The sequence below is a fragment of the Martes martes genome (genome assembly GCF_963455335.1).
Source record: "Martes martes genome assembly, chromosome: 6".
NCBI classification, from domain to species: domain Eukaryota; kingdom Metazoa; phylum Chordata; class Mammalia; order Carnivora; family Mustelidae; genus Martes; species Martes martes.
This window is the reverse complement of record NC_137893.1, coordinates 80,856,669-81,128,295: the sequence shown is the minus strand read 5'-3', so window position 1 is coordinate 81,128,295 and position 271,627 is coordinate 80,856,669. Positions and strand designations below refer to the sequence as shown.

Below are 271,627 nucleotides of genomic sequence, written 5' to 3'. Positions count from 1 at the left end.
GAGAGAGAGATCAGCATAAATAAAATCTTTAAAAAAAAAAGTTCTTGGATTTTTCTCAGATCAACTGGTTGTTTGATCTGGGACAAAAGAGCCTCAGCTTTCTCAAATGCAACACAGGGATAACTCCCAAGATGGTTCTACAGATTTAACATGAATATTTTTTAGAAAACATAAACATCTGGTATTGGAATTTGATATACATACTGTGAAATGATGACCATAATAAGTTTAGTTAACATTTATTGTTGCACAGAGTTACAAATTTTTTTCTTGTGATGAGAACTTTTAAGATTTACTATCTTAGCAGTAATTAAAGTTACTTAATAGTAATTTTAAGTTTTGTTTTAATCCCAGCTAGTTTACATACAGTGTTATATTAATCTCAACTTTGCAATATAGTGTTTCAACACTTCCACACAACACCTGGTGCCCATCACAAGTGCCCTCCTTCATCCCCATCACCTATTCCCCCCCCTCTGCGCCCACCCCACATGCCCACCTCTCCTCTGGTAACCATTAGTTTGTTCTCTGTAGTTAAGAGTCTATTTCTTGATTTATCTCTATTTCTCTCTTTTTTTTCCACCTTTGCTCATTTGTTTTGTTTCTTAAATTCCACATATGGGTAAAGTCATATAGTATTTGTCTTTTCTCTGATTTATTTCATTTAGCATTACATTCTCTAGCTCCATCCATGCCATTGGAAATGGCAAGATGTCATTCTTTTTTTTTTTTTTTTAAGATTTTATTTACTTATTTGACAGTATAAGCAGGGGGAGTGGCAGAAAGAGGGAGAAGCAGGCTTCCACTGAGCAAGAACCCTACGTGGGGCTCAATCCCAAGACCTGAGGGATCATGACCTGAGTAGAAGGCAGACACTTAATCGACTGAGTCACCCAGGTGCCCTAAGGTTTCATTGAATAATGAAATATTCATTATTTCATTATTGATGAATAATATTCCATTGTACACACACACACGTGCACACACACACACACACACCCCACGTCTTCTTTACTCGATGGACACTTGACCTGTCAAGTGGACATCAAATGTCCATCATGGCTATTGTAGATAATGCTGCTATAAACTTAAGCATGCATGTATGGCAGAAGTTGAGGTAGAAGGTCCTGTTTCTCATGCCTGAATAATATTCCACTGTATATACATACCGCATGTCCTTTATCCATTCATCCACTGATGGGCACTTATGTTGTTTCCATGCCTTCACTACTGTAAAGGGTGCTGCAATGAACATGAGGGTACATGTACATTTTCAAGCTAATGTTTTTGTTTCCTTCAGATAAATTTCCAGAAGCGGACCTGCTGGATCATATGGGAACTCTGCAGTTCTCTTTTTAATTTTTTGAGAAACCTCCATACTGTTTTCCACAGTAGCTGCACTAATTTACATGCTCACCAACAATGCACGAAGATTCCTCTTTCTCCACATCCCCGCCAACACTTGTCATCCCTTGTCCTTTTGATAACAGCCATTCTAACAGGTGTGAGGTGGTGTCTCATTGTGGTTCTGCTTTGTATCTCCCTGATGATCAGTGATGTCGAGCAACTTTTCCTGTGCCTATTGGTCATCTGAATATCTTCTTTGGAAAAATGTCAATTTGGGCCTTTTCTCATTTTTAAATTGGATTATCAGTTTTCTTTATTTGCTCTTGAGTTGTAAGGGTTCCTTATATGTCTTGGATAGTGACCTATTATCAGATCTGTGGCTTGCCAATATTTTCTCCTGTTCCGTAGATTGTCTTTCCATTTTGTTTTGTTGATTATTTCTTTCGCTTTACAGAGGCTTTTTAATGTAGCCTCACTTGCTGATGACATTATTAAAGGAAACCAACCAACAAAGAAGTAAATAAAAGAGGCCATTCGTGGAGCAATGTTAAGAGTATCATGAACCAGAAAGGATTAATCAAATTTGGAGTAGCTGTGGTCCAGTACAAAATAAAAATAAAAACAGCTAATAAATCATCAATTTAAAAGGAAGCCCCGTAGCAGATGGATGAATTTTCCTAATAAGGAGAGGATGCAAGTAACAGGACCAAAGCGTCAGCTTTACCTTGCCGATCTGTGGGGAAACTGTTCTAAGGATCTCAGAGAGCACGAGGCGGACTGCAAGCAAGGGATCCGAGAATAGGTGGCAAAAACAAAAGTGGGGGGCCTCCCCCATGCCCCGAATACCCCAGTAGGAAGTTGGCTCACAGCTTCATCACGGGCATCCAGGGCAGAGGTTGGACCATTGGACTATTTCTGAGACATTAGTCTATTCCTAATTTCCCCACACACAAATTCTTAACTAGGAGGACTTTTTCAATTATCAAAATCCAACCCCAGTCCTCTGGGCTGAGAAAGCTTGAGAGTGACCTCGAGACAGGCCTGTGGTTAATTTCACTTCAGGTGACTGCAAGACCAACCACTTTCTGTTCAATAGTCTCTTGCTCTACCTTATGGTTTTACCACAGGTACACATATTCCTGAACAAAAAGATTTTAATTGCTTGTCTTTACACTAGACTTACTTATTTTGTTTATTGCCTCTCTTCCCCTGCCAGATAGAAGCTTCCAGAGGGCAGAGATTTTTGCCATTTTGTTTACTTCTATATTTCTGGTGACTTGAACAGTGCCTGACCCACAGAAAGTTCTTTTGAATCTATTAAGCAACCGACAGAAGTGAGTGGGAGTGGTTCCTGATGTCCCTCATTCCTTACAGGCCTACCCAAAGGTGAACTTCAGCATCTCTGGAGAAAGGACTTCAGTAGGTCACAAAAGCCTAGCCCTTTTTGTTGCCAGTACTCAAGGATTCACCTACAAACTCATGAAAAAAGTCTTGCTGCATGGTAAGTATGCACTTTTGTTTCCTACTTCTTGCAGGAAGTAGCCTTTATCAAGGCTAAAGCAAACCTGGCTATAGGCAAACCACCAATCCCATAGTGGCAACACACAGCACCTTCACTATGGCATCTAGCAGTATCTAAATGCATCCATTCTAAAGCCTCTACACGTGTCCCCCTTCTTCATGTCTTTCCTAAGATGGCATCAGACCCTATTATACAAATGGCCTCCTTACATGCATGGGCTCATTGCCTGATTCCTATGACCTGGAGTTCCAGGGGCCCTGATAACAGCCCTCCTTCAACTGTCCTCCTTAAGCTATCCTGAGCAAGAAAGGAGAAGAAAGAAAGAAAGAAGTTCACCTGCCTGCTGGTCTCTAGGACCTATGAGAACAGAAAACAAGATTCTAGAACTGAATCCAGGGATCCACCTTGGGTCACCTCCTTGCACTCTCTTACACAGTTTGATGTAGCCCTACTTCCTACTTTCTTTCAGATCTTTTTCTTTGCCCTTGATTTCATAAAATATGAAGTTCCTCTACCAAGTGACAGCTCTGTCCTCTTTCCTCACACGGCCCCACCTCTCTTTCCTTGCTCTGTGGGCTGCACCCAACTGATGCCCAGAATTCTGAGCTCATCAGGGAGAAAAGTCCTTACCTTTAGTTGGAAGGAGGCACCCTTTCTTCAACCTCAGTGTTCTCAAAACTGACACCTTACAGACTTTGGTGGAATAACTAAGACAACCCAGAAATGTGAAATAAAACATAACTTCCATCTAGACACATTCTTCTGAATAAGGATGCACTGGGATATATAAGGATAAATTTTGGTCTCAGAAACAGTCAACTTTTCATAGTATCCTAATTTCCCACTGATATCTTACAGCTCATAATAAAGACCTAAGGAAGCATGGGAATTTTTTATACATATTAAGCTAGTGAAGACAGGTGAAGAGTATTTGTAATCCATCAGACTGAAACAGATAAATTCATTTGAACAAGCTAATTGTCCCCATGTGATAAGGGGGGGCGGCTTGTTTCAGCTTGTTGCCATTTTACCCATTTCTAAAAGGGCATCTGCACTTCAAAACGATTTTCTAATTTATGAGCCACCTCTTTGTTTCCTCCTGTCTTGGGTGAAGTCACAAAGCTATCTTTGTAACTTCATCATCATTTTCCAAGCAACACACTCAGAAGCTATAAACAGAACATTAGGGAAAGTCAAACCCAACAACTGGTAGGGAAATTGGATTAAACGCTGGTCTGTAATCACAGTCAAAAATGACCCTAGTGAAAATTAACTAAAGAGAAATATTTCTGTTGTCTTTAGTGTAACACTGTTGTTTTAAAGAACAAGTCTTCCAGATAATAGCGCTTCACTCCCAAAGTAAGCTGGTGATTTATGAATTTTCTCCCTAAGGAAATTACTGGTTACTTGACAAGGAGAAGCTCCATACTTTCTCGTTTGCCTGTGAAAATAATTTGGTGTAATTTGCAACTCATGTAGATGCAAGAGAAGGATGAGAATTCTCTCTAGAACAGAATTCCCTCTCATTCTCGATTTGGTTTCACTGCACAACCTTCATCCCAACACACGTTAGTTATAAACAACTCACTTAACAACATAGGCTCTTCTTTCCCTGAGTTCTTCCAGTCGGTCCACTTGGGCCGCAATAATTTGAAGAACGAGCTATCTCAGAGGTAGATCAAATGTGAAATGACATCTTTCTGACCTCTTCCTGGCCTTCTCCCTGGAAGGAGCATAGCAGTTGCTTGCCAGCAAGTCTTTGAACTTTCGTATCATCTTTCTTTGAATTTTAAAGAGCCATTCTGCCCCAGGTTGCTTTGATTTTTATTTAATTGGCATACCTAGCTGAGTTCTTGCTGCTGTGACTTTATTATTTTTGTTGTTGTTGTTTCTCTACAACCATATATTGCTAATTTAATGTGATGTCGTTTGTGTTTGATCTACTGAAGGAATAAATTTTGTATGGATTTTTTTAAGTTAATCTAAAAGTAGATAAAGTATGAACAAATTTTCTCTCCTTTTTCAGTAAACCTAAACAGGTAGCCAAAAAAGTGAACTGTTAATGAATTCAGAACACGGCTTAATACTTTGTATTTAAAAATAGAACAAAGGGACGAAACATTTTGTCTTACCAAAAGTAGAACCTGGATAATCAAGTTCTTGATGGGAGCCTTTTGAGTCCAGACAGGTAAAAACGTAAATATCCCCAGGTAAGGAGTGACAGTTGGGTGTGGATTTGAAAGCAGAAGAGTTGGGCAATACAAGCTAGGTTACAAAACCCGTTATTAAAAATGATGTGATATAAACTTGCTCTTAATACATCAGAACCAAATGTAGTAAACACTCAAGCCTCGTCACTGCCTAATGGTTTTACCCCAGTTTCCTATTCTCTGTGGTCTCGAGGTAATTTACATGTTCCACATCTGCGTGGTGGAAATACTTCCCAGGGACAGGGTACTGCACACCTCTTCCTGGCGTTGGAAGCTGTGAGCTTGGAAGCTTGAAATTGGTCTTGTCAGAGTATTTATGCCATACAAGTTTGCATATGATACAAATCAGTCTTTTTTCTCTCTGGACCTCCACTGTTTCAAACATTTACTAGCATGCTACTACCTAACAGCATAAGAACCTTGCTATTTCAAAATGGAAGTAGATCCGAGACTTGCTTGCTCTAAACACTTTTCGGTTTTTGCCATTTAGCACCCTTTTCCCCTTCATCCTTGTACCATCATTCCTTTCTCTGTGGAGTTACATCTTTCTCTTTCGATGCAGTTGGGCCAACGGATAGGGGCCCAAAGACCCCAGCCCTTCCTGGTCTCAGGAGTGGGCTTGTGACTTGGGTCAGACCAAACATACTATTCCAGAACCCTGGCTACCATGACTGATTCTGACATGAACATAGGAGCCGACCTGGGACAGAGACCTCCCTAAAATGTAATTGATGGCTGCTGGCTGGGATTAGGAGCCGCAAATGTAGGCTTGCGGCTGCCACTGGCTATCTTTTCCACATGCAATGATGTATAGGCAGAAGCAGGCCCTTGGAGACATTATCTGAAATTTGCTTGAAGCCAGATGCCCCCTTGGACTTCCCAGGTACCTGAGCCTTGCTTGTATGACCAATCAGCATTTTTTTTTTTAAACCTCGAGTAACTCTGGTAAAAAGCCATATGATATGACATACTTGTATGGAGAGCACTGTCGGTACTTCTGGGTTCTAGTGACAGAGATGCACACGGACATTGCAACCTGACCACATTGTGACCAGATCTGTAGACCGACAGGATGTTCGTTAAAGAGTTCTGATTGTGTTTATCAACCAGAATTTTGTGGAAATGTATGAGGTTGCATTTAAAAGACTATATTTTGTATGTGCTTAATACTTTGAAGTTCATGGAAGATAAGGAAAAGGGAACATCTCTCATTACATCCCCCGGACCTACGCACATATCATGTGGAAAACGGTAGGAAACGTCGCGGGAAATCTTTGTTGAGAGAAAGGCTGTCTCCTGAAGGCTGTGCATTCAGCTGCGCGGGGCTGATGATTCAGCAGTTTTCTGCAACATCCCACAGCTTTCTTTGTGAGCAAAGCATATGGACAGCACTGTTTGATGTGAGGCAGAGGAAGCAGATTCAATAAAGACATTCTAGATCATCAATATGCTGTTTGACCTTGAGAGCTGAAATTGTTTCTGTATAAACCAGATTTCCCATTTCTAGCCCTCTGGGCTCAAAGGATCCAAGCAAGAGAAACACTATCCTGTTTCATAACAAACCTAAAAAAGTTAATCCACTGGCAGTTTGCAAAGTAAATTCAAGCTACAACCAAGCTTTTGAAGTTTTAGAACTATTTGTCTAATATATCTCATATCCACCAACCAGCATGCTTTCCTTCCAAACAAGAGCCATGTTCTCTTGGGTCCCCCAATAATGGGTCCGTGATTAAAGGAGCGAGACTGATACAAAGCAAAGCTCAAGCAAAGCTTTAGTTTGTGCCAAGCATCAAGAATCAAACCGACCGTCAAACAGACCAGCCGGGGCCGCCTCTTACAGAGAGGGCGACCCCTCCCTGCCTCACAGACTAACTTTTATAGAGCAAAGGCCCTGTGGTTGGGCCTGGCCACACACAGGTGGCCAATGAGATTGTAGCACACAGAGAAAGCTGCACAGCCATGCTGGGTCACACACGGCTGGCCAATTGCATTACTATTCACCCCATAGTAGCTGTTTGAACTAGCCTATCACCTTGGTGAGAATTGGCACCCAAAAGGCAGGGCCCACACTCCTTGGTAGCTAGGGAGACAGTGCGTGCGCTTTACTGATTGGATGTCTCCACCTGACCCGACTCATCCCTGCATTCGGGCTGTTATCTCCACCTGACCTGACCCACCCTTGTATTTGGGCTTTGTTACCTGGGACTGGTTTCCCCTATTCGCTTTTAAGTAAGTTCCTGAGGGGGGCAGGGTCAGTTTAAGTTTTACTGCATAAACAACAAAAGGGCTGTTCAACTGAGGTGGAGCCGCTCTGGCTAAATAGGCCCTTACAGTTCTCATCACAGCAGGAAGCTGTGAGGGGAGCATTTGCTTCCCCTTTGACATTTCTGTGGAGATGAAGGAGCAGAACCGGGCTGAATACTTCTGGATCTTCTCTCTGCACCTTTACTCACTCTTCGTCATTGGAATAAAAGCAGATCTGTCTGGTGAGACAACAGATAAACTGACCCATTGTTTCCAAGCTGACTAGGGTTGGGAGGAGGCAGGGCACTGAAACCCTGAAAATCTACCAGCCCGACTTTCAGCGAGCTCTCTCTGTTCTGGTCACCGGGTTCTTAACATCATACTTCAATGTACAGGCAGTTGGGGAAGATGTGTGCTCTGTAGGAATAGTTCTCCCTTCTGGTAAGGAACAAGGCCCAGATCGGGAAGGAAGGAGGAAACTCCGACCTTCGCTTAAGCCTTAGCTCCCCCATCTAATGTTGTTTCTCAGGGGCTGCCAAGCCAACAAGACTGACTCCACGGCAAGGTGCCTTTGACTGCTTTTTGCCTCTGTTCATTGGTAGTGTTGGTGGGTGATTGGCACTTTAGGCACGAAATACCAACACAGGCATTTTGGTGGGGAAAACTTACATCTAGACAGAAGAAGGAGTATTTGCAGGGCAAAGAACCACACAGGGACACCTGCGCTTTCGATGGCCTTCTGCCGCTGGTGCCCTCGGGCTTTTGGTGACAAACTGTCTCAACCCTACAAACTTTAGTGCCTGAGTATTAATTATAGCTTTGCTTCGTAATTTAAGGCATGGACCCAACTTGTTTAGAGAGAAGAGGACTTGTTTTGGAATCAGCGTAAGTTTTTCTAGAAGCTAAGACTGAGAGAAAATGTTCTTGTGTGTACAGAGATCCAGTCCTGTACCCAAGAGCGGGTCTTCCTGGGAGCTTAGACCAGGGTGGTGGTTTGACGTCCTTAGGGACTCCGAGGACAAGGTCCCCACTGCATTTTGGCAAGGCTCATTTCAAGGCCGTCAGAACCTCTGAAGAGAGGCATTAAGAATGAAAAACAGTTTTTAGTAACATTCCTTTTAAATTTCATTGGTTAATCAGGAATGTAGCTCTAAAGCATTTTTATGGGAGTAAATGACTAAGTGGTGTTGTTGCAGTTGTTAGGGCTACTACTTGGGACTTCTGTATTCCAATGCTAGGACCAAATTCTGCTCCACTTTACTTTGAACTATAACCAGGGATGGAGATGAGGTTTTAAGGAAGTAGGCTGAAATGGCTTAACCACAGGCACTTAGAATCACTGCTACCTTGTGGCTTCAATTTGGCTTTTTATCAATATCAGTGATATTTTATCAATAAAGAAAGAAGCATGGGCCCTTTATGGCACAGGGTATATACCAACTTTTGGGTAGGAAAAAATCCCAGTGGAGCAATTATATCCCAAAGAGGGATCGAGCCAAAGAGGACATTAAGCATCTGGCCAACAGAGTACACAACCCAAATATCTCTTTGCCATACAGGAAACATGTATCATTTTTTTTTTTTCTCTGAATCTGTGAAAGCCTCATACAAACTCCAGGGTCAGACTCTCTGATAAAAGCTAGTTTGGAACACATCGCATCTGTTAGGGCTTAAGTGGGCTTTCTTGGGCTGTTGTGAATCCAGTTAAAATAATTCTCACTCACTCAGGACTGCCTGAAGAGACAGGAGTACATTTGAAGGGTTTTGAATGCTGTTGTCCCAGTCACTGCAAAAAGAAGGACCATCTACCATCGAGCTTGACCCCATGGAGACGTGTTTGTGGATTGAGGACAGAAAGCAAAGGAGCATCTCCTGTCCCTAGTTGGAGAAAGAAGTGAAAGGGAAAGAAGCAATGGCCTGAATCCAAACAGACGAATGAGAGAAAACGAATGGGTAGAGCCTGACTCTCCCGCCAGCTGCTTTGGCTCAGACTCAACAGATGTCTAGTTCCAGCCAGACTGCCCCCTCCTTCTCCCAAGGGGAAGAGGAGAAGAAGATGGAGAGGAGCAAGGTGTCCAATCACAGTGATGTGGGAAACAAAGACAAAAGAAAAATTAAATTTCCTTACTACTTACAGCCCATTGACAAGTCCTTGAAACAGGCAGAGTGATGTTCCCCAAGGAACTCAGCTGCTAAGGGCAAGAGGCAATCTTAGTCCTACCCCAAGGATCCTGTAAGTCTACTTTAACATATAAAAATTCCTTTGGAAACTTCCTTTATCTCTACCCCCCAAGATGCATGTTGGCAGCCCCCCCCCCCAAGCATATGGCCCACTGATATACAACTGAAGGGTCCCATGACAAAGGTTTTATTAGACAGTAATAAATGACCTCATGGTCCCTGGAAACCTTGTTTCCAAAATTCCTTAGAGACTTACACTATCCCTAACCCCTTTCTAACTTGACAATTATATAATGGGCCACTCCTCACGACCCCAGTGCAGCTCTTTTTGCCCGTGGGTCCCATTCCTGCGTTTTTAATAAAGCCAACTTTTTGCACCAAATGTGTCTCAAGATTTCTTTTTTGGCAGTTGGCGCCAAACCCTAACATCTTTCCTGCATCAAGAGTAAGTAAAATTACCTAAGAAAAGTGTACAATTCTCTTCTGTGGAAATGAGACTCCTACTAAGAGTCTTCAGGACAGAAAAGGATTTGGATTAGCTGAGAAGACAGGGTTTGAGTGTGTAACAGGGGAGAACAATATAGTCCCGTGCCAAAGGCTGGACAGGTGACAAATCCCAGGCAGGTTCCAGTCTTGCCCAGTGACCTATACTTTACTAGAGCTCCCATCCCAAGGGGGACCTAGGTGACAGGGCCCAAGCCTGACTTGAGATACAAATGCTAATGTGGAGGTCATTTGGAAAGGGAAGGTTCATATGACTCATCGATCCATGGGGTTACCACCAGAATTTAAAACCATATTTAGGGCAACAGAAATCATTTCAAGGCAATTCTCATTCCATACGCAGAAATTTCCTAAAGCGTCTCCAACCCTTATCGGTTGAAAATTGGCTACTCCCCAATCATCCCAACCCCCTAAAAATCTGGACCTTTAGTCAAAGGGCCTTGTGCAAAAGTATGGCATTTAGGGAACAATGAGTCCCCAGTAATTCTGTACAAAGCTATAGTGCTTCTTCAGGAAGTGCTCATGGAGTATTAAAAATCAACTAAGACTTTAATGTCAACTTACAGTTCATTGTTATACTTCTCAGAAAGAAAAAAATACAGAAAGCACATTTCCTGGTACCAGACCACAAATTCCAGCTCCGTTCAAGAAGCTGAAAGAACAGGACCCCTGCCTTCCGAGTGTTGCAAAACCCAGAAAGGGCTCTGCTTTGAAAAGGCCGTTAAGAATAAAGCAGGTGCAGCCGATAACAGCTGCGGGCAGGAAAGAAACCAGCCAGGCTCTTGCCAAAAATTATTGTATTAAATTCTAAATCCTACTTTAAGGTGGCAACCACAATTTAGTCTTTTAGAATCCTTCCCTTCTAAGTAGAACAATTTGCTATTTTCTGAGATGGAAGCATTTCCGTTTGCAAGATGATCACTTTTTTTTGCAAGAGCCAGAATTTAAAACTGGCATCAAAACCCAGCCAACCTGCAGCCTCAGAGAAAAAAAGTAACATTGGGTTGTTTTATCTAGAGATGAGCCATTCCCATTTTTCATAGGTCAATGTCACATTTGCCTGAGAACAAATTAAGGAAGTCTGGTTGTAGAAACACTCCCCATCCCGTGACTTTCCTTTTTTCTTTTTAAAATTGATCATTTAAAAATTTTTCATTTTTATGTTTTATTGAAGTATAGTTGACATACAATGTTGTATTAGTTTCAGGTGTACAATATAGTGCTTCGATAATTACATACATACATTACAAAAGGCTCTCCATGAAAAGCGTGATCACCATCTGTTACCGTACAAAGTTATTATGATATTATGACCGTATTCCCTACTCTGTGTCTCATGACTTTTCACCTGCCTCTGTTTAAGTGCATGACTGGATAACGTTGGAGATTATTTGGAATCGTCACCAGGGGCTGCTTCCAGCAAGAGCAGCCGGGTTAAACGGCGTTTCCACGGTCTTCTGGTCTTCCTTTTCATAGTGACGAATAGACCCCAGGCCGAGGTCATTCCTGGGGAAAGGAACACTTACGTGGTGCTCCCTAGGACTGGCCACGTTCAGGCAGAAACTTGCCAAGGTGGGTGTAGAAGAGGTTCTTGTTTGAGAAGACAAAACTGGGGAGTAGGAGATTAAAAAAAAAAAGTGGAGTTGGTAGAGGTGGGATGTTGTGTTTTTAAAACATTCAGATCAGAATAGCCGTGCAGGCTGGGAAGATTGTTCAGGGATACCAAAAATAACGGTGTGTGTTCTTTCTTCCCCGTGGAGTGCTTTAAAATGACTAATAAAATGAAAGTGAACTATCCTCCTTTCGACATATTTTCAGAGCCTTCAGTAGTGAAACCAGTTCTTTGTCAACTTCCCATGCTTAACGGAAAATTTATAAGGCCATTAGCATGGGAATTGTGAAATCTAAGCCACTAAGCATTAAAAATATGTAAAAATGACATTCAGTTTTGAGATTTAACTTTGAGTGGGTGCTCAGTCTTCCTAAAACCTCCTCTAATGATCAGACACCCTGATATGCTGATTGTAGGCCTGTGAAGAAGGTTATAACCTTACGCAAACACTACCAGTTGGCATTTTAAGAGAAAAAATAATTATTTAGGGAAAATGAGTGGAGATGTGGCATGGGGATCCAGACAGAAATATGTACAACTGAAACAAAAGGTGAGAAATAAAATACTTTCTGGGAAAAACTTACGGCCACAGTACCTAAGATTATCCCATGAAGCCACTACTTCTGTTTGCTATTTATCCTTTATTACATAGCTCCATATGCCCTAATTACATATTATACAGCTTATTTATTGTTCTAGCCTAATACTTTTTCCTCAATTCTTCTTTCAGCAGTGATGACTAGGAAAAAAAAATTAAAAAATAAATTAAAATATCTGCATGTAAACAAAGGCTACAATTTGTGTTTCTGCATTCTTAATAAAGATCATAATATCAGCCTTTGGGTGATAAACTTCAGTAGCCTTTCTTCCCTGTATCTGGAAGAATACAGGGGTCTGGAACAGTGCCCAGCACATAGTAACTGCTTGACTTAACCTGGAGTCCCCAGAAAACCGAGCTTATCCAGTGATATTATCTGTGATGACCAAGTTCTTTTTCCATGCAAACCCGAAATGAATAAGGAAAATGGATCATAATTTTGCATATTCACTGGAATCTTTACCAAGGAAAATCATTTGAATATTGAAATTTATGAGGATGCTTGACACAATCAAAGATTTCTACCACCTGGAGTTTCACAATTATTATTCTATGCAAGCTTCATGACTTCTCTCTCTCTCTCTCTCTCTCTCTCTCTCTCTCAGGTTGATGATTACATTAGCCATTTGCCTCCTGAGCTTTTGCTTCTCTATTCTCTCTCTTACCACCAGGAAGCCACTATGAATTTAATTTTCTCCTTGCAGATGAAAGCAGGGTTCTTTCCAGGTTTGGACATTTAAGAGGATGGATGTTTCCCCCACTTTGGGCTCAGTCCAAATAAAAAGTGAGAGATGTTGCCCTGGTAGTGGTTTGGAAATCAGGCCGACACAGTGTCACCTGGATTTTTCACGTTGAAAATACATGATCATTTTTCAAATATTCAACAATTAGTACATACCATTTTTATAAACTTAAAAGTATTTTTTAAAAGAACAAATGATGTGTTGACAACAACTGAGTAAGAGCAGTGACTCTTTGTTATGAAATGAAGTGAGGTGAATTTTTTTAAGATGTTGGCTTCTTTTTGACCTAAAGCAGGTGGGGGGGGTGGGGTGGGGAGGGCAGTAAGTCATCTTTTTATTTCAGAAAATTGAACAAGTACCCATTACCCTGGGAACAAGTTATCACCAACCTTTTTACTTTCTGTGGCTTAGAAAAGGTCCCATCTCTCCCCTTGGAGCTCTGGGAAGTTGCATACTTCTGAAGAGAAAGCCCCATTCCAAACCTCTTTCCTAAAATCCTGACGTATTTTCTAACTGAAAGGGAGGGCCAAAATGGCTCAGACCAAAGGCGGCTGGTCAGAGAGGATACTACAGACCCCAAAGGGGAATTTGGCTGCAGTCCCAGGGATAACGGCCAGTGGCCCCATCTTAACACTGGGCACATGGGGGTGTGAGACACCAAGGGCCTGGCAGAGCCTGCGCTCTGTGGCTTCCGATCCGTCCACACCTGGCTAACCTGCCAGTGTCCTGCTTGGTATAAAGACAGAACTCACCCTCTCTCGACTAATTCAAACTAGCTCCACATTTCCAGACAACTCCACAGTGGGAGGAGAGCTCAAAAGGAAGATGCTATACTCTGCTAAAATTTAGCCATTAATAGGGAAAATAGAAAAATATTTGTACCCTAAGCTGGTGAAATGGATTTAGTTGTACTTTTCTTTGTGCCTTCTGTAGGCAAGGTGAGGAGGCAGTATTCCCTCAACCAAGTTCTATGCGGTGATCAGGAGCATGGATGTTTGTTGACGATGTTCTGAATAAAGCCTAGCAAATTTGATCTGTGTGCCGGCTACACTAGACATGACAGCTGTGAGTTTGAGCATCCCACCACATGGGGAAAATACTCAGAAGACCCATGTACAACCCAGGATGACTCTGAGCGCCATAGATCTTCGGATCTGAGAGAAGGGCAAGACTAGGCAGGCTCTATCAATGAGGGCACACTATGCAGAAGTTCAGGTGTCCATTTCGTAGACGTGGTTGGAGGCAGGAGGGGAGTTGTAGCCCCTGTTTGTATGAAAGCCCTGACTCCAGAGAGAAAGGGAGTGCTATAGTTTCCAGGAAGATTGCACTTGCCCTGAAGAGCCTACCCAGCTCAGGTGCTGACAGGACACCACAAGCCTTCAGTCCTTTGAAACAAGCTTCCCCAAGTGCCAATTAAAACACTGGAATTAAAAACTCATTAAAGAATATGTAAACCAGAATAAAAGGGAGGGATATCGAGGGACCCATTTCTGTAGGCTCCTTTAGGGGATATTCTCTCTAAACATTTAGACCTGTATGAAGAAAGAATACAGAGGAAAAAACAAATACTAATTAATATATTAATAATAAAAGTACTGGGGTGCCTAGATGGCTCAGTTGGTTAAACACCTGCCTTCTGCTCAGTCATGATCCTCGGGTCCTGGGATTGAGCCCTACATCAGGCTCCTGGCTCATTGGGGAACCTGCTTCTCCCTCTGCCTCTGCTTCTCCCCCTGCTCATGCTCTCTCTTTGTATCTCTCTCTCTCAAGTGAATAAAAAAATAAATAAAAATAAAGTAGTGCCTCATCAAAGAGAGCTCTCACACACTCATTGTCCGAGTATCAGCTATACAAGCTGAAAAAAAAAAAGTGGGTCACAAGCTACAAAACTATACTGTCGAAAATAGACACATAGATCAATGGAATAGAAATAAAGCCACAATTATATGGTCAATTAATCTTCAACAGAGGAGGAATGAATATACAATGAGAAAAAGATAGTCTCTTAAACAAATAATGTTGGGAAACTGGAAAGCTACATGCAAAAGAATGAAAGTGGACTTCTTTTTTCTACCATACACAAAAATAAGCTCAAAATTAAAGATCTAAATGTGAGATCTGAATCCATAAAAATCCTAGAAGAGAGCATAGGCAGCCATTTCTCTGGCATTGGCCATAGCAGATTTTTTTTCCAGATATGTCCCCTGAGGCAAGGTAAATAAAAGCAAAAATAAGCTATTGGGACTACATCAAAATAAAGTTTCTGTACAGTGAAGGAAATAATCAATAAAACTAAAAGCAACCTACTGAATGGGAGAAGATACTTGCAAATGGCACATCCAATAAAGGGTTAGTGTGTAAAATATACAAAAAACTGATACAACTCAATACCCCCAAAACAAATAATCCAATTAAAAAATGGGCAGAAGACATGAACAGACATTTCTCCAAAGAAGACATCCAGATGGCCAAAAGACACATGAAAAGATGCTCAGTATTACTAATCATCAGGGAAATGCAAATCAAAACGACAATGAGATGTCATCTTACCCACATCAGAGTGGTTAAAATAAAAAAACACAAGAAGCAACGAATGTTGGCAAGGATGTGGAGAAAAAGGAACTCTTGTGCACTGTTGGTGGGAATGCAAACTGGCACAGTCACTGTGGAAGACAGTATGAAGTTTCCTCCAAAATTTAAAAATAGAACTACCTTACTACTCAGTAATCACACCACTGGGCATTTACCCAAAAAATACAAAAAACACTAATTCAAAGGATACATGCACCTTTATGTTTACTGCAGCATTATTCACAATAGCCAAATTATGGAAGTAGCCCAAGTGTCTATTGATACATGAATGGATAAAGAAGATGTATATATGTATACATATATGCATATTTATACACACACATGCGCGCGCACACACATACACACACACACACACACAGAGGAATATCATTCACCCATAAGAAAGAATGAAATCTTGCCATTTACAACAATATGGATAGAGCCAGAGAGTATTATGCTAAGTGAAATAAGTCAGAGAAAGAAAAATACCATATGATTTCACTTCTATGTGGAACTTAAGAAACAAAACAAATGAACAAAAAAAAGTAAAAGAGAGCAACAAACCAAGAAACAGACACTTCACTAGAGAGAACAAATTGATGGTTACCAGTGGAGAGGTGGGGGTGGGGTGCTGAGGATCTAGAGAAATGGGGATTAGCATATACATGTACATATTAGTGTATACGTAGCATGATGAAAAAAATAAAATGATAAAAAACCTATATAATCAATAATAAGGGGAGAACAATAAATGTGCTTCAAGAAGGAGGAGGAAGAGAAAGAGTAAAGTGAAAATATTTTTTCTGAATAAATATATTTTAATAAAACCTATTTCTGGTCGTATTTTACAAATATATCCCTGTTTCAGTCCTACGTTGTTTTACCTAAGGTAGCCTAGAGATGAAACAAACTTTTCATTATCTGGATTGGGCTCAGGAAGAATTTATAAATATTGCCTATACCTATAGCCTCGATAATCTTTGACATGATACAAGTGTCCCATAAGCCAAAGGAAAATAGAAGTACAGAAAAATTTGTAAGGAAATCTGGAATAAATAAAAATGTTTACTGAGTACCTTCAGTAGAAAACTATGCTTTGTTTAGAGTACATTCTAGCTTATCTGATGTAAGTCTGTTATTGCCCTTGGAGCTATTTACAATTCTTATAAGTTGTAGATAAAACTGATAATAAGGCAAAATAATTGTCTATTGACAATTCTTATTTACCAATATGCAATAAATTCTGACTAGTGAAGTTTCAATTGACTTCCCTTCCTCATGATGGAAAAACATTTTGCAAATTCATTTCAGTACTCCTGATTTATAAATATGTTTATTCTTTGGATTCTCTTTTGAATTAGTTATAATAGCTTTTCTGGTTCCCTCACTTAATTAATAAGTCACATAAAATCTTTGATGCATGTTCATTTTATATTTGTATGAGTCATGCTTTCTTGAGTGTTATCCTTTAACAGATTTATCAAACAAAATATTCCACCATTTTCAGATTGAAAAGAAGCCTTGAATTTTTACTGAAAATTGAATGTTGCCATTAGATTAAATTTAAATGAATTTATATATTCTTATTACATATTTTTTGAATAGTACTCTTGTATGAAAGCATTAATTCCTGCATAGACGGACTACCACTTCAAGGCTATTAAGTGCACTGTTTTTCCATAGTATTCTAATTTTTGATGACTTCTGCCTGGAAAATTTTCAGAACCACTCTGCTCCAGAGCTAAGGAAAAGCTGGGATATAGCCATAGAAAATATTAATTCATTTGGCTTGCTTTAGTCAAAGCTAAGACTGACAGCAATATAATTCTAAAAATAACTGTTTGATGACAAGGCAATAGCTACAATAGTTGAGTAATAACTTCACAATTTACATGTCAGAGAATAAGTGAAGGAGCAGGGACGAGAATATATCCTCCAATCTAATCCTTCATATTGAGGAGGGAGACCCATCTGGACCAAAATTCTGGCCGCAGGTAATCTCACTCCTATACACTTAAGTCCCCGGCAAAATTAAGAATACGCTGGAGAATACAACGTTGCTGTATTTCAGCTGCCAACCCCTTACAGCTACCTCAACAGCCAATATTCTGTAATCCAGTCTCTGTCGTCAATAAGACTTTGAGTAGCTTTTTCATATGAAAATATTAATAACTCTTCAAAACAGCAGATGTTGGCAAGGATGTGGAGAAAGGAGGTCCCTCTTTCACTGTTGGTGGGAATGCAAGCTGGTACAGCCACTCTGGAAAACAGTATGGGGTTTCCTCAAAAAGTTAAAAATAGAGCTATCCTATGAACCAGAAATTGTACTCCTAGATATTTACCCAAAGGATACAAACACAGTGATTTGAAGGAGCATATGTACCCCAATGTTTATAATAGCAATGTCCACAATAGTCAAACTGTGGAAAGAGCCCAGATGTCCACCAGCAGATAAATGTAAAGATGCTATGTGTCCATACATAGATGTTATGTCTATACACACACACCATACATACACACAAGATATATACACATATACATATACATACACACAATGGAATATTACTCAGCCATCAAAAATGAAATTTTACCATTTGAAATGACATGGTTAGAACTAGAGGGTATTGTGCTAAGTGAAATAAGACAATCAGAGAAAGACAATAATCATATGATTTCACTCATATATGGAATTTAAGAAACAAAATAGGATCATAAGGGGAGAGAGGGAAAAATAAGATGAAATCAGAGAGGGAGACAAACCATAAGAGACTCTTAACTACAGGAAACAAACTGAAGGTTCCTGGAGGGGAGGTTGGTAGGGGGATGGGGTTATGGGGTGATGGGCATTAAGGGGAGCACATGATATAATGAGCACTGGGTGTTATATGCAACTGATGAATCACTAAACTCTACCTCTGAAACTAATAATACACTCTATGTTAATTAATTGAATTTAAATAAAGTTAAAAAAATAAAAAATAAGGGGTGCCTGGGTGACTCAGTGGGTTAAGTCTCTGCCTTCTGCTCAGGTCATGATCTCAGAGTCTTGGGATCGAGCCCCGCATTGGGCTCTCTGCTCAGCAAGGAGCCTGCTCCCCACCCCCTGCCTGCCTCTCTGCCTACTGGTGATCTCTGTCTATCAAATAAATTTAAAAAATCTTTTAAAAATAAATAAATAAATAAATAAAATATTCATAACTTTCAACAAGGTTTCTTTCTCAGGAGGAACATTATTTTAAAAGAGAATCACAACGCACACATATATAGTCAACCAATCTTTGACAAACAGCACAAGCACTTTAATGGAGAAAGGATAGTCCTTTCAACAAATGGTGCTGGAACCATGGGACATCCATACCCAAAATAAATCAAGATAGGGACCTTAAAGCTTTCAAAAATTAATCCCAAATGGATCACAGACCTAAATGTAAAACACAAAACTATAAAATTCCTAGAAGATAACATAAAAGATCTACATGACCTTGGGTTTGGTAACTTTAGAGAACCCCATCAAAAATATAGTCCGTTAAAGAAAAGTTGGAAAGTTGGACTTCACTATAATTAAATACTTCTGTTTTGAGGAAGACACTGTTAGGAGAATGAAAAGATAAGCCACAGTCTGGGAGATAATGTTTGCCAAACATATATCTGATAAAAGACTTGTATCCAAAATACACAAAGAACTCTTAAAACTCAGGAATAAGTAACCAAAAAACCCAGTTAAAAAACAGGCAAAGGATCTGAACAGATACCCCACCAAAGAAGATATACAGATGGTCAATAAACATATGAAAAGATGCTCAACATCATATATCATTAGGAAAGTGCAAATTAAAATGATAATGAGATGACACTCCATACCTATTAGACTGCTTAAAATCCAAAACACCGTTAATACCAATGCTGACAAGGACATAGAGCAGTAGGTAGGAATGGAAAATGGTAAGTCACTTTGAAAAACAGTTTGGCAGTGTTTTATAGAGCTTTTTTTACCATACGATTTTACCATACGATCCTGCAATTGTGGTCCTAGGTATACATATCCCAAAGAGTTGAAAACTTTTGTCCACCCAAAAAACCTGCACTTGAATGTTTATAACAGCTTTATTCATAATTGTGAAGACCTGGAAACCATCGATTGTCCTTCAATAAGTGAATGGATAAAATCGGTACATCCATACTATGGAATAATCAATGATTGGAAGAAATAAGCCATCAAGCCATGAAAGGATATGGAGGAATCATACATGCATATTGCTAAGTCACAGAAGCAAATCTGAAAAGCCTCCATACAATATGAGTCCAACTATATGGCATTTGGGGAAAGGCAATACTATAAAGACAGTTAAAAAAAAAAATCATCGAGGAACTACAGAACACTCCTAAAAGAAATTGAAGAAGACACAAAAAGATGGAAGACCATTCCATGCTCTTGGATGGGAAGAATAAACATCGTTAAAATGTCTATACTGCCCAGAGCAATCTATACTTTTAATGCCATTCCAATCAAAATTCCACCAGTATTTTTCAAAGAGTTGGAGCAAATAATACTAAAATTTGTATGGAATCAGAAGAGACCCCGAATTGCTAAGGAAATGTTGAAAAACAAAAATAAAACTGGTGGCATCACCTGATTTCAAGCTTTACTACAAAGCTGTGATCACCAAGACAGCATGGTACTGGCATAAAAACAGACACATGGACCAGTGGAACAGAGTAGAGAGCCCAGATATGGACCCTCAACTCTATGGTCAAATAATCTTTGACAAAACAGGAAAAAATATCCAGTGGAAAAAAGACAGTCTCTTCAATAAATGGTGCTGGGAAAACTGGACAGCTATATGTAGAAGAATGAAACTTGACCATTCTCTTACACCGTACACAAAGATAAACTCGAAATGGATAAAAGACCTCAACGTGAGACAGGAATCCATCAGAATCCTCGAGGAGAACATAGGGAGTAACCTCTTTGATATCAGCCATAGCAACTTCTTTCAAGATATGTCTCCAAAGGCGAAGGAAATAAAGGCAAAGATGAACTTCTGGGACTTCATCAAGATAAAAAGCTTCTGCACAGCAAAAGAAACAGTCATCAAAACAAAGAGGCAACCCACGGAATGGGAGAAGATATTTGCAAATGACAGTACAGATAAAAGGTTGATATCCAGGATCTATAAAGAACTCCTCAAACTCAACACACACAAAACAGATAATCATATCAAAAAATGGGCAGAAGATATGAACAGACACTTCTCCAATGAAGACATACAAATGGCTACCAGACACATGAAAAAATGTTCATCATCACTAGCCATCAGGGAGATTCAAATCAAAACCACATTGAGATACCACCTTACACCAGTTAGAATGGCCAAAATTAGCAAGACAGGAAACAACGTGTGTTGGAGAGGATGTGGAGAAAGGGGAACCCTCTTACACTGTTGGTGGGAATGCAAACTGGTGCAGCCACTTTGGAGAACAGTGTGGAGATTCCTCAGGAAATTAAAAATAGATCTTCCCTATGACCCTGCAATTGCACTGCTGGGTATTTATCCCAAAGATACAGATGTAGTGAAAAGAAGGGCCATCTGTACCCCAATGTTTATAGCAGCAATGGCCACGGTCGCCAAACTGTGGAAAGAACCAAGATGCCCTTCAACGGATGAATGGATAAGGAAGATGTGGTCCATATACACTATGGAGTATTATGCCTCCATCAGAAAGGACGAATACCCAACTTTTGTAGCAACATGGACAGGACTGGAAGAGATTATGTTGAGTGAAATAAGTCAAACAGAGAAAGTCAAGTATCATATGGTTTCACTTATTGGTGGAGCATAACAAATAATATAGAGGACAAGGGTAGATGGAGAGGAGAAGGGAGTTGAGGGAAATTGGAAGGGGAGGTGAACCAGGAGAGACTATGGACTCTGAAAAACAACCTGAGGGTTTTGAAGGGGCGGGGTGGGAGGGTGGGGGAACCAGGTGGTGGGTATTAGGGAGGGCACAGATTGCATGGAGCACTGGGTGTGGTGAAAAAACAATGAATACTGTTACGCTGAAAATAAATAAAAAATTTAAAAAAAAAAAAATCAGTGGTTGCCAGGAGTTTGTGGGGAGGGAAGAACAGGTAGAGCACAGAGGATTTTCACTGTTTTATAAAATACTGCAATAGTAGATACATGATGCCATATATCTGTCAAAACCCACAAAGCTGTTCAAAGATGAGCCCTAATGTTAACTATGGACTTCAATTAATAATAATGCATCAATGTTAGTTAACCAATTATAAGAAATGTACCATATGACCACGAGGATGTTAATAACAAAGGAAACTGCATACAGGTGGAGGGAGAATAGGTATGCTTTCAATGTAATTTTCCTGTAAACCTGTAAGTGCCCTAAAAACAAACCTATGAAAAAAAGAATGGGTGAATGAAATGTCTAACACAAAAGCGTGAATCACTAGTTGTGAAATATTGGCAGGTGTTTTGTCACGAGCAATTCTCTCAACATCTCTTCAATCGCATTAAATAAAAGCGCTTTTCCTGTCATAATTTGGCCTCCTGAATACTCTGGAAGAATTTTGGTTCATTATTTTTTCTCTAGCACCATTCCTTTTGTCTACTCCTGCTTTGACTCGCTGATGGACAAATATTAGCACTGAGCCTTAAATCCTTAAACGTTTCACTTCCTTTGCCATTTGCTCATAAAAGTTACCATCGCTTTATTCTGAACTCAAAAACACTTTCTATCCCAATAGGAGCATTCACCATTAAAACATTCACCAATCTGTGATGTCCTCCTCAGGGTCCAGTTTTACATACACTCTTCATTCTTCACGATATTTATTGTAGGCACTTTTTCTAGCTCTGGCCCAAGAGGACCTGACCTTTTTAGTTATTGTTTTCTATACTGCCTGCTACTTGCCAACATGACTTAACTGTTGAGGGCAACTGTTCAAGATACAAATAGAATTTAGTTATTTTTCTTTCTTTTTTCTTTTTTAAGATTTTATTTATTTATTTAAAAGACAGGATGAAAGAGACAGCATGAGAGAGGGGAGGGTCAGAGGGAGAAGCGGACTCTGCACTGAGCAGGGAGCCTGATGCAGATCTCCCTCCTGGGACTCCAAGATCATGACCTGAGCTGAAGGCAGTCACTTAACTGACTGAGCCACCCGGGCACCCAAATTTAGTTCATCACAGATTTCATCACAGTTTTAAACATTGCACAAATGTTATATTTATGGAAAGGATTGATAATTATCCCATTTTATACAAATTAGGGAATTGAACATTTCAGTCTAGCTTTGAAAGTTTAAAAAGTTTTAAAACCCATCCTCTAGATTCTTAATTAACTAACCTATGTCTATTCTTGATGATTCTTTCATAAAATTACCCAGAGATTTGAGATTAGCAGAATTAATAAGGGGTCTAAATGTTTGAAATATTAGGATTTTTAGATACTGGTTACATGGTTTACCTTGTTACTTGAATTAAAATAGGAATTAGTAAAAAAAAAAAAAAAGGAATTAGTGCATTCAAATTATTCAATTGTTACCAACAGTTTAAAAGTTTTAAGAGATTTGTCAATCCCACCTAAGGAAAAAATGTCAATCAGAGAAAGACAATTATCATAGGATTTCACTCATATGTGGAATTCACAAAACAAACAGAAGTTCATAGGTGAAGGGAGGGAAAAAAAAAACCAAGATGAAATCAGAGAAAGAGATAAACTGTAAAAGACTCTTTTTTTTTTTTTTTTTTTTTTTTTAAAGATTTTATTTCACAAGTAGGCAGAGAGGCAGGAGGAAGAAGGCTAGGACTCTGGGATCATGACCTGAGCCGAAGGCAGAGGCTTTAACCCACTGAGCCATCCAGGTGCTCCTGTAAAAAGTCTTTTTTTTTTTTTTTTAAAGGTTTTATTTGTTTATTTGAAAGAGAGAGACCACAGGTAGGCAGAGAGGCAGGCAGAGAGAGAGTGGGTGAAGCAGGCTCCCTGCTGAGCAGAGAGCCCGATGCAGGGCTCGATCCCAGGACCCCGGGATCATGACCTGAGCCGAAGGCAGAGGCTTAAACCACTGAGCCACCCAGGCGCCCCCCGTAAAAGACTCTTAACTATAGGAAATAAACTGAAGGTAGCTGGAGGGGAGGGGGTAGGGGGCTGGGGTAACTAGGTGATGGACATGAGGGAGGGCACGTGATGTAATGAGCACTGTGTACTATATGCAACTGATGAATCACTAAACTCTACTTCTGAAACTAATAATATACTATATGTTAATTAATTGAATTTAAATTAAAAAAGAAAAAAAAAGGGGGCACCTGGGTGGCTCAGTCGGTTAAGCGTCTGCCTTTGGTTCAGGTCATGGTCCCAGGGTCCTGGGATGGAGCCCCACGTCGGGCTCTCTGCTCAGTGGAAAGCCTGCTACTCCCTCTACCCCTTGTTCATGCTGTCTCTTGTGTACACACACACACACTCTCTCTCAAATAAATAAATAAAATCTTTAAAAAAAAAAAAAGAAAAAAGAAAAATTTCAATGAGACATCTGATAACAGCCTTTATTTAATAATTATCATCTAGCCAATTTAATGATACAAATAATTCATCAACTTTAACAATTACTTTAATAATTTAAATATCTGTAGAAAAAAATAAAAGACTGACAATACTCCCCTATTAAAAAGTTTATCTTTGCTTCTCCAGCTGAAGTGTTTAGAAAGAGAAGTTATTCAAAGCAAATATTGTAGAACCCAACTCTTATTTCCAATTTATAAACAATAAAAATAAAACATACTTATTGATTGTGCACTAGGTGCACACCACTGTGAGACATACAAGGATAAGAAAGATGTGGTTAGACATAATTCCATCTGAATTGAATTTTGAAAAGTAAAAATGGGAAGACGTTCAATGTAAAAGAGAAAGGAGCATTAAGGTGGCTGGAAATAATTTGGTATTTATTAAGCAGAGCTGAGTGTCTGTTTTGACCAAAGTAGGTATACCAGATCAGCAGGAGGGAAAAGCTTGAACAATAGGACCAGGAAAAAGAGAACAAAAAGAACACTGAATGTCAGGTTAAGAATTTCTTTAGTAGACAATGGGGAATAACTGAAGGTTTGTGAGACATTTTGAAGGTAATTCAGAAGCAGATAGGTAGGGATGCCTGGGTGGCTCAGTTGGTTAAGCAGCTGCCTTCGGCTCGGGTGGTGATCCCAGCGTCCTGGGATCGAGTCCCACATCGGGCTCCTTGCTTGGTGGGGAGCCTGCTTCTCCCTCTGCCTCTGCCTGTGCTCGCTCTCTCTCTCTCTCTCCCCCTCTCTCTCTCTGAAAAATAAATAAATAAAATCTTAAAAAAAAAAAAAAAGAAGCAGATAGGTAGGATTGACTGGAAGTGGGGAAAATTATTATGTAAATATGTTATATAGTAAATATATTTTGTATAGTATATTAATATATATGCATAGTAAATATATTATGAAATAGTCTGGGGTGCCTGGGTGGCTCAGTTGTTAAGTGTCTGCCTTTGGCTCAGATCATGATCCCAGGGTCCTGGGATCAAGCCCTGTGTTGGGCTCCCTGTTCAGCAGGAAGCCTGCCTCTCCCTCTCCCACTCCCCTTGCTTGTGTGCCCCCTCTTGCCGTGTCTCTCTCTGCCAAATAAATAAAATCTTTTTAAAAAATAGTCTAGAAAAGGATTCATTTTATGTGGTGATAGCAGTTCTTAGAACCAACTCTAGAATAACTGCACCATAATCACTGTAGCAAACAACTAGAAGAGATCAAAGATAACAAAGGAAAATATCCCTAGAAAACAATACTTTAACCAAGAAAAGGAGGTGCTGGAATACCCACTGTCAGGCTGAATTTGTTTTAAAACTGTTGTACAATTGTCTTACAAGAAACAAAGATTTCTGTCTGCTTCCTCACAATCCATGAAATTCAGATCAGATCAACCCACCCACAGTGAACAGCTAGGAAATGCTGAAAAAAAATCAACTTGAAGACATCAGAGAGCTAATGATGCAGTAAAAAAAAAAAAAAAAAAAATCATAGGCCCATGAGCCAGTAGAAGAAAGAAGTTAAGAGAGGTTACCATAGACTTAGGGGCTCTTTTTCCTTTAGGGCTACCTGCCATTTCTAGACAGAACTTTCCTCACACTTATGGACCTAGGTAGGACAGGGGTTAGCAAAATTTCCTATAGAGAGCCATATAAAAAATAACTATGGCTTTGGAGGCCATTTGTCTCTAAAAACTACTCAACTTTGTCATTATTGCATAGATGTAGCCTTACACAATATATAAATGAATGGGCATAAGTGTGTTCTAATAAAATTTTATTTACAAAACCAGGTGGTAGGCTAGATTTGGCCTGTGGGTCATAACTCACTAATTCCTGGGTAGAGTAAAAATTGGAAACTATAGCCCTTGCAGGAAGGAAGGCCCTGGTAAAGTGCCCTTGGCTTTGGGTTTTGATTCTGCTAGGTGAGCCAGATGTAGAGTGGCTCTCCCAGGGGCTCAAACTCTTGCTCTAAATCATCTGAATCTCTGAGTTAAGGTGATTAGTTCTCCTAGCCCACCAGAAGCTAATTTAAATCTTGTCTAAAGAAATATAACATTATCAAGAGCTTCAAATTATGTCTATATTTTTTATGTGAAATATTCAGGTCTTAGTCAAAAAATGATCAGGCATGTGAAGAATTAAGACTTTATAAAAGTCTTAAAAGACTTTTAAAAAGATGGTAAGATACAAATAATGGACTTTAAAATAGTAATACTTAATATACTTAATATACCCAAGAAATAAATGACAAAATTGAGAGTTTTAGCAGAAAACTGAAAATTCTAAGGAAGGACCAAATGGAAATTCTAGAACTGAAAAATATAGTAACAGGTATTGGAGAACTCAATGGATGGATTTCACAGGTAAAATAGTTAAGAGCATAAATATTGAAATGAAAGATATACCAGAACTTTCAGAAAGAAGAAGAACAAAAGATTAGTAAAGAATATAAGAAACATAGGGGATAAAACAGAAGATACACATAATTGAGAGTCACAAATGGAGAGAAGAGAGAAAATGTGGCAGAAATAATATGTAAAGGTATAATAAGCTGAGAATTTTCCAAAATGAAGCACATCAACTCACAGATTCAAAGAAACTATCAAACCAAAACAGGGACAGGGCACCTGGGTGACCTGGTTTGGTTGGTTAACCTGGTTGGTTAAGAATCTGCCTCCAGCTCAGGTCATGACCTCCTGGGCATCCTGGGATGGAGCCCTCAGGCTCTCTGCTCAGTGGCGAGTCTGCTTCTCCTTCTGTGATCTCTTTTGCTCTTGTTCTCTCTCAAATAAATAAAATCTTAAAAAGAAAATCCTAAACAGGGACAATATAAGCAAAATCACTCCTAGGAGCATTATACTACAAAACTACTACTACTGAGGGGGGAAGTGTGGATTATACCCCATGACCAAGTAGCATTTCTTCCTTAAAGGCAAGGATGGTTCAATATACAATAATTAATATAATGTACCATCCTGAAAAATTTACTATCCAGGTAAATAAGTATGACCTCTTTAAATATTTCATATTCTCAGGGCACCTGGGTAGCTCAGTCAGTTAGAAGTCTGACTCTTGATTTTGGCTCAGGCCATGATCTCATGTTTGTGGGATCAAGCCCATCGGGCTCCATGTGCAGCACAGAGTCTTGCTTGAGACTTTCTTTCCCTCTGCCTCTTCCCTACCCCCTACCCCCCACTCATGCCCTTTCTAAAATAAATAAATAAACTCTTTAAAAAATATTTCATAGTCTCCATTTTCTCAATCTTCTCCTTTTGAAATTCTAATTAATTTTTTTATTAGGCTATGTCATTACACCCTTCATGTTTTTCAACCTCCTTTTCTGGATGATTTCTTCTTGACTATATTCCAGTTTACAAATTCTCCCTTTGTCGATATCTAATATGCTATTTAATTTTTCCATTTAATTTTTGATTATATCTTTCCTTTCCAAAAATTCTATTTGATTTTTCCCAAATTTCCTTGCTTCTTTTTTAGTGTAAACTTTATTTAATTATACACACATATAGAAAAGCACAGGAATTATAAAGGTACACTTAATTTTCACAAAGTGAACACATCTGTGTAAATATCACCCAGATCAAGAAATAGAGCAACCCCAGAAACCCAGAACTTCCCTTGTGCCTCTTCTAGTCACTATCATAGATGAGATTTGCATGGTCTAACACTTTATATAAATTTAATCATAAAGTATTTTCTGTTTATAACATGATAATTACATTATTACAAATAGTTAAGCCTGACATGGGGTTCAATCCTACAACCCTGAGATCATGACCAGAGCTGAAATCAAGAGTCAGACACTTAACCAACTGATCAACCCAGGCACCCAGCTAACTCTCTATCTTATAAGGTCAAAAGCCTTGCCACCTGTCCTCTATTTGACTGTTAAAATTGAAGATGATTATTTAGCATCACCAATAATGATACATCATGAGTTTCCAAATATGATGAAAAATATACATCATCCAAGTAGCATTTTTGCCAAAAATGTTTGACCTCAATCTAATCATGAGAAAGAATCAGAAAAATCCAGACTGTGGCACACAAGATATTGACAAATATTGATGCTCTAAAAATTCAGAAATTCTCCAAGAAGACAATAGTTGTTTTGTTTTTTTAGAAGCTAAACCCAGGGTCTTACATGTGTTTTCTTGAATTAAGCAAATACCTGAATAATTAACGATATAGCTTAAAAGAAGACTTTGGAGGTTCCAATTTAATTTTTTTTAAAGCTCAAGTATCTGAAATCTATTTTATAGTAGTTTTGAGTCTCAACTAAACCAAACAAGATTAATAGAAACAACGTGAAAGAATGGAAAAAATAGAATTTTATGGAAAAAACATAATTTTAAAGATTTGACAATTGATTTGTTTAGGATACGGTGTGGAAGGTATAATAGCAGTAGCCCTCATAAAGACACCTGCATCATATTCCCTGGAACCTATGAAATTACATGTCAGATTACATGTCAAAGAAAAGTAGAATGTCTACTTGCATTCTACATCCAAGTAGAATTAAGATTGCTAATCAACTATGACCCTAAAATAGGGAGATTATTCTTGATTATCCGGGTGGACCAAATCTAATTTCAGGGTTTCTTAAAGGGGAAGAGGGCAGCAGAGGTGAAGCAAATAGATGGCAGTATGAGAGGGGCTTGACCTGACATTGTGGCCTTTGAAGACAGAAGAATGGGGCCATAAACCAAGGAATGTAATAGGTCTTAGAAGACCAAAAAAAAAAAAAAAAAAAAGGCAAAGAAACATTCCCCCAGAGTCTACAGACAGGAACACAGCCCTGTCAACACCTGGATTTTTAGTCCAGAGAGAACCATTTTGGAGCTCTGACCCCCAGAACTGTAAGTTAATAAATTACATTTCAATAAACTAGTAAGTTTGTGGAAATTTGTTACAGAAGGAATAGGAAACTAATATGGATGGGTATATAAGAAAGAAATCACCACAAATGATTCTTGGAATAAAGGTGTAACTTATGGAAATGTAGCAGCTCAACTAGGAAGCAGCTTTTGGAAGGAGTAGTTTAATTTTGAGCACTAACCTGCAACAGAAGTCTAGTGAGTGGTCTAGAGTCAGGTTTTGGAGTTAAAGAGGCCTGGTTCTTAATATGGCTCTGTCTCTTACAAGCTGTTCAAACTTGTTCAAGATACTAAACCTTTCTTTGGCTCAATTTTTTGGTCTTAAGTGGGGATAATAATAGCACCTACTTACTCCATAGAGTATTATAAAGAGAAATAAATGAGATGATTTATGTAAGGTTCTTACACTTGGCTGGCATGTGCTCAAATGTTGATTAATGATGATGATGAGGAGGAGGAGGAGGATGATGATGATGATATAGAAGGCACAGAAAGCTGTGCATTATTTTTAAAGCACAGGCGATTAAACAAGTTTAACCACTTGTTTTATCACTAAATGATCAGTGTAGGAATACAAGATATAAATTAAATTACTTTGTTTGCTTGTTTAGAAGGGATGTGACTGTATATAATATTTCTGCTTAAATTACTATTCTTCAAAATTGTGTATATATGCACTCAAACGTAAAGTTAGATGCAATAGCATTAAGTTAAGATTTTGTTCCTTCTTAAAGGATGTTTGCTCTGCTGGATCCACACCCCACCATTTTGTGCCAATACTAACAAGGTATCTCACGCCTCTTTTAAACGGAGTCCTATGTTTCCACACAGAATGGTTCTGTTTGGTTAGGGGAAGGTGGCATAAAGAGAAGCCCAAACCATTGGCAAAATCACTGGGATGCACACTATCAAAAGCTCTTTGTTGACTCCCCCCATTAAAATGCTTTTTTTAAACCAGATCAGAAATAATCATATCTTTCATTCTGAAGGAGAGACCTCTTTACAATCACCTTAAAAATAGTCTAGGATTTTATCCACTCTGTTTTTATTTGTAAGACATTTGCTTACAACCGAAATGGTTTGTGATGCATGATTTCCAAAGTGGTCCTTCTCCTGTTAACTGAATTAGATGTCTCACAAAAGACTGACAGCAATGTCAAATTAGTTGAACTGCAAACAGATACTGCTAATCCAAAAATTAACCAACTTCCTAGAAACATTGAGGCTATCACCACCCATATGTGTTAAAACAAGGACCAAGGGTGCCATCCACAGGGCATCTCTGGGCCTAGGCTAGCAAACCATTAAAGCTGAGATATCAAGACCCCTGCAGAGTAACCTTTAAACAATACCGTATTTGTTTATGTTTCAATAAGGTTTCAATCTCCGATTAAAAGGGGGAAAACAGAAAAAATTTAACTTGCCAGCTCAACCTTCTGGTAGTATAAAAACTGAAACCAATGCTGTCTGTTGGAAAACTGGAAAGAAAACTCTTTAAATAGGGATTTTAAAAACTGAAAAGGTGACACAGCACTATAAGCTAAAATAAATACAGGCATGCCTCGGTATTTATGGCACCTGTCATCAGAAAATCTCAGTGCCCTTCTTGGGAAGACCCTGAGAAAAAGCTTTTCAGTAACTGAAAAGAAATTGTAAGACAGACTAAAAGCAGAAATATTCTAGTCAAAGATTCTCTTGTGTATTCATAGAAAGCTTTTACCTAAAAGTCAAGTCAGCATATTCTTATCCTTGAGAATTCAGTGGAGTCTGAAATTTCGAATACATTCTTATATTAAGATTAGGCACTTCCAAAGACATATATCTTTTTATAAAAAATTTATTTCTCTGTAAATACAAATTCCAACATCACAAACAATAGTCCAGTGGAAAAATACTTAGCCATTAACATTGAAAACTTTTTTAAATTTAATAAATAGAACTTTGGCATTCAAAATTCTAGCTGTAAACCCTATTAAAAAACAAAAACAAAAAAATAACCCCTTTACAAAAAAAGAGGCAAGAATGATAGATCAGAAGGCATAAGCCAACCAGTGGCTTCACATTCTTTTTACAATAACTGTATTTCAATTAAGTCACGACCACTCTGTATTTACACATGAGGTATTCTGGGTGGTTCAAAAACTGAACCTAGTTTACAAAAACCACCAGTCATAGTGACTGATTATACACTCTGCTGTGCTTTTAATGTAACCACCTAGCTAGCACCTTACTACTTCTTGTCATCACACCACTGTGATGCCAAATTTTATGTTTCTGTATTTAAATATTTATACATATATGTACACACATATACACACGAATAACTACATTCTGGAAGGAGTTTCCTGCTTACTACACTGGGGAAAGGCTGGGCTCCAAAGACATATATCCTCTCATGTTTCCTAACCTAAGGTATCTAACCTAATAATGAAAACCTGCTCCTTGCTTAAGAAAAAATCCTTAATCAGGTCTATTTACAGAAGAAGAAGGTGCAATAATCATCAACATTCTTATAACTCATGTAAAACAGAAATGAACGCTTACTGCAGGCAAAAAGGCACAAAAGGTTCTCTCTGTATGCAGCTGCAATAGTGTTGTTAATGAATTACTGACTTGAAACTACATTAATATACTCAGTACTTCTTTTAAGTAAGGAAAAAAAAATCCAAAAGCTTTCCCCTTTCATGATTAAATGTATAATATTATCATACAGCAATATATCACCATGGCATCTTGGGGTAAAGTTGGAAATTATACTCTTTCACCAAATAGGAAATTATTTTTCTTGTTTTGTGAACACTGAAAATTGTCAAAAACAGAAACAAAATGAATTAACTTTGGCTCTGAGAGCTACAGCTACTGGCAGTTTCAAATGATATAGTCTGAGTGAGCATGGTTATGAGAATTGCTTATTATTGTAATTACATATCTATAATGATAGAAATCTACATAAGAGAACGCCAATAATTCAAACTAAAGGTGTGCCTGAGCTGAACTATGCTATGTAAAAATACAGTCCCAAATTCTCGGTTACTAAGTTATCCAATGAATGATTACTGATATTTAAAGAACGTTTTCCCAATAAAGTAATTCCTTTAAAAATATCCTCTAAGGGATTTCTAGTAATGTCTTGAACTATGACAAAATTAATTTATAAGCTCATTACTGAGTTAGAAATGTACAATATCCACTTTAGCAACACTCTGCAGCCCTTGAGATTGTCTTTAACAAGCTACTGAAAGAAGCCTAATTCAGTTGACTAAACTGTCATGACCAAAATAAATTTCACAAAAAAATAATGTTAATATTAAATACTGAATCCCATTTCAAATATAAAAAGGGACAACACTTATTTAAAAAAGAAATCCAGGCATGACTGATCTAGTCACTACTTAAGCTTTTAAAATTAGAGGCCACTGAAAATTTACTAACAGCTTAACTAAAGTATCCTTCAGACATCAAAAGGAAACACAACTATTGTGCCTTTGATTCCGTTATTTTTGTCTGCACAGGTAAGTGGGTCTTTTATTGAGATACTGTTACTTTATCCCTGCTTTAGTGTGACTGAGGCAGAATAGTATCAACTTCAAAATCCAGAAGACCAATAATAAATGTTAACACTGCATGAGATACTTCCTAAGAAGACAAGCACTTAATTCACAAAAGCATAATTAAAAAGTTTTCACATCTAAGGAAATTTCCCAATAGATTTAACTTCAAAATTTAGGTTAATTTTCATCTCAGACATATATCAGTATAATAACATCTGAGAACATCCTAGTTCAAACTAGGATAAGACACTTAGTGTTTCTATTTGCCCATCTTACTTGACCTAACAGTCAAATCTTTGTTTTCAATGAGCTATCAGTACTATTACATTCTAACAGAAGAGGGGAATTTTCTGAAAAATAAAATTAAAATTAAATGCTGACAAATAGAATACTACTATTTCATTTCCCCAAAAATATTCCCTCCAAGACTGTCTACTTATTATCTAGGTCCCTTCACAAACTCCAAACTCCAAGAGATTAATTTTGTAACTCAGGGTTATACTTAAACTATCACATCTTATTTTCCTTTTTTATTTATGAGGAGGTAGACATTTTGGAAACGGAAATACACCAGTAGTAGTCAAATTTTCTAAATTAACACATTTTTACCTCAAGACATGTGAATTAAGTAAAATTCTGTAAGTTTTAAAAGAAAACTTATTTAAAAAATTAAATATTTTACCCTAAGTCAGAAAACAAAAATATGTCTACAGTAAATTAAAGAAAAAGACCAAAAGTTTGTTTAAAACAACACTAATAACCATAAAACCCGAAAACATATACTAAAAACCTAGAAGACATTAAGAACCTAGTGACGCAAATCAGTGATTATTTATGCACATCAGTACTATCATCTTAGGGTGCTTTTATTTCCCAAACTGTGGAAGTGGAGAGGGAGGGGTTGGAGATTCTATTCAGAGAGAATGTTAAGAATGTGGTGTGTTGCACTGTGGTTTATCTCTTTCAGATGCTAGTATCTACTTAATATAAAGGCCCATTTTTACAGATATTTTTACAAGGCAGAGTTCTTTGATTCAGATTTTTGGTATAAATTTACTACTCCCTGATTGTCTTCAAACCACCAACGTTAAAAAACAAATGAACACATTAGAATGCCATGTTCTTACAAGTGACTTTTCTGTATGAGGATAGGTACTTGGAATGCAGAATCACTATCATGCACTGATTTCTTACTGCCCAGATCCTAAGAAGTAAGAGTAGGGAGGACTCAGGCACTAAACAAAAGTAAAGTCGGATGTACTTACAATGTATTATAACTGACTGTTGTAACATAACCACAGAATAACTTACTGAGCGCTGCATATTAGCCAAATTCTGAACTGAATGTCTTCCTGGGGAGTTTCCTTTAAGTTTTTATCCCACATGTTTTCACTGCTGAAAATATTTAAGAAAAATCTTTTCTAGGAGCGGTCTTTATACCAGTATATAAGTCTGGCAACAAAAACAGACATGTGATCTGTTCTTGCCCAAAACAGTATTATCCTGTTGAATTCACACCCCTTATTTCTTCTACCTCTTATTTGGTCTTGCCTACATGAGACCTGGCTGCATGAAGAAAACAAACCAGTTTGTAAAGAACAATGATTGCCATAACTAAGTGTATTCAAAAGAATGTAATAAACGTTCTAAAGTAATAAAACATATAATCCTCCCAAAATTCCAAATAAAACAGGAAAATACTTGTTTGTTAGTTTAAATAATCGTATGTCTACTTAAAAATCAGTTTCATTTCATAATGATATCCTGTACTCCAGAAGAAGAAATAACCTTGTATTATATGAAAAACCCAGTTTTTAATGTACTTTACCTAATAAATATAATTAAAATATCACCTGGTTTTGATAGTTTTATGTTTGTGATAATTCAGATATCAAGAATACAGGTTGGCTTTTTCCTAAAGTAGTTTTAACTTTAAAACATACAAAACTATTAAAATGTAAACGTGAGAATTGGATAAATAAACTATTGCTCCAGAGTGACTTTGTTAATCCTTCTTTTACAACAATGGCTTTAGACAGTTAGCATTAATTCTTTATGGCTTTGTTTATATTGATGCGTGTAAGTGAAAAATTATTAATAGTAAGGGACATGTTAAAATTAGTTCAAATTATGTTAAGTTGCCTTGTGATATATAAATTGCAATGCTAATGCAAAGATTATCACATCAAAATTTCATACCTCTAAGGCAACCCACAATCACTCTGGAAAAATAGCTGACCTACCCACAGTACTAAATCAACCCAACCCCACAACCTCATCATCGCGGCACAGTGGTTGTTCAAAAGACAAATGGTTTTGCCAGCTGTACTCCTACTAAAACACTTGCCTGCTGCTGGAACTCTTGTTCAGCCAGCCCTTGAAAACCCCAAAGAACAACACAAGCTTCTACATGAAAGAAAAGAAATACAGGAATAAACAGTGTGTGCCTTTCTCGGAAGCTTTGCTTTGACCCTAGAAATCCTTATAATTTTGTGAATAAACACACATGTGCACACATGTGCACACACATGCACACACACACAGCTACAGATAAAAAGAAATCCTATCCCTTTATCTGAAGGGCACTATTCACAGCTTGGTCCTACAATCAGTAGTATGAGAAGACAGATTTTCTTGTTTTTCTTGTACACTTCATCACATTTTTCAAATAGTAATTTGGTTTTTTGGCCTGATTAGATAAGCCCCCTTTGAAACCTCATCAAATCCCCTTTCTCCCCCAGGAAAACAAATCCACAGAAAAAAAAAGTCCTATATGTCACTTGTGACTTTCCATTATGGCTCCTAAACAGAAATATGAAGAACTGAAACACAGCAGCATTTAACAATGGGTCGTTATTGCTGTGGGACCAAGAGCTGATCACTGGGTAATGCAGTTGTCTCCCATGTCCTGAGCATAGCGGTCGGATATTGTAGTCCTTAATTCATCGATGTCCCTCCGTAACTGGCATACATCTGACAATTTTTTACTGAGTGTTTCTGGGCTATAGTCATTCTCAGTCTCTTCAGCTGAACAGTTCATTGCTGTGGAAATAAAATATGGAGAATGTCTCACACTTTTTTGACCAAAGGCATTTTAGGAATTTTAACTTAATTATCATTAGAAATATAATGCTGTATCCTGAATACCAGTCAGGTTCAGGTTTAAATGTATCATTCAGTATTAAATAGATCTTATTTACCTGCTCCTTTTAAATTTTTGCTAATTAAATTGCATTAAATCCATACTGTAATACACACGTTCAACATGTTTAAAGGATGACAACATTCCAAAAGTAAGAAAAAGCATGCTCTAATAGCTCTCAAGCTCAACTATAGCACTCATTCTGACTTGACAAAAAACTGAAAATCACTTCTGTATTAAGGAGTGATAGTTTTAATTTTTATAGACTGCAAAATGGGTTTATTAGCATGAAAGCATAAATTTCCAAAATATATGGTAAGCGTGTGTGTATGTATGTATACGTATGTATGTATGTGTGTTATGTGTGTATGCATATGTATATGTGTATATATGTGTATGTGTGTGATGTGTGTATATATACACATATATGTATATATGTACATATACATATATGTATATATACATATACATATATGTATATATGTGTAGATACACACACACACACACACACACACACACACACACACACACACATATGGAATGCTGCAACCCCATGCAATTCAATTGGGCTGATGACCTAGGGTGGGGAGGGTGAGGCCCTGAGTCAGCGCGCTGTTAATTATTTACCTCAGTTCCTCTCTTTGTCAGCACTTCTCAATATTAAAGCAGATGGAGTCAATAATTGTACAATAAATCTTTCCTTGGGGCACCTGGGTGGCTCAGTGGGTTAAGCCTCTGCCTTCAGCTCAGGTCACGATCTCAGGGTCCTGGGATCGAGCCCCGCATCGGGCTCTCTGCTCAGTGGGGAGCCTGCCTCCCCCTCTCTCTCTGCCTGCCTCTCTGCCTACTTGTCATCTCTCTCTCTGTCAAATAAATAAAATCTTTATAAATAAATAAATAAATAAATAAATCTTTCCTTATGCCTTTACTGGTATTGGTAGCTTACTGGAGGTGTAAGAGTCAGATTAACTTATCTGTTAATTCAACAAACACTAACTGAACACCTGCCATGATCCAGGCACTATGCTAGATGCAAAGGCCAGGAAAATAATGGATGTAGTGGTTTATTCTTAATGATTTACATATACTTCATAAACAAGTAAGCACAGTTAAGTATTGTAGATATCCTATCACCATACACAGACTACAGTGGCACAAGGAAGAGAACAACCAGCCTAACTGGAGAGGGTGCAGGTTCATTGGATGGGCCAAGATGCAGAATGAACAAAGGTACAAAGGCAGAAAACCAAAGAATCTGAGAAACTTCAAGAAAGTAAGTAACCAGCTCTAAAATGGCAGAGCACAAATTATGAAGGCAAGGGTCAAGAAGTAAGGCTAAAGGGGCATGTGAGACCTACCTATCTCTATTTTAGGGGACTGTAAATATTTGGAAATCAGAATCACCGTTAGGTTAGATCACTCTGGCAGCATTGTGAAAAAAATGGATTAGTGGGGGAAAGTGGGCAAGACAGTGGACAGAGAGACCAGTCCAGGTGAAGGACTTTGAAAGCTTCATTTAAGGCAATAGTGCAATGGAGATGTCATGGAAGGAATGAATGCTAAGAAGGGACTGGTAGAAATGACAGAGCTCAACCATCCTAAGTTATATAGGGGTTAGGGACTAGGCAAAGGCCATACCCAGATGAAGGAAAGAGCAGGGTGGAGAAAAATCTGGATTAGGGCAGACAGGTGGATAGTGGTGCTAATCACTGAGGGGAGGAGCAGGTTTAGGGAGGGAAGAAAAGTACGTTCTCTTTTGGACATAGTTGAGTCCTATGATACCTATAGAATAACTGGTTCTAATATAAGGTAAGTATAATCAAGAGCCTGGGGGGCCATTCTAGGCAGGTAAGAGATAAATGTCTGTATGGGTCAAAGGGACAGCACTAAAAGAAAGCAAAAGGACATGGGTAAGATTACTAAGAGAAAATATATAAAAAGAGAGGAAAAAACACCCAAATTATTGAGGAATCAGTAAAACTTACACTGTTTGTAGATGACACTCTTTGCAGAAAACCCTGAAGACTTACCAAGGAACGGATAAATGAATTCAGTAAAGTCACAGGACATGAAATTATAGAAGTATAAAGAAATTGTTGCATTTCTATATACTAATAGTGAAGAAGCAGAATGAGAAATTAAGGAAACATCTACAATTGCACCAAAAAGAGTACAATACCAAGGAATATACTTAACTAAGGAGATGAAAGACCTGTATGCCCTAAACTTTAAAACATGGATGAAAGAAACTGAACACCAACAAATTGGAAAGATAGAGCAAGCTCATGGATTGGAAGGACTAATATGGTTAAAATATCCATACAACCCAAAGTAATCTACAGATTTAATGTAATCCCAGTCAAAATACCAACACTTTTCACAAATGTTGTGAAACGATGCTAAAATTTGTATGGAACCACAAAAGACCCCAAACAGCCAAAGCAATCCTGCGAAAGAACAAAGGCAGAGGTACCACAATCCCAGATTTGAAGATGTATTACAAAGCTATAGTAATCAAAACAATATAGTACTGGTACAAAAACAGACACACAGATCGATAGAACAGAATAGAGAGCCCAGAGATAAATTTATGCTTATATGGTCAATTAATCTTTGACAATGGAAGCGAAAATATACAATGCGGAGAAGACAATCTCTTCAACAAATGGTGTTGGGGAAATTGGACAGCTACATTCAGAAGAATGAAACTGGACTGCTTTCTTAGACTATACACAAAAATAAACTCAAAATAGATTAAAAACCTAAATATGAGACCTAAAACCAATAAAAAACTCCTGGAAGAAAACACAGGTGGTAATTTCTTTGACATAGGCCATAGAAACATTTTTCTAGATAGGTCTTCTCAGGCAAATGAAACAAAAAAGCAAAATCAAACTACTGGGATTATACCTAAATGAAAAGCTTTTGCACAGCAAAACAAAAACCATCAACAAAATAAAGACAATCTACAGGATGGGAGAAGATATTTGCAAACGATATATTGGATAAAGGGTTAATTTTCAAAATATATAAAGAACTTACACAACACAGTACCAAAAACCCCACAAATAATCCAATTTTAAAAAAGAAAAAAAAATCAGCAACAAAAGATTTCTGGGGGACAGTAATAATTTAAATGGCAGAGAATTCCAGAGAAGACTAAGACTGAGCAGTCATAAAGGCAGAAGCAGAACCTAGAAAACAAAGCCATGGAAACCGTAGTAGCAGAGCATTTTTAAAAAAGAAGGGTGGGGTAAAGAGGGTCAATGAACAATGGGTGGAGTGAGGAGATAAGGATTCAAAATCCACTGGTTTTTGACAAATTACCTAGCTGGTCAAATTTTCACAGTACGAAGATACAAGGTAAGGGATATGGGGTTAAACCTGAAAGACTGAAAGAGGGATACACTGGGAGGTGAATGTGACAAAGTTCTTAAATCTCCCTTTTCACTCACATTTGGATAGCTCTCTTAATCTAATTACTGGAAAAGGTGACAAATACTATACAGGAGAATAAAAATGTAGAAGTTACAAAATAACTGAAGGGGTGACTACCTCTAAAATGGTAAAGAGAATTGAGTCTTTTGTGTGTGTGAGCTTTTACTTCTTCAAGAGATCACTGCTGACTAAATCGCCCCATGACCTGGCAAACCTCTCCTCCAGAGATTTAAGCCAAACACCAGAGCCTTCATAGCCCTTCCCATTTAGTTAGTTTTCCCCTTGGGCCCCCATTTTCCTCCATCCACATCTCAATTATAGTACTTATCACAATGCTCTAGTAATCGAGTTTGTGTGAGGGCCAAGGGCTGTGTTCAACTGCATTATCTGCACCTTAGTATCTGGACTATATAAAGCATTACTTACTAAGTCAATATATTTATACTTTAAAGTGTTTTTTACATACCCAAACATATGTATATAAACATCTATGAAGTGGAGGGGAAAATTCTGCTGACATCTCTGAGCATAGTTACAATGTATGTTTCATTTAACAAGGGATATACTTTGGTGGAAAGTATTATTTGGTTTGTCAAAATAACTATCATGATGCCAATTGGTAGAATCTTTTTGATGAAACTGTAAATAAAACTAGTCTCCACTCTAGTCACACATTAACCATATTATTAGGCAATTTCTCAATACAACATAGAAAGTGCATAAACCTTATTATGGTCTTACTCTAATCATATCTCCTTATGCACATTTCTTCTGTATTAAAAAGAGACCAATATGTCAATATTATAGTAATTTAGAACCACATGCAGAGATATGTGTTTCTGCAAAAGCAGCACAGAAGAGAAACTAGGATATTCCTGGCAGCTCTTACAACTGTGTGTGGGAAGAACATGGAACTGAGGAACAATGGGGGGGCGGGTATCATATTGAAAGGGATAAGGCCAGAGTGTAAATGAATGACAAGGGCAACAGATCTATAGGCCATGAAAATTAGCTCTTGTGACAGCACAGACATAGATATAGAATATATATTTTCTTTTTTATTTTATATATAAATATATATAGTATATATATTTAAAGATTTTATTTGTTCATTTGAGAGAGAAAACAGACAAGCAGAGGAAAAGGCAGAGGGAGAGGGAGAAGCAGACGCCCTGCTGAGCTGGGAGCCCACGTGGGGCTCGATCCCAGGAAGGGATCATGACCTGAGCCGAAGGCAGACGCAGAACCATCTGAGCCATCCGGGTGCCCCAGCACTGGTACTTACATTAAGCAACTGCCACAGACATATACTGCATAGGAAAAGCAAAGGAGTATCTTCTCTTAAATATTTTACCAGCAGACAGATGGCTGGATCATTACCTTAGACAATTAACACATGAAAGCCAATAGAATCATTACTTTTAGAAGAGTAATCAGGACTATCACATCTAACTACCACTCCAATCACATATTAGCAGATCCAGCACAGCTCATCCACACAGGAAGCTCTGCAGGCATTCTGCCAAGTGGCAGTCCATATCAACTATGACACTGCTCACTTCTCTAAGTATGAGGTAAGTCCTAGCAATCAAGTAATAACAGGTATTTACAGACCTACAGATTTATTCAGAGATTTATGAATCTAAGTAGAAAAGGAGATAAAAACAAATAGGGAAAAGGCAGGAAGAGGTTCCTGATCCATGAAGACAGGTTTCTAATTGCTAAGCAATATAGTAAGAACAAGGCATCAACGACTTACATCTGATTCCCAGTAATAACGAAAGATTAGGCTCCTTGCCCTGAGCTCGCTGATTGAGAATACTACACAATGCCTTCAAGTCAAACAAACAATGGGACATTTCCTTGAACAGCTGATCAATCACACTCAAATCAGATAGTGGCCATTTGGTAAGTACTGTCTGCTGCCTGGATTGGTCTGTTTCCTGGCCCTGATCCAATAAGGAGCATGTCTCTTCTGTTTGCCTTTGGTTCTGCAAGAGATAAAGAAAACACAAAACAGGTTGTTAGAACAGTGAAAAGGTATTCAAAGCCATGCAGTTGTCTGAACATTTCCTCCCATTTATTAATGAAATGTTAGAGTCATATTACATACACATTAACCAAATTAAACTGCAAACACACAGTAGGAAAAAAGAAAAAGAAAAGGCATTTAAAATAGTCGAAATGAAATGACTCAATGATTCCTCTGTGCCATCTCGTGCCCTAGGGTAAATCTGAAAGAGGCAACCAATCCAGACTTACTTTCTAGGAGTATCTCATGCTACATAATAAGCATCTTGGTTGTATATGTAATCTTCTATAATAAAATTTATCCCAAGAACAAAAAGAACTATGAAGAAATTTTAAACCCTACCCTATAGTTTTACTGTTAGTAACAGTAATGATTTATTTACTTTGAAACTATCTGCTGCATATTGAGAAAAAAGTATGTATGTTATGTTAGTGTTGATAGGAACCAAAATTTTCAGCATTAAGAGAAAAAGAAATATAAGTATAAAACCAAAGAAAAAAAACCCTAACAATTTTGAATTGTGAAATTTAAATTGGGATTATCAATATGAGCTCATAATTTATTAGACTCAGAAAAAGCTACCTTCACTTCATCCCCAAAACTGTCACCATCTACTTCTCATTCTGAAAATTGCTACAGGCAATTTAATTAGTTTCTAGTTAGACCTGTATTTCAAAAAAACCACACAGCCTGCACTGATGAGGAAAAGATTTTTTAATAGATGAATGCCAGCTAAAAAATGTAAATATAATTAGGAAAAAATATGATTCTTTTAATCATGTAATGATTTAGACAATGATCACCAGTGAATACTAAAACCATCAAGGGAAAGGGTACTGATAAACTACATATTTAGTGTTACCTAAGTATCATTCCACAGATTACCTGCTATTTGCAGAGGCCATAATGTAACAATGGAAAGAATTAGTCTGTTACTATTTTAACCAGTGAGATCAGTAACCAGTGAGATCCGTATTTCTGTCACTTACAGTGGGATAATCAAATATAAATAATTTGAGGATGTGAACAACACCAACAATGTTTGTCTTGACTTAATGATATCTTTAGCTCTTACTTCTAGGTTATAAGAGATAGAGGGGGTAGAGAAAAAGATAAATGACACCATAAGAAAGCAATCAGACAAATCTAGAAGGCCTGACAATATATGTCTTTAAGACAACAGGCCCAGATTTATCAACAAGTCACTAACATGGAAAGTGAGAAACTTCATAAGACAAAATGAAATGCAACTCATGGTATTATTGAATATTGAGGAATATTATTCTTGTTGGGTTTGACAATTGTGGTACAGTTATATGGGAAATGTGCCTAATTTTTGGAGATGCATTCTGGGTATTTAGAGGCAAAACGTCATGATGAGAGTTAAAAAACTAATATAACACTTTTTTTGTACAACGTATCCTTAAATGCAGGCCACGTGTGTCATCTTGTAATTAAATGAAGAAAGCGTGATCTGTTCCAATGATGAAGTGTCAATATTGCACATTCCTTAAGGATTTTCAAAGGTAATTTTATTTATATTCAATTTATGCTTTATTGAATTACTTTGGGACCGAATCCCTACATAATATTTGACTATGTTGCAGTTAAGTCTGTGAAATTATATACAGATACATAAGAAAAATAAAAGTTTGCCTTTTAATTATACTTTTGTAATAAACCTAATGGAGTTAATTAATTGGCACACTGAAATCAAGTCTTCAAGTAAAAAATATTCTATGAATATGTACAAAATAAGTATCTGCTTTAACTTAAATAAGTACTGAATCACTCTTTGAAAGTAATTTGAATTTTTTCTACTCACATCAAGCAAAGTTTTTGTTAATCTCTGTAGGTTTCTTTCTTTCTTTTCTAGCTCTTCCATCATCTTTTGAGTAGTTGATTTTTCTTTAGACAGTTTCCCTTGCATAGACTAAAATAAAGAGAATCAGAAAGCAAAGCATGTTGTTAATGCTAAAAGCAAAACGCAGTCAGAGAGGTAACTAGGAAAACGGGCTCTGAATACTTTGGATCTGCCCTCCCTATCCCTTGGAAGATGGAGGCCTTCACTTTTAAATAAACCCATATTGTTCTAGAGTAGCTATCAGCAAAAGAAAAAACAAGTACCACCTTTACCAAGAAAGTTTTTAATCTGGGTAAAACATGTTAAACCTAAACAGCTGCTATTTAATGCTATCTTACAAACAGTTCTTATTTTATTGTTTTTTTTTGTTTGTTTGTTTATGCATTCAGAGTGTATTAGCAAATCCATACCCCCACCCTTCTTTCTTATGGTTAATAAGAAAAAACAAAGTAATGTAAGACCATCTTCATTTTCCATCACTTGAAACACAGCTAAACACACTTCTCTCAGTGTATGATATTCCAAGCAATAGTTATGATGTTGAATTCAAGCCAAAGGTTTAATAAATGAATCTCTTAACTCTTTATAGAACTATGAATTATCCAGAACAAGATACTATTGTAAGAATATCCTGAGTGGGGGCATCTGGGTGGCTCAGTGGGTTAAGCCTCTGCTTTCGGCTCAGGTCGTGATCCCAGGGTCCTGGGATCGAGCCCCACATTGGGCTCTCTGCTCAGCAGGGAGCCTGCTTCCCCCTCTCTCTCTGCCTGCCTCTCTGCCTACTTGTGATCTCTCTCTGTCAAATAAATAAATAAATAAAATCTTAAAAAAAAAAAAAAAAGAATATCCTGAGTGCACTAAAGCAGTATGTAGGATATCTTAAGAGTACTTGGGTCAAACTCATAATAAACTCTGGAGGTATCAGTGATTTCTAGGTGTTTCAATCAACACTTTTTTCCTTTTGTGAAATCACAAGATCAATAAACATATAATGAGAGATTTCTTTTATTTCCCCCTCAGGACTGTATTTATTTAGTCTGAATTCTGAAACTATTTCAGAATGCTGACTACCTAAAACACAATCCACGAGGAAGGTGTTCTCCCCCCTCATATTATCTCTCGCTAGAATGAGAGAAGATAGCTGTCACCAGGGGTTGAGATAAGACTGCAAATACAAAGCAATTTTCTCAGAAACACATATTCCACCAAGTAGCTCTTGCATTTATTTGCTAAACTCTATAAAAAACTTTACATTTAATAACCCACAAGTTGGATACGAATGAATTAAGCTCTATAACAAGTATATATTTCCTTCCAGGGTAAACTTTATATTCCACAAAATTTAATCTCTCAGCACAAAGTCACATAGGCTTTCTGAGTATGTACATTTCTGGATCTGAAATTCCTTTGTAACTGCATGTGAATGAATCAAAAACCTATTGGACTAAAAGGATACACAGCGACTTATTTATTTAGTTGAAGATCTATGCATAATGGCATAACATGATTGTTTAGAATCCAGAATTCATCCAAAATTTTCTTAACATCTGTGACTATTTTATCAGAACTGTGGAAGAAAGGCAACACAGATTACTACTCTGAAGCTAACATTTTAACAATGAAAACTGACCCCAAGAGGTATTTTCATAATGCTGTAATATTATTCTTTAGAAAATTCTAGTGTTTTTTATTTTTTACCAAAATTCAGAGTCATAATGAATATGACTAATAATTAGCTAGCAAATGTTCACATGTAAGACTAAATTTAAATCAGTGAAGAAACAGGCATTTTTCTCCATCAGAATAAATCATAAATGTTTGGCAATAGTGCTATTTGTCATAAGAAAAAAATTGGATTTGGATTTGGGAAATATATCAGGCTTAAGATGTTATGTTGGTTGGGTAGAAAGGTACTTATGAAATAGTCCTTTAATAGGAGAAAGGGTTCAGAGATAAGCTTATCCTAAAAGTACCATATGTTGTACAATTTCTAGAGTAATACGAGGGTATGAGTGCCATAGTTATCTGACACAACGTTCCACCTAAAAGATTATTTCTTTATTCTAAACAGTATGAAAAAGCCTATGTTTAAGTTTAAGAAAAAAAGAGAAAGGAAAATTTCTATGAAGCTTAGAACGGGATTACTAAAATTAAAAACTTTTATTTTCAGATATCTACATTATCTCTTTAAATTTCCAGTGAATAATCATGTCTTAAAAAACTTCCAAGTTACTGACCTACAGATACTTATCACAATCATTCTTGAAGTTGAAAAACGGTTTTAAAAACATTTCTTGCTTTGATCTAAATATTTAGAAACTGCTGTCTTTTGTCCCATATACAAACTAGCTCAAATGAAGGAAAGATAGATGGGCTTTAGCCAACAACTATATACTCCACAAACCCAATTTAAGAGAAAATATTTTGATTGAAAACTTATGTTAACTTATGTTATTTTACTATATAAACACACACAACCCCCTATACATGCACATGCATGCATGCGTGCATATACACACCCTACAAGAATTTCATAAAAACATTCCTTCATGTAATTATTTATCCAACAAAAATTATAGCCAAGTACAGTCTGTGCATTGGGTGATTAATCAGTGAAAAAAAAAAGTCAAAACTGCTGACCCTTTCAGAACTTTTACTAGGAGATAAAAGATCAAGGAAAATACAACAGATATGTAAATTACATAGTATTATATATTAGAATGTGACTAGTGTTTTGGAGAACAGGAGCATGGCAAGGGAGAGGAGGCAGAGATCTCAAACGGGGTAGAGTAGAGGCTCACGGAAAAAGTGACATTTGAGCAACGGCTTGAAGGAGGTGAAAGATTACATCTCATAAGAGTGTTTCAGTCAGTGCAAAGGTTCTGAGGCAGATGGTGTCTTCTGTGTTTGAGAAAAAGCACGAGAGCCAGGGTGGCAGAAAATAGAAAAAGATGAAGTCAGAGAAGGCGGGTGGTAGAGAGAACAGATTGTGTACGGGCTCATGAGCCAGGGTAAAAACTCTGATTTTTACTTTGGAAAAAATGAGGAACCACTGAAAGGTTCTGAGAAGAGACATGATCTGGTTTTTGTTTGATAGGTCACTTAGGCTAATGAGAATAGACTAGAGGCATGCAAGGATGGAAGCAGGCAGAAATCATTCACAGAAAGAATAAAGATGTGGTGGACCAGGGTAGAAACACAACAGAGGTCAGAAGAACGTGTCAGATGCTAGATATATTTTGAAGGTAGTAAGATTTGTTCACAAATGTGAGGCAGAAGAGAAGCCAAGGACAAGTCTAATGTTTCCAGACTGAGAAAATGGAAGGACAGATTTGCCATTAATAAAGAAAGAAGACATGGAGGAGCAGGTTTTACTATCTTCTGTCTGAGGAGGGTAAGAAATTCAATTTGGACATATTACGTCTGATGTGTTAAGTGGTGCTGTTGAGTAGGCAGTTGGATATACAAGTTGTAAGGTCAGGGGAGAGTTATAGCTGGGAAAAGTTAGGGAGGAGTGAGCACACACATTATATGTAAAACCACGAGACTTGGTAAGATCACGAAGACATGTTTCAGTAGAGAATTCTAGGAAAGAAATCCCGTTTTTGAAGTATAATACAATTTTTTGAAAACATTTTACATATCTTCAAAATTAACTTTACTTAAATATCACAAATGAAATTAAACTTACCCCTAAATTATAAGACAGAAGAATTTCTAATAAGGTATTTTCTCCAATTTTTGTATACTAGTCTACTAAGCTACCTGACTCTCTATTATAATAAGATTTGTGCCATAGGTGTTAAATTTATTGTGTCTAGTTAAATAAATCAAATAAGAGAAGAACAACAAAAAACCTTTTTAAAAAGAGTTCTTCTGAAATTTTTTGGTTAAAATTTTATTGTATATATTTCAATGATCTGGAAACAAGGTATAAGTCAATCACTTTGAATTTATTACTGAGAACAGATAAAAGGTTTCATACTGTTATGATTCTATTAATACGAATACACTATTCTTGAAATAACATAACTCTAAAAAAGATAAAAGTGCTACTAGCATTAGAAATAACAATAAAGAACATGCACAGGTAACAGGTAAGGTAATAATGGCATTTAGAAAGCATTAACCGGGGCACCTGAGTGGCTCAGTGGGTTAAGCCTGCCTTTGGCTCAGGTAGTGATCTCAGGGTCTTGGGATCGAGTCCCACATTGGGCTCTCTGCTCAGCAGGGAGCCTGCTTCCCCCCTTCCTCTTCTCTGCCTGACTCTCTTCCTACTTGTGATCTCTCTCTCTGTCAAATAAGTAAATAAAATCTTTAAAAAATAAATATTTAGAAAGCATTAACAAGGGGAACACATTCTTTTTTTCAGGGAGGGGAGATGGATTCTTTGAATGAAATTTAGTGATACTGTCTCTCAACACCTTTTAAAAATGTAGTTAAGAAAGTTCATCTCCTAAAACAGGCTACTCCTTCAAGACTGTTTATCTAATGCAAAGAAACAAACACAGAAGAGTCAAAAAAAATTTAAAACAAACAGGAATAAGTTCTAAATGTAAAAGATAAAATCTCAAAAAAAAAAGACCTCAATGAAACAGAGATAAGTGTGTTCAAATATCATAATGATGTTAACCAAGGTCAGCAAAACAATGCATGAATAAAGTGAGAGTTTCAACAAATAGAAACTATAAGAAAGTAGCAAGTAGAATTTGTGGAGCTGAAGAGTAAAATAATTGACTGAAAAATCCAATAGATGGGTTCTACAGCAGACTGGATGAAGCAGAAAAATGGATCAGTGAACTCAAAGGCAGGGCAGTTTCACTCAATCAGAGCAGCAAAAAGTAAAAGAATGAAGATGGCTGAAGGGACTGAAAGGACATTACTAAGCAAATCTTGGACCATTACAAGGGTCCCAGAAGGAGGAGAGTAAGAAAGGGGCAGAAAACTTATCTGAAAAAACATTGACTGAAAAATTCCCTAACCTGGGGAAGGAAGTAGACCTCAAGCTCCAGGAAACCAACAGAGTTCCAAATACAAGGAACCCAGTGAGACCCAATGGAATATTACTCAGCAATAGAAAAGAAGGAAATCTTACAACATGCAACAGTGTGGATGGACCCTGAGGGCATTATGCTAAGTGAGACAGAGAAAGGCAAATACCATGTGATCTCACTTACCTGTGAAATCAAAACAAACCAACAAATAAAAACCCTCAGAAATAACAGAGAATAGGTTAATGGTTTCCAGAGGTGGGTGGGTTGGGGAAGGATGGATGGGTGAAGGAGGTCAAAAGGTATATAAACTTCCAGTTATAAAATAAGGCTTGGGGATGTACTATGAGGCGTGGTGTCTACGGTTAATACTGTATCATATATTTGAAAATTGCTGAAAGAATAGATCTTGAAAGTTATCACACACACACACACACACACACACACCCCCTGTAACTATATGGTAATGGGTATAAACTAGAATTATTGTGATCACTTCACAATATATAAAATATCAAATCATTAGACTGTATGCCAGAAACTAATATAATGTTATAATCAATTGTATATCAATAAAAAGTAAGTTCACAGGTAAAAGAAAAAATGTATACAGTTAATGATAACAGCACAAGATGTGAAGTCAGACAAAACTAGGTTCTGGGCCCACAGCTTACATGTTGTGCAACTATGGGTATGTTATTCAACCTTGGAGGGTTCCAAATTCATCAGAAAGAATTTACAACCTTGTAAGGCATTGTGAAAATTATGCAGTGTGTATGCAGACATTTGTGGTATCTGCCTGTTCACAAACCCCATGAGTCATAAGCATCATATCGTAAGATTTCTGCACGTCTTGGGGCACTGCTCACTGGACTGGGCTGAGTGAACACTTAACCAAACCTGAGGAACTGGTACCCAGAGTCTATGAATCTCTCTGTGTGTGACTGGAAATAAACTATAGAACTTAGGGGCTGTAGGGCAGCTCTATTCTGTCATGTGAGCTAAAGAATAAAGGAAGTGAGTCTGCAGAGAAAAGAATGAAACACACTGCATGAGAGAAGCAACAAAGTCTCTTCTTTCTTGAAGCCAGGTTTTATTCCTACATTGGTTCCACAGTATCTCTGCAACCTCATTAACACAGTAGATTCTACTATTTTTGCTTAAGCTAAACTGAATTGGTTCTGTTGCTTATAACCAGAAAGCCTAAATGACTTTCACCTGGTACAAAATATTTATGCAACACTAATTCTTTTCATCTTATACTAAATATTAAAAAGAACCCTTTCTTAAATCATCCTGATGTACACTTTAAATATCTTATAATTTTGTCAACTATACTTAAATAAAACTAGAAAAAATAATGAAAGCCCATTCCAAATTCAGCATTGTGGGCAAAGGTTTTTGGTCTGTTTTGTTCACTAGATATCCCCAGAAAGAGTGCCTGGCCCATGGTAGAAACTCAGTTAGCAGTTAATGAATGAAAAAGTGTGAAAAAGTAATTAACACCTAATTTAGTTTTTAAGTAAAAGGCTATGGTCATTCATTCAAAAACAGTTATTGAGCATCTTTTATATACAAAGCACTGTGCTAAGTGTTGAACTGGATAAGGATTGTTCAAGGAACCTAGTGCACCTATTACAAGACTCTTAAGTAAATGTATCAGGAAACAAAACCAGGCATTTTATTTAATCTCAAGGAGCTAATAATTCTACCATATTGAAGAGTGTAATGTACTAAAAAATTTCACTTTGGAGACAAAATTTCTAAATTCTATTTCTAGGCAACTGAATGCCAAGTGCTTTCCACAAGACTAGCTTTCTGACATGCTCCAGTTTAAGGATCTTTCATTCCAGGAGAAGACACGGAAAACAAACTTTCCCCTAAGGCTTACGCAAGGAAGCGATCAGACTAACACTTCTCTGGTGTATGTTTGCCTTTCTCTCGGGATTTTTCACTTTGAAGCAGTGAGGAGCAATGCCAACAGCACAAACCCTGAGGTCAGACGTGAATTACAATCTGCACTGAGACCTTAGGCACATCTTTTTCAATCCTGGCTGCTTCATATATAGAAAGACACTCTTTCTTACCTTGTAAGCTTACTATTGAGGTTTAGAAATAATAAGTATAATCAGAAAGCACAGCTCCTGTAATGTGTAATATCATTATCACCAGCATCATCACTGATACCTCTGCACTTAACAGGGGCTCCATTTCTCACTCTAGCCTAAGTGTGGAGAAATATTAAATCCCTTTATTCCTTTCTGCATACTAATAAAAAGAAGAATTTTCAAAGTGTTTGTAAAAACTAAGATTATAAAATAATGAATATGCAAACACCGTAAAATTGCTATTTTTTAGGTTTCTGTTTATAATAATCCAACTGTACAGCTCAAATTCCTCTACATTAACTATCACCTCACTACCTGATACAACTTTAAAAACAATCTGCCTGAGAATTCTGTTTCCAGCAAGACAGCATGAGGAGCCTTTCAGACCCACTCCTCTGTGGAAATTTTATTATTTTTTAAAAAGTTTTTGTTTGTCAGAGAGAGAGAGAGAGAGAGAGAGAGAGAGAGCGCGAGCATGCACAAGCAGGGGGTAGGGGCAGAGGGAGAGGAAGAAGCAGATGCCCTGCTGAGCAGGGAGCCCTAATGAGACTCAATCCCAGGACCCTGAGACCATGACTTGAGCTGAAGGCAGATGCTCAACCAACTGACCCACTCAGGAGTCCCTTATTTATTATTTTATAAAGATTTTATTTATTTATTTGAGAGCAAGCGAGAGAGAGAAACATGGGCAGAAGGAAGGGGAAAAGGGAGAAAGAGAAGCAGACTCCCTGCTGAGCAGGGAGTCCAATGTGGGACTCAATCCCAAGATGCTGGGATCATGACTTGAACTGAAGGTAGACACTTAAGTGACTAAGCCACCCAGGTGCCCCCTCAGTGAAAATTTCAGAAGAGCACATTTAAAGTTTCTATAAATGGTCCTATGAGTAAACAGAAAATTAATAAACTTATATTCAAGAGAATCTATTGAAAGTAAGAACAGCAAAGTCTGTAGTATTTGAAACAGAATCCAGGCCATCTTTATGCTCTCATAGCTCAGCAAGATGGAAATTCCACTCCAGACTAGGGCAGCTAATAACAGTAACACAGGGCTCCCTGTCCCCCCAGATCCGAGTTATAAAGCTACCTTTCCAAGAAGGACAGGACGTCAGTATTTCTTATCTTGCCCTCAGCTACCTGCACCTCAGGCTAAGTTCCAGACAAGTACAGCCAAAAGATGGGGAACCCTCCCCCTTCTTCTGCCTAAGCTCCCTCCTGGGATGGAGACCTTACTTCAGGTACAGTACCACATAGAATACTGTAAACCTGACTGCCCTTGCCTTGGCTTCTGTGGCAGGGGTTCCACACTGGCAGAAGCAAGCTAAGATCTAGAGCTACTGTCACTGAATTTTTATCTTATGGTTAGTCACTCAGAAGTCTGAGGGGCTGTAGGTTATTGTTCCCATCAGCACTGACCTGGCTTAAAGATTTTGCCCAGGGAGAACCAAGTCACAGAACAGAGAGCTCTAAATGTCTCCCTAAAGGACCTGAATTCATTTGTAACAGACTGTGAAGTTCAAGCCTTAGGGGCAATAGCAAAAGCGGTAGAGGTCTATCAAAATACCAACAACATTTTCCACAGAGCTGGAACAAACAATACTAAAATTTGTATGGAACCAGCCAGAGGAATGTTGAAAAAGAAAATTTATTTCTCTAAAGAAGACATACAAATGGCCAACAGACACATGAAAAAAATGCTCAGCATCACCTGGCATCAGGGAAATACAGATCAAAATCACAATGAGACAACACCTCACAATGGTCAGAATGGCTAAAATTAATGAGTCAGGAAGAAAACAGATCTTGGTGAGGATGTGGAGAAAGGGGAACCCTCTTAACACTGTTGGTAGGAATGCCAACTGGTGCAGCCACTCTGGAAAACAGTATGGTGGTTCCTCAGAAAGTTAAAAATAGAATTTCCCTCAAACCCAGTAATCATACTCCTAGGTATTTACCCAAAGGATACAAACATAGTGATTTGAAGGGGCACCTGCACCCCAATGTTTGTAGCAGCAATGTCCACAATAGCCCAACTATGGAAAGAGCCCAGATGTTCATCAACAGATGACTGAATAAAGAAGATGTGGTGTATATATTCCATGGAATACTACTCAGGCATCAAAAAGGACAAAATCTTGCCATTTGCAATGATGTGGATGGAACTAGAGGGTATTATGCTAAGCAAAATAAGTCAGTCAGAGAAAGACAAATACCAATGATTTCACTCATCTGTCGGATTTAAGAAACAAAACAGATGAACACAGGGGAAGGCAAGAAAAAATAAAATAAGGAAACAGAGAGGGAGGCAAAAACATAAGAGACTCTTAACTCTAGGAAACAAACAGGGTTGCTGGAGGGGAAGTGGGTGGGGGGATGGGGTAATTGGGTGATGGGCATTAAGGAGGGCACTTGAAGTAATGAGCACTGGGTGTTGTATGCAACTGGTGAACCATTATATTATACCTATGAAACTAATAACATATAGTATATGTTAATTAAATTGAATTTAAATAAACAATAAAGCAAATTTATACTTTATAAAAAACAAAGAATGAAACAGTAGAAGTTGTGGCAAAAAGCAGTTGGGAAGAAACTGTTAGATTCATTGAAGGTATAGGCCAGACTACTGGCTGGCTAGATTCCTAGAGAGAAAAAGTGAGACACCTGGGAAAAGCACTCTTGGGAACAGAAAAAAATCTCAAACATTAACCTAAGGAGTTTTTCCTTCAGAGGAACCAGGACACATGGGTTTGTGAAGCAACTTATACCACAAGGCGTCACTGAAAACAACAGAATAATTAGCTGACAATTAATGGAGCTTAACTGCTGGTGTAGTCAGAGAAAGAGTCACAGAAGATCACATATTAAATTTATATGAGATATCTAGAATAGGCAAATCTATAGAGACAGGAAGTAGATTAGTGATTGCTTATGGATGGGGAGAGAATAGGGTTCAAGGGAATGCTATAGCTAAAAGGTAACGGGTTTATGAGTTGATAAAAAGGTTCCAGAATTGACTGTGGTCTTAGTTTCATATAACTTAGTATATTAAAAATTACTGAATTGTACACTTCAAATGGGTGAATCTCAGGGTACGGGAATTATATCTCAATAGAGCTGTTATTTAAACATCAACACAATGTAAAACAGATTAAATGTGTCAAGAACACATTCAGGTTTCTCAGAACTACCTCCTCCTCTTTTTCTCTTAAATTTGTCTTCCCAGTCAATTCCCACTTTCAGTGAATGAGCCCCCTAAGAACCATGATGGCACTTCCTAATGGCTCCAGAATGGGGATACTGCCCGGCTAAGAAGAATGGCCTGGAGAACGTGTTAATAATGTGTATTTCAAGCTTCATGCCAGAGATACTGAGTTGTCAGGTTCATAATTGGGCCCAGAAACTTGTATTTTAAAAAGCATCCCAAATACTTTGAATGTTCATACATATTTGGTGATCATTCACGGCAGATGACATGCTCCAGAACATTCTTCCTTTTTGCAACTGAGTTGACTCCCTTTCCTACCTCTGAATTCCCTACCTCAGACACAAAGAACTAACTTTTCAGAAGTTAAATCTACCTTTTATATACATTTTCCAATATTTTAATTAAGCAAAAACTGTACTGTGCATATAACAGGACTATATGTACATTAAAGACTTCCTATAAATACAAACACTGGAGAGAAAGCTTATTTTTAAAAAAGTTTTAGAAGACTTTTTTTTGGCTGTAGGTTTTTTCAAAAATTAGTATAAATTTCTGATAAGAATATTTTTAGTTTTTCATGTATTGTAAAACAATTTCACAAAGGTAAAGCTTTTAAAAATTAAAAAACTAAGTAGAAAGAACTTCATGTCAGGACACATCACAAAACTAAGATAGCAAAAATAGGAAATAAACATCACACAATAATAATATGAAAACATTAAATCACTTTATTTAGGGTAAAGCAAAGTTAAATTCTACTTATAAGACATTTTACTGGCTTTTGATTCATTTTCCCACTATTTCTACTAAGAAAACCTGCTGGATGAAGGCTTTAAGAGAGACTTGCTAAAAATTGAAATAAAATCTTTGGAGGCTATGAAAACATCTTCCCTTGAAGTGTTATAAATAGGACAGACTGTTACAGTTTTGAGATTGAGGTTTCTAATCACACCTTTAAAAGTGAACAGTCCTAATGACCTTTAAAGCATCACTGTGTATTTTATGACATAATTATCATTCACTGATTGCTGTCAACTTAGGCCATTTAAATGCAAAAGTTCTTTCAATGAGGAAACAATTTTAATATGCTAGGGAAAACAGAGTGCACCTAATAAACTTTTTTACTTTGTATCTCTGCCAAAAGCTTATAATGATTACATACATTGATAACAGCTCACTGGAAACAGGATTATGTAACTAAAATATGCTTTAAGGAATAAATAGGAAGGAAGGCAATGCCCAATGAAGAACTCATTCACATTCTGACTGAAGCCACATTTATGGAAATGATGGGAAATGTTCTACTGCAAAATATCTTTTTATACTGTATACTGACAGAAGAAAAACCTGTAGGAGAAGAAGCCAGTTTAGCTATACTAGTTTCATAAATGTAAACAAAGGCATTATTTCTAAAGGATCAACGAATAAATGAATAAACATTCCAGTTAACAATATCCTCTTGTCAGGTGAACAAAACAGTAGCTAAATCTGTATTTTTATAGCACTGAATTCAATTTCAATATCAGTGTAAGCTTTTACATGAAGTACTATTTTTCTATATTCAACAACAAATACAACATAACTAGTAGAAGATTCTCCTCCAATATCCAGAGTTGTAAATCAATAAATCTGCCCCTGACCTAAATCAGGTCTATATTTATTTGACTTCTGGTACAAGAGTGGTAAATCACAATTGTATTTTAAATATAGCACTTTTACGCCGGGACAATGCCTTATTTTTATCTGCTATAAACTGGACATAAAATGAACATGGCAAGGGGTTTTATTTTTTCCTTATGTCACAAAATTTAAACTATAACAATAACCTGCTTATAGCCAATGCAATGCAATACTCCAAAAGTCAACCAAATGAACTTTGAACAAATGTGGTCTTCTCAGTAGTTTGAAGGGACATAAAGAAGCAGTGAAAATCCTAGTTATATTATGATTGTTTTGGTTACTAAACCTTCTAAAATGGAACAACTTCCTGGCACTGTGGAGGAACAAAGAATATGTAAACTGTAACAGTAGTGAAATTTTACAGTAAGTTTTATACTGATTTTATACTGACAGCTAACATGTGTACCTCATGTTAGAAAATGGCTGGGAAGCTCTGTGTTATCACTCATCATAAGGTATTTTGTGTTGTTTTGGCTATAGAAAGGAATCTGAAGAAAATAAAAACAGAGCTACAGCACATAGGAAGGACATCATAATCTTCAGAGAAGTAAGGCTGGCCATCCCTTATGTAAGCAGATGGGGGGAAAAAACTAGACAGCTTTAAATAATTAGTAATTGAAGGCAACTGCTCTCTTATGTGTATCAACTTGATAATAAGCCCATTAACTGTAGTACAAAACAAGAATACTTTTTCAACCCAAAGTGTTCTCTTTAGGATTCTCCCTGTGGTTTCCAATGCTAGGGAAATAATTAGTATCCATTTTTTAAAAATAGGCAATATTTTCAGATGTTTACAGATTACACATCTTTTTCTTCCCCATTTTATTTTATTTTACTTTATTTCTTTTCAGTGTTCCAGGATTCATACGCACCACACATACACCCAAATAAAAAACCTAGCTTTTTTAACTATGAAGGGCCAAAATTAAAAAGTTTTAACAAGGAACATTATGCAAAAAATTTTCTTACCATTTTAAGCATATTTGTCTCCATCTATAATTTCTACTCAATAGTATCTTGATAAATATAGCTAATTCGGCCAGTTATCAGCATTTGCTATCTGCTCTGTTAGCAAACCATATATTAGATGTATGGCCTAGACAGATGGCCACAATGACTTAAATACCCATTGCTTCAAAACACAAGATAATAGAATTAATGAGTTTAATTTGAAATTTTTAATTTGAAATGTTCACACAAACATTTTCAAATCAAAGAATAGAATGGCATATAAATTACATATTCTTCTACATATTTATATATGGTCATGACATATTCAAGTGTGACTAAAAGACATGGCTTTTGTGTAAGAATAAATTGTATTAAGAATTATAAATTCTTATAAATTGTATTAAGAATAAATTATATTAAGATGCCACCATAAATAAGAAAAAGGCACATTTCAATTGATACAAATATATCCTGATAATCTATATATATAGATAGATAGATAGATATCTATAATATAGATAATCTATAATACAAATATATCCTGATAATCTATAATCTATAATACAAATATATCCTGATAATCTATATATATATAGATTATATAATCTATATATATTATATAATATATAATATTATAATTATAATATATATTATATAAATCTATATATAATATAATTATATATTATAATTATAATATATTATTATATATAGATAGATATATATATCTATAATATAGACAATCTATAATACAAATATATCCTGATAATATATATAGATAGATAGATATATATCTATAATATAGATAATCTATAATCTATAAGGTGAGAGACAGTATAAAACTAATAAAATCTTACAAGTCTTGTCCACCACAATTTCAGTGCCAAAGGACAATGCTGACTGTCCTTAATTTGGATCGAGATAACTTTTTTTTTTTTTTTTTTTTTAAAGATTTTATTTATTTATTTGTCAGAGAGAGAGAGAGCGTGAGAGCGAGCACAGGCAGACAGAGTGGCAGGCAGAGACAGAGAGAGAAGCAGGCTCCCCGCTGAGCAACGAGCCCGATGTGGGACTCGATCCCAGGACGCTGGGATCATGACCTGAGCCGAAGGCAGCCACTTAACCAACTGAGCCACCCAGGCGTCCCGAGATAACTTTTTATTTGAATGATTTCTTGGAAAATGTTACCAAGTAAAATATAAATTCCTTTTCTTATGGTCTATAGTAAGTCAGTTAATAATGGCTGAGGGAACTTAATCATTTTGTGATTCAAATGGCTAGTAAAACAACTGAAATTCTGTCAATAGGAATACAGATTAAAGAGTATAACCTCCAAGAACCAATACAGTAGGGCCACACACCACTTGTAGAACTGGCCTAGTATTTGATTAAAATGATACATCATTTAATATGGCCAAAAGACAATCAAAACAGATGGTCTATTATTCTGACATTTAAACCATTTATCGTTTTTATGTTTTACTTCCTAAAAATGGAAGGTATTTTAGGAGGTATAAAAATAAGAAAATTATTCAGCAAAACACGTCCAGTGGTTTTCCATCATACACAGAATAAAATACAAAGACATCTACCCCTAGTGATCTAGCCCCAGGCTACTTTCCACCATCACCTTTTACCACTCTACCTCACCATCATGCACTTCAGACTAGCAGCCTTCTTGCTGGACTTGGAGTACACCAGGCACCTTCAGGGCAATGGTGGCTCTCTTTGCCTGGAATGCACTTTCCTTGGGTTTTCTTCATCATTCAGATCTTTGTTCAAATATTACTTCCTCAGGAAAAACCTCATGACCACTATATTTAATGAAGCACTGTCTGTCTGTCTTTGCTCTCTACTGTACTTTTTAATCGTACATATCATTCCTTGACATGGTATTTTCATTTTGTCCATCTCATCCCACAGAATGGCTAAAGACTTGCTTTGCTTACTGATGAATCCCCAGTGCCAAAAACAGTGCCTTGCACACATGCAGGTACTCATTAATAAATGGAAAATTAATAAAAAATGAAAATACATTTAATCCACAGGTTTTGATTGTGGATTATGAATCAGACACTCTTAAGCTCTAGATACGCATATGATCTACCAAACTCTCCTCCTAAGAACCTAAGCAGGAGCTCAAAACACAAATACAAAACAACCTGTTATACTTGGAGAATATAGAAAGAATAAAGAAGAGAATCACTAGGAGGAGTGTTGGTCAGTCACAATGGACTAAAAACAGTCCATTGTCTTTAATAAGTAGATCAATGCTGACCTTAACCAAATGTGTCCCCAGCAGTAAACTACACCAAGTTAAAAACAAGCAAGGTACAGAAAAGAGAACAATGTTTCAAGATTTTTTGAATAATTGATTTACCAAATAGCAGTTTAATTCTAAAATAGTACAAGATTAATATTAAAGAATTTGCAACTTCACTTCAAGTGCTATTAATCTTTTCATATAAATATATATATATATATATGCTTTAGTATTTTGGGGGGTTATGTAGCCATTAAGAGTAAATCAGCATACAGCTAAATTAAAATATGCACAAAACATCCCTTACCTGAATTTCTAAAATCATTCTTTCAATCTCATCTTGTTGGCTGTCTATTATCTAAAACACAGGAAATATATCAGGGTGAATCAAAATTTTTGCCATTGCTTTTTAAAAGTACCAATATTTCAAGAAAACAAAAGCACAGAAATAATGAATTTATCTTTTAAAAATCAGGTTTTTTTTTTTTAAATAAAAGTATTCATACCAAGTATTCTTTAAATAGACATATGATTTAGATCACACATAAAACTGCAAAAGTCTTCTTTTGGTTCTTGATAAAACTCTATGCAATTTATAAAAATAACTTTGAAACAGACACTGAATAATTTAGGAAGGAAAGATATTCTTTTGTTAAGAAGTAATGTAATTTCCTTAGCATGGCTTTTACGAAAATTTATTTAAATTTGCTTAAACTGTCACTTTCTTTCCAAATAAAAAGTTCAAACTAAGCTATTATTAACAAAAATATAAAATAAAATAGCTATAACATATATTTATACACACATATCCAACATAATACAGATTTCACATTTATTATCAAAGACATGAACTGACCTTACTAGCATTCTCATTTTGTTCTCTCAGGTTATCATTTTCATTCTGAAGCTGTTTTGCATCTAACATGGGAAGGCGAATTCCATCTTCGAGGCATCTTTCTACTTTTTGCTGCAAGCTGTGTATTTTAGAAAGACAATTAGATAAAGAAAATCACTCTGTTGCTGATTTTGGTAGATGACTTCAACATAAATGAAGTACCTTTCTTAGGGTCGGTAGTACTTTTTAATCAAGCAAAAATTGAGACCGAGAGCCTATACATGAATACACTTGTGTACCTATATTTCATACAAGTAAGAAATACAATAGAAGCTGATCATCTTTTCAGAAATGGCAGATTTGAGGTCAGAATCAAAAGTTACTTAGTGTGTGACATTCTTAGGCCCTAATGAAGTTCCCCATGAACCTAATGTGAGCTCAGCAATCTAAATCCTGTTCTTTCCTTCTCCCCCCAAAGCAGAGTTCCTTGATTAAGAAGATTGTGTTAGGGAACCTAAGAATAAGAACACAAATCTTTTAGCTTCATTCTGAGCACAGCAGAAGTTTGTTTATAAGGAAGCTGTTGCTAAAACCAGTAGAATTACATTTCTCCTTCATTAGTAAGAGCAACAATTTATTTACTACTTGACCTAATAGATTCTCATGTTATTCATAGCACAGAACTGCAATGCAAAAGAGGAAACAAAAGGAAGCCCTTCTGGTACACTAAGAATAAAAGATTAAAAGGTGTTAGTCTTTTAAAAAAGATTTTATTTATTTATTTAACAGAGAGAGACACAGCTAGAGAGGGAACAGAAGTAGGGGGACTGGGAGAGGGAGAAGCAGGCTTCCCACGGAGCAGGGAGCCCGATGCGGGGCTCCATCCCAGGACCCTTGGATCATGCCCTGAGGCGAAGGCAGACGCTTAACGACTGAGCCACCCAGGCGCCCTAAAAGGTGTTAGTCTTTAGAAAGAAAGGACGGTCACGTTTTGGTTAAAAGGAACTATACCATTAACAATAATGACCAAAATCAAAACAGAAAGATACCTAGGAAGCTTATAATCATATTCAGAAGCTGAATACTAAAACAGACTTCTTACAGTTGGAGTTTTGTTATTTTCATTATTTTTCTTCTTTCAAGTATTATGGCTTTCCTGTGCTCTCTCTCGCTTCCAAAAAAAAAGAAGTTAAAGAAATGCCGTATCTAGATTCTGGATAAAGAACTGACAGTCTTACATGGTTACAATAAGGGCTTCCAATATGTTAATAAGAAACAGCACCGGAGAAGGTTTTTTATGTATTATGAATGCAGCGTACTGCTTTGTAATTTGTTTTTCCTTGTCATAAAAGTTTTTGCTTTTTCAGTCTAAAAGTGAAAAATACATTATTTCCATTTGAGAATACATGTTTTTCTCTCAATTCAGTGTCACTACTTCTATATATTCTAAGAGAAATAAATTACATTAAAACTATTAAGGTCTTAAAAAAAATGAACCAGCTATGAGAAGGGAACAATGTACTGTCATGAAAGAAATACCAAACAAATCTTTCACATACACATTTTCATTTATGTTTTGAAGCATACTCACTTAGAAAATTAATCTCTTGAATAGTGAAAGTACCCACTATTGCATTACTAGGGACCCCATCCACATATTTTACCTCTATTTTCATTTCTTTTTTTTTTTAAAGACTTTATTTATTTATTTGACAGAGAGAGATCACAAGTAGGCAGAGAGGCAGGCGGGAGTGGGGAAGCATGCTCCCTGCTGAGCAGAGAACCCACTGTGGGGCTTGATCCCAGGACCCCAAGAGCATGACCTGAGCCAAAGGCAGAGGCTTTAACCCACTGAGCCACCCAGGCGCCCTCCATTTTCATTTCTAATGGAAAACTTTAATCTGATTTTTAAATACCAGAAGTTCTTATATATTCATAAAGTAATTAACTTAGAAATATTACATAGGCACAGATAAACATAATGATGTAATGTACGGTCACATATATATCTGAAGTTATTCTGGACCCAAGGAATTCTTTCTCATATAGCTGAGGAAACTGAACACCCCAGTCTACACGATCAGGTGACACCAGAGCCTTACAAGTACTGAGAGTTATAGAAGACCTTCTTTGGTCCTTTATGTCTATTTGAAATCAAGAGAAATTTTCCGGGATGCTATCATTTTAGAGAGTGTTGAGATAAAGAAATGGAACACGGATTCTGAAATGCACTGTACTAATTATATCTAATCAATAGCACTAGACTCAATGTTCTCTAAAAACTCAATAAAAGAGAAAATCTAAATATAAGAGAAGGTATAATATCATATTAAACATAAAAGCACACAATGGAGCAAAACAAACATTCAAATTATTTTCAGGCGTTTCCAATTCTATTCGTAAAATGGCACAGCGTGAGTTGGTGATCAAAATGCCCCATAAAACAGAACAGATACATTACCTCTTCTCATTTTATCTAAGATCAAAGAAAAAGAATATATGGTTGAGTAAATGGAGGTGAGGAAGCTGTTTTGAGACTAGACAATAGAAGATGCAGAGTTATGGAGAGGAAAACTAAAGAACAAGAAAGCAGAAAATAATGTGAAAATAAAAGTAAAATTAAAAGTATATGAATTTTTTGCAGCTGAGATTAGAAACACCGAAGACTAAACTGTTCCAGAATCAGAGGTTTTCTGTATTGAAATCTATGGAAAAAAGTAGGTCAGGCATATCTAAGACTTTCAAAGTAGTAAAGCAATATTAACATGGAATTATCAAATGGATTTTGATTGGAGTTAAACACAACTGGTAAAAGCATGATGAGTGTATTTCTTAGTTTTGTTGCTTTACTGTCTTATTCTTCTCGATAGTTTTACCTATTAATAGTTGATCATCTATTAAGGCTTAAGTTTTATAAAACAGAAAGTACATGAAAGATGCATATACAACATAGTTCTCTAGGTTTTTCAAAAATCCAGTGTTAATTTTCCAGCTTAAATACATTAGCTAAATATACTAACAAGTGATATTCCCTGTCATTCTAACTGTATTAATTTAAAAGGGAAGAGGACCATGAGGCAAGTTACATGAGTAAACTTGGAAGGTACTTGGCAAAATGGCCATACCTGTTGCTCTGTAGTCAGGTAAAATGGGAGCCAGTTATGTCCCTTTAATCTATCACATTAAGGAGTTCAGTTTGAGTATCCGCCCCTTTTTGTTATCTAGAATTTGTCGTTATTTTTTGCAAAGCAAAGCCATTGGACTGTGATAATACTTTCAGTTTTCAATTGGTGGGTTGTTTTTGTTTTTTTTGTGTGTGGTTTTTTTTTTTTTTTTTTTTGGTGAGGGTAGATTTTAACTATTCTCATCTAAAACCTTTGGCAACATGTCAAGATATTGCATTAACATGTGAAATCACAGCTGATACAATCTGTTTCAATGAAATAATACTTACGGTTCTAAAGAGTACATCTTTAAGATAACAATATAGCAATAATTATATATTATTGCTTTTTAAATTAAATGCTTTATGAGAAATAGGAATAACAAAAGTAAGCAGAAAAAATTACTGAAGGTTTTCTTACCTCTGAACTGTAGTTACCAACTCCTTTTCTTTCTTCTTCTGGCATATTAGCTGTGCCTCTTTTTCTTGACACTGCTTTTTGATCTCTTCAAGCTTTTTTTCCATATCTAGGAGAGTCTCTTGCAAATTCTTATTTTTTTCTTCTAGAACCTGAAGCTAAGGAGAAAATTCATAACATATAGAATATTAAAGGTGTTTCTACTAGAAACTATTAGTGTTCTCAATTATTATTAACAGGCTTGTGGTTAAAAATCACACTATACTTTATCTAGGGTACTTTATTTCCTCCTTTGTGTGTAATGAGAGCTAAGAGAATGAGATTACAGAGAAAAATGGGGTCAAAAATTGCTAGAAGACCAGGGTGTGCCTGGGTAGTGCAGTCAGTTAAGCAACCTATAGGCTCTTGGTTTCAGGTCAGGTCACGATCTCAGGATCCTGGGATAGAGCCCTGCCTCAGGCTCTGCACTCAGTGTGGAATCTGCTTAATATTCTCTTTTCCCTCTGTCCCTCACCCACCATGCTCCCTCTCTCACTCTCTAAAATAAATAAATAAAATCTTGAAAAAAAAATTTCTAGAAAGAGAGAAAAAGGTAAATAATCTCAATTTGGGGATATTTTTTAATTTTTATTTTTAATTATGGTAAAATATGCATAACATAAAGTTTACCATCTTAACCATGTTTAAATGTACAGTTCTGTACTGTTTAAGTACATTCACATTGTTGTTCAACTAATCACCAGTATTCTTTTCATCTTGCAAAACAAACTGTATTCTCATTAGCAACTCCCCTTCCAGCTCTGCCCTCAGCCTTCAGCAACCACACATTGACTCTCTGTCTCTATGAATCTGACTACTCTAGGAACTTCGTACAGTATTTATCTTTTTGTGTTTGGCTTATTTCACTTAGCACAATGTATTTAGTTAGGCTTATCCATGTTTCAGAATTTCATTCTTTTTTATATCTGAATTATATGCATATGTGACATTTTATCCATTCACCCATCAGTTGAAACTTAGGTTGCCTCCACCTTTTGGCTACTATGAATAACATTATTATGAACATATGTCATGTACAAACATCTGTTTGAGACTTCACTTTCAATTCTTTTGGGTACATACCCAGAAGGCAAGTTGGTGGTAATTTTTTTAGGAAATAGTTTTCAAAAAAAAAAAAAAAAAGGAAATAGTTTTCCATAGTGGCTATACCACTTTACATTCCCACCAACAGTATAGAAGGATTCTAATTTCTCTACATTGTCACCAGTGGTTTCTGGGGTTTGTTTGTTTTTTTTAATATTAATCAACCTAATGGGTATAAAGTGATATGAACACATGTTTTTAAATCTGTATTCCTCTCTGCTGCTGCTCATACAAACTCCTGTGGTGGTACTTTAGTTCTTTTCTGACATTATCCTCTCTTAGTCTTACAATGTATAAATTAATATAAACAGAGAATCTACTCTAGTTCTAGAGTCTGTACAATAATGACACTCTATAGATTAAACCAATGATTCTCAACTGACAGTGATCCCCCCCAACCCCAGGAGATACTTGGAAATGTTTATAGACATTTTTGGTTTTGGGGAGGAAAGAGGGTAGGAGCAGTGCTTTGGCATCTAGTAGGTAGAGGCCAGAAATGCTGTTAAGCAGCCTTTAATGCACAGGACAGAATCCAAAAACAAAATTATCCACCCTTAAATGTCAACTATGCTTAGGTTGAGAATTTCATGACGAGAAAAACTGAAAAAGACTAAAGAACAGGTTTAATAGATTTGTAAATAAGATTTCAAGAAGACTGGCTTGACCAGAGTTGTAGAAAGACTCAGGTGAGGTATTGTTAAGAAAGACAAATGGCCAGAAGAGGTCAGAGGAGTGGAGACCACAGGATAAAGTTTAAGAATTTATGGAAAGGTTAAGAAGAATGAAGAAAACAAATCAAATATCTGGAAAGATAGTAAAAAAAGTCTTGTTGAGCCGTGGAGAATCACAGAGAATACTGGGTAAAGTCAGAACTGTGGTGAACCTCTGTGTGTTTGGAATGGGGCTGTCAGACTGGTTTAGAAACTGCCTTTTAGAGTACAACGTTAAGTAAAAAGTTAACACACAGGTTTCTCAGGAAGGTAATCATATATTAATTAATAAGAAAGATAAACTCATGCTTAAAGTTTCTAATTAAAGTTTAATCCTCAAAACAGCAATTAAACACTTAGATTTAATATAATTAGCCAAATATATAACTAAAATTTTAAATTATAAAAAAATTATGAAATTTCCAAAGGGTCAATTTAAGAAAGTAGTAGGCTTTCATGATATTTAAAAATTAGCATTTTAGTTCATGTTACCTGTAGACTCTGACTCTGTACATCATCAAGAGTTGGAAGATCTGCCAGATACTTTTCCAAGGTCTCAATTCTTCTCTGCTTTTCTTTGTTTTGTTCGGATTCCTTCTGGCATTTCTTTTTCAGGCTACTGATATATCTATCTCTGGTTTTAAGCTAAGGAAAAAGATGATGAATCTTCAGGGGCTTTGTGGCATTAAAAAAATAATAACTAAACCAATAGTTCTAGGTTATAGTTAAGGCTACCACCAACTCAAGTAAGATTCACTTTAATTCATCAATTCTAAGATTCACATTTTTACAAATTTTCGTATCACTGAATCAAGAGTTTTGTGTTTGTCTGCTTTTACAACTGATGGCATCTTATAAAACTGCCGTGGGCCGGCTAGAAATGATGACAGAGTTTTTACTGCCAGCACATGTGCAAACTTGATCAAAGCTATTCCCACCTCTGTAATTTCAACAGTATGTACATGTTGCAACTATGTGCTGAGTTTAAATGATGTTTAAATTACCTTAAAAATGCTACATTATAATTTGGTGTTGAAAACAGTTATTGAGTATCCAGAAAAACAAAGAAACAGAGCCACAGGGTATAATTTTTAAAAAATCAGTGAAGCAAATACTCATCTCTGGAGAGAGGATTCCAATTCCTTATTTCTTACAAGGCTGTATCCAAATATTTTATGTGACTTAAGAAAGGAAGATACCTACAAGTTACTAAAGCTGTTTTGTTACTGATTTGCTAAGAAATTGCTTATCATGTACTCAAGAAATGCAATCAAAGCCAGGAGAACTTACCAAAATTACCAGATACTTGGGAAGAAATAAGGGCACTAGTGAGACCAATGCATACTTCAAGCGAAGACTACTGTTAAGGTATTATGTCATAATTGAACATGCAACATATTTTCTTACTCAATATTACATATAATAAAGGTGTGCTGTACCAACGATGTCATTTTAGGATTGATGGAATATGTTAATTGAACATCTAATTGAATACACACACTATATGATTCTAATAAATCCCAATTTCTCTAGGCTGAACCTCAGACCTATGTAGTATTTTTTTTCACCTTTCCACTTGGAAAATACTATCTTTAAATTTCATATCATATTCAAAGTTCTTTAATATTTCAGCTCAAATATAAATAATATGTGTACATAAATAGCTACCTAAAAAGTAAACTCCAGACTCTTATTCACTTTAACTTACCAGTCTTCTAAAATCTAGAAACTCACAGGGTTCTAAAATATTTTTACAGTCTTTTCCCACATACACCAGGGAAATAAGTGCCAGTAATTGGCAGTATAATGGTTTGCTCTCCCAAATTTTATCAAAGCTAACACTTTGCACAATCTAGTTTCTTTCACACCTTACCTAATTTCTTTCCAAGTCTAATATAACAACTTTTATTAAAACAACTTCAATTAGAAAAATAAACCACATCTCCTTTTATCTATTCATTCCATCAATAACATTAGGATCCAGTTATTACCTTGGGTAAGGAGCAACCCTGGTAAAACTGACAAATCCCATTATTTATAGGGGATTTCTCAGGATTAAAGGCCAGTGTGCTGGTGTGACAATTTGTGATCTAATGGAACTCACAGACTCCTGACGATTATAATGACCTGAAAGACCACATAATACAATTCCCTTTTTCTCTCTTTTTTCACTGAGGTATAATTAACATACAGTGTTATCTTAGTTTCAGGTGTACAGTATAATAATTCAAACATTGTATACATTACTCAGTGCTCATCAAAATAAGTGTACTCTCGATCCCCTTTATCTATTTTACCACCGTCCCTCACCCCCCAGCCTCTGTGGTAACCACTAGTTTGGTCTCTGTATCTCAGAGTCTGTTTTTTGGTTTCTTTCTTTTTTCTTTTTTGTTCATTTGTTTTGTTTCTTAAATTCCACATATAAGTGAAATCATATGGGATTTGTTTTTCTCTGACTTATTTCACTTAGCATTATAATCCCCATGTTCATCTGTGTTATTGTAAACAGCAAGATCTCATTCTTTTTTACATTTGAGTAATATTTGGTGGCATTTATATACACCACATCTTCTTTATCCATTCATTTATCAATAAACACTTGGGCTGCTTCCGTATCTTGGCTATTGTAAATAATGCTACAATAAACACAGGAGTGCATATACCTTTTTGAATTAGTGTTTTCATTTTCTTTGGGTAAATACCCAGTAGTGGAATTACTGGATTGTATGGTAATTCTATTTTTAGTTTTTTAAGGAGCCTTCATACTGTTTTCCACAGTGGCTGCACCAATTTGCCTTCTTACCAATAGTGCACAAGTGTTCCTCACCATCACTTGTTGTTTCTTACATTTTTGATTTTAACTATTCTGACAGGTGTAGGGTGATATCTCATTGTGGTTTTGATTTGAATTTCCCTGATGATTAGTGATATTTAGCATTTTTTCATATGTCTGTTGTAAATGCTACACCTAATAAGGAATTAATATCCAAATACACAAAGAACTTATACAACTCAACATCAAAAAACAAATAATATGATTACAAACTAAGCAGAGGACGTGAAAAGACTTTTTCTGAAAAAGATATGTAATTCCTTTTTTGAATATGAGGTCCAGAGATCATTAGTAACTTAACCACAAGTCACTGAGACAGAGGTAAGATTTAGATATAAATCATCTGATTGAAAAGTCAACATTCTTTCAATTCTTCCACACTGCACATAACCTGATTTCTATACTCTAGCAGCCACCTGTGCCTGAATTCCCCATTGACAAAGCCTGTTCCTGCCTTAGCAAATGACCCTATAAGTTACAGAAATAACTAATCAGCCTATTTTTACTAAAGGCTCCCTAATTTATTTTATTTCTTTAAGTGTCTTAAATGTGATACAATGATGTCCTCAAAAAGCAGCCAATGGAATAGGTTGGTCATGATGTCTTCTATTACTCAAAGATGTCCTTGTTTTCTTCTTTATCTGTGGCTGGTCAACTGTCTTTTCTGCTGTCAGGTCAGGCTTGCTGTCTTTGATCACTAATCTCTGCCAACAGCCTCCTACTGGATACTATTTATGCTACTTGTTGATACTGGTCAACAAGATCACTGGTCTTGGGTTTGTTTTTTTTTTTTTTTTAAGCCCTTTGCAGAAGAAAAGCTCTGTGTGTGTGTGTGTGTGTGTGTGTGTGTGTGTGTGTGTTTAACTTTCAAGTTTTATATGTTGATTAAATCAACATATAAAATTAACTCCAGTAATTACCTCTAGGCAAATGAGGCATCACTAATAAATCTTCCCTATTCTATTTATAAAAGGTTAGGTTTTTTTCCTTTCAAAGAGATACCATTTAGTACTGAGATTATTCCTAGAAGGTAACAGGATGGCTCTGTTTTCAGAAAAGGTTTACAAATGAATATATTTTTCTTCATCTTAAATACAACAATTAGAACAAAACAGATTACTGAGGAAATGTTCTCCTCCAAGTTTTTTTTTTAAGTAAATTATTATTATCAGAAGCAAAAAGCATTGGCTGTAGAGTTAAACTGTCTTAAAAAAAAAAAAAACAACTGTCTTTAATTTCACTCCTAGCTTTTCAACAGTTTCTACTTACATGCAACTGGACAAATTACTCAACTCTTCTCCAAGCTTCAATGAGCTCATTTTTAAAAGTGGGGATATGGGATTTATGCCTTAGGGTTTTTGTGAAGATTAGTTAATATTAAATGAGAAAATGTACTGAATATACCTTAACATGCTGTCTGGTATATACAAGAAAGAATTTATCAAAGAGTAACTTCCATTGTTGCTGTTATCACATTAAATGTTTTCCTGTTGTAGTATCAGTCTTGATCAGGATAACAGAAAGGAAATGCAGAAGGAAACAATGCAATCCAATCTCTTGTGGGTCTAACATGCTGGTCAGTTGATGCATTACCCATGAGTCTATTTACTAGCATCTATACTCCCTTCAAGAATTCAAATCATCTCCATGGCCTCTGACACAAACTCAACCAACTAAACCAACTACACCAACCCTCCTTCTTAATTTTTCTGTTCTACATATTTCCATTCTCAACTGCCTCACTCCACAGAGAGACTATTCCCCTTTTCCAAAACTAATTCCTCCATCTTGGCATCTGTAATCAACCTTTCCCTATTTATCTCAGGAATTTGCTCTATCATGCACTCCTCTGACATCTTTGATTATTTCTACTTACTCTTTCATAGTCCTTTGCTGGGCTTATCTCACTCTTTTCTTCCCTCTTGGCAAAAATCACTTGAAAGCATCCATCCATCCATTCATTCATTCCATATGCCAGGCACCAGGGCCGGTGCTACATATGCTACAGTGACAAACTGATACACCCCTGCCATACTGGAGCTTACAGAGAAAAACTAAAACATAATGATTACTCAAAATCGTGGTAAGCACTGAAAAAACAAACAAGAAATGCTCTAAACATAGGAAAGGAGGAGTTGGAGGAGGAAGATATTTAAGATGAGACTTGACAAAATAAATAGGTGACTGAATAGTGGGAGAAGACAAGTATTTACCAGGCAAAGAGGAAACTCTGTGTGAAGACTCTGAGACCAGAAACAAACCATGACCTGTCTGAGCAGCTATAAGCACCACACTGTGACTCAGTGCACTAAGGGGAGACTGACAGAGCCTAGGGCTATATAATTAGGCAGGATCTTTTTGGCTATGGGAAGAATTTGATTCCCATTTTTAAAGATAACACTCAGATGGCATGCTGGGTAATGTAAGTGAAATGACTGGGTCTTTCTTTTAAAAAGTTCAGTCCTCCACACTAGGAAGAATGGCCAGGAGGCTGGGGAATAACTGGAACTCTCATACGCTGATATTGGAAGTGTTACAGGGTACAAACACTAGGAGAACTCAGGTTTCTTTCTTCCTTTTCTTTCTTGCATCTCACAGGTACATTTATTCATACCACAAACGAAACAGCACTTCCACAAGTGTACTGTGATGTGCCACATTCCCATCTAACAGAGCCGACTGAAATTTACAGCCAGGGTGACGTTCCATCTGATGTGTACTCCTGGTAGAGCTGGTTATTGATCATAAGCAGGTGCAGGAGTTGAAGATTTCAAAGTTTTACTTCTTTTATCAACACTCCTGATTTTATTAACGATGAAGCCCATCAACCTCACTCCTACCCAGATCTTTTGGTGCACTTGGGTATAGTTGGGCTTCATGAGGATCTAAGTGTTTTTAATAAGGCTTGGAAGCATCTCAGCACAGGACAACTGGCTCAGGATGCCCCAACCCACATAGCCAACTCAGAAAGGTCACTAAGTGTACGGAATTCACGTAGTTTCTTGTAAGTTAAGTATCTACTTATATTTACTTATTTACATATGAAATGTAGGACTCAGAAATTCCACATTTAGGAATTTATTCAGCAGAAATGAAAAACTGTCTGGTATTAAGAATGTTCACAGCAACCTTACTCATAATTTCCCCAAAATGCAAACAATCCAAATATCCATTAATAGGAGAGCAGATACATTGTGATCTATATAATGGGAATGCAACTCAGTAGTAGATAAGAATACATTCAACAATGTGAATAAATCTCAAAGATATTAAGTGAAAGAAGACCAACACAAAAGAATATACACAGTATGACTTCATTTATAGGGAGTCCAAGAAGACTCAAAACTAATCTATGGTGATAACAGTGTTTCAGAAAGAGGAAGAAGACTGGACTAGAAAGTACAAGGCAACTTCTTGGGTGACTGAAGTGTTTTGTTCTTTTAAGTAAACTCTATGCCCACCATGGGGCTCAAACTCATGACCCTGAGATTAAGAGTAACCTGCTCTACCGAATGAGCCAGCCAGGCACCCCAGATGATTGAGATGCTTTGTGTCTTATTTTGGATAGCAGTTATATTGCTATATACTATTAGTAAAACAAAACTGAACACCTAAGATCTATACATTTGACTACATATAAATTAGGCTTTGATTATTCAAAATGTAATAAAAAATACATGAAATTGCAATAATAACAAAAAAAAAAAAGGTGATAGAGATAGAGGGAAAGCAGACAGGCAGGGTAAGACTGGATTCAGAGACGACAAAAGCTTTGCCAAGATATGATAACTTAGACCAGTCTGGATTCTATTACATATTTAGGAGACAGGCTTAATCAGTGTTAGTAAAATTTCTAGCATGAATAACTGAATTTAGAGTAATGAACAATGAAGAAATCTTGTTTTGTTTTAAGAAGAAGAAGACACTCAGAAGGCAAATTAAGAATTATGCTTTGGATGAACACTTTGAAATATTCTTAAGATATCCAAGTAGAAACTGTCAAATATGTAGTGAGTATATAAATTGATTTTATTAAGCAATGGACACCAAAAGTAATAAAAGATGAGAAGACTTTAGCTGAAACATAAAAATATATTTTAAAAATTGTATCCACTGAATCATCACAATTTTCTTTTTTTTTTCTTAAAAGAAGGCTCCACATCAACGTACAGCTTGAACTTATGACCCTGAGATCAAGAGCAGCATGCTCTACTGACTGAGCCAGCCAAGCACCCCTGAATCATCATTCATTTTCACACAATCTTTTAATTAACAAATATCAGGTCAGAAAATATTTTAATCCCTCCTACATCTATATAACCAATATTTCCTTAGCTCCCTGCAGATTATGGTATTGTACGAAGCCCCCAAAATATAGAAAAGAAACAAGAAACAGGTACTTAAGTTACTTTTAAGTTAACCAAGATAAAATACACCATATAGCTGAGAAAGAGAAATCATGTAAAATATTTGTCAGTTTTTGGAAGATCAAAATTTTAATTCACACACACACATATATGTATATATATATGTGTACACACACACAAACACACAAATACACAAATACACACACACACACACACACACACACACTCTCACACAAAAATGTCAAATGAGTTCTCTATTAACAGTTCCAAACGTGCCTGCAGAAATCATGGTAACTTTTTCAAGATCACTTGAATGGAAGGTTCAGTTAATAGAATAATAAGCTGGGTATATCAAAAGAGAAATCTAAAACCAGTTCTGCAACTAAGTTAGCAGCTTAAGGATCTATGCTTCTTTAGTAAATTAGGGCTAGTAGATAATCTACTTATTCTTTAATGATACTATAATGGAATGAGATGAAGTATATAAATACTTTAATAAAGGCAGAAAGGTCAAATAAATATACAGATATATTACATACATATAGATATTTGGCTTTTCACCACTTGTTCAGAATCAGGGGCTGCAGCTTAAATAACATGAAGTCATGTGCTTATAAAAAAAAAGTACCATCTTTATTTATACCAATCCTTTATACCCAACAGGACAAAGAAACTGAACCCAAAAAGAAAAGAAAAATAGTTATTTGTGTCACATCTCAGTTTAGGCAACTAACTCAAGAAAGGTTTCACTGTTCATTAGCAAGATATATTGTGGTATTTTTTTTTAATTTTTAATTTTTTTATAAACATATAATGTATTATTAGCCCCAGGGGCACAGGTCTGTGAATCGCCAGGTTTACACACTTCACAGCACTCACCATAGCACATACACTCCCCAATGTCCATAACCCCACCACCCTCTCCCGACCCCCCTCCCCCCAGCAACCCTCAGTTTGTTTTGTGAGATTAAGAGTCTCTTATGGTTTATCTCCCTCCCGATCCCATCTTGTTTCATTTATTCTTTTCCTACCCCCCAACCCCCCATGTTGCATCTCCACTTCCTCTTATCAGGGAGATCATATGATAGTTATCTTTCTCCAATTGACTTATTTCGCTAAGCATAATACCCTCTAGTTCCATCCACATCATTGCAAATGGCAGGATTTCATTTCTTTTGATGGCTGCATAGTATTCCATTGTACTGTGGTATTTTTAATCTCTCAAGAAAATCCCCAGATTTTTGTGAACAGCACAGGTTTTCTCAAAAGTTACTGTAAAATTAATCATTTCAATATAAATGTACAACCTACTATAACACACACCTGAAATACAGCAGATGATGAATAATTATATGTTGAAGGGCTGTTATTGACCTAATTCAACTTTATTAAAAATACCTACCTTTTCCTCCAGTTTCTTCTTCTCTTCACTAAATTGGCTTATTCTTTGTTTGAGAAACTGATTGAGCTGCAAAACCTCCTTCTCAGTAGACGCAAGCTTTTGCTCAAGTTCCTCTTGCTGGGAATGGGACACTGACTGATCGGAAAATGGAGTCTGGAGTGAACTGTTCTCATATTGTGGCTATCAGGAAAGAGGAAAAAAAAAAGATAAATGTTTACTTGTCTTGAAAAAATGGGAAGAAATTGGAAATAAGGTAGAGTACAGAGTATATCTAGGCTTTAGCAACAGACAGACCTTGGCATGAATTCCAGCTCCCCTATTTCCTAGTTATATGCCATGATTAAATCAAGTTGATTTGCTTACCAGTGCCATGCCTCAGTCTTCCTATCTATAAAACAGAAATAATAAAGCTTACCTTGCAGTGTTTTTTGTTTTTGTTTTTTGAAAAACAGAGATAAAATACATTAAGTTTCTTTCACATAAACAGAAGCTTAACAAAAGGCAACTTTTTTGGTTATAAAGTATAATTAGAGACACAGTGGTACTTTAAATAGAAGTGAAAGTTCCAGGGAAATAAAAACTAAAGAAAAAATTCTTCACAGGTGATCATTTCCAGCTAATATTAAACTTGGTAAGTATTTTTTCTTTTTTTAAAGATTTTATTTATTTATTTATTTGACAGACAGAGATCACAGGTAGGTAGAGAGGCCGGCAGAGAGAGAGAGGAAGGAAAGTAGGCTCCCTGCTGAGCAGAGAGCCCGATGCGGGGCTCGATCCCAGGACCCTGGGATCACGACCCAAGCCGAAGGCAGAGGCTTTAATCCACTGAGCCACCCAGGTGCCCCAAAAACTTGGTAAGTATTAATAGAGGGTTTCCTCTAACTAGAAAGTAAGGTCCATGAAAGCAGAAATTTTTGCCCACCTTAGTTGCTCTTACATCCCTATTTCCTAGAATAATCACTGGCATAAAATAAGAGCTCAAAAAAATAATTGCTGATTGAACGAATGTATTCTTGTTTCCATGAGTGAGGCTTTGTAAGGACTTCAGATGAGATCTTTCCTGTTTCCCTTGCAGCATTACAGAAGGCAGTCAGAAAATATAAATATTTCCTCAAGTAAATTAGAATGTGGTAAGTGCCAAAAGAGATACCAATAAAGTAATGTGAAAGTAAAGAAACATTATTTTTCTACTTATTCAACAAATATTTACTAAGCACATGTTAGGAATTGTGTACTGGGATTCAACAGTTGATAAAGTCAAGTCCCCACCAGTTTAGTGAAGTATCACACAAAAAAAGACAATGAAAACTGTGTAAGTGCTAAGATAGTTGTACTATACGGTAGCTAAGGGAAGTTTTATACAAATGAATTTGAACTAGACCTTGAAGAACTGATATTTCACCAAAAGGTGAAGCTAAAATTCAAAAATTACATAAACAGCATTTTATCATGTGTTGGGTATTTCAAAGATGACAGACTCTAGCACTATCCTTTAAAAACTCAAATTCTATCAGAAGCATAAGAAAAATCCTCAGATAATTATATACAGGACACCATATAATACAGTAGCCAAAGAAAAGTCATCTTTTTTTTTTTTTTTTAAAGATTGTATTTATTAGAGAGAGAGAGAGAGACTGAGTAGGGGGAAAGGGCAGAGGGAGAGAGAGAAGCAGACTCCCCACCAAGCCCGATGCAGAACTCAATCCCAGAAACCCGGGTTCACGACCTGAGCCAAAGGAAGATGCTTAACTGACTGAGCCACCCAGGCACCTAAGAAAAGTCATCGTAAGTACAAAGTATAGGGAGGTTGAGGGATAAATGAAGACAGCACTAGAAGAATAAGGAAAAAGGTTTTACGGGGGAGGTGGCTTTTGAGATAGACTTTGAAAATGAGGAGGATTCTGGTAGGAATGGAGAAAGGTAGAAAAGTATTCCAGAAAGAACATTTTAAAAAGGTAGAAATGGAATATATTCCGAGTACCCATATCTTTAAAGTATGGATAAAAGAGGGGGGATGGATAGAAAGAAAAATTTTAAAATCCAAGTGGGGCCATACTATAGAATCACAAGGTTCAGAATTAAATCCTAATTCATAGGAAATGGGAAACCTTGTGATGGTTTTATAACAATAAAGTAGCATGATTTAAGAAGACTGTAAACTCTGTTTTGTAAATTTCTGTATTCCCTGGCATTTAGCATTACGTGTAGATTCTCAGTAACATTTGATTGAAGGGAAAGAGAAGAGTAAAGAGGACAAGCAAGTGCTACAATAACTGGATGCAGTGGACAGCAGGAATTAGAAGATATTGAGAATGGATATGAATTCACTTTATGAAATTATTCTAGGGTCTCCTGGGTGGCTCATATCAGTTAAGCACCTGGCTTTTGCTCTTAGCTCAGCTCATGATCTCATGGGTTTTAAGATCAAGCCCCATGTCAGGCTCCACGCTCAGTGAAGAATCTGCTTGAAGATTCTCTCCCTCTACCCCTCCCCCACAGTGGCACACATGTGTGCTCTCTCTCTCTAAAATAAAATCTTTAAAAAAATTATTCTAACCTAGTTGAACAAAAAGAGGAGCTGAACAAGAGCACAGAAAATGGAATGAAAAAAGCCTAGATGTAGAATTGAGAGGATTTAGCAAAAACTTTTTTTTTTAAAGTGAATAGACAGGAAATGTTAGATAACCACGGTTTGCAATTTTGAGTCAAGTAACAGGGAAGATCATATTCTGAGCTGAAGTAAGGAGGTCATATAGAACAGGTCTAAGTAGATGTACTTAATTACAATTAGAACCCATTGATATTAAGATGCCAGTTGAACATACAAATAGAGATGAACAGTAGACAGAGAGGTGGGCCTAGAAGTCAGAAAGATGGGTAGGCTAGGCGAAGAAACTAAAAAAAAAAAATAATATGGACTTATAGTTTTCTAATTTGGCATGTAATGAGCTCAGAAATTTCCCCTTCATCTGTTTTAATTACAAGTAAAAAAGATGAACAAACTGAAAAATCAGTAACTCTTCTTAGATCTGACAGAAATAAGGTCACAGAGTAAACTGCTATGCCCAGAATTGGAGAAACAAGTGAATAGAGAAAGTCACACTTACCAGAACACAATCTTCCCTGCAACCAATGCTGAAGTAGGAAAAAAAGAACTGAAATTGATGGAACTACTGGAGGCTCAGAGTAGACAAGTCTGAAAGTCAAAAACTCCAGGGAGACCCAGTCACAGGGGACACCTGACTTGTCTGAGTTTTATCTCCATGAGCTCTATCATGTCCTCACAGTGAATATCAGTGAATATCTCTTCATGTTTCCAGCAGGAAAAGGAGAAAAGGAATCATTCTGAAATATACCAGAATACTATGTTCTTCTTAACAAGACCTGTCTTCAGGATAAAGTATTTAACTAGAGACTAACCTACTCAGAAGGTTACCTAGAAGGGAGCTAACCTACCTAGAAGAAAACACTAAATTCCAGTTGCCTTGAACCATCCTGCCCCATGATAGGGTGGGAAGTTCACAGTCCAGGAGCACAGGCTCACTAAAAGAATAAGACTTGATCACAGGACTACAGAGGACTTCTCCCTCTATACCTTACCATTTTATTACTAAAGGCATATTTATCACATTTCATTTGACCTAGTACATCAGGTCTAACTTTCAACAAAAAACTACAAAATATACTAAAAGGCAAAATCACAGTCTGCAGAGATTGAACAGGCATGAGAACCAGAGTCAGATATGATAAGAATGCTGGAATTATCAGACCAGAGATTTTTTTAAAAACTATGATTAATATAGGGCATTAATGCTAAGATAAACAACAGGCAAGAATAGATGGATAATGTAAGCACAGAGGTGGATATTCTTAGAAAGAAGAAAAAAAATTTAGACATCAGAAATACTGTTAACAGAAAAAGGAATGTTTCTGACGGGCACTTGAGTGGCTCAGTTGGCTAAGCATCCAACTCTTGGTTTTGGCTCAGGTCATAATCTCATGGGTCATGAGATTGAGCCCCACACTGGACTCTGCACTTAGCAGAATCTGCTTGAGGATGCTCTCCTTCTGTCCCCCTGACCCCTGCCAACCCAAACACGTTCTCACTCTCTCAAATAAACAATTAAAAAGAAAAAAGAAAAAAAGAATGTCTCTGAACACAGTTCTTCCAAAACTGAAGAACAAAGAAAAAAAAGACTGTTAAAAATAAAACAGAATATCCAAGAACTGTGAGATAACTACAAAGGGTATAACACCACAAGAAGAAGAAAAATGAAAGCAGTATTTGAAACAATAATGACTGAGAATGTCCCCATACTGTCAGATACCAAACCTCAGACCCAGATATAATTTCACTCATATTTGGAACTTAGGAAACAAAACAGAAGAACATGTGGGAAGGAAAAGAGAGAGAGAGAGAGAGAGAGAGGGAGGGAGGGAGAGAGGAGGAGGCAAACCATAAGAGACACTTAACAACAGAAAAGAAACTCTGGGTTGATGGAGGGAGGTGGGTGGCAGATGAGCTAAACGGGTGATGTGTATTAAGGAGGGCAGTTGTTATGATGAACACTGGGTGTTATACATAAGTGATGAATCACTACATTCTACTCTTGAAACCAATATTACACTATTTTGTTTAACTAGTATTTAAATTTAAATTTTGAAGAAAAAGTAAGTGGAGTAGCTACATTAATTTCAGTAAAAGCAGACTTTAGAGCAAGGAAAGTTATCAGGGTCAAAACTCCAAGAGGACTTAACAATCCTTAATGTGCATGTGCCTAAAAAAAGAGCAGCAAAATATGTGAGGTAAAAACTGAGAGAACTACAAGGAAAAACAGATGAATCCACTTTAACAGCTAGAGAGTTTAACAACTCTATATCAGAACTGAAAAGATCCATCAAGCAGAAAATTAATAAGCACAAAACTGAACTAAACAGCATCCTCAATTGACTGGATGTACTGACATGTATAGACTACTTCAGATTACACATTCTTCTCAAGCTCACATAGAACATTCACCAAAACAGACCACGTTTTGGGTGATAAAACATGCCTTAACAAATTTAAAAGAGATATTGTACAATGTATGCTCTCTCCAACCATAATGGAATTAAACCAGAAATCAACAGAAAGGTAGCTATAAAATCCTGAAATGCTTAGAAATTAAACAACCCATTTCTAAACATGGGTCAAAGAAGAAATCTCAAAAGAAATTTAAAAATATTTTGTAGTAAATGGAAATGAAAATGCAGATTATCTAAAATTTGTAAGATGCAGTCAAAGCAGTATTTAGAGGGAAATTTATGCCATCAAGAGCATATATTGAAAAAGAAGGATTTAAAATCAATTATCTAAGATTCCAGCTTAGGAAACTAGACAAAGAAAAACAAATTAAATGCAAAGTAGGTAGAAGAAAAGAATAAAAGCAGAAATCAATGAAATTGAAAACAGAGAATCGACACAGAAAATCAAAAAACTGAAAGTTCACTCTGGAAAAGACCTATAAAATCAAAAACCTTTTAGACAGGCTAACTAAGATAAAAGAGAGAAGACACAAACTTACTAATACCAGAAGTTAAAGGGGAATATCACTACACATCCTGTGGACATTAAAAATATGATAAAGGAATATTATGGACAACTTCATGTCCACATATTTGATGACCTAGATGAAATGGACTAATTTCTTGAAAAACACAATCTGTCAAAACTCATGTAAGAAGAAATAGATAATCTGAATAGGCCTATATTTATTAAAGAAATTGAATCAATAATTAATAGCCTTCCAAAATGGAAAGCACCAGGCTTCGATGGGTTCACTGGTGAATTCTATCAAACATTTAAGGAGGATATTATACTGACTTTCTACAATCTTTTCCAGACACAGAAGCAGAGGGAATACTTCCTAACTCACTCTGTAAGGCTACGATTACCCTAATTCCAAATGAGACAAAGACATTATAGGAAAAGAAAATTACAGGGGTACTTGGCTGGCTCTGTTTGGAAGAGTATGTGACTCCTTCAGGGTTGTGAGGTCAAGCCCCATGTTGGGTGTAGAGATTACCAAAAGAAAAGTTTTTTAAAATAAATAAGTAACTAGATAAATGGAAAGGAAACCACAGGCTAAATATTCTACATAAGCAGATCCTCAAAAAAAAAAAAAAAAAAAAAAAGCAAATTAAGCCTAAGAATGTATAAAAAGAACTATTTACTATGACCAATTGAAATTTATCCCAGCAATTAAGGCTTGTTTGACATTCAAAAATCAATTAATATAATCCATCACATCAACAGGCTACAGAGGAAAAATCGTATGATCACATCAGTAAATGTAAAAAATAAATGTGACAAAATTCAACAGTTATTCATAAGAACCTTGAGCAAACTTAGAATAGAGGCAAACTTACTAAACTTGACAAAGAACATCTACAAAAAACCTACAGCTAACAGCAGAATTAATGGTAAAAAACTGGAAGTGTTCCTGGTAATATCAGTAACAAGGCAAGGATGTTCCTCCCACCACTGATTTTCTACACTGTACTGGAAGTCCTAGACAATGCAGTAAGACAAGAGAAGGAAATAAAATGTATGGCAGTTGGGAAAAAAGAAAGAAGACAGTTTTTGTTCATAGATGACATGATCACCTATATAGGAAATCACTGAAAGCAGACAAACAACAACAAGAACAAAAACAAACCCTCCTGAAACTAATAAGCCGTTATAGCAAGGTTGCAAGAGACAAGGTTAATATATGAAAGTCGTTGTTCTCCTATATACCAGCAATGAACAAGTGGAGTTTGAAATTATAAACACACTGCCAGGTACCTGGGTGGCTCAGTTGGTTAAGTGTCTGCCTTCAGCTCAGGTCATGATCCCAGGATCCTGGGATCCCGCCCCTCATCACACTCCCTGCTGTCAGGGAGTCTGCTCCTCCCTCCCCCTCTCCTACACCTTCCCCTTCCAGCTTGTGCTCTCTCTCACACACTCTCTCTCTCTCAAATAAATAAAATCTTTAAATAAATAAATAAATAAATAAATAATAAAAATAAAAACACACTGCCATTTACATTAGCACTCCAAAAAATGAAATAAGTAAAAATATAACAAAATATATACAAGATATCTATAAGTCAAATTACAAACCTCTGATCAAAGACATCAAAGAAGAACAAAATAAAGAGATACTCCATGTTCATAGATAGACTCAGGGCTGTCAAGATGTTAGGTTCTTCCTAGCTTAAACTATAGATTCAATGCAATCTCAAGCAAAATCCCAGCAAGTTATTTGTGGATAGGAACAAAATGATTCTAAAGTTTCTATGGAAAAACAAAGGATCCAGGATAGCCAACATAATACTGAAGGAGAAGAACAAAGATAGAGGACTGACACTATCTGACTTTAAGACGTAAAATAAACCTACAGTAATCTAGAATGTGTGACACTGTGGAAAGACCAAACAGGTCAATGGAACAGAATAGAAAGCCCAGAAATAGATTGGTACAAAGACTATACAGTGGAGCAAAAGGAAGTCTTTTCAACAAATCATGGTGAACAATGGGACATCCACGTGCAAGAAAATGAATCTATAGACACAGGTTTTACACTCTTCAAAAAAAAAACAACTAAAAATGGACCACAGACCTAAACATAAAATACAAAACTATTAAACCCCTAGAACACAGGAAAAAACCTAGAAGACTATGAATATGGCAATGACTTTTAGATACACTACTAAAGGTCTGATCCAAAAAAGAAACAAATAATAAGCAGGATTTCATTAAAAATTTCTGCTCTGCAGAAGACTACCAAGAAAATGAGACAAAAGGCCACAAACTGGCAGAAACGATTTGCAGAAGATCCATCTGATAAAGGGTTTGTATCTGAACTATAAAAAGAACTCCTAAAACTCAAAATTAAAAAATAACATGATTAAAAATGGGGAAAAGACCTGGACAGACACCTCACTGAAGAAAATATACAGATGGCAAACAAATATATGAAAAGATGTTCAAAATCAAATGTCTTTAGGGAATTACAAATTAAAACACAGAGCAACCTACCTCCACATACCTATCAGAATAGCCAAAATCTAAAACACTGACACCACCAGATATTGGTGAGGGTATGGAACAACAGAAACTCTCATTCACTAATGGTGGGAATGTAAAGTATTAAAGCCACTTGGAATGACAGTTTGGCAGTGAGTTGAAAACTGAAAATACTCTGACCACATGATCGAGCAATTGTGTTCACTGGTATTTACCCAAATGAATAGACAGCATGCTATACAAAAAGCTTCACATGGAAGTTTTTAGCAGCTTTATTCATATTTGCCAAAACCTGAAAATAACTAAAATTTCCTTCAGTGGGTGAACAGATAAACTGTGGTACATCCAGATAATGGAATATTATTCAGTACTAAAAAGACATAAGCTATCAATATGTGAAAAGACATAGAGGAGGGGTGCCTGGGTGGCTGTTTGTTAAGCTCATGACCTCTGGCTCAGATCATGATGCCAGGGTCCTGGGATCAAGGCCCACATCTGGCTTCCTCCTCAGCAGCAGAGTCTACTTCTCCTTCTCCCTCTGCTCCCTACCCCCACTCTGTTTCTGCTCTGTCTCTCACTTTCTCTCTCAAATAAAGAATATCTTTTAAGAAAAGACTTAAGAAATTTAAGTGTACATTATGAAGTGAAAGAAGCCATCATGAAAAGCTATATGCGGTATGATTCCAACTATATCACATTCTGGAAAAGGCAAAACTATGGAGACAATAAAAAGACTGGTTGTTGCCAGGGGCTAAGAGAGAAGAAGGAATGAACAGGCAGAGCACAGATTTTTAGGGCACTGAAACTATTCTGTACAATACTACCATGATGGATATAGGTCATTATATATTTGTCCAAACTCACAGAATTGTAAACACCAAGTGTGAACCTTAATGTGAACTATGGCCTTTGAGTGATAATGATGTGTCAATATAGGTTCAATAGTGACAAAGATACCCTGTGATACAGGATGTCAACAGTGAAGAAAGCTATAGGTGTGCGGTGGCACAGGATACATGAGAACTCTGTACATTCTGCTCACCTCTGTTTTGAACCTATAACTGCTCTAAAATATAAAATTTATTGATTTTACCAATAATAAGGTGTTTCTAGGACAATGAAATATACGCATTTCTGGAAGACCATTAAAAAACCAAGCACTAAAAGTAGTAGGTCTTAAAGGAAAAGTAAAAACAAAAATAGTCCATTCAAAGCCTATACAACTTAAGCCAGATTACTAATCAAAACTAACAGGGGAACTTTTGTAGCAACATGGACGGGACTGGAAGAGATTATGCTGAGTGAAATAAGTCAAGCAGAGGGAGTCAAGTATCATATGGTTTCACTTATTTGTGGAGCATAACAAATAATATAGAGGACAAGGGTAGATGGAGAGGAGAAGGGAGTTAAGGGGAATTGGAAGGGGAGGTGAACCATGAGAGACTATGGACTCTGAAAAACAACCTGAGGGTTTTGATGGGGCGGGGGGTGGACGGTTGGGGGAACCAGGTGGTGGGTATTAGGGAGGGCACAGATTGCATGGAGCACTGGGTGTGGTGAAAAAAACAATGAATACTGTTACGCTGAAAATAAATAAAAAATTAAAAAAAAAACCTAACTGGGGAGAAGAGCTCAACATTTTGGACAGGCAGTCATAGTTAATATTAAACAACCACATGCACAGAAATTGTCAAAATGCTGATGTCATTTTAATTAGAGCAGGTCTGGTGGGTGTTGAGATGATATAGTTAGAACTTGCAATACAGGGACTACTATTCAGGTATGGAGGAGGCAACACAACCTGCCATGTCCTGAAACCAAGGCAGTACAGCACTCTGTACATTTCTCAAGGCAGTACAGCACTCTTAAAATTCTCTGAAAATGCAGCTTGAAGAGGCTTCTGCTGCCAATGCAGTAGGTGAGCCTAGGCCTTTTCTGCAGCCTGCCAAAGATTCTAATTTAACTCCCACTAGTCTAATTTCCCTTGCCTGGAAAAACAAAACAAAAACCGCATCAGAACCAATGCAACTTGAAAACTATACTGACAACATTCTATCTACCATTTGTGTATGGGCAAATCTGCACTACAGAAAAGTGTTTCATAGCAGGACAGGCTGTAGAACTTGTACATGAAATGAAGAAGACAGAAAGAGGAAAATCTGAAGCCAGAAATGCTTGAAGCCTTTAAATTGCTTTTTCAGGCTCTGAGTGTCTTCCCTTCATTTTTGTGACAATACCACGTACCACCCACTCCTGCCATGCCCCTTCGCAGGTTGTGCTCTTTTACTGCCTTCTAAAATACGGCTAGTCCCCGTCTTTACTTCTGGGTCCCATTTTCTTCACTCCTTGAATACATAATCATGCCCAACCTTCAACAACCACCCAGGTGGACTGACAAGTCCTAAATCTCTAATCTCTCCCTTAGACCTACAATGAATATCAGCCTCATTCTTCACCTCAGTCCCAAATTTACAATATATGAGCTTAACTCATTATTTTCCTCCTCTAAACTTATTCCTGATGTTTTCATCTCTATCCTTGTCTTTGACAATATGAACCAAGCAATTTTGCCCATTCTCTAACTCATTAAATTCCTTAAATCAAGCCCATGCTTGGTCACAGAGAGGTTTAATAAATATTCTTTCTCTTGTCATGACCAATGGTGTTTTAAAATTCAGGTGTGTTCATTTAAGTTTAAGACTACTGAAATAGCCTCCTGACTAGTTTCTGCCTGAATACCTACCATAAATCTGTTATGCCACTGGGAACCAAACTAGGATACTTTGGAGAGTAAAAGAGGGTGTTATTAATCACTGTGCTAGTACAACAGGCATTAACTAACTGGAACTGTACCTAAATGTGGGACAAATGGGCCCTTTACTCTACAGTCTGCTCATGTCTGTAACCACACTCTCACCACTACTCTTCTCTCATTTTGCACTTCATCCACACACAATAATTTGTAGTTTTCCAAATGCATTATTTCTTCTCTTGCCTTTGGACCTCTTCACACACAGTATATTATACCTCAAGCACTTTTACTCCATGTCCTTTACCTGCTAAATTCTTTTACTTCATCAGGTTCTCAGTTCAGATATCCTTCCTGCAGGAAGTCTGAGCCAACCTCTGGAAGACTAGTTTCTATGTTCTTAGTAGGGATTCCCACGGCACTTTATATAGATCCCATTTGAGTACGTCAAACTTACTGTGACTGTGTCTTATTTATCTGTCTTCCTCATTAGATTGTACACTCCTTGAAGAAAACAACTTCACTCACATTTATACTACTAGTACCTACACAGGGCCTTATACACAGTAAACATAAATAATTTTTGAAGAAATGGTTACACAGTTTTTTGACAGTCTCTCTCTGTAGACTTCAAGATCCATGAAAATAGAAACTATTCTTCACTCTTGTGGGTCCAGCATTTGCCACATTAGATGTTTATGTTTTGTTGAACAAGCTCATTTGTAAAGGTAGAACTCATTTATAAAATGCTTACTAAAACCAAACGACTTGGTAGTAGAAAAAAATAGCTGAAGGAAAAACAAATAGAAAAAAATTATATAAATGGAAAGAAAAAGTACAAAATGGAAAGAAAATAAGAAATGATGCATCAATGAAGCTTAATTAAAATAAATATTATTTGGTTGGTCTTTCCAAGGGTCACATCTGTATTAAAGGAAGGCATCGCTTCTTCATTTTTAAGATTTTATTTATTTATTTGGCAGAGAGAGAGGAAGAGAGAGAACAAGTAGGGGGAGTGTAGGCAGGCAGAGGGAGAGGGAGAAGTAGACTCTCCTCAGAGCAGGCAGCCTGATATTGGACTCAATCCCAGGACCCTGGGATCATGACCTGAGCTGAAGGCAGACGCTTAACTGACTTAATCGCTTAATCGAGAGGGAGAAGAAGGGAAGCAGGTTCCCTGCAGAGCAGAGAGCCCCAACGTGGGGCCCCATCCCAGGACCCCGAAATCATGACTCGAGCTGAGGGCAGAGGCTTAACCCACGAGCCACCCAGGCGCCCCACAGTTCCTTCAGTTTTTAACAAAAGGTAAAAAGGATCCCTTATATTCTGTTTGTTTGTTTGTTTGTTTTCCAAGAAGGCCTGTTAACTACAGGTTGAAATTTTGGTATAAGGCATTATGTAAATACAGCAATTCTACTACTAAAACAATCTAGAAAGTGTGAATTTTAAGATGAAGTTCTAGTTCTCATTTTCTACCTATGAGATTTAATGATGTTTTTCAGGTCATCTTGATCGTAAGGCTATTCAAAGTTTTTAATAGGTAAATAGTTATTTCTCAAGAATATGTTTATAAATGTTATTTTATTTTAAAAATTTACTGTATTTAACCTCAAATATACAGAATATGAAAATTACAATTTTTTTTTGTTTAATGTGCTATGGAATTAGGATGAATAAGCTATGGGCCCCAAAATGTGTATATAAAATGCTGTGCATAAATAATAACATTATTCATACATCCAAGGTAAAAATTCCTTTGCTATTATTCTTCACAGAAATTGAAGAAATAACTCTAAAATTTGCATGGAATCACAAAGACCCCAACAGCCAAAGCAATCCTGAGAAACAAAGGAAAAAAAATTAAAGCCAGAGGTATCATGCTTCTGGATTTCAAACTATACTAAAAAGCCATAATAATAAAAACAGTACAGTACTGACACAAAAAGGACACATCAACCAATGGAACAGAGTAGAGAGCCCAGAATTAAATCCTGGCATATACAGTCAACGAGGAAAGAATAGTATTTTTAACAAATGTGCTGGGTAAACTGTAGAAACACATACAGAACCATGAAATCGAGTCCCTATCTGACACCATTCACAAAAATTAACTTTAAATAGATGGAAGACTTAAAAGATCTGACACCATAAAACTCCTAGAATGAAACACGGGGAAAAACTCATCATATTGGTCTCAGCAATGACTTGTTTTTTTGGATATGACATCAAAAGCACAAACAACAAAAGCAAAAATCGACAAACAGAAGTACATCAAACTCAAATGCTTCTGCACAGAAGATCTAATAATTAACAAAATGAAAAACAACCTACAGAATAAGAAAATATTTTAGGAAACCATATATCAGAAAAGGATTAACATCCAAAATATATAAAGAACTTGATTTAATAATTAAAAATAAACAATCTACTTTAAAAAAATGGGCAAAAGAACTAAACAGATATTTTTCCAAAGAGGACGTCAAAATGGCTAACAGACATATAGGAAGATGCTCCATATCATTAATCATCAGGAAAATGCAAATCAAAACTACAATGAGCTACCCTGTCACACCTGTTAGAATGACTATCATCAAGAAGACAAGAAATTACAGATGCTGGCAAAGATGCAGTGAAAAAGGAACCTTTTACACAGAATTGGTGGGAATGTAAATCGGTCCAGCCACTATGGACCAATAAAATAGATCTACCATACAATCCAGCAATATCATTTCTGGGTACGTTCCCACAAGAAATGCAAACAGCGTTTCTTTTTTTGAAGATTTCATTTATTAGAGAGAGAGCACTATGGACCAATAAAATAGATCTACCATACAATCCAGCAATATCATTTCTGGGTACGTTCCCACAAGAAATGCAAACAGGGTTTCTTTTTTTGAAGATTTCATTTATTAGAGAGAGAGAAAATGAGACAGAGAGAGAGAGAGAGAAAAAGATGGGGGAGGGTCAGAGGGAGAAACAGACTACCCATTGAACAGGGAGCCTGATGCAGGACTGGCTCTTGGGACTCTAGGATCATGACCTGAGCAGAAGGCAGACACTTAATGAACTGAGCCACCGAGGCACCCCACAAACAGGATTTTGACAAGATACATACCCTCCCATGTCTATCACAGCATTATTCATAATAGCTAGAATATGGAAAAACCCATATGCCCATCAGTGGATAAAAAAGATATGATGTTACATATATACGGTAGAATATTATCTGGCCACGAAAAGGAAGATATTCTACTATTTATGATGACATGAATTGACCTTAAGCACATTACATTAAGCAATATAAGTCAGACAGAGAAAGAGAAGTACTGTAGGATATCACTTATGTGTAGAATCTAAAAAAATTAAACCTGTAAAAACCAGAGAGTAAAATGGTAGTTACCAAAGGATGAGAGGTGCAGAGGTGGAAGTCAGGGCAATAGGTTATAAGGGCACAAACTCGTAGGGAGTAGTAAATATGCCACAGAAATTTCATGCACAGTATAATGAATATAAACAATAATACAAACTATAATTATTTAATGCAATAAATATTACTACATTAGTAAACATTATATAAATGTGTTAAAAGTACCAGTCTGCATACATCTTAAATTTACATATTACAGGTCAGATTTATTCAATGAAAAAAAGAAAAGCACTATTCACACACCAAAAATCTTTCATTTGTTAAGTATTTTGTTATCATATTTGTTGTTCTTTTAAAACCTTGCTGTTTTTCAGTTATCTATTGAAAAAAGTTCATCTCATATATTTGTAACACCCATCTAGTATTTGCAGTTTTCCTTGTATTTCTCTAACTTCTCAACAATATTTTAACTCCCTAGATAATTTAAAATCCTTCTACTGTTTTCAGCAGCCCCCTTGCCCACATCCCTCCAGCTATTTCAATATGTCCTTGTAGCCTGACTTAGAGAGCCCTCTACTGGCCAGATGCTATGTCAAAAACCATTTTCTTCAGCTTTCAAATGCATATTAAGATACACATATTTTTGATAATATAATAATTGTATAATTCAAGCTAACCCTTTATTCAGAAAAATAAAGTTACAAGGAGAAACTGCATGATTCTATAAAACTGTTATCAAATTAAATTACACTACTTACATAGTACAGAAATACCACTGTTAAATAACTACACTATTAATCTCAGTACCATAGAGCCTTACTATCATGGGATAGAACTAAAAGATGAGATCACATTGCAATGAGGTATTCTGATGTATTAGTAACTGAAGTATGGTAAACAAGCTGGAATCTCTGTTAAATGCTTCTGCCTTAAGTAAGTCTGAAGATTAGTTGGTCTTCAATATTTCCTGACTTTAACAGACCAATTCCTTTAATTAAAAAAATAATAAGTTTGAAAATTTAACAGAGGAAAAAAATTCCACTTAAAATGACTTTTTAAAATTCCAGAAATAAAGACAAAACAATTTCCATAAATAGAAATATATACTGCCATAAAGTTATTAGTCCTCACTTTTGATCCCAATAAAAATGCCAATAGTTTTTAATGTTTTGGAAGTAAACAAGCCAAACAGAAAGTCTATATAGAAAACCACACAAACAAGTTTTAAGAAAAATTCTTAAAAAGAGTATGAGAAAGCCACCTTTTCAGTTGCATAAATTTTGTTATAAGGCCTTATATACCATGTGTTCCCATTAGACTGTACTCTCAGTGGCAAAACCAACCTCATTCACATTTCTATTCCTTGCACCTAGACATTGCCTCACCCAGAGTGAACATAAATTTTGAAGAAATGGATAATCATGTTTACCTATATGGCCTCTCCCTCTGTAGTTTGAGGTCGATGAAGGTAGGAACCATTCTTCACCTTGGTGACCTCACAACTTAAGACAGTGGATGTTTAGTAGCTATTCTCTCAGATGGGTTCATTAGTGAAGACAGGACTTATTTATAAAATAAATACTCATTAGAATTAGAGAAACTTCATAGTAGAAAATAACAGATATAGGAAAAAGAAATAGAATGACACAAATAGAAAGAAAATATTATGATAAATTCAGAAAATGTATTTTCAAGTCAAACTATAGACAAAAAGCTAATTCTTTTATATGTACAGGGCTTACAAAATTAATAAGGAAAAAACCAATACCTAACAGAAAAAACCAAAGTATGGATAAGAAATGACATTTCACAGAAAAGAAATATGAATGGGACTTAAATATATAAAAAGAAATTCAGCATCACTCAGGAGGAAAAGATATTAAAACCATATGAAGAAAAGAAGAAAGATCTCGAATTAGCAACCTAACTTTATAGCCTAAGTCTGGAAAGAGAATAAACTAAACCCAAAACTATCAGAAGGAATGAAATAATAAAGATTCAAACAGTGATAAATGAAATAGAGAATATAAAAACAATACTGAAAATTAATGAAATTAAAATGTGGTTCTCTGAAAAAAATCTCAGCAAAATTGATAAACCTTTAACCTAGATGGACTAAGGGAAAAGACTCTAATTACTAAAATCAGAAATGAAAATAATGACACTATCAACTCTATAGACATAAAAAGGATTATGAGTACTGCGAACAATTAATTATACACCAACAAATTGGATAAACCAGATACAATGGACAATTTCCTAAAAACATAAAACCTACCAAGACTAAATCATGAAGAAAAAGAAAATCTGAGCAGATCTATCTATTAAGAGACTGAATCAGTAATCAAAGATCTCCTCCCACTGCTCCACCGCTCCACTGCCCCCGCCCCTGCCCCGCAAACACAAAGCCCTAGCCCTGGACCTGGTGGCTTCACTGGTGAATTCTACCAAACATGTAAAAAAAGAATACCAATCCCTTTCAAACTTTTCCAAACACTGAAAGAGGAGAAACTACATGTCCTAAGTCATTCTGTGAAGACAGAATTATTTTGATACCAAAGCCAGACAAAGACACTAAAAAGGAAACTACACACCAATATCTCTGATGCAAAAATCCTCAACATGATATTAACAAACTGAATTCAGCAGTATATTAAAAGGATTATAATCTATGACCAAGTAGGATTTATTCCTGGAATGCAAGCATGGTTTTCAACATATCAAAACTGATCAATGTAACAGATCACATTAATAGAATAAAGGGAAAAAACCCCACAATCATCTCAAGTGATGTTGAAAAGTATATGACAAAATTCAACATCCTTTGGTGATTAAAACACAAAAAACTAGAAACAGAAGGAAACTACCTCACAATAATAATGCTATACAGAAAAAAACCCACAGCAAAGATTATACTCAATGGTGAAAGACTGAAACTTTTCCTCTAAGATCAGGAACTAGGCAAGGATACCTATTTTCACCACTTCTATTCAGCAAAATACTGGAAGTTATAGCCAGAGTAATTAGGCAAAGAAAAGAAATACAAGACATCTAAATTGGAAAGGAAGACATGAAATCATCTCTGTTCAGGTGATAGAATCCTGTATGTAGAAAATCCCAAAAATTCCACAAAAAGCCTGTTAGAGCTATTGAATAAATTCAATGAAGTATTAGGATACAAAATCAACAGACAAAAATTTGTTGCATTTCTATGTACTAACAATGAACACTCTGGAAAAGAAATTATGAAAACAATCCTATTTACAAAAAATATCAAAAAGAATAAAATACTTAGGAATTAACCAAGGAAATAAAAGACGTGTATAATAAAAATTACAAAATACTGCTGAAAGAAAATGAAGACATAAATAAATGTAAAAACATCCCATGTTCTTAATATTGTTAAGATGTTAATATTAGTCAAAATTATCTACTGCAATCCCTATCAAAATCACACTTTTTTTTAAGAAAGAGAAAACACCATAAAATTCATATAGAATCTCAATGGACCACAAACAGCTTAAACAATCTTAAAAAGGAGAACAAAACTGGCGAACTCATACTTCTGGATTTCAAAACAGTGTGGTACTGAATAACAAAAGACACATATAGATCAATGGAATGGAACCCAGAGTCCAGAAATAAATTCTGGCATACCTGGTCAAATGATTTTTAACAAGGTTCCAAGACCATTCAATGTGGAAGTCTTTTCCACAAATGCTGCTGGGAAAACAGGATTATCCACATGCAGGAGAACGAAGCTGAACCCTTACCTAATAACAAATAGAAAAATTCACTGAAAACAGATCAAAGACCTAAACATAAGACCTAAAACTATAAAACTCCTCGAAGGAAACATGTGGCAAAAGCTTCAAGACATTGAATTTGTCAACGAGCTCTTGGATTTGACACCAAAGACACAGGCAATAAAAGAAAAAGTAAATAAACTGGACTTGAAACATTAAAAATTTTGTGCATGAAAAGACACTACTAACAGAGAAAACAATCAATAGAATGGGAAAAAATACTTGCAAATCATATATTTAATAAAGGGTTACTATCTAGAATATAGAGAGAATTTTTAAAACTCAACAACAAAAAACAAGCAACCAATTCAAAAATGGGCAAAGAACTTGAAAAGATATTTTCTTTAAGAAGTTATACAAATAGCCAATAAGCCATAAAATGATGCTCATATCATTAATCATTAAGAAAATGCAAACCAAAACTACAATGAAATGCCACCTCATATCCACTGGGATGGCTACTACCAAAGATCAAAAAGTAACAAGTATTGGTGACAATGTGGAGAAACTAGAACCCTTGTACACTATTGGTGGAAATCCAAAATGGTACAGCCACTGTGGAAAATAGTAAGGTGCTTCCTCAAAAAATTAAAAATAGAATTACTATATGATCCAGCAATTCCACTTTTTGATATACACTCCAAAAAACTGAAAGCAGGGTCTGCAAGAGATATTTATATACCCATATTCAAATAAATATTAAAAATGTCCACAATAGTGTTATTCACTACAGCTAATATGTAGAAGCAAACAGGGGCACCTGGGTGGCTCAGTCAATCAGGCATCTGCCTTGGTTAAGGTCATGATCTTGGGGTCCTGGGATCGGTCCCTGCACTGGGCTCCCCAGTCAGAGGGGAGCCTGCTCTTCCCTTTCCCTCAGCCCTTCCCCCTGCTTACGCTCATGGTCTCTCTCAAATAAATAAAAAAATCTTTTAAAAATGTGGATGTGAACAAAGTGCCTGTCAAGAGAGGAATGAATAAAACAAAACATGGCTATAATGGAATATATTCAGCCATAAAAAGGAAGAAAATTCTGACACACTATGGCACGGAAGAACCTTGAGGAAACTATGTTAAGTGAAAAAAGCCAGTCACAAAAAGACAAATACTGTATGATTTACTTAACATGAGATTTTAGAGTAATCAAAATCATGGAGAATGAAAGTAGAACAGTATTGCCAGGGGTTGGGGAGGTTAGTGGGGAGTTATTGTTTAATGGGTACAAAGTTTTAGTTTTATAAGACATAAAGAGGTATGGAAATGGATGGTGCTGATGGTTGTACAATATTGTAAATGTATCTGACACCTCTGAACTATATATTTAAAAATGGTTAAGATGGGGAAAAATGGTTAAGATGGTAGATTTTATATGTATCTTACACAATTTTAAATTTTTTTAAAAACCATGGCGAGAACTCCCTACCCTACCTTATATGAGAAGGGTAAACATCTCACAGTTTGATAACACAATAGCAACTTGATAATATCAATAAAAATGACCAACTCATACAACACCTATAAATTTCACTTGAGAATTTAACTTACAAAAATACTTGCATATAAGCAAAACAGTATTTACAAAAGGTTATTCTTCACATTATTTACAGTAGCCCCAAATTAGAAACAACCTAAATTCTGACTAGTAGGGATAAGATGAATAAATTATGCTATCTCCACACAACAGGAAATCAATCAGCTATAAAAGAAAAGAAAGGGATGTTATCTTTGTAAAGATCAAGGAATAAACAAATACAAATACTGTATTTGTTTAACTGAATAATAGTTGACTCACACTACATTAGTTTCAGGTGTACAAAACTGTGACTCAACAAGTCTGTATGTTATACTGTGCTCACATGTGTAGCTGCCATCGATCATCATACAACACTATTACAATACCACTGACTAGATTCCCTACCCTGTACCTTTTATCTCCCATGACTTATTCACTCCATAACAGGAAGCCTGTACCTCCACTCCCCTTCACCCATTCTGCTCATTCCCCTGGGCAACCATCAGTTTGTTCTTTGTATTTATGAGACTGTTTTTGCTTTTTTAATCACTGTATTTTAAATAATTTTATGTCATGTAAAGGGAAAAAGCAAGGCACTGAAAAATGTATATATCTTGATTCTTTTTGTGAAGACAGGGAAAAAATACATTTATATCTACTAATAACATACATTAATTCTGGAAAGATATATTAGAAACTGGTAATAGTAATTCCTTATGTGTGTGGGGAGGGAATATAAACTGGACATTTGGAAAATAGTTCTTGGACATCTTTTATTATGTATATAAATTTGAACCATGTGAATGGATTAATTAAAAAGGATCCTTATCTTACAAGCTAATTATATAATTAACACATGTTTTACTAATAAAACAACAACTACAAAATTCTCTATATCATACCTGCAAACCAGCCACATAAGAATCTTCGCAGTTTACATAATGTCCCAACATGGCATGTTGTGCTCGTAATTCATTATCCCTTATCCTCTCATGTAGGTGCGTAATTTGTTGTTTCTGCCTGCAAAACATAAATTGAGGTGACATTATAAAGAATATGCTTTTCTAAGAGACCATTAAAAGCAGAATTTTAAGTTTTCTAATAGTTTGATGTAAGAATTAAAAGTATTATCAACCTTAAAATTCATAATAGGGAATTTTTCAAAACCACAGTACCGTGAGTTATGTGGACCACAGAAGAAGTTTATTTATAATGTAGAATACTTCTGGCATTTTATAAAATATAATCTTAGTAGAATGCTCTTCTTACATAATAATAAAGTCACATTTTGCTTGCTTTCTTCTTGTTACCTAATATAATAAATGTTATGTCCTCAGTTTGGAATTCCTTTACTTTAAAATCCATTATTTTCATTCATATAAATTCCGTTTAACACTGACATTACTCAGAATCTCACTGTCAGAAATGAAAGATATTTTCATAAACATCATCTTGCCCAACTGCTATTCTGTGCCTGTATCTTCTCAACAACATCCTAGGTTAGACAGGCTACACACAGGCATCACCAATGACGGAGAATTCACTTGGTGACAGATTTAGATTTGGACAGCTTAGACATTTCACTTTTTAAAAAAAATTTTTAAATTTTTTTTATAAACATATAATGTATTTTTAGCCCCAGGGGTACAGGTCTGTGAATTGCCAGGTTTACACACTTCACAGCACTCACCATAGCACACACCCTCCCCAATGTCCATAACCCCACCACCCTCTCCCCGCCCCCCTCGCCCCAACAACCCTCGGTTTGTTTTGTGAGATTAAGAGTCTCTGATGGTTTGTCTCCCTCCTGATCCCATCTTGTTTCATTTATTCTTTTTCTAACCCTCAAGTCCCCCACGTTGCATCTCCACTTCCTCATATCAGGGAGATCATATGATAGACATTTCACTTTAACATAACTTTGTGTTGGAAACAGACACCATGCAGTTCAAATCTTTCTTCAACAGCTCATTGCTTACTTTAATCAAGTTATTTAACATCTGTGTTTATACATCCTTTATACAGCTGACATTTCAACAGTGTGGGGTTTTCAGGCACTGACCCTGACTCCCTGCAGTGCCACACAGTTGAAAATCTGCATATAATATTTGACTCCCCAAATTTAACTACTAATAACCTACTGTTGACTGGAAGCCTTACCAGTAATGTGAACAGCTGACTAACACAACTTTTGTATACTTTATGTATTAAATACTATATTCTTACAATAGAGCTAAAGAAAATGTTATTAAGAAAATCATAACGAACAGAAAATACACTTATAGTAGTGCATTTGTTGGAAAAAATCCATGTGTAAGTGGACCCATGTAGTTCAAACCTGGGTTGTTCAGGGTCAACTGTATTTGAAAGCTGTTAGGTACGAGGCATCAGGTTAAAAGCTCATCTTTAATAACTAGTCTCATAATAAGATTATGAGGAAGAAAGAGCTTTTAAGAAAAAGTACATTGGGGCGCCTGGGTGGCTCAGTGGGTTAAGCCTCTGCCTTCGGCTCAGGTCATGATCTCAGCATCCTGGGATCGAGTCCCACATCGAACTCTCTGCTCAGCAGGGAGCCTGTTCCTCCCCTCTCTCTCTGCCTGCCTCTCTGCCTACTTGTGATCTTTCTCTGTCAAATAAATAAATAAAATCTTAAAAAAAAAAAGAAAAAAGAAAAAGTACATAGGTAAACAAATAGCTTGGTATTTGCTAAAATTACTTACAAAGTAACTTTTGGAGCAAGTTAGGTTGTATGTTTCAGACTGTATCAAAAAGCTTATTTACTCAGAGCCACTTAATGTTTTATGTACACTATCCTTTAAGAAAATTCACATAGAAAACCTCAAATAGTTAATAGATAAATTAGGAGAGATTAGTCATGACACTTTTCAAAGAACTTAAAGCTTTACAAAAGAAAACTAAACGTCCTCTTCTGGCCAATACAGAGTAACAGAAACCAGTTGTGCCCTTCTGCCTGACACAACTACAAAACAGAACAAAATACAGGAAGCAACGACTCTCAAAACACTGGACATTGGTTATTTAGGAACAGAGACTTCTGGGAGATGGGCAACAAAGGAGGTGAGCTCTATGAATGCCAGAGCCTACTGCTTCAGGTCCCACCCAACACAGGTAAAGAGCCCTCTGAGCTGAAAGGACAAAGCTGGGATACTGGAAAAATGAAGACAATTAGAGTTCACAGTGCAGTCATCCTGACTATTCAGTGGAGTGATAATGAATAAACACATGAGGAAAATTACTTAAAGTGCACATGTGCGGGGATGGTGGTCAACCAAAAAGATTAGAAGGAACAGCACCTGAGGCTTGCTTACTTGGGGGCTAGAATTGCACCTGTTTTCAAATGCCACATGGAAAACTTCCTAATTCACAGGGCATCATTTAGCAGCAATTTTCAACAAAGGTCAATTGTGACTGCAGAACAAAGTTCAGGAATATAAAAATATGTGACATCCAAAAAAAAGCTAAAATTCGTAATGTCTGGTACTTCATCAAAAATTACCAGGCATGCAAAGAAGCAGGAAAATATAACCTAAAAAGAAAAACTAGTCAACTGAAAGTGAACCAGAACTGACACAGATGATAGAATTAATAGACAAAGAGTCTAAATTGGTTATTAGAACTGTTTTTATGTGTTCAAAAAACTAGATCAATTATGTTAAATAAAGACACAGAAAACATAAATAGGGGTGCCTGAGTGGCTCAGTGGGTTAAAGCCTCTGCCTTTGGCTCGGGTCATGATCCCAGGGTCCTGGGATTGAGCCCCGCATTGGGCTCTCTGCTCAGCAGCAAGCCTGCTTCCCCCTCTCTCTCTGCCTGCCTCTCTGCCTATTTGTGATCTCTCTCTCTGTCAAATAAATAAAATCTTAAAAAAAAAAAAAAAGAAGAAAACAAAAGTATTATCCTGAATGGGATTAAAAGCAGATTACAATTTGCAGGAGAAGATTAGTGAATTCGAAGACAGCAATAAAAACTATCCAAAAGGAAATAGAGAAAAAAAGACAAATAGAAAAAAACTCAAGTGCATCAGTGAGCTGTGGGATTTAAGAGACTGAACATACTGTAATTAGAACCCCTGAAGTGGGGGGGAGGGACAAGAAAAATATTTTGTAGAAAACTGGCCAATGTTTCCAAACTTAATGAGAACTATATATCCATAGATCTAAGATGAGAAAACCCCAAGCACAAGTAACCTGAAGAAAACTAAACCAAGGATCATCTTAATCAAATAGCTTAACATCAGTGATAAAGAGAAAATCCTAAAAGTAGTCAGAGAACAAAGGATATATTCATTCAGAGAGACAAAGCTAAACAAAATAGCAGATGTCTCATTTGAAACAATGCAAAGAAGAAGACAGTACTTTAAAGTATTACATTAAAGTATTAAAATTTAAAAGCTATCAATCTAGAGAATTTTTTTACCCAAGGTAAACTTGAAGCAAAATAACAACTATCAACCTACAGTCATTCATCTAATGAAAGTATCAAAGACAGAGATAAAAACAGGCTTTTTTGAAAACTTAAAAGCTGAAAGAATCTATCACAGCAGACTTCAACTACAAGAAATGATAAAGGAACACCTCCAGGCAAAAGGAAAATACCAAATGAAAACGTGGACCTACACAAAAGGAAGAAGAGCACCCAAAATGATAACTACATGAGCAAATACATTACCATTCTTATTACTTAAATCTCTTTAAAAGATAATGGACTGTGTAAAGCAAACAAACCAACAAAGCCACAAAGTACTGTGGGGTTTATAGAGGGTAGAAGTAAAATGTATGAAAAAATAGCTCACAGACTGGGAGAGGAAAACTAGGAGTATATTTTCATAAGATTCTTACATTGTACATGTAGCAGTATAGTAATGCAGTACTGCTTAAGGGTAGACTACTGTACTTTAAAGATGTATATTATACAGTCGGTTAAGTGTCTGCTCTGGTCATGATCCCAGGATCCTGGGATCGAGTCCCACATCGGGCTACTTGCTCAGTGGGGAGCCTGCTTCTCCTCTGCCTGTCACTCCCCCTGCTTGTGTTCACTCATGCTCTCTCTCTCTCTCTCTCTAACAAATAAATAAATAAATAAATAAAATCTTAAAAAAAAAAGATGTATATTATAAACTCTACAGCAACCACTATTTTAACTCAATAAAGAGTTATAGCTAATAAAGCCAACAAAGGACATAAAGGGAATTAAAAAAATATTCAACCCATTCAAGAGGAAAAAAGGGGAACAACACCGATGGGACAAGTAGAAAACAAACAGTAAGACAGGAGATTTAAAACCAAACGTATCAATAATCACAAAATATAAATGATCTAAATAGCCCAATTAAAAAGCAGACACTGTCAGAATGGATAAAAAGAAAGATTCAACTACATGCTAGCTATAAAAACAAAAAACAAAACTTTAAATATAATGATACAGGGGCGCCTGGGTGGCTCAGCGGGTTAAAAAGCCTCTGCCTTCGGCTCAGGTCATGATCTCGGGGTCCTGGGATCGAGCCCCGCATTGGGTCCTCTGCTCAGCAGGGAGCCTGCTTCCCCCTCTCCCTCTGCCTGCCTCTCTGCCTGCTTGTGACTGTCTGTCAAATAAATAAATAAAGTCTTAAAAAATAAGTAAATAAATAAATAAAATGATATAGTTCTTCAAAGCTTACTCCTAAAACCAATTTGGATCTAGAAGACTTGTAATTGCTGGTTATTTTTTCTTAAGTGAAGTATAATTGACATATAACATTGTATTAGGTTCAGGTGTATAACAATGATTGTATATAACATACTGATGTGTATATATTGTGAAATGATCTCCTCAATAAGTCTAGTTAATGTCATCTTATTATATTTCTTGGACATTTATGCAAGTTTTCCATTTCTTTTTAAGTCAATTTTGTTATTCCTTTAAAATTATTCATTTTCTTTTATGTGTTCAGATTTATTGATATACGTTTATACCAATGATTTAAAACTGCTTTCTATAATTCTATAATTTCTATAATTACGTCACTTTTTATTCCTAATATTTTGAGTCTTTCTCTTTTTCCTTAATTAGCAGAACCAGAGATTTATCCACTTGATTAATTTCTGTCCTTAGTTTTATTATTTCCTTTGTTCTCTTTTACATTAACTATTCCTTTACTGGCCTTCTTAAGTTAAACATTTAAATCACTGTCTTTCCTCCTTTCCTTCCTTCCTCTTCCCTACTTAAGAAGAAAAAGACATGAGAAATGGTGATAGAGTCAAACATATTATATTTACAGTCCTAGTAGAAACAGAAATACAATATTAGAAGAGATAAAGACCAAGAATTTTCCAAAACTGATGAAAAACATCAAACTGGAATCACGAAGTACTTCAATCCCCAAGAATACCAAATAAGATGAAAATCATACGTAGGCCCATTATAGAAAAACTGCTGAGAACAAATGGAAAAAAAGACTAAATCCAAAAAATAATATAAGAGTGCATTTAATCTGGCAGCAATAAGACTTGTGGATGACTTTTTAAGAGAAACCAGAGACAACGGAATAATATCTTCAGAGTGCTGAAACAAAATAATTGCCAGTCGGGAAGTACATATCAGCCAAAAATATCTTTTACAAACAAAGGTGACATTCACAGTAGAAAAAAGATGAAAACAACCTAAATGTCCATCTACCGATAAATGGATAAAGAAAAATGTCATATATATATATATGTCGTATATATATATCGTGTGTGTATATGTATATGTGCGTATATATATATATACACATACACACGTATATATATATACACACACACGATATATATATACGTCATATATATGTCATATATATATGTCATTGGGAAGGGAAGGGAAGGGAAAATAAAAGAAAGATGAGAGCGGGGGAAGCTTCTGGGTACCCACCAAGTCCCAGCCATTTCTTTTGCCTGGAATTGACTATAACAGATGGTGAGGTCCTGACCAGAATGGGGACTGTCACTACAACATAACAAGAAAGGAATCAAATAGAATACCCAACAAATATCACATTTATAAATCAGAAAATAGGTTTAAAAAATTAAATCGAAACTGAAAAATCAAGGAGCTGCTACAAAACTTGTATTACTAAAGGAAATACTGGACCTAGCTAGAACTGCAGTGATCCTGTCCCTGATCCCAGTGAACAAATAAGAACATGTACAAATTCAGTCTCTACCTGAGAAAATACAAAAAAGCAATAGCGTGTATCTTTTGAGATAGGTTTAGAGGAGGTTCATTTTGAGAAGGTTCCTTTTCTTTTCTAATTAAATTTGGCTTATGAAAAAAGTTGCCATTGTCAGTTTTAATATTATTAATGGCTTTTAAAGCCATTATGGATACTACCACCAAATGAATTATGCTCAATAGCTATCATAATAATTTATCAGAAACTGTTATCAAAGAGACATCCCTCATGCATTACCAAATAAAAAGAGAGAGGGGGGCTGAAATAAAGACACAGGTGGCCAAAGGTCTAGGGTGGGAAAAGAAAGACCAATGAGATTTTATTCTTTTTAATTTTCCATGTATTTCTTTTTACCCAAACTATCTCAAAAAAGGGCACACAAAGGAGAAACTTACAACCATGTGGAAATTTTCCCCCTATTCCATTAATTCACATTTTTGAACTACTTCTAGTCTATAAACAAGGGATAAAACACACTTTTGAAGAACCTACCTCCTCACCCTTAGCTTCCAGAATCAGCTTTCACCCATTTTGGGACAATACAAAATATGGCCCTGAGCTTTACTTTTGAAATGTACTTCTAAATATACTTTGTATTTTTTAATTTGATGGAAAGAGGATGATCGTATTAATTTTTCTTGGACTAGTCAGAATTTTCAATTTCTTCCAAGGTGGGCCTGCCAAACAAAGTTAAGTGCATTAGCCTCAAAATACTCCCAAGGTATATTAAAAGGATTCTTATGCATTTATCTACAAATCTTAAGATTCTGCAAATAATGAAGAATCAATAATAAAGAATAATAAACAGCCTTTGTTCTTGGTTCCTGGGAAGGAGACTCTAAATCCTTGGGAGTGTTTGTTATTCATGAGCCCCCTGAAAGACACATGCATTTATGCTGAGATGACTCATGGGCCCTAGATACAAACTTTAGGATGGGGACTGTTCACCAGAAAGTCAACCACAGAACTAGAGCCTTGTGACTTTGAGCCAGTCCAACCACCAGGGAAAGAAGGAGGCTGGAGACTGAGTTCAATCATGTGGTCAATGATCTGATCAATCATGCCTACACAATGAAACTCCAATAAAAATTCTGGGAACTAGTCATATTTGTAGTTAGTTGCTTAGAAGTGTGGGTGACCTGGAGATGCCACCTTCAAACTGGAATCAGAAGTTACATAGTCTTGTTGGGGACTATGTGCCCTTAAAGCTGTGGAGTCTGATGCAAACTTAAGGGTATTTAGTGTTAAAACTGAATTGCAGTACAGTAGATGAGACTGAAACAGAATACACATGATTCTTAGAACAACACAGGTTTGAACTGCATAGATCCACTTAACATGCAGATTTTTCCAATAAATACAGTATAATACTATGAAATGTATTTTTGCTTCCTTATGGTTTTAACATTTTCTTTTCTCTGATTTGCTGTAAGAGTACAATATATAATACATACAACACACAATGCAAGCATTCATCAACTATGTTATCAGTAAGGCTTCAGGTCAACAGTAGGCTATTAGTACTTAAGTTTTGGGAAGTCAACAGTTATACATGGATTTTCAACTGTGCAGGGGGTCAGGATCCCTAACCCTGAAGTTGCTCAATGATCAACAGTGGATTTAGAAATTAATTCTAAAATACTATATGCCTAGGTATAAACAACCAAAATAACTCACCTAGAAATGAACTATTGAAGCTGTATTTAAATGCTCAAATTGGCTGATAAAGATAATCAAATCTCGGGGCACCTGGGTGGCTCAGTGGGAAGCCTGCTTCCCCTTTTCTCTCTGCCTGCCTCTCTGCCTACTTGTGATCTCTGTCTGTCAAATAAATAAGTAAAATCTTTAAAAAAAAAAAAGATAATCAAATCTCACTTCAACACCTGTGATGGAAAATACTCTTGCATCATGAAGTTCTTCTCAAAGTAAAACGCATGTACCATAGTTGCGATGAACAAAATATCATGTTAATTGATCAAAATCCATAAGGCTGGGATTTCAATAATTTTTAGTAACCATGGTATGTACATCTCAGCTTCGCTTTGAGAAATCTGATCAAAAATCTTAGCTTATAAAGCAGACGAATTAGGACACTATGAATTCAATAAAAAAGTATCCACACTATACCAAAGAATGCATTACTGATTTTAAAAGCTTACTAGTACAATTACAATAGATTTTACTTTCATATGCAATTGAAGAAGAAACGTATATACTGCAAATTGCAAGTAATAACAAAATGAGAATTCCTCCCTAGACTGCCAGTGTCATTTACTAATGGCAATAATTCACTGTGTCATTGCAGAAGGTATAACGGTTTCCTCTCTGCATCAGTCTCAAGTACACTGACTTACCCCTAAATTTTAGCTGATCAATCCAGTAGCAAAAGCTAAGCAATCACAAAGTGCAAACCATCAGAAGAACTACTACTACGAGTGACAGCACAGGCTAACCAGCAACCTTAACCTTTTTTCCATTAAAATGAAGCTATTTCTCTTGAGTGAATGCTGGTTGAAAACCTGTTATGAGTAATGAAATGTTTAAAAAACAGTCTCTTCTGTGAGGGGGCTCAGAGTCCACTGAGGAGAGGCAAGCACAGAAACATAACTATTATTTACAAATGGTGTATATGTGGCCACTGCTTGCTAATGGTGTCTATGCATCAGGCCATATTAGGGCTTTTACATACCTTCATCCATTTAATTCTCATGCTCTAAAACTAGGCATAAGAAGGGCACTGCATAGATGAATGAGACCAGATAAAGAACTGCAAAACTGAGAAACTTGAATTATTTTGGATTATTTCCTTAGTATTCTTCTACAGTATAAGAAGTTAGGAAATATATATTTTTAATAGATTATGTTGATACTTACATACATTTCTAACTATCACAGACTGATTATTTGTGCTCCCCAACAAATTTATATATTACATTCTAATGCCCAGTGTGATAATATAAGAAGGCTGGAGGCCTATGGGAGGTGATTAGGTCAGAAGGGTAGAGTCCTCATGAATAGGATTAGTGTCTTTATAAAAGAGGCCCCAAGGAACTCCCTTGCCCCTTTTAGTGAGGTTACAGCAAGAAAACAGCCATCTATGAAACAGGAAGAAGGCCCTCACCAGACAAAAAATCTGCTGGTGCCTTGATCTTGGATTTCTCAGTCTCCAGAACTGGGAGAAATAAAATTCTGTTGTTTATAAGTCACCCAGCCTATGTTATTTTATTATAGCAGCCCAAATGAACTAAGACACCTATTAACTTATACCAAATGGAATGGTAATTATAATGGTGTTCAAAGAAATAATAAAATCCAATTAATTCTAACTGAGGGAGAATGCATCCATATTAATAAAATTTTGAATTTCAGTCTGTTTAAAGAAAGTATTAATTTCAAGTATGTATTGATATATGTATGTACTAATTTCAAGTATGATTCAAGTGAATTAAATTGTAGGTATAAAATATATATCCATTGGGTCCTAAATCCACGTATAAAATTCACTTGTACTAGAAATAGCTAATTTTTTTAAATTTTAAATTATTTAAAAATTTTTTAAAAAGATTTTATTTATTTGACAGACAGAGATCACAAGCAGGCAGAGAGGCAGGCAGAGAGAGAGAGGGGGAAGCAGGCTCCCTGCTGAGCATAAAGCCCTAAGCGCGGCTCAATCCCAGGACCCTGGGAGCACCACCTGAGCCGAAGCAGAGGCTTTAACCCACTGAGCCACCCAGGCGCCCCTTAAATTATTTATTAGCAATTTCAAGTATAACAACTGAAACTGGAATAAGTGTTTATTTTCTATTAATAAAAATGAATTTTGACAAAAATGGACTCTGTCTTCCCCTCCCCCACCACCCCTCTGTGATAAAAGCTTTCCAACATTGTCAGGAGCTTTCAGATGCACATTAAATTAAAGAATATAATGAGGTTTAAGTAGCTGGGGTACAGGATAGTATTTGATTTGCAAGATCACTCAAAGCTGTAGTCATACCAAAGTTGACCAAGTGAATTTAAAAAAAAGGAAAAAAAAATTACATGCATGAGGACAGATAGTTGCTTGATCTGCTGGCTCAGGGCCAAGTATTTAATTTGTTTCTCCAAAGACATTAATCTTTAAAAGTATGACTCTGGGAAATTCATGCCACTAGCCTAAAAACCCACTGACAGTGAAGTGTGCATGGACTTCATCTTGCCCAGTAAAAATTTACCCAACAGAAGCTAAGATAACATCTACAGGTGTTCCTTCTTTGCTTCTGACAGTCACCTGCATGGTCACTCCATCTGCTAAGGCCACCCTGGACCTCACCAATAAGTCATAGCCATCTCTGTATACACCTGCCAGATAGAGGGAATGGGAGTTCTTGTTCTCAGGTACGTTGTCCAACCTCTCACAGGCTGCATGCCCAGAAATGTGATGATGATGTTGATAGCTTCTTCAAGGGTTTTCATAGAACTGAGGGCAAAGTTCTCCTCTTTCTCAAATATGTCTCCTACCTCTTCCCAGGCAGCAGCAAAATTAAGCTTCAGTACTTTCTGAATGTGGTCAGACACAGTCACTTCAAGATCTTCCAGCATGTACCTATCATCATAGCCCTCCTCAGCCAGAACCCCAGTGTCAGGGTCGCAGCCCCAGACTGTGAACTTCATGGTGCAGCTAAAGGTGGCTGCAACTGCGGTCGAATCATTATCAGGCAGGTGAACCAAACTGTAACATATTCCTGGCTGACTGTTAGCGAGGCTGGGGGCTGGATGCAACACAGCACCTTGAGGAATCCAACAGCTCCACCTGCACGGTCCCTTTCTCCAGCAGCTTGTCGTTAAGAGTATTAGTGCAGTCAAACTGGAACACGATGTGATTGGTAAACATGTGCTTGATACAAGGAACAAAATATTCCGTCTCTGCTTCCGTAAGTTGAACAGGCTCAGAAGACTTGAACAAGGGTCCCAGGTCCATAAACTCAGGAATGGCAGCCAACTGTTCTTGGAAAATGTCTTGCCTGGAAGGAGCCAACTTCTTTGGCTTAGTGGCCCCAAGTGTAATTTCTGCTTTCTGCTCAAAGACACGGGCCATAGCAAGAGGAAAAGACTTTATGTCAAAGGGCTTCTCTGAAGGCTCCAGTGTGTGGAGCTCCAGTGGTGGAGGGCTTTCTCCATCCTTGGCACGGAGATGGTGAGGCCGTTGAAGATGTACATAGCATTCAGTGCCATCTGCCTCTCCTGTAGCACATTCAAGTAGAAAGTATCCCTGTCCCGAACCTCATCATCCATGTCCATCACACACCTTTGTAGGAGTACTAGGACGTTTGGGAGAAGATTCTAATTTTGAGGCCAGATTTAGCCAAAGCACTCACAGCAGCAGCTCTGACAGCCTCATTCTCCAGTACGACCCTATTAAAAATAAAGCAGATATACTTGGAGGGGACAGGCGTTCTGGGGCCCTCTTTGCCCAGCAAGTGCAGAATCTTAGTAGCCAGAACAGTGTGTTCACAGTCCTCAATGAATTCACAAAGGTGGGCTAGACCTGCTTCTTTACCCTCAGGGTTCTCTTCCACGATGCTGATTATGCAGTCCACAACTGCCCACTTATATTCAAAGCCTCCATCATCTCAGAGCATGTTGGAGAGGAAAGTCATCATGACACTGTGCTTTTGAGGGTATTTCTGACAGCGCTAATTACCTGCACAACCATCACCCTGAACTTATCTGAGATTTCAGACACAAAAGAAAATACCTGCTTCATGAGCCTGTCCACACTGCTCTCACTCCCTGTTTTGAGGAGTGTAGTAATGGCCAGACTAGCAATGCTTCTGTTTGAGTCTGTGATCAAGTTTTCTAAGTCCAGACTGCAGGCAATAACAGCAGAGGGGTGTTTCATTGTCACCTTGTTCAAGGTCCACACAGCTGTGTATCTCAAAGCTGGCTTAGGAGAGCTACAGAAAAGTTGAAGAACTGAAATGGCAGGTGCCAACTCCCTTGCAGTACAGTTAGGAAGATGGATGATAGCTGACGCAGCTTCATAAATAACCATTACATGTTTATTTTACAAGCAGCTCTCAATGAAATCAATGAGTGGACTTTCATGGCCCTCTTCATTTTCTTTTAGTAAGCGACTGGCAATTTGGATCAGCATGCAGTAAGCAAACTGTGATTTGAGACGGGATTTAGTAAATTTATTCAACATCTTAGAAACAGCAAGGCGATGGTTCTTTTCGAGGCGATACAGGACTCCCAATGCATGGTACTGGACCATAATGTTGTGGCTGGAAGCGGCTTCTTGGGCTTTGTTGACCCAGTGCTTAACCACATCATGGCTTAACTTCATCATGTGTAAGGAAGACACCAGTGCGGAGCTGAATACGCTGGAGACTTTATCCATAATGGCCTGCTTCAGGTATCTCTCGATGGCCTGCAACATTATTCCATTAGTGATTCTACAGAGAGCCCTGATGGCTGGGCCTCGGTACACATCTTTCTTTCCAGTCATGTCCTTAGTCAGAAGTTCCGTAAATTAGAAATGCAACGTGGGCCTCATGGGATAACATCAAGGTATTGGCCGGGTTACATTCTTTTCTGGAGGCTATAGGAGTGAATCCATTTCCTTGCCTTTTCCAACTGCCATAGGCCACCCACATTCCTTGGCTCACGACCCCCCTCCTCCAGCAACATTCCTTCTGTGACCTGCTTCCATCGTCCCATCTCTTCACTGCAAAATAGCTAATATTTTTAAATAGCTTTTTCATAAAATCAATCACATATCTTCTAGAATCTTCATTCATTTATCAAGTATGCAAGTGATGCCAGAGAGGCAGAGCCTCAAGAGGGAGGGCCTCAGGCCTATTGCCAGGAGGGTTCCTGATTTTGTGTGAGAAAGAATTCAAGGGTAAGCCATTTAGGGAAAGGGGCAAATATTTATTAAGTACAGAAATAAGAAGGCTTCTACTTTACAAAGTAGTGGTCTCTCTCCCAGGTGAGCATGAAGAACCCCCCACCCCTGCCCCGCCTCTCATGAAGGTTTTTTTGTTTGTTTTTTAAGATTTTATTTATTTATTTGACAGAGACAGAGAAAGCAAGAGAGTGAACACAAGCAGGGGGAGTGGGAGAGGAAGAAGCAGGCTTCCCACTTAGCAGGGAGCTCAATGCTGGGCTCTATCCCACGACCCTGGAATCACAACCTGAGCAAGGCAGATGCTTAACCGACTGAGCCACCCAAGTGCTACTCCAGTAGGTCCTGCTTAATACTGGTAAATATTTAAACAAAATCTTTCGAAATTTTGACTCTTAAATACATTTAAATGTTTGAATTAAGATTTAATTTTAATGCTAAAATGTCTACTACCTTATCCCATATAAGCATATGAAAATAAGCAATAACTAGCATTAAGAAAAAAAAACCTCCTCAAATGATTTCCCCATTACCATGATACACAAGTTTAATTATCCCTAAAGTATACATAAATTATGTAGAACCAATATACATCAAGGATAATATAATTAAATAATATTAACATTTATTGCTCAAAATAATCAGGAGACTGTCTATTAAGTATAAAAAATTTTTTTTCGAAGCCTCAGTACTCAAAAATGCAAAATTTTTGGCCTGTCCCCCAAAATTTCTAAAATGTTTATCTGTAAGTCATTTAATTTTAAACATTCAGGATGTTCACAGTTTTTGCATCTTCAGATCTAACATACATTAGTTAAAGTATTAGCATTTTAAAGTAGTTTTCCAATTTGATAGTTTCCAAGTGTAAAACACAAAGATACACCTTGTATCTTTGATAATTCATTAGCATTGCAACTAACTTTCTACATGTATAAAGACATAAAGGAGTTTCCAAATGAGTTACTCTAATGTAAACAGGAGGGTGGTAGAAAACAGAAAGATGGACCAACAGACCAACCCTGTTCTCATAGAGGTTCACAGAGGTTTGTAGAGGGGGTGAGATGAGGGAGGACAGACATGAGATATCATTGTACTTGTAAGATGATATTTCTTAAACTCTAAGTAGTGGATACAAAGGTTCATAATCTACATTTCTGTATGCCTAAAATATTTAGTAATCAAAAAACAAAAAAACAAAAAAACAAAACAGACTCACCGATCAATTACAATTTCTTTTTGCCTTAGCAGTCCTTCTTTTATTTTCAGCACTGATTCCCACTTACTGAAATCCTGATAGCCAGAAGGTGAATAACTTTGACGAGACAATCCAGTCAAAACCTGCACAAATATATTTATACTATTAGTATACTTAAAGTGTTTAAAAGGAATATTTCAATGGTATCTAATACTTTCCCAATGATTTTCATTAAAAACAGAGAACTCTCCCTTTTTTTTTTCCTTAAAGACTGTCTGAAATCATACTTGTGAATACAACATAACTTGGAAGAATTTCAAGGAAGTGAAGTAAAAAGTACAAGTCTAATAACTGATGACAATAGAATATTTAATCTGGTTTATTTTAACACCATAAATAAGATCTTATTCTCATTATCTTGTGGAAACTCTCAGGAAATGAGAGATTAATCACTCACTGCTTAAGGAAGAAGTACAATAAGAAAATGTGCCATGGTTAGACTAGACAAACATTATATGAAAGGCTTCCACAAGGAAATAAAAATTAGTACCTGTAGCATACAGACTTCAAATTGTCACCTATCACATCAGATTTACTTACATTAAACTTTCAAAAGCAAAAACACTTTCACAAAATAGTAAACATATTTATAGGTATAATCTGGTTGGGTGATTACTGGCCTCCAGTATAAATTACATAATTTAGAAAAAATGTGCTTAGAATTTAAGAGAAATTTCAAATATTCAAGAGAAATCAACATTGATGAAAACCAATATGGCAGATATTCTCAAATTCCTATGATTGAAACAAAAAAGAAAACCTTAATATACTAGTAGCCATAGATTGAATTGTATCTCCTCAAAAAGGTATGTTGAAGTACTAACCCCTAAGTACCTCAGGATGTAACCTTCCTTGGGAACAGGGTCTTTACGGACATAGTCAAGTTAAGATGAAGTCACTGGGGTGAGCCCTACTCCAGTATGACTGGTGTCCTATGTAAAGGTGAAATTTGAACACAAGTACACACTGTAAAGACTGTAAAGAGATACAGAGAGAACACCATCTGAAGATGAAAGCAGAGATAGCAGCGATGCATCTACACACCAAGCAACACAGAAGATTGTCGGGAAACCACTAGCAACTCAGCATGGAATAGAAGATTCTTCTTCACAGGCTTCAGAAGAAACCAACTGAGCCAACACCTTGATTTTGGACTTCTAACTTCCAGAACTGTGAGAGAATAAATTTCTGTTGTGTAAGCTACCCAAGTTTGTATCCTTTGTTATGGCAGCTACAGGAAACTAATACAACTGGTAAATCCAATACCAAGGAATAAATCCAATACAAGGAATAAATTCCTTGGTAAGCTAAATAATCCCACAGAAACACTCCAAAGCAACTTTAGGAAAATTCAAATGTGCAGTAATATTTTTATCCTTTGTTTTCCAAAGACTTGCTACTGGCAAGACCTACTTCCAAATAAACCACTAATTTTGTGACACCAACTAGTCCTAGATTAACCCTTTAAATTATTATTTTCAAGTAATACCAAGACAAGATGTTTCAGGCAGAAGACAGACAAAACAAGATGGACAGACTAGGAAGGACAGAAACCAGGAGATAACAGGATACATAGCTTTGTCATATGGGCAGATATTTGGAGTTTAAGTGACATAGGGTTACAAGGGGCAGGTTAGTCTGAATTTCATTCTTTCCTTTGCCTAACATACAACTCAGACTAATATTCAGCCATATGCCCTAGTAGAGACATGTTAGTTGCTACAACACTAAAGTGTTTTTAATGTGGTTGCTAATTAGCTGTTGCCCAAACCCCTGGAAGGTTCTCCAGTATCCAACAAATCAAGAGTTTTTGGCATTAAAAGGGGTTTTCAAGATGCTCCATCCATAAATGGCATCCTTTCTGATTACTTGGTTCCCTACACTGCACTAGTCAACCCTCCAAAATGTTTCCATCTCAACACTACCTATCAGCTTATAATTAGTTGGCAGAACTAAACAGGTTTGAATCCTGGGCACTCCAACAAAAGAACATGTTATCTTAAGTACCCCATTGTGTCCACTATGGCCTAAATAAGGTATTCGCAAAATTTCATATCATCACAAGGCTGAAAACATTTTTTTAAAGATTTTACTTATTTGAGAGAGAGAAGATGAGAGACAGAGCATGAGTGGAAGGGGAGGGCAGAGAAAGAGAGGGAGAAACAGAATCCCCCCTAAGCAGAGAGCCTGATGTGGGGCTCGATCCCCAGGTCCGCAAGATCATGAACTTGAGCCAAAGTTAGATGCTTAACTGACTGAGCCACTCAAGCACCCCTGAAAATATTTCTGAAAATAATTGCTCGTAGGAGCTGAGAGAGGATTCAGCACCATAAATATTGCTGATTCTATGAGACAGTCTCTACTTACTGAAACTCCAAGTTATTTAATGACTATCAATTTAGTGGGTAAGTCACTTAATGAAATTTATTTTGTCAAGTTATAACTCAAGCAGGAATTCATTAAAACTAGTAAAAGCTAAGCAAAATAAAAGAACATATCAACAATTTCAAAACTCAGTATAAGATTTGGAAATTATCAGAATGATTTGGTAAACCATTTGTGCTAGAATTTATAATACCAAATATTTCCATTTATTTGGTGCCTAAAAGTGAATACACAAACACACACACACACACACACACAATGTATATATACATACACACTGAGTTATCTATTGTCTCCTCTTCCAAAGATCCTAAAAAACTTTCCTCTATTTCTAAGTATCACACATTAGGAATGACTGATACCATAATATCTGAAGCTATGTTTTACCTCCTTTATCTTTTGCCTATTTCAATAAGACAAGTGCCCACAACTCAAAAAAGTCAACAAAAACATCAAGAAAAAGTGCCCAAGCAACACATGATGATCTTATGAAGAAAACATTAACTTTTCTACTCTTCATAAGTCATCTGCTAAAGAATTTCCCCACAGCAGACAACCTCTTAAGGAGAAGCCTTTTCTTGTTTTGCAACACTTGTTGGCATCAAGAGAGAGAGTGAGAGTAAAGGGGAAGAAAAGGAGGTTTTTCAAGAGAAAAGCAAATGACGATACCACTTGGGTGTATAGCACTGGAATCACTTGCAGAATGCACTGCTAAAGTACCTGCCAGATACTTCTATGAATATACATAAAACAAAATATGAAAATTTATTCATCTGATTTGTAGCTCCCTTGACCTACACCCTTTGGAAAACAAATCAAAATTGCACTATGAAACTGAGCAAAGAGGAATAAAGAAAATGAGGAAAAGAAAGCCTTCCTCTGTAAATAAGATGCTCTAATATTTTTTTAAAAAGTACAGAAAGTTAGGAAATATCAAAAGTTCCCATCACAAGAAAAAAATTTTTTTTTGTAGTTTTGTATGGTGACAGATGGTAATTAGACATAGTGGTGATCATTTCACAGCATATACAAATTCCAAATCATAGTGTTACACACCTAAAACTAGTATAATATTAAATGTTAATTATACCTTAATTTAAAAAAATGTAATATACAAAGAATTACCTAGATAGTAGCATGACAGTCTTCCTTACTAAATTTCAACCCTGATTCATAAAAACAATTTAAAAAGGAGAACACAAAATCTGACATACAACCAAATACTGCAGGTGTAAAAGTAATTTTTAAATTTTTTATAACTGCCCACCACTAAAAATGACAATTATGGAGACATTTTTTCATCTAAGGCTTTTATATAATAAGGCCATATTATTATGTAATAAAGCTATATAAACAAAATTATAAAATGCAACTCAAAATAGACATTTAAGAGATTTTTTAAAAAAATTATATTGTAAATTCTCAACTAGCAAAGCAGTGACCATACCTTTTTGACCTTGCATACAATATAAACAATGTTATACTACTAAAGAAACACAGAAAGGGAACAATTGTGAAAACTTATTTTTATTATAACTTACAGCAGTTCAGACTTTTGATTTTTCTTTTTAAGATTTTATTTATTTGAGAGAATGAGAGCAGGAGCAGGAGCGGGGGGTGGGAGGTTGGCGGAAGCAGATTCCCTGCTTAGCAGGAAGCCCTACATGATGAGACGGGGCTGGCAGGGCTCAATTCTAGGATCCTAAGACCCTGGGATCATGACCTGAACCAAAGCCGGACACTTAACTGCCTGAGACACCCAGGTGTCCCATTTTAGAGGGTTATTCTTCAAAAACTGCCAATGTAATGTGTCAGCAAATGTTAACAGCTTCCTCCCCTTTATTTATAAAACAGAAACTATCCTCTCCTAATTACATATTTGATAAACTGAAGATAACTTAGGAAATCCTATTAGTATCAATTATCATCAGTTTCCAAGCATTGGACCCAAAAGCAGCTGGAATGAGGGTTTTCCCCCTGACAATGACACAATAGGAACCATGAGAATATATAAATGCACACTTAATTGTTCTGGATAGCACTATCTTAGCTTTAGAACACTAACATATCTGCAAAAAGAAAGGTAGCCAAGTGAAATTGCCTTAAAACCTTCACAGCGAAAGTTACTGAAAAATCAAGCCCAAGATAAAAATTAGTATTTTCTTTGTTTTACTGTGGATTGGGAGTTAATGTGGTTTGCAGATTATGCTCTTGCACAATACCGGCTAACATGAACAAAAGAGAAGCAGGAATGGCAATATCAATCTTGGATGTCATAAAATTCTAGCCAAAAAAGGATTAAATTTTTAAAAATCCTTTAGATAAATTAAATAAAAATTTTAAAATGAGAAAGTTTTATATTGGTAAAAAGCAACATTCACCAAGACAAAACAGACACAATAAACCTCCTATGAAGAAAAACTATTAAAAAATAAATGGGTGCCTAGCTGGCTCAGTTGCAGGAATGTGTGACTCTTGATCTCAGGGTCATGAGTTCGAGCTCCATGCTGGGTATAGAGATTACTTAAATAAATAAAACCTTAAAAAAATGAAAAAATGAATCTGCATCACAGTAAAGACTTTAGTATGTCTTTCTGAAATAGAAAAATTAGGTAGAGCGGAAAATGGCAAATCCAGTTCACCATCTTTTTTTTGTATGCAAACTAAAAATGGTGTCATTTCATATCTCTTCATCACTTTGGCACTATCTATTATCTGCAAATAACCCAGAGATAAAAGACTAGATGAAGTAAATGGTGTATACCACAAATGCAGTAACAAAACAAAGGGTAGCAGAATACGCCACCCCAAATATGGCTGCAGGGATTCTGGACATGCAACCACAAAATATGTCCCTTTGACAGATTATTTTGAGCCACAGGCACTTGAAAAACAGCAAATGTTGGGAGAGGCTTTTTTTTTTTTTTTAAGATTTTTATTTATTTATTTGACAGAGAGAGACACACAGAGAGAGGGAATACAAGCAGGAAGAGTGGGAGAGGGAGAAGCAGGTTTCCTGCCAAGCAGGGAGCCTGATGCGGGGCTTAATCCAGGACCCCAGGATCATGACTTGAGCCAAAGGCAGATGTTTAACGATGGAGCCACCCCAGCACCCCTGGGAGAGGCTTTCTCCAAACTGCCTAAAGGACCTCACCTGCCTAAAGGACCTCAACTGTCATAAATCCCCTCCCTGGAAATTTCATCAACAAGGGAGGACTGACACTCATCACAGAAGAGGAGACTTGTAATCGATACTGCACTGAGACAAACTTTCTCACAGACTATCATATCTCCCATCTATTCTTCTAAGGACCCATCTATCTTTCCTAAAATTCATTTCCTCTCCCCTTAGAGGCCTACATCCTACTCCCCAACTTTCCCCATTAATATGATTTTTAATCCTGGATTGTAATCTGCCTCTTAAGGAGTTCCTCATTTTCCCCTGCTTATCTTCCATGTGTACATGCGGTACATGTTAATAAACTTGTTTTTCTCTTGTTCACCTGTCTTTTATTACAACAGTCTCAGCCAAGAACTCAGAGTCAGAGGAAAATTTTTTTCCTCCCCCACATCCACCTACGAACTAATTCTTAAGAGTTGTTAATACTCTAGAACACAGAAGCCTTCTCTTAAGACAGAGGACAACCCCATTCCCTAATATGAGAAGAGGAAAAGATTTTATATAGTCCATTATAAACACATTTAGCCCATTAGCAATACATTTTTGAACATATCTTTACCCCAAGTAGTCAGAAAACAATTAAGAATTTCTATTCTATAAATCATCACTGGTCATGAGAGGCATACCAGTTTGTGGCAGTTATGTATTGATAGTAAAATACACATTTATATCATATTCTAGAAAACATAGGTACTCTTTTGAAAGAATCTGAATAAGACGCACTGAAGAGGTCTTTGACTCTTTCTAGGAAAAAAAAGGTATCAAAATTCACATATCAATAAAATAGAAAATTACTGTTGTGATGCTGTTCTACTTAGGATTTCAAGTAGTCAGTCATGTTTCTACGTGACTATACCCAATATAAGTAATCACGGAGACACAGGCAACTTAATATATAATTTGTACTTATAGCTTATGAATAATAATAAAACTTTAACTAGACATGAACACGAAATCTAAAGGATAATTATAAAGCCATGTAACTATGTGAGCTAATTTGAAGTATGGAACAGAAAGGATGTCATCAAAGTAACAAACATTTCAAAATCTGTGCTGGTGAGACAAGGACACTTTTTATAAGTAAACATTTTCCAGACATATTTGGGATTAGAAAGTATTTTATATTCAAATTACCAAATTCAAGGAGAGAAAAGAATCCCTGTTTACACATTTTCCTACAAATGTAGAAGATATATTGTTGCAATGGTGGTTTATAGAAGAATACAGTAGATTACTGCCAAAGAAGAATCATTATTCTTCTGCATCTACACCCCAACCATCCAGATTTATAGACCCTAACACACACAAAGGCATCTCTTATTGTAAACTGCCAATTCTACTCTTATAATTGAATAGAGATAGCAGGCATCCACAATCCCAAATAACATGCTACTTAGATGAGACCCAGATGCTGTGAAAAGTTGCCAAAATATGTCACTTAATGGTCAAACATGCTTCTAAAATAAGCTTACTATATTGCAGCTGAAAATAGCTCAAAATTCTCTGGCCTCAGCCTGGACAAATACTGTTAAATTTAGATAATCTAGTGCTACCACACTTAACTGCAATACAGCCTCTGCAGTTCTTACAAGCTCGTTATCTCTCCTTCATTTGCCTTTGTCCCTTAGCTCATTCATCACTCACAACATGTCACATAACACAGTAAATCTCCTGTTTCCTGGAATAGTCTATCTGAAGCAATACTCTACAAGTGCTTTTTAGTAAAAGAATCATGATACTTCACCCAAAAGTAAATTCACAAAGCTCAGTAATGGAAAACAAAAACAAAAACAAAACAAAAAACCGTACAAATTATATAGAATTCAAAGAACATTTTATTCACCAACAATAGGAAAAACATGGATTATACAGTTACTAAAAGAATTGTGCTTTCAAGTAAAATTAGTATCTTACATATTATTACTAAAAGAAATGTGCATTTATTTAAAAAATCTGTATCTTAAGCCCATGTAATTATTTATAGAGTGGATTACTACAAATTTTCTCTAACTAAATTTATACCAAAAGAACATATTTAAAAATATTCTATCCATAACCTCTTCCGAATGAACAATTATAAACTAAAGTCTACATCTTGACTTCTGAAATTTAAATTATAGAAGGAACTGTGTTTTATTTTTCTTTTCTTTTTTAAAAATCTCTTTTCAGTGTTCCAGAATTCATTGTTTATGTACCACACCCAGTGCTCCATGCAATACATGCCCGCCATAATACCCACCGCCAGGCTCACACAAACCCCTATGCCCCTCCCCTCCAAAACCCGTTTGCTTCTCAGAGTCCACAGTCTCTCATGGTTTGTCTCCCCCTCCAATTTCCCCCAATTCACTTCTCCTCTCCATCTCCCCATGTCCTCCATGTTATTCCTTAGGCTCCACAAGTAAGCGAAACCATATGATAACCGACTCTCTCTGCTTGACTTATTTCACTTAGCAGGAACTGTATTTTAACTATCTCATTATTTCTTCAATTTGTCTTTATTATTAATTCTATAATGCTAGCTACCTTTGCCATCCTAATCAGACTTACTGAAACAATAATGCAAATACATCAAGTTACTTAAAGGGTAAAAACTCGGAAAAAAAAAAAATTTAAAAACCTGTAAAAGGCATACCTATATTTTATATCTTAAAAATATATGTGCAAAGGGATGCCTGGGTGGCTCAGTTGGTTAGGCGGCTGCCTTCGGCTCAGGTCATGATCCCAGCGTCTTGGGATCGAGTCCCGCATCGGGCTCCTTGCTCCGCAGGGAGCCTGCTTCTCCCTCTGCCACTGTGTCTGCCTGTGCTCGCTCGCTCTCTCTCTCTCTCTGACAAATAAATAAATAAAATCTTTAAAAAAAAAAATATATATATATGTGCATGAAAATAAAGAGAATCTTAAAAATATTACTTATTTCCACCTGGCTGAACAACCAAATTACTATTAAATTAACTCTTTTCTTTTGGAAGAAGGGACCTTTTCTTCTCAAAAATCAAACTGCTATGGATGCACAAAGTGCAATCCTTGTTAGTATTAGCATGTTTTTTAAAAAATGCCAACAAAGGAATGATCCATGCATGAAACACAATCTCATCACAATCAAAATGCAAACGTGAAGGGGGAAATGGTATATCCAAGACTGAGGAGCAAATCATTTTCCTTAAGCAAATCAATCAGAAGATTTAAAAAAAAAATGAAGCTAAAGTCTTCAAATTTAATCATTAATCTTTACTTATAAACCAGTATAGTTTTATCCAAACCATTTGTTTAATAATTTACTTTTTTAAAATTTAAGATGAAATATAGACAGAAGACTTTAATAAACTTAATTTGTTCATTGTAGTTAACAAACCTGATAGCTTCTACTGGTAGCCAAACTGGAGGGAAAAAAATAATAAAGGGTATAACTGACAATTCATGAAAGGAATATTATATGAAACAGAAATGGAGAGAATTCTATCAAAATGAAATATTTAACATAAATATGGATTTATCTGGGATCTTGCCCAAGGTTACAGATACCAAATGTGCCACACTATAGAACCAGACCCTATGCAGAGCCGTAGCATAAGCACTAACATATTTCATTTATTTTAAAAAGCAGATTACCAAAATATGTTTTTTTCAAGTTATCATATTTTACTATCAAGAGATAAAAGAAAAACGCATAATAATAAATGTGCTTTAGGACAACAGCACTGTCTACATTATATTGTTTTAAAAATGTATGAAAGCATTTTTCTAAAAGGACAAATGGAACTATTAATGATGGTTAGCTGGTGGGAAGAGAGGAAGTAGACTTTTACTTTATATCAGTTAGATTATTGACTTTGCTTACCATCTATATACTACTTTTTCTTTTCTAACAGTGCAGCTATGGGCCATTAAATGTTTTCCTTTTCAAAGTGTTAAAAATACTATTTAAAAAAATATATTTCAAAAAAAATATTTCAAGAGTCAACAATGGAAAATCTTCTCAGGGCAAAATTGTCGAGAAGAGATAGAGCATAAAACGTGAGTTAAGTTGATAGCTATTCAATTCAAACATCTCCTCACATAGTTCTCTAAAAAATATTAGAATCAGAAATGTTAGAAATTCTTTTTTATCCTTGGAGTCTAGTTCAACACCTGGCCTACAGCATACAATCAGTGAAAAGAATATGAATAAAATACAGTCCCTCAAGTATATTTCTCAGTCTTCACAAAAAATTCTAAATATTTCCAGTGGCAGAAGCAGATATTGTAATTAGAGCATCATGATAGTAATTATGACAGTGATTCCTTTCCCAGTTTAGTCTGTATAATAAACCAGGCCTTATTTTTTTATAATCCCTGGTACTCAGCACAAATCCTGACTGACGGTCTTTGCTAAATCTTGAGCAATCTAAAAATTTACAATAACAAAAAGCTACCATCTCCCAAATTATCCTTACTTAAAATTTTATCATTTTCATAGCAACAATATACCTAATAGAAAGAAATATAAACACTTTAAAGATTATAGTTCAAAGGTCAATTCACAAACTTAAATTTGAATAAAATCTTCCTTTTCTGCCCTTGAGGTCTAGCCTCATTTCTTTCAGACCCAGCAAATCTCTGAGTAATCCACGTAACTAATTTAACTTTAGTTTTCATTTTAGAGATAAATTTGAAACACAGTCTTCAGTGGCTATATTGTATTCTATGTTGGAGATGTGAAGTCTTACAAGCACTTTGTGGTTCTCTAGCATTTATTAATACAGATTTATAATTGTATGAATATTAAATTTTTGATATTTATTTTTTGAAGCTAGATTTAAAAACACCAATATATTAATTCTTCAAATGTCAACAATTCTTCAAATGTCTATGATCCCAACTAAGCAATAAACCTATAAAAATGAATATATTAGCAAGAGAGGCTAATGAACAACTGTGCCAAAATTATCCTCTTGATACCAATACTAGGGCTGTCCTGAAAACCACTCACCACACTTGATCAATTAACCTAAAGGCAAATGAAAACAGCAGATGATGAGATGTTCACATCATTTTCTTGTGTTACCTAAGCTTTTAATTTGGAGATGGGTTAAGGAAGAAGTACAGATTTACTGAGATGTATCAAAACCAACGTACAACTCACAGTACCTTAAACTGCAGATAAAAAGTTATAATGCCGGGAAACCTGGGTGGATCAGCTGGCTAAGCATCTGCCTTTGGCTCAGGTCATGATCCCAGGGTCCTGAGGATGGAGTCCCACATCAGGATCACTGCTCAGCAGTTCCCCCTGCTTATGCTCATTCGTTCTCTCACTCCCTCCCTCTCTCTCACAAATAAACAAAATCTTGGGGGAAAAAAAAAAGTTACAATACCTACATATTACGAAGTTGGGCTTATTAATCTTATCCACTGGGACACTTTACATCTCTTGCTTTATAGGTAAACATGAGTTCCACGTATCAAAATCCATTTTACATAACCTTTCCAAGAATGCATCTATGCTGAAAAATTAAGGATCAGGTGCATTTGCATTCTAAAAATTTCAAGACAGCTAAGTGTGTAACTGAAGAAGAGAAGCTATTATATTTTAGGGGTTCTCACCTGAGGTAATGAAAGACTTGTCTTAAATGTTAATATTACCAATGCCTTTCTATGAAAGCTCAGACCTAAATTAAGGTAAGGATATCTCCCCATCCTAGCGCAGAAGCACACAGTTTAAGAGGCCACCTGATCTAAACTAAAAGTGTTACTCCTTCAGTTGCTAGAGTGGCCATTCATATCACTCTGAATGTTTACCAGTTCCCGAGTCTAACCCTCACCACAAAATTCCTGTTCCTAGGTCACTTTCTCAAAGAAGTTCATCTAATTCAAAGAAATGCTATCAACTAACTACCTAACTTTTAAAAATTATTATACTGGATTTCACACAAATCAAATTCATTTGAGAGTTTGGTCATCCTTGAATGAAATAATAGTTATAACAAGTTTACAGAGCCAAGAGACTGAAAAAGACAAAGAAATGTATCAGATTTATTTATAAAAAACATTCATCATAATGTTTCTGTGGTTTATAAAGGCAAAAATTATAAATCATTTAATAATAACAACAGGCCAATTCAATAAACTATGGCACATTTATATCCCAAAAATGACAGGTTCATTACAGTTTATAATATATATTTTAATATGTAATCATATAAAAAATGCCCAAACACATTAATAAGGTAAAATTATTCCTCAATTAACAAGTATTGGTTTCTTATTTTAAGAGTTTTTTAAAAAATAAAAGATACATAAAGGCAAGGACTTTTTTTTTTTAACCATACTATTTACCTAGTGTTTAGAACCAGTAAACTTATAGTTTGACTAAAGGAATGAATTAGGAACCAAAATGTGAAATTTACATGTTTAATTATTTTAACAGAGCAAGCAAGATAAATGGCTTTTAAAAATAACTGCATTTTTGAAGACACCTTGGTATAGTCATAGAACATTTAAGCCTCAAAGATACATTAGAAATTAAGTCAACCTGCCTTCATTTTATTTATGAGAAAACTAGAGTACAGAAATATTCATTTTCTGAAAATCATTAAGGAAAAATAGTAAGAAAAAGACAAGAGGCAGTTCAAGTTCCATAGCTCCTCAATAAGCCATGACCTACACATAGCTACTCCACAAATCGGTATGTTACACACACACGTCAAAATGTGAGTAAGTTAAAAAAAAAAAAAAAAACAAGCATATGTATGGGGTGCCTGGGTGGCTCAGTTGGTTAAGAGTCTGCCTTCAGTCATGATTCCAGGATCCTGGATCAGCCAGGCATCAGGCTCCCTGGTCAGGGAGTCTGCTTCTCCCTTTCCCCTCCCCCTGCTCACTCACTCTCTCAAATAAATAAAATTTTTTTAAAAAATCAAGTGCAGGGCGCCTGGGTGGCTCAGCGGGTTAAAGCCTCTGCCTTCGGCTCAGATCACGATCCCAGAGTCCTGGAATGGAGCCCCACATTGGGCTGTCTGCTCAGCAGGGAGCCTGCTTCCTCCTCTCTCTCTGTCTGCTTCTCTGCCCACTTGTGAACTCTGTCTGTCAAATAAATAAATAAAATCTTAAAAAAAAAAATCAGGTGCAAGTAAAATCGCAAATTTTCAGAAGCAAACATTAGAGATAAATCAGCTCATGTGAAACCCTCAAGGGTCTTTATTCTCACTTCTTCCTTCCTTCAACTTAGCCTTTTAAGAGCTCACTTACAATAATGGTAAAATAATATTCTAAACATCCATTAAATTTAACTTCTAAGGGATAAACAGTGTAAGGATTATAGAAAAAATATTCTCCAAAAAGTCATTATTCATGAAGTTCATGGCAAAGAAAACAAATATACCTATAAAAAATAGAAAGTTGCCTTCCAACTTGGGGTTTATCTGACTTACCTGAATTATAAGAGATATTTATTACTTATGCAATTTAAAATTAGAAACTAACAAAACAGGCTCCTTCCCACTCCTTTTGAACAATGAAGTCTATTCAGAGGAATGAGAAAGGAAGAACAGTTCCCAGAAAGAAATAACATATACAAGGACAGAGCTGCCAAATCCATTATGGTAGGAATAGATGACAATGACAGATCAGGAAAGACCTTTGTATGAAATGCTGTAAAGTCTGGGCTTTTAACCTTGAGGGAGATGATGATACAAAGAACAGTTCTCAACATGTAAGTGACAGTCAATTTTGCACTTGAGAAGGCAACTTGGGTAACAGGGTAAGGGCTGAATAGGACAGGGTCAAGACAGACAGCAGAAAGACTAGTTACTAGGCTTCTATAAAAGTTTAGAGGAGAGCTGATGAAGCTATGGATAAAAGACTTTTATTTGGTGATCTACATTTGATTTCTTAATGAATGGGACATCTGGTAGAATACAGAAACAAGAATGGGTCTCAAATTTCCATTTTGGATGATGAAATAAATGATGATGCCACCATAAAGACTGGGAATGCAAGGGGCTCAGGTGCTGGGATGCCAAGCACAAAGATAATGAGTTTAGTGGGGGACAGGGAGACTAGAAATCATGGAATTGAATTAGAATCTTAACAATAATGGAATAGCATCATGGTTTGCGGAGCTCTGACAGAAGTATCTAGAGGCCTAAAGGTTATTTTTGTTGTTATTAAATTTGTATTCCGGTGTAAGTGTATGTGTGTGTATCCACTTCTTATTTTAGCTCTGGTTCGGTCAGCTCCCTTTGTAAAAACATGCAGCTCTCTTAAGTCATATCGTTGTTTATTATATGTGTTAATTTCATTCTTAATCCTGAATTTCCTTGTCCTCCTGATGTTATCTTGCACTACTGGTTAACTTCCAAATGTTCAATGTTTCATTTACCTATTACTTATGTACTGGTAGATAAGTTCTTTGAAGCCTCAGACCATGCTATAACATTTCTTTTCTACCACTCAGAGTGTGTTTCATCAACTTTTCAAAAATTGTGCAAACCTGTGTGAGCCCTTACCTTAAACTAACTGGCCCCTATTGAGACAAAACTTCTCCCCATCACAAACTGGGAAATTTAATAAGGACTCAAGAGAGTCCATCAAGAGTTCAGACATCTAGGAAAAAATAAAATGTTTGAGCCTCCAAGTATCTGGCAAGTCAATTCGAAAAGTGAATCTACCTCCCCCAAATAACCGTAAGGTTTGCAGGTTACTTCAGAATTGGTCTTTTTTTCCTACTAGATAATGCCTATTCCCTTTTCTACTGCCTTAGGCACTTCCTTATCCCTTCAGTCTAGCCCTACTATCCCCATTCTTTTTATTCCTTCTTAGATGTTTTCTCAATTAATCCTTCCATAGGTAGTTTTAAAATTCTCAAACTTTTTGGGGCGCCTGGGTGGCTCAGTGGGTTAAAGCCTCTGCCTTCGGCTCAGGTCATGATCTCAGGGTCCTGGGATCGAGCCCCGCATCGGGCTCTCTGCTCAACGAGGAGCCTGCTTCCTCCTCTCTCTCTGTCTGCCTACTTGTGATCTCTGTCTGTCAAATAAATGAATAAAATCTTAAAAAAAAAAAAAATTCTCAAACTTTTAATAGAAAAGTATCCTCAAGAATTAGGTAAAATCTTTCTCCTATCTGTCTAGCAGGTCTAAAAACCTAAAAAAGCTCCCTATCTTTGAAATGTTGTATGTATCACAAAAACTTATTCAAAGTGTGCATATTTGGTATTATTTTTGTACTGTATTATATTTTGCTTTAATTTCATCACCACTTAAACTAAATTTTTATTAAAATTAAAAATTAAAAACTTTATTTGCCTCTAACACAGCATTCTACAAGTTGCAATTTAAATACTCTGTGCAAAAGATGACATACATCATGATTTCCTTTACATAAAGTTAACTAAAATAAAGAATACTTTTAAAGAACACATTAAAAATGTCACAAACTTATATAAAAACAAATGCAAGAAAATGAACCCAAGATTTAGAATAATCATTTGCTTGGGTGGGGAAAAGATGGGAAACATGGCAGGATCATGTGGTAAGATATAAATAATTACCAACACCCTGTGTTTTGTTTTAGGGGGTAATCCTAAAGGTGCTTATAACTAGAATTAAAAAGTAACTATTATTAGAATAAAAGTTAAGTAACTACATATATAAAACAGGCCATACAATATTCAGTGGATATGAAGTACCAGAGATTGTTACGAATCTAAAGAGTAGAGAAAAAAGTTTAATTTTTAAAAGGCTCAATTTGGAAAGCATGAGCTTATGGTGTGACTTTCCTCGGCTCTTATCCTCCAAATGTATTTTTAACAATGTTTCTTTTTTTTAAGATTTTATTTACTCATTTGAGAGTGAAAGTGAGATATCACAGAGAGGGGGAGTGGCAGAGAAGAGCGAAAGGCAGGCAAAGAAGTCAGAAAGGGAGAAGCAGGCTCCCGGCTGAGCAGGGAGCCGAATGCCAGGCTGGATCCCAGGACCCCAGGGATCATGACCTGAGCAAAGGGTAGACACTTAACCAACTGAGCCACCCAGGCACCCCATTTTCAACAAATTTAAATAAGAAGAAAAATTATTTCCTGTTATTCTACTCTTACCCCAAGTGTCTCAATCATTCACACCCTTCTCCTCCTCCCTGGCCCCCCATGAACTTTGAAATTGAAAAGAATTTTTTAATTGTCATTAACATTTTCTTCTTCAGGATCACTCACTCACTACCATCTTGCAATCTTCCCTGGTTCCCTTTTTATTCACTTGTCCAATCATTCATTCAATCAGTACTTAAGAGTTATAAGGAGCCAGGTTCTATACTAGGTAATAGTACCAGAGAAAGTAAATAGTGGTATAAATAAAGCTCTCAAGGAGCTTGCAGTCTAGTCTAAGCAGATACTACTAATAAACACAATAAAATGAGACAATAGAGAAACATGCAAAACTGGTACAAGGCAGGGAGGGCTGCAAACTGAAACAGCACTTTGCTGTTTGGTAAGGGGGAGGGAGGCTTAAAATAGAACGATAGCCTGTTCAGAGGGCCACAGGCAGCTGTAGAGGGCCAGAGCACAGGATACAAAGGAATGTGATAAGAGACAAAGCTAGAAAGACAGGGCCTAAAAAAACAGAGGTCTGGATTTTAGCTTGTTTGAAAACTTAGTCCCCCTCTTTCAGAAAGGGCTGTCTATATAACTATAGACACATCCTCTAACACAGGAATTCTTACCTTTTTTGTGCCATATGGCAGACTGGTGAAGCCTACTGATCCATTCTCAGAATGTTTTTATATGCATAAAATACACAGGATTCCAAACAATTTTTATGGACACTCCACTCTTAAGGTAGTATAGCGTAAGTGTGGGCTGTGCACAGCTGCTTTCTTCTGGAACATGGTAAGGAAGGGGGAAAGTAAGTTCACAGTGGAAAATGATGACGACCCTACCCTTCAGCCAGGTGATCGAGGTTAGCAGCTGTGATAAGTCATGTTGACCATACATACTCTTGATACGTAATAAAGGTACTTTACCTCTCTGGCAGTCTGACCATAACTGAAACATCTGACAAATCACAACTGGGGAACATTCCACAAAATATCCGACCAAGACTTTTTAAAATGGTCAGGGTCTCTCAAAAAAAGTAAAGTCTCGGAAATTGTCAAAACCAAGGGGACCAGAGGAGACACGTCTAATAAATGTAATCTAGTATATCCTGAATAGGACCCCAGAAAAGAAAAAGGACAATAGAGAAAACTGAGGAAAACTCAATAAAAAGTATATGGGCTTTAGTTAAAATAATGTAGCAACAATGGTGCAACCTTTGACAAACATACCCTACTAATATACGATGTTACCAACAAGGAAAACAGGTGTGGGGTATATAGGAACTTTCTATACTGTATTTGCAATAATTCTGTACATCTAGGACTGTACTAAAACTTTCTTTAAAATACAAATAAGATGCATGAGATTAGAAAGGAAATGACTTACACTGAAAAATTATTTTTAAAAAGCAAATTTGCAGTGTAATATCTGTGTTTCTTTATTAATGCATTAAATAAGAGTATTTTCAGGCAGGCCTAATTGTGGTAATTTCTATGATGGATGTAAACAGTATTTTAAGCTAGCTGCAAACAAATATGAAATTACCTGAGATTGCTATACTGACGGTCAAATGTATTGCTAACACTTCCACAATTTATAGTCTACAGTCAAAACTGAAGATATGCTAAATCTTATTTAGAGTTTAGTAAACAGAAAGATGTAATTTGTTTTTTCCTATCCAAGTTCAAGACTACTCAATTCTACCTACAGACTGCACGTTAAGAATCATCTTCTGGGGGTTGCCTGGGTGGTTCAGTCATGATCGGTTCAGGTCATGATCCCGGGATTCTGGGATCGAATCCTACGTCAGGTTCCCTGCTTAGCTGAGAGTCTGCTTCTCCCTCTCCCCCTGTTCATGCTCGCTCTCTCTCAAATAAAATAAATAAAATCTTTTTTTTCTTTCTTTTAATAAAATCTTTTAAAAAAACAGAAAGAAAGAAAGAAAGAAAGAAAGGCCTCTTCTAAAGGAAAGAGAAAATAAGCACAGATGACCCTTGAACAACATGGGTTTGAGGTGCATGGGTCCACCTGTACGTGGATTTTTATAAATAAATTTATGCATAGTAATATAAATGTATTTTCCTTATGGTTTTCTTAACATTTTCTCTAGTTTACTTTATTGTAAGAATACAATTTATAATACATATACAAAATATGTGTTCTGTTTATATGATGGGTAAGGCTTCTGGTTAACAGCAGGCTATTAGTAGTTTTTGAGGAGTCAAAAGCTACCCGTGGATTTTCAAACACATGGGAAGGGGTACTGGCACCCCTACCCGCCATGCTCAAGGGTCGACTGTACCAACACTAAATGGACACTCCATTGCAGGATCTCTAATGGTCCGGACACATACTTTATCTTATTAAGCTCTCACAACAGCCCATCCGACAGATAAGGCAGCACGTCCAGAGTTGAATCCTCAGTGTGTTGCTCAGCAGCTGTGCCATCTTTGACAACCCACCATAAACCACTTTAGAGGCTTATATTTCCAACCTAGGCTTCTATTTCAATCATCATTGGCAATTGATAATAATAATAAGAGGTCTTTATTACTTAAGGATTGAAAGAAAAAATGCTTGTAGCACTTTGAGCAAAATGTCAAACATTATTCACGCAATTTCTTTAATTTGGGGTTTTATTTTTAAGTTGTAAATTTTCTCTTAGAAATGTTCACCGAGGGTCTTTTGAAATGTTTTTTGTTAGTTTTAGCTGATTCTTTAAATAACAAGAGATTTACTCTAGAGAAGGATTTTATCTTTCTTTGGAAGAAGCCAAAACCATCTCCATTTAAGGACACATAAGCAGCTGCTGTACCACATTTTAGTTACCCATAAGAAAGGGAAGCAGGCGGAGCTCACTCTACTATAAACATAAAAAAAATAAAATAAAAGAGCAAATACCTCCTCCAAAATTACAGAAGAGATTTAAATATTAGAATTTGTAGGTGTGGTGATTGAGGTAAATGTAATATATAGTATAAACAAAAAATCAGAGAAAATAGGAAAATAATGCCTACCCCTTTTCCAAAGAATTCTTTTCCCAGTTCTAATCTCAAAGACAGATTGTTCTAGGAAGTTCAAATACCATTCCACTTACTTTCCACTTTCATCTGTATAGTAATTTTCAGGAAAACAATTGCTGCATTAAATGAGGCAATCCTTTTAGAAATATTACACACCTTAAATGTCTAATGAAAGGCACACCTATTTTCAAGAAAGCATCATTAACATTTAGAATGCCACTGATTAGGAATCTGTGATTTCATTTTTACTATAAAGTTACTCTTGATACTGCCTCCACTTATTAAAATTTTAGTTAAGATTTTACAATAGTTTATTGCAGCTGTTAAAAACTCTTAAATACTGAAATCTGTGAATTGCAAATTTTCTTGGGGTAATATATATCAGTTTAAACATGAAAATTATTGTTCATAAATATATTGTTAAAAGTTCTACCTGAAGAAACCACAAACTAATTAAATACACGTATTAAGTTCTTACTTTATATGATGATAAAGCTAATTTTTTAAACTGAAATCAGTTAGTAGCCTGGTTTTCCTACACACACCCCTCCCCCATATACACAGTGGTATGAAGAAAGAGAACAAAATGAGACAGTAAAAGGTATTAAACATGATTCTGTGAAAATGTTTAATTACTGTATTGTTAGGAGCTAACCTTATGAAACTGTACTATTAAAGTAACAGCAGCAATGGCACAATAAAAGTTGTTTGACTTAAGCCAGTAATATTCTTGCTCATTAAAATTCCTATATATCTATTTTAGTTCTTCAACATTATCACCATCAGTACACAATTATTTCTAAGCCTGAAGATTAATGAATCTTTAAAGGGAGCTTTCTACGACCCACACTTTTTTTTTTCTCATTTATCTTCCATATACTTTAAAAATTACAAGCAAAAAATGTGGCACAAAGTGTTAATGACCTTTTCATACTTAAAGTAAGATAAATGACATTCTAAAAAAGTTTGGTTGTGATAAGACTATGACTAGCCAATCATAACTTCAGAATTCTTGTGTGACATCATAAGTCCACCCTAGAGCACTTTTTCTCCTACACCTACTTCAATTGTTCCCATAAGTCCGGTAACAGAGTCAGAAAACTTTCCAACTAAACACCGATAAGACTTCATACAACTTCACAATACTCCTACTGTAATCATCACAACAGCCAAGGTAAGAAAAAGAGTTCACTGATTTTGGCAATTCTTGTTTTCCATAATTTAGAATTACTGAACTTTTTCAAGAGTTAATCATATTAATTCACGTCATGAATTTCAGTTCCAAGTTAAACAATAAAATGTTTGATATGACAAAAACTTTAATTTCTAAATAAATGCATATCTGTTTGGGGACTGTAAGAATAAGACTTAACTTTGAAATAATAAGGGTCGCATCATCTTTAACTTTGGTTATTGGTTTGTCATTTGAATTTGACTTTTTTATTTTGCTTTTCAAAAGTGAATTTCTGCCAATTAAAATATCTTTCAATTATGTTACCATATTTGGTGGTAATGGAGATTTCATTTCTTCAAGCAAAAACAGTGGCTTCATCTCATTATCTGTAACTGTGCTGAGAAACAGGGTAGCACTGGGCTTCCAGTTATATCTGTGAAACTATCAGCAGTCGTGTGATTGTACAACATGCACAGTGCTGGCATTACTATTCCAATATCATCGTTATGATTCTTTACAGTAAATACTTAATAGAATTTTTAAAAATATAAGACAAACTACTCTCAAAATCCTTTTGGGGACTTTTTCCCTCTCTATGAACTCCACTCAACTTTTAAAAAACACTTCTAAAAAGAATTCCAAGATTTAATAAATTCTGTTACTTATATGAAATCCAATACCATATCATAAATAACAAGCTTGGAAATTTTAAAACACCCATCAAAAACACATGTAAAATTCTTTGTAAAGTTAGAGAATACCAATTTGGCAATTTTAAAGAGACCTTATTTTGGTACAACATTCCTAAATATCTCATTTGAGTGAATTTGGTAAAAATGTTTATTCTGCCTATTAATGAATATACTGTTATCAAGTTACCACCCTCCCTGGTTTCTCATTATCCTTTCCTGCATTTAGACAGGGGTGATGAGAAAGAAGGAAATTTTTTTAAATGCCCAGAAATGAAGATGATAACAATAAATTTTATGACTTCTGTTTGAATTCCACTTACTCTTGATGTTATAATCCTCAGTTTAATATATGAAATGTGTCTTCATTCTTAAATCTCTATCAGTCAGGACATAAAGGACACTTTCATATGTATGTCAAAATAAAATTTATCTCTGGAATTCCAAGTTCCTATGACAAATATTAACTCTATTACTTTTTTTCAAAAAGAACTTTGTAATTCCACAAGCAGCTTTCCTTAAGACATGCAAAAACATTTCTAATTTTTGCCTACCACTGAGGCATTGTAACTGCCTCTCAATATCTTTATATTCATAAAATGTTTTTCCTTTGATATCACATAAAGGTCTCTTGGTGCAGGTGTTTGTTTACTTATTTACAAATTTTTACTCAAATACCTAACAAATTACATTCTCACACTTCAAATGGGATATTCATGAATTCTTTTATGGTACCAAAATTTTACCTCATCACATATTGCTCCAAAAAGTTGAGAATTTCCAGAAAGAGCACAAATTCTGCTGTTAAAGTTATCCTGAGATAAATCATGTATACAAGCCAATAAAAATTACAGTTACAGTGACAGCTGTTCAAATTTCCAAACATAAATGCCCTACTGCAGACATTATGTCCCAACTAGTTTATCTCTATCATAAGGTGAAATTTAAGTATTGTCTTTGTTTACAAAGACAGGAGGCTTAAAATTAAGGGTAAAAAAAAGTATCGAATGAAATAAAATAGGAAGAAATATGAAGAATGTTATGAAAAACTGGTTGTTTAAAAACATGTGAAAGAGCTAAAGTACTTGCTTTACTATGGGAAGTCAGTCACTATCATTTCCTGAAACTCAAATATCAGAACTATTTTAAAAGCATTTTAGTGGACATTAAGGGAAATAATATTCCAGAAAAAACTGATTTGGTTCATATTTTTATGTATTATTTCTTAATCTAATTAATTGGAGACAGAATAGTTGTATAAACAAAGTATCTGTATAAACAAAATTTGTATAAAAGAAAAAAATTTTTAGGGGCGCCTGGGTGGATCAGTTGTTAAGCATTTGCCTTCAGCTCAGGTCATGATCCTAGGGTCCTGGGATCAAGCCCCTCATCAGGCTCCCTGCTCGGTGGGAAATCTACTTCTCCCTCTCCCATTCCCCCTGCTTGTGTTCCCTCTCTCACTATGTCTCTCTTTCTCTCTCTGTCAAATAAATAAATAAATAAATCTTTAAAAAAATTTTTAATGTAGTAAATGTGTTGTGTAATAGATAATGTAATGTATTAGACTATGAAATATATTAATTTTTAAGTAAAAATTAAATGTAAATATTAGATTAAGTCTCTAAGTTAGACTATGTTTATTACCAATCCTAGAAATAGTCAATCAAAACTTCCTTCTTTATTTCTGAACAATCTTCTAAATGTACTGATATATACCAAAATTTCATTCGATCCTTTTAACTCCCTACACGTGTGATACTGCATCTCTATTTTACATTAGGAAACAGACGCAAAAATATGAACTGCAAGGTCACGGAGCTAGGAAATGGTGGTGCCTTGTCTGGAGCCAAGATTTTAGAACTCTAAACCACATGCACATCACATCCAGTGATCAGCATGGCTTAAAAATACATTATGACATTGGCAAAGCAAAATAAACTGAAAGTCCTCAAATACTGTTAATGGTACCCTAAATGCAAAGTCAGAGGATACAAACTTCATTTAAATTCAAAACCACTCCATTTCATTGAAAGCTAATTTACACATGGGGCATTATGTCCTTAATAACCTATATAATATTCTCCTGATCACTTTTAAAGACAGGGATATAAGAAAGTTACAGATATCCTTGTTATTAAACAATAAACCATGGGAAGCAAAACTCAAAATAACTCACAGGCTTTAAAAAAAACGATAGAACATACCACAATCAATGTTTCCTTTAATTTGTTTCATTCCTAAAATATTCATGCCTTTGATCTATTTAGCCCTGATGCCTAAAATCTAGGTTAATTTTTCAAAACTTTTCACAAAACCACACACTTTTGCATTTTATTCCAGTTCCAATATTAAATCCTTACCTCAATTTCATTTCTGACCTGCTCACATTCTACCATTTAAAATATTCTACCCCATTTATTTTACAGTGCTCAAACAGAGAAATCTTGCTTTGTTATTTATGCTATGAAAATGATTTTCATCTAAACTGAATTAACAGTGTTGCTCAGAGTAGCCATGGAATAAACCTAAAGGTTAAAAATCAAGGAAATAATCTTTCTAAATTACAATTACCTAAAACAGATAATACATAGTCTTTTGAACATTTCTAGAAATTGTACTTTGATGTTCTTACCCTACATTAATTCTGAAGCCTGTATTACCAAATAAACACAGTAAAATGAAGCCTGGGCCTACAGCTCCACCCCAGTATAATCACAGTCAACTGAGGACCTCTAGTGAATTTTAAAATGTACTCCACCTTCAGGTCTTTAAAAAAAAAAAAAGATCATTTCACTTATATGAGTGGGGGTTTAGAGAACTAGCATTCGTTTTTCCTTAAAACTTTCCTTCTGCACTCCCTTCCCACACCTTTTCCCCCAAAAGAAGAATCTGAAGTCTCAACTACTACAGGGTTAAAAAGAATACTTTAGTTGTGAATAAATTAATTTTAACATAATAAACAGATAATGAAGACAAGTCTACAGACAAAACAGCAACAGCAATGTGACAATTTCAAAGAGAAAATCCCTCTATGCTATTGTTTAATGAATTTTCCTCAAGGCAGAGCTTTACAGCAAGGAAAACATTTCATTATGGAGTCAATTTAGGGGTTGAGAACATAGTGATTTTTATGTTTACACAATTCTTTTCATAACCAGGCAGAAGCAGCCTGAAGCTTCTTTCAAATAGCCAGTACAGACCAACAAAGTTCTGGAATGTTGATGCCACAAAGTAACTTCAAATAGAACATCCAAGTTTAATATTAGACAATCTCAAAAGGAAAATTATTCTACCAAATTGAACTTCTGCATCCAACAGAAGGATAATAAATCTATGATGAACTGTCCTGACTTGATTCAACAAGTCACAAAACATGCATATATAATCATTTCCAGGTATTTCCAGATATCTGTGAAAATGACAGTGAATAGTAAGAAAAAACAAAACCCCCAAATAATCTTAATATAGAGAGGTCCTGTACACTCAAATCTATAGAGAATTCTAATCTTCTGAACCAATTAAGTGGAAAAAGAACTCTAAAAAGTATCTGTAGGACTGCAGTGTTAGATGTGTAATACTTGACTTTACTAGGAAAATATGCCTCCATTTACTAAATGAAGTAAACAGCCAAAAATAAAAAAAGCAAAATTCTGAATTCCATAAAGAATCTCAGGAATTTAAGGTTTCAGAGAGAAAGTACTCCCCAAAATTGGAAGTCCAGAAAATTATGCAAAGCACTGAAAGCAGGTAAATTATAGGTGAGGATTGCTGCTCACCATATACTGCATTGTTAAATTGTTTCAGTTTCCTAGCAAGTCATAAAGCAGACCAGCAAAAGTCTTCCAAAGTCTACTGAGACTGTTTTGCGCAAGATTGCATCTAATATTACATTAAGAAATAGGACTCACTACAAAGTGAGGGCCCTTGCAGAAGCTGATATAGTACCTTTCATCCAAAATGCTGCCTACTACGGTAAGTAAATTGGAAGATTAAGAGTTCCCTGTGGTTTGTCTCTTTCGTTCCTCCATTTCAAAAAACAGAAAAGCATCTTGATACTTCCCAATTTCACTTTTTTTGAACAAGTGAGGAAAAGTGGATAACAAAAGACTTTATAAATCCTACAAAGAATAGTATTCTTCCCATTCCTCCAAAAATGAAAATAATCATAGATACCACAGTATACAAAATACTGTGTGGGTATTTTCCCGCCTCTTATATGTAACTCAAGAGACAAGAATATGGCATTTCTACAACCAGATCCCTATCAAAGGATCTTTTATATTTTTCAATATTCTGATTCTACAGCCTGGGTGATGAATTAAATTTTCAAGTGTCCTTACTCCTCCTGTCCCATGCAACTAATCTATATATTTCCTTTAAAAGGGGAGGTAGGACTAATTTCTATCTCCATTATTGCTGGTGCCAGGTACAAGTTCAAAACCTCCCAATACAATCCATTTATGATTATCCTAAAAGAATGCTCTATTATCATCAGATAAAATGAGTATCAAGTGAAATTACTTTTGAGGATTTCCATCAAATATTACCCTATTTACAGCTTGCCTCTAAGGAAAGAAGGAACTCATCTTTAAATATATTCATCATACCTTCATCAGTAGAGAGTTCATCTCCATAGGGCATACCTCATCATATTTCACAAACACCAAATACCCATCTGTACAAAGCCTCCTTCAGGTTAATGTTAATACTAACAATTTATCTAAGCTGTAATCCTCTAAACTTCATTTCTCTCTTCGGTGACAGAAACTTGAGAAGAATACTGGAGATTATAATCTGTGTTCAATTATCAAATTCTGTTATTCTAACTAGTTAATCTGTTAGTCCCAGCACTCTTTTGATCATTAACAATTTCCTTAAACTATTAAATTAAATCATAAGAATCCCTCATTTAGCTTCACTGATATACTCAAATAGTAACAACTATGCACTGCATACGAGAATACAAAATAAACATGCAGAGTTCCTTATACTCATGATCTACAAGTCTACCTGGGGACATGTGAATCAAAATTAGAGCACAGCCAGATAGCTCTCCTGATATAGGTTAACACTAACGCCCTACTGAAAACCAGAGGAGATAACCAATTCTACCTTAATGAGTAATGGAAAGTTTCATTAGGAAGTGATATCTAAACTGGGCCTTAAGGATCAACTGAAGTTTGCCTGGCAAAGAATCAAAGGTAGAGCGGGGGGGTAGAGGGTAGACATTCCAGGCACAGCCAGAACAACATGTGCAAAAGACAGAATCAAAAAAGGCAATGAAGTATTTATGGAAAGGTGACATGTTTCATGTGACTGAAGTCCCACTCATCAAAGTGTCAGGGTAGGGAATGACTCTTGCATATATGCTTCATGATGAACAACTAGCCAGCTTCCTCCTTTTCCATGTTTTTTCTCGAAGTAACTTTTAAAATCAGAACTTACAGACCATTTAAGTCATGAAACTTCATAAAAATGTAAGTTCTAATAGGAATGACCAATGCTAGTTCTTATTCCTTTCTTAACTATTCTGTTATACATTCTCACATGAACTAGTCAAATACATAAAAGAATGAATAATGGGGATCTTCCCCACATTTAACCAATAGCAGAAAAAAACTTAAAGCATGCATTTTCTTAAACGACAAAATAAAAAAGGCTTTATTTCTACAGTATTTTATCTGAGGAATTCAAACAAAAGTAATTAAATTAAATTTAAAAACACACTTAAGATGCCATCTACCAAGTAGTAGGGGTGTTAACAGCCCTTGTGTTGGACAATGAAGAATATATGTTACAGACATATATATGTTAGGGAAACACAGGTTTTACCAACTCTTTAAGAGAATGAAGTTTGATGTTAAATTAGCTGTTTGGATCTCCTCCCTATAGATCAATACTAGAAGGAGGCCAGAGTCCCCAGCCAAATGAAAGCGCAATCTAGTATATAATTCAAAGCTAGTAGAGCCAAACTGAGGTACTGACACTACAGAATCTAACAACAATTTACCACATGCTTTCTTTGTACACCTAAATTCCTAGTTCTCACTGATCATGCCTGAAATACATCTTCCCTCTCCCATTCTTTCAGTTCTCCTCTCTGCTCTCTCCAGCACTAGCCTCTCTCAATAGAGCTGACCACTTTCTCTAGGCTTTCGTGGAATGTGGAGAGATTAGGGAGAAAATGAAATCTGGATACTGGGATAGGTGGTAATATCTTGATCAATAATGATACATCAACAAATGTTAACAGCAGTTAAATTACAGGCTTTTTAAAAAAATTCCATCTCTAATTTCTATTTCAAAATTTATAAAGAAATATCATAATTGACAACAAAATATCCCTGTCTTAGTAACTATTATCTCTAGATGCTTAATTTACAGATAATTTCTAACCTCTAATTTTTCTATAATAATGCATTGTTTTATTTTTGTTTCATTTATTACTTACCACAACTAATTAATTAGAATAACTTATGGAAGCTCTGAAAGAAAGCAAATGAAAACCACCATTCTTGAGTACAGGTCATTTCTAAACAGGGACTGTCTGTGGTACACAGTGAGATAATGATAATTTTTTTTAAAGATTTATTTATTTTAGGGAGAGGGAGAAAAAGAGCATGTGTGCACGCATGCAGAGGGGAGGGACAGATGAAAAGAGAAACTTAAGCAGACTCCATGCTGAGCGTAGAGCCTGATGGGAGTGCTGGATCTCATGACCCTGAGGATCACGACCTGAGCCAAAACCAAGAGCCGGACGCTGAACCAACTATGCCACTGAGGTGCCCCGAGATAATGATAATTTTATTACTATGCTTTCTGAGCCTGAGAGTCTTCAGTACTTAATATCCAGTCTTGTTAAAATGTTACTCAAAATAGCATATTCTACAAAGCTACAAAATCATAAAAAGGGATGACAAACATGTGAATCTATAGTTCTGCTATAATACTTCCCATTTAACTTTTTTTTGGACCAAAATCAACATCTGCAAAGTAATTTCTTACATGCATTTGTTTTTATGAGATTTTCTCTGATGCTATTAATACACTAATGTTCACAACAGTTATGCTCACAGAGAAATAGTCTTTATGAAACTTTTGCTCAAGGAAATCGTCCGAAATGAGCTGCACCCTAAACCAAACTATACTTCTAGTCATTTTGAGAGGAAGAAGCAAGGACTTAAATTCTTACACTACAAATACAAGACAAAAAACACATCATGGTGACCCTCACCAAAAAAGACTACCTATTTGATGTCATAAATACAAATATTGAGGAAGATGAATTAATACAAAATTGTGTCTTTACCTGTTCAGAGAATAGATTACACGCATGATCCTAATCCATTTGCTATTTTTACATTCCAGGCTACCCAAAAGAAGAGTGTGACGCAGCTCACATTTGGCCGCCAGCTTTTTACCTTTCTCTTCACCATTTAAAACCTGAGACTTTCTGCTTTCCTGGGGTCATGGAGAAAGTCCAATACCTCACTCGCTCTGCTATAAGAAGAGCCTCAACCATTGAAATGCCTCAACAAGCACGCCAAAATCTCCAGAACCTATTTATAAATTTCTGTCTCATTTTAATATGTCTCTTGTTGATCTGCATCATTGTGATGCTTCTCTGAAGGTCTGCTGCAATCTCCAGTGATGCAACTTGTCACCATCAGCTTAAAATCTGTCATCCCATGAAGAGAGGGAAAAAGTTCTACGTAACAGACCACTTCCTAAGTAGAAGAATTTCTTTTGAAAAGGTCAAGATTCAGGACAAAACAAATTTTTAGCAAATGTATTCACCCGTGGGATTGTGTAAACATGAAAAGAGCTTTATTTTCAAAAATTCAAAATGACTGTAAGTGTGCATAATGTAACTGTTGAATTCAGAAACTTACAGAGCTTGTAAGTTTCTATCCCACATGCTTCTCTGAGGATGAAGTAGGTTTGGTTTTGAAATTGCACTGCTAACCAGTTCATTTCACTTATAAAGCATTAGCTTCACTCTTGGGGGTAAATATAATTTATATTGTACTGTAAAAGCCTCCGTGATGTTTATTAAATATTTTTCAGGTCTTCACCAAGTACCAAAATAATCATTCAAATGAAGAGTAATCATTTGAAATAGCCTACTGATTTCTCACATCTGTTATCTTATTATCTTCAGAACTTTTTGTAGTAACTTGCATAACCTACATTATAAAATAGAAATTGTATTATTCTTTCTTTGTACTACACTAACATATTTTAAAGTTTATGAGAACCAAGTAGGAAAAGTAAGGCCATACTATAACATAAATAAAATTTCTCTTAACCAGCTTTTTCAAAGAATTACAGAATTCTAGTATATGAAGACAAACCATAAATCCATTCTCTGTAGTACATTATGATCAGCAGGCAAGAACTACTGGTTAACTTAACAGCTGACAGTATGATTAGCCATAATTACTAACACACTAATAGAAGAGAGACTAACCTAACTTCAGGCACTGTAGTTGATCATCTAAATATGTAACTTAATCACACTATGTCTTTGAAATTATGAAATCTTAAGACTTTAGGATGATTTTATAGATTGTCTTCCATTCTTAAGCTCAGTCAGCCTCAATATAGGCAAGAAGAATAATTTTAAAAAAAGAATAAAAGGAAAATACATTCTTTCAAGCATTAAAGAAACAAAATTTTGGGTTCCCCAAAATTAATTCTTTGATCACGTTTTGACATGACCTTTTTGTCCTACAGTTCATAATAGAACAGAACTATTTTCCTTAACCTGTCAACCAAATGGTCAATACCTACTTGGTAGGCCATTCTACCATGCTAAATTATAAACACAGCAATATTAATCTACAATTTTTTTTTGCTGAATACACATTCAATTTCCTCCCTGGTCACTTAAAAATACCCTCCAACTCATAACAGAAGTACAACTTGGTACTGGAAAATACATTCATTAATTTGTTAATTTAACTTGATTCAGTTTAGAATTAGGCCTAAAGTGGTTTATACCTATACTGCATAATCTAGTAATTTCAACTTCAAGACATATTACTAATATAGCAATACTAAAAGAGTAGAGAACACATAATTTACTGTATGATTTGCTAAAATGTGGTTACTAAAAGAATTTGAAAAGTCAGTACTGACCTTGGTTTATAATACAAGTGCAACTAACAGATTAGTCAAGGAGACACTGTTATAAATTTTTTCTGGGTACCTGACAGGTACTAGAGATGGGGGGGGTAGTTTTGATTCACTGATATTTGAGGAACAGATGAAAAAGGATCTCATACTGATGGGGAGATTTCAGCAAAGCCTCATCTATGGGCTGGAGATCCCTACTACCAACTAGAAAGCTTATAAATAATAAGCAATACATTCACATCACTGGTATAATTACTTGTGAAAAAAGTAACCAAGTTCTATAATTAGCTGCACTGATGTTAATATGTGAAAACCTGAAATGCAAAATTCTGTTCCTTTCATTGTATTGTTCATTATTACAACATCAACATCAAACTATAAAATGTGAAGTTATAGGGTATTTCCCTAAAATAGAAGTAAGTTTTTTGTTTTTCTTTCTGACTTTAAGAGAAATTAAAAACCTTTTTCTTGAGGATTAAAGTATACTGTAACTCAGATTATAAAGTAGAACAAAAAAACCTATTCTTTAAATGGAACTTATTTATTCTGTTTATCATGATATGTAAAGAGTAAGATATAATAAAACAATGTATTTAAAATTTTTAAATACCAAATATTCTTTCTACTATAGAATAAAGTTTAATCTTAACTTACAGGATACTACAAATGAACTAATTTTTAAATGTTTAATGTTGCCCTTTATATAGTAGTTGTTTCAAAATATTTATTTAATGCAAATCACCTTTATATCAAAAAGAACCTTCTTGAACTCAGTGAAATCGCTTTTTAATACAATTCATGATTGATATGGCCATAAAACAATCAATATAAGCAGTTTTGGTTTTGTAGATTGTTTTCAGTGAGTGACTTTTCTCAAAGTAAGATCAAGATTTCCTCATATAGACACAAGAGGGCAGGCCTACATAAAATAATGAATTTTCTACTATTTAGATTTTATTTCTCCTCTAATTATTTTTTAGTCTTCTGGCAAAGTGAGAAACCAGTAAGTTGTTTTTTTTTTTTTAATTTGCTCTTCTGATGTATAAAATTACAAGCCAATACCATGTAGAAAAGTTGAAAGATTAAAAAAAGTCAAACGTATTACTAATTTATTAAAGCATACATACAAAATGCTTTTTAACTACCAAGTGAATGTGTCATATTGTCACATCCTATCTATTTAGAGTGCCACAGGGTTCACAGCTTTCAGTGCACAGTTAGATCTAAACAGTAAAAAAAAGGACAAAAATAAGAAACAAGAAAACTATTTCTTTTCAGAGTATGCAATAGAATACATAAAACACTCATGTTAAAAATAAAACTTTTCATTTTTTAATCATGTTAAACAAAAACCAAGTCATTTAAGTCATTTTATCAAATTTTTATTTACATTCTTGATTTATATAAAGTTTTCAGTAAAATATGCTGAAATCACTAGGTGTCAATATTTTGGCTGACCAAGCCTCATCAAGATTTAAGTGGGGTACAAAATTTTATCTTCCTCTCTTTAAAAAATGATTGCAACCCAGAACTTAGAAACATCCTAGGGAATGTAAGAGAAAAGAAGATAACCAACTTCCTCAATAAACAGACCATTTCTTCACTTCTGCCTGAAAAGATGCACTGTGAGCTTAAAGGAATCCAATGGATACTGTTGTGTGTAGAGGTATACACCTTCCATGCCCTTCCCCCATTCTCTCATCCCCCAGAAAAGAAATAAAAGAAGGAAATGGTAAGGAATACATTCTTTCCAAAGAGAAGGCAAGACTCTGGTGGTCTTTCTCTTCTGCTGTAGGGTCAGAGAGGTTTGGGGGAAGGTGGGAGGAGAGGGGTGACACAGAACAGAGGAAAGATCCAAAGACAGTTTGCTCATGGAGGTCTATATTCTAACCACTTAAAGGCATAGATAGCCTCTCTTCATTTACAAAGGAAAATGTTTCAGAGTACTACTCTACCTGCATTCTAGCTGAGTTAGTAGGAAATCATGGTAATCAAGGAACAGCATGAGCATGTGACTGTGAAGCTGACTCAATGATTATTCCTAAGAGCCAAACTTCCACATTACAGTATTAACCTTTGGAGGGAGAAAAGCAGGGAAAGAAACCGTGCAGATCAAATGAGATAAACACTCTTGAGAGCTACTAGGTTTTATATAAATCTATGGTGGTGTTAGATTATGACTCTGCCAAATTCCTTTCCTTGGTTTTAAAGAGAGAGGTTTCTTTCATGGTGAGAGTTTAGGAGTTGTGCCTGAAAATCATACACATTCTCACAATTTATCAGATGGTCTGATCCTTACTATGGCTCTTTCCTTTATGTAAAAATTAGACAAAAAGGAAGTCAATTCTTTAAAAGGTCTTTTAAGAAACAACTAAGATAAGAACTTTTATAATAAAGACAGCACTTGGAGGCTCCAAGGAGAAGGCATTTAAGAACTGTCTTCTGTAATAGTCCAAGAAGGGAATGAGAAGAGAAGTGATCTTTTTTTTTTTTTTAAAGATTTTATTTATTTATTTATTGTCAGAGAGAGAGAGCACACAAGCAGGCAGAGGCGGAGAGAGAAGCAGGTTCCCTGTTTAGCAGGGAGCCTTATGCGGGACTCCATCCCCGGACCCTGGGATCGTGACCTGAGCCGAAGGCAGCAGCTTAACCGACTGAGCCACCCAGGTGTCCCGAGAAGTGATCATTTAAACATGGCAACTGAAGTGTTTTCTGTTTTCTTTACCTGCGTTCATCTCTCTACTACAACACTTAGGAGCACAACGAAGAGACCTTTCCAAATATGGTTCATCAAAAAGCAGGACATGCCTGGGTGTGTGCAAATGTTGTCCTCTAGTAGCCTTCTTCCTCTACCATGTACTAGGCAGAAGACTTAAATATAAGTTTGGCTCTTACAGTGCACCTCCAAGCTTCTTATCCTCTTTGCATAGCTTCAAGGTTGGGAAAAACTCCAAAGCAGAGGGTTTTCCAAGTAGAGTAAAAGAAGTAAATTAGTACTCAATCCCTTAAATTCATCCAATTTGCTCAGTTATCTTTCTATCACACCTTCAGGTTGGAATATTATTACTTAGCACCCCATGGACAACTACAATTCTGTGCAAAAATACCAGCTGGAGAAATAACTGCCTGGTCCCTGTTCTCATATAATCACAGAGCATTTTAGAACTAAAATATAATAGCATTTTAAAAAATTAGGTTTCTGGAGTGCCCAGGTGGCTCAGTTGGTTAGGCATCTGCCTTTGGCTCAGGGCATAATACCAGAGTCCTGGGATTGAGTCCCACATTGGGATCCCTGCTCAGCAGGGAGTCTGCTTCTCCCTTCCACTCTCCCTCTGTGCTCTCTCTCAAATAAATAAATAAAATCTTTAAAAAAAAATTTTTTTTAATTATAAAAATTAGGTTTCCTATCTTTCAACCACGTGAACTGATAAATCACAAATCTGGTTAATTTGCTCTTCTCTGATTTGTATTTCAAACATCATAATAATGCTTCCTTTTGGTTATGTGGTTTTTATATGTAATCAAGATTGTTCAGTACTGTGCCCAAAACAAGAATACAGAAGGTACATGGGATGTGTTCAGGATTCCCTTGTAAATATAGCATATTCAGGTGTGTGTATGTTTTGGAACTCAGATTTGCAAGGTTTCTCCTTACCCTTTCATAGGATATATTCCTTTAATCTTTACTACTTTTTATTAGTAGCAGTAATGAATAGTAATTTTAAATGTTTTCTCTAAGGGAAATTTTATAATTTCTGATAGAATTAATTAGTTTCAGAAAATTCTGGTAATAAAGAACGGATGATAAGATTTATAAAAAATTCTACAGATAATTGCTCTCCCAGTTAAAATGAGCTGTGGAAATTACTCTGGAAAAAAAAATTTCCATATCAAGAAATGTACATATTTACATGTTACTTTAGAGGATACACGGCACTTTTATTTATATATGATATTTTATAAAATGCTTTCCTCAAACTGATTAATGAATCTTTTTTTAAAGATTTTATTTATTTGAGAGAGGAAGAGTGCACACAAACAAGGGGAGTGGCAGGCAGAAGGAGAGGGAGAAGCAGACTCCCCACTGAGCAGGGATCCCAATGCGGGGCTCGATCCCAAGACCCTGAGATCATGACCTGAGGCAAAGGCAGATGCTCAACTGACTAAGCCACCCAGGTGCCCCCTGATTAATAAATCCTGATACCCAACTTAATCTTTTTTTTGCTTATAAACCTAAATATGTATCAAGCACCACCAAAACTTTAAAAATGACTTTCGTTCCACCTTCTCATTTCATAGATGAAGAAATGAGAAGACATGCAGCTAGCCAACAGACACATGAAAAGGTGCCTGACATCACTATCAGGGAAATGCAGATCAAAACCACAATGAGCTATCACCTCACACCGGTTAGAACAGTCATGATCAAAAGGACAAGAGTATTGGCAAGGATGTGGAGAAAAGACAAACCTTGTGCACTCTATGTGGGAATGTAAATTGGTGCAGCCACTATGGAAAACAGTATGAGGGGTTCCTCAAAAAATTAAAAATAGTGCTACCATATGATCTAGCAGTTCCCCTTCTGGGTACTTAACCGAAAGAAACGAAAACACTAACCCAAAAGGATATATGCACTCCTATGTCCTCCGGAGCACTATTTACAATAGTCAGGACATGAAAGCAAGCTAAGTGCCCACTGATGAATGAATGAACAAAGAAAATGTGGTATATATACAATGGATTATTATTCAGTTGTAACAAAACAAAATCTTGCCATTTGTGACAACATGATGTACCTTGAGGGCATTGTGATAAGTGAAAGAAGTCAAAGAAATACTGTATCATCACATTTATATGTAGAATCTTAAAAAAAAAAAAAAGAAAAGAAAAGAAAATCACAGAGAACTAATGGGTGTTCACCAGGGCCAGGGTGGGGTGGACAAAATGGATGAAGGAAGTCAAAAGATAAAAACTTCCAAGTCATAAGGATGTACTTACTGTACACCATGATAACTCTAGTTAATAATACACTACCATATATTTGAAAGTTGCTAAGAGACAAAATTTTACAAGTTATCACAAGGAAAAAAAAATTGAAACTATATATGCTGATGGACATTAACCAGACCAGACTTAGACTCACTGTGGTGATCACTTCACAAAACATACATATATCAAGTCATTATGTTGTAGAACTGAAACTAATGCAATGTTATATGTCAATTATTCACTGATTAAAAAAAAAAATAGAAGAACAGAAAAGAAACTGAGGCCCAGATGGAAAAATCATCCAGGTTCTGAATCTGATAGAGACAAAATCCAAGACCTCATACTCCCAAGTTTATGTTCTACTATACCAAGCCAGTTCCTTTGTCTCTTTCACATTTAAATTGAAAATGTGTTGCTTTGTTCATTTTTATGCTCACTTAACAAATGAGAAGGAAAGTAAAGGCTAAGGTACAGGATTTTAAGTTTTTCATTTTAAATCAACCTCAAATATTTTTTAACTTTTGTTTATCAAAACAGTACTTTGGGAGTTTATACCATTTATGCTTAGTAAGTTGAAGGAAAAAGGAAAAGCAAAACAATCTGCACCAATGGACAGACACACTGTTCTATGCTTACTGCAAGTGTGCTATTTACTGTACTCATAATATCCACTGGAGGGAAGCAAACACTAGATTTTGAGCCTTACCTGCACTGGTGTTTCATTTTCTTGTCGAAATTCTTCAATTTGCTGCTGTTGCCAAGGAGCTAAACTGTAAGAGTTCTCTGTAGTTCTACTTTCCAAAGGGTTTGTCCGCAACTGCTCCGTAAGCCACATTTGTGTCCTCACAGAAGGCTGAATGGGAACTCCACCTACTGCCTGTTGACCCAGCATTAAATATTTTGGAGGTTCAAAGGCCTCTGCACTTGTCATAATGGGCTTGCTTTCAGGTAAGGCACTGTATGTCATGTCTAAGGTCGGTCTCCTAAGAGTGGAGGAAGAAGCTCTAAAGTCCTCTTTGCTACAGCTTTCAAATTTATATTTGCAGTCTAGAGTTGATGATCGTTTTTTATTTATTTCCTTGTCCTCTAGTTTAAGCATCTCCATACTATCATGTAAGCAGCTAGGCCCAATTGTTCTTAGTTGAGGCGTTAAAACCTTGGCTCTCCCTGTCTTTTCCAAACCACTCCTTGGCTCATCAGCATGTACAATGCCACCCTGGCCGCAGTTATCCGGGGCAGTGAGTTTGGATAAAGATGACCATTTCCGTAGAGGCCGGAAGTCCTTCATGTCTAGTGAAGAGTCCTGCTCTCCCCTACTATGGTTTCCCAATGTTTGCATGAGGCTTGCACTCCATTTTGAGCCATCTGACGTCAATGATTCCCTATGTTTGGAAACTGAAGCACTGGAGTTAGACGGCATGACATGGGCAGTAGGAAGAGTAACCAATGATCGACTAGGCTTAAAAGATAATGTGCCACTTGAAGTTGAATGATCTGGAAAGAAAAAAGAATGTCAAATTAGTTATAATTTACGGGAAAAAAATTTGCTAAATGTGAAATGCCAAAACAAATATCTGAATATGGTTTCCCAGCACAAGTTTTTCAGAGACACTTTATCAAAATGCAGTTATTATTATGTTTATCTGAAACAAACCAAACAGTTTCAAATATTATTTTCTAAAAATGAATACATAATTAAATATATGTCCATTTACCATCTACTTACAGATGACAAATGACTAGAAAACAGGTTTATAGTCACCCTATTTAACATAATTATTGCTACTTTTTCAAAAGAAAAAAATCCATCTCCCCACTGGGAAGTCTTATTCATCATCTAGCACTGAAGCCTCAGAAATAACTCTACTAGAAAATGGTTATTTTTCACAGTCTTTCCTAAATTGTGGAAAGCTATGCCATACTCAAACATTATAGCACCTCCCCAAACTCTAATTCAAATCAGAAATATGGGTAAAGAAGATCCTGCAATAAAGGAATATAATCAGAAAGCACTCTAGTAATATACTTGCAGACACAGAGTAGTTTCTCCATTCCCAGTATCCCTTAAATGGCATCTTCAATGGTATGTTTCTCAAGCTAGAACTCCTGGAGTCTACTAAGACTGCTACCTTTCTCTGCATATTCACCAAACCCCTAAGTTGTAAGCCTTCACTTCCAAAATGATGACACAGCTATTGCCTTAGGTCAAGCCTTTACATATTATTCTTCTACACACAGTAACAGTTTTAGTAGGCTCCATGGAAACCCAAACCACAGACAAAGACCTCTCTCTTCCATGAACTTACCATTAAATGACAAATTATCATCAAATGTGTTAAATTAAAATTAAAGATTATAAACTTTTATCAGAGGACACTTCAAAGGGGGATAATAATTGAAAGTGTGAGGGGAGAAGAGGTTAGTGGTGAAAGGCAACTTTCAAAGTTTATTCTATATTTTTCCTTACTGTTTGGTTCATACCAGAGTATGTTTAATACTACTTGTGAGCTTTGATATTGTCCTAAAGAAATAAAATAATGTGAAAAGAAATGATGAAAAGGCCATAAGAAAACTCAGATGAGAAAGAGCCAGGTAGACTAATTAACAATGAAACTCCAGCACAGAATTCATTCTGGAAATGAAGAAAAAAAATATTACAGATGGAAGAACACAAGCAAAAATACTACAGCGAACACTTACTTATCATGCTCAAGCTTCTCATCAGCTTGTGCAGAATCTTTTTATACTCAGGGTAATTCCCACATTATAAGTCTAATCTTCCAAAATTAGTTTTAGACCTCAGATTCCCAACATACTCTGCAACTACGTACGGTGTAGACATTCAGAAACACCTGCACAAGATCTCGGTTTGGAAGTGAGTCACATAAGAAAATGGCTCTGTATGGAGCTACTATTTCTGGCTGGTACAAACAACAGCAGAGGCATTAGCCTTCCACAATGACAGCACCAGCAGCAGTCAATCAAGGTCTGGCCCAGAGTGGCAGCAATTGGGCAGCACTGGTACTTGGTAAGGCTGGAGAAGTGATGGTTCTCAAAGGTGAACTGAGGGAAACTACCTGTAAGTTTTTAAGCCTGGTTCTCCAACCTTCCACCCCACCCCCATTCTATGAGGTACTAAACACCTTTAAATAAATTCCTCATTTAGCTTCTGCAGATTAAGAACACTAACCGAACCAAGTACGAAGCCAGAAGAATGCAACTCCCAAAGAAAAAAACAAATTATCCCATTTATCTGCTGTATGTAGTATCAAGAAAAGTTGCTCAAAGGAGGAAGTTAACATTTAGAAAAGTTAAGTATATTGCTCAAGATCATGTAACAAGTAAAGTCAGATACTGCAAAAGCCCATACTTAACCACCACTGGCTGTGCCCTAGGGTGGCTGGGGCAGGACTTTAGTCCTGCTCCACACACCCAATCTCCATCAGCCCCAATACACAATCTAAAGAGAGAAAAATCTTTTGTTCGCTATGCAAACTTTGCTTCAAAAACATGTTCTTGATTCTCTCGCCCCCTTTCCAACCAGTCTACCACAGCTGAGGTCAGACCATATAGAAATTCAAGAAATGACAGTGCTTTGCATTATGTCATTCACATATGCATGTGGACAAGGTGCCATGGAAATCTGAACCTGAACCACAGGATTCAAAGACTAGTATACTAGATACTGTATCACAGCAAGCAGACTAAATTTTCTAAACAGAAAAAATTTCCTCAAGGTAATTCTTGAAAGGTAAAGATGAAACAGAATTAATTAAGTCTTCAAATGCCCCATTAAGGAAAGAGCCTGGCCTTCATTCATCAAGAAATGTGATACCACTGGAAGTTTCCAAAGGAGTGAGTAACATGATCAAAACCATAATTAAAATGATTACTCCAATAACAGTGTTGAGGATAGATTAAAGCAAAATGATTGGCAACAGGAAGATTAACAGATTATGATAATCAATAGAAAAAAATAAGGGAATATGCTACTGAAGGTCAGTTCTAAATAGAAACAGGACACATGTCCCTAAAAGTATATGAAATATCTGTATTAATATATTATAGTACTATATCTATTTACCAACTACATAAGTGTGTGTGTATATATCTATACACGTTTGTGTTACCATTACTAAAGGAGTATTTGTATTAAAATCATTAGAGATCTTTAACTTTAAAAAAATAAAAATTTAAAATAAATAAAAAAATAACAATTTATTTATTTTTTTTTAGTCGGTGGCTCATGGTTAAGCTTTTGCCTTCAGCTCGGGTCATGATCTCAGGGTCCTGGGATCGAGCCCCGCATCGGGCTCTCTGCTCAGCTTTCTCCTCTCTCTCTGCCTACCTCTCTGCCTACTTGTGATCTCTCTCTCTGTCAAATAAATAAATAAAATCTTTAAAAAAATAAAAAATTTGAAGTTTTTAGTTTTTTATATTTAAAAAACTTGGTAAGTAAAGATGAAGTGTAAAGGTTAAATATAACAGTTTTAAAATTAGTCTTTTTAGATTCAAATCCTGGCTCTACCACTTAGTGGCATGTGTTCAAACAACTTATTTAACCTTCTTGCCTCACAGTCCCCTCGTCCATAAAGCAGACAGCACGAGAGTGAAGATTAAATGAAGAAACACACATAAAGGACTCATAAGAATTTCTGGTACAGAGAAAAACATTAGTTATCATTACACCATTAAAAAAGCTAATAAATAAATGTTACTCTGTCATGTAACAGACAAAAGACTAAATATCCACAGGCTACAAGGAACTGCAAAAAATTTAAAAGCGAAACAAAACCTAACTACTGAATTTAAAAATGGGCAAAGGAAATCAGAAAGCAAATCACAAGAAATGCAAAAAAAGAATACATGTTTAAAAAAAAAATGTTCAGAACATGTGGGTGGCTCAGTCAGTTAAGTGTCTGCCTTCAGCTCAGGTCATGATCCTGGGTCAAGCTCCCTGCTCAGCGGGAAACATGCTCTCCATCTCCCTCTGCCCTTCCTTCCTGCTCATGCTCATGCTCACTCTCTCACAAATAAATAAATAAAATCTTTAAAAAAAAAAAAAAGAGAAAGATGTTCAAATTCATTAATAGTTAAAATGTGTTCCCTATCCATTCATAAGTTATTAAAGGCTACAATATCCCACAATGTTGAGAAATTAAATTGTTATAGCCTTTGAGAGAAGAAAGGCAATCTGTTTGTATATATCAATATTTAAAATATGTAGGCACATAAGCAAATATATGTAAATACATATACGTTCATGAGCAGAGAAACAATCTGGAGGAATACACCCAGAACTTAATAAACAAAGGTATACCCCTCATCATGGAAAAGAGGAGAAAAGGAGAAAGATGTTTTCATATTTAACTTTATACAGGGTCCTAATTTCTTTTGAAGGAGCATAATCTTACCATTTGGTCAAACTATTGCGAAGATGTTTTGTTTTGTGACCTCAAAGAGTTTAAAATATCTCAAATAACACTGTTACTTAAGTATGAATAATGTATCAGGTGACTGTCTCACTTTCCATGTTACAGCTGAAACCTCTGAGACCACAGATCACCAGTCTTGGCTGCTACTTATATCTGATAAATGTGCTACTTTTCTGTCTACCTTTGCTAGCTCAGTATTTCCCAACTGCATGGAAAATCAATAATTGGTGATAAAAACCAATTCCACATCATACTAGTATTTCCTCCTGCAAATATGAAAATAATTGATATATGCTATTCAAAGAACATCATACTTTGAGAAAAGAATTGCCTAAAAGTCGCTTCTCTGAATTTCTCAAACGTTAACATAGAAAAACAATTACCTGGGATCTGGAGCCCTACTCCGAGAGATCCTGATTCAATTAAAGTAGACAGGGGACCAGGAAATATCACTGTTGAGTAAGTGATTCTCTGTTCTATTCACTATAACATCATTCTGTCTGGGTCTGATTCCAGTTCTGAAGCTTTCAAGCTTAAATATCCCTAGTTCAACCATCACCAGTATCTGAGTTCTAATGTACAAACTGATTTACTGTGACTTTCAGAATTCAGTACGGGCCAATCTAAGGATTAAAGCCGAGTCTATTCACACACATAAGCACATACATACACATGCACATACAACATGAAATAATGAAGAAAAAATTAAATATTTGATAGCATGGGTATCTAGAAAAAGGACCATTATATCTCAGAGATGAGTCCAGAAAATATTAACACCTTAAGAATGTTATTTTTGCGTTAATGAAACAAAGGCAATTAGAGATAGATGTAATGCAACTCCTAATGTGCTTCATTATCCTATCTAATTGTAGCCACAAATCCCAAATGCAAGTTATTACAATGGCATCTGGCCCACATCTAAGTTACCACAGTGAAATCTGAAACCAGCAAAGGGTAGTGCTTTTAAAAACCAGAGGACAGGGTCTATAGCACTCACAGAGAACACTGTACAGCTAATGGTTTCACAGATTTCGGATTGCAAGGGAAAAATATAAGAGGAGGACTTTGCTGTAACCTGATAATACAACTGAATATTTAAGATAATATATTCTGAATTCTGACAAAATCTCAACCTTTTGTTTCACTGTCATGTTATTGTTATCTGGCAACAGATGAATACACGGATTCTATCTTTTCTTGTATTACAGTCTCTCTCTCTGTTCTACCCATCCTAAATAAAAGCAAATAAATTCAAAAAAGACCACACCCTTCAGACCTATATTACAATAATAAATCACAAGTTTTTACATTTAAAAAATTAATCAGGAAACTATATAACCCCATTTCAAAATATTTTGATTTAAAATGTACCTACTGGGGCACCTGGGTGGCTCAGTGGGTTAAAAGCCTCTGCCTTCGGCTCAGGTCATGATCCCGGGGTCCTGGGATCGAGCCCTGCGTCGGGCTCTCTGCTCAGCGGGGAGCCTGCTTCCCTCTCTCTCTCTCAGCCTGCCTCTCTGCCTACTTGTGATCTCTGTCTGTCAAATAAATAAGTGAAATCTTAAAAAAAAAAAAAAAAGTACCTACGTAGGGGTGCCTGGATGGCACAGTTGGTTAAGCATCCAATTCTTGAATTCAGCTCAGGTCATGATCTCAGGATCATGAGATCAGACCCCACACTGGGCTCCATGCTAGGCGTGAAGACTGCTTAAGATTCTCTCTCTCTCTCTCTCTCTCTCTCTTTCTTTGTGGCCCCCAAGTCACACGCCTGTTCCCAATCTCTCTCAAATCAAATCAAATGTAATCACTTAATATAGTTGTCAATATAAATTATAATAAACATTACATTTTTAAACAAAAATTTTAACTCTAATCCAGAGACAATAAAATTTTATATAATAGCATGTTACTTTTTTCCCTTCCTGCTAATGCTATAATCATATCAGAAAAAAAATTTATGCCACATCCTTTTTTTTAAACAAATGAACCCCATCCTTTTTTTTTTAAACAAATGAACATTTCTAAGCATTCCCTGTATTTTTATAAATATTGTAAAATATTCTAAACTACATCCTGGTGGGAAAAGAGCTATATAAAGAAATTCAACAATAATTCAACCAAAGACTCTCTTAGGAATGTATTATATATAAGGCACTGTACTAGGTAGAAAAGACAATGTATATACATTACTCACAAAAATATGAATATATCCCTTCCCCTCAGGGTTTACAATTCACTATTATATACACGGCTACAGAGCAAGACTAAAATTTATCACAAGGAAACTACAAAACACCAGACAATAGAATAGTCTGCCAGAGAGAAAACGCAAACTATTCACGAAAGAACTCTCAGGATAATAACCAACTTCTCAACAACAGTAATGGAATCCAGAACACAGTGAAATAATGTCTTCAAAGGGTTAACAATAAATAACTGGCACCCAAGAATTGCTTAGAAAGGTAAGCTATCTTTCAAGAACATGGGCAAAATATATTTTCAGCTAAGCAAAAACAGAGTTTATCATTAGACTCACTAAAGGAACTACTAAGATTCCTTTAGTTTCTTTCAGGAAGAAGACAAATGAGTCCTGAGTTGTAAAATAATAATGATAATAATAATGATAAAAATAAAGAGTTGGGTTTTTTTAACTAAATGCAATTAAATCTAAAAAAACAAAGAATGATAACTGCATAAAACAATAAAAACAATATCTATTTCTTTCATTAGTGTTCTGTAGTTCCTCAAGAAATTGAAGAAGACACAAAAAGATGGAAGAGAATTCCATGCTCATGGATCAGAATATTAAACATTGTTAAAATGTCTATACTGCCCAGAGCAATCTATACTTTCAATGTCATCCTGAATCAAAATTCCACCGGTATTTTTCAAAGAGCTGGAACAAACAATCCTAAAATTTGAATGGAACGAGAAGAGACCCCGAATTGCTAAGGAAATGCTGAAAAAGAAAAACAAAACTGAGGGTATCACGTTTCCTGATTTCAAGCTTTATTACAAAGCTGTGATCACCAAGACAGCATGTTACTGGCACAAAAACAGACACATAGACCAGTGGAACAGAGTAGAGAGCCCAGATATGGACCCGCAACTCTATGGTCAAATAATCTTCGACAAAGCAGGAAAAAATATCCAGTGGAAAAAAGACAGTCTCTTTAATAAATTGTGCTGGGAAAATTGGACAACTATGTATAGAAGAATGAAACTTGACCATTCTCCTACACCATACACAAAGATAAACTCAAAATGTATAAAAGACCTCAACATGAGGCAGGAATCTATCAAAATCCTAGAGGAGAACACAGGCAGTAACCTCTTTGACATTGGCCACAGAAACTTCTTTCAAGATGGCCCCAAAGACAAAGGAAACAAAAACGAAAATGAGCTTTTGGGACTTCATCAAGATCAAAACCTTCTGCACAGCAAAGGAAACAGTCAACAAAACAAAGAGGCAACCCATGGAATGGGAGAAGATATTCGCAAATGACAAAGGGCTGATATCCAAGATCTATAAAGAACCCCTCAAACTCAACACACACAAAACAGATAATCACGTCAAAAAATGGGCAAAAGACATGAACAGACACTTCTCCAAAGAAGACGTACGAATGGCTAACAGACACATGAAAAAATGCTCATCATCATTAGCCATCAGGGAGATTCAAACCAAAACTACATTGAGATACCACCTTACACCAGTTAGAATGGCCAAAATCAACAAGACAAAAAACAACAAGTGTTGGAGAAGATGTGGAGGAAGGAGAACCCTCTTACACTGTTGGTGAGAAGGCAAGTTGGTGCAGCCACTTTGGAAAACAGTGTGGAGATTCCTCAAAAATTAAAAATAGAGCTACCCTATTTACCGCAAAGGTATAGATGTAGTGAAAAGAAGGGCCACCTGTACCCCAATGTTCATAGCAGCAATGGCCACAGTCACCAAACTGTGGAAAGAACCAAGATGCCCTTCAATGGATGAATGGATAAAGAAGATATGGTCCATATATACTACGGAGCATTATGCCTCCATCAGAAAGGATGTACCCAACTTTTGTATCAACATGGATGGGACTGGAAGAGATTATGCTGAGTGAAATAAGTCAAGCAGAGAGGGTCAATTATCATATGGTTTCACTTACTTGTGGAGAATAAGGAATAACAAAGAGGACATTGGGAGATGCAGAGGAGAAGTGAGTTGGGGGAAATTGGAGGGGGAGACAAACCATGAGAGACTGTGGACTCTGAGAAACAAACTGAGGGTTTTGGAGGGAAGGGGGTGGGGGGTTGGATAAGCCTGATGGTGGGTATTAAGGAGGGAAAATATTACATGGAGCATTGGGTGTGGTGCATTAAACAATGAATTTTGGAACACACACCAAAAAGTTAAATTAAATTAAATTTTTAAAAAATATCTAATTTGTGGGCTAAAAAAAGATAAAATCAAAGGATTTGCAACTATAACATATAACTCAAAACAAGGGTGGATCAGCTTTCCCCTTTTTTTTTTAAATCCTCCACCCCCCCCCCTTTTTTTTAAATCCCAGGACCCTGGGATCATGACCTGAGCTGAAGGCAGATGCTTAATTGACTTAATTGGCAGATGCTTAATCGACTGAGCCACCCAGGTACCCCCAGAATTCCATTTTTAAGGTCCTTATATCTGTAAGAGGAAGAGAAAGACTCTACCATTTTAGACAGTCAAGCTAAGGGTTACATAACATCTACATTAACAGCTAAAAGAAGAGGTAGACCTAGTACAACTGTATAGCCACAGGGTAAAGAATGAAGTTGGACCCCTACCTTGTACCATCCATAAATATTAACTCAAAATGAATCAAAGCCCTAAATGTAATGGCTAAAACTATAAAATTCTTAGAAGAAACTATAGGTGTTTAAATATTCATGACATTAAGTCAGGCAGTGGTTTCCTAAATACCAAAATATAAATATAATACATATTTACTCTATAATACCAAAAGTCCAAGCAACAAAAGAAAGTAAAGATAAATTAGACATTATCAAAAATTTTAAAACTTACTTCCAATTAGACTATCACGAAAAAAAAAGACTACCCAGACTATCCCCAAGATAGGACCGAATTTTTGCAAATCATTGATCTGATAGGGATTTGTATCTAGACTATATTAAAAAACTCTTACAACTCAATAAAAACACAAATGGCCCAATTTAAAAATGGGTTCAGATTTGAACAGACATTTCTTCAAAGAAGATATACAAATGGACTTATTAAGCAGACTTCATGTAGTCATCAGGAAAATGCAAACCAAAACCACAGTGAGATACTACTTCATACCCACTAAAAGAGCTATCAACAAAATGACAGATAAATAAGTGCTGGCAAACATGTGGAGAAATTGGAACCCTCATACAATGCTGGTGGGAAAAGAAAAGGCACCATTGCTTAAGAAACAGTTCGGCAGCTCCTGAAAGGATTAAACATAGAGTTACCATATAACCCAGCAATTCCACTCCTAGGTACATACCCAAGGGAAATGAAAATATGGTCATAGAGACATTTTTCTTAACGACCCAAAGCTGAAACAACCCAGAATGTCCATCGACGGATGAAAAGATAAATTGTATTATCCACAGAATGGAATATTATATGACAATGAAGAGAAATGAAGTACTGGTATATGCTACAGCATGAATGAATCTTAAAAACATTATGCTAAGTGAAATCAGTCACAAAGGACTACATATTAGATGATTCAATTTATACAAATTGACCGGAACAAAGAAATCTACAGAGATAGAAAAGATTAGTGGTTGCTTAGGGAAGATGCAGTGTGACAGCTAGCCGATTTCTTTTAGGGAGGCTAAAAATGCTCTAAAATTAGATTATGGCAATAATTGCACAATAATAAAAATATATTAAAAACCATTAAATTGTACACTTTGAATGGGTAAATTGTATGGTATGTGGATTATACTCAATAAAGCTTTAAAAAAAAAAAAAAACATAGGTAGGGGACGCCTGGGTGGCTCAGTTGGTTAAGCAGCTGCCTTCAGCTCAGGTCATGATCCCAGCGTCCTGGGATTGAGTCCCACATCGGGCTCCTTGCTCGGCAGGGAGCCTGCTTCTCCCTCTGCCTGCCACTCTGTCTGCTTGTGCTCACTCTCGCTCCTCTCTCTCTCTCTCTCTCTCTGACAAATAAATAAATAAATAAATAAATCTTAAAAAAAAAAAAACATAGGTAGTATATAACTTCTTTATTAGAAAATTTTCTTTATTAGGAAAATGGCATGAAGAAAAAGTCAATCAAAAGGCAAGAAAGGGGGCACCTGGGTGGCTTTCAGCTCAGGTCATGATCCCAGGGTCCTGGGATCAAGCCCCACATTGGGTTCTCTGCTCAGTGGGGAGCCTGATTCCCCACCCAGTGCCTGCCTGCCTCTCTGCCTACTTGTGATCTCTGTCAAATAAATAAATTAAATCTTTAAAAAAAAAAAAAAAGGCAAGAAAGGATGGGAAAAAACCTGAGATGAAAGAAGAAAGTACACAATAGGGTTTTAAAATGTGCCAAAATACAATAATCACTACAGTAAGTGTAAATCTACTCAAAAAGAACCATCCAAATCATTTTTAATCCAGTTAAAATGTTTACAAAAGATACACCTAAAACACTAAGTCTTCTTCTCTGAAAACTATAGAACGCTTATGAAAGAAACTGAAGAGTATACAAAGAAATGGCAAAAATTTTCCATGCTCATGGGTTGGAAGAACAAATATTGTTAAAATGTCTATACTACCCAAAGAAATCTATACATTTCATGCAATCCCTAGCAACATAACACTGGCATTTTTCACAGAGCTAGAACAAACAATCCTAAAATTTGTATGGAACCACAGTAGACCCCAAAAAGCCAAAGCAATCCTGATAAAATATGATATCTGCATAAAGTCTGAAAATATTCACAAAAAGAATCACATAAAAAATATCAATAACATTAGGATAACTGTATGTCATCTATAAATATCATAACAAATCATGCTTTCCCCAACTGCTTGTTTTTATTTAAGGATGATGAGAAACTTGTTTCCTTACAGCCAAATGTATGGCTTACTCCTTTAGCAACTGTACATGATAGCAACAGTATGCAATTCTGTGCATAAGCATTTGTGTTTATAAAATAAAATGAAAAGCTGGCTTCAAACAAAAAGGGCAGAAGGCATTTCTGATCTCCAACCAGATTATTAGCAACTTAATTAAAGGACAATCTGAAGTACAGCTTTAAGAGGCCAAGAATTTGAAACAAAACTTATTTTATTATTTTTTTAAAGATTTTATTTATTTATTTGACAGAGAGAGAGAGAGCGAGCGCACAAGCAGGCAGAGTGGCAGGCAGAGGGAGAAGCAGGCTCCCCACTAAGCAAGCAGCCTGATGCAGGACTCCATCCCAGGACCCTGGGATCATGACCTGAGACAAAGGCAGCCGCTCAGCCAACTGAGCCACCCAGGCATCCCACAAAACTTATTTTAAAAAGCCAGTCAATACAAATATCTCCTTTTTTTATTTACACAAAAACTTAATTTTTTTTTCTTCAGTGCTTTTTAAAATTTCATTCATCTGTACCATTTTCTGGTATCTCCCACCAGTCTTAAGTCTCATCAGGCAGCTTACTTACAAAGAGCTCTAAGTAATTTCTCTCCTGTAAAAATTTTCACAAATGAAATTAGAACTTAATCTCTTAAAGTACAGAATGTGGTTTTTGAAAATGCAAATTTTCTTAGAAACAAAACTTACTATGACAGAACAAACAACAAATTATTCATCTATCCTCCATCTGTAGTTTGGGGAGATGTGAAGTCATTAACTTCCCTAAAGCCATGGCTGTGTGAACAGCCTGCCCAGGTCAGAAACACATAGGTTCATCACAGGGAACTAAAATGAACTAAACTTAGCTCAGCTCAGTCAGGTTTAAGCATTCATATCCTACCAGGTTGAGAAACAAAATAATAGAAAAATTGAGTGAATAAATGAATGGATGAATGAGTAACAGTGAAAGTAAAAATGATGTCCATAATGATGCAAAATATACCTCCTGTAAGCCTTCTAGAGCTGTGATGCCATTATATGCCATGCTTAAGAATTTAGCATTCAAATATTAATTTTAAGAAATAATGTAGGGGCGCCTGGGTGGCTCAGTGGGTTAGGCCGCTGCCTTCGGCTCAGGTCATGATCTCAGGGTCCTGGGATCGAGTCCCACATCGGGCTCTCTGCTCAGTGGGGAGCCTGCTTCCCTCTCTCTCTCTCTGTCTGCCTCTCTGCCTACTTGTGATCTCTGTCAAATAAATAAAATCTTAAAAAAAAAATGTAGATCAACAAGAAAACAAAGTAAAGATGAGGGGCAAAGGAAAAAGTTATTTGGTTTGCAAAAGAATTTAAGTCATAATTATTCTGAATACTGCTGTGAAATTATTTACTTTCACAAGTAAAAGAAAAATGTTCTGTGTATAACCTCTGACCTACTCCCATATGCAAATGAAGCACTAAAGGCCATAAAGGTTAAATTACTTGACCAAGTACAAATCTCAAAATAGAATGCGAGTCTGTTTCTCAGTCTACGGTTACCTATACCATCCTAAATTACACCTCGCAGGACTTCTTTCCCGCTAGTTTCTCACTTCTGAGTACAGATATCTTACACAGTGGGGTTAAGACAAAGCTTTGGAGTTAGATTTGAAGAATCTCAGCTCTACCACTTGAAAAGCTGTAAAGCCCAGATACATTATTAACCCCCTCTAACTCTTTTTCATCGGTTAAAAAAAAAACACAGTTAATTGTATGTTACCTCCGAAGGATTTTATAATGAAGAATCTTTTTAAATCACATATAAAGCACAAAACTCCATATTGCAAAAATTTATGGGATGTATTTTTGTTAATGTTAAGGCTAACTGACTACTGTAGTATCTGGAAATAGTATCTGGAAGCCCAGTTACTGGAGTAGACATTATTATAGTCTGAAATTTCTGAAGTTATAAACCTGCAAAAGCATAATATTATTCACCAATGAACTGAGCATCTTATAAACTAAAACTAAGACAACAGGTTAGAAAATTATCTAAATATCACTTACTTCACCTAGAAAATGGGTATATAATTACACTTAAATATAATTTTTTAATTAACTGATATAATCATGTCAACTTATCATTATGTCTATATAGTAAATGCTCAATAAATACTATTATAATAACTAAAAGGTTAAGAGGGAGCTCTCAATTTGCTTAAAAATATTACATGGGGTAAGTGGAGAAGTGATAGCTAGACTACAGCAATAGCAATTATGAGTGTCATGTGTTATAACTTATAATTGTATAAATTTGGTATTATGCATGTGGGTTTTACCATTTTACCTTTCTAATTTGGCATATATTTGGAATTTTCCATAAAAGAGGAAAAAAATTAAAAAAAAACAACTAAGAAGAAGAGTACTCATTTTAGACCTTAAAATGAGGTATTTTAAAGAAACCATCTGGTTTCTTAAACTACTTAAACTACTAAAACCTAGTCACTGTAATAAAATACATAAGCAAAGAAAAGAACTTTTTATGATATCCTCCAAAATTGGTGGCTGCCTAGAGCTGGGGAAATTAGTGTTCGGCATGTCAGCTAAGGGGTGTGGGGTTTCTTTTGAGGATAATGAAAAATGCCCTAAACGTAATACTGGTGATATACAACTCTGTGACTACACCAAAAGCCACTGAATTGTACACTTTACTTTTTCAGGAGGCTCCATGCCCAACATGGGTCTCAAACTCACAACCCTCGAGAGCTGCATGCCCTACCCACTGAGCGAGCCAGCCACCCCTGAATTAGAAATTTAAAATAGCTGAATCTTACGGTATGTGAATTCCATCTAAGATTTTTTTTTTTTTTTAAATTTCACAGAGAGAGAGAGATCACAAGTAGGCAGAGAGGCAGGCAGAGAGAGAGGGGGGAAGAAAGCTCCCTGTTTAGCAGAGAGCTCAATGTGGGGCTCCATCCCAGGACCCTGGGATCATGACCTGAGCCGAAGGCAGGGGCTTTAACCCACTAAGCCACCCAGGCACCCCTGTGAATTCCATCTAAAGAGAGCTGTTTAAATACAAAGAATGCACTGTTTTTACCTCCTACATATCTCTTGAATCACCCCATGCTCTCCTTTCCCACTCTCTTTTTATGAAGAAGTCACCAAGGCACCTACCTGCAACAGAAGTTGTCTCCTTGTATCCAGTCTGGTGTCCTCTGTTTCATCCCCAGAATCTCACACCTTCCTGGCTGGGACTATACTATTCTCTCAGCCTGCTCGTCTTCCTCCTTGTGCCCTGGCAGGTCCCACTTACATTTTGGACGTTGGCTTAAACATTACTTCTGCCAGGGGTCTTTCATCTAACCCAGTGGATTCAGGTATGCCTCCCTACCCTGGGTACTTCAACTATCACGCTATTTTATGTTAATTATTTCCTATCTGTCTTCTCCACTAGAGTTTACATACATAAGGAACAGGAAACTTTCTGTTAATCCTAACCCCTACCCTAGCACAGTATCTCACACACAGTAGACACTCAGTAAATATAGGCTCTATGAAGAAATAAATGACGAACAAGTCCTTACCTGACAAGGCCTTTACTCCTTTACAAAATAAAGACAATGCACCAACTGGTAACTTTTCTGACTTTTTTCCCTTCTGATTATATATACATATTCTCAGGATGACCTCAAAATTTATATTATTAAATAGCCCTATTATTTCCTAGTAAAAACAACTAACTAATGAATATATGATTAAATTGAAGTCCATTTTTATCAGTCCCTCCTTTTGAAATAAATGAGGTTAATTAGATAAGAAAATTATCTCTAATACAAATTAGCAGTTGGGAATTATCAAAGTAAAAAATTTAACTCTATCTATACCTTTTTTTCAGTAAGGTATATAAGTATGCTTGAAAACTAACCCCAAACTGACTATTAGAAGCTACATTTAAGAACTCAGATTTAAAAAGATAAAAGAAGGGGCACCTGGGTGGCTCAGTGGGTTAAAGCCTCTGCCTTCGGCTCAGGTCATGATGGGATCAAGCTCCGCCATCAGGCTCTCTGTTTGGCAGGGAGCCTGCTTCCCCCTCTCTCTATCTGCCTGCCTCTCTGCCTACTTGTGATCTCTGTCTGTCAAATAAATAAATAAAATCTTAAAAAAAAAAAAAAAGATAAAAGAACTGCGTACAAGCCTGCCTCCCAGGCTCCGTGTCCTAAGGGAGAGGAAGACTGTCCCACGGAAGGTTACAAAGGCAGCCTAGGCAAAAATTAAGTTATTTTACTGCCACAGGGTCCTATGCTCCCAGTTTCCTCTGGCTTCTCCCTTTATCACTCAACTTTGGCACGACATCTAGCTTATACGCTACATGAGTGCTGCATATGTACTTCAAACTCAACTCCCTCTCAAACTAATTTCTGTGGTAACAGTGGCTGTTTACTGCCTCCAGGTCTCACCAACAGGTAGCTGCTGGCGTGGCCTATGTTACAATCTGGTGGTCTTGCAGATGCATAGATCCTCATGTCACAGATCTATTTCCTACCAACCTGAATTTGACACCTCATGAAAAAATTACCACAGCTAAAAGGTCATACCACTAATGTTAAATTAGTACCTCAACTTCTTGCTAAATTAAAAAAAAAAAAAAAACAAACTCACACTCTTATCTAGCATTATTTGAAATCCCAAAATACTAGAGCTAAAAGCAAATCACTCAGTTGCAATTTAAGAATATTGTTCTGTCCTAGAGTCCCATTCATGCTGAGATTCTGATGTAATCTTCTTTATTTTGATATTTTCGATTCTGTGGTTCTTGAAAGACAGCTAGTTATTCAATAAATACTTATTAAGTGAATGAACCTCTAGAAGCTATGGGTTGGAAAGAAAAAAGGTACTTCTACTTATGTAACGGTCATTTATAAAACTGGATAGCTGTAATTCATAGAGCATTTATATTCTGTATTCAGTTACTCTATACTCACATGCAGATTTTAAGTTTTTAAAGAATTAAAATAAAAAAGAATGCAAGTTATTTTTCAGATAATTCACAGAATACTCTGAGGATTTAGCAGTGGCCAAAGAGCATCACTTGGATCATGACTTCAAACCAAACAATAATAGAAGGCAGAGAATAGGGTGGGGAGAGAGGGTCTGACTAGACAGTACTACTCAGTTTAAGGTTTGATAACTTATTTCACTGATGTACTGTATTTAAAGTAACGTACCACAGAATTTAATAAAAATGATTCCATGTACTTTGATCTATATCCAATAAATTAAATTTACACTTAGCATATAGAGGTACATCTATTCAATCAGGATCATCTTTGCACAAAGAGAAAAAATTACTAAGGTAAATAAGAACGCAAAGTTTACTATCACAAGTTAAATATCTCAACTGTGTAACATAAGCATAATGTTATTATTTGCAAAGAACAGCCAAACTTTAGAAGCCTATAGCAAGAAAGGCTCTTTCCTCCTAAAACACTCAATTTCCAACCAAACTTTATATATGAAAGAGCAGTGCACTCATACTCTTTAACCCACTCACCTACACGTGGGTACCTACTGGCCTCACAGCAAACGATGCTCTGAGACTCCAGGGGGAATGTTCCGTCTTCCCTCCTAATTAAGTCTGAGGGCCTACACCTCAGACCTGAAAAGGAGATTTCCACCAGGAATTAGTGACATTATTCCTTTTCTCCATTTCCCAACTCAGCAACATAACTCCAGAATTTCAGGAATTCTCCAATCTAAAATCTTACAAAACCCAACCTTTTATACCCCCACCATACTCACCTTAACTAATTTTCTCTTTGTCAAAGGAACTACAGCAATCCCACTGCAGTGAAGCTCTTATCACTCACCGTCAAAATGATAAAGGGGTGTGCTCTTGGTACTCCCAGACTGACAGTAGAATATAATTTATCATAGACATAATGCTATCAATATAAATTTCTATTACATTAAATATTAAGTTGTCTTACAGGAATTATTTTGAGAGGCCAATATCCTTTCTGCTGGGAAGTATAAAACATATACACCCACTCAAAATCTTTGAAAGTGAACCCTTTACAAATTATACACTCTCAAAACCAGTATGTCCAATATATCCAAAAGAAACATAATAAAAGCTACCCTTGTAATTTTAAGTTTTACAGTAACTGCATTTGAAAAATAATAATGAAAAGGTAAAATTAACTTTAATAATGCCTTTATGTAACTCACCAGATCCAAAATATTATCATGTATCATGTAGTCAGTATTAAAAAGTATTAAGCTATTTTACATTTTTTTACACAAAGTATTCAAAACCCAGTGTGCATTTTACATCTCGATTTGGACTAGGCACAGTCCAAGCACTTAATGAGCCACATGTCACCAATGGCTACCATATTGGACCATACCAGTAAATACTATTATTTTCCATAAATACTTCAAATACCTCCAAAAAAATATTGACAGTAATTTACAAAAGTTGTAATTATGTATACTGATACCAAGTATAGTAAATAAACTGTAGAGTTAAATCAAGAGTTTTTGTTAATTAAAAAAAAGTTTTTGGGGACGCCTGGGTGGCTCAGTTGGTTAAGCAGCTGCCTTCGGCTCAGGTCATGATCCCAGCGTCCTGGGATCGAGTCCCGCATCGGGCTCCTTGCTCCGCGGGGAGCCTGCTTCTCCCTCTGCCTCTGCCTACCACTCTGTCTGCCTGTGCTCGCTCGCTCTCTCTCTAACAAATAAAAAAAAAAAAAAAAAAAAAAAAAAAAATTAAAAAAAAATTAAAATTAAAAAAAAAGTTTTTGTTAATAACACCATGTAGTATGTAAATCATGTAAGTATTTCATTTGTATATTGAGGTTTTTACAATAGTCAGTCTTTCAAGAACTCAAACGCATTTACACATTTCACCGAAAAATTGTCACAACAGACCAAAATAATGCAGCACTTCAAGCCACAGCACTGAAAAATCAAGAAGGAATGTATATCCTCCTCCAAGACAAGTAGTAACAATAACAGACTTAAAGGCAGCTAATAAAATATTCTGTAGATACACTCTAAAATTCAAATTATACTTGGTAACACTCATCCAAATTTCATGTACATTATCTAGAAATTAATATTTAGAAATTCACATGGTAATTCTCAGCTGGGGTTTGTAGAACAAAGGAGATGGATACTTTGGGTCATTCTATAATGTATGGGATTTCATACAGATTTGATTTTATAAATGAGAAAAAATAAATTCTTTATAGATCTATGGTCAGTGAATGATAAAAAGATTTCTATAATACAAGGCCAAAGTAAATAAAGCACAACCACATGACACTTACATAAAATAAATTAACACACAGCATGCTTTAAAGCTGACATTTTATTATAAATCCCAAACTATTAGCTATGTTCTACCGCAAGACTATTTTCAATATTCAGTAATCCTCTACAACGGTTATTCTCCTGATCTCTTCATATGCCATGAAGTAAACCCAACAGTGAAAAATAAGACTGTAAGTTAGAAGACTCAGGGTACTTACCAAAGAACAAAGAAGGGAAAGAGCAAAAGAACAGCTCTCATGAAGTAGATATCACAAGAACTTCAGAAAAACAAATTCAGAGGGAAAACATAAACTAACTGGAATCCAGTATTATGTAAGCAAATATACCACGCTTTCTAACTAAATAGAACATGCCTGCTAAGGGCTCCTGGGTGCCTCAGATGCTTCTGCTCAGGTCATGATCTCGGGGGCCCAGGATCGAGCCCCATGTTGGGCTCCCTGCTCAGCAAGGAGTCTGCTTCTCCCTCTCCCTTTCCCCCTGCTTGTGCTCTCTGTCTCTCTCAAATGAATAAATAAAAACAAAATCTTAAAAAAAGAGAGAGAGAGAGAGAGAGAGAGAGAATATGCCAGCTAAATACGCCTGCTTTAAAAATACTACCTAAAACTATTTCCTATATTCAGGTAAGATTTTTAAATAGCTGACTTTTTTTTTAACACTTCACTTCATGTCTCCAGGCAGTCAATAATAAGCACAATCAAGATCATTCATCACAACAGCACCACCCAAACCATAATTCTGATTCATTTTCCACAGAAGTCCCAAATTTCTGATACTGTCAGTCTTCCTGAGTCCTACTCCTCCATCTTACTTTCATCCACCATTCTTTACACTCCTTCCTTATCCTTTCCTAGAACTCTCACCCTATTTGCTCTATGCCTCATCCATATATAGTAGCCTCCAAATTAACACTACCTATTGTGATCATGCCTTAAACTCAATGGATTCCTTGGACATTAGGGTATTCTGTATAGATCTATGTTATATATACCATTAAATCACTCATTACTTCAAGTGTTACTAAAAAACTAACAGGTAAAGAGTTGGGAGTTCAACTTGGAGGTAATGGCAAAAAATAATGAAAGTCCAAAAAGAATAACATCTTCACATCAGCCCAATTCAAGGAGACAGTGGAAATCATGCTCTTCATCCCTAAAAGATTAAAGGAACTTGAATTTAACACCTGGTGAATAATTTGGTGAGAAAAGACAGTGTTAACTACTGTTAACAAATAAATTAGTTTCAAACTGACTCAAAGAATAGGGAGAAAGGTTCTTTTCTAAACAGCAATAGAAAAGATAATTATATAATAATATACAGCAAGACCAAAGAGTTTCTGGAGATTATGAAAAAGATACGATTACCAGTAATATTCTCATTGAGATATTTTCAGTTTTTCAGCCAGTCATTATGAAAAGGTAGCATTCTCAGCCTTGATATTGAGTAGCCTAGTCTGGGGGGGGGGGGGGGAGATGGAGGAAGATTATTTCTGAGCTCTCCTTGGCCAAACTGAGGAAGGAAAATTCCCAGCTGGATCCAGGTTAATACCGTAATATTCTATGGAGGTTGAAGTAACCATTAAAAAAAAAAAAAAAAGATTACTGAGTTTCCAAGCCAAGCCAAAGCCTCAAAAAAGCTATAATCTCTGCATCTCAAGTAAATTTTTGAGAAGTCATAACAGAACCAAAGTTAAGAAAGAGTACGATTTGCTTAAAGCAAACAGCTTTACACTAACACTAAGAAAATCCCAGGGCATCTACTCTGCAACTTTTAAATCCTCTATCTGTTATCCTTCCTACATTATTCTCTCCTCAAAAAAAGTTAATTTTTAAAGTTCATTGATGAGAATAGCTAATAACATTTTTCTAAACCCTAAAAGCAGTACTGCTATTTTATATTCAAATAAACAGTTCAAATTACTCTCCAGCACTTATTTCATGCCTTGTTTTACCGCATATTCTATAATAAGAGTGTTGGGGAATGAGTCGTCCCCCCGCACAAAGATACAATAAAGTCTTAACCCCCAGAACCTGATAATGTGGCCTTGTTTGGAAACAGGGTCTGTGCAGATGTAATCAAGTCAAGATAAGGTCCTGCTGAACTGGGGGGGGATCCTAAAATCCAATGACCTTTGTCCCTAGAGCAGAGAGGTCTGAAGACACAGAGGAGAGCCAAAGAAAGCCATGTAAAGGAGGTAGAGATGAGAGCTATGATGCTAACAAACCAAGGAATGACAAACTGCTGGTAACCACCAAGAGCTAAAAGAGGCAAGGAAAGACAATTCATTCCTAGAGTGTTTGAAAGGATCATGGCTCTGCCAACACCTTGACTTTGGACTTGTAGTCTCTAAAACCATTAGAAAATCTATTTCTGTTGTTTTAGGCCACCTAGTTTGTGGTAATTTGCTATGGAAGAACTAAAAAATTCACACATGGAAGGATGGGTTAATGGTTCTGAACCTGTTTCACCTGTGTACTGGGGGTTGAAGAAATAAATAAATGGATTGGGGTGCCCCTAGGTGCTCAGTCAGTTAAGTGTCTGACTTGATTTCAGTTCAGGTCATGATCTCGGGGTTCTGGGATTGAGCCCCACACCAGGCTCTCTGCTCAGCAGGGAGCCTGCTTCCCGCTCTCTCTCTGCCTGCCTTTCTGCCTACTTGTGATCTCTCTCTCTCCCTCTCTCTCTGTCAAATAAATAAATAAATAAAATCTTTTAAAAATTACATTCATCTTTATGCTTTCTTAAATGTGCACTTATTACTCTTAAAATTGGGAAGAAAAAATACATAGAATTGTTGACATTAGGAAGTTTTATAACCATTTTTTTTCAGTTCTTTTTCTCTCCTGTTTTTTCATTTGTATTTCACAGAATTTCTGGTTAAAGATCATTGCCCGAGTGTACAAAGTTATATTCTCTCCCTTTAAAGATCCAATGAAATGACAGAACAGTAATACAATAGGAAGTCATGGCAATGAACAATACAGGACCGTCATAAAAAAGATTGCAACAAAATTTCAGAAGCTGGCAAATAAAGCATTAATTATTGAAGCAGGACAGAAGAATACATGGCATAAAATACAAGTCTGGAAATGTAGCACAGGAGTTCACCTGTCTGGGAGAACATCAAAGAGACTCTAACCTCAGAAATATCAGGTACAAAAGCAGGCTAAAAACAAGAACCTTAACTGAAAATCTATATATGCACTGTCTCATTGAACAAAACTGAGTATCCAGTAATTACCAGTTCCTATTCCATGATAGAAAAAATAAACAAACCCAAAATAAAGCAAGAGTGTGGGTATAATACTGTGAGGGTGGCAATAGAAGCATCACTATTTTAGATAAGCCAGGCTTGTCAACTTCCTAAGAAAGAGACATATGAAGAAAGAGACACAAAAAAAGAGAGAGTAAGAATGGAGAACAAGAATTATTTTTAAAGCAATGATGGTAATGCAAAGACTGCACTAAGCAATTTAAAAGTCATGTTGTCACATCTTCATAATACATAAAAAAAGAATTATCTCCAAATTACAGATGAAAAAACTGAGGCTGAAGAGAATGAGATATTATTCAAGGTTGCACACATAATTAAGCGGTAACAGGTTTAAACACAGCATGAACTCTTAGCCATCGTATTAGTAAGAGCAGTCATTTCGTTTTTGGGGAATTAACTTCCCCAAATGGTCTAATTAATTATATTTTCTCTAAAGACCCATCCAATACTCACACCATGACTATTACCAAAAGAAAATAACTCTATTATCATTTATAGCCTAAGAAGATATTCCATCAGTATGATGAAAGTTTGGAAAAAAAAGTATCTATAATAGTACATTTTCTTTAAGTACTTCAGGAATATCACCAGCCTCCCACTGAAGGACTCTGAAATAAACTTCAATAGTAGTACACATAGAACACTACACTAAAATGCTACTTCAGATTAATCAAGTAAAAAAACTCCATTATACAACTATCAATATACCCTTGTCAACTTTATTTCAAGGGATAAAGATATGAGTAATACTTAAACAAACTTATACTAAAATCAATAGTTCTAAGAGTATTCATTTACAAACTAAATAAGGCTGTGAAAATAGGATATAAAATCTTTATTTAAGAAAGGTTAAAAAAGAATGTTAAAGAAACGAAGCACTATATACCTAAATTATTTTCATCTTTCAATTTAACAAGAGAATACTTCTTTTACAACTATTATTTTTTACAATGCACATTCCTATCTGCCCCTTCACTAACTTGTATATATTTCCTTCCTTTCTTTGGTGTGTTTTAATAGTCAACTGACATTAGATGCAAGACCATAATGAAATCAACATTCAATGCAACTGCTAGCAAAGTTATAACAAACAGTATTAGTTAAGATTTTTTGTTAATGTCTATAAGAAACATTAGTGAGAAGATGGAAAAGACAGTCTTCCCTATATTTCCCACTAAATACAACTAAAAGCCCTAGACATTATATATAAAACAAGCAAATGACTGAAAGTTGGAGAAAAGAAGGCAGACCAGCTAAGAACCTCAGGATCCAAGGAACACAATAATGTGGTGAATTCCTTAGGTTTTCTTTTTGCCTCTCTGCTTTGGAGCTAAAATAAACCAGCCACCTCAAAAGAACCAAATGGCACACCCCAAAAAAGTCTCAGGAAAGCCAGTTCTCCCTACCCAATGGACCAGGAAAGAGGAAGATAACAAGAAATTCTCCAGAAAGTAACCATTCTTTTCCAGCCAAATACAATAGAAAAAACCACAGCTCTACCCACACCAACAAAAGTCAAGTGGGGAGCCTAGATTCCAACCTTGCCAAGCTATAACAAAATACTTCAAAGAGCTCCACCAGAAGGCCAAGTAGGGAAACACAACTTTCATCCCTGTCTGGCACTATGGATATTCCCTATGCACAGATACATTCTTAGGTTATATCAGAGAGGCCTAACAGAGTGTCTGGGCACTCACCATCCCCCAGCAGTAATGAGGCCAGCCACACAATGGTGTCAGTGGTGATAATATGAAAAACTGGACTTCTACCCCACCCAGTAGTAAAAAGGCACTCCCTTCCAAACTCCTCAGGTATCAACAGAGGCCAAGTGGGCAACCTAGACTTCTAACTACATCTAGCAATAAGGAGATAGTACCTCTCCCCACTTCACACGCCAGAGCAGTATCTTACCAAGATGGCGAATAGAAAAGGTTTAAATGTATAGTAATAATATATTTACTATATGTTTATAATCATTTTATATTACATTTACTCATATGTAAATAGCTTGTATTTACAAAACGTGATAAAATATAAACATAACAATATTTGTTATGCAGGAAATAATTTAAATCTAGAATCTCATAACTGTACAAAATACTCCAAAATTTCAATTCAAAATCACTTGTCATATAAAGAATTAGTAAGTTCCCAAAATGAATGGAAAAAAAAATGCCAACACCAAGATAACAGAATTGTTATAGTTCTCTGGCAAAGGGGCGCCTGGGTGGTTCAGTCGGTTGAGCAACCGTCTTCAGCTCAGGTCATGATCCTGGAGCCCCGGAATTGAGTCCCCTGTCAGGCTCCCTGCTCAGTGGGGAGTCTGCTTCACCCTCTGACCGACCCCCATCTCATACTCTCTCTCTCTCTCAAATAAATAAATAAAAACCTTAAAAAAAAAAAAAAGAATTCTCTGGCAAGGATTTTAAAGGAATCATCATAAAATTGCTTTGATGAACAATACAGGCATGCCTGAAACGACAAAAGAAAGCACCAGCAAGGAAATAAAAGACATAAAAAAAACCAAAATAAACATTTTAGAACTGAGAAATACAATAAGATAAATAGCTCAGTGGGAGGGCTCAACATTAGAATGGAGCAGACAAAAAAAAAAAAAAAATCAATGACCTGGAAGACAAAACAATAAAAACTACCCAGTCTACACAACAAACAATAGATAGAGGAGAGGGAGGAGGTAAAAAGGAAGAGAGCATCAGAAACCTGTAGGACAATAACAAAAGATTTATGACTTGTGCCATCCTGGAAGTGAAGAGTTAAAGGCTCAAGTACTCAAAGAAAATAATGGTTGGAAACTTCTCAGATTTGGCAGGATGTTCACAGTTTCAAGAGGCTATATGAATCCCAAAAAGGAAAAATCCAAAGAAATCCACCCAAAGACCTGTGATACTTAATTTCTAAAAACTGAACACAAAGAAAAAAATCTTCAGAATAGCCAAAGAAAAATGACAAGAGATTGTCATCAGAAACCATGGAGATCGAAAGAAGTGGCATAATACTTTCAATTACTAGGGGGAAAAAACTGTCAAACTAGAAATGAATACCCAATAAAATTATCCTTCAGTAAACAAGGGAAAATCAAGATATTCTCAGTTGAAAAGAAACAGATAATTTGTCACAAGTAGATGTGACAGATTTAAAAAGTGGCTAAACCAAAATAAAATAATAAAAGGAACTTTGAAACATGAAGAAAGAAAGAACACAGAAAGCAAAGATAGGCTGTGTCTCATCTTGAGTTTCCTAAATTAAAGTCTGGTGGTTGGAGTAAAAATTATAACACTATCTGATATAATTATAAATACATACAGAGAAAATATCTGAAACAATTTTTTAAGTAGGGGATGGTAAAGGATTTTATACTCCACTCAAACTGTTAAAATTAGTTATTCATATTACATATGTACATGTATACCTAGACCAACCACTAGAAAAGGTATACAAAGGGATACACTTAAAAATACTATAGATAAATCCAAGTAGAATTCTAAAAATGTTCTACTAACCCACAGGAAAACAGGAAAATGAAAACAGAAAGAAAACAAACAGTGAACTTAAGTATAAATAAATCAATAATTACATTAAGGGTAAATGGTTTAAATATATCAAGCAAAAGACAGAGATTAGCAGAGTGAATTAAAAATCACAATCCACGGGGCGCCTGGGTGGCTCGGTGGGTTAAAGCCTCTGCCTTCGGCTCAGGTCATGATCTCAGGGTCCTGGGATCGAGCCCCACATCAGGCTCTCTGCTCAGCGGGGAGCCTGCTTTCTCTTCTCTCTCTGCCTGCCTCTCTGCCTACTTGTGACCTCTGCCTGTCAAATAAATAAATAAAATCTTTAAAAAAAAAATCACAATCCAACTGTATGTTGTTACAAGCAACTTACTTCATATATAATGATACAGACAAGTTGAAAGTAAGAAGAATAGGAAACATTTCCATTTAAACACTAATCAAAGGAAAGCCAGAATACTGTATAAATAGCAGGTAGAGTGGACTTCAACACAAGAAAATAACCAGAGACAGAGAAGATATTATATAATGATAAAAGGGCCAATCCACCAAGAATATACATCAATCCTAAATGTGTATGCACCAAGCATCAGAACTATAATATATGTAACAAAAATTTAAAGAACCAAAAAGAAATACACAAATCCACAATTATAGTTGAGACTCTAAAAGACCGCTCTTAACAACTGACTAAACTAGATAGAAAATCATCAAAGATATAGAGAAAGTCAAAAACGCCATCAACCAACAGGATCTAATCAACCCAACAACAGCAAAATACATTGTTTTCAAGTGCCCACAAAACATATACTGTATAAACCATATACTAAGACCTAAAGAAACCTCAAAAAATTTATAATTGAAATCATAGTGTTTCTGACCACAATAGAATCATTGAAATTAATAATTTAATTTGAAATTAGTAATTTTCAAATACTTGAAATTAGTAACAGAAAGATAGCAGAAAAATGCCAAACTCTGAAACTAAACAACATACTACTAAATAACCCTGAGGTCAAGAAGAAAGTCTCAAGGTAAATTAAGAAAACAACTAAATGACAACACAAAATATCAAAATTTGTAGGATACAGTTAAAACCATGCTCAGAAAAATTTATAGCACCAAATGTATCCACCTAAAAAGAGGGAAAGTTTCAAACCACTAATCATCCACCTTAAAAACTTAGAAAAACAGCAAAATAAACCCAAAGCAAAAACAAGTAAATAATAAAGAGCAGAAATAACTGAAATTGAAAAGAGAAAAAAGAAAATGAAATGAAGAATTGATCCTTTGAAAAGGTCAATAAAATTGACAAACTACTACTAAAACTAAAAAATAAAAAAGGAAAGATGACACAAATTACCAGTACCAGAAATGGAATAGGGGGTGGTATTACTACAGAGGCTACAGACATCAAGAGATAATAGGGAAATGCTAGGAACAACTCTACACACATTAATTTGACAAGTTAGACAAAATGGGCCACTTCTGAGTGGGGGGACTACAACAATTCATCCAATTTAAGAGGCATAATTTGAATAACCCTATAATTATTAAGGAGACTGAATTCATGACTTTAAAACTATGAAAAAAGAAATCTCTAGGCCCAGATGGTCTCAGTAAAGAATTCTACCAAACATCTAAAGAATCAATGTCACTCTATACAGTCTCTTCCAGAAAACAGGAGAGAGTACTTTCTAATTCATTTTATAAAGCTAGTATTATCCTGACATCAAAACAGGACAAGGCAGTCCCCCTAAAAAGAAAACTATGGAACAATATTCCTTATGAATACACAGAAAAATTCTTTAACAAAATATTAATAGAATTTAGCAATATATAAAAATAATTCTACCTTATGACCAAGTGGAGTTCCAGGGATGGAAAGCCAACTCAATTTTTGAAAAATCAAGCTATGGAAATCTGCCACCATATCAACAAGCTAATGAAGAATATCATTTATCAAATGATACAGAAAAACATTGCAAAATCCAATACCCATTCATCATTTAAAAAAACAAAAAAAAACCTCTCAGCAAAGTACAACTAGAGGGAAATTTCCTCAAATTGATAAATGACATCTACAAAAAACCTACAGCTAACAACTATCAATACAACTACTTAACAGTGGAAGACTAAGCACTTTATCTGTAAGATAAAAATGTCTACTTCTACTGCTCATCTTCAACACTATTCTGGATGGTCTGGTTACTGTGATGATAAGTGAAGAAAAGGAAATAAAAGATATACAGATTAGGAAGGAAAAACATCCTATTTACTGATGACATGACTGTCTATAGAGAAAGTCCCAAGATATCTACCAAAAAAACTCCTACAACTAAAGAGGTTCAACGATGTCACAAGATAAATACGCAAAAATTGATTTATTTCTATATAATAATAACATATTGACACCAAAACGGGAAATACAATGCCATTTACAATCACTCCAAAAAAAAAAAAAGAAAAAAAATGAAATACTCAGGTATAATTCTAACAAAACAGATACAATACTGGTGAGTAAAATTAAAATTTAAGTAAATGGAGACCTATATCATGTTAATGGACTAGAAAACTCAAGAGAGTAAACATGTCAATTCTCCCCAAGCTGATAAGTGGATAATACAATTCCTATAAAATTCCCAGCAAGATTTTTTTGTAGCTATAGATAAATTAAAACTTATACAGAAAAGCAAAGGAATGAGAATAGTTAAAACAGTTTTGAAAAAGAAGAATAAAATGGGAATAATTATTCTACCAAATTTCGAGACTTACTAGGCAAAGAAAATGAATTACAATCTTAGTCTCACACTGTGCAAAAAGGATTAAAGTCAGCATGTCAGGGTTTTCAACATCCTGCATATTACAAAAAAGGTTTGGCCCTTATCTTTGGCTCCTAAGAGGTAACCTCTAAACCCTTGGAATACCCTGCCTAATAAGACTGTCTTTGTTTACTTGGGGACCTTGAGTTAGTTCATATAGTCTATGCTAATAATGTGATTTATGATGGGTGCTTTGAAACATGTGTTACAAGCTTGACTTCTCAAGGGCTAGTGACTAATGTCATCCACACAAGGAGTCAATCATGCCAACATAACCAACCCACAATAAAAATCCTGGACACCAAGGCTTGGGTGACTTTGCCTGGTTAGCAGTACTTATGTGCTCTCACAAATCACTGCTGGGAGAATGAAACACTGTCTACACAACTCCACTGGGAGAGGACAAATGGTTGGGCCTAGTGTCTCCTAGACCCTGCCCTTTGCTTCTTTTTCTATTGCTGATTTAACTCTGTATCCTTCAGCTGTAACAAACCATAACCGTTAGCGTGACAGCTTTTCTGAGTTCTGGAATTCTTTCCAGCAAATCACTGAGCTGAAGATTGGTCTTGGGAACACCAAAACACACTTGTTTTATAATAAATTAACTCAAAAATGGATCACAGAATTAAATGGAAAACAAAAAATGATAAAACTTTAAGGCAAAAAAAGAGAAAAATCTTCAAGATCTGGGACTATGCAGGGTTCATAGACTTGACCCCAAAAGCACAATCCATATATACACTTCTAAAATTATAACTATTCATCAAACTATTCATTTTAAAACGTTTGTTCTGCAAAATACACTGTTAGAGGATGAAATGACAAGCTACAGAATGGAAGAATATATTTGCAAATCATATAGCGAACAAAGGATTAGTGTCTAAAATATAGAAAGAACTCTAAAAGCTCAACAGTAAAAAAAATAATGATCTGATTAAGACAGAGGCAAAAGACAAGAAACATTTCACTGAAGAGGCCAGATGGAAACTAAACATATGAAGAAACAGTCAATATTATTAATCTTTAAGGAAATGAAAATTAAAACCACAATGAAGTATCACTACATTCCCATCAGAAAGGCTAGAATTAAAAAACGCCAGTGCTAACAAGAATGAAGAAAAACCTGGATCACTCACAATGATCCATTTCCATTGCTGACTGAAATGAAATAATCACTCTGAGAAACAGTGTGACAATTTCTTTAAAAACTAAACATTCAAATGCCATACAACCAGCAACTGTGTTCCTGGACATGAATGGTTAGAGCAGCTCTATTTCCAATAGTCAAAACTGAAACAACCCACATGTCTTTCAGTGGGAAAATGCTTTACCAAATGTAGTTTACCTAATACCACCAATGCTGAATACTACTTAGCAATAAGAGAAATGAACTATTTATATATGCAACAATCTGGATGAACTGTCAAAGAAAAAAAGCCAATATTAAAGGGTTATATACTATATGATTTCATTTATACAGCATTCTTGAAATAACAAAATTATAAAAATGGAGACTAGATGTAGTGGTTTCCAAAAGTTAAGGAGGAGTAGGGGAGGATGACCAACATGAGGTGCATACTGTGGTGATAGAAACGTTTTCTGTAGGGCACCTGGGTGGCTCAGTTGGTTAAGCAACTGCCTTCAGTTCAGGTCATGATCCTGGAATCCAAGAATCAAGTACCGCATCAGGCTCTCTGCTCAGCAGGGAGTCTGCTTCTCCCTCTGACCCTCCCCCTTCTCATGCGCGCGCGCACTCTCTCTCTCTCTCAAATAAATAAAAATCTTTTAAAGAAAAGAAAAGAAACAATCTATGTTTTGACTGTATCAATATCAATATCCTGGTTGTGACAGTGCACTGCAGTTTTGTGAGGTATTACCATGGGTAGAGGTGGGAGGTACTGAATAAAGGGTGCATACAATCACTGTACTGTTTCTTAAAATTGCCTATGAATCTATAATTATATCAAAACAAATAGTTTAAAAAGTGATGTGGGAAAATTAATATGATCAGAGGGATAATTTCATTTGATATAATGATAACACTGAACATTATCAATTATTATTAAATATTCAATTATTACTTTATAATTTATTTTGGAACAACAGAACATATCCCTTGAAGGTTCTCAATCACAACCATTCTCTGAGGGCTCATGTCTAAACACTAAGAATTTCAGCTCACCTTCCACGCTGTCAGAACAGGAAGTTCCAATGCCGGTGTCACCACTGTCAGAAGTTATACTATGTCTCCTGATATGATTATTTCGATGGTTAGATGTAACACTTGTGGCCTGCCACAATGATTCATTACCAGGTAACCATGCTGATGAAGAATAATCTGGGCCTACAAAGAAAAATATGCAAAAATTAGCACACTTATAATGTCTACGAGTAGACAGAAGAGATCTTTTTTTGAACTTAGAAAAAAATACACATAAAAAAGTTATTTTCTGCATCAAATAATTAAAATAGATCAATGATATCTAAGATTCATCAAATAAACTTACATACTGTACACCTAAAAATTCAATGCTGATTTCACAGCTTCCTCTGCTAAAGGACCTGGATTTCTGCTCATAGGTTTTGAACACTGAAACATATACTGCTGTCTTATTTAAAACGTCAAATCTATCTGTCTGTCTGGAAATGTCAGCACTCTGCTCTGGAATATCTGATATGCAGACATCTGTGATACCACACAGAGCCATCAGCTGAGAACTAGGGCCCAGGGAAAGCCTAATTGAATAATATTGCATAACAATTTAAGTGGAACATGCTAATGGAAAATAAATTTTTTCTACTGTAGCCTAATCATTTAACATTTAAAATCATTTTGTATTTATTTTATTTCTTTAGTTATGTTTTGATAAAAGGTTAACACCACAGCATCATCATGACTCTTTTCTCAATTTTCCCTTTCGAGTGATATTAAATCTTTTTTTGGCTAACATCACTTTTAAATGTTCTCCTGGTCTTTATTTTCAGTTATCTTGTCCACTTTTACTTAATTTTTATTTGCCTTTTTCTGACTTATCCATTTTACTTTTCTTATTACTTCATTCTTAAATTTTTGTCCATTACAATGCCACACAAAGTATATCCAAGGAGGAATGCCAGTCTGTGAACCACTTATAACTAGTTCATAAAAATTACAGTAAGCTGAGGGGCGCCTGGGTGGCTCAGTCATTTGGGCATCTGCCTTGGGCTCAGGTCACAATCTCAGGGTCCTGGGATCTGTCAGGCTCCTCACTCATCTGGGAGTCGGCTTTTCTTTCTCCCTCTCCCTCTACCCCCATGCAGTGTGTGCACACATGCTCTCTCTCTCAAATAAATAAATAAAATCTTTAAAAAGTTATGGTAATCTTAAAAAGCAATTTTAAATTTATTGAATTTTATATAAAAGCTATAGAAGCACATATCTTTATTAATGATGAACACAGTGATTCTCAAATTGGAGCCTGAAACTTATTTGTGGACGTTAACAAGTTCTACACAAGAATTTGGGGCTTTCATTCAATGACACCCTTAAAAATTAATAAGCATATTACAGATGATCTGAATAGCTACCTTAAAACAGATTTATTATCAATAATTTCAATGCCCACATTTGTGCTGTGTTCACAATGCAGCTGTTTCTAAGTAAAGAGCACATAATGTATGGGGCATTTATCATGATGATATGAAACAAGACATCTTCACAGAATTACAAACTGACATACCATTGAAACTGCCATATAAGGAGTGACTTCTAGCAGTCTTTAGAAAAAATAAAGTTTTTAGATTTAAATGTAAGGATCACAAAATAATAAACATGTCCATAAAATGGATTAAATCATTTTGCCACAATTTTAGGAAAAGCCTCTCTCTGTATTTAATATTAAAAATCAAAATTCATAAACATTAATAAAACCAGACCTGAAGCTATTTTCTACCAATACTAATTCCAACATTAAAGATATAGTTTTAGGGGTGCCTGGGTGGCTCAGTGGGTTAAAGCCTCTGCCTTCGGCTCAGGTCATGATCCCAGGGTCCTGGGATCGAGCCCCGCATCGGGCTCTCTGCTTGGCAGGGAGCCTGCTTCCTCCTCTCTCTCTCTGCCTACTTGTGATTTCTGTCAAATAAATAAATAAAATCTTTTAAAAAAAAAAAGAAGATATAGTTTTAATAAAACACCATGCCATGTCAATACTAGTTTTAATTTCTATTTACATATAGTTTATGAATTAAGTTTGTTTTGGTTTTATAGATATATAAGGTAAATAAGTAGCCTTAAAAACCATATACATTTAGGGGTGCCTAGGTGGCTCAGTCAGATAAGTATCTGACTCTTCATTTTGGCTCAGGTCATGATCTTAGGATTGTGAGATCAAGCCCCGCATCTAGCTCAGTGCTGGGCATGAAACCTGCTTAAGATTCTTTCTCTCCCTCCCTACCCCCCACCAACAAGTTCTCTCACTCTCTCTCTGTCTCAGAAAACAAAACAAAACAAACAAAAAAACAAAAAACACACCTCCCAATAAAACATATACATTTAAATTAACTCAAAATTTTAAAATACTGACCAGAGAGACACACAGCCAACTTTGATGTCCAGAACAACCACTTAAAACCTAATAGATTCTAGGCCTTTCTCAGAATGGGACTTAACTTAATTCATTTGATTAATCACTCACATATTAAAGCACCAAGTGAAAGTATTCTGTAACCAGGTCTGCTCTAACTCTGATCTATCCATAATCTATACCAAAATGTTTTCCTCAATCAGATCCTCAGGTATGGAGAAATATTTCTTAAGAATATCCAGAAAATAGCATAAATAGGCTAGGAATACATGTCAATGACAAAGATACGAAAGAATGTCCAATCTTACTAATAGTGAGAGAAAGTAAAAGTGTTTAGACTTCTAATATTATAGTTGACCCTTGAAGAACAATAGGTTTGAACTGAGCGCCTCCCCTATACACAGAATATTTTTAAGTTTTTGGAGATTTGTGACAATATGAAAAAACTTACAAATGAACCAACTAGCCTAGAGATACCAAAAAAAAAATTAAGAGAAAGTTAGGTTTGTCATGAGTGCACAAAATACATATAAATACTAGTCTATTTTATCACTACCATAAAATACATACAAACCTATTATAAAAAGTTATAATTAATCAAAACTTACACAAACATTTCACACTGTACATGGTGCCATTTGAAGTCAAGAGAAATGTAAATAAACACAAAGATGTAGAAATAAATCATAATTGCATAAAATTAACTATAGTACATACATACTGTACTACTGTTATAATTTTGTAGCCACCTCTCGTTGCTATTATCCACTTAAAAATCCTTGCGACGCTAATCATCTCTAGTACACTGTGTATCACAGTAAAAAGCAATCTCTTGTGGTTCTTGCGTATTTTTCATCATGTTGTGTTCAATAACATAAATCTACAACACCATGGGACCCATACAAAGTGTCACTAGTGATGCTAGAAATGCTCCCAAGAAGAAAAAAAAAAAAAAAAAAAAAGCCAGGTCATTAGAAAGAAAAAGTTGAATGCTTGATATGTACTATAGTTTGAGGTCTGTACCTGTAGTTGCCTTCCATTTATGAATAAATGAATCCAGCATAAAGATCATTGTTAAAAATGAAAAGGTAATTTGTGAAGCTGTTGCTGCAGCTACACAAGCAAGAGCAAAGAACTTGAACTTTCTGTGAAATACCTTTTTATCTTGTATTGAAAATACAGCTTTTATGTGGGTGCAAGGTTGTGTAAGAATGGCATACCTAAAGATGAGTATGATTTGAGAAAAATCAAAGTCATTACAGTACATGACAACTTAAAGCAAAAAGAAGGTGAACTATATAAAGCTGAAGAATTTAATGCCAGCACAGGATGATTTGATAGTTTTTAGAAAGAAATTTGGCTTAAAAAAGATCAAGATAAAAGGAGAAACAGCTACTGCCCACCAAGAGGCAGCAGATGAATTCCCAGATGCCATTATGAATATCATTGATGAGAAAGGATATCTGCCTGTACAGGTTTTTAAAGGCAGACAAAAGGGTCCTACTCTGAAAGAAATGGCCACAAAAGATGTATTAGTAAGGAAGAGGAGTGAGCACCAAAACTTAATGCAGGAAGGGATGGGCTAACAGTTGCTCTGTGCAAATGCAGTCGGGTGTATGGTCAGGACTGTCCTTATCTACAAAGCTTCTAACCCTCGGCTTTGAAGGAAAAAGGTAACTAACAACCAGCAGCCAGTCTTTTGGTTGCAAAACAAGAAGGCCTGAACAAGAACCCTTTTTCTAGACTGGTTCCACTGATGCTTTGTCCCTCAAGTCAGGAAGCAACTTGCCAGAAAGGGACTGCATTTTAAAGTGCTTTTGATATCTGACAAAGCCCCTGACCACCTAGAACCTTGTGAGTTCAGTACCAAAGATATCAAAGTGCCCCTAATACAATGTCTCTAACTCAACCTCTGAATCAAGAGGTCATAAGGAACTTTAAGATTCATTTTGCATGGTTCCCCGTGGAAAGGATTATGAATGCCATGGAACAGAACCTCAATAGAGAGAACATCATGAAAGTTTGGGAAGGATTATACCACTCAAGATACCATCGTTATAGAAAAAGCTGTGAAAGCCATCAACCCAAAAACAATAAATTCCTGCTGGAGGAAACTGTGTCAAGATGTTGTGTATGACTTCACAGGATTTATAACAGAGTCAGCCAAAGGAATAATGAAAGAGATTGTGGAAATGGCAAAGTAGGTGGGAAATTGAGGCTTTCAAGATACGGATCTTGGAGAAATTCAAGAGCTAACAGATACAACCCCTGAGAAATGAACAGAAGATGACTTGGAGAGGAGAACTTCTGAACCAATGCCAGACAATGAGAGAGAAGACATAGAAGCAGCAGTGCCAGAAAACAAACTGACATTGAACAATCTGGCAGAAGGGTTCTGATTACTCAAGACTGCTTTAACTTCTTTTACAACATGGGCTATTTCACGACACAAGCGCTAAAAACTAAAGAAAACAGCGGAAGAATGACTGGTACTGCTTAGAAACATTTTTTTGAGAAACGAGAAAGCCAAGAAGTCAGATAGAAATGATGATGTATTTATGTGAAGTTACACCCAGTGTGCTTGTCTGTACTGCCTTCCCAACCACTTCCTCCACCTCTTCCACCTCTACCACTTGTAGGAAAGCAAGACCAACCCCCCTCCTCTTTCTCCTCCTACTTAGCCTATCAACATGAAGACAAGGATAAAGACCTCTCTGATGATCTACCTCCACTTAATGAACAGTAAATAATCATCATGCCATACAGTTAATAAACTTACCCACTGTACACATGTGTGACTTCGCATGAAAATCTAATAATTGTATGGCAAGAACTGCATGAGATGTTTTTGTGCCATTATCATAACTGCCTAAGTATTCATATGCAGAACATCCTGTAAAAAACCTGTATGGTAATGGATAGCCTATCTTCACACAGGCATAAAATGAGTAATATTAAATATCAAATCAATAATGTGTTAGTTTTCTCAGTTTTATAACTTTGGTTTCAAAGAATTACATTACCTTATAGTATGCCCCTCTCTCTAGTAACTGAAAACTCTGTATCAGCTTATCATCACACAGAAGTGGTTTTTAAAAAAATGTAACACTGTTTCCAACAATGTATTATGAATATGAATGTAATACTATATGCCATTAAAATGTTATAATGATTTATTCATTAATGCATAGGCTACGCTACTGATGAGCAATCATATTATTGCTTCTTCATTATCAATGCATGAATCCTTAAACCTGTAAATATATATGAATTTTCTTTTTCAAACTATCTTTTCATTTTTGATATCTAGCGTTAGTTACATGTATAGCAACTACAGTGTTTTGTATTATTTAGGAAAATACTGATACAGATACAGACACTTCATCTTGTATACAGATGATATAAACTTACGGTATTGACAAATACAGTACAGTATTGTATTTCTGATGTGATTTTCTTAATGTTTTTTCTCTAGCCTACTTTTTTGTAAAAGTATAGTATATAATAAATATAACATATAAGATATGCATTAATCAACTGTTTATGTTATCTGTAAGGATTCCCAATCAATAACAGGCTATTAGTAGTTAAGTTTTCGAAGAGTCAAAAGATTCATACGCATTTGACTGCACAGCGGACTGCACACCCCTAATTCCTGCACTGTTTAAAGGTCAACTATACTTCTTTTTTAAAAAAGATCCAATTTATACTATATGCTTAGGACACTAAAGATAATTAACAAATATCATGAATAAAATAACACTCTAATCTTTAATTTAGATTGAGTTAATTCATTCTGAAAATGACATGTTTTGTCTCTACTCAAGTCAATCCAGATCACAAAGCAGTTAAGAACTATAAGTAACTATGCTTAGCAAGAAAAATAAGAAAAATTTTCTTACACGGTATTTATATGACTATGCTACTGAAATGGCAACTACTCAATTTCTAGAGACATGCTATGGACTTTAAAATATTAAAATAAGTCTCAGTGGCCTATAACAATAAAGTCTTACCTAGGTCCTATCATATTAAAGCAACTGAATGATTGACTGTAAAATCAATTTTCTCTAGAACAAAGACAGAAGCACTTCTGTAAGAATAGCAAAGATACCAAGACACTACACTAGAACTTCTCTTTGGAAGAGAAGTTTGGTTTTTTTTTTAGATTTTTATTTATTTATTTGACAGATAGAGATCACCAGTAGGCAGAGAGGCAGGCAGGGGGTGGGGGGGAAGCAGGCTTCCGGCTGAGCAGAGAGCTGGACGCGGGGCTCGATCCCAGGACCCTGAGATCACGACCCGAGCTGAAGGCAGAGGCTTCAACCTACTGAGCCACCCAGGCACCCCGAAAACAGTATATTTTTTAACACCAATTTCAATTCTTTTATATAGAATACTGAATGCCTAGGGATAACTTATTTAAAAACTAGTAATTAAAAACTAGTAATTCTCTGGAAAATACAAGAAGATCAGCATCAAGTGAAGAGGTAACCTACTACATTTTCTTTTTGAAGCTTTTTTTTTTAAGTTGGAAGCAAAGATGCATACAATATCAAGTCTTCCACAGTATGTTATATATCTATAACTGCACTTAGAAGAAAATAACAACTCATCTTACTGAATTTTTTAAATGACAACTGTAAGCCAGAAGAAAATAAAAATAACAAAGCAGATTTACTTTTACATAAAAAAGCTGAATATGACACAAATCATAAATATAAACTGCAGTGTTTCTCAAAATGCAGGTTATCAGTGGATTGAGAACCGTTTCACCAAAAAAAAAAAAACAAACCCAGAACAAAACAAAACATCAAAGCATATTTACCCTTGTATGCCAAAAGATGCACATATCTCACATTTCAACACCTCTGAAATGTTAACAAGTACAAAGTACTTCTGCACGAAGTTCAGAACAGTGGCCCTCGACTGCCCCAATTCTACTATCAGTAGAAATCAATGTATGACTAAATTAAATACAAATAAATCCAGAGAAAACCTCTTTTCCTTAACCCTACAGGTAATCAGTTTGTAAAACTATTTAGTCCATTTTGTAAATACTAACTGAATTAGATCTCTCCTCTCCACGCCCACCATCACAGATCACATCTTTGGCTGGACTGCTGCAAGGATCTCCCTCTGAAGTAATTCCACCCAAGCCATCCTCAACCCCTACTACTAGTTACCTTTTGACAAATATATTTACATCATTCTCCTGTTCATATAAATTTATAGGTTCCTTCCTGCATTTTAAATAAAACTCAAACTACTTAAATTTGCCAAAGTTCTTTACCAACTGACAGCCCACCTTCTATTTCCTCCAACTCCAGCCTCACCCATTCCAGCTCCCCTATAAACACTCTCCAGACATACATACCTAATCACTGCCTCCCAACAGATTAGGTCCTTCAATGACTCCAAATTATTTTCCTTCTCTACCTTCTTTAAAGGTCTCAGTTCAGAATTAACTTGCTCTAAATATCTAAATATCTTCTTTAATTAAAATTCAAATAACAGCATTTTCTAAACTATATTAACCCCTTTGTGTATAACTTTCTTCTTCACCACATTAAGAACAGTGAAAGACAAGCTTTTTTTTTCTTTTTAAGTCTCTAGCACAGAGCTGCAGAGTCAGGCAGGGTCTCAATAAATGCAGTCATTATTGCCACTACTAGCCAATAAATGTTCACGGTATAAAATTAAAATTCTGGAAATCTTATAATTAGATCTAAAAAATATTTTTCCTGGGATGCCTGGGTGACTCAGTTGATTAACATCTGCCCTCAACTCAGGTCATGATCCGAGGGTCCTCGGATCAAGTCCTACATTGGGCTCCCTGCTCAGCAGGGCATCTGCTTCTCCCTCTGTCTGCTGCTCTCCCTGCTTGTGTGCTCTTGCTCTCTCTCTCTGACAAATGAAATCTTTAAGAAAAAAAAATACACACACACACACACACACACACACACACATATTTCCTTTCAGAATTATGATTAAGCAGGGTTGGTGGGGGGGTGTCTATTTAATTTAAAATCCAAGAGATTTTTAAATTTAAAATCTCTGTTTAATTTAAAATCCTGTTTAATTTAAAGTCCAAGAGATTTTTAACTATGCCTTGAGCTGGTCTACAATTAAGTACGTATTTAAAGATCAGTAAATACTTTCCAAAGCAGCTAAAAAATAATTATTGTAAATGGTTTGGGGGGATGATGGCCAAAATTCCTAATAAATAGGAGAAAACAATCTCCTATAGGAACAAAAAACAGAAAAAGTTACAAAAAATTAAAAGGAACATAAAAACATAAAAAAGCATTCACATTATTAGTAACCCCACACACGCACACAGAAGAGAGAGAGAAAATCTCAACCTACACTGGAAATTATCTAGCTAAAATGAAAGAAACAATACTGCAATATTTGTTCCTCATTGCCATCTTCCAGTCCATTTCAGTACTGATTATTTCTAGGGTAAGTGAATCTAATTGTCTTGGTTTTTTATTCTTTTATTATAGAATTACTAATATTCCTTAGTGGTAAAGAATGGATCATGAAACCAGGCTGCCTGGACACAAGCTCTATCCAACCTCTTATTAGCACTGAGCCCTGGAGTAAATCACTTAAATAAAATCTTTTAAAAAGGGGGGGGGGTGCGCCTGGGTGACTCAGTGGGTTAAGCCTCTGCCTTCAGTTCAGGTCATGGTCTCAGGGTCCTGGGATGGAGCCCCAAATCGGGCTCTCTGCTCAGCAGGGAGCCTGCTTCCCCCTCTCTCTCTTGCCTGCCTCTCTGCCTACTTGTGATCTCTCTCTCTCTCTCTCTGTCAAATAAATAAAATCTTTAAAAATAAATAAATAAACTGTAGCTCAATTTTTTCACACGTAAAAAGAGAGAACAAATTAGAGTACCTATATTTTATAGCGTTGTGATAATTAAATGAATATGAAGAGATTTATTTATTATTTAATTCAAATTCAATTAACATATAATGTATTATTGGGTTCAGAGAGGTGGAAGTCAGTAATTCATCAGTCTTACTTAATACCCAATCCTCATTACATCACATGCCCTGCTTAACATGTCACCCAGTTATCCATCTCCCCCACCTCCCACCCCTCCAGCAACCCTCAATTTGTTTCCTATGATTAAGGGTCTCTTATGGTTTGTCACCTTCTCCAATTTTATCTTGTTTTATTTTTTTCCTCTCATACCCTATGATCCTCTATTTTGCATCTTAAATTCCACATGAGTGAGATCATTTAGTTATCTTTCTCTGATTGACTTATTTTACTTGGCATAATACCCTCTAATTCCAACCACATCACTACAAATGGTAAGAGTTCATTTTTTGATGGCTGAGTAGTGTTACACTGTATGTGTATGTATATGTGTGTGTACGTATGTATATATGTGTGTATATGTGTGTATGTATGTATATATATGCATACCATATATATGGTGTATATATGTGTGTGTATGTGTATATATATACATACATACATATATGATATATATATAAAACCACATCTTCTTTATCCATTTATCTGTCAATGGATATCTGCACTCTTTCCATCTCACTACTGTGAACATTGCTACTATAAACACTGGAGTGCAGGTGCCCCTTCGAATGATTACATTTGTATCTTTGGGCTAAATACTCAGTAGGGCACTGGGTCATAGGATAGTTCTATTTTCAACTTTTTGAGGAACCTTCATACTGTTTTCCAGAGTGGATGCACCAGCTTGCATTCCTACCAACAGTGTAGGAGGGTCCCCCTTTCTCCACATCCTCACCAACATCTGTTGTTTCCTGACTTGTTAATTTTAGCCATTCTGACTGGTATGAGGTAGTATTTCATTGTGGTTCTGACTTGTATTTCTCTGATGTTGAGTGATGCTGAGCATTTTTTCATGTGTCTGTTGGCCATTTGGATATCTTCTTTGCAGAAATGTCTGGTCATGTCTTCTGGCCCATTTCTTGATCAGATTATCTATTCCTTAGGTGTTGAGGTTTATAAGTTCTTTATAGATTCTACAAACTAGCCCTTTATCTGATAAGACCTTTGTTAAGTATCTTCTCCCATTCTGTTGATTGTCTTTTGATTTTGTGGACTGTTTCCTTTCCTTTCCTGTGCAAAAGCTTTCTATCTTAATGAAGTCCCAATAGTTCCTTTTTGCCTTTGTTCCCCTTGCCTTTAGAGACCTGTCTAGCAAGAAGTGGCTGTGGCCAAGGTCACAGAGGTTGCTGCTTGTGTTCTCCTGTAGGATTTCGATGGATTCCTGTCTCACATTTAGGTCTTTCCTCCATTTTGAGTCTATTTTGTATATGGTTTAAGAAAATGGTTCCAGTTTCATTTTTCTGCATGTGGCTGCCCAATATACCCAGCACCACTTATTGAAGAGACTGTCTTTTTTCCATTGGATATTCTTTCCTGATTTGTTGAAGATTAGTTGACCATAGAGTCGAGGTTCCATTTCTCGGCTTTCTATTCTGTTGCATTGATCTCTGCATCTGTTTTGATGCCAGTACCATACTGTCTTGATGATTACAGCTTTGTGATAGAGCTTGAAGTCTAGAATTGTGATGCCAACTTTTCCTTCCATTTCTATTTTTTTGGAACAGTTTCAGGAGAACAGATATTAATTCTTCTTTAAATGTTTGGTAGAATTCTCCTGGGAAGCCGTCTGGTGCAGAGCACTTTTTGTTGGGAGATTTTTGATGACTGTTTCAATCTCCTTACTGGTTATGGGTCTCTTCAGGTTTCCTATTTCTTCCTGGTTCAGTTTTGGTAGTTTATATGTCTCTAGGAATGTATCCATTTCTTCCAGATTGCCTAATTTGTTGGCACATAGTTGCTCATGATACGTTCTTATAATTGTATTTCTTTGGCGTTGGTTGTAATCTCTCCTCCTTCATTTATGATTTTATCTATTTGGTATCTATGTCTTTCCTTTTGGTTAGTCTGGCCCAAGGTTTGTCAATCTTATTAATTCTTTCAAAGAACCAGCTCCTAGTTTCGTTGATCTCTTCTACTGTTCTTTTGGTTTCTGTTTCATTGATTTCTGCTCTATCTTTATTCTTCTCTTCTCCTGCTGGGAAGAGGAGGCTGTATTTGCTGTTCTTTCTCCAGCTCCTTTAGGTGTAAGGTGAGGTTGTATATCTGAGACCTTTCTTATTTCTTGAGAAAGGCTTGTATTGCTATACACTTTCCTCTTAGGACCACCTTTGCTGCATTCCAAAGGTTTTGAACAGCTGTGTTTTCATTTTGTTTCCATGAATTTTTTAAATTCTTCTTTTATTTGCTGGTTGACCCATTCATTCTTTAGTATGATGCTCTTTAGTCTCCATATATTTGAGTTCTTTCCAAATTTCCTCTTCTGATTGAGTTCCAGGTTTCAAAGCACTGCAGTCTGAAAATATGCAGGGAATGATACAAATTTTTTTGTTGCCAGTTGAGACCTGATTTGTGACCCAATATGTTATCTATTCTAGAGAATGTTCCATGTCCACTCAAGAAGAATGCATTTTCTGTTGCTTTAGGATGGAGTGTTCTGAATGTATCTGTAAAGTCCATGTGGACCAGTGTGTCATTCAAAGCTGTTTCCTTGTTGATCCTCTGCTTAGATGATCGGTCCATTGCAGTGAGGGGGGTGCTAAAGTCCCCTACAATTATCGTATTATTATCAATGTGTTTCTTTAGTTTTGTTATTAATTTGTTTATATAACTGGCTGCTCCCATGTTAGGGGCATAAATATTTACAACTGTTAGATCTTCTTGTTGGATAGACCTTTTAGTTGTGATATAATGTCCTTCCTCATCTCTTATTACAGTCGTTGGTTTTAAAATCTAATTTGTGGAGTGCCTAGGTGGCTCAGTGGGTTAAAGCCTCTGACTTCGGCTCAAGTCATGATCCCAGGGTCCTGGGATTGAGCCCCGCATCAGGCTCTCTGCTCAGCAGGGAGCCTGCTTCCCCCTCTCTCTCTGCCTACCTCTCTGCCTACTTGTGATCTCTCTCTGTCAAATAAATAAATAAAATCTTAAAAAAAAAATCTAATTTATATGATATAAGGATTGCCACCCCAGCTTTATTTTCATGTCCACTAGCATGATGTATGGTCCCCCCCCCAATTTTAAATCTGGAAGTGTCTTTGGGTCGAAAATGAGTCTCTTGCAGACAGCTTATCAATGGGCCTTGCTTTTGGGGGGGGGGTTGCTTTTTTTTTATCCAATTTGATACCCTGTGTCTTTTGATTGGGGCACTTAGCCCATTTACATTCAGAGTAACTACTGAAAGATATGAATTTAGTGCCATTGTATTACCTATAAAGTCACCATTTCTGTAAATTGTCTCTGTTCCTTTCTGGTCTATTTAACTTTTGGGCTCCCTCTTTGCTTAAAGGATCCTTTTTAATATTTCTTGTAGGGCTAGTTTGGAGATCACAAGTTCTTTTAGTTTCTGTTTGTCCTGGAAGCTTTTTATCTCTCCTATTTTGAATGACAGCCTTCTATTTCGGTAAAGTATTCTAGGCTGCAAATGTTTCTCATTTAGTACCTGAATATATCATGCCAGTCCTTTATGGCCTGCCAGGTCTCTGTGGAGAGGTCTGCTCCAAGTCTAATGTTTCTACCCTTGTAGGTTATGGGCCTTTTGTCCCAACAACAACCACAGAGAAATATACACTGAAGAAATCAGGAACACTGAAAATAAAAAATTAAATTTTAAAAAATCAGGTAAGACCCAAAACTGGGGGGAAAATTTTTTTTTAAGAAGAAAGAATGTAATCAGACAGGGGGCTAGAACAGACCAATATTCTGGATCCTGTGTGTATTTGGTCTCTTTGTCAGAAAACTAGATCCCAAAACTGTAAAGAAAGAAGAAGTTATATATGTTAAAAATCAAATACAATGAAAGGACAGAATAATAACTGTAAAAATGAAAATTAAAAGGGAAAAAGGGGGGGGGCAGAAGGAATATAAACAGACAAGTGAACAGAACAGAGCAACACACTATATCCTGAATGTATTTTGGTTGGTTTGTTACAAGACACTACATCTCCAATTTGTAATATATATATGTATGTATGTATATGTGTATATATATACATATATGCACACACAAAAATACATTGAAATAATGTAACTGTAAAGAAAAAAAATTTTTAAAAAGACTTTAACAGAACCAAAAAAAAAAACAAAAAAAGAAGAAGAAAAAGAGAGACACAGAGAGAGAGACAATATGATCAGACAGGTGAAGAGAATAGAGCCATACACTAGATTCTGATGTATTTTGGTCTGTTAGAAGAAACTGCATCCCAAAATGGTAAAGAAAGAAAGATATATATACAAAAATAAAATTAAATACAATGAAAGGTTAGAATGTAACTGTAAAACTGAAAATAAAAAAATATTTTTTAAAAAGTTGAGAAGAAATGGGTTGAAAAGGAAAGAGAAAAAAATTAAAAGACTTAAGAATTATGGGGAAAAAAACATGAATTCTGTAAGCCATATGCCCCTAGTGTTGGAGTTCTGCAGTTCTCAACGATTGGTAAAGTTGGTCTTGCCTGGATGTTCTTGCTGATCTTCTGGGGGAGGGGCCTGTTACCCTGATTCTCAGGTGTCATTGACCTGAGCAGAATCGCACTGCCCTTGCCAAGGGGGCCAGGCTAAGTAATCTGCTCTGGATTTGATTGCTTTATGTGGCTTTTGTTGCCTGAAGGCTTTCCCTACTGCTTTAGAGGATGAGATTGAAATGGTGGTCTATCTCAAGCCTCAGAGCCAAGAGTTTGGGCCTGACTCCTTAGTGCACCCTTAGGGAAGAGCAGTCAATCACTCTGGTTCTCCCTGGTCTTGGTCGCCACTCTGTGCTCACCCAGCCTGTGACCAAGCATTTCCATCTCAGACAGGCAACCCCACTTTGAGTTTCTAAACCCAGCAGACTCTTGCAGCTCTCACCTGCACCACTCCTCCCAGGGGTTTCCACCAGTTCTGCCAGTTCTGCCGCTTGTTGGGCCCCTGCTCAGAAAGCAGTTGCTCCACCAGGCCACAGTTCAGTTTATGGCAATGCTGAGCTGAGAACGCACCCCTGGGCTCACTGATAGCAGCCAGCTTCCCCACTCCAATGCCCGGAAACTCTGACGCACTCAGGTACCCCTCTGCCTTGTCTTCCTGTAACCCCAGGGACACCGAGACCACACTGTCTCACTAGGATTCTACCCTGCTTCACCACCTGAGCTCCTTTCAGGCAGGGATGTCCCTCACCGTAGCAGACTTCTAAAAGTTCTGATTTTGCAGGGCGCCTGGGTGCCTCAGTTGGTTACGTGTCTGCCTTTGGCTCAGGTCATCATCCCAGGGTCCTGGGATTGAGCCCTGCATCAGGCTCCCTGCTCTGTGGGGAGCCTGCTACTTCCTGTCCCTCTGCCTGCTGCTCTGCCTACTTGTGCTCTCTTTCAATCTCTCTGTCAAAAAAAAAAAAGGATTCTTAAATAAATAAATAAAAATAAAAGTTCTGATTTTGCATTCTGCTGCTGTATCACTTTCCAATACCCAGCCTACAGAGGCCCCCTCCCCTCACAATGTGTCTTCCCATGTATCAGCTCAGATTCACTTCTCCATCTCTCCTACCTTACAGAAAGCAGTCACTTTTCTATTTGAAGAGTTGCAGCTATTCTTTTCTTAGATCTCTGGTTGAGTTCACAGGTGTTCCGAATGATTTGATAGCTATCTAGCTGAATTCCTGAGAGCAGACAAAACTAAGGTCTCCTACTCCTCTGCCATCTTGGTGAAAAATCATGAAGAGATATACCTTTAAAAGTGCCAGGCATAAAGGGGCTCCTGGGTGGCACAGCTGGTTAAGTATCCCTAGCTCTTGGTTTCAACTCAGGACCTGTGCATCACAGGCTCCGTCTCAGTGAAGACTCTGCTTGAGATTCTCTCTCCCTATCCCTCTGCCCCTCCCACTCACACTCACTCTCTCTCTCTCAAATATAAATCTTTAATAAGTGAAAATTTTTAAAAGTGCCAGGCTTAAAAACAAACACATAAATCAATGGAACAGAATAAAGGGCCCAGAAATAAACCCATGCATATATGGTGTATTAATTTACTACAAAGTAGTCAAGAATATACAATGGGAAAAGGATAGTCTCTTCAATAAATGGTGTTGGGAAAACTGGGTAGTCGCATGCAAAAGAATGAAACTGGACCCCTATCTTAATACCGTACACAAAAATCAAATCAAAATGAGTTAAAAGCTTGCACATAAGGCCTGAAACCATAAAACTCCTGGAAGAAAACATAGAGGGTAAGCTCCTTGACATCAGTCTTGGCAATAATTTTTTTGGACTTGCCACCAAAAGCAAAGGCAACAAAAGCAAAAATAAACAAGCAGGACTGCATCAAACTAAAAAGCTTCTGTACAGCAAAGGAAACCATCAACAAAATGAAAAGGCAACCTATGGAATATAAAAAAGTATTTCCAAATCATGTACCTAATAAGTTTTTGTTTTTTAAAGCAGGCTCCACACCCCCCAGAGCCCAGCATGGGATTTGACCTCAAGACCTTGAAATGAAAACCTGAGCTGAGATCAAAGTTGGACACCTAACTGACTGAGCCACCCAGATGCCCCTGTGAAAACGATGTAATATCCAAAATATATAAGAAACTCATACAACTGAACAGCCATATATAAAATATATATACATATATATGTACATAGATGTATATACATATATCTCTCTCAGATTTTTAAATGGGCAGAGGACCTGAATAGGTATTTTTCCAAAAAAGATACACAAATAGCCAAAATCTAAACCACCATGAGATACCACCTCACACCAGTTAGAATGGCCATTATCAAAGAGCCACAAAATAACAAATACTGGCAAGGATGTGGAGAAAAGGAACTATTGGTGGGAATGTAAATAAAAACTGAATTTTAAATAATCAAAAACTGTTAGTCTTTGCTTTCTAAACATAAAAAAAGAGAAGTTCATTTGTCAACTACTTTAAATAATTTTAGACACATTACCACTAAAGGTATAAGACTATATTCTTCAGATATGATTCTGAATTTCCTTATCTACAATTCTGTCATAACAAGGAAGATCTTTCCTTGGTTTAGGTTGAAGTTAAGATTACTTCAATTAAGAACAATGATCAGATAAATAAGTGGTTTGCCTTTCACAGAAAAAGTATGAATTCGAACCAATAAATATTTGCCAAGTACTCATTATATATGTGTAAAAAGGTAGAGTCCTATCTTCTGGTTACTTGAAATGCTGCATTCAGAAAAAGTATATTGGTAGCCATTTAGAAAGAGGGCCACATTTAATTTAATCTCTCATAACCCTCCGTTCTGTTTATAAACTAGTAAAAATGAGAGGTTTTTAATAAAACCACTGCAAATGTGGAGAAAGTATACCAAATGGTATTCCAGAGGTTCCCCTTTGTCTTTGAATATAACTATCTCAAAGTACCACTAGATAAAATATTCTACATGGTAGCAAATTATGCCAAAACTTAGAAGGATCAACAGCACCTAGGAGAAAATAAAAATCCCAAGCAAAAGAAGTTTTCCTAAATAAAGAAGTAGTTAAGCCTAATAAATGCTACTTTTATTTATGTGACCATTAGCCTGCAAAGGAAGCTAAGCTAATTATTTCTGTTAGCCTTTTGTTTACTCATGCCTAAGTGCCACACATATTTAAATGCCAAAACTAAAACAAAACATTAGTTTTAGGGGGTGCCTGGGTGGCTCGGTCAGTTAAGCATCTGACTCTTGTTCTCAGCTCAGATCTTGATATCAGGGTGATGAGTTCATGTTCTAACACATTTCAAAATAAAGTTTTGAGAAAATTAACTATTTCCCCAAAATTAAAGAACTTAATTCCTAGTCAAGCTTTTCAGTACATTATTCCTCAAATGGGATGCAATGCTCAATACTACTGAGAAAGCTTCTCAAAAGCTTCTGCAATGTCATGGCAAGGCAATATATATTTCTTAGGGTCAATAAACACACATCTGCCTCTACAAGAGCAATACAACAACATTGTAGAAAACTTTGAATTTTACATAATATATAGTCCAAATCTTTCATCCCATTCTCTTCCAGAGGATAACTAAAAACCATAGTTCATCTCTAACTGAATTTTAGTACTGCAAAGTAGGATCAATAAAGCAATCAGATTTATTTACTAGACATCTACCATACAGAAAAGGCATGAAACAAAGCTCTTGATCTTAAACTCATTCTTTATAGTTTATAATCCAATCAATGACTTGAATTAATTAATTTAGTACTATGTAATGAAATCTTAAAACGACTTACGACATCCAGAAAATAAAAATAGAGGCAGAGTCACTATTTTGAGGCAGATTCTCAGGCCAAAGAATAAAATCAAACTAATTACCAAAGTCTAGGTTCCCTGACTGAGAAAATCTATTCTGATGGGAAAAACACTTACACCATTTTAGATGCCCTGGGCAAAGTCAAGGGTCAGCCACTGTTCAGTGTAAGGCATCCCAGGAGACACTCCCCTAGTTTTAACACTGAGCATCCCAGGCAAACCTAGTTGGTCACCCTAACTTGAGAAGTAGTAAGGAGAAAGCAATTCAAACTTCTATTCAGGACGTATGTATTAATCTCTGTGCAATAAAGAGTTGAGTAGATTCAAGAATCTCCAATCCCCACCAGCTTTAAATTTTTAAGACTCTCACTGAAACTGGCCAGTGACATTGATCCATTCTCTTCTGACTCATTTTACATGGCCCCTTAGAACCATAAGACTTTAGTGATCACTCCTTCCTTCAGCCTCCTTTCTTCTAGAACATCACACTCTGGTTTTATTCTGAACTCACTGGCTGTTCTGTTTCTTTGGATTGTTCCTCTTCCTCTACCTGACAGAAAACATTAAATGTCCCAGAGTTTGATGCTCTGCTGTCTTCTCTATACTCTCTGCGACCAACTATAAACACCATTTACATTCATATCTCTAAAAATTCATACCTCCGCCTCTCCATCTCCCCAATGAGCTCCAGACTGAATATCAGACCTGAACTTCTAAAAAGCATCTCAAACTTCACATGGCCAAAACAGAACTCAATTCTACCTGCCTTCCTCACTCTTCCCTGCCTCAAGAAACGGTACTACTATCCACTATAATTACTGAAGCTAAAACTAAGACATCGTCTTTGATTTCTCTTTCCCTCCTTTTCCACCTCCAAACCATCAGTAAATCCTGTCAGCTTTCTCGAGTATATTGCAAACCCATTCTTTTCTCTCTAAATCTGATTTTACCACTATGATCAAAGCCATCATCTGTCACCTAATTACTACAATAACATATTAACTGGATTCCCTACTGCTCTTTTTTCCCACACCCCTCCACAATTTCTTCCCCTCACAAAACAGCCAGGAGTGATCTTAAACACCAAGAATAGAGAATGTCTACTTTGTTTCCCCAATACATAGAACAGTGTCAGCCTCATAGCAGACATTCCCTGGTGAATGAATGAACAGTCGGTCATCTCTCCTCCCCTTTAATACCTAGCTTCTCCCCACACAGAACAGAATCCAAACTTCTTACTATGCCTTACATCATCAGGCCTCCTTCACCTCACATCCCTGCTCTCTATGCTCCAGATTCACTGGCTCTTGATATTCCTCAAACTCCTCATTTTTACCGTAGAGATGTTTCTGTACCCTCCACCTGAACACTCCTGCCCTCATGCCTGGTTCCTTCTCATCATTCTGGCCTCAGCTCAAAATCACCTCCTCAGAAAGGCCTTCCCTGACCAGCCTATCCAAAGTAGATCTATCCATCTTCGGCCACCTCACCCAGTTTCCTTTTTTTCACAGTACTTATCAGGTAAATTCTCTTGTTGTTAGTTTACTTACAGACAGCTTCCTCCTCAATAGAATATAAACTCCTTTAGAGCTGGGACCTTATCTTTCTTGTTCAGTGATGTATCTCTGGAGACTAGTACAATGCCTACTACATAATATTTATTGAAAGAATGACTCACAAACATTTACCAAGTACTTATTATGTGCCAACTGCTATGTTAGGTAATAACAATGGATTTTTTAAATTAAACAAAAATAGGAAGTGGAAATAAAATATTAGTATGAGGAGAAATTTGATGCTCATTTTATGTTGACCATTCCTGCACTTAAAATGAAAGATCTTCTATGATAAATTCTACTTTTCAAAATATTATTTTGGCAGTATAAAATATGAATACCCTTAAAGTATTAGTAATAATTAGTATCTCACTGCAGCTTTGGAAGTTATCTAGATGATGACAATATTCATTTTTAATGTACATTTTATATATTAGTTCCTACTAATTAAGCCATGAGTCAATAAAATACTATTTAGGACTCTTCATGTCTTCAAAATACACATAAAAACATTTCATCCAATCAGAAAAATTATGACTCTGTAAAACCTTTCTGTTCTCAACATACAGAAATATTCACAACATGACAATAGTGGTTGTCAACTCACCATTTATTGTCTGGCCTCAGATTAATTAACCAGCTTCATTCAAGCCAAGAAGTGATCAAATTCCAATTACTAATCAAGTTCATTTCACAAAAGTCATCACTAAAGTTGAGATTCACCCCTCACCTCCCAATGCCTATTATAACAGAACATGTCCAACTGAGTTTAGGTGAAAGAGTTATGTTTCATTGTTACCACAGTACTTTTAGATCCATCTAATTCAGAACCACAGCAGAAAACCTTAGTATCTGATGTAATCATACCAGTTACCACCACTATCATTATGACATCACTAAACACCTTATGGCAAAGCATCACCTAGGAAGAGGTAGATTTCAAGCTCAAGGCACTAAACAAATGACATTTCTTCGGATCTTATGTTTTCTATAATGTCATATTTTAGCACACTTTAAAACTATCATATCCTACCCCAAAATGTTGTAAGGGTTGAATATACTAATATTTTTAAAGTACTATGTATAAAATGAATCAAATTCAGTATAACTAGGTATAAGTACTCAAAATATTACACTAGATTTTTAAAACTTGAGGGAAATAGAGGCACTTGGGTGGCCCAGTCAGTTAAGGATCCTAACGCTTGATTTTGGCTCAGGTCACGGTCATGATCTCAGGGATGTGAGATCAAGTCCCAGTGTTAGGCTCTGCACTGGGCATAAAGCCTTCTTAAGATTCCCTCTCTTCTCCTCCCTCTGCCCCTCCCTCTCTAAAAAACAAAACAAAACAAAACAAAACAAAAAAACCTAAGGGAAATATACCCATCCTTCAACCAACTTTAAAACTATTATACAATTTGAATAGTAGGGTATTCTCAAATGTACTCAACCAAAAACATAAAAGACATACCACTTGTTCTATTTAACCAACTGAGCCACCCAGGCGCCCCCCACTTGTTCTATTTAAAATTAACTTTCTAACCCTACTTGTCAATAGAAAAAGAGGTGGGGGCAGGAGGCTTTTGTTTTTTCTTTGTATCGAAATATAAGAACATATTAATCTTACTTACATTTATATACAGTTACTCTATAAAGCTGAAAAACTGTAGGTACCAAAACAAAATTAAATCCTAAAGAAAAGGTCAAAAGTTCAGGATTTTCCAACTCACACTTGTTATTACTATTTGTTTTTACTGCCATTACTTAAAAAAAGTTCCCTTCAGTATTTTCAGCTGATTCTATGTTACCCTTCATTTTCTCCTTAGTCTAGTTAGATATTTGCATAAACAAATCATATTTAGGATACCTGTAATTAACCCACATATTGAAATAAACTCATTTCAATACCAGCAATTATTTACTTACTCCTGGTCTTTGCATTAGCCCTCAGGACCAAAACAATTGCTGACAAATTCAATCAGAAGACAGCCCTTTGTTTTTAGGAAAGTCCTAAAATCATTCAACTTAGTCAAAAGATATACTGGACATTATTTCAAAAATATAAATTTTCTTCAAATTCTCAAAAAGGAAAAGAAATCCCTGCATAAATCAACTCAGAGGTCATTATCTTGACCTTCACCATCTGCTCATTTGAAGAAGAAACTACACTTAAGTTTTTCATCTATGGTATAACTTCATAAAACTAACTAAAAAATAATTTTAAATACTTATTTGCTCATGGGGCACCTGGGTGACCCAGTTGCTAAAGAGTCTGCCTTCAGCTTGGATCATGGTCCTGGGACTGGGCTGCATTGGGCTCCCTGCTCAGTGGAGATGCTGCTTTTCCCTCTTCTCCCCCTCATGCTCTCTCTATCTCATCTCTCTCTCTCAAATAAATAAAATCTTTAAAAAATAAAAAACTTATTTGCTCAATAAAGAAGCATAACAAAAATTTTATCATTATTACTATAAAATCAATCCATTCTCAGCTTATAAGCTGAAAAAAAAAATTTTTGGAAAGGCATGTCCTGACATACCAATGGTTTATCACTACCAAAAAAAAAAAAAAAGATAAAATATATGCTTTGTAAACATATCCTGTCCAAATTACTTCATCTTGGGTACTGCTTATAAAGTATCTCCTTCCACTATGTTCTTTGCTACAGCGAAGGTCTAAAGGATGCAATACAACCTCAAAGTCCTTCCTTCAGTTACTTAACTTCTAAGCACTAGGATGTTTTCTTCCTCATGGAAAACAATGGAAAAATGGATACAATGCTTGGGTGATATTACACCTCCAAACATATTATTACAAATCTATTTAAAAAGGTTAGGTTACAAAGACATTACAGATGGCTTCTGACATGTACATATAAATTGAAACCACTCCATTCAACCCCTAGGGATAATGAACTGTCTTCTCACTGGAGTTACTTTGATTGCAGAATTTCCAAATACTCAGTAAGCATCAGAAACCTCTTAATTGCAGTCTCCCCTTTTTTCGACTAGTAGTATACATCTTAGAGAAAATAATTCCTACTCATATTTTTCTTACTAAATGCATGCCTATATTAAATTCCATTATTTATTAAAGTGTTGCAAGACCAGATTTAAGAGAATGATTTTTAAATCTAACCCTGGATTTTAAAATTTATATATGTCTCCATCTAAAAGTACAGTATGATGACTACAGTTAACAATACTGTACTGTATGTTTGAAATTTGCTAAGGGGGTAGATGTTAAGTGTTTTAACCACTCACAAAATAATGGTTAACTCTATGAGGTGATGGGTATATTAACTAGCCTGATTGTGGAGATCATTTCGTGATGCATTTATACAAGCTGTACACCTTAAATATACATACAATTTCTACTTGTCAATTACATCCCCCAGTAACTGGTAAAATTATATGCCTAAAAAAACACATCACAAATTTCTAGACTATCACAAAATTGTGTTATTTGAAATTTTAATAGCAACTGTGCCTGATATATTTCAAACAGCTGAAAATACTATCAGAAAAAAAATTCACACTTCCAAATACTGCTTCTCCTTTTTGCTTTGAAAATAGCTTTGAATGTACACAAAAATGTCATTTACAAGCGGAACTCAAGCATTTTGTGGAACAAGGTTACCTAGAAGTTCTGGAAACACCTAAAATTGTAGGAAAAATTTTGCGTCTGTACTTAAGGCAATTTTTTCTGCATAAAAGGCCTACATAACTTTCAGCTTCCCGAAAAGGTTCAAGATCCAATTAAAGTGACTGGAGGAACCGTCAGTGTCAAATAACTTGTCACAGGCAATCCAAGCCTTACTTTTTTTTATCCTGAGTGGCGGGGCGGGGGGGGGGGGGCCTTATCCTAATTTGGTGGATCCTACACAACTTCTAAGCAGATGCAGGCATGAAATGGCTGTCGGATACAAACCGCTCCCTTCACACACCGAACGCGGCAATCTCCAAATTTTTCTTGAAGGGGCCGGCGAGAAGCAAACGCATTAACACCCCCACTGCTCAAAGATCGACTAGCTCATGCAGGACGTGTCCTCCTCTTACGCCAGAGAGGGCTGCGGGGAGGTGACCAGGTTTCATCGAGGGGCAGAAGTCCCCTCAGGGATCACGCACGGAAGAGACCGCATCACCAGCAACCTCCTCCCGCCCCAAAACGCCCCAAGTAGAAGCTGCGGCCGTGGGCGCCGCAGACCCCGGCCCTCCCAGGCGCGCCCGGGGCCGCCGCCGCAGCACGGTCGCAGCGACCTTCTCGCTCAGGTCCCCCGTAAGCCCTGTTACCCGCGTTGACCACACAACCCACGAGGGAAAGGGAAGAGGTCGGACAACAAAGCGCAACCCGAGGAGGCCCAGGCGAGCTTTAAGTTGGGGCGCGGGGGCTGCGGCCCGAGGAGGCACTGGTTGGAGCCGAGCCGCGCGATGCGGGGCGGACGGGGCCGGGGACGCGGCCCGCCAGATGTCAGCCCACGGGGCCGGGGTGTCTGCAGCCGCGAGGAAACCCGGCGGGCGTGCGCGCGGCGGCGTCGGGGAGGCGGCCGGAGGGAAGCCAGGCCTGAGAAGGGAGGGGAGCGGCACCGGGGTCCCGAGGCGCCTCGGTCGGCCGCAACCCCCACGCCAGCGGGGGACTGTCCCGTTACTTACCCGCCGGGAGACTGCGGGCTCCGCCGGGGCTGTCCCGGCCGCCGGCCTCCGGGGCCAGGAAGCGCCCCCACATAGCGGGCGGGAAGGCCGGGGGCGCACGACTCCCTTCGTCCGTCCTCCCCCGCCTTCGCCTCCTGCTTCTTCGGCGGCGGAAACTTGTGCAGAGCCTGGGGCCGCGGCGACAGGAGCGGGAGGGCGGGCGGGCGGTGTGGTTAACGGCTGCTCAGCGACGGGCGGGGAGCGCAGGGGCCAGATTCGCCGCGGCGCCGGGGGCGGCGGCTGCCATGGCCGAGCCCGCTGGGCTGAGGCCCGGACCGGGGAAGCAGCGGCTCCGCGGTGACGGCGGCTGGGTTCCCGGCTGAGCCCAGGGTAGGCTCAGAACCTCCAGGCGAAGTTGCAGCTGCGTCTTCTCTCCGCCCCCTCCGCCGGCAGAGCCGGAGCCCGAGTCAGGGCCGGTTGGGGGCGGGGCTTGACGGGGGCGTGGCCTCGGGCGCTTACATAATGCGTGCGCGGCGCGGGGCGGGAACTGCGGACCGGTCCCGCTGCGTACCCTTTGCTCAGCCAGCGACTGAGGGGTCCCCTCCACGCACCAGCTGCATCCCTCCCTCCCCACCTACTGCTCTATCCGAGGAGCAGAGAGGATGAAAAGAATTGGCCCCCGGGCTGTATCTTTTGGTACCGCCCTCCCTTGGGTGATCCCTCAGGGCCTCGGGGCACCTCTCTGAAAGAGACGTGGAAGACCTGTCCCTGCTGCTTAACTGCTTGAGATAAAAGGCTAGCCCGAGAGGGATTGAGGGACTCCCAGTCTTATTTGGGATTGGGATTAAAGTCATCATGCATTGCAGAAGCATCGTTGATAGATCTCTTTGGGGGATAGAAAAGAAGTCGTGTTCCTGAATTCTCAAATTCAAAGGCGGGGAGCGGGGACGCGGGGGCGGCGGGGGGGGGGTGCGAGGCATGGGGAGCAGATAGCGAAATATCTCCTATAGAAGAATGTGCGCAGGAAAAAGCAGAAAAGAAAAAGACCAGAGGGTTCAGGGAGGGGCCGTAAATTTTAATCTAGTAGCCCAATGATTCAGATAAGCGACTAGGGAGGAAAAAGTCAAAATAGCACCAAAGTATGCAATGGGAGTAACTTCCTTACACCCTACACCATCAAGTTCCTCCTACGTTTGGTCACTTCCCACTCTTCACCTGAACCCAGAGCACAAGATTATGTATCTTGAGGAAGGAAAAAAGAGTGCAGCATCCTCTTCTTAAATCTTTTCACTGACAATATTAGGATCCTTCCAACATTTAGATACAAAAGGGAGCACTGTAGAAGGAGGGTTTTACACCTGGTACATGAATAAGAGATAAACTAAAAAGCAAGTCTCTACCCTCAACAAGACTTTGAGTCCAGTGATGCTTTTTCCTGTTTTAGAAGTTTGCTAACAGAGGCCTTGCATTTCTATTTAAACACTTTGGGGGTGATGGAAGATTTTAGAGGTTAAAGTACATTTAGTTGTGTAGTCTATTACTTACATCTATGTTGTAATTTATCTGATTGCAGTTTTACATTTAGTCTCCCACCCGTAGAGTTCCATTTATTTCTCCAAATCATGAGCAGTTGGCCCAAGGGTCAGCTCTTCCTGAGGATAGAAAGTGACAGAAACATGAAAGGATGTGATGGGTTCCTTTTCCTGATTTAAATGTGCATTAGTTCATTTGAATAGCTACTCAAGTTTAGAGAACTTGAATAGTTGAGGTTCAGAAAGAAGCCTAAAAAATAATAATAAAAAATTCCAGAAAGAATTATCAAAACCTATATAGCTATATCAAATTTATAGTTACCATAGTCTCATAACAGGTACAGTATTTATTAAACACCAAAATTTTTATACAGTTTTTCATGATTTATAGTTACCATAGTCTCATAACAGGTACAGTATTTATTAAACACCAAAATTTTTTCATGATTTTTTTCATGATTTATAGTTACCATAGTCTCATAACAGGTACAGTATTTATTAAACACCAAAATTTTTATACAGTTCTAAGAAATGCATGAATTATTACAGATATATCTTGATCTTTTGTGAGTTTATATTTATTTGTTATTCCAAAACTCTCCCAACTTCCACTCAATTCTAAGCAGTGTTTTTGTTTCTGTTTTTAATCATTTGCTCAGGTTTTCTGTGTGTTTTTTGCCAGTGTGGAGGGCATGCTACTACACACACAAAAGAACATGTGAAGCTGAGACTATGTAAAATATTTCAATACCAATTACAGGGTAAAAGGAAATAGTAAAAACATCTTTCTATTTTGGTAGTTGGCACCAAAGATAAAAATTTTTGTGTTCCTACTAATTAAACTTGAAAGGATACAGATTGAATGCAATTAAAATAACAAATACTAAGCAAGAATATTATGTATATGAAGTAAAGTGTAACGACTTTTTTATTTATATAGCTTCTGAGTGTATAATGAACTCTGATTTCCCCCACACCCAGTATCCATAGTTCTCAAAATGATTAAAATTTATCATAGCACAGATTTAAGAGCCTAAGAACTACCTAACCATGACCACGCCTGATGTTGTAAATTGGCATATTTTTGTTTTGTTATGATAGTATGAAAAAACCATGAGGAGAATCTTATAAGCAGACATTTATTACTGAACTTAAATATTCTCGTAATTGTTCTTGTAAGCAGCAATAATAAAAGAAAGTAATGAAAATAATGACTGTGTATGTTTCTGTGCATGTGTGTATATATGTGTGTGTTTAAATACAGTTGCTTAGGTGAAATTTAGATTCTTAGTGTTTTGGAAGGGGACCTTTTAAAAGTATAAACTAGATTATGAAAGAGTAAAAAAGTACCAAAAACACCATATTTAATATCAAACCATATTAAATTCTTCATTTGAAATATTACATTCAAAAAAATTTTTAATGAAAAATAAATGTTGCATTTATAAATCTTAAATTCTTTGGATATGAATCTCTGATCTGATTAAGTAAAACTATCTTATATATTTATATATATAAATACACATATTTATATGTATTATATATGTATAATATATCTTATATATTTTTCTTACATAAATTTATCGTATTGGGCAAACAACAACCAGAGAATTGAAGAGTGATACAACAGAGGATAAAAGTGATATTTTAAAATGAGAAGAAACTATCATGTGCATAATATGAGGAAAACTCAGAGAAGTTAATGTTTACAAAAATACAAAATGTCAAAACCAACAAAATGTAGAAAAATTAAGACATCCAGTAACAATTGAAATAATTCCTAAAGAACAATTGCCACTTGAGAAGGGCAGATTTGTGGATGAAGTATAAAAAATTCCAAGGGACAGATAATTCTGGTGTATCAAGGGTGTTATAAGGGCTTTGATATATAACCTCTTCCAGATCATAAAAATGACAGATTACTGAATTTATTGTGGGTTCTTGTAATCTCAAATAATTATTTATAATAATGAAAAAAGGGAACTAAGAAACTCTTTTGACAATGGATTTGAAAAATTTTAATTGGATTCCTAGCAGATACATTCAACTATACAAAGGTGAATAGAAGACATATAGGTTATTCAACCTGTCTGTGCCTCAATTTCCTCATCTGTGGTGTGGCCCAGGCCAAGAGGGTGAGGATATCTCATTTCAAGTCCATGATTCCTGGGCGATACAGAAAATTAATCCCATCTGTACCTTTGGCTCCAAAGTTGGGTTGTAATGGCCAATGAGAAAGTAGGTAAGACATGAACCACTAAATTATGGAGCAGTCTTTTAAGTGGGAGGCAAAGCTGGGAGGGATGGAACTTAAAGGAAAGACAAAGTTAAGTCTTCCAAGGTACCAGCAGTGTTTACTGAAACTGCTTGGGATTGACGTATTTGTGAATGGAACTTATTGTGGTCACGATGTGGTCATACTGAACCTATAGAAAAGATGCAAGGTCATTTACAATGAAGGGGGACAGCAAACTTGACAATGTATAAAGAGACAAGTTCTCCCCTGTCTTCCTATTCAGACACCAGAAGGATAAGTGTATGGAGAGAAGGGTGGAGTTCAAGAAAGCAGCTCACACCTTCATTACACACACACACACACACACACACACACACACACACGGCCTGCTGCCTAACCAGCGCTACTGGAGAAAAGGACTGTTTTAATAACTTAAAATGGTCAAAATATTATGGAATTGGATTGAAATGAACTCAGTGGAAAGGCAGCTTTTTAATAAAATATAGTTGATAGAAGTCGTGAGACTTTAGAATATATATTTTAAATGAACTGAGACTCCTCACTAAACCAATTAAATATTTTATGTAATCCTCTAAACAATCTGTCATCAAAATAAAAATAGGGTGCCAGGGTGGCTCAGTGGTTAAGCAGCTGCCTTTGGTTCAGGTCATTAGCCCAGCGTCCTGAGATGGAGCCTGGCATCCTGCATGGGCTCCCTGCTGAGCAGGAAGCTTGCTTCTCCCTCTCCCACTCCCCCTGCTTGTGTTCTCTCTCTTGCTGTGTCTCTCTGTGTCAAACAAATAAATAAAATCTTTTAAAAAATGAATTAAAAAATAAAAATAATTTTTAAAAAAATGAATGAGGAAAAAAAAGACAAAAAACAGACACAACTATAGAGAACAAACTGGGGGTTTGTTCTCCCAGAGGGGAGGGGAATGGGGGGGGATGGGTGAAGTAGGTGGAGGGGATTAAGAGTAAGTACACTTATTATGATGAGACTGAGTAATGCACAGAATTGCTGAATCATTATATTGTACACCTGAAACTAATATAACACTCTATGTTAATTATACTAGAATTAAAATTAAAAAATAAATAAAACAATCTGTCATCACTAGGCAATCTTAGCTCTATTTTAAAGCTTGGGAGAAAAAGACCCAGAGAAGTAAGGTCATACAGGCAGTAAAGAGCTAGCGTCCAAACCTAATCCATATGATCCCAAAGCCCATGCTTTTCCCATCATGATCTTTAATATGTTGCAAAACAAATTATAAGATTTTTCTTCAGATGCTGTGCAAGAAGGAAGTACCTAATTATAGGATTTCTGTATAATGTTTAGGGTTCGGCTAAGATTGGAAACCATGTGACATTAATCTGTGGTGTTGTATGATTTTTCTTTAGCTGCAGCCAGCAGTTTGAGTATAGGAATAAAGAAGGCAGATAAAATCACAGGATTCTGTGGTGTGGACACGTAGGGAAAGGGGCAAAGAATTTAAGGATATTGGCTGGAGAATGGGTGAAGCAATGGGCATCTGGGTCTAGCCTCTCTGGAGAGAACAGTGAAATCAAGAGAAGGCTGAAATGTTGACGGAAGGCTGAGAGAATAAAGGGATGGAAGTTTCTCAGGAAATTGAAGAGCAGATATACTGACAATAGGCAGGTGAATGGCGGAAAAAAGGAGCATTAGGGTGAGTGGGAAGAAAGTTGGAGTTTAAGATTACAGAGGTGAGGCAGAGGAGGAATTAATCTATGAGGCTGCACTGGAGTTGCAGGTCTCTGATCTCTCTTCCAGAAAAGCACTGATGCTCAGCCACAAGGAATGCAGTTGACTGGTGGCTCCAGCTGTTGGCTCCTGAAGGAGCTGCCTCAGCTTTTGAGGGCAGGCCATTTTTCCTGGATAGCTCCAGCCTGGGCCTGAACATGGCAGAGACAGTGGTGCCTGCCATTCTTTCCCATGCAGAATCCGTGTAATCATCAGCCTTTGTGTTCTAGCTCTCTGCTGGGTTGACTGAGACCTGGTCAGATCTGCACTGGCATCTGAGTCTTCCCTTTCCAATCCTATTTCCCTCCCCTTTCATCTTTCACAGGTGCTACCCTCCAAAAAAACCTCTTGCACTCCTGACTCCATTTTAGTGTCTGCTTCCCAGAGAACCCAACTAAACAATCTGCAAGGACAAAGACATGAAGGAGTTGGGTTTGTTTGTTTTAAATAGTAAAGTCGGGTTCTATAAAGTGTGATGACAATGTTTCTGAGGACAGGAAACCAAGGATGGGTTATCAGGAAAGCAGCACATAGTAACATGGACTGAAACCACACAATAGTATACATATATAAGCACCTTCCAGTTTGAACACCAGGGGAAGGCAGAATTGAGAGAAGCCAAAGGATTTAGCAGACTCAGAATACCACTTGGACACACAAACTCATGAGAGAAAGTTCTGAGTAGTTCTAACTGGACTGGTCCTGGCAGCGGCTGTCCCAATGAGAAAAATTTGCCACTATCCGAAGTACTTCCAGGAGCAAATAACAAATGTATGAAATTTACTGTGTTCACTTAAATTGACAGGATTTTTGTTAACCAAGAGTAGTTAATTGGTTACAAAGTCTCTATTCAAATAATTTTCAAAGGTTAACATGGTTTTCTTTTCTAGTAGCTTTCTTACTTCTGGGTAGTAAAAGAGAATTCAATTTGATAATGCTGTTAATTTTGATAAGTTTCGTCCAAAGAATTTTCCCCATATTACTTACACAATGGAAGAAAATAGTGATCTCCAGGAACTGTAAGTACAGTTAATGGCACTGAAATAATTCCTAGAATGATCTGGGTTAATTTAAGGATTGGGTCTTTTTGATAAAATTTCCGTGGAGGTAAAGAATTTTAACAAGTATTACATTCGGAAAACAAAACAGCAGTCTAGCTGCAATTTTCAGGTTTATGGGGAAACTGATTTCTTGTTTTTTTTTTTCTGATTATAAAAATATTACGTATTTTTAAAGACAGAAAGCAGATAGTATAAAAATAATCATTACTGGGACGCCTGGTTGGTTAAGCAGCTGCCTTCGGCTCAGGTCATGATCCCAAGGTGCTGGGATCGAGTCCCACATCGGGCTCCTTGCTCAGCAGGGAGCCTGCTTCTCCCTCTGCCTCTGCCTGCCACTCTGTCTGCCTGTGCTCACTCTCTCTGACAAATAAATAAATAAAATCTTTAAAAATAATAATAATCATTACTTATTCCTTCAGTAAATATTTGTTGAGCACCTAAGTAAGGCAGGAAAACTAGGGACAGGTATGAAAGATTGCCTTACTTCACTATAGCTTTTAAATTTTCTATTGTGTAAACATATATACATATCAATTGGGTTACTCTGAATGATTTTGATCAACAACATATTGACTGAAGAAGTCACTTAGCCTGACTTAAATTCAATCTGCAAAATTTGGTATCTATTTTTTAAAAAAAGATAAATGAACTTTTAAAAGATCACTTTTGGGACACGTAGGGTCTCAGTCAGTTACGTGTCTGCCTTCATCTCAGGTCATGGTCCCAGAGTTCTGGGATCAAGTCCCGCATCAGGCATCTCTCATGGCAGGGAGCTTGCTTCTCCTTCTGCCTCTGCCTGACATGCCTCCTGCTCGTGCTCTCTCTCTCTGACAAGTAATTAATAAAATATTTAAATAAACTAAAATTCACTTTTTTTTTTTTTGAGGGCAGGGGAGTGGCAGAGGATGAGGGAGTGAGAGAATCCTAAACAGGCTCCAAGCCCAGTGTAGAACCTGACGAGGGCTCAAGCTCACACCCCTGAGAACATGACCAGAGCTGATGTCAAGAGTCCGACAGTTAACCAAATGAACCACCCAAGCGCCCCCAAAGATCACTTTAAAATGTAGTGAAATAGTATTACATCGTAGTAGTTGTAAATATATGTTAAATATGGCAATGGGAAAAAGCAACATACCTAAATTAGTATATTTAATAAATATATAAGTAAGCTAATATTGTGTGGACTTAACTGTTTCACTTACATCTCAAAATTTTAACATATCAAGTTGTTGCATTTTAAACACATTTTTGAAAATGCATTTGAAATGCGTCTCCATTTTTGAAAACGGAAAGCACCTTATATTTTGAACATATCTGGACTAAATTAAAATTAATGAATTAAAATTGTTCCTTTTTTTCTCTACTTTGAGTCACAAACAAGGTATTTCTTAAAGATTTCTAGTATTTTGCAATGTTATATTCGGGGAACCCATACTTAACATTTTTAACTACCTTAAACTGAATTTAAAAAGTATAACATCTTACAGACTTTTCTTACAACCCAAGAAGACGTAAAAGTTTTTCAAAACCTAGTGGAATAACTAATTTATACTTTCATTATTGTAATTGAGACTTCTGTTTTTTAATGAACCTTGAATCACCAATTACTAAACTGCGAAATGAAAGCACAGAAAAGCTGCCTGAATATCAAATACATTCATTATCATAAGTGTTCACAGAGAATAGGAGATGAATTAACAATGAACAAAATATCTACAAGTAAATTCACTCTTCAACCTCTTCAACATGTATGATGAATGATGGCAAAATAAATTATAAATACATATGTGTGTATATAAGGTATACATGAAATTATGATATTTGCCTAGTTGGATTATTAGACACATTTTTACATTACTTGCTAGGTTTAGTTTCTTTTATTATTATTATGATTATTATTATTGTTATTGTTATTATTACAACAGATAATTTCCTAATGAAGTTCTGGAGCAAACTTAGCCTTAGAAAAGTTAGGCAAGTTATTTATACCATGAAAAATCAGTGAAGGATAACTGTCTTCAACTGAGACCAAAGGATAGAGATAGCTGTTAGCATTTATGTTCATCATCTTAAAAAAAACACATGACCTCAGCAGGAGGGACCGATAGAGACACTCAGAAGGGGGTGAGTTGGGGGCATTTGATCAGCGTTGGGGGAGAATAGAGTGAAAGACATTATCCAGAGAATTCTGCACAGCAGTGCCTGAATGCTGCTTGCTTTTTAGCCCACCCTTGAACGTCAGTCTGGTTCTGGCCCAGGCCCAAGAGTTAAGTTTCAGATCATGGCAGGCTTAGGAGAACAGTGCAGACTGGAACATCTAATCCCACCCTGACTTGCCCTAAAATGGCCCCTGAATCCGTCCAGCTCCTGATCCTGCTGCCTCAAGCTGTTTCTAGCAACTCAGTGCACAGAAGAGCAATGCCATTTTTGCTCCAGTTTTGAGTTTGGGTTTTACCACATAATTTTTTTAAGGAATTTTCTTCTTCCCACATACCATCTTCTAGAACAGATGGCTTAACATTTCTTAGAGGAAATGAGTCACAGTTAGCCGATGAGAGCGTATGTCTCCGTGTTTCCAGGGCTGAGACAGTCATCACCCTTCAGGTACGTACCTGCCACGTGGGAAGCCGCTACCGGGCACTGCAGGTTTCATGTTGCCTTTTCATCCAGGGGCTTATGATGAATTTCCTTAAAATGCTTCAGTACGTGTGGGCTTTCTCCTGTTAATACAACCTTGGTTGGAAGGTAAAGTTTGTAGGCTGCGAAGTGGCTTTCTGCGGAGGTGACAGCCTGCCTCCCAGAGAAGGTGCCAGAAGAAGGAGACCTCGAGAGCCACTGTGAAGCTCATATGCCCTGATCCCTTTACAGATACTGGCAAAGGGCCAGAGCCAGAGTATTGCTACAGTGGAGGAGCTGGATGATGGGGCAGATTGCCAGGTGATGGCCAGACTGTCATTAAAAAGAGATGGTTTTTATAGACTCCCAGTAACCCATACTGAACCCTGTGGTTTCTGGGAGAAAAAAGAACCAGATTATTCTCCTATTGGAAACAAACAAACAAAACAAACACTGGATTTAGGGTTGCAGGATCTATATTGGTCTTTTCAAAATACTTCAGTATTTATTTCAGTAAATAGTCTTTGCATGATCGTGTATCTGTAACTCACACTTTTCCTGAGTCTGGGGATGCTCTCTGCCCCTCCAGTTGTCATTAAGGGTCCTTCTTTCCACCACGGCCAGGGGCTTTGTAATGTTATCTATAGCTGCCTCGTTAACTCCCACCCCTCTTGGGTTCTCTGAATCTGTTTTTTTTATTAAATATGATAAGGAAGATGTCATTTAATGTGAGAAGTATCAGAATATTCAAAGAAAAAAATGAGTGTTGATAAACTGAGAAAAACATGATTAACATAAACTGTCATCTTAAAATTTTCTTATAGTTTAAGGTTTGTATAAACAAAACTGATATTTATTAATGTGTCCTCTTACTGCATGCAAGAATAGGTGGTCCTCTATATCCAGAGTATTTTTCTCTTGTGCCTTAAAAAAAAAAAGGCAAGACTTTATGAAATACAGTTTATAAACACATTTTAATAAGGCTTATTATTTTCTTCTTTTAAAATTAAATTTTTATAAACCCCCAAATTTTAATCCTACCCCAGCTAACAATTCATAAATACTCAGGACCATTATGGGGTTATTTTAGGCAAAATGTTTGATGTTACCGCATTCATGGATAGAAATTCAGATGCAGAAAATGCTTAAGACCTCTACTTTGTCTTATTTAAAAAAAAAATCAGAAAAAGTAATACCAAGTCTGGAGATCTGAAATCTCTAACAATGTAAATATGGTAAAATTGGTTGCCTTTTGTTGTTGTTGTTGAGCTTAAGAGTATATCCAGTTTTATAAGAGCTATAAATATTTCATAGTGAACATTCAGAAAAAAATAGAAAATAATTATAAATGAGAAACTGGGATCTATCTATAATGATCATGAAGAGCAATACTAAATCTACTTCCTGGGGCGCCTGGGTGGCTCAGTGGGTTAAACCTCTGCCTTCGCCTCGGGTTGTGATCTCAGGGCCCTGGGATGGAGCCCCGCATTGGAGGGATCCCTGCAGGAAGCCTGCTTCCCCCCGCCTCTCTCTCTGCCTGCCTCTCTGCCTACTTGTGATCTGTCAAATAAATAAATAAAATCTTAAAAAAAAAAAAAAAACTACTTCCTGGGCCAACAATGTTGTACAGTGAAACAGCTTGTTAACTTTCCAGGGTTAACAAGAGGGCTACCAGTAAGTATGAAACATGAGATGCCAGCACCAGGGAGCCCAGCGGGCCTCATGGACTCGGTTTCCTCATTTATCAAATGAGATTGTTGCAGTGTTCTCCCATAAAGCTGTTGTGGCGAGAAGGCATGGTCATGTTTGAGAAAGTGTTTCATGAATTTTAGATAACCTAATCTGTTTAAGAAACACAAGGGGCAGTTAATTCCAGAGAGAAACTCGGTGATAATGAACGGTATTACTGAGCACTGAGCAGTGCACCAAGAATTTTACCTACACTGTTCCACTGAATCGTCTCAACAACACAATAAAGAACAGTAGGAATGATTATTATCCCCATTTTTGGGATGAGGAAACTGAGGCACAGGGAGGTTCAAGGCGCCATGGTTCATGAGTGGCAGAGCAGGAATGCAAATCCAGTTCTGCCTGACTCTAGAGCCTCAGTACTTTCATATTTGCTATGTTATAGGGAAACGTTTAACTTCATTAGTAATCAAAGACTTCACAACTGAAAGATCTGAAAATGGAAATACAAAGGGATGATAAGCATCGATTCCATTTGTCTCTACAGAGGGAGGGAAAGAGGGAGAGGAGTAGAATTGGGTAAGGGGTACACGAAGAAGTCAGCCATAGGCGTAGTATTTTATTTTTACAAAACTAGTAAAAATATGGAATATGTTAAATATTAAATATATTTAAATATAAAATATGTTAAGATTTGATAAACCAGGGCCATGGGTTAATATTTTTCTTCATGCTTTAAATAATTAATGGTAAAAAATTAAAACAAGGAACTAGTATCACCCTATCTTGTTTATATGAAGATGAAATAATTAAGAAAATAATTCTGGTGAAAGTCTGGAGAAACTGATATTCACATACATTCCTGGTGATATAAATTCATCCAACTCTTTTGGAAACCAGTTTGGCAGTATGTTTCTAAAACTATAAAAATAATCACACTTGGGGCACCTGGGTGGCTCAGTGGGTTAAAGCCTCTGCCTTCGGCTCAGGTCATGATCCCAGGGTCCTGGAATCGAGCCCCACATCGGGCTCTCTGCTTAGCGGGGAGCCTGCTTCCTCCTCTCTCTCTGCCTGCTTCTCCGTGATCTCTGTCTGTCAAATAAATAAATAAAATCTTTTAAAAAATAAAAAAAAATAATCACACTCTTTGGTTCAGTAATTTTCCTTTTGGTACACAATCCTAAGAAAAAAATTATCAAAATATGCATGCATGTAAACATATAAATACACCCACTGAAAAATCTATATGTATAAGGAGGTCAACTGCAGTATTACTTTTAATAGTGGAATATATTAAACAATATAAGATTTTAAAAATAGTTAATATTACACAGCCTTTAAAGTAGTGTTTATGAAGGCTATATAACAATATCCATAATGGTTGTGATGTAACATTAGTTGAAAAAAAGTCAGAATATGAAATCCCATATCCCCTAGAATTAAATCGTTGAAAAAATAAGCTTAAAGTTTAGGAAGAAATACCCTAAAATGATAACTACAGAGCTAGCATTAGGATGGTGAGATCAGGAAAATTTTTCTCTCCTTTCAGATTTTTTACAATAATGATCTGACATACTGTTTTTGCAATGTGAACTTAGGACGTAGTACAAATCCTGCTTGAGAAATGATGAGACACATGTGGAAGTGAACCAGAATTCAAGGGAGAGGATGAGGAACTCTAAGGTAAGACTGTGGACAATCCACAGTCGGTTCAGGAGTTCAGAGGAAGGGAGCTCCATCAGGCCGGGACTGATGAAGGAGGGGAACTTCTGAAGGAGGAGCTGTCAGTGGCTTCAATAATTGGTAGAACCAGGATGAGGGGTGGCCCCAGGGAAGGGGGCAAGCAAGCCTCAAAAGCAGAAAGTCGGGAGATGACTTCATGTCATGGAGTATTTTATTTTCTGTTTTTATCATCTGATTTTTCTTTTTTTCTTTTTATTTTTTTCCAGAAATTGCGGTGACTTTAAAGTTGTCATGGTTGAATTAATTCCACAAAACAACTGGTTGTAGAATCATAGCAACATAATTATGAGCCGTGCTTCTGGCTCCAAAGCTTTCATCTAAAAATAATCACAATGACCGCGTCTTGGGAAAACAAAGCTGTCACCTATTCTTGGCCTCCGGCTATCTTGGTAGTCACTTACTGGAAAATGGATCATGGGCAAAATAACTGCATGTTTTTAGAACTCTGTTTGTCCCTCTTCCCTTCACGGAGTCGATTAATGAAATAATTTTAAAACTTGCGGTCTACGGGCATTCTCTTAAGCGCGAACATAACTTAGGAAACTCATACAAGCCTGCCTGTGTTCTCCAAGGAACACAGTCCTGGCACCCCTGAAAGGCGAAGTTGTTCCTTCAGGGAGTGTGTTTTCTTGTGCAGAAAGGAGACGGGAGGCCAGGGGTGGAGCTGTGGCGAGCAGGAGCAGGAAAGTTGGGTAAGTCTCCCCTCCCCGTGGGTAGGATGAATGAACCTATATGCTCTGCTGCCCCCAACATACACCAGCTGCTCCTTGCCCAGCTTCCTTGGGTTAGGTAAATACTCACTGAATAATATATGAGTCAACAGGGTGAATGATGACGGTTATCATTCACAAAAGGATGCCTTTGTGCTGGGAGTTTACGTCCATCAACTCAGATTGTCCTAAGAATCCTGCTGAGTGTATACCTCAAACGCCAGGGTTCTCAGTGTCCACGAACTCTAGCATTTTTTTCATTCTTTTAAAATTAAAAGTGCTCCATTATCATCTCATCCACTGGTGAGAGAAGTGCTGTTCCTCCCACCTCTCCAGGTTTCTCTTTCTCATCTCGCAGTCCAGATTATCCAACTCTCCTCTACAACCCTCCTGTGTTTGCCTTCCCTTCTGCTGTATTGCCTTACCCAGTACCATAAACACATTTGCCCCAGTTTTGTCACTCCCCGAAGTATCCCCACCTATGACTGCTTGTATAACAAACATTTTTGTATGTTCTGGTAAAAAGATAAGGAATGGTCCACTGTGGTGCCAAAGTTATAAATTATTCCATTTTGGATGGTAAGGCTTACTGCCCCAAATAAAGCCCCAGAGTGGGCTGTTTTGCTGGATTTCTCTCCTTCCAGAGGTTGGTGCTTTCATCTCAAGCTCCAGGATGCTCAAAATACTTGCTTATCATACAAAACAATTTAGTTTTCTGTCTGGGGCTTCCTTGCTCTTCTCCAAAGGAGACCCATCAGGGAGTTTTGCTCCACTTAAGAGTCCTAGGAATCAGAACTGCAGTCTTCTGTAGTTTTAAATAGCAAACCCCAGTGTTATGTATTATCCACATTTTACACAACATGAAACAAGGTTAGTGGAATTAAACAATTACCCAAGAAGAAGGGTCAGAACGTGAATTAAAAACCTGGCTACCTAACTCAAAACTTACGGTCCTTTCACTAAACCAGGATGAACATGTGAGAGAGTCAATACTTAACTGGATGTTTACAACATGCCTGTCTCCATTCTAAGAACTTTGGGGGCATTAACTCATGAAATCCTCTCATTAGCTACTCTCTGTTTTATGGGTACAGAGAGGGTAAGTAGTTTGTGCAGAGTCACATAACTAACATATGGCAAGGTTAAGATAGAACCCAGAGGGTCAGTCGGTATGGTTCTCATCATTAGCTCTACCAGCCACATGCTCTAGTTCCCCTCAGTCCTTTCTGAGGCTGGAAATGGGGGCAGATACTGGGTGACGGTCCAGTCTGCACCATGAAAATGACCTCGTTGTGGTTTGGAAAGTCACATTTTCTGAAGCTATGAGAGTGTGGGGGCGGTATGAGGTCTGAAGGCATAAACTAGACTTGTTCAGTGATAAAATGGGTTAAATTTTATAATTGTTGCTTTTGAAAATAATAATGCAATTCAGTCTTTTCTCATTTACTGAGTTGCTACAAATTCACTTAATTCATTCAGGCAGTCATTCGAAATTTTCCATGTCCTCTGTAATCAGGTCCTGTTAGGCATAGAACCAAAAAAAGATGAATCCTTCACATGCAGGACCTGGAGTAGCTCAGAATCTTGTGGGGAATTTACACTGTAGAGCATGCTGTAACATAAGTCATTCATCAGAATGTTACACATTTGATGATAGTGAAAGCTTCAGAGAGCCATATTTAAGGTCAATACATGTAAGAAATGTCTAAGAATTTGTCTTTGGAGGAAAGAGAAATGTCTCTATCTCCAGTGGAAGCAAACCCTCCAACATAAAGTAGACAAGTAGAGCCTGGGTGACCACACAGATGACCACACAGCCAGGATTCTGTAACAAATGTTCAAGCACATGATGACCTGAACAGCTCTCAGTCTGGAGTTCACGATCCATATTGTGAGTGTTAGAGGACAGTCAAGCAAAAGGAAAATGAAGATCTACTGGGAGGCTAGAAAAGCAACTTAATGGGTAAGATTATGAAGAATGTTTTTTCCAAGACTAATCTAGGGGTATGATGCTGACATTCTAGAATTCCCTGTCCAGTTCTTTTTTTTCTTTTTTAAGATTTATATTTATTTACTTGACAGAGATCACAAGTAGGCAGAGAGGCAGGCAGAGAGAGAGAGAGAGAGGGAAGCAGGCTCCCCACTGAGCAGAGAGCCCGATGCGGGGATCGATCCCAGGACGCTGGGATCATGACCTGAGCCAAAGGCAGAGGCTTTAACCCACTGAGTCACCCAGGTGCCCCCGCTCCGTCCAGTTCTTTAGAGAAAAAAATTATTAGCATGAGGAAGGCATTACAGTGGATCACCATTGCTTGATAGTATTATTCCTCAAGAATACAGAACTTGCTTTGATTTATCAAACTGTAGATCAAACTGATCTACAGTTTGATTCCCTAAGCGGACAGGACAAGGTAAGATGTCTCGTGAAGATAACCACTAGCAATTCTTTATACAGGAATGTCTCTCAGTTTAAATTAATAAATAGACATCTTCACTTAGAGATGGATCTTAAATATCTCTAAGCAGCGGTTAGAACCCAAGCAGTGGTTTTCCAACTATACCCCTAGGGCCTCACTTGAGAACAAGTTTTAAACTGTATGCAAAAATTGTGCGTTGTTTTCTTACTTGGTTTATCTATTAGAGAATCTCAAAGATTTCATTTAAGAAAAATTTTTTAAAAGGTCACCTGGATGGCTCAGTCTTTAAACGTCTGCCTCTGGCTCAGGTCATGATCCCAGGGTCCTGGAATCGAGCCCCATATCAGCTTCCTGTACTGCGGGAAGCCTGCTCCTCCCTCTCCCACTCCCCCTACTTGTGTTCTGTCTCTTGCTGTGTGTGTCTCTCTCTCTCAAATAAATAAATAAAATCTTAAAAAAAAAAAGAAAGAAAATTTTTTTAAAAGGCTCCTGGGTCAGTCGGTTAATCGACTCTTGGTTTCTGCTCAGGTCATTATCTTAGGGTAGTGAGATTGAGCCCCAGGGCAGGCTCCGCCCTCAGCACCAAGCCTGTTCAAGATTCTCTCTCTCCCTCTGCCCAATCCTCCCCCCCCATCCTCCCACCCACACCAACCACCCCCCACTCAAACATGCACACTCTTTCTTAAAAAAAAATCTAAATATTGCCTGAAGAAGTTTATCGATGGCTTCAGTAGTGACAAATTCATAGAGCAAAGTCTCCCTAATTTGAAATTAGTAAAACCTAAGAACTATGATAACTTAAAGAAAAAAAAAAAAACAATTTGCTTTGCCTCTGTAGACAGGAGAATGATGATATCCTTAAATAAGACAGCTTCCAAAATTAACAGACACAAAAGAAGGAGGACAAAGTTTAGATCCCAACCTACAAGCTGTGGAAATCTGTGAGCTTTAAAATTATTACTGTGGAGACCCATAGTGCCATAAAGTATGTTTATTTGTGTCCTGAATAAGGTGGCTTCATATGTATGCCTATTCTTCAAATGAAGTAAGTGCTCTTTTGGTCAGTAAAGTATAACTTCAATTACAAGCATTACTGAATTCCTAACAATGTTTTGTCCTTATATACTTTCTCCATCAAATTCCACTAAAGTTACAATTACTATTATGTGGGCCTCTGTGAAATTTTTATGTTAAAAATGGAATTATACTTGAAAATTTGGGGACCATTTCTTGAGGCTAAAATAGAAGGAAAAGAACAATATTAAGATAGGAAATAATTCTTCTAAAACATATTTTGTATCTCTTCCTGTGTTTTTATTTTCAATTTGTATAAATTATTACTCTTTGTGTTTCATGTTGAATGGCTGCTTCTTATCTTGCTTTGTTTATTATGTATGGTTAGATCACTGATTCTCAGAAAAACTACCCTCTAGCTTAGCCCTACATTCCTCCAAGATAATATCATCTACAGGAGTCAAGTTTCTTGCCAGGAGAGCCGATACACAGAAGTAAACAAACTGGAAGTAAAACCATGAAATGTTAAAAAACTGTCAAACTTCAACAGGAGATTAGTAACAAATACTATCTTAACTATTAGATGTCTCTTAAAAAAAAGTAATATCCGGTCAAAATGACCTACAGAATTGGAACAGTGAAGAGAACACAAACAAGGCTGTAAGCAATACCATCTAGGAACAGCGAGGTAATGGATAGTCTTCGTGTCTGCTGAGGACTTCAGGAGACACAGCTGTTCCCTTCTCTCAAAACAAACCCTACTCCAGTTCACATCAGTTTGCTTACCATTTTAGCTTGGATCTGCTTTTGAGGAAGCCAAATACATAGCCCCTGGTGATTTACCTTAGGGAGGACATTAGGGAAACTTAAAAAACAAAGTCAACCTGCCAAGGCCCTGTTTTCTATCTTTCCTCCATCTCTGGCAATCATCCATCTTCAGTCCACCTACCCACCCTCTTGCCCTTCCTTACATTTGATTCTTTGTCAGATGAAACATGGAGACAATGGAAAGCAACTGGGAAACAAACTAAACATTCCCTTCTGGAAACATTACCTATTTTTAAATAATAACTCAGAGTCTAAGTGTTTTCATTAGAAAAACTCAATGAAAAACCAGTTTCTGTAAGTCAGACCCTAGAATTTAAGGTCTCCCTTCCGTGTACAGCCAAAACTCTCCATTCACAATGAGTCTAGACTTTTACCTCTGGAAATTAAAGTTTAGTCCTTAATCATATAACATCTCATGAACTAAACTCCTACAACTCCATATAGAGCTAGGGTTTGAAGGTGGAATATAGAAAGTTAGCATCACAACCTTTAGTTCAATGTAGCAGAACTTTGAACTAACTTATACCAAGGCTCATAAGCTTATCTGGGTTATCTGGGCCCCAGATAACTCAGCTATAAAATGGAAAGATCATACTAGACACACTTGAAGTTTCCTTACAAGTCCAAAGTTACAGGATTCTTAGAGGTACTAAGTGGTAAAACAAAAGATGATGGGGTAAAACAAACAGAATTATGGTTTTGGCTAATTGGATTATTCACAGTTCTTCCTTCCCTCCCTGATATAGAGTTACATGACATTTGTCAACTGCCTTTGCAGTGCCTCCCAGCAGAGTGGGCAGGCTGTATTTTGCCCCCTACTTTGTGTTGGGTTTGCCTATGTGACTTGTTTGGGCCAATTGAAGTTAGCAAATGTGATGCAAGCAGAAACTTTAAACATCTTTGTCTTTGGCTTTACTTTTTTCTTCTGTAATCTGATTACCCACTGGTTCAGGAACGAGGAGATGGGGAGCTGATCAAACCCTGAGCAAGAAAAACAAACATTTATTCTTTTAAGCCTCTAAAATTTGTGGCTGGTTGTAATGCAGCATGTTGCCGCAGAAACCTGACTGAAACCACAGACATCTTGCTCTTTTACTTTTTTGGTGTATTTTATCCAATATGTTTACCTATCTGAAAATTTCTTGAAGGCTATTGAGCTGCCTTAGAGGCATCTAGATGTTTCAAGTTGACCAAGGGAACATTCTACACATTAGGACCAACAGCAAGATATTTGTCAGTGCTAAGAACACTGCACGACTTGAAGTTAGTTTACTGCACTTTCTGTATAAAGAACTGTGTGTTCTTAACTTACATTGAGAAATGACTCTAATGAAATTGTACTGCATTGGCTGTAAGGATGGTGATCATTATCACTTCCAATGTAAAGTTGTCTTTGTGACAACCTTTTGGAGAAATTTCTGTCTTATTTCAGTAACTGGAGAAATTGTGTTCATCCCGAGCAATTGGTTTGTTTCAATCTATAGGCATCGACTCTGTAACTGGTCATGAGTGTTTTTAAAAAATTGCTTGGAAAAGTCAGAGCCAAATAGGATAACTTCCACAGGCAAGTGCATGTAGGTGACCTTGCAGCATACATTCTCTTTACGAATCTCTCTCCTGCTTTCATCTTTTTTCCTACATGCATTTTCTCTTTTTTTTTCCTTTTCCTTATAACTTACTATTGTTATTACATTAAAACTTGTTATACTGTATGTTTTTGTGAGCCACCTTAAATCTTTTTTGGAACGGTACTGAGAATATATAAAATACTACTGTTAACAAGAAAAATGTTGGGGTGCCTGGGTGGCTCAGTCAGTTAAGAGTTTGTCCTTGGTGCGGGTCATGATCTCAGGGTCCTGGGATCAAGCCCTGCATTGGGCTCTCTGCTCCATGGGAAGCCTGCTTCTCCCTGTCCTGCCCCTCCCTGTCAGCCCACGCTCTCTCTCTCTCTTTCAAATACATAAAGTCTTTTAAAAATGTCCATTTCAATTCATACAATGAAGATAAAAGTACAACTTCATCATCAGTCCATCAACTCTTTTGTTGTTAAAATTTACTGAGAATATGGTATTTCTCTATTCTAGATTACCTCTAAACAGTATCATGTATAAAGCACTAATATCCACTTGTATCATTTTAAATCAATCATCACCATAAATACGAGGATGAACAACTATCTTCAAGCTACTTGAAATAAGGAGGACGTTTATTTATTAAGAATTAAATATTATTCTTTTACTTATTTTAATTCTTTTATTCTTTCAATTAATTTTTCAACATTTGTTGAATACCTATTATGTGCATACATGTCGCTCAGTGCTATGGGCAATATAAAGATGAGTAAGGTACTTCAATATCTTTAAGAAGCTCCTGTATGTGTGTTAGGCACTTCTACATTACAAAGACTTGGTTACTGTAGGTGTAATTGGGGCTCAGAATAAGAATGAAGAAAGGTGAGGCGATGTGGAAAAACTAGGTACCTCCAACAGAAGCACAGCCTGGTCTCTGACTCTAGTCTAATTTTTTAAAACAGCAGGAAAGAGATCAGTCACTGAGGTCAGGAGGACTGGTGGATGGGGTAAGGGAGAAGTATGGGAAACACCAGCACAAACACGGAATAATCATTTAGGGTGAGGAGAATAGGAGGCTGAACTAATCTAAGCCAGTAGATGGAAGCCATGAGTGATCAGTAATGAACACAGCCTAATCAGAAGCCAAAAGAAGAATTCTGATTAAAGACATTGAGTTTACACGTTTTAACTACTATTGAATATCCAAAAAGATATACAAATAGGATATGTGAATGGCACTTGCTGTAAACTTCAGGGGCTTTCTATTACAGTATTCTGTGTCTAGAGGCAAAAGCAAGATATAAGGCAGTCAGGCAGGAACAAATAACAATCCTACCAACATCTACAAGAAATCTATCAAATGGTCCATATAGAACAATATCCCATGACATCCCAGCTTACCCTTTATATATTAAATCACAAAAGACAAGTAGAAATTCTGTGGCACATGGTAAAGTCTCTGGCCCTACCACCTCTGCTGTAAGACTTTCCCTACTCCAACGGATAACTGGAATCCAATTCGTTGAAGAACTGTAGTAAACCCTAACTTTTCCCTTCCTTCATTGTCTGCACCTAAGATTTGAACAGGACCTGCAAAGAATTCTGAAAACTGTGAGCTCCATCCACGGACATGAACACAGTCATAAAAATGAACAAGCAGAAGACTCATCTTCTAAATTAAAAATCAGTTTTAATCTATAAAATGAGGTTTAATCAGAGAAATACACGAAAATTATCCTACCCATGAAACAGTTAATAATACAAACAAAACAAAAGAACTTTAGAAAAATCTCTAAATGCAAGAAAGTAGAAAGATGATGGGTTATCAAAATTCAAAAGAACATTATGCCATATGTACACCATATGCAAAATTTAACACAAAAATGGATTGTAGACATAATTGTAAGAGCTAAAAGTGGAAAACTCTTTAAAAAAAAAGGCGCATATATTTGTGACTTTGAATTAGGCCATGGTTTCTTAGATATGACACCAAAAGCACAAGCAGAAAAAGAAAAAACAGATAAATTAGACTTTATCAAAATTAAAAATTTTGTGCTCCAAAAGTGAAAAGACAATCCACATAACAAGAGAAATATTTGCAAATCATATAACTGATAAAGGACCTTTTCTAAAACTCTTACAACTCAACAATAAAGAGACAAATAATCCAATTTTAAAATGATCTGAATAGATATTTCTCCAAATAAGATAGATAAATGGCCAATAAGCATATGAAAAGACACTCAACACCATTCATTAGTCATTAGAGAAATGCAAATCAAAGGGGGTTGTGTGAGCCCAATGGTAGGTATTAAGGAGTGCATGTATTGCATGGAGCACTGGGTATGGTGCATAAACAATGACTTTTGGGGGGCGCCTGGGTGGCTCAGTGGGTTAAAGCCTCTGCCTTTGGCTCAGGTCATGATCCCAGGGTCCTGGCTGGCATCCAGCCCCGCACTGGTCTCTCTGCTCAGCAGGGAGCCTGCTTCCCCCTCTGTCTCTGCCTGCCTTTCTGCCTACTTGTGATCTCTCTCTCTCTCTCTCTCTGTCAAATAAACAATAAATTTTGGATCACTGAAAAAAAATTAAATTAAAAAACAACAGCAACAACACAATGAGATACTGCTTCACATCCAGTAGGATAGCTATAATAAAAAAGTTAGGAAGACGATAAAAAGTATTGGTGAGGATGTGGAGAAATGAGAATTCTCCCACATTGCTGGTGGGAATGTTAAGTGTGCAGCCATTTTGGAAAATGGTTTGTCAGTTCCTCAGAAAGTTAAGCATAGTTACCACATGGCCCATCAATTCCACCCCTAGGTGGAATATACCCAAGGGAAATCAAACCCCCCAAAATGAAAACATATGTTTTCACAATATTCTATAAATGAATGTCCGTACCAGCATTATTCATAGCAGCAGAAAAATGGAAATAACACAAATATTCATAAATTGGTGATTGGATAAACATTATAACACACACATGCACACAGCTTATTATTCAGCAGTAATAAGGAATGGAGTATTGATACATGCTACAGCATTGATGAACTTGCTAAGGGAAAGAAGCCAGACACAAAGACCACATACTTTAACTCTATTTATGTGAAATGTCCAGTAAAGGCAAATCCACAGAAATAGTAGGTTAGTGGTTGTCAAGGGCTGGACAGGTGAGAGAAATAGGAAGTGACTGTTAATAAGTAAATGGGGTTTCTTGGGGATATCAAGAAGTTATTTTGAAGTTAGACAGTGATAATGATTGTACAATTCTATGAATATACTAAAAACCACTGGGCTGTAGATGTTAAAAGAGTGAATTTTATGGTATATGAGTTTTATCTCAGTAAAGCTGTCACTTTAAAAAATAACATTACATATTTAAAATGGGAACAATTTGAGATTAGGACTGACTGCTTTAGAAATCAGAAAAGGTTTGCTAAAAGTTTTTTAAAAATGCAGAAGTAGCAGAGAGCGAAATTGGAAAATGCCAAAATTCAAATCAATGAATTTGAAGATAAACTCCAAAATCTTTCAGAATTTGGAGGACAATGGTAAAGGAATGAATAAGATGGGAGAAAAGATGCTATACTGAGAACAAATCTAGGATATTCAATAAAGAAGTTAAAAAAGAGAATAAAATAATTATCAAGCCAATTTTTTAAAAAATTTTCCTGAGCAGATCCAGAGAATCAGATAGAAAATAATTTATTTTATTTTGTAGCATTTATTTATTTATTTATTTTACAATTGTTAGCTTAAAACTTGTTGCTTGGAAGATTATGGAATCACTACTCCATGTTGTATTGTAGTCTGACCATACTAATGATGTTCTAGAACATTAATGATCTAATGATCCAGGAGATCTCTGTCCCAGCTCTGCCACTAACCAACAATGTGGCTTTGAGCAAATCATTTTGCCTCTTTGGACCTCACGTTGTCATCTGATAAAAAACAAAGGAAAACTTGAACTAGATGACTTTAACATGGTTACCTTAAACATAAGATATGGGCCAGGGGAGAGGTAGGAGGTAAAGCAAGAAAGTTAGGGAAAGATAATAAAGTCCTTATCTAACAGAACTAAAATATTGGGGGTGGGTTGAGGAGGGGGCAGGGATATGCAAGAAATTTTGCCACTGTCCATAGTGCTGAACTGTCATTGTTTTGTCTGAAAGCCAGTTGGAGGGGTCAGGAATTGCTTTGGTAAGCAATATGGAAATCTGAGCACTTTAGAGCAAAACAGCAATACTCTGAGCTCACGTACATCTGTTTAATTAATTACCACATATATGCTAATGGTTCCCAGACCTATATACCTAGCACTGTCCTCTCTCCTCATCGCTCAATGCATGTTATCAACTACCTGCCAAACATCAGCTGCATTTTACTACACGGAGTTTACTTCAAACTTAACTGGTCCAAAAGTGAGCTGATCATGTTCACTAATGATCCTGTTTCTTCAACCATGTTTTCCATCTTGATTAATGGCACCAAAATTATTCTTTCTTCTAAGGCAAAAACCCTAGGAGATCCTGTAGATAATTTACTTTATCTGCCACCTGTAATCAATCACCAAATTCTGCCAATATTGCCAAAAAATACCTCTTACATTCATCTCATTCTCTCCACTCTACTGTCATTGCTTTTATTCAGATTTTAAACATTTATTTCCTGGATTTTTAAAACATCCTTCTAATTAATGTACCATCTGTTTTGCACCCCTCTAACTTACACATATGATCACCTTATTTCCTTGCTAAAAGTCCTCTCTGGCTCCCACTGATAACAGCACAAAATCCAAGTAACTTAAAGTGGTCTTCAAGAACACTTCATAATCTGTTCCAGAAAGAAAACTGTGAAACAGAGGCTGGTATTCAGGACACTTACTAAAGAATTCCTTGTGGGTCACTACTCATGGAAGAGGGAGAGGACAGAGGCAGAGGGAGAAGTTGAACTGTGATGTAGTCTCAAAAAGTCCTCTAAACCCACCCCACAGGGAGCTCTGTTAACTCATATGGCCCTTCATAATGCTCCAAGTTTGGGTTCGGGGGCTAGAGCTTTATATACCACATTGACCAAGCACTGGATGTAGGATGTTCCTGGAAGAAAGTATAACCTTGAGCAATACTATAATTTGAGTGTTGTCTTCTAGCAGTACTTCCAGAAGCTTGAAGAAAAAGTCCTTTACTCATGAAGGGGAACCAGTAACACATCAGAGAATCCAGCATACTCTTGTCTACTTCTGCATATTTTTCTGTCCTTCCTTGACCTCCAGTATTTACTTACCATAGCACTTACTACTCTCCTATCTTCTTTTACTTCTCTATATTTCTCACTAGACTGTCATCTCTGTGTAACAAATACTTTGGTTATTTTCACTCTTTTAACCACAACGCGTAGTGAGTCATTAAACAATTTATTAAATGAATCATTAAATGAATGAAGAATGCATAAGTCCTTTCTCTCCATTCCTTACTCCTTTTGTTCCAGTCAAACCAAAATAATTGTCATTCCTTGAATCTCTCAAGCCTTGCCTTGAACCCAGGCCTTGGGTTTGCTCTTCCTTTGGCTTAGAATGCCTTTATCTAACTTGATCATCAGCTGAATGTCTACTTCTTTCAAGAGTTAGCTCAATTGTCACCTTTGGAAAACTTTTTCAGGTACTGTCACAATCATCATTCTCTGTGGTTCTACAGAACTCGGTTCCTACGAACCATGGCAATCCTGTCGCTTTTTATTTACACATCTGATCCTCTTCAGGGGTGTGAAACTGTGAGCTTCACATCCATTTTTGTTTCCTTAGCACCCAAAGGGGCATGGCACACAGTTAAGAAATAATGAATGAATAAACATTAATATGTGGGTAAAGTTAAGCTCGAGGAATATTAACTAGGAAATGTGTGCAGAATGGACTAAACAGGGAAGAAGATACAGGGGAGAAAATTATAAGGTTATAGAAGAGGCATGGGATAGAGGACATTGAATAAGCTCTAATTTCTTATTTCTGAAATTAGTTTTCCCATATGCAAAATGAAAAGCAGAATAATGTCATTAGCACAACTATTGCCTTGCCTAACATGTCTCATTACTTCTCAGTCCATTATCTATTAAATGCTTACCTAAAGATGTCGATTTCAAATGCCTTCAGGTGCCAGGCAAGTTATCTAAATGTGTGGTGGGTCTCTAGATAACAAAATGCTCATGCAAGGAGCATCCAATTTCAATTTTTAAATTGTGTGGTCACTGAACAGAATAGACATTTGGGCCTGATGTGGTCTAGAAGCTTCTGGTTCACCTCTTCTACACATTTTGAAATCAAACATAGTCTGAACTGCATGGAGCTGAATGGGGAGGGATGTAGACAACATTTTCAACCTTGTAGAAAAAGAGGATATACCTATATTTTTAGGAAGAGGTAAAATAATTTCTGAGGTGATTTCATAGTCTGCCAGAATATCAGAGTGGAATTTTCACTAGCAGCCAAAAATAATGATAATAATTTTTAAAAAGAATCTTTTTCTTCTACACAAATTACCTTGATCTTTATCCTTGGGGTTGCTTTGCTTTTTTAAACAAAGTTTATTTTCCAACTACAAAATAACACGAGCTTTTTGGAAAATACAGAAGAATAAGTTAGAAAAGAACTCCTCAAAATGACACTACCAGTGAGCAACCTCTACTGGCATTTTAGATTATGCCTTAGATACGAGGTAGAATCATGGAACTGACATGCATCACATAGGTAACAGGTGAGCAGGAAAATAACTTAATTCTAAACATCTGAGAATCTATTAGAGTTTTAGAATCGATCAGAGAATCTCTCAGAGCTCTTAAAAACATTCTTAGGTGCCTCTCAAGTGCCTGGCTGAAACCAGATGTCTGCAGGACATGGCCCGATGAGGAGGAGTTACTATTGTTGAAATGGAACTTGGCTCTGAATCTACAACAGGACTATTGTGCATATGACATTTACTTTGAGAACTGAATTCTGGATTGACAATAAACAAGAGCTTTTGAGTCCAGGACATAAAGAACCTTCACTTGGTTGCCAAGAAATTCAACATAGAAAACTTACTTACCAGTAATTCAACATAGAAAAGTACAATTTTTGACCTTAACATTGAATGCAGTCCTGATCATTTAGAGATATGGATTTCTACAAGTTGATTGAAGAAATGACAAAGGCAACAAACAGAAGCACATTTTTAAAAAGATTTTATTTATTTATTTGACACAGAGAGATCACAAATAGGCAGAGAGGCAGGCAGAGAGAGAGGAGGAAGCAGGCTCCCCGCTGAGCAGAGAGCCCAATGCGGGGCTTGAGGGCTTGATCCCAGGACCCTGGGATCATGACCTGAGCCGAAGGCAGAGGCTTAACCCAGTGAGCCACCCAGGTGCCCCCAGAAGCACATTTTTAAATAAGGAACCTGCTATGTTTTTATTTAGTGCATGTGCTCTCTGGGTACCCTTGGGTTCATCTATAGAATTGTAAGAGGGAGAAAGTTTGGGAAACAAGGAATTGAACAAGACAATAGTAATGATAAGGGATCTGGAGTGAAAAAAAAAAAAAAAAACCCAGTATGTTCACTATTAATGGTAAACAGATCTGATACTGATATTTTTAAGAAAACTTAAAAGACTTCAAAATCTTTTGGTTGAAGTTGTTTTATTTCCTCCCACTGAATTTTTAAATTTTTGTAATTTTCCTTTTTTTTTTTTTTTAAAGATTTTATCTATTTATTTGACAGAGAAAGAGATCACAAGTAGGCAGAGAGTCAGGCAGAGAGAGAGGGGGAAGCGGGCTCCCCACTGAGCAGAGAGCCCGATGCGGGGCTCGATCCCAGGACCCTGAGATCATGACCTGAGCTGAAGGCAGTGGCTTAATCCACTGAGCCACCCAGGTGCCCCTGTAATTTTCCTTTTAATAGTACTTGTAACCCCATGAAACTCTCCTGCAAATATGTGATGAACTTAAATATCATCAGACAGTTTTAACAGTGCTTCCATCCATGTTCATATTCATTTCAAATTTGCTGATCTCAGAAAAGCATGAACAATAAAGGAAATTGAAGATGTGGTAGCTTTTGGAAGCCAAGCAGCTATTTATTCAAACTAAGTATCACAAAGCGATCTTACTAAATAAGGCCTTACATCTCATAGTAACAGCAGTTTGTAAATACATGCTTACTAATTTATTGATTTCTTTTATTTGTCAGTCATGTTTTTAGTACTTTATGTACTAGAGGGTACTAGATGATGGGATTCAGAAACACAGGCACTCTGCATGTCAAACATGGGCCTCACCTCCAGGAGTCCACAATTTAATTCCATAAAGAAGTCTTAAAGAAGTACTTTTACCATGTATTAAGGAAATGGGGGTGATTTGGCACCTAGAGGGCACAAAGAACATAAGTGTCCCCTCCACTGCTTGGTTTCCTTGGTTTGTGCTTCGGGTAGTGGTGAGTAAAGCTTCAAATAATATCATGTCCTAAAGTTAAATCCTCCTACTCTTGAAATGCATGCACACACACACTGTCAGCCTGCTCTAAATTTTTGCTCTTGAATATCACATACTCAGTACTAAAATGTTGTTTTTTTGGAATTCACAGCTCCAATATGGAAATGTTTCTAGAGCTTGGGTCTAGAAGTGTCTGTCTTCCTTGAATTTCTGGAGTGGTAATAATAATCACAGTGTGGACAAGGAACCAGAGTAATGCCCAATAGGAAACTATGGACCAAATCTGAAAGGGTACAAGATTTTATTAGGTATGAAGGTTAAGGCGGTTAAAATCCTGTAGTTGCTACTAGCAAGTTGTAGAGTTCCTGGAGGCCTGCAAGGAGTGCTCCATCCGAAATTACAAAGGTATGTATTTTTCTGCCAATTCTAGAAAAGATGATTTTGAGGATTCATATGCTATGGCTAGAAAAATCTGATAGTTACATTCAAATATAGTGCATTGTTTTTACCACCTAAGACTGCAGCAATTTGATCACACAGCTTTCTTTGGCGAAGACTTCCAAACCAGTGTTTGGGGGAGAATCTCATCTTTTTCATGCTGAGCTGGTGGGAGTTTCTCCCACCTTATAAATGTTTATATGGAAAGATATATACATCTCTATAAGGAAACTTAACTTTTTAATTTTTTTATTGGCTGCATTGTAAGGAGTCACTTGCCCCAGGCGGGCATGAAGAGTAACATTCCCCAAAGTACATGGCACCCACTCATCCGTCTCCTCTCTCACCTCTGGCAGCAACATTGGAAAATCAGTGCCACATTAAGGTACATTTGCAGCATGGTTCGACAGAGATGACAACGTTCTCATCAACAGATAGTGACAGACTGATTTCTATTCGTAAATTCCAAAGCTTTTTCTTACTGAAATAAATGATTAGAGTGTGGGTGTAACTGTCTACTACAGCTACCTAATTTTGTAAAGCACATAGTTAATTAAAAGGCACGATTCAAAAGCAGGGCCAGCCCTGTAAAAGTTCTAAACTTAATCATCTGCTTCTTACAGACTTCAACCGTGGGGTAAAAAGGCATTTGTTGCATTGAGGCCTGCTCATCTTTGGGATGATTGTTCCAAAGGAATGGGCTTTTTTTTTTTTTTTTTCCATCAGGCGGCCAAAAGTGGTCGGGACCACCTATTTTGCCAAAGTCCTTTTTTTGCCTTGCCAAACTGTGTGTCCTTTCAAAATAACTATGTGGAAAGTTAAATGTTTAATTTTTATAATAATATTTTCTCTTTGTTTGTTTTTCCCAGTCATTTCATATCTATACTTAACATCCATCCAAAGGACTTACACAGGAAATGGAGACCCAGCTAAAACAAACTCACACCCTTTTGTATAGCAGCCTATTCCTGTAAAATTAGCAGTTAAAAACGAAAACATAAAACAAAACTTTTTCTCTCCCCTAGGCTGCATGAGAAAATTCCTCCCTACATTTAAATGGAGTTTTTGCTGTTTTTATGATCTTAGTTTTCATTATCATGGCTTAACAAGTGTATGGAAAGTTTAACGATATTTGAAGATGCAAAGAAATCTCATAAATTATGAGCAATTTACAGGAAATGAAAGCTCAGCATTGTTTCTTCCTACACTTCTCCCAATAGGGCTGAACAGTTTCTTTACACCCCTGGATGCACTCTGCTTTGCCATGTCTGTGTATGTCCATCTCCCTCAGGGCTGGACATAATAGTAACCTTATTTCATAATCTCACATAACAGGGCATTATGATCTGCAGTCGTGATTGTTTCCTGCATGCTGAATTTTAAAAGAATTTGGAATCTCATTCTTTTAGATATTCGTAACCGAGCAGTGAACTCTGACAATCAAGATTATTAATATGCTAATTATTCCCGGAATTGTATATTTCATGTGATAGGACTATCCAAGAATGAAGAATCTGTCATCTATTCTAATGATAGGGAAATTTAGTTTTAACTTAGCTACATCTATGATTGTCCTTTTGCTGTTAAGAATATAACAGAAAAGGGGCGCCTGGGTGGCTCAGTGGGTTAAAGCCTCTGCCTTCGGCTCAGGTCATGATCTCAGGGTCCTGGGATCAAGCCCCGCATCGGGCTCTCTGCTTGGCGGGGAGCCTGCTTCCTCCTCTCTCTCTCTCTGTCTACTTGTGATCTCTGTCTGTCAAATAAATAAATAAAATCTTTTTAAAAAAAAAGAATATAACAAAAATTTTGCAATAAAGTAAGAGGTTGGCCCGTGGAACAATTATGACACAGCACCTAGAAAGACAGAATGGTACTTAAAACCAGTGAAATAAACCAAAATTAAATCCCAAATCATTGCTTAGACTCAGACATTTTTTTCTGTAGAAATAATATAATAAGTAGTGTTCATTTTAGTGTGTCAGATCACAAAAGTACCTACATTGACATCAATAAAATATTTTTTGTAAATATTCTTGTTTATAATGAAAAGTAATTTTAAAACACAGTCATATACAAATAAGCATAAATTTAAAAATATGATTTACTAACAAGTTTCCTATAAAATAAGTAGAGAGAGCAGTTCTCATTGTACAACAGTGAGAGAGAGAAGGAAATCTTGAGGATATACTTGAAAGGACTTTTTGGTACTTCCAAGTTTAAAGGTGGATTTGGCAAATACTGCTTAATCTTTCCTTTCTCTCGATACTTACATGTCTGTTCTGGTACTGTTCTCCTATATAATGACCGTGATTTTTATAGTCATTTTGAGGGGTTATAAATGGCACAAATGCAGACAGAGGATGAGGGGTGACAGTGGAGAAAATAGAGGTCACAAAGGGAAGAAGAGAGAGGAAAGCAGGAAGAAGTTTCCAGAAACAGTTGGCAAAAACTGAGAGAAAGAAGTGAGTGGGCTGAAAATGGAAAAGAGATTTCTTACAGAGGAAAAGGCCAATTTGAGTCCTGAAAATTGGAGAACTGGGGAAGGCTTGGCCTGGGTATGGTCTCCTGAGTGGGAAAAAGTTGGGAGAGGAAGACACATTAACTCAACTGATTCCCAAAGCAGACCACCGGTGGCTATGGAAAGCAGAGGCAGCGTGGTGCTGTCTGGAGCAAGGGTGGGGGAGAGCCTCTGTCAAGGCAGAGTCTGTGGAGACTAAGGGTTCATATGGTCTGAAGATATATATTCTCAATTTAGAAATAACTATCTATTTTTTAGAAATAACTTCATTAACGGGGGTGCCTGGGTGGCTTTGTGTGTTAAGCAAGTCCAACTCTTGATTTTGACTCAGGTCATGATCTCAGGGTGGTGAGATTGAGCCCTGCCTCAGGCACTCAGCAGTTAGTCTGCTTGAGATTCTCTCTTCCTCTTCCTCTGCCTCTTCCCCCCTCCCACTTGTGCACACAACTTTCTCAAGTAAATAAATCTTTAAAAAAAAAAAACCTTCATTAGGGTATAATTTACATGCCTTAAAGCTCACCTGTTTTAAGAATGCAATTCAGTGATTTTCTGTGAATCTACCATGTTGTACAACCATTGCTACCAAATGGTTTTAGAACTTTCTCTCCATTCCACTACGGTCCTCCTGCTCCTTTACAGTTTCTCTCTGTTCCCACTCCCAGCCTCAGGCAATCAGTAATCTGCTTTCTCTATATTTAGATCTGCCTTTTCTGGACATTTCATATAAATAGAATCATATAACATGTGGTTTTCTGGGTCTGAATTATTTCATTTAGCTTGATGATTTTGACCATTCATGTTGTAGCATGTATCAACATTTCTTTTTATTGTTAAATGGTTTTCCATTGCATGGATATATGCTTGAAGATAAACACGTTTTGTTTTTCCACTCATCAGTTAGTGGGCATTTGAATTTCCACTTTCTAGCTGTTATGAGTAATGCTGCTAAGAAAGTTGTAAGTAAGTTGTGTGCTAAGTAAGTTGTGTGCAAGCCTGTGTGTGGAAACCTGTATGTGTTTTAAGCAAAATGTGACTGAAAGATTCACTTGTTCATGGAAAACACAAATATCCAAGTCTGTTGTGTTCCACGAATCCAGGGAAAACCACTGCCTACAAACACCCTCCATACAGCGACCAGAGTGAATTTTTTAAAACAGAAAATCAGATCTCGTCCCTCCCTTCTGCGGTGGCTTCCATCCCACTAAGAATGAAGCCTACCTCCTTGCCATAGCCAGGACGGTGCTGCCTCAGCTGACCTCTGCGGACATGTTTCCCTTCATCTCTTATTACTTCCCTCACTCTTGACTTCACCAGTGTTGATCTTGTTGCTCCTCAAACATAAGAGCTTCTGCTGCCTTCCAAGTTCTTACATAAACTATTCCCCTTGCCTAGAATGTTCTTCCCTGACCTACATCTGGCTTGTCCCTTCTCATTCAGGTTTCTCCTCAAATGTCACACATGTAGAAAAGTCTTTTATGATCACCCTAGCTGAAATAGCAACCATGTTTCTCTCACTGTTAGCTTCTGCTGTTTCATTTTCTACCAGCACCTATAACTCAATAAACTAAAATTACCTTACTCATTGCTTGTTGACTATCTCCCAACCAGAATGTAAGTAATGAAGGATACTGAGAAAAAAGGGAGGTAGGGGCAAGGGCCCCCACTACCCCTAGTCCCCCCACCCCACCCCCCCTCTGCCAACAAGCCCATAAAGATCCCTAGACTTAGAAACTCCGGTGGCAACCCTCTCTGGTCCTCCCTCTTTGAGCTTTGAACTATGCTCAGTAACTCTTGGTCTGGCTTACCTCTCCATTCTTGGAAGTGGCAGGACCAACAACGGCAGGCACCAAAGGAAAAGAAATCCTGCAACTTAAGCTCAGTGAAGCAGGTACTTTATCTTGCTCTGTGATGTATCTCCAGCACATAGCATGTGGTAAATGTTCATTAAATTTGTTGACTTAATGCATAAATAAGAAGCAAAATTGGACGCTCTTTCACACTTTCTCTCTACAGTTTCTGAGAAGTCTGTTAGATCATGCTATGAATTTAGTTTGTGAACTTCTAAACCAACCGACTGAAGGTCAAATACTGGCAAACCTGTACGTACCATATCTGGTCTTCACTCACGTTTGTTTTAGACAGCAGATGCTCTAGAGCCACACTCCCATTCCTGCGGCCCATCTCTGCTTTCAGCTGCTGAGTGTTCAGGTTCACCTTCTGTTGATAAGGTCCCAACTCAAGCAGGTATGATTAGAATTTTTCTGCTTTCTGTCTTGGGCCTCTCCCATGCCCTGGAGCAAATGGGCCTATGTATAAACATAGCCCTGAAGCTAGCGATGTTACTACTCCCCAGGGAAAATGTCAGCCATTAACCAATGGGGGAGCCATACTTCATCCTCACTTGCCTCAGATAGAAAGTTCTGAAAATGGGTGCCTGGGTGGCTCTTAGCAGCGATTGCCATTTTGTTATATTCTAACCTACAGAAAGCTTAAATTGGACATTATGTCTGTCTCAGCTGAGCTAAATGATGTACAAGGAAAAGTCATGTGCCCTTGTATGGGACAAAGCATTGAAAGCAGGCCATCAGGTCTTTGTTCCCAAAGCCTGCAGGTGATAGAGTCATTAAAATAATCCCCAAGGACTGTATTCAGAGCTAAGGGGTGGAACTATAAAGGACAACCTCCCCTACCATGAAGACTCACCCTCACTGACCAGTTTGAAACATTTGGGTCTTATTTTATTAAGGAAGGCATAAATGTATTACAGCAGTTACACAAGAACATAAGATTATACATCAGAAGTGAATAAAAATATTAATCTTCCAAATAGAAAAAGCAACAACATCCAACTTCTTTTAATCTAACAGATCTCTGAAGACGTCCCACTATACTTTCATCCTTGGGGCACAGATGGCAGTGAGCTAGGCCAGTACAGAGGAAAGGAAACAAAGCATAGATGGATCGACAGAAGAGAGCATCAGGGATTTTTGCTGGCAGGCAGGGAGAGAAATCATGAGAAAGGAAGTTCTACTAAGCTTGAAATTTGTCTCTTTTGGATGCTGGGCCATCCTTCATGCCAAGAAGCATGCCCAGCATATAGTAAGCCAAAATGTGAGGCTGGGACTATTTACATCCTTCTTGCCTCTCATTAGCATTGGCCTGAAGATATAGGCACACAAAGATTGTGAAGGTGGGAATCACGTGACCTCAACTGTTGAGATGACATGGAAAGAAAGCAGAGAACTCTAAGCAGGCTAATTGGAAAAAAAAATTGCTGAAATTGCTACATTCGTGTATGAACAAGGATAGACTGATGATAAATTTTAAAAGTCTCTGTGAGAATTAAAGTTCTGCCCATTTGCTCCTCTGGAACAGAAACAAGTAAAGGTTAGCACCACAACCTGTATGTAAGGTATAGCTTTTCTTTGCCATTTCCAAACTTCCTATTTAATTTTCACTTAGTCCATTATTAATACTTTTTTTTTAAATTTCCATGCTTTCAAAGAGAAATGTTTTCCTCCTTAATCATTTGTACCAGCTGGAGACTGATCCAGACAATTCTAATGGTAGGTGGAGGAACATTTGCCTTTCCTAACTTTTAAAAACATCAAAAAGTAAAACTTAAAAGGAGACATTCAACTCTGAAAACAATGTTACTGTTGCAAAAATCCTTTTCTTTTGGACCAACATCTCACAGATCATTTGATCCAGATGATCTATATTGGCCAAGTTGCAAACATTTCTCTTGCAAACAGTAAAGATGGACTCTGCCTGGTTTGGGCAGAGAAAGGATTTATTGACAGGATATTGGTTAGCCCAAAAACTGTCCAGGAGAGCAGTCCAGCTCAGAAGCCATGCAGACAGGGATACAACTAAAATCTGACACCAAAGTAGTTCTGGGAGGACATGGCTGTTGTTGCTACTGAGCGTCAGGTATCACAGCCTGCGCGGTTGACACTGTTGGTACCACACACTGTATACTCCCGTAGAGGCAACTGGCAATGCTGTCCTTGGAAACTAAATGTGGTTGCTACAACCAACACATGATGCACAAGTGCAGCCCTCTCCTTCCTGATTCATAAGGTTACCTCCCAACTCAAAGTGAGGCAGATGAAGGAATTACCTTTTATTTATTTTTTTTAAAGATTTTATTTATTTATTTGACAGACAGAGATCACAAGTAGGCATAGAGGCAGGCAGAGAGAGAGGAAGGGAAGCAGGCTCCCCGCTGAGCAGAGAGCCCGATGCGGGGCTCGATCCCAGGACCCTGGGGTCATGACCTGAGCCGAAGGCAGAGGCCTTAACCCACTGAGCCACCCAGGCGCCCCGGAATTACCTTTTATTTTAATAGACAAAGAAACTCACACAGAAGTAACCCCACAGCAGACTTCCTTTAGTGTCTCCTTGGCCAAAATTGTTCATGTGGCCCCTTCAAAGCCAACCACTCATAAGGAGAATAGAGAACTGTAATTGACTTAATTAACTGATTCACCTGCTGGGTGAATCAGCCTTGGGGTACAAAGTCACATGAGGGTTCATGGGTACCTGTATAAAACTGAAGTATTGTTCACAAGAAAGAATGAATATTGGGTTGTCAGCTGATGTGACGGGCATGTATATGGAGCCCAAATGTCTTCATACATGGGCCCATTTTATGAGACTCATCTACATGCTTCTTCCCAAGCCTCCGTGTCACCAGACCTCTGGTCTTTTTATTCTTCTCATGTCCATGTCAGTTGGACTAAACCATCTGTTACTGCCTATTAATTCCTGCCTCTTTCCAGGAAAAGGGTAAGATGTTATACCATTCAAAGTTCTACCTGCTGGGAGAATTTTCCACCTTCACTTCAGTGAGATTGAGTAGGACTCAGCATTCCATTTGAAATGTCGCCAGCTCATTATGCAAAGCCATCTGTAAACTACGCTTTCTTTTTCTTCAGTTAAGTCATAATAGAGAACTGTTCATGATGTTATAAGTGTTGGTTGGTGGAGAGGGCGTAGTGTGGCATGAGTAGGCACAGCAGGAAGACATCAGCATATGAAACTTGACCTTTCAGGACCTGCTCAGATGAACTCACCTACTATTTCCACTTGCAGATGTTTGACTTTATAGCCGAGTAGATCAGATACCACTCAGTTCATGATAGCTAGCTTATATTTCATAATTACCTGGTTTCTATGAGGACCCGATAGAAAACCAAGTACTATTCTTCCAAAGAAGAATGGTTATTCACCGAAGGAGGTATAACTTTGTCCTAAAACCAGGATGTTTCTGCTGTGAATCTTGTATTAAGTCTTTCCACACCACAGACTTGAATTGGTTTTTGAGCGCCACTAATGTCACCGGGTCCTACAAGGCCATATGGAAAAGCTGCATCCTGGACCACGTGCAGAGTTTTTCTTTGGACCCTACTCAAAGCAGTCAGCCTTTCAGGCATCTCAGGAAAGAGCGCTGAAGGGCACACAAAATGTGATATATGTTGCTTCTGAAATCTAAAAAGTACCATCAATCACACTTTCTTTTTCTAGATGTAGGAAACAAATTGTCCTTGACATTGGAGAGGATAAACTCATATGCCACACAAAACAGATCCCAAGAAACTTCATTGTATTAACATATGATTTATTTCCCACCTTCTGGCCTGCCTAGTTTTAGTCTAAAACACAGCCACTTTCTGTTCTCTGGAGCTCTTCAGCCGATATAGCCCTGGGGATGGTTAGAGAACCTAGTTCATTTTTAAAAAATATATTATTTATTTATTTATTTACTTATTTATGACTGAGAGAGAGAGAGAAAGAACAAGAGGGAGGAGCAGAGAGAGAGGGACAAGCAGGCTCCATGAGGATGGAGCCTGGCACAGGGTGGATCCCAAAATTCCGAGATCATGACCTGAGTGGAAATCAAGAGTAGGACCTTAACTGACTGAACCACTCAGGGCCCTGACAGCCTAATTTTTTTTTTTTTAAAGATTTTATTTATTTTTTTTGACGCGCTCCCTGCTGAGCAAAGAGCCCGATGCGAGGCTCGATCCCAGGACCCTGAGATCATGACCTGAGCCAAAGGCAGAGGCTTAACCCACTGAGCCACCCAGGCGCCTCCGCCAACAGCCTAATTTTTAAAGACTCATTTATGGCACAGAGAATAGAGAATTAAGATAATCTTGAGCTGAAAATATATTTCTGCCCTTTTAGATTAAATCGAACTCCTTCTGGCATTCTCTGTTCGTTGGATGAGAGAAGAAGACTTGTCTAGATAAATGCTGCAGTCAGTGTGTCACAGTGTATGTTGATTTCGGCTGTTAAGCAACTACACATGGAAGATCATATATATTTGTAGTTACTACTTCATTTAGCCTATAGTAACCCCCTAGGATTCTCAAAACTCTTCCCTCTTCTTTTTAAGTAAACTCTATGCCCAACATGGGGCTAAAATTCCCAACCTCAAGATCAAGAGTTGCATGCTCTACCAACTAAGCCAGTCAGGCATCTCAAATTTCTTCCATCTTTTGCACTGGCAAAAAATGGGACTATGATTGGAAACACAGTGGCTTCCTCTCAACAGTTTTCTCAGGGAGGCAGTTAAAAAATGCGATAATTTTTTTTTGATTGCGATATACAGAATACTTCTTGACTTACTATTTTGACTGGAAGGTTGAGCTCCTGAGATTTCACTAAGCCATTCCTACCATTATAATTTTGGTGACTTCTACTCAACAGATCAGGAGTGGGTGTCAGAATGCTGCCATTCGCTGAGGTCATCTATCCCAGTAATATACCCAGAAACTGAAGAAGCAATCGTGGCAAGAGTTCAGGGCTCCTTTGGAAAGCCCATCAGTTAGTGTTCAGTGCCCTGCTCTGGGGAAAGTAGAAGAGTTTCAACACAGGGGATTAGGTGCTTACAAAGTAACTGGAAAGACTGGAGAGACAGGTGTCTGCCACCACCAGAACTACTGAGTTCAAGAACACAATACCAGACCTGCAACCATTAACTCTGAGTATTTTCCATTACACAAATGAATGAGAGCACCAAGCTGCCATCTCTTTTGATCCCTGTAACTCTCTTCCATATGAAAAACTTGCAGAGATTTTTGAGAGTTGTATCATTTTGAACATCATGCCAGCTCCACTGTTATTATTATGGTCGGCATGCCCTCCTTGGCTTTGGCAGTTAAGTGTCACTATTTGGCCTCTTCTATCTTAGCATCCCTATTTGCAATCAGGAGTGCTTTTCAAACACAGAGTATTTTCCTCTTATCCCAGCGTATGAAGAAGAGCCACCAAAATGCTTTTTAGGTGCTGGGTCTTGTGTACACCCATACAATTCCCAAGACCCTGGTATAGGAAATATTTTCTGGCCATTTCTTCCTCTTCCTAGAAAAAGGAGACAGGGAATAGATGAGCAGTTCACGTGTGACCATCTACCCCAGTATTTATATGTCCATGAACTTTTGAATTGCTTCCCTTATAACAAGAAAATTTCAGCATTGCAGGTTCATTTAGAATGGGCTACTGCTGAGCATAACTCAAGAGATAATTTGGCAAATAATTTAGACAACCTCCAACTGTGTGAGCTAGCACATTAAATCCAGAATCTCTAATAACTTCATCCCTATTGGTAAATTCTATCTGATCTGTAACTGTGTTCTTCCTTTCTTGGTCTAGTACACTCGGAATCCATTTCCACACTTTCTCTCCATATATTCTGCCAACATAAATTAACAGTCTTTCCATTCCTTTGGTGGGTGTGTTTTCTGTTCCTGTATTTGTTTTATAATGGACCTCGTGAGGCATATAGAGATCTGACTCTGCTTATAGTTCTGGTGGTTTTGAGGGGCAATGAAGTGGCGTGCAGAAGAACTGACGTTCCTCGTAAAACCATTCCATAGACTCTCTGATGTGAGATCACTGAGGACACTTCAGGCTACACAGGAACAGCATCATCAGATTGGAAGGATTCTTTTGGCTACAGGAAAAAAAAAAAAATCCTGTGTGAAACTGGCCTAAAGGGTCAGAATGTTTATTACACGACACAAGAATTCCAGAGGGAAGGTGAGCTTCAGGAGCCTTTTGTGTTCACTTTGTCCTTGGGTGAGCACCCCTCACGGTTTTTAAGTGGCCACCAGACCACAACGTTCCCTTGTTTATGTTCAGTAGAAGAGAGACACCCCCTCACCCCCGCCATCCAGAGTGATTTGCATTCTCTGCCTCAATAATGGTCACCATGGAAATGGCATGACAGGATAGCATTCAATCATGGGTTCCTGAACCAGTCATTAGGAAGAGGGAAGGAATTAACATGATGGCTCAATCTAATTAGTTTAACTTTGTAGACAAGGGTAGGTTGAACACCTGGATAAAACTGAGGCTTCCATTAGAGAAGTCCATATGGTGTAACATCTACAGATATGGACAACTATAGAGAATGAGAAATGTTTTCTCTCACTCAGGAGTCAGAGAAGAATACAAGTATTATACTATTTAAAGCTAATGCTCAATCTTGGAAATAAAGGCATTTTTTTTCTTTATATTTACTCCCCATGGATAGGTTTGCTTTGGCATAATGGGGCTTTTACTTTCTAGTGGAAATTCCATGTCTTTGATGTCATTTTCTAGTTATACCTAATAATATATAGGCCTACCAAATCACTACCTCTTATTTACCTAAATAAAAAATGTTAATGCAATTTCAGTTATAAAGTTGTTTCAAGGAAGTAAGTGGTGGTAGAGGGGACCAGTATGGGCATTGCTCTAAGTATTCCTCTTGATATATTTACGCGTTCTAAAACTAGCTGACATTTTCCAAGTGTGCTGGATTAAAAATGGTCACAAAATTTTTTATAACTCTTTTCGTCATGAGATGGATCTGGGCTGGACTTATGCATTAGTCTGCTAAGGCTGCTATAACAAAACACCACAGACTGAATGGCTTAAACAACAGATTTATTTTCTCCCAGTTCTGGAAGCTGGAAGTCCCACATCAAAGTTTTGGCAGGACTGGTATCAGGTGAGACCACTCTCCATGGCTTGTAGGAAGCCACCTTCTCACTGCGGCCTTTTCTCTGTGCCTGCCTATCCCTGCTGTTGCTTCCCCTTCTTATAAGGGCACTAGTCCTATTGGATGAGGGCCCCACCCTTATCACCTTATTTACCCTTAATTACTTTCTTAAAGGCCCTACCTCCAAATACAGTCACACTGAGGGTTAGGGCTTCAACAAAAATTTTGGAGGAACACAACTCAGTCTACTACACCTTGCAACTTGCCTTAACAACAGGATGCTGCAGAAGTGAAGACATGACACCTGTGACTTCTAATATGGCCTCAGGAAGCCTTGGCAGCTTCAACTCTTGCATTCTTTGGAACCTCAACAAGACATGCAGAAGGTTTCATCGCCAGCTGGAGAAGCTCTGTAGGGAACTGAGGCACCTTGGTTATGAATCTCAGCTAAGCACCCAATGATTACTATGGCAAGAAAGCTCAGTTGACGCCACGTGGAGCAGAGATGAGTTGTCCCGATGGCGCCCTGAACAAACTGCTGGTCCAAGGATCGTGTCCTAATAAATGGTGTTATTTTAAGCCACTAAGTTTTCAGGTGGTTCTTAGGCATTAATAGATAGCTGATATACTGAGCCTTCTAGGACTTTTTTTTTTTTAATTTTATTTATTTATTTGACAGAGAGATCACAAGCAGGCAGAGAGGCAGGCAGAGAGAGAGTGGGAAGCAGGCTCCCTGCTGAGCAGAGAGCCCTATTCAGGGCTCGATCCCGGGACCCCGAGATCATGACCTGAGCTGAAGGCAGAGGCTTAACCCACTGAGACACCCAGGCACCCTGCCTTTTAGGATTTTCATTGCTTATTTGTATTCTATCCTTTAACTGTCAGTTTAGTGAGATTTGGGAAAGAAGCAGACCAAAAAGTGTATTCCCTTATAGCCACACTTAATTAGAAATCAAGAAACTAGATGTTATAGATAAGAAAAGTGTTTTTTAAAGAGGAATAACTTAAAAACTTAGTCCCATTTTATCTGCAGATAACAAATAACATTTGGAATTGATAATAAAACTTGGTGAGATAAGTAATGGGAGTTAATAACATAAGTAATTCCCTGCATCCCTGTAAAATATGATGGGACAGCCCAGAGCAGGGAGTGGAAAAATGCCATCCCACTTCTGTTTACTGCAAATGCCTAATGAGCCTCTACTACATGTTACCTTCTAAGTTATGCCCTGTGGTTGGTAAGTAGGCTGTAGAAAGAATGGGGAAATGAATTAATAAGCAAAACAAACACTTAAGTAAGTAAAATTTAAAAAACATATTTCGTTTTATGTTTATTTCATCTTCCTTAATATGTATATCATATTCTAATGAGCCATGTGTCATTAGATAATTTTTGTGTATTGTTTACAAATAAAAATGTACATCTATTGGGAGGAAATGCTCATAATATGTTGGCTTACATGTGTAGCTGATAGAAATTGTGGAGGATGGGCTAGGAAGCACAGCTTCCCTTTTAAGAAAATAACCTGGAAGACAAGTTTACTTGCCCTGTAATACAGACAAACATCGATGCCTACAAGATGTCACAGAACTGTCATGACAAAGGCCCTGGGACCACATTGACACCTACTTACCCCTAGTAGATATTTATTGGCCTGCTCTGGGTTACGACACTGTCATAAGCTTTTGGAGGAATCAAAGATGGAATTAAGACATTTCTTGCCTCATCTCAAGTTCCTGCCCTTCTCCTGTGGTTGCCCTTTTGGATAAGGACTGATACAGTGGTCTAAAAACCTGAAAGTTATTGTAGAGGTCTTCGAAGGCCTAACCTACTCTAGAATTGTCGCCATGACAACCCTGGAGCTCCTTTACCTCCTAGCTCATCTTTTTTTTTTTTTTTTTTAAGATTTTATTTATTTATTTAACAGAGAGAGAGATTGAGATCACAAGTAGGCAGAGAGGCAGGCAGAGAGAGGGGGATGCAGGCACCCCGCTGAGCAGAGACCCCCAATGCGGGGCTCGATCCCAGGACCCTGAGACCATGACCTGAGCTGAAGGCAGAGGCTTAACCCACTGAGCCACACAGGCGCCGGCCCAGCTCATCTTCTAAGTCGCCTAGTCAGACACCACGGTCTGGACTCTATTCCAGGCACCTTGCCCCATCCGCCCTGCTTGGCCTCAGCAGCAAGAAAGAGGCGCGGCTGGCACGGTGAGTTCATTCCACGGAAGGGATTTTATCCCACCAGTTAGTGGCCTACCTGCCTCCACTGCAGGTGCTTTCTTAATCCTTCTCACTAGTCCCGTCTTTTCAGTTACTTATTTTCCCCAAATGATTTTTATTCATTGTCCTCAAGTTTTTATTTATTCATTTATTTTTATATACCCACCATGAGGCTCAAACCCACAACCCTGAAATCAGGAGTCCCAGTTTCCTCTGACTGAGCCAGCCAGGTGCTCCTTACAGCATAGCTTTTATTTTTATTTCTTGATCTATGAAGGTTTTATTTATTTGAGAGAACGAGCGAGTGGGAGGGAGATGGAGAGAGAATCTGAAGTCAACCCCGCATTGCACAGAGCCTGACATGGGGCTCGATCCCATGACCATGAGATCATGACCTGAGCGGAATGGAAGAGTGGGAGGCTTAACTGACTGCGCCACGCAGGCACCCCTGTCTTCTGATTTTTAAGTAACCACCACATCCATTTTCATGCTTTTCCTTTACTTTGCATTCCCCTCTTAGCCTGCCTGCACCACCACATTGGCTTCCCTCCCTTCGTGTCTCCCCATTCATTTATTCCATGCTGTCCTAGTCACTCTCCTTTATTCAATTCAGAACATCAGCCAGAGGCTTCCCGTTGCTAAGCAACAACATCACCCACACACACCCTTTTCCACTCTTGGCTCATTTCTTCTGCTGTTTTTATAAGGCTGTGGGTCAAATGGTCTCTGAAAGAAAATGAAAGATTCTCTGTCTTCTCTTCATACCGAGGAGATGCACACTATCCTGCCTCCGCCCCTCTTATTATATTGTGACTTCTTGTTTTATCTGGTCATTCTAAAAGTTACAAAATATCCCTTTCAGCTGGGACAATTAATAGATGGGCAGAAAGGATGTAATTTCTGCTAAAGGAACAAAGAAGGAGAAAATGCTTCAAGTATAGTTGCAGGGCATGGCATGGCCTCATTGAAGACTTTTGCCTAGACCTCTGAATCAAATCCAGGTTTTAAGAGGTTACCATTAGGATCTAGCAAGAAAGCTAGCAGGTCCTTCATACAGACTTTTGTTGAGTTTTGCAGACGCTGCTAATGGCATGTTGACTGGGTTTGCACAAAATACAGAATAAAGACAATACAAGACTCATTATGTAGTTTCCCGAATCTCACTCCTCTTCCAGACATCAGTCCGACATGATGCTTATACCAAAGGCATAACCCAAGCTGTGTTGGCCCTTCTTACAACACGCTCTAATGAGATTCTTAATCTTCTGCCACATTTTAATAGTTTAATCATAATGGTGACTCCATACGTCCAAACACTAGGACAGAATATCAGACTCCAGGACCTTGAAAAAAAAAAAACTCCTTTTCACCCCTGCAATGCCTTAAATAATTTCCCTCCTTGGTGTGAATTCTTTCTCTCTCCTTGGGCATTTAGGTAATGCCTGGAGGCCTTCCCTGATAACCCTGTCCCTCACCGTTGTTCTCAGCTCTTTGCCTGCAGTTGACACTGAACTCCTGGGAGGGTACGGGGGCGGCTCCTCTTGCTGTGTGCTTGCTCCTCGGGTACTGCTCTCCACAAGGAAAGGACTCAGATCCTGCATGCAGCGTGTATTTGATAAATTGCTTTAAATTTAATGATAGAACACAGATGCTCTGACAAAGGAGTTGCTTTTAGTTTCATCTTTTAAGAGGAGAAGGAATAATAGTTTCTTGGCATTAAAGCTCAAGTTCATCAGCAATCAGTGTACCAGAAATGAAGTTTATGTGTCCCTGTCATTAACTAGATTTGCAGACTGAGCATTTCAGTAGAAAACATTTTTAAGAGCCTTATTTGTCAGGACCCGTTGATATTCCAAGAGTGAAATCCCAGTGAGACTAAAATCCACTCCAAGGTATTCTAAGAATGCCTGACCAGAACTGGAATTGGCAAGTTACGACAATTTTCCTTCTAGAAGTGAGCCCTTTTGAGATGATGTTACGTCTTCTGAGAGTTTCAGAAAAGTTTAGTATGATTTCAGTTTTTATCTTCGAGTAATATCAACTAATGAAACATGTATTTGAATTTCCTGGAATTTTTGTTTTATGTACTGCTTGCATTAAACAACTGAAAATTATATGCAATTTTCACTGCTTTTCAGTATTTACTCCTCCACTATGTCTTCTCTCTAAACTTAAATATCAGTCCACATCCGCTGATGATAATTAATTTTTTTCCCACATCTCAGTGTGGTTTCGAGTCCCACAGTCCTTGCTGTCATTGAAAACTGTGGCACTTTCCTCCATAAACAGATGTAATCTCCACTTGGAACACATACATTGTGATACAGCCAGCATCCTGGGGGCCTCTCATTGTTTCTGACCTCTCAAAGCTAATGACCACTCTGTTCATTCAGCCGCATACAACCTCCCCCACACCCTCAGCCCACCACCTGGGACTATTTCACCTCCAAAACCTTTAAGAGAGAATCTCCCTCTCCAACCACGATCTCCTCCACTTCCAGCACTCAGTCAGCCGGTCTTCACACACGCCATCCGAACTGTCTCAGGACTTCACACCATCTTCGTCCTGTTTGTCCCTATTATCTCCTCCTGTCTTCACTCCTTCCCTACCCAGCAGAGATCCTATGTTCCATCTTTAAACACTCTCTCCAGTGTCTCATCTCCCTTGCTCCTTATTAGCCTGGCAAATTCTCAACCCCCAATGGCTTCATCCTCCTGTTTCCCTCTGTGTACCTGGAGAAATAACATGGCTTGATCATGGGTGCTAGGCCAACTCCACATCATCAAGAGAGTGCTGGTTCCCCAAAGCTGCCCAGCAACCCTCGCCACATCGAGCCTCATCTACCTGTTATAAAGCATCATTCATTCACTCATTCGCTCAATTGCCTACATATTTTTTAAAGATTTTATTTATTTATTTGATAGACAGAGATCACAAGTAGGCAGAGAGGCAAGCAGAGAGAGAGAGGAGGAAGCAGGCTCCCTGCTGAGCAGAGAGCCCGATTTGGGGCTGGATCCCAGGACTCTGGGATCATGGCCTGAGCTGAAGGCGGAGGCTTTAATCCACTGAGACACCCAGGCGCCCCAACTGCCTATGTATTTATTGAGTGCCCACTGTAGTGGGGTGCTGGGTCTCGAGACCAAAACAGACAAGGTCTCACCCTCAGAGAGCTAAAGATCTAGCCTGGAAGACTGAAATTAAAACAAGTCCAGAGAAGTGAGTTATTTGGAGGCTAATGTCTGAGAAGAATAGAGAATGTATGAAACATTTACTCTGGTGAGTGGGAGGGAAGATGACTAGGGAAACACAGGAGAGCCGCTGGACAGCTGTGAAGGACCACAGCCTGATGACACAGAGTTGAAACAGTGCCCATGGTGGGGTCATGTGATTTCTCCAGGAGCCCTCTCTAGTGTGGGGTGTGGGTGCACACAGAGAAACATGCAGATGAACTCACTCGAGGTTGGGCATTTGCCAGGCTGATGAGATACTAGAGAGAAACCCTATAGACAAGATAATATCTCAGATTAAAAAGTACTAATGGACTTGTAGTCTTTTGATAATTATTTCTTTTCTAAACAGATAGTAAAAGTACGACTACTACCATACAACTCTCCAGAAAATTACTCAATAATTAAAGGGCATCCTCGTATTCCAAAAAGTTGTCCTCTCCTTGGATATTGTTCCGAGAAATATACAAAATACTGATTTTTGCTAACTATGAGTTACTTTCTTTTTTCATTTTTAACATTGTTCAAATACAAAAAAATGAAAAAATTGTCATTTAAAAAAATTCAAACATTATAGAAGTACTCAGGATAAAAGTGAACTCTCCCAGCATCCCACTTCTCCTTTCCCATTCTCTGTCTCTACACTAATGCCCTGTTAAGAATTTGATGTGTGGGGGTACCTGGGTGGCTCAGTCAGTTAAGCAGCTGCCTTTGGCTCAGGTCATGATCCCAGGGATCGAGCCCCACTTTGAGCTCCCTGCTTAGCAGGGAGTTTGCTACATCTTCTCCCTCTGCCTCTCCCTTGGCTTGTGCTCTCTCTCTCTGTTAAATAAATAAACAAAATCTTAAAAAAAAAAAAATTTGATGTGTGTCCATACAGTGCTCACTTCTATGGGCTTACACACAAAAAGATGTTTTCAGGCAGATGGATACACACCTGCATGCGGAAACTGCATAGGTAAATCATCTTTTTGAGAAGGCAAGAGATAAACATTAGACAAGTGTGTCTTCCTTCATTTTTAGAAAGTTTTATCCATTTATTTGAGAGAGAGAGAGAAAGAGAGAAAACATGTGCACGCCCAAGTTGGGGGATGGGCAGACGGAGAGAAGCATAACCAGACTGAGAGCAGAGCCCTACTGAGAGCAGAGCCCTACTGGGACTTGATCTCAGGATCCTGAGATCATGACCTGAGCCGAAACCAAGAGTCCGACGTTTAACCCGCTGAGCCACCCAGGAGCCCCTGTGTTTTCCTTTAAGTAGGAGTAAAACTTTATTGCCTATGAAGCAAAGCACTTGGAACTATAGTTAAGCTACTTTTGATAAACTGATAAGAAAGCGAAATGATACAGACTACTAATGATTCAGGGAACAAAACACAGAATTCACTTGCTAACTCATTTGATTGAGAGGATGATTTCAAGTAAAATTAAATTCTGTGATACACTTTTTTTTTTTTTTAAAGATTTTATTTTATTTGACAGAGAGAGAGAGAGAGAGAGATCACAAGTAGGCAGAGAGGCAGGCAGAGAGAGAGAGGAGGAAGCAGGCTCCCCGCGGAGCGGAGAGCCGGATGCGGGGCTCGATCCCAGGACCCTGGGATCATGACCCGAGCCGAAGGCAGAGGCTTTAACCCACTGAGCCACCCAGGCGCCCCTTGTGATACACTTTTATCACATATTATATCTGGGTTATATATATGACAGAGAGGATTTGTAAAGACAGATAAGGACTCTATTAAATGTTTTCAATACAAACACAGAATTTGCCCATCTGAAGTGTAACCTATCTTTAGCTATCAGTAACAGAGTTTGTGAAACAGGTTTTAAATAATACAGAAAGTCTCAATATACAGCAATATAGGATTGATAATTAATTATGCTTCTTGTTAGTCACTTCAGAACTAACTGAACCCTCAGGGAATGGATTCAGTTAGTTTTAGTTCTTTTTTTCTTTCTTTGCCACCTTGAACTAGTCATATATCTCCCACATTATAAAAAGTCCATGTATCTTTTGGAACGTGACCTAGCTTTTACAATTGCTGTCTGCTTGTTGCAGTGTGATCAAATAACAACTTCTCATCATTTCTAAGATTAAGGACAAACAGTTTCTGCCACAACGTGCATTTATAAATATATAATTTAGGATAGTACCATGCAATTCCTGTTCTACAACTTACTTTTTTTCATTTAACACTATGTTATCTTTTATGTAGTACATGTAGATTGACCTCATTCTTTTTAACTCTTCATCCTCTTCCATAATAAGAAAATACCATAATTCATCAAACTACTTTCTTTTCATTAAACTTTAGATTTTGTTGCTACAAACAATGTTCTAATGTTTGTAGATGTGATGCTCATGCATTTATCATGTAGATGGAATGTAATGGGATGCTTATGCATGTGTTTTTGCTTATATATCTAAATATTTCTGTATGATACATACGTATACTTGGAATTTTTAGGTAAAAAGAACTTTATACTTATTTTTATATATATTGATATAAAAGCAAACTTCTATGCAGCAAAATGGGCAAAGTACATAAAAAGTTAACTCACAGAGCAGCAAATCTAAATTACTAACAAACACATATAAAGATACTCAAACTGATTAATAGCCAGGAAAATAAAAATTTTACTATTTAACTGGCAAACATTTAAAAGACCAATAAAACCTATTACTGGTGGAAATATGGGAGAAAGCTGCTTCAGCTTCTTTTGGAAAACAATCTAGCAGCATCTATTAAAATTAAAACTATATCGGGACTTCAACCAATGAACTCACTTCTGGAATCCAATGCCATAAAAATCAAAGTCCAACAGGTCAGAATATATAAACAAAGATGTTTGGGACTACATTCATTTCTTTCTACAAGACACAGGCCCTTCCCTGAAGGTACTCACAGATTCTGGCGGGGGAGTGGGGGGGTTTGGGGGGGTCGGAGGTAGGGAGTCAGATAAGTGTACAATCAATTGGAATTCTTGGAAGAGGTGCTAGGAAATCAGTCCAGACCTGGGATGGAGGGCTGCAAAAAATTCGCTGAGGTCAACTTTGCATGACTTTTTACGATACAGCATGGTTCTGAGACCCTGTGTGTTCCAGGACCACTGAATCGAGGAGACATAATGGGACACTGGGAAAACACTACCCATAAACTTACCATAAAACAAGACTGTGTTAATAAAAGTCACAGGTAATCTATTTTTTCAACGGCAGTGGAGACAAAACATGAGGTACATATTGAAAAAAGAATTCGGTTTTTGGGAAGAGAATCCACAGTCTATTATTAAGTGGTAGCCAAGATTGCTGTTTTCTTCAAATGCTGGGTACAAAGTACACACTCCTGAAAGGTATTTGTGGGAAGAGCACGTAAAAAAGGTTTAGATCAGATAAGACTTTCTCTTGAATAGGCTTTTCCTCTCTCCCTCCCTTCCTTCCTTCCATCCTTCCATTCTTTTCCCCGACCGTTTTCCAAAAAAAGGAAAGGCTCCAGTCCAAGTGGGCTTCTAATCCTGTGAACCTCACTTTGACCCCGTTATTTCACCACATAACCATGAGGCAAAATCATCAGCTCTTACATCATGAACTTTAAATGCCAAAAGAGTGCCGAACGATTTTAAAGGCATAAATGTTGATATAGAAGAAAAAAGAATGTTTAACATTAAAAACAAACAAACGAAACAGACAGTTCATTAGAGACTGGTAATCTGTGACAACTGAGATTGCGACAATAATGAATTTCAGGAAGGGGCTCCTAGCCTCTGGAGAAACAAAGCAGCACCACTAGGAACAAGGTACATTCTCTCCCCAACTATTGTCTTTAAAGGAAAAGTCATTAGCAGGGGTTCTCTCATGGAAAGGCTGGGACTCCACAGAATAATGAAAATGTTCCCAGTATCTAAGTGCTGCCTGGCTTTGCTCCCATATCAACAGCAAAACAAGCGCCTAGCAACCTACATTTGCCCATTTCCTCACCCACTGCTGTTTGTCCAGCGAAAACAGCCCTACTACTCCCTGTCTGCTTTGGGAATTTTGTCCCACAGGAGTCGAGTCTATATGCCAAGTTGAGGAGCGACACATGCTGGCATTTCCCAGCACATGCTGTTCACCACGTGGGTTCCTGGAGCTGCCTCTTGGCTCTGAGGAACTAGAGCTCCTCTCCCCTCCCCCACTTCCTCTCACAAAGACAACGGGCAACAGCGATTGTCAAGTGTGTGCTCCTGAGCTCCCAACTGGCCAACGACCCTTTTGGCCCAGTGACCTGTTTTATGAATATCAGACAAGCGGTTCCAACTTGTTTTTTGCATTTCTCGGGAGTACTTAGAGTTCACACTAAGAGAATAACAGTCGCTCCGAAAACAAAGAAACCCCCCTAAATGCTGCTTTGCGAGGACTCTTTGCCATCTGTTTATTTCCTCGGTGGCAGCGCTGTTTACAGGGGCCTCTAGCAATGGCACCAGCATACGGATCCAGACTGAAGTACTTTTCCTCTTTCCAGAGGGTGTTTCCTTGAACTTTCCCATCTGCTTCCGAGTAAGATGTATAAAATATTATTTATAAAATAAGACTAGTAAGTGACTCGCAGGGAATAAAAATAAATCAGGGTGCAGCTTGTCATCTTTAAGAGGAAAGAAAGCAAAAGGCTCCACAAGTGGAGAAAGGACTCACTTTTTCACATCTCCTCAAGGACCGTCTTCAAATAAATGACAGGCAGGAAATGGGTTTGTGAGGGTTAAGTTGAACTCAAGAAAACTCAAGAGCCAGCCCCTCATGCATATTCATAAAAGGCAACCTGAACTCCCCTTTAAAACCACAGTGTGACCCTGTTTCCTGCACACACTTTGCCTCCCACACTGCCAGGAAACCCTAGAACGATGAAGGGCCTGGTGCCTCGCTTTATACCCCGGTTTATAAGAATGATGATTGTTCTTTGCAGACTTAACCCGCACATTGACTGGATTTTCTCCATCAGCCTTATGACAGCTCAAGAAGTACCCATCTGTTAGGATGCATTTTAGAGCCATCATTGTGCAAGTGTGAATTTCAAGGCTAATAAGCAAAAGGAATACGGCTATTTATTTTCAGTGGAGCCTTGGGCATTCATTATTAATACTTTAATGGAGAAATAGGTCAGTATAACACACATAGGAAGACAATTATAGTCTACACACTGCTTCTCTTCTAACAGGCTTTCTACAGCAAACTACCCGGAGTTAGTTTGACCTGCCGGCAAATATAAACCAAGGACCTTGTTGTTCCAAAGGGATTTAGGGAGGCCTGAATGGAGTTTTCCATTCATTCACTCAACAAGTAATTACTTAATGTTACTATATATCTCGAGTACTGTTCTAGCACTTGGAAAACTGCAATGATAACAGATAAAATTTCCTCCATCGCGAAGCTTATTGTCATGTTCTTCTAGGGAGAAAGAATATGTTAGTGCATCACAGAAGGTCCTGGACCTTTTTGTCCAATTTCTTTTAAGTGCCCGTGATGACTCCGAATGAAGAAGTTATGCGTTCCCAAGTGTGTTGTATGAGAGGGAGAGAGAGAAAGAGGGAGAAATAGAAGAAAGGAGGGAGGGAGGAAAAGACAGCAGCATTCAAATACAGGGAATGACCTGAGAGGGAGATTATTTTAAAAGTGGTTTAAAAAAGATTTGCCTTTATGGTCTAGTAAAAAACATAAAAAGATACCAGTGCTGGGAAACACAAAACAGACACAAAAAGAACATTAGCACAAATGGAAAAAAAAAAAACCCTACTGTGTTCCACATTAGGAAGAAAAAAATATTATCAAGATGTCAACACTCTCTGATCTAATCTATAATTTTGACAGAAGACCCAAAAGCTTCAGAATGGTGTTTTGAACTAGATAAACTAGATAACTAGATAAGCTGGTTCTAAAGCAAGAAGAAAATCTGGGGCTGGGAGTGGAATGGAATGAGGGAGGGACTAGCCCTGTTGGATACTGAAATAAAGAGCTTCAATAATGAAGAGTATAGTACTAACTGTAAATACACAGACAAAACAACGAAACTGAATTAACGCCCAGATACAGTTCCAAATATATATGGGAATATAATATCTGATCCACATGACACATCCTCCAGGGGCTGGCTTGCCTCACCACCGTTGTCAGTCATGTTGCCTGGTCCTCTCTGTCTTTTTCATCAAGAGGCTCAGTGCTAACCAGAGGCCCGGGACACAGAACAGCTAGGAAATAGGAAAGGGTGTCAGGTTTAGATGGCAAGAAACCAAAGCATCAATCCTACTTACTTGTAGCTTGGGGTGACCTGGAACCTAGAGCTCAACTGTGCTGAGCTTTGGGTTTATTGTCCAATGCATGAGAATAATAAAATATATCTCAAAGAATTATTGTGAGGGCAAAATAAGCTGATATATATATGAACAAACTTAACAAATTTGGTACTAAAAAAGAAACATACCCTAGCCCAATAGCTTAACAGGCATTTTAGCACCAGGATGATTGTTCAACAACTTGTGCAGAGAGAAATGCTGTTTAAAATTTCAAATTTAAAAAATAAAAAAATAAATAAATAGAAATAAAAATCTCAAATTCTCCTTTGTTATCCAACATTTAAGGAAAAAAGAATTATTTTAAAGTTCAGTTTTAAGGATCAATGATTTCTTTATAGCAAAAACTCTTTAAAAGGAGATCAAGATATTCAATGTACTCATCAAATCCAGCAAGATAAGTTTAGTTACATAGCTCAGGGAAGGACTTTTTGGGATTTTGGGGGGGTTTTGTTTGTTTTTTTTTTTAGGGAAGGACTTTTCAATTTCAACATTTTTAAGGAGAATGTGGAATTTTTTAAAGAAGATCTTGGACTGAGATGTGACTGATGGGAATTTGTCTTGTTGGGAGGTAGGTACTGCCCCAGGCATCAAAAATGGGAATTGACTCTTGCACAACAGAAATTTGAGCAATTATGGAAAGGGTAGAAATACAAACACAGTTGCATGTAAATTTTTAATTTTTACCTTTAGAAGTATTGCACAATTCAGTGCCTAAGGGCTAAAAGGATGTTAAAGAGATTTGTGGGAATGAAAATATGGAAACCACATGCACTCTGGAAAAACATGACAAAGGACAATGTTGAAGAGTGTTGGAACACAAGTGGCATCAGTTGGTGGAATGTGCCAGGCCAATGGCACTTTGCAGGTACCTCAGATGTGGAGGGACTTTGAGAGAAGGGACAGTAATGGGCATACTGTCCCACAGTATGCTGGCCACAGGAAAGGCATACAAAACTGTAAGGTGAGTAAAAATTGATAGAATGCTTGCTGAATAACCCTGACTTAATTTTGTCAGGCAAGTGATCAAAAGTTAGCTTGCTGCTGGGAAAGGCAGTTTGCATAAAGATGGGACTAATGGTAGGGAGGAAAAAGTTCTTGTCTAGATTGTCTAGATATGAAGTTTGGATTCAGTCTGGCTTGTACCTGGGGAATGGAGAGAGTATTTGGCTTATGGCTTTGAGAAGGCCTGTAGAACAAGGAATCAGGAAGTTGGTGATTTTCTGGACAACATGATAGAAAGGAAATGTTCAACAAGATTGCGAACATAGGAGGCTGGCAGGAGAATGGAGCCATTCACAGTAACAGGGAACTTGTGATGAAGGTTTATAAGGAGAACAGGGACAGAAAATAAGCCTGATTTTGTCTACATTTAGCTGTTGCCAACATATGACCCAAAGTCTATTAGAAACAGAATAACAACTGTAAATATAATAAATTCAAAATTCTTATCAAAAGAATATTGTTTTTTTATCATGAGCCTAAATTTATTCCCATTTATAACTTGCATAAAAATATACATGAAGTTCATGTTTACCACTGACCTATATCCTTCTTAAGGAAAATATATCTGTTATAGACACCAGTAAAAGAATCCTTCCTCCCACCCCCTCTTTGATAGAGAAATAGCAGAGGAGCACATTTTTTACAATCTTGCTGAGGGAGGAAACATTTCATGCAATATCATCACCTCCACCATCTGTCTTGCTCTAAAGTTCACCAGCTGCTAAATTTATGCATTTCCTGTAGGTCATCATTTTGGCCCTTTCTTGGACATGAGTCATCGAATAGGTGAGATATTTCTCTTTTTTTATGATTTATTTATTTATTTGAGAGAAAATGCATGAAAGTGGGGGGGAGAAACAGAGGAAGAGAATCTTTCAAGCAGAGCCTCACTGAGCCCAGAGTCCCACACAGGAATTGACTTGGGACTTAATCCCACGAACCAGGACATCACAACCTGAGCTGAAACCAAGAGTCAAACACTCAACCGATTGTGCCACCCAAGTGCCCCTGGGTGAGATGTTTCTAGGTCACCGGGTAGACTCTGTGTTGAACATCAGTGTGGAGAAATACAGTTGTTGTGTTGGAAATACAAGGTGTACACACTTGTATTTGTCACGAAATCCCATAAAAAACTTGACATCATTATTTTATCATTCAGGCCTTGTTTTTTTGTTTTTGTTTAATAACTGGATTGATTATTCCCCCAACTTGCCAAGTTTGGTTTTGAATAATCCTCAAGTGGTTTCTTCCCCCCACTTATGATAAGTCCTCAATGGATTTTCAAAGAATTTTGAGAATTTTCAAAAGAATCTACTTCATTTTCAAACATTTTAAACAGGACTTTTATTTTCCTGTGAGATCCCTTAAATGTTAAATAGTCGATAGTCACGAAGAACTTTCTCATCCTAAAGTTTCAGGGATTGATGGAAAATATGTCATTTTTTGTGAACTTCTGAATGTCAGTCCAAAAGAGAGCCCAGCATCTTTTGAGAACCAAGAGAAAAGCATAGCTTCCCAATGAGATTGTATACAAGAGCCAACATTATATGTGGTCTGAGGTGCTCTTGAAAACATTAGCCACACCTGTGGTATGTAAAAGCATGGGCTTTAAAATCAAACAGACCTGGGTCAATCCTAATGTAGGACCAACAGGCTACTTAGCTTCTCCAAGACTCAGTTTAAATATCTCTGAAATGGATCTAATATTCATCTTAAGATGTTGTTATGAGAGGAAAATGAGGCAATGCGTGTAAACAGCTAGCATAGTGCCTCACATACAGTGAGTGAGTGCTCAAAAATGGTAGGTAATAACAGTAATTATTGTAGTAGTAACAACAATAGTAATTACCTTACTGTAGAGAGTATAATCACCACTGCGGTAAGAAGGCACTGTGGAAATGGTAATAAGATCATACCTGACTGGTTTGACCTGAAGTGGAATTTCTGCCTCTCCTAACAGAAATAGCATCAGCAAGTCAGTAAGGAATCGAGATCCCACCTGGGTAATAAGGCTCTTCAATGGATACCTTGAGCAGAGTACCTATGATTTTGGTTAGAAGACCTTGACTGCTAAATTAAGCAGGATCCTGGAACATTCTTTTATGTCAGGATCCTGGAACACTGTTCTATAGAATAGATATTGTCTTATTTTAAGAACCTCCAGGGAAACAGATTCTATAACTTCCCTTAACCTATTTCAGTGTGTAGCAACTGTCGCTCTTAGTAAATCTTCAGCACTAATTTATGCCAGTCATCTTACATTTAATACAGATTTTATTAATACTTGTACTGGCATTAAACCAAGTTACAGCTAGAAATATATACACATGTGTTAACAGGAGATTTCAGCATTAGCATCCACTCTTGATAATTGACCTTGATGAGTTCACATGCAGGAAAGAGTGGCATTGTTAATGTAATCAGAAACATGTTAGCACTGTTTGTGTAAAGGAGCAGCCCAAGTTCATTCTTGACAATTGTCACACGCTGACTTGTGTGCCATGAATCAAAATGAGAAACATTTTAAAAGCCAGCAAGCTGAAAGGAACTGTTCTCCAAGAGGTTTCTGCAGAGTTTACTTCTACTCTGGCCAAGTGGGCCCCCCAGGGCATTGGCTCATTCCCTTTGGAAGGCATCACTGCCTGTCCACCTTCTGGGAGCTCTCAACATTTTGCGCAGTGCCTAGGATTCTTCAAACAGCAAGAGAAACAACAAATCCCCTGAAGCCATCATCAAGGAGCAAGAGACTTTTTTTTCTTCACCATTTCTTGTGAGAGAAGCACCAGTCCGAGGACCACTGCTGTGCTCAGTGGATCCGAAAAACAGTGCCAAAAAGGGACTCAAACGGATGAGAGCTTGTGCTCAGACACTTCCGGGCAGAGCCAGGCTAGCTGCCAAAGACCCCGAGACTTTACATGTAGACCAGGTCAGAGTTCCCGAAGCGTGTTTTTTTTAAACACAGTCCCTTCCTCATCTTCTCCCCAAAAGAGCGTAAAAAACATTCAGAAAAGGTGGAGTATAGAGATGGATTAACCATGAGCTAAGAAAGCATAAGCTTTATCTGTATGGGAAACATCCAAAGGTCTACATCTAGTTTCTATTCAAGATTTTGTATTCTGTGGACCAGCATTCTCTGGACTGTTCTAAAACCCGTTTCCTCTTCTGTATAACAAGATTAACAATATTTTGCCTGTGCTTTGTGATACTTTTCTTGAAAGACATCCCAAAGAGAGCTCTAGGACTCTCAAATCTGGATCCCACCCTTGACTTCTAGCCATATTCCTCTTTGGGAGACTCATAGTGCTTATTTGTTTATTAAACTAAGTCCTGAAGGAAAGACTTCTGATTCATTTTGTATAATCTAACATTTCCTCCTCAGGATGGGACATGACACTCTCTCTTACCCAGTGTGCAGCCTGTCACATGGGAGGGAGACAACAGGTGATTGAGTTCAGGGAGTCCTCATGTCAGCTACCCTCTGGAGGTTCAAATGTCCTTCCTCCTTCTCTAGACATTCTCTTCTCAAGATGAGCAGGAATCCAGAGTCCCATCCAGTTCCCGAACATCCACTGGAGTGGCTTTCTTTTCCAGAGCTTTCATGTCAGATCCATTGTCTCTCTCCATTAGAATCTTCCAGGTTTTGCTGAGTTCCCAGTCAAGTTGGTGCTTGAGGATATAATGAGAAAAAAAAAAAGAAAAGAAAAAAGACACTAGGAAGAACAATAGTGACTGATACACTGACACACTGACATTGTAGTTATACCAGAGAGACATAAAATGGATGTGACTATGATGCTTAACCAGGTGTTCGGAAATTTTTATATAGGAACAAAGTGACAATACTATTTTTCTTTCTTTTTAAGCATTTTCTTTTTAGGAGAAGAAAGGGGACACTAGCTTCACTTTAATCTTGGGAAGAGAGGGCTGCCTTCATCCATCCACCATGCCTATCCCCCCTGATGAGGGGGGAGAAAGGCATGTTCTTGGACTCCCCACTCTCCACGGAATGTAACCTACCCACTCCACTCCCAAAGACCCACTTGTCCAAGCTTCAGTGTAGCCACGTGGTAGGGGATGGAGACAAGGAGGTCTGAGGCGTCAATGGCTCATGCAGTGTCCATGTGTGATAGGCATGGGTCCTTGAAAAGTTTGTTCTTGAAAGGCACAAGTCCTTGTGGCTAGAAAGAGCCCTGGGAGGAGGTCAGAGGGTGGCCAGAGTCACATCCTGCCCCTTACTGATGCGGCATAATTTCTTGCACCCCTCTGAGACCCAGTTTTCTCCTGTATGGGACAGGATTCATGGAATCTGGTCGGCATTTGCTAGCGCTTAACAGCAGTTGCACAGGAGCCGATGATGGATTGATCTTCTGGGTCGACCTTGGGTCTCCAGCAAGCATTAAGCAGAAACTGCCTGTGGGAGCTGCAAGGGCGACCGCCCGTCTCTCAGACCAGGTCCCCTGCCCTCCTCACTTCCTCCTGCTCTGATGTCACTGCACAGGGCCAGCTGGAAGTGACAACGGCTAAATGCCAACAAGGCAGGCCGGCCGTGGTGCGTGCGCTCTGTCCATGAGCGACCGCAAAGGCGTGGGGACTGAGAGCTCAGCGACCATCAGCAGAGGGAGTACTGAGCACCGGGTGATTTGGGCTCGGGTTTGTGAGGTTCCTCTTTTTTGTTCTTTCACCCAGGAAGACATTTGAGTGTGGGCTTATCTTCCTGGCCAATTTCTTTTGAGTCTACTCTTTTTTCTGTTCTTATCTAACTGGATTAAAGTTTTTCATTTCATTTTACTTTCTCTTTTTCCTTTGTACTCCCATCACTACCTCTTCTGTTCTGATGCCCTTTCACTTTTTGTTTCCTCGGTCCCCTGAAGTCCTTTGGAACGTTTCTGCACAGGTAAGCAGATTCGCTTATCGCAGAAGCGATGAGGGGCAGCTCCCGCCCGCGTTGGGGAGCCTCTGCCCGTACACATCTGTGGCTGCCTGGTGAGCCCCTGGAGCTCAGACTGGTTAACTGGGGACGCACATCGTGCACCATAAGCCAGTGCACGTATGCAAATAGAACCGAAACCAAGGGACACCTGGGTGGCTCAGTTGGTTGAGCCACTGCCTTCGGCTCAGGTCATGATCCCAGCATCCTGGGATCGAGTCCCGCATCGGGCTCCTTGCTCGGCGGGGAGACTGCTTCTCTCGCTGCCTCTGCCTGCCTCTCTGCCTGCTCGTGTGTACTCTCTCTCTCTCTCTGGCAAATAAATAAAATCTTTAAAAAAAAAAATTAGAACCGAAACCAACTTCATCCTAGAACACGTGAGGCACTCTGATAGCTTCATTCTTCTCCTAACTCCCTACCCTCGTGCCCTCCCTCCCTCTCTCATTTTCCTTCTCTCATCGTCTCCCTCTCTCTCTCTTTCTCTCTCTCTATTACCATTCCTCACCCTCTACACTGATCTCAGGATTCATCACTGTCATTAACAGGGGACTGAAACTTGCACGTTGAAAACTACTGATTTGGAAGCACTGTCCACCGGCCCTGGGAAAGAGCCCTTTATTTTCCTTCAATGCATACTGTGTCTGCATATCATGAGAAACCCACTCTTCAAACAGATGAAATTTAAATTCTCCCGGGGTGAACTGAGAGACAAAGAAGGAAGGAAAACAAGTCTTTAAAGAATATTGTGGAACCATCTTGGGGCTCAGGAAATGGTGATAATTGCCCTGATGCTTTGAGTTTCCTTGGTTCCTCTCCTCGCAATGCCCCTGTGTTTTCTGCCTGCCTCCTGCCTTCCTCCAAAAAGCTCTGACAAAGGATCTTGTGGTAAGCAGAGTAATGCTCCCCCCAAGATGTCCATGTCTGAGTCCCTGCAGCCTGCCAATACATTTGTTATGTTATGTGGCAAGGGAAAATTAAGCTTGCAGATGGAGTTAAGGTTGCTTATCAACAGATTCAGTAATGGAGAGAATATCCTGGACTATTTGGTTAGGACCAATGCAATCACAAATGTCCTTATAAGTTAAAAAAAAAAAAACAAAAAAAAGATGGGGAGGTGCCTGGGTGGTTCAGTTGGTTAAGCACCTGCCTTCTGCTCAGGTCATGATCCCAGGGTCCTGGAACAGAGTCCCCCATCCAGCTCCCTGCTTGGCAGGGAGTCCGCTTCTCCCTCTCCCTCTGCCACTCCGCCATCCCCACCCCCACCTGTGCTCTCTCTCTCTCAAATAAATAAATAAAATCTTAAGAAAGAAAAAAGAGGCAGGAGAGGAGAGTCAGATTCAGAAAGATTCAGTGTAAGAAAGATCCTATGACTTCCAGTTTCTAGTTTTGCAAGCAAGGGACTTGGAAGTTGCCACCCATCCTAACAACAACAGAAAAACTGAACAGACTGAAAAATCAACAACTCTCTCAGATCCATAAGAGAAAGGAAGACACAGGGCCTGCTGCCGCCCACAAGGTTAGAGAGACAGGCCCCATGTGCCCAGATCACAGCTTCCCTGAGCAGGGACGCAGGAGAGGAGACCGCCAGGGGAACCAGGGCTGAGACAGGACAACCTGCCCAAAGTAGTGACACTTACCTCCAGGAACTCGACCAGGTTCATACGATAAGTATGGGAGAAACCTCCTCACAGGCTTCTGGCCAAGGGAGAGGAAAAAGAACCATCTTGAAATAGGCCAGAGCACTTGTTCTTAACGAAGGCTGACCTCAGAGGAAATCATTTAATCGGAGCCTGACCAGTTGGGGTCCTCTCAGAGCCTAATTGACCTGGGAAAGGAACTGCCCAATTCCAGCCCACTCTAGCCATCCCTTTCCACCTAAGGTGGGGAAGACCATAACTGAGTCATGCTTGTGAGCTCACACCGCAGGGGCACAAGCTCACTAGAAGCCCGGGAACTGATGGCAGGAGTCCAGAAGGCTTCCTGTACCCCACACCTCACCACCACATTCCTGAAGGCTGATTTACAGCCCTTCCTTTCACCCAGCACATCATGAGCAGCTACAAAGTGACAAGGCATATCAAAAGACCAAAAACACAATTCAAAGAGACAGATCAAGCATCAAAGCCAGACATGGCAGGGATATTGTAATTATTAGACTGGGAATCTAAAACAATTTTGATTAATATGCTGATGTGATAGACAGCAGGTAAGAAAGACTCCATTAGCCATTATTAGCTTAGAAGATGGAAGGGAGCCACAAGCCAAGGAATGTGGGCAGTCTCTAAAAACTGGAAAAAGCAAGAAAACAGAACCTCCCCGCCTTGCTCCAGAAGGAAAAACAATTTTGCCAGCACCTTGATTTTAGCCCAGTGAGACCCACTGCAGAGTTTGACCTCCAAGACTGTAAGATAATATACCTGTGTGGTTTTAAGACACTAAATCTGTGACTTGTTACAGCAGCAATTGAAAACTAATGCAGATGTATTCTTGGTCAATTATAACACACTATGGATCAGAACATTTCTGAACCCAGAGTTTACTTAAAATACCTTCTGGGGTGCCTGGGTGGCTCAGTGGGTTAAAGCCTCTGCCTTCGGCTCAGGTCATGATCCCAGGGTCCTGGGATCGAGCCCCACATCGGGCTCTCTGCTCAGCAGGGAGCCTGCTTCCCCTCCTCTCTCTCTGCCTGCCTCTCTGACTACTTGTGATCTCTGTCTGTCAAATAAATAAATAAAACCTTTTAAATAAATAAATAAATAAATAAAATACCTTCTTCTTCTTCCAAGGCTGGCCCTGGCACTTGGCATTGTCCTCAGTCTGGGCAAGGAAGAATGAGCAGAGGTCTCTTGCCAAACCACTGAGCCACTAAGACCAGGGTAGCAGGGTAGCAGGGTAGCAGGGCTAACAGGCTGGGCGGGCTGGGTGCTGGAGGACAGGTTCTTCCTCCTCCATCTCAGCAAAGACCAGGAAATTCAGTTACACTGCAAACTGTCATTTTACCTGGGTTTTGTTTGTTTGTTTGTTTGTTTCTTTTCCTTTTTTTTTTTTAAGGTTTTATTTATTTCTTTGTCAGACAGGGAGAGAGAGAGAGGAAAGCAGAAGGAGCAGCAGGCAGAGGGAGAAACAGGCTCCCCGCTGAGCAAGGAGCCCAAGGACGTGCGACTCAATCCCCGACCCTGACATCATGACCCAAGCTTAAGGCAGATGCTCAACCTGCTGAGCCACCCAGGCATCCCTGTTTTTCACTTTTAAAGAATAAAGACAGTCACTACCTCTCAATGTCTAAGCTATCTAAGGGAGGAAACCACCCCAATACAATTCTGGAACAGAGATTTCTTAGAGCGGTGATTTTCCTAAGTGGTGATGAGTGTTGCTCTGAGCTCCTTTTGGACTAGACCTAACCACCCTCCACCCCGCCCCGCCCCACCCTGCCCAACCCTCCTTTAAAAAAGAAAATTAGAAGTAAATGCCTTTATTAGTTTTTTACGTTATAATCTCCATTTAGAAAGACTATGAATATATACTGACAAACGCTTATCTCCTTTTTTAAACTGAGATGTAATCAACATAATATTATATTAGTTTCAAGTGTACAACAGAATGACTCTATGTTTGTGCATATTGTGAAATGATCACCACAATAAGTCGAGTCAGCATCCATCACCACATAGTGAGACTTAACGGATCTCTGATTCTCCTTATCCCCTCCACGGTTAGATTCTACCTCCAAACTGCCATCCCCTGGACAAAACGTCTTGAGAAAATAACTTCAGCTCCCCAACCTTGCTAAAATGCCAGCACTGACCAGGTCAGAGACTCTCAAGAGCACAACTGCCAGGACTTGACCAAAGCCCTAGAAGGACAGCATGTGGATTTTTTTTGCTGGTGTATAGCTGCTTTCTCTTTGTTGTGAAGCCCAAGGTTTTGTGCACACTCCATCAGACTTGAAATGGCTTGTAAATGTATATGTGTGTGTGTTTACAATCTATAATAATATACGACATGTACAAAATATATTTTATATATATACGTGTGTGTGTATCTATCTATATATATATAGTTATCTAAAATATACAAAATTTTGTTTCTTATGTGAGTCTTCTCACGAGGGACAACAGTTTCTCTCTGCTCAGGACCTTTCTCTCAGGAGGCCAGTCGTGATGCTACAGCATTTGTCGAGTACACCAGAAAAATCCTGGGAATGGATGTATTGCCAAGACTTTTCCTTTTAGCGGGGGCACAGAGTGGAGGGTGCCTCTACCTCAAAGTATTCTTTGTTTTTAAATTCTGACATGCTTTGTGATCTTCAGGATGCTAGATTCTTTACTAATAGGCTCCTTCTATTTGAGACACTGCTGAAAATACGAACAACTGCCAAAGCTCAGTGTCTCCAGAATGGATGATTCAATTAATTTTATCATGAGTCATACTGACTAATTGTCTAGCCCACAGTCCTCATGGCCCTAACCATGTCCTGCTCAGCCTGTGGTCAGTCCTGACTTCATGCAAGAGGGGTGTCAACTTTAGCCCCACGTTCTATAAGTTAGACTCTGTCACCCCCTCTGGACCATCTCTATGGCAAGATCTGATAATGAGGATTCTGGGTGCTGAGAAGTTTGCCTTTCCAACCTGCTAACTTCTCTTCCCTTGACGCTTGAACCTCTGCCACGCTCTTGCCAACCTCCCTTTGAGGAACAATCTAAACCATGAACTTCTCACAAATTTCCCCATTATCTTCTGCCTATCTAAGTTCTTGTTGGCCCCCAGAATGTCACCACTTGCCAGAATTCCATGTGGGGATACCCTGCCACTTTGTTATAACAGACCACCCCAATACTCATTCCTGACCTATGGAATAGCCCGGGCCTGCTACCTAGTCTGTTGACTGCATTTTTTTCTTGGCACCTGTTCCCTGTTGCTTGTGTCCCCAGCCCCTCCCAGGCTGCCTTTTCCACTGTAGTTAACTGTAGTTAACTGGGTTATGCCTGGCCAAGTCCCAAGATATGCCAGCAATTGATAGATCACACTTTTGGAGCCAGAAAATCTTATTAGACTGAAATGTTCATTAGGATAGGAACTCGCGGAATGCAACAGCAGGCAGAGCCAACAAGGTCTGGACGGTGGGGAATGTGAAAGTGCCACATTAGAGAATGACTCTCTAATATAAAATATAAAAGGAGATGCCTCAAACTGAGGGAAAAAGAATTAACGGCAACTGATTTTACGAAGTCTGGAAGTTTTATAAAATTTCTTTTTGTTGTTTTTTGTTTGTTTATATTTTAAAATTATTTATAATTGCAGTAAAATACATTTAATATAAGATTTGCCATCTTAGCCACTTTCAAGTGTCCAGTTCAATGGCAGTAGGTACATTCACATCATGCAACCATGGCCATCTTCTGTCTCCATTTCATCTTGCAAAAGCAAAACTCTGTACCCAATGAATACTAACCTCCTCTTTCCTCCCTCCCTCCAGGCCTTGGCATGTGTCCTACTACTTTCTGTCTCTATGAATTTTGCTGCTGTAGGTAATTCATGTTCGTGGAATCATACAGTATCTGTCTTTTTGTGACTGGCTTATTTCATTTGGTATAAAGTCTTTAAGTTTCATTCATGTTTGAGCATGTTTCAGAACTTGCTTCTTTTTTAAAGCTGAAAAATTGTCCATTGTGTACATACACTGGATTTGTTTATCCATTTGTCCACAGATGGACACCTGGGTTGCTTCTACCAAATAGTGCTGCTATGAAAATGGCATATGAGTAACCCTTGAATCCCTGTTCCACGTTTTGGGCTATACCCCAAGATGGAATTACTAGATCATATGACAATTTTATTTTTAATTTTTTGAGAAACCGTCACAGCATTTTCCATCCTGGTGGCACCATTTTATATTCCTCAATCAGGGCTCACGAGTTCTAGTTTCTCCACATCCTCTTCAGTGCCTGCTATTTTCTTCTTGATTTTTTTAAAAAGATTTTATTTATTTATTTGACAGAAAGAGATCACAAGTAGGCAGAGAGGCAGGCAGAGAGAGCGGAAGAAGCAGGCTCCCTGCCTAGCAGAGAGCCCGATGTGGGACTTGATCCCAGGATGCTGAGATCCTGACCTGAGCTGAAGGCAGAGGCTTAACCCACTGAGCCACCCAGGCGCCCCTCTTCTTGATATGTTTTAGAGTAGCTATCCTGATGGGTATGAGATGATACTGCTTTATTTTTTTTTTATAAATTTTTTTTTAGATTTTTATCTATTTATTTGACAGAGATCACAAGTAGGCAGAGAGGCAGGCAGAGAGAAAGAGGGGGAAGCAGGCTCCCTGCTGAGCAGAAAGCCCAATGTGGGGCTTGATCCCAGGACCCCGAGATCATGATCTGAGACAAAAGCAGAGGTTTAACCCACTGAGCCACCCAGACACCCCCCTTTTTTTAAAATAAATTTTTAAAAAATTTATGTATTTGTCAGAAAGAGAGAGAGCACACAAGCTGGGGGGAGGGGTAGAGGGAGAGGGAGAAGCAGGCTCCCCTGAGGGGGGAGTCTGACATGGGACTCGATTCCAAGACCCCAGGATCATGACCTGAGCCGAAGGCAGACACTTAACTGACTGAGACACCCAGGCACCCCATATATTTATTTTTTTTTCATAAATCATCTAAATTTTCATCCTCCAAAAAGATTTATAAAATATTTGCTCAGTCCATATAGCTTATTTGACTCTTAATTTGTATATTTAGTGGTGAGCATGTTACCCCCCACCCCCTGCCCAGTGTGTATGGTTCTCCTAGAATATGGTAGAATGAATCACACATTCCCACCCCCTTGAAGTTAGGTGTGAACACATACTTGCTTTTGTGATGATCTTGTCAGTCCCCTCCCCACAGATTGTTCAAGATAAATGATACCACCCCTTTGTAAATGATACTTACCCTAGATGGGTAATTCTAACAACAAAGTACTTTATCTATCCAAGGCTAGAGTTTAGTGATGGCCTCAACAATAGTGATTTGGTAAAAAATGAACTCAAGATCTCAATGAGTATTTGATTTTGTTTTCCTGATTTATTTATATGAAAGTAGCTATAAGTTTGTTTTTACTTTGCCCTCCTTCAGAATACTAGTAAATTTATTTTCAAAGGCGATGGCATATTTTGTAGATATGCAAAACATTAAAATTTTAAGGTTTCTGAGAGTTTTTAAGGGATACATAAGTCCTAGAAATATGGAAGCAATCATAATCTACAATAGTCATTTCTCAAATTATTCTACTACCAAAACATTTTAAGAAATAAAGACATGTTATAAAGCGAATTACCAGTGAAACATTTCTAAATCATTGTATTTCACATATAATATAATCCAATAACAGTATAGAGCAATTAAAAAGAGATTCTATTACATTAATTTTAATTAATTTAAAACACCCATACTATCCCAACAATTTTTTAAACTATGCTACCATGGTTTTTTTAATGGCCCTTAATTACATAGAAGTTGGACAAATTATATTCATGAAGTAATCTTTTTTCATCATTACCTTTTTGATATTTTTCTGGTTTCTTGTGAAACAAACTCTATTCCCTATGCTGACAATGTTCTTTATATAATTGTCTCATTGCTACTCATCCTTCAAGGCCCATCTCAAATCTTCCCCTACTAGAAAATAATCTGTAGGAGGGCTGATATTCTGGTCAGTATCGTTTAGTGGTGTATGAGCATTACTTAGAAAAGTACCTAGTGCTAGGAAGTACTCTACACATGTACACTGAATAAAGGATAGATGAGTAAATGAACTAATTAATATCCTAGGTTTTATTTCTCATTCTCTCCTCTAAGCTTCTACAAGTATGTGAACTCAGTCCATATAAATTATTTGACTCTTTTTTTTTTAAAGATTTTATTTATTTATTTGACAGACAGAGATCACAAGTAGGCAGAGAGGCAGGCAGAGAGAGAGGAGAAAGCAGGCTCTCCACGGAGAAGAGAGCCCGATGCGGGGCTCGATCCCAGGACCCTGGGATCATGACCTGAGCTGAAGGCAGAGGCTTTAACCCACTGAGCGACCCAGGCGCCCCTAAATTATTTGACTCTTAATAAGCACATGTGGTGAGCATTTGTGTTGCCTACCAAATATGTATATTCTCCTAGCATATGGTAGAATCACACTTTCCCACCTCCTTAAAGTTAGGTGTGAACATGCACTTGCTTTAGACAATGAGCAGAGGTGATAAGTGTAATATATAGGAGGAAGCTCTAAGAACCATTGGGTAGGGGACACCTGGTGGGTGGCTAAGTCATTAAGTGTCTGCCTTCGGCTCAGGTCTCCATCCCAGGGTCCTGGGATGGAGCCCTGGAGTCAGCTTTTCCCTCTCCCTCTGCCTGCTGCTCACCCTACTTGTGTTCACTCTCTTTCTGTCAAATAAGTAAATACAATCTTAAAAAAAAAAAAAAGAACCATTGAGTAGATTCATTACCTTCCCTTTCTCCTGCTTCATTGATCACAAAAATATCAGTAAGGTGTCCTCATTAGCTTGGGTTCCTGAGGGACTGCAGTGAGCAAATCCCCCAAGCCAACCTATAATGGCCATGTAGGACTGAGAAATCACCTCTGTTGTTATAATCCTCCAAAATGTGGGGGTTATTTGTTTCTGCAGCATAGCCTAGCTGTTTGTGACTTATACACATTTTGCTCCTGTTTTTCTCTGTTAATCTGTGTCTTCTCTCTCTGGTTGGATCCTAAGCCCTTTGAAAGATGTAACTATGCTTTATAGCCCTTTGATTTCCCTTTTTCCAGTTCTGCAGACATGTAGACACTTTATGAATGTTTACTGATAATGGGTGGTGGTGATGATGAGGAGGAGGTGGATGATGATGACGACAATGGTGTTAGCGGAGAAGAAGACCAATGACATGAAGTCAATATCTGATGTACTTAGATTTTTGAAGCAACCACTTTGGCTTCAGTATTCTTGATTAAAAAAAAAGAACAACCCGTTAGAAACAGACTCAAGATTGTCATGGTTTTGAACTTATAAACTATGTACATTTTTATCATATTTTCTATGTAGCCTAGAAGCCTGTTCAAGCTGAAACTTATGTGTAAACCATGCTGAGATTCTATCCATACTAATTATCATATTAAATTTGATTGTTGGCTATAAATCATAACTGGAGATTGTGATTAAGAAGTACTCTTCCATAAACATGCTTTCAACCTGTCACTTACCTGGTTTAAAACATATTTCCCTCTTAGTTTTTCTTTATAATGTCTAGTATAGTGCTGGATATTTGCAACCTCCATAGTGGTTTCAAGGCTATCTCTGTTTCAGTTTCAATGACTGTCCATTCCAGAACTATCCTCTTATCAAATGAAAAAGCCATCCCTGGAGTTTAGCTTTGGGTAACCCTAGATGGTTTGACCTGTCATGGATAATTATCCCCTTGGAAACAATTAAGGACTTCTTACATTAAGTCATTTGCACAGTCTTGAACAGAGGATTATGGTAGCATTTGCCACGTTTTCCTATAAAAACAATGGAGACCAAATCTAATTTATTATTAGATTGTGTAAAGTATGGTTATTCTGTTGGGACTAGTTCCTTAAAATCACTTAATCCCAACAATTTACAGGGCACCTAAAGATTGTACCATGTAAGAATGAGGGAGAACTGAGGTCAGTCCTTCTGCTTGTTCTCCCCTAGCATGGATTATCATCCTCTCCCCTCTCACAACAGGTTCACGTCACAGTCATCAATACACTTGATACAGGCTCTTTGTCTCCCACTGCTCTATTTTCACTTTTTCTCACAGTCCAGACTTGGAATTTCCCCTCCCTCCTGACCTTCATCAGTATTTCAACCTCTCTTCCTTTCTCCAATTACAGTGCATATCTTCAACATTGATTCCATATCCCTGTTCTCATTTTCTCTTTCCCTAAGTGCTTTTGAGAAAGAAGATAATTGAGGCATGTCACTAAGAGATCACTATCTTCTGCTGACGCTGAACATCTCCCCAAATGGATGAATGGGTAAAGTAATTCTCAGAATAAAGACAAGAGGTAGTGAAAGATCAAATAGAGGAGAAATAGAGGGTGGAGTTCATTTTGTAGAGTCTGATTGGTAGAGGCTGTTGAACTGCATTTAGAGTTCAATAAATATGTCATGGAATACGATGGAGACAGGGTTTTAATTTATCTTTGAAAGCTGAAGGAACACTAAAGCTTCCACCAATTATCTGTCTCTGTAACACATTTCCTTTCATTGAAAATAATGAGTAGAATGGACCACTTATTTATTATAAATAAGTACTGTATCAGTTATGGTTCTCCAGAGAAACAGAACCAATAAGATATATATGGATATATATGAAGAAATTTATTACAGGAATTGGCTCCCACAGGACTATGGAAGCCAAGAATTCCTACAACCAGTTTATGGTCCACAAGCTGGAAAACCAGGAACTCAACTGTGTCAACTCAAGCACACAGCAAATTTGCTCTTCCTAGGCTTTTTTTGTTCTGTTCAAGCCCTCAGTGGACTGGATGATGTTCACTCACATAGGTGAAGCCTATCTTCTTTACTAAGTCTACTATTCCAAATGCCAATCTCTTCTGGAGACGTCCTCACAGACACATCCAAAAATAATATTTTACCAGCTATCTGGGCATCCCTTAGCCCAGTCAGGTTGGCACATAAAATTAACCAGCATATGGAGCAAAAATCTGTACGTTATTTGTGAAATCATCATTAAATGGAAGAAACTGCAACTTGAGATGGATATTCCCATGGTCAGCCATTCTGGTATGAGAATGACTTAGCCTCCAGTAGAAGAGGGAAGGAACTTCTCTTCCTGACACTAAACTGTAATGCAGGAGGCTGTCTGACTATGCTCTTCAGAAGAAGCATCCCCCTCATGCCAAAGCCTAACGGAAGTTCCCTTGAATACCTCTTGCTGAGACTGATCTGGGCTCATGACCCTTAGGAGCACCCTTCTAGCAGCAGTGCCTACTACTCTATGCTGGATGTCTGTTTATCCCCACCACAGCCTGCTCTTTGCTGGGCTGTGAGGACTAAAGAGAGCATGCAACCAGAATCCCTGTTCAAAAAAGCATGGGGAAGCAGAGCAGCCTGAGGAAGCCAGACCCAACTTAGACTGGAGGATTTGTGGAGTGCCAGAGGGCTGGGATAAATTCAACAGATTACACACCTTCTTCCTCCACGATGTCCAGAAAACCCTAGAGGTAAATTCAGTAGAGAAATGGGTTTCCTATGGTCCATGAAATAGGGCTTCACGACATACTGGATTTTAAAGGAAGAAGGTTCTTGTTTCTTAGCTGATGAGATCTGGGGACATATCAATTACATCTAATTGGGACTATGCAGAGAAGGATTTGGGTCTCCTGTTTTTGACATTCCAGAGTTTTTCCAATTATCCCAAGCAGCACCACAGCTGTCCCAAACATTTCTCAGGAAAAAATTTCAGGAAAAAATCATTTTAAAATATAATGTCATCTTGCACCTATTAAGGGATGGCAGACTGACCAACTAAAGTGTCCAACTTGCCCATCTGAAAAATGAGTCTTCTCTGGACACAGTTTTCATCATCTGATTCTTCTGCCACAAACAACCAAAGGCTCCCTGCTTCTTCTAATATCAAGCTGATATTTCACTGCTTGATTTTTCCTTTGTAAAAACCCTTCCCAACCACTGAACTTATTCCCAATTTATCTCACCATAAGATTTCTATTTCATGAGTAGACTCCCTGCCTATGACACACCTTGTTCATTCTGGCTTTTGCCTTTTCTCATTTTGCTCACACCACCTGAAACTGTGCCGAGCAACTTATTCCTTGATTTAGTCACTGTCTTGAATTCTGAGTCAAGAGTTTTAGGGGCACCTGGGTGGCTCAGTTGGTTGAGTGTCTGACTCTTGGCTTTGGCTCAGGTCATGATCTCATGGGTTGCGGGCTCAATCCCTGCATCAGGGTCCTGGCTTAGTGGGGAGTCTGTGTGAAAGATTCTCTCCCTCTGCCCTCTGCCCCCCTGCTCATTCGTTCTCTAAAAATGAATAAATAAATCTTTTTAAAAATATTTTATTTATTTATTTATTTATTTGACAGAGAGAGGGGGAGAGAGAGAGAGCAAGAGCAAGAACATAAGCAGGGGGAGTGGGAGAGGGAGAAGCAGGCTTCCACCGATCAGGGAGCCCGATGCAGTACTTGATCCCAGGACCCTGGAATCATGACTTGAGCTGAAAGCAGATGCTTAATGACGGAGCCACCCAGGCACCCCCCAGAAACGAATAAATACATCTTTAAAAAAAAGAGTTTTATATCTATTTGTTTTGATTCTTCAACTAGATGACAAGCTTTTCCAAGGAAGAGGCAGTGTCTCACTTCTTTGATATTCCTCATTGTACCTAGCACCAGTCCAGGCATCTTAGAGGGCCCAATTAACACATTTTTATTAAATCTTGAAGAAGAGGCTAGGAATCACTGGTCTATAACCAGTTCTTATAAGTAGTTCTAAGTGCCCTTTTTCCTCAAGCCCATGAAGAGATAGTGTTTTCCAACGGCACTGTAACAACTGGATACAAACTTGGTGTCCTCAAAGAACGCAGTTTATTCTTTCACAATTCTAGAGGCCAGAAATCCAAAATCAGTTTCAAGGCCAAAATCAAGGTGCGAGCCTTGCCACTCTCTCTGGAGGTCCTGGGGAGAATCTGTTCTTTGCTGTTTCCAGCTTCTCATGGTGGCCAGCACCCCTGGGTTTATTGGCCATGTAACTCCAATCTCTTCCTCCCTGGTCACATTGTCTTCTCCTCTTCTGCATGTCAAATCTCCCTCTGTCTTTTCTTTATAAGGACATTTGTAATTGCTTTTAGGGTCCTTCTGGCCAATCCAGGACAATTTGCTCATCTCAAAATCCTTAATTTAATCATAACCACAAAGATCCTTTTTCCATGTAAGGTAACATTTACAGGTTCTAGGGGATTAGGGCATGATATCTTTAGGGGTCATTATTCATTTTATTCCAAGTTATAATTTCAACAATATTCTTAAGTAGTTAAGAAAAATATAATAACAATGAAAAAAGACAATGTTGGACAAATATAAACAAATGAACAAATGAAGTTCTCAATTCAGTAATGGCCAGTTTACACACACACACACACACACACACACACACACACAAACACATACAAGTTTGTGTGTCAGCAAAAGTGTTTCCTATTCTTTTTTCAGTTTCCCTGTAGACTATCTTATTTATAGAAAAAACAAGACAGAATTAAAGTACATAGGGCATTTAATAGACATTACCACCATGACAGAAAGAAAGGTTGGGTCCTATATACAGACAGATTTCTTTATAACTAAAGTATTTTGAAACTCCATCCAATAAAAAATAGCATGTAAGGACAAGTAGCCTGAGCTAAGACTTGAATTTGCAAATTAAGATTATATTTCTACCAAATTATAATCTTACTCTACTATTTCCTTCTAAACGCCATGAAGAATTAAGAAATGATGTGAGATATAATTCTAATTCCTAACATTTGTAGAACAATGTATGGTTTCCAAAGCTTTTGGTATACCTAAGCCGACTTGACTCTCCCCAAAGCTGGTGAAACACACAGAGTATCATTTCTCCCAGACCTCAGATAAACAGATTCAGAGAGTGAATGACTTGCTCAAGAAAACCTGGCCACAATTACTCAGGTGTCTTTTTTTTTTTTTAAAGATTTTATTTAATTATTTGACAGATAGAGATCACAAATACGCAGAGAGGCAGGCAGAGAGAATGGGGAAAGCAGGCTCCCTGCTGAGCAGAGAGCCCGATGCGGGGCTCGATCCCAGGACCCTGGGATCATGACCTGAGCTGAAGGCAGAGGCTTGAACCCACTGAGCCACCCAGGCGCCCCAATGACTCAGGTGTCTTACTTTCAAGTCAGTACTAACTTCAGGTATACTAGTATTAAATCCAAAATAGAAATGACAGTAATAAATGTAATCCTCAGTTGAGAGGTGTGTAAACTGACATCTAAGAGAGAATTCTCTGTTGATGAGCTGTTTGTCTTGTTGGAACTCTGGCAGCTCTTCACTCTACCAATCTGCCTCTTCCACATTTGTCTGGGTCTACCTCTAAACTGGCCCTAAACGATATCCAAATCTAGGGACATTCCTGACATACAAAAGTCTTGGCAGAAAGAACAGCAATCTGGTTTTTATCTTGGTAAGCTTAGTTTAATGAGCGTGACTTGGAAACCAACTTTTAGTCATTCAAATGGTATTCTTTATTGATCCAAAAATATACATAAGGCATTGTGTCAGATGCTGTGAAGAACCTCAAAAAAGCACCCATCACCCACTTACTCATCCTTCCAACCATTTATTCATTTAATATTAATTGATCATCTTCTATGGCCAGGCACTGGAATCAAAGATGAACAAAATATGGTTTTTACTATTGAAACTCACAGTCCAGCAAGAGGCAGAGACATATTAACTAACCAGTAAAATAAAATGCAATAAACCCAACATTGGAGTTGTATGGAGGGGTCAGGAAGGCTTTCCTGGAAGTCCTTCTGAATTGTATCAGAACAAATGGAGTCAACAAGGCAGAGGAAGGGTAAGAGAGCAGCAGAGGACACATGAACAAAGTTCCAGAGCCCAGATATAGCATAGTGTGCATTAGCCTTGCTTTGGCATCACCAGGAGCAACATCTTGAATCCCATCTTTCAACCCTCTGCCATTGTAGGCTACCAAGCAAGAGTCATAGTCATGGGGCAGACCCTGGGCACGGCCATTTTTTTGGTAGCAGGGGCTACTATGTAGTGTTTGTATCAGATGAGCTGTGCAGGACCATACACTTGAGTTTGTAGCCCTGCTTTAAGTGAAGAAAAGAGAAGGGAGAATCTGGCTTCTCAAGCTCCACCAGTCCTGAGGGAGTGAGAGATTCAACACCCTACCCAAAGGAGGAATCAAAGGAAAAGGGGAGGACCAAGAAAGATCATTCAGGAGGAAGCAAGAATTTCTAATGTCCAGTGTTTTCAAGCCTCCCAGCATCCCAGTTGTTTGTCCTGGGCTCTTTCCACCGTTCCTTTTCTCTTCCTGGTGGGGTAAGGCTAAGGAGGGGCCGGGGGAACACAGCCCCTGGTGGTTGGAGTATAACACTAAGTGATCTGGGAGGGGGTGTGTGAAGGTTTGGGAGATTCAGGATAGTATGCACCTGACTCTGTTTCCTGGAGCTTAAAGTAAAAGGCAGGGTGTGGTAAGCAGTGAGGTTAGAGAGGTGGGCCAGTGTGAGGTCCGGGGTGGGGTGGGGGGGTCTTATCTACTGTTCCTAGTAGTCCAGAGCAGTGCTACCCAAAAGAAATAAAATGCAAGCCACATATGTCTATTTACATTTTGTAGCAGTCACATCAAAAAACGGCAAAAAGAAACAGATGAAATGAATTTCAAGACTATCTTTTATTAAACTCGACATATCCAAAATGTCATCATATCATGTAATCAGTATTAAAAGTAATTGATCATATGTTTTATAAACTGGCTTGTCTTACTTTGTTTTTGTACTACATGTTCAAAATCCATTGAGTATTTTACACTTAGGCACATCTCTGTTTTGACGGGCCCTGTTTCAAGTGCTCAGTAGGCACGTGTAGCTGGTAGACACCCGATGGACAGTGCAGATCTGGAATTTTTGGTGAAAGCACATGGAATCATGAAAGGGATTTAAGCATAGCCGTGGGGAGAGCCTATTTGTATTACAGACACATCACCGTGGTCCATTTGAGGAAGTTAAGTTAAAGTAGAGAGGACTGGAGGCAGGAAGATGAGGTAGGAGACAGTGACATAGAGGTACAGCTGAGGAATGACCAAGGGCTGAAGTAGGGGTAAGGAGGATGATGGGAAGTGTGAGAGGCAGTGTAAGTGAGGATCCAGTCAAAAAGCAGAAATTACCCTAGGTCTTTCAGAGACAAGGAAACAGAATGAATTGATTATGTAGTGATGAAAATGATGAAAAGCCTAAGAAAGGACAATAATGCAGTCCAGAAGCTAGCAAAAGCACAAGTTACTGTCACACCTAGGCCAGAAGACAAAGGAAGAGGTAGAGTCGCCAGGGCCAGAAGATCGGCCATCTGCTGGGAGACAGAGTCATAGCGGGGCTGGCTGTCACAGAGCAAATGCTAGCAGAGGCAGAGTGAGAGGCTGAGTTACCCTGCCTTCTCCCCTCCTTCCAGGCTTCCAGGGGTGCCTCTCATTG

At 37.3% G+C, this 271,627-nt stretch overlaps 2 protein-coding genes and 1 pseudogene across 3 annotated transcripts; 1 reads left to right on the top strand and 2 right to left on the bottom strand.

The window, feature by feature from the left end:
* Positions 1–33,088: 33,088 nt before the first annotated feature.
* CEP85L (centrosomal protein 85L) lies at positions 33,089–198,538 on the bottom strand. The gene is made up of 13 exons (XM_080805139.1): positions 198,106–198,538; positions 174,184–174,345; positions 143,262–144,049; positions 107,881–108,002; positions 93,474–93,591; positions 73,087–73,266; positions 64,977–65,129; positions 62,635–62,789; positions 59,072–59,189; positions 58,523–58,573; positions 42,982–43,089; positions 40,884–41,115; positions 33,089–35,586 (listed from the first exon to the last, which is right to left on the bottom strand). The coding sequence occupies exons 1-13, from the start codon at positions 198,176–198,178 to the stop codon at positions 35,423–35,425; spliced, it is 2,424 nt and encodes an 807-aa protein (XP_080661265.1). The 5' UTR covers positions 198,179–198,538; the 3' UTR covers positions 33,089–35,422.
* Positions 103,969–106,289, bottom strand: LOC308345108 (coatomer subunit gamma-2-like; annotated as a pseudogene). Its single transcript has one exon. The product of its transcript is annotated as a coatomer subunit gamma-2-like (transcript).
* Positions 132,319–138,699, top strand: PLN (phospholamban). Its single transcript, XM_080805140.1, has 2 exons — positions 132,319–132,400; positions 135,797–138,699. The coding sequence occupies exon 2, from the start codon at positions 135,898–135,900 to the stop codon at positions 136,054–136,056; it is 159 nt and encodes a 52-aa protein (XP_080661266.1). The 5' UTR covers positions 132,319–132,400; positions 135,797–135,897; the 3' UTR covers positions 136,057–138,699.
* Positions 198,539–271,627: the final 73,089 nt, after the last annotated feature.

Bases quoted from the DNA above. Each gene is read 5' to 3' on its own strand.
- PLN (XM_080805140.1), top strand. From the start codon at position 135,898: ATGGAGAAAGTCCAATACCTCACTCGCTCTGCTATAAGAAGAGCCTCA.
- CEP85L (XM_080805139.1), bottom strand. From the start codon at position 198,178: ATGTGGGGGCGCTTCCTGGCCCCGGAGGCCGGCGGCCGGGACAGCCCC. The intron at 108,003-143,261 runs GTAAGGCTCAAA...ATATTTGTGCAG, and splicing joins AAAATGAAACACCAGTGCAG to GTTTTGACTGGATTGTCTCG. The intron at 35,587-40,883 runs GTAAGTCGTTGA...TTATTTCCACAG, and splicing joins GTTATTACTGGGAATCAGAT to CAATGAACTGTTCAGCTGAA.